At 37.6% G+C, this 281,050-nt stretch overlaps 56 protein-coding genes across 56 annotated transcripts; 31 read left to right on the forward strand and 25 right to left on the reverse strand.

The window, feature by feature from the left end:
• Positions 1-3,490: 3,490 nt before the first annotated feature.
• K444DRAFT_662872 (uncharacterized protein) lies at positions 3,491-5,371 on the forward strand (the record flags this gene model as incomplete). Its single annotated transcript, XM_024886760.1, has 6 exons — positions 3,491-3,767; positions 3,835-3,981; positions 4,035-4,313; positions 4,366-4,604; positions 4,662-4,933; positions 4,984-5,371. 6 exons carry the CDS (start codon positions 3,494-3,496, stop codon positions 5,051-5,053), a joined length of 1,281 nt encoding a protein of 426 aa, XP_024737790.1. The 3' UTR covers positions 5,054-5,371.
• K444DRAFT_382790 (uncharacterized protein) lies at positions 4,945-5,417 on the forward strand. The gene has a single exon (XM_024872357.1). It carries the CDS (start codon positions 5,101-5,103, stop codon positions 5,335-5,337), a length of 237 nt encoding a protein of 78 aa, XP_024737791.1. The 5' UTR covers positions 4,945-5,100; the 3' UTR covers positions 5,338-5,417.
• A 5,632-nt stretch (positions 5,418-11,049) lies between these two features.
• On the forward strand, positions 11,050-12,666 carry K444DRAFT_662873 (uncharacterized protein; the record flags this gene model as incomplete). Its single annotated transcript, XM_024886761.1, has 5 exons — positions 11,050-11,468; positions 11,527-11,667; positions 11,733-12,008; positions 12,064-12,296; positions 12,370-12,666. The coding sequence occupies exons 1-5, from the start codon at positions 11,198-11,200 to the stop codon at positions 12,664-12,666; spliced, it is 1,218 nt and encodes a 405-aa protein (XP_024737792.1). The 5' UTR covers positions 11,050-11,197.
• Positions 12,667-20,053: 7,387 nt separating this feature from the next.
• On the forward strand, positions 20,054-21,148 carry K444DRAFT_527654 (uncharacterized protein; the record flags this gene model as incomplete). Its single annotated transcript, XM_024874650.1, has 4 exons — positions 20,054-20,348; positions 20,403-20,659; positions 20,733-21,001; positions 21,052-21,148. Coding segments are annotated over 4 exons (918 nt in total), but the record flags the coding sequence as incomplete, so codon positions are not given.
• A 451-nt stretch (positions 21,149-21,599) lies between these two features.
• On the reverse strand, positions 21,600-22,779 carry K444DRAFT_612173 (uncharacterized protein). Its single transcript, XM_024880078.1, has one exon. It carries the CDS (start codon positions 22,389-22,391, stop codon positions 21,873-21,875), a length of 519 nt encoding a protein of 172 aa, XP_024737794.1. The 5' UTR covers positions 22,392-22,779; the 3' UTR covers positions 21,600-21,872.
• Positions 22,780-24,301: 1,522 nt separating this feature from the next.
• Positions 24,302-24,688, reverse strand: K444DRAFT_482537 (uncharacterized protein; the record flags this gene model as incomplete). The annotated part of the gene is made up of 1 exon (XM_024873030.1): positions 24,302-24,688. A coding segment is annotated over one exon (387 nt), but the record flags the coding sequence as incomplete, so codon positions are not given.
• Positions 24,689-25,949: 1,261 nt separating this feature from the next.
• On the reverse strand, positions 25,950-26,790 carry K444DRAFT_383033 (ribosomal protein S30). Its single transcript, XM_024872358.1, has 3 exons — positions 26,719-26,790; positions 26,455-26,559; positions 25,950-26,399 (listed from the first exon to the last, which is right to left on the reverse strand). The coding sequence occupies exons 1-3, from the start codon at positions 26,776-26,778 to the stop codon at positions 26,376-26,378; spliced, it is 189 nt and encodes a 62-aa protein (XP_024737796.1). The 5' UTR covers positions 26,779-26,790; the 3' UTR covers positions 25,950-26,375.
• A 419-nt stretch (positions 26,791-27,209) lies between these two features.
• Positions 27,210-27,705, forward strand: K444DRAFT_383121 (uncharacterized protein). The gene is made up of 2 exons (XM_024872359.1): positions 27,210-27,446; positions 27,522-27,705. The coding sequence occupies exons 1-2, from the start codon at positions 27,296-27,298 to the stop codon at positions 27,587-27,589; spliced, it is 219 nt and encodes a 72-aa protein (XP_024737797.1). The 5' UTR covers positions 27,210-27,295; the 3' UTR covers positions 27,590-27,705.
• Positions 27,706-27,821: 116 nt separating this feature from the next.
• Positions 27,822-29,003, forward strand: K444DRAFT_642784 (uncharacterized protein; the record flags this gene model as incomplete). Its single annotated transcript, XM_024884781.1, has 5 exons — positions 27,822-27,929; positions 28,080-28,160; positions 28,202-28,478; positions 28,511-28,814; positions 28,862-29,003. The coding sequence occupies 5 exons, from the start codon at positions 27,822-27,824 to the stop codon at positions 29,001-29,003; spliced, it is 912 nt and encodes a 303-aa protein (XP_024737798.1).
• A 475-nt stretch (positions 29,004-29,478) lies between these two features.
• On the forward strand, positions 29,479-31,267 carry K444DRAFT_642785 (cytochrome P450 family protein; the record flags this gene model as incomplete). Its single annotated transcript, XM_024884782.1, has 6 exons — positions 29,479-29,698; positions 29,751-29,854; positions 29,900-30,151; positions 30,231-30,842; positions 30,891-31,025; positions 31,076-31,267. The coding sequence occupies 6 exons, from the start codon at positions 29,479-29,481 to the stop codon at positions 31,265-31,267; spliced, it is 1,515 nt and encodes a 504-aa protein (XP_024737799.1).
• A 294-nt stretch (positions 31,268-31,561) lies between these two features.
• On the reverse strand, positions 31,562-32,740 carry K444DRAFT_628922 (uncharacterized protein; the record flags this gene model as incomplete). The annotated part of the gene is made up of 1 exon (XM_024882975.1): positions 31,562-32,740. One exon carries the CDS (start codon positions 32,738-32,740, stop codon positions 31,562-31,564), a length of 1,179 nt encoding a protein of 392 aa, XP_024737800.1.
• A 284-nt stretch (positions 32,741-33,024) lies between these two features.
• K444DRAFT_612177 (uncharacterized protein) lies at positions 33,025-34,065 on the forward strand. The gene has a single exon (XM_024880079.1). The coding sequence runs from the start codon at positions 33,149-33,151 to the stop codon at positions 33,929-33,931; it is 783 nt and encodes a 260-aa protein (XP_024737801.1). The 5' UTR covers positions 33,025-33,148; the 3' UTR covers positions 33,932-34,065.
• Positions 34,066-34,197: 132 nt separating this feature from the next.
• K444DRAFT_527712 (uncharacterized protein) lies at positions 34,198-36,255 on the reverse strand (the record flags this gene model as incomplete). Its single annotated transcript, XM_024874655.1, has 5 exons — positions 34,198-35,150; positions 35,209-35,471; positions 35,524-35,704; positions 35,753-35,851; positions 35,901-36,255. The coding sequence occupies 5 exons, from the start codon at positions 36,253-36,255 to the stop codon at positions 34,198-34,200; spliced, it is 1,851 nt and encodes a 616-aa protein (XP_024737802.1).
• Positions 36,256-37,140: 885 nt separating this feature from the next.
• On the reverse strand, positions 37,141-38,587 carry K444DRAFT_612179 (uncharacterized protein). Its single transcript, XM_024880080.1, has 3 exons — positions 38,496-38,587; positions 38,373-38,445; positions 37,141-38,225 (listed from the first exon to the last, which is right to left on the reverse strand). Exons 1-3 carry the CDS (start codon positions 38,541-38,543, stop codon positions 37,321-37,323), a joined length of 1,026 nt encoding a protein of 341 aa, XP_024737803.1. The 5' UTR covers positions 38,544-38,587; the 3' UTR covers positions 37,141-37,320.
• A 308-nt stretch (positions 38,588-38,895) lies between these two features.
• Positions 38,896-39,429, forward strand: K444DRAFT_628926 (uncharacterized protein; the record flags this gene model as incomplete). Its single annotated transcript, XM_024882976.1, has 3 exons — positions 38,896-38,931; positions 38,985-39,275; positions 39,328-39,429. 3 exons carry the CDS (start codon positions 38,896-38,898, stop codon positions 39,427-39,429), a joined length of 429 nt encoding a protein of 142 aa, XP_024737804.1.
• A 1,731-nt stretch (positions 39,430-41,160) lies between these two features.
• K444DRAFT_527586 (uncharacterized protein) lies at positions 41,161-43,978 on the forward strand (the record flags this gene model as incomplete). Its single annotated transcript, XM_024874647.1, has 3 exons — positions 41,161-42,928; positions 42,976-43,419; positions 43,506-43,978. The coding sequence occupies 3 exons, from the start codon at positions 41,161-41,163 to the stop codon at positions 43,976-43,978; spliced, it is 2,685 nt and encodes an 894-aa protein (XP_024737805.1).
• Positions 43,979-46,082: 2,104 nt separating this feature from the next.
• K444DRAFT_628928 (uncharacterized protein) lies at positions 46,083-47,921 on the reverse strand (the record flags this gene model as incomplete). Its single annotated transcript, XM_024882977.1, has 1 exon — positions 46,083-47,921. One exon carries the CDS (start codon positions 47,919-47,921, stop codon positions 46,083-46,085), a length of 1,839 nt encoding a protein of 612 aa, XP_024737806.1.
• A 3,318-nt stretch (positions 47,922-51,239) lies between these two features.
• K444DRAFT_383309 (uncharacterized protein) lies at positions 51,240-52,887 on the reverse strand. Its single transcript, XM_024872360.1, has 2 exons — positions 51,662-52,887; positions 51,240-51,579 (listed from the first exon to the last, which is right to left on the reverse strand). Exons 1-2 carry the CDS (start codon positions 52,624-52,626, stop codon positions 51,417-51,419), a joined length of 1,128 nt encoding a protein of 375 aa, XP_024737807.1. The 5' UTR covers positions 52,627-52,887; the 3' UTR covers positions 51,240-51,416.
• A 740-nt stretch (positions 52,888-53,627) lies between these two features.
• On the forward strand, positions 53,628-54,787 carry K444DRAFT_612187 (uncharacterized protein). The gene has a single exon (XM_024880081.1). The coding sequence runs from the start codon at positions 53,671-53,673 to the stop codon at positions 54,664-54,666; it is 996 nt and encodes a 331-aa protein (XP_024737808.1). The 5' UTR covers positions 53,628-53,670; the 3' UTR covers positions 54,667-54,787.
• Positions 54,788-58,945: 4,158 nt separating this feature from the next.
• On the forward strand, positions 58,946-62,203 carry K444DRAFT_527413 (uncharacterized protein; the record flags this gene model as incomplete). The annotated part of the gene is made up of 4 exons (XM_024874635.1): positions 58,946-59,550; positions 59,616-59,997; positions 60,077-61,991; positions 62,031-62,203. 4 exons carry the CDS (start codon positions 58,946-58,948, stop codon positions 62,201-62,203), a joined length of 3,075 nt encoding a protein of 1,024 aa, XP_024737809.1.
• Positions 62,204-64,489: 2,286 nt separating this feature from the next.
• On the reverse strand, positions 64,490-64,832 carry K444DRAFT_482185 (uncharacterized protein; the record flags this gene model as incomplete). The annotated part of the gene is made up of 2 exons (XM_024873015.1): positions 64,490-64,532; positions 64,711-64,832. Coding segments are annotated over 2 exons (165 nt in total), but the record flags the coding sequence as incomplete, so codon positions are not given.
• Positions 64,833-65,833: 1,001 nt separating this feature from the next.
• K444DRAFT_527256 (HET-domain-containing protein) lies at positions 65,834-66,397 on the forward strand (the record flags this gene model as incomplete). The annotated part of the gene is made up of 1 exon (XM_024874622.1): positions 65,834-66,397. A coding segment is annotated over one exon (564 nt), but the record flags the coding sequence as incomplete, so codon positions are not given.
• A 1,962-nt stretch (positions 66,398-68,359) lies between these two features.
• Positions 68,360-71,626, reverse strand: K444DRAFT_527584 (uncharacterized protein; the record flags this gene model as incomplete). Its single annotated transcript, XM_024874646.1, has 2 exons — positions 68,360-69,402; positions 69,451-71,626. The coding sequence occupies 2 exons, from the start codon at positions 71,624-71,626 to the stop codon at positions 68,360-68,362; spliced, it is 3,219 nt and encodes a 1,072-aa protein (XP_024737812.1).
• A 212-nt stretch (positions 71,627-71,838) lies between these two features.
• Positions 71,839-74,270, forward strand: K444DRAFT_612195 (uncharacterized protein). The gene is made up of 5 exons (XM_024880082.1): positions 71,839-72,249; positions 72,306-72,576; positions 72,632-72,848; positions 72,903-73,217; positions 73,269-74,270. The coding sequence occupies exons 1-5, from the start codon at positions 72,116-72,118 to the stop codon at positions 74,102-74,104; spliced, it is 1,773 nt and encodes a 590-aa protein (XP_024737813.1). The 5' UTR covers positions 71,839-72,115; the 3' UTR covers positions 74,105-74,270.
• Positions 74,271-86,849: 12,579 nt separating this feature from the next.
• On the reverse strand, positions 86,850-87,506 carry K444DRAFT_628937 (uncharacterized protein; the record flags this gene model as incomplete). Its single annotated transcript, XM_024882978.1, has 1 exon — positions 86,850-87,506. One exon carries the CDS (start codon positions 87,504-87,506, stop codon positions 86,850-86,852), a length of 657 nt encoding a protein of 218 aa, XP_024737814.1.
• Positions 87,507-87,845: 339 nt separating this feature from the next.
• K444DRAFT_588319 (multicopper oxidase) lies at positions 87,846-89,744 on the forward strand (the record flags this gene model as incomplete). The annotated part of the gene is made up of 3 exons (XM_024878050.1): positions 87,846-88,027; positions 88,146-88,389; positions 88,437-89,744. 3 exons carry the CDS (start codon positions 87,846-87,848, stop codon positions 89,742-89,744), a joined length of 1,734 nt encoding a protein of 577 aa, XP_024737815.1.
• Positions 89,745-91,399: 1,655 nt separating this feature from the next.
• On the forward strand, positions 91,400-92,680 carry K444DRAFT_628939 (uncharacterized protein; the record flags this gene model as incomplete). The annotated part of the gene is made up of 1 exon (XM_024882979.1): positions 91,400-92,680. The coding sequence occupies one exon, from the start codon at positions 91,400-91,402 to the stop codon at positions 92,678-92,680; it is 1,281 nt and encodes a 426-aa protein (XP_024737816.1).
• A 1,884-nt stretch (positions 92,681-94,564) lies between these two features.
• K444DRAFT_612197 (uncharacterized protein) lies at positions 94,565-95,718 on the forward strand. Its single transcript, XM_024880083.1, has 2 exons — positions 94,565-94,921; positions 95,030-95,718. The coding sequence occupies exons 1-2, from the start codon at positions 94,668-94,670 to the stop codon at positions 95,568-95,570; spliced, it is 795 nt and encodes a 264-aa protein (XP_024737817.1). The 5' UTR covers positions 94,565-94,667; the 3' UTR covers positions 95,571-95,718.
• Positions 95,719-104,472: 8,754 nt separating this feature from the next.
• K444DRAFT_497224 (RTA1 like protein) lies at positions 104,473-105,496 on the forward strand (the record flags this gene model as incomplete). Its single annotated transcript, XM_024873300.1, has 2 exons — positions 104,473-104,835; positions 104,975-105,496. Coding segments are annotated over 2 exons (885 nt in total), but the record flags the coding sequence as incomplete, so codon positions are not given.
• Positions 105,497-107,991: 2,495 nt separating this feature from the next.
• On the forward strand, positions 107,992-110,421 carry K444DRAFT_560287 (general substrate transporter). Its single transcript, XM_024876893.1, has 8 exons — positions 107,992-108,290; positions 108,342-108,519; positions 108,590-108,695; positions 108,752-108,901; positions 108,955-108,993; positions 109,043-109,107; positions 109,162-109,509; positions 109,585-110,421. Exons 1-8 carry the CDS (start codon positions 108,240-108,242, stop codon positions 110,232-110,234), a joined length of 1,587 nt encoding a protein of 528 aa, XP_024737819.1. The 5' UTR covers positions 107,992-108,239; the 3' UTR covers positions 110,235-110,421.
• A 1,640-nt stretch (positions 110,422-112,061) lies between these two features.
• On the forward strand, positions 112,062-117,242 carry K444DRAFT_628943 (uncharacterized protein; the record flags this gene model as incomplete). The annotated part of the gene is made up of 11 exons (XM_024882980.1): positions 112,062-113,828; positions 113,879-114,275; positions 114,474-114,496; positions 114,545-114,684; positions 114,743-115,346; positions 115,395-115,871; positions 115,922-116,037; positions 116,154-116,334; positions 116,394-116,726; positions 116,841-116,921; positions 117,240-117,242. The coding sequence occupies 11 exons, from the start codon at positions 112,062-112,064 to the stop codon at positions 117,240-117,242; spliced, it is 4,122 nt and encodes a 1,373-aa protein (XP_024737820.1).
• A 1,523-nt stretch (positions 117,243-118,765) lies between these two features.
• K444DRAFT_560290 (uncharacterized protein) lies at positions 118,766-121,525 on the reverse strand. The gene is made up of 6 exons (XM_024876894.1): positions 121,328-121,525; positions 121,179-121,233; positions 119,824-121,114; positions 119,666-119,772; positions 119,307-119,608; positions 118,766-119,238 (listed from the first exon to the last, which is right to left on the reverse strand). Exons 1-6 carry the CDS (start codon positions 121,413-121,415, stop codon positions 118,883-118,885), a joined length of 2,199 nt encoding a protein of 732 aa, XP_024737821.1. The 5' UTR covers positions 121,416-121,525; the 3' UTR covers positions 118,766-118,882.
• A 1,438-nt stretch (positions 121,526-122,963) lies between these two features.
• K444DRAFT_588331 (vanillyl alcohol oxidase) lies at positions 122,964-125,087 on the forward strand (the record flags this gene model as incomplete). Its single annotated transcript, XM_024878051.1, has 6 exons — positions 122,964-123,385; positions 123,436-123,695; positions 123,743-123,972; positions 124,021-124,119; positions 124,173-124,650; positions 124,704-125,087. The coding sequence occupies 6 exons, from the start codon at positions 122,964-122,966 to the stop codon at positions 125,021-125,023; spliced, it is 1,809 nt and encodes a 602-aa protein (XP_024737822.1). The 3' UTR covers positions 125,024-125,087.
• A 41,970-nt stretch (positions 125,088-167,057) lies between these two features.
• On the reverse strand, positions 167,058-167,540 carry K444DRAFT_488595 (heterokaryon incompatibility; the record flags this gene model as incomplete). Its single annotated transcript, XM_024873170.1, has 2 exons — positions 167,058-167,163; positions 167,224-167,540. Coding segments are annotated over 2 exons (423 nt in total), but the record flags the coding sequence as incomplete, so codon positions are not given.
• Positions 167,541-177,045: 9,505 nt separating this feature from the next.
• On the forward strand, positions 177,046-186,584 carry K444DRAFT_662899 (uncharacterized protein; the record flags this gene model as incomplete). The annotated part of the gene is made up of 5 exons (XM_024886762.1): positions 177,046-177,322; positions 177,374-180,459; positions 180,517-180,591; positions 180,653-185,183; positions 185,231-186,584. The coding sequence occupies 5 exons, from the start codon at positions 177,046-177,048 to the stop codon at positions 186,514-186,516; spliced, it is 9,255 nt and encodes a 3,084-aa protein (XP_024737824.1). The 3' UTR covers positions 186,517-186,584.
• Positions 186,585-188,987: 2,403 nt separating this feature from the next.
• K444DRAFT_527311 (uncharacterized protein) lies at positions 188,988-189,404 on the reverse strand (the record flags this gene model as incomplete). Its single annotated transcript, XM_024874626.1, has 1 exon — positions 188,988-189,404. A coding segment is annotated over one exon (417 nt), but the record flags the coding sequence as incomplete, so codon positions are not given.
• Positions 189,405-229,785: 40,381 nt separating this feature from the next.
• On the reverse strand, positions 229,786-230,001 carry K444DRAFT_612204 (uncharacterized protein). The gene has a single exon (XM_024880084.1). It carries the CDS (start codon positions 229,988-229,990, stop codon positions 229,832-229,834), a length of 159 nt encoding a protein of 52 aa, XP_024737826.1. The 5' UTR covers positions 229,991-230,001; the 3' UTR covers positions 229,786-229,831.
• A 2,266-nt stretch (positions 230,002-232,267) lies between these two features.
• On the reverse strand, positions 232,268-233,943 carry K444DRAFT_628950 (flavin-containing amine oxidase-like protein; the record flags this gene model as incomplete). The annotated part of the gene is made up of 2 exons (XM_024882981.1): positions 232,268-233,493; positions 233,610-233,943. The coding sequence occupies 2 exons, from the start codon at positions 233,941-233,943 to the stop codon at positions 232,268-232,270; spliced, it is 1,560 nt and encodes a 519-aa protein (XP_024737827.1).
• Positions 233,944-235,540: 1,597 nt separating this feature from the next.
• On the forward strand, positions 235,541-237,178 carry K444DRAFT_527580 (MFS general substrate transporter; the record flags this gene model as incomplete). Its single annotated transcript, XM_024874645.1, has 1 exon — positions 235,541-237,178. The coding sequence occupies one exon, from the start codon at positions 235,541-235,543 to the stop codon at positions 237,176-237,178; it is 1,638 nt and encodes a 545-aa protein (XP_024737828.1).
• Positions 237,179-238,322: 1,144 nt separating this feature from the next.
• On the forward strand, positions 238,323-239,532 carry K444DRAFT_612207 (uncharacterized protein). The gene has a single exon (XM_024880085.1). It carries the CDS (start codon positions 238,781-238,783, stop codon positions 239,144-239,146), a length of 366 nt encoding a protein of 121 aa, XP_024737829.1. The 5' UTR covers positions 238,323-238,780; the 3' UTR covers positions 239,147-239,532.
• A 66-nt stretch (positions 239,533-239,598) lies between these two features.
• Positions 239,599-240,435, forward strand: K444DRAFT_527271 (acyl-CoA N-acyltransferase; the record flags this gene model as incomplete). The annotated part of the gene is made up of 4 exons (XM_024874624.1): positions 239,599-239,711; positions 239,758-239,880; positions 239,950-240,116; positions 240,176-240,435. The coding sequence occupies 4 exons, from the start codon at positions 239,599-239,601 to the stop codon at positions 240,433-240,435; spliced, it is 663 nt and encodes a 220-aa protein (XP_024737830.1).
• A 615-nt stretch (positions 240,436-241,050) lies between these two features.
• On the forward strand, positions 241,051-242,491 carry K444DRAFT_628954 (uncharacterized protein; the record flags this gene model as incomplete). The annotated part of the gene is made up of 2 exons (XM_024882982.1): positions 241,051-241,590; positions 241,643-242,491. 2 exons carry the CDS (start codon positions 241,051-241,053, stop codon positions 242,489-242,491), a joined length of 1,389 nt encoding a protein of 462 aa, XP_024737831.1.
• A 589-nt stretch (positions 242,492-243,080) lies between these two features.
• On the reverse strand, positions 243,081-244,612 carry K444DRAFT_588355 (putative oxidoreductase CipA). Its single transcript, XM_024878052.1, has 2 exons — positions 244,180-244,612; positions 243,081-244,127 (listed from the first exon to the last, which is right to left on the reverse strand). Exons 1-2 carry the CDS (start codon positions 244,249-244,251, stop codon positions 243,168-243,170), a joined length of 1,032 nt encoding a protein of 343 aa, XP_024737832.1. The 5' UTR covers positions 244,252-244,612; the 3' UTR covers positions 243,081-243,167.
• Positions 244,613-245,549: 937 nt separating this feature from the next.
• K444DRAFT_642799 (uncharacterized protein) lies at positions 245,550-250,051 on the reverse strand (the record flags this gene model as incomplete). The annotated part of the gene is made up of 2 exons (XM_024884783.1): positions 245,550-249,861; positions 249,909-250,051. The coding sequence occupies 2 exons, from the start codon at positions 250,049-250,051 to the stop codon at positions 245,550-245,552; spliced, it is 4,455 nt and encodes a 1,484-aa protein (XP_024737833.1).
• A 531-nt stretch (positions 250,052-250,582) lies between these two features.
• On the forward strand, positions 250,583-251,435 carry K444DRAFT_383847 (ubiquitin-conjugating enzyme E2). The gene is made up of 4 exons (XM_024872361.1): positions 250,583-250,773; positions 250,830-250,918; positions 250,972-251,103; positions 251,169-251,435. The coding sequence occupies exons 1-4, from the start codon at positions 250,721-250,723 to the stop codon at positions 251,342-251,344; spliced, it is 450 nt and encodes a 149-aa protein (XP_024737834.1). The 5' UTR covers positions 250,583-250,720; the 3' UTR covers positions 251,345-251,435.
• Positions 251,436-253,332: 1,897 nt separating this feature from the next.
• K444DRAFT_383961 (uncharacterized protein) lies at positions 253,333-254,015 on the forward strand. The gene is made up of 2 exons (XM_024872363.1): positions 253,333-253,758; positions 253,813-254,015. The coding sequence occupies exons 1-2, from the start codon at positions 253,540-253,542 to the stop codon at positions 253,915-253,917; spliced, it is 324 nt and encodes a 107-aa protein (XP_024737835.1). The 5' UTR covers positions 253,333-253,539; the 3' UTR covers positions 253,918-254,015.
• Positions 253,855-255,537, forward strand: K444DRAFT_383903 (MFS general substrate transporter). The gene is made up of 3 exons (XM_024872362.1): positions 253,855-253,891; positions 253,940-253,998; positions 254,210-255,537. Exons 2-3 carry the CDS (start codon positions 253,986-253,988, stop codon positions 255,502-255,504), a joined length of 1,308 nt encoding a protein of 435 aa, XP_024737836.1. The 5' UTR covers positions 253,855-253,891; positions 253,940-253,985; the 3' UTR covers positions 255,505-255,537.
• A 551-nt stretch (positions 255,538-256,088) lies between these two features.
• On the forward strand, positions 256,089-257,256 carry K444DRAFT_612215 (uncharacterized protein). The gene has a single exon (XM_024880086.1). It carries the CDS (start codon positions 256,254-256,256, stop codon positions 256,908-256,910), a length of 657 nt encoding a protein of 218 aa, XP_024737837.1. The 5' UTR covers positions 256,089-256,253; the 3' UTR covers positions 256,911-257,256.
• A 345-nt stretch (positions 257,257-257,601) lies between these two features.
• On the reverse strand, positions 257,602-259,099 carry K444DRAFT_383974 (uncharacterized protein). The gene is made up of 4 exons (XM_024872364.1): positions 259,058-259,099; positions 258,120-258,928; positions 258,033-258,068; positions 257,602-257,984 (listed from the first exon to the last, which is right to left on the reverse strand). The coding sequence occupies exons 2-4, from the start codon at positions 258,827-258,829 to the stop codon at positions 257,831-257,833; spliced, it is 900 nt and encodes a 299-aa protein (XP_024737838.1). The 5' UTR covers positions 258,830-258,928; positions 259,058-259,099; the 3' UTR covers positions 257,602-257,830.
• A 1,046-nt stretch (positions 259,100-260,145) lies between these two features.
• K444DRAFT_384035 (uncharacterized protein) lies at positions 260,146-261,383 on the forward strand. Its single transcript, XM_024872366.1, has 2 exons — positions 260,146-260,862; positions 260,958-261,383. Exons 1-2 carry the CDS (start codon positions 260,264-260,266, stop codon positions 261,256-261,258), a joined length of 900 nt encoding a protein of 299 aa, XP_024737839.1. The 5' UTR covers positions 260,146-260,263; the 3' UTR covers positions 261,259-261,383.
• A 79-nt stretch (positions 261,384-261,462) lies between these two features.
• K444DRAFT_384010 (uncharacterized protein) lies at positions 261,463-262,574 on the reverse strand. The gene is made up of 4 exons (XM_024872365.1): positions 262,337-262,574; positions 262,025-262,286; positions 261,793-261,966; positions 261,463-261,747 (listed from the first exon to the last, which is right to left on the reverse strand). Exons 1-4 carry the CDS (start codon positions 262,426-262,428, stop codon positions 261,646-261,648), a joined length of 630 nt encoding a protein of 209 aa, XP_024737840.1. The 5' UTR covers positions 262,429-262,574; the 3' UTR covers positions 261,463-261,645.
• Positions 262,575-263,589: 1,015 nt separating this feature from the next.
• On the reverse strand, positions 263,590-264,138 carry K444DRAFT_628963 (uncharacterized protein; the record flags this gene model as incomplete). The annotated part of the gene is made up of 1 exon (XM_024882983.1): positions 263,590-264,138. One exon carries the CDS (start codon positions 264,136-264,138, stop codon positions 263,590-263,592), a length of 549 nt encoding a protein of 182 aa, XP_024737841.1.
• Positions 264,139-265,437: 1,299 nt separating this feature from the next.
• On the reverse strand, positions 265,438-265,968 carry K444DRAFT_628964 (uncharacterized protein; the record flags this gene model as incomplete). The annotated part of the gene is made up of 1 exon (XM_024882984.1): positions 265,438-265,968. The coding sequence occupies one exon, from the start codon at positions 265,966-265,968 to the stop codon at positions 265,438-265,440; it is 531 nt and encodes a 176-aa protein (XP_024737842.1).
• A 1,552-nt stretch (positions 265,969-267,520) lies between these two features.
• On the reverse strand, positions 267,521-268,518 carry K444DRAFT_612218 (putative isochorismatase family hydrolase). Its single transcript, XM_024880087.1, has one exon. The coding sequence runs from the start codon at positions 268,400-268,402 to the stop codon at positions 267,737-267,739; it is 666 nt and encodes a 221-aa protein (XP_024737843.1). The 5' UTR covers positions 268,403-268,518; the 3' UTR covers positions 267,521-267,736.
• Positions 268,519-272,050: 3,532 nt separating this feature from the next.
• Positions 272,051-273,007, reverse strand: K444DRAFT_473251 (HET-domain-containing protein; the record flags this gene model as incomplete). The annotated part of the gene is made up of 1 exon (XM_024872904.1): positions 272,051-273,007. A coding segment is annotated over one exon (957 nt), but the record flags the coding sequence as incomplete, so codon positions are not given.
• Positions 273,008-274,661: 1,654 nt separating this feature from the next.
• On the reverse strand, positions 274,662-275,570 carry K444DRAFT_628967 (uncharacterized protein; the record flags this gene model as incomplete). The annotated part of the gene is made up of 1 exon (XM_024882985.1): positions 274,662-275,570. The coding sequence occupies one exon, from the start codon at positions 275,568-275,570 to the stop codon at positions 274,662-274,664; it is 909 nt and encodes a 302-aa protein (XP_024737845.1).
• Positions 275,571-281,050: the final 5,480 nt, after the last annotated feature.

Here is a 281,050-nt window from a genome sequence, read left to right on the forward strand (position 1 = left end):
GCGATGCCTGGACCTTCGAGAGGACGCTTCGCACTCGGAGGGAAAGTTTGAGTCGGAAAATACTGATACTTCTTGTTGAATTCGTTGATGGGTGGAGGTGTTTCTAAGAGGCGGCAGACAAGGTTAAGTTCCAGCGCTCCTCGGAAGATGGTGAACGCGGCGTGACATGTACCTCATCCGACCTTGGTATCTTCCACTAAATAAAAAAATGGAGTTAGAGCTCGAGGTGCACACTAACGGGTGGCCTCAGTGATTGCCCTTCACAGCAGCCACTCCTGGTCGTACTTCAGTCCACTAATTTCAGGAATAGACGGGTAGCTGTCGTGCTTCGTTTGAGAGCCTAGGAACTTCAACTATGGCCAATTATTCTCCACCAACAACAAAGCGCACAGCGTCCTGCAAACAGCCGTCAGAGCTGAGTAATGGGGGAGAATAAGCCCCGAGGACCATGGAGTGTTATGAAGCAATACGTGATAGGGGGTGTGAATCGCACTAACTTACCCGAACAAGGTCTCCCCTCCCATCCCGTTCCAGCGGTTAGTTAGAAGAAATAATTATTGTCGTGCCCACGTGCCGGTAGGTAAATAGCCAGGCGACAGCAGCAGGAGCAGGCATAGATGCAGGACCGGGTAGATATTTCAGGCCGCTTCGCACCTCATAAGTACGACGCAAGCCCCTCCTCCTCCAACTTTGCCAACCCATCTTGATGACTCGCATCGTCCTCCTTCCTCCACTTCGTAGTGGTTGCCAGCTGCCCGGTGTACAGCAAAGCACCCATGCATATTCCTCAGGGCGTAGTCGCTGCAGCCGAAGAAGCTATTCCCATCGTAGTGTCGGAGCGGATTGATCTTAGCACGTTATGCGAAATTTCCTTCTCGTCCTTCAAATCCCTCTTCATCCGCCAGAGCCCTTTTTTGCAGAATTTTGATCGTTGGAACTTACCTCTTATCAGAAGTGAGGTGAGCAGTAGTGGCTGCAGATGTTGATGGCTGGCCAATACAGTGCTTAGCCCGCGCACACCTTCCTTTCCTGTTTGGTGCAGTTGCGCCAGAGCGGAATCAATTTTGATCGATTTGAACGGGGTGCATTCGAGCGAGGCATCCCTCGCCACTCAAATCTGCTCATTGAAGACTGCCAACTGTTGAAAATATCGTTGGCGCATTGTTCTTGAGATGTCCCCCCTAACAGAGATATCTCGCTTCCACGCCGTATATTTCCGTTGTTTCTGCCTAACTTGAGATGGTTCGCATTCCTCTCGGAACTGAGGCAAATCGATCATCGCACTTGGGACGATATGACGATTGGAATAAAACTTCTTTTCTTTAATATGTTTAACACAGTTCTGCATTTCTCTCCTCAAATTTCTCCGAGTTGTCTTTTGTTCTCCCATCACAAAGCATCCCTTTCGATGGCGGTGATGTTCGATGACTCGTCCTGATGTTTGAAAGCAGAATATTATGGCCAAAATAGCCTGTGGGCGCCAAGTTGCGCCTGCACGAAGCGAGAACTCTCGAATGGGGTCTGAATGACTGTGAAATGCGTCTGGACGGAAAAAGCAAAACAAGAGAGTATGAAAAATAGACAACAGCAGGAATATGTTCGTGCTACACGGCCTCTTAATATGTTTCCTGAGGACTACTAGCAGAAAATGAAGTCTTTTGCTTCTCGAGACGATGTCTGGGAGAGTTGTCGAAAGAATCTGGTCCGTGGGGTTAGTTGAGGTGATGTGAGCATGGTTGGCGGCCTTTGCGATAGTGACCCTTTTGCTTCCGATGGGTTCTGTTACCCTGAGTCGCAGAAAAACGAGGCAAACAGGCACAGAATCGTTGCAGTGCGGACAGCATGGCCATCTTATTGGGTTGAGAGCCTCCTGGTCCGGCTTGGAGGAGCCTGGTGCTCTGTTATGACAAGGGTTCGCGTCAAGCTGCACTTACCTCCCCCTGTCAGGATTTCTCGACTCTCCACTCAGCCTTATGATAACCTCTCGTCTATCATTGAAAGCCGAAAAGCCCAGCCAAACAGGCGGAGATCTGTGGTAGAGCAGTCGATTTGGCATGGCACGTCGGTATACAACGCTTACGGCGGCTCTCCTGCGTCTCCTGCACTGAAGTGTGCGTGGTACTGAAGCAGTAGCGGCTTCAGCAGCCTACTGGTGCTATGGCCTGCACATTGGCTTAGGACGTCCCCAAAAATCATTTTTCGAGCCACTACACAGATCTGGGGAAGCCAGTATACGAGGTACGTCTTGGGAACAGATCTGCCTTCCTCAGTTCCGTTGTGGTCGGAAGTCGACCAGAGTCTGAGCCAGCCGGGAGCAAAGTTTCCAAGCAGAATCCACACGGCGATCGTCCTGCAATCTACGTCCAGGCTCTCTAGAACACCTGTTAGTATGGATCTTCTACACGTCTGGATTTGACTAACCGGCCTGTCACAAAGTCTACGAAGTCATTCAGAGCCCATCGAGTCCCAGCTGGCAGTGAAGCCTTGAACAACATCCACGTTTCCTCGAAATCTCATTGAAACCATCAGGACCAAATGGATCATCTGTCAACAGTAGTTTCACCGGGATGCTACGGGGCCGGAGTCCGGGCGGACAGCCAGACAGGACAAACACATGGCGGGGTGAATCCCAAGCCAAAACCAAAACCCGTAAGAGCCCCAAGCCCTCGTTCCAGGGCTTCGCATAACAGTTGAGTAGGATCCTTCTCCCCCATCTAGTCCAAGGAGCTTAGAGGATCAGCTATGAGGCTTGTTTCAAGCTAAAAAGAGGAGGAAGCATGATTTCGATGGTCAAGTGAGATCTCGTGGTGACAAGTCGGAAATTTTGGAATTTGGAAATTCGAAATTGGCAAGGAGTGAGTTGGGACATAAAAGCATTGCTTATCTCGTCTTTATTAGCGTTCAAGTGTTCTGGAAACATCAATATAGGCGTCTTATATAGCTATAAAACTTCAAAAATAGACCCCTGTGGGATTTGACCTCAAATTCAACCCCCGTGCCTAATGTGCTCATTCATGTCTATCTAGCTGGCCACCGCGGGAGCCCCGTAAAAGGCTGAATCACTATTGGCCGGGCAGCTCCAGTACTGGGTGACTTTGGGCTCGAAAACCGTATAAGTACCTAATCTTCCGCCTGTGATTTTTTCGTCCTTCACCACCGATTTCAGCCTTTCGTGCGCAATCAAATTTCAACTTTTTTATCAAAAATCCATCAATATCAGCAACTATAGAAGCGAAAACCGCCGAAGAGCCTCAGCCTGATTAGAAGGTGCTGTCGCAACAAAAGGTAAGATCTTTCGCGTAGTCTGATTCGTCCCGGCACGAAGGATGACAGCCTCTGTGGTTGCCACCCCCTACCCCCTATATCGTTTATCGTTAGGCACTGTTGCCTTGGTCTCTACTGAGGCAGAAAGCTGCCCAAGCCTCCAGATGCGCTCAGAAGATGAGGAGAATGGCCTCCTTTTCGAGTGGTTTGAGACTCAAGGAGTCGTCGGATGGCAAGAATGGCTGTCGCAGACCTAGAGGCCGCTGTCGCGGTCGAACCGCGGCGTCCCCAGCGTCCCCCAGAGGCTTACGCCCGCAGCTCTAACAAGACCGAGCCAGTTGTGCTTGCAACGATACCAGAGAACCACGAAATGTCTGAGCTTCGACAACGACTCCAGACAGGATCCCCGCCAGCGGCTACTGCCGTGGAAGAGGATAGCTCACCGGAGACAAGCCCCACCTTGACTCCAACGTCCATTGCTGAAACTCGTAGAGAAGCAGCAGGTAAGGATGAACAAAGACAAGAGGATATCTTAGGAGATAGACAGACGCCTACTAAAATTCCTCGCAGAGAACTCTGGCTTGCTATCCATAGTCAAGGCAATGTCGTACAGTCTACTAACCTTCGTCAAATCCACATCATCACCTCGTCTCACTCCAGAAGAGGATCAGGAGCTAAACAAATCGCGTGGGTTTGACAAATTGAACTATGAAAAAGGTATGCCGTGTGGCTCTCCAGATCCTGGTTCTTGGCTAATACCTCAAATACAGTGGATGATTATCCGGAAGGCTACCCGCAGCTTGCTGCTTTTGCTAATAGCTGTGATACCTTTGCAAATGTTCGCCGATTCGGTCGACTGTCGTATCGACTTCTCGCACATCTCCAGAATGACTTGATAGACATGGAGAAAGTACTCGACAAGCTTGACAAGAAAGACGCTGCAGATAATACGATGGAGAAGAGACTCAGGGGATATGAAAACTATAATGGGTGGGATGACGAGCAACGGAAACTGGTATCGAAAATCTCGACGGCCTATTCTCAATATGGTATACTCTACCCATTAAGATTCGAGGAGGAGAAAACTAACGTTATTACTAGCTGACATTGTCTTGAAGGACGCAGGCCTTCGTGCTCTTGGCAAATGTCCACCAAGAAATGCAAAAGCTCTGTTCACATGGGTTTGGGACGAGAAGCCACTTGCTATAGGAGCGGGGAAAAGTGACTTTATCTTCTATCCCGACGACCTTGTGTCCCTGGCTGGGCAATCTCAACATGACCGTCCCTTTGAGAACTTCATAGAGTCCTTTCTCGACTCTTATCCGCTCCCTTGGATTAAGGTATGCGTACTCCTTGGTGTGAAAATCTGGAATAAATCAAGAACTAATATACCAAAGAGATTCCTCCAGCATGATACTGAGACGTGTCGAAAGACAGATGACGAGTATGTCCACCTTTATTCTGTGGACAAGCTCAAGATCGCCGCCAATATTCTGGAGGTGTCCGTTGCCGTAATCCTCCTCCTCATTCCTGTATTCCTTCTCTTCTTGGTCCCAATGGGCAAGCCTATGATGGCAACTATAGCTTCGCTATTTGTGCTCTTGTTCTCGGTGGTAGTCTCGAGTCTCACTGGTGCCAAGGTGCAAGAGGTCTTCTTCGGCAGTGCCGCGTGAGTATTCATTCTCATAGGAAGGAATCTCAATTGCTAACGAGGAAAAGATATGCTGCTGTGATCACTATGTTCCTCGGTAATCTGAATTCCAACTCCTCATCTACTGGCACGTCTTGAAGAGGCTTTTGCGTCGGAGGAAAGGGTAGTTGACACCATGTCTACTGATGAAAATATTGAGACGCGTGGCACATTGGCATGAGGGTTTGAGCAGGAGTTCGAAGGGCTCATGGGAGCACTGGGAGAGGGAAGAGTTCGATAGGGGCTTTCGTAGTTTCAAAAGTTCTGTCGTTGGTTTGGTAGTTCGAGTTTTCTTTGAAGCACAAGTTGATCCACCGCTGTTTGAAATCCTTCTCCAACCTCTGATTCCTCATGTTTTAGCCTCGTCTCTCCTGGTCTCGTAGGCTGTGCAGGCTTGGTATACACCGATGGTTTCTGTACCTTGAGCATGTAAGGTAGCGAAGATAGAGTTTGCAGAACCGAGAATGTGGGGAAGGACGGGAGGGAGTTGTGGAACAAAGGCGGATTCGAGGGGGAGTTGGGGTCCGAGCATCGGTAAGGCTGCATCACCCGAGTCAGGTACTGATCACGTGAACAGAAGCAAAAAGCCCAATCAATGTTTTTCTGATTGTTACATCAAAATCCGTTCCTAAAAGTATTGATTCCGGTTCCACCAAATTTTTGTTTATCTAGCTACCTTCTATTATATCTGCCATATAAGCGAGCTCGGCTCAGGAGGTGTCTCTCCAATCTTGACAACCTCTTTCAACCGCGATCAGGCCTGTGTAAACAATAACATAGTAGCACAACCTTGATTTGATTGCCTACCACGGTACTAGAGCCCCCAAGATTGGCCTTTGTATTAATAAATCTATTTCGACTAAACAAAAGTACTCCCCAAGTTCGACTTGTGAGTGGAAATATGAACTCAAGCATGTCGAACATCAAGCGAACACAAGATCCGAGTACAAAACAAAAGCTTATATCGTCACTTGGCGAATATTGGGAGATATCAAGGTACTTGAAATGAAAAACAGAATCTTTAAGAGATAAATGAAGAGAATTTTCCGACCAGTGTGCTTGGGCCAGTGTGAAGTGACAAGGAAAAGCTACACAGCCTGCCTTGATCTTATCCAATGACTCTATCCTCTGTGTATACAAGTGCAATTGTATATATGCGAGACGAAGCTCTAGATGCTTAGGTTGTGATACCACAACCAGGACGAAAACATAGCGGACATCCAGCTGGGTCTGGTATTCCTTGCAGAGAGGGATTTCAGGTAGAACAGTAAGAGGTAATTTTTGCTTGAATCTCAAAACGAACTTATGACCCCCAGAGCGATGCACTCGCATAGAACAGATCACCAAGGGCCTTTAGGATCGGGTGTAGATATGATCCAGCAGACATACAGTCCACCTGAATAACGGGGCTGGCCCACGTATGTGGCTTCCATCCATAACCTTGTTTTGCCATTGTTTGCTTCCTTGTATTTATTGAGACAAAAGACTGAAACTTGGCTCTCGTTCGTAACCATCATCGCGAGGCCGCGAGCCTCTGTGTAGAAGCTCTGCGCTTGGGAGTTTGAGATACCTCAAGAATACGAGGAATTTCGACTTGAAGCTCGAGGTGTCTGCAACAAAATGAATGAAGCAGTGTGGGGGAGGTTCGCATCGAATTTGAAATCTTGGACCGGGTCTGATCGAGGTCTGCGGGCTTTGAAGAAAGGGGATTTGACGTCCTTGTAAGTCAACACTATTGTTTCTTAGTGAATCGAATCGTGAATCATGTCCAGACTGTTATGTCAACGGAGTCTTTTGAACATCGCGAACCAAGGAAGTGTCAAGGATGTCCCACCTTACCACAGAGAAATGGCGCCCAGCCTGATAAGACTTAGCCACATAATTGAGCTACTTTCCAACTTCTCTCTACCCGTGGTCTGGGATTGGAAGACTTCTCAATGGCAAGGTCCTAAAGTGATCACCCAGGTCTGGTCTGATCGAAGTTGGTGATGACGTGAGCTGAAGTTCGGCTTCTTTTTGCTTCACGAAGACAGTATCCTTGTGTGAGAGGCGGAGTTGAGTTGACGAAGACAGATATGCTCCTGCTTCAGACATCCGTTAAGCTTCCTGGCCATAGGATGATATGTTATGGCTGCAGTCGAAGGGTAATAGGTGTGATGTGCAGTGATTTGAGGAATCGATTTCCAGGAAGCCCGGAGTCATTTGCTAAATCAACAGAGGTTGGAGGGCAAAAGTCGAATACGGCTGTATGTGGACTTTAAGTAGTACCGAATGTTGTTGAACAGCAGAGAAGTATTCTGCTACTTCTTTGTTGACTTGTGCTGGGTTCGGGCTCGATGAAGCGCGGAGCAAACGAGTGACAAGACACGTTCGATTCTTGGACAGAAGCATTCTTGAAGAGAAGAAAGATAGACAAGGCTGGTCCACGGCCGTTATTTCGTCGAGAATCCACCTGTCTAAAGTACATTCAGTGGCGTTTCGACGAAGTGGACCACGTTTTGCTTATGAGGCCTCTATGATCACGGTGGTGATGGAGGATCCACCTCCGTAGTGTATCGGCTAACATCAAATAGGGAGCCTCTTCGGCTCTATAGTGGCTAGAGAGATCGCAAATCTCGATCCGTGGAGCGCAAACGCAGAATATATATGCCGGCTCCGTGGACAAGTCCCGAAGATCGTCCGCGTGGTTGGCTATGAGCTGGGTAGATCCTTGGTTCCCGCTCCGTGTTAGGTGCAGATGCAAATAATACAATGTTCGTCGGATATCTCCCCAGCGTAGTGAGAGAAGGGTCTGTGAAACAAGAGTCTACCCCTATTCTGCAGGCGAGAAGCTCCACAGCGGGACAACGGGTCGGCTCCACATGTTTCCGGCAATCTAGGAGCTTCGTAGGTCTGCGGGCCTCCTCCAGAGACTATAAGAAAACCAATTACTCTAATATGCTGTTGCTGTCAATCCGGGTTTTTGCGAATACGGAGTCTTCAAGCACAGGGGCCTAACGAAGGGTGGCTTGATTCGCTTGATCCATCTGCAAATTGCCTTTTGTCACGCAGGGGCCCGCTGGGCTCGTACGACTTGCCTTGCAAAACGAATTTACGCCGCCAACAAAGCAAGGGAGACGCTGATGGTGCTGGGCTTGAATTGCTTATTGGAAAGCGAGGGGAACCGAGCCTGCGCTGGCGTTGCATTCAGGCTTTAGAGGGATCGGGCCGCCGCGGCCAAGGAGGAGCCTGCGCAGCCTGCCACACTATAAGTAAGTGTTATCCGTCACTCTTCTTTTATTGTGAGGCATTGTCGCTCAGCAGCGGCAGATGATTGAGAAGAGCTCTGACTAAGAGGACTGCGCCACATCACACTGAGCCCCTCCTGCTGATAGTTCAGCATCAGTGGCATAAAAATAGGCACCTTACAGTCATTTCAACCAAGTGTTTGGCTTTCTCATCTCTTCTGACTACTGGAATGAAGGGATATAAATATTGTATTCCATAAATAGAATTATCCCGTGACGATAGCGGCACAACTTTTATGCACGGACAACTGCTTTTTCATCACTCTTGCATGACAACGCTATGTAATTCGACAGATATAGATGGATATGCATTGGCGCCTATACACCACCCACAACCTTTGGTGTCTACCTATGATGTGGATTTCTCGGGAGGGGCCATCGTTATCGCACTATTCTTCGCTCCTTCCCCTTGCCCGATCTCCAGCAGACTTGTCCAGACAGCAGATCACTTCTTTTGCCTTTTTTTGTTTGCGACTGTCGCTTTCTTTACTCGAAACAATCATGGCTCTCAAAGTCCTTATCTTCTCTTATTGTTTCAAGTGCTTAAAACTTTTGTGTCCTGGCCCAAATCACATGACATCCCCTCTGGTCTTCGTCACTGGACAAGTGAACCCAGTGCATGCTCATATATTCGGCTGATCATTGTATTCTCCATCCCCAGTCTTATTTGAAAAATGGTTCTTCAGAGGGCTGAAAGAAATGGGGGAAATGAGTTGTCACTTGAATCCCTGTAATCGATTGTTTCCCCACCACTCTCCGCTGGCAGAGCAAATGAGAAACAAAGGTGGCTGGCATGGGAACGTCCAAGCAACTGGTCGATCTCCTCTTGTTGAGAAAAGTCCTCATGTCGCGAAGTCGCGGCGGAGGGAAAATATAATTGAAGATGGAAAGCAGGAGCTTGTTTATGAGCACGACAAGGTTGCGCCCGCTGCACACGCCCTCGCTCTGTGCCGTATCCTCATTGACTCCCACTTCTCTGCATACTCTCCGATTTCGGGAGAACTTGCTAGGGATGGGCGTCAATGCACCGAAGGCCCAAAGAACCTAGGCGTGCACTGCATAACTGTGGGGTTCATGTACCCCCTGTCCCAAATACAGCGTCGCGTGTTCTAAGAGCGAGCCTCAATCACGAGTCAACTCGTAGGAGTTTGAAGAATCTTATGGATTTGAAGCATTCATAGTGTTTGTGGTTGGGATGTTGATGAAGTCTTTGGTTTCGCGGTGTTTGCGGAACGAGATGGGTGCGGCTCGGGCTTCTATCAAGTCATATGGGCTGAGTATTCGGTGTCTCCGCTGAACACGACGGATCACGAAATACTGGACGGACCGTCAAGAATGCACATCTAATCGGAATCGTTGGCGACATGCCCCTGTTTGCAGAGAGAACGGTAACTCACCCGCCGCAGCCATGTTCCCAACAAGAAGGAACTTGGTAAAGGGCAGAGCGTGACATGCCGAATCGGAAAGCATCCTGCGGATGAGGGGCCGTTTCGCAGTTTGAGAAATCTTTTTTTTTTTGCCGCAATACTACTTTATCAACAGGTTTTGATGCACGCACGGGACTGTACCGCAGCCCCTGAGAGCGCTCACCGCTCTCATATCTCCAAGCTACATTTCCACGTCGTCCTAGAAAACACCCCGGGATTCGTCCAGAGGAACACCCTCATTGAATCTGGAGCTTCTTCTCAGGTAAACTTCGATGCAGTTCTCTTGTTCGATAAAGAACTGACATCCGCAGAGCGTGTGCGAAGTGAATTGACTACGGATTTGGCCCTTCTGTTTCGCTTAATTTTTTTTGGTGTGGTGCGCAATAACAACAACCTACGAAGAATAACCGCTGATCAAGAGCAGAGCATTGCAACGCTTTTCACACTATCGCTGAAGGAGGATTGGGTTCCAGTCGTTACAGATCCAAACATTCAAAAAAGGGAGAAAAGCGAAAGAAGGATAGGAGAACTTTGGAGAGCGAAGGAATATGGATATGCGTCGTTCATCCCAAGAAGACCATGAACACAAAAAGTTGCTGGGGAAGCCAACTCTATGCAAAGGCTACATTGTCCCTGGCAGCGCAGTCGTCGTTTGTCTCTTCGTTTGAGTGCTTAGGCTGGCTGCTAACGTCCCTTCTAGTATCCAATCACTACCCCACCACCTAAGGGGTCGAAGAGGACCAAACAGGAGTGACCACCAGTCGAATTTGTAGGAGAGGAGAAAACCTTCAACATACACACCTGGTGGACTCGGCAGGTTCATTGGATAAACTTGGCTGGCTTTGGTCTGCGTGCATTTCCATACTTTGACATCCTGTGGCAATTACGGATTGAGGAGGCGGGTCTGTCTGGGGAGTTGCTTTCTTTATAATGGTCTAGATGCGTAATAGAGAGGGGTGGCTAAGTTCAAAAAGCAATATTTGTAATAGAGAGAGCACAGGAGTACAGAAAAGGGGGTCGTTTGTCAATCTGCAAGCCTGAAGTTCAGGGAATCTGTGATCACCACCATGATTTGTCGATAATTTTCGTGCAACAAGCCCTTCCAATGAAATCCATAGCACCACCGTAGCACAGTACTTTGGTACCTTCAGGTATATAAGGTAGCCCTATGCCCCACTGATTCAGCGTTCTCTCTCTAACTGTCGCCTACCAAAATTTTCGCGTATTCGTGCTGCCCAGCCAGTAATCTCCCCCTTTGTATCTTCCAAGTTCTCATCCAAATTGATAGAGTCCGAGACTCCAGCCTCGCAGAAAGCCGGTGTTACCGTAATAGATTTTAAGGTGTTGTACATTTGAGTGGCTCGTTTGTGTGGAGTGATCAGGTGGGTGTCCTGCAAAGATGACGGCTCCATCATGTGCAACCTTTAGGCCGGGAGCCTCATTCGAATCAAGCCCAAGCCCTTATCAAGAAAGGTTCTGGCGATGATGGGTTTGATCACGAGTTCCTTGTTTTTATCAAGTCGCCCACGATGGCCGAGAGAAGTCTGAGAAGAGCGGCAACTGCCCCCGTGGCAGGCCGCTTGATTATGACCCCTCCAGCCGCAACTCACACCCCAAATCATAGCCGTGCTAATAGAGCCTTCGGAATTCATAGGCGGCATATGGACCATATGATATCCGAAGTGAGGAATCGACATCTCTCAGCGCCGAACCTCTCGACCACCACCGACCATCAAAGCTCCACGGGATCCGAGGAGACTTTGACGCCTACTTCAAGTGACAGTCGTGAAGAAGCTCAAGGTACAATTTCATTTGATCGAACTGCTGACTTATTGGATTGGAGATTAATTTGAAAAAGGCTCGCCAGCGGAAGTGCCCGCTTCGGGATGGCGGGGTCTCGTCGGCAGACTCCTTGCTCACCCCCCTTTTCAAGCGAACACCAAACAGAATGCGGAAGCTGAGGAAAATGGAGGATATAGCAGAGTGAAACATAAAAAGCGTACGCTGATGCCTACTCCTTATCCACATCTCAATTGTATACGCTGCTGACCCATTTGGTTCTAGTTGAAGACCATGTCGCTGGTACACCCCGCTTCGCAGCCCTACTCAATTCAAACGAAAGCTTTTGTATCTTCCGCAAATTTGGAGATGAAGCCGCGCGTATCCTCTTAAGAAGGGAAATCGAATTGTGCCAACTTGCCACGAAACTCGACGAGCTCAACAAGACGGACTTCGAAGGTAGTTTGAAATACAGACTTACCACCTTCGACCATGATGAGAGTTGGGATCCGGCACAACAAGAACTGCTGGACAAGATTGAAGTCAAGTTAGATGCGTACTGTGAGCTCAACAAGTTCTTGCAGGGTTGACATGGAAAGCAATTAATTATACGTAGATGGCTTTCTGTTGAAGTATACCGATGTGAGAGCTTTACCAAAAGTGCCAATACGCTACCACAAGAGTGTTCATAATTGGGTATCTGGCAATGGTCCGCTTAACAAAGGAGAGGAGACTTTCCTAAATAATCGCGACGACTTCGTCACAGCTAGACGGACACCCGAGACGAAGAACCTGATTGAAGATGTAGTAGAGGAATACGTCACCAAGAACCCTGGCTCTAGTCTAAATGTAGGCCCCGTCTGATGCAGCCATCACTGGTGTCGTGCCTCATTCCAGATCCGAACACTGACGCAGTTTCCAGGGTTTGCTAGGAGGCGAGGAAGAAAAAGAAACGCCAGACGGTCCCACAGTAGTCCATTTGTCAACGTTCCGGTTCGATATGCTTTCCAAACTCTCGGCAGCATTTCTTGCTGTTGGATTCGTCCTTGCACCAGTGTGTATTCTGTTTCTTGCCAACCTTGGCCGGGAAAAAATGGCGGCAGTGATGGGGGTATTCGTTCTCGTGTTCCTTTTTGGTGCATCCTTAGTCGTAGATCTGACAGCCCAGGAGATATTTGTCTTCGTAGTTGGGTATGCAAGGGAAATCGAGCAAATGTGATCGTCGCTAACGTGGTAACAGGTATTGTGCGATACTTGTGACTCTCTTGTCAAATTTTCTCCAAGCGAACGCGTCCTCAAGCAGCACGTAGTGAAGAGTGAAATCTGAGGGAAACTGCGTTGAGAGCAGTATAGAGGAGTCTCAGTGGATCGACTTGAGGAGGCTGAAAAGTTTATGCTTTGTTCTGGACGTAGTCGAAGGCTTGGAGGCAGGAAAAGTGGATTCACCGCTACTCTCGCTGGCTTCCATCTCATAGAAAAGAATATGAACATTTCTGGCAGATAAAGCCAGGCAATATTGGTGACACAAGAGAGCATATATCACCAGAATTAGAGCACATCTTGAAAAAAAAAATATGAAGTTGTGACGATGATGAAGGAGGACAGCTTTAGAGGGGGAGACCCCTAATGTAACAGGTGTGCCCGAACTCGGGAAGCGCCACCACGCTAAACATTGCAGGGGATTCTCACCGTCTCAAGATCCTATAACGGATGATAGGTTTTGAAAAAGGAGACCTAAAGACAGCTCTCAAATCCAATGGCGACGTCCAGAGCCTTGAGCGAGCTCTTGTTGTCCAAATCGACCATCTTTGGGTCACGTGTCAAGCCCAAGATGCGTGACATAGTATGATTACATGGAACCAGTTCACGGAACAAGCTGATAATCCAAAAGACAACAAGTTACAGAAAAGGAGAAGTTTAAGTTTACTGGAGACTGTCTGTAGCAAGTATAATACAGCAGCAGATGACAGGAAGTTGCAAGATCAGACATCCATCATCCGTTCTCACTCACGGGTAGCACTGCGGCATTACCAATCATCCCTAGGCAGCCCATCCGTGCGAAGCTGCGGCTCTGTCATCCACCGATTCAAGGTTACCTGATCCATCAACCCAATAATCGGTCTATCTCGCCTCCCATACCAAGAAACGTTTAGCGCACCCGCTCTATCACCTGATGCATATGGATCCCCTTGCCTGCCGTAACTATATCTTCTTATTTTTTCTTTGCATTATAAAAAGATGGAGTTAATCCATAAACTGAACTTCCTTTTATTTAGGAATCATAGCACTGTTCACTCATAACCCTGCTGCTATTGTGGGAGAATCTCAGATCTGGGGATGCGATTCACTGAATGAGGACATGAACGGAGAGAATATAAAAGGTAGTATTGAATAAAACACCCTCTATCTTTGTTACCAGGACATATTTATATCTCTTCTCCGCTTCAAAAAGCTATCAAGGAGACAAAGGGCGATTTCTTGTAGTGACTACCCCTTTTTGCTCTCGCGAGTTCCCTGGGATTGGTCCACTGGCGAACCGCTTGTAATCCGAGCCCCATCAGCCCCATGGACACTGCTGGCCCCTGAAATTTTAGCGACCTTCTCCCCTATTGCCCGGTGAGAGATAATAAGCCTTCAACCCCACAGCCCTGAAAATATCAAGTAATGTTCGAGTACTGCAACTGTTTTTTTCCTATATTTAATCGATTTCAGAATACTAAAACTGATCCGAAACTCGATATCTCTGTGTCTACTAGCTAGCATCTTGCCAGCGCTTTATCAAACCTCATGAATGTTCATCCGGGAAAAGAGACGCTCAAAGAATAGAGGTCGTCGCTCCCAACCACAGGGCGCACTAGTTACTTATTCAATGGATGAAGACTTCGTCTATTGTAGTTGGAATTCAAAAACTTAACCCCGTGATCTCCTTTTCAACCTTGTTCAGCGCCGAGCCAGGGAGCATTTCGAAACTCAGCTGTCTCCGCTCCACTTCGTGCTTTGAACTTGAGGGAAAGTAGAAATTATGAGCGTGGCCTGAAGTTCAAGGAAAGGAATTCCTGAACCGTCCGCAATACTTCCGCTCCGTCGATGTCTGACTTTGATCTTCTAACTGCCGAGGACCCCAAACCGACGCAGCAGCCATCCAGAATTGAAAGTCTTTACCATCTTCTATCGTCATTTCTGCGGTCCACCGTAGGAAAGACTACTTCTCCATACTCCAAAGTATACAACAAAACGGCGCAGAACTTACGTGCTGCAAGAGGACGTAACGCCTTTCGCGCCGAAGACTCACTACAGTAAGGAGGTACTTCTGCTTTCAATCCATCCCTGACTTCAGTATCAGTAACTCCCACCCAAAGAAAATCTTCCGAATGTTCTTATGGTTTGGCGGGTTGTCTGGGATCGAAGCTTTCGGTTCCGTGGGTGGACTACCTAGTGGTCGGGCGTAAATTCGCTCTGACAAAGTCGGTGAAACCAGCCTTGCGTAGAGAGCTTCAGGGACGCAGCCATCTCGAGTCCTACCACCTATCTCTCTTTCCAATGAGAAAGTCCCCGTTTATATACTCTTTCGTGCTGATGCGGTATGCGAGCGTGTACAGATCCCTTCGATATTGGGAAGTGTTTGAAGGCTGGCGACGTTCTGCGACATCCACAACTCTACAAATCTCTCAACAAGTCTGGCTCCGTTATACTGTACTACACATGTGTAGCCTCAGCTGGGTGCAGTGGGATCGACTTCGCAGAGGCCGTGAGGGCACTTCGGGACTGCTTCGAAGATGGTAGAGATTCGTGAATTTGGAGGCATTCCGAGCGACGACGACGTCTTCGGTCAAGAAGCTGAGCAACACAGCGGAGGCAACTCCCGGGGTTATTTGACTAACTGGAAAGAGAGCAGTCAGCTATGGCAGACACGCAGCCATTCCAACAAGTGGAAATACTCTTCGGTGCGGCCGTGGTTCATTCCTCCTGCAGTTTGCGACCGGCCTGGATTCTGACGGAGTTCGTGTCTGCAACGTCAAGTTCAACAGACCTAAGACTCCAAGGTTCGACGTTGGCCTCCCGCTAATAATAAGGATTAAAGCGTGGCCAAAGTCTTTCACTAACACGGAGAAGGGGCGGCTTGGAGACTCTGAATGTCTGCTAGCTCGAATTTCGGAATTTCAAGCATCGGGAAATGTGGTAACAACATAAAGACAGAAGTAAGGAGTCAAAGATCGATATAGTGCAAGTCTAAGGGGGTTGGAATATCGTCCTTGTCAGCTTCGCTGACACTGCCGTGTTGAGGTCTTGGATTCGATGAGCTGAACTTCGGAAGGGGACAGAGTCGAGGACGACGGCAGCTCTGTGTTGTCGGGACCACAGTGTTAAGTCAGAATTGTCAGAGCTCGAATAACTGGGTCCGAACCCTGAAGACTCGGTGTCGAGGACTTGAGCGCATGGTCTAGCCTATATTCTTTGGGGAACCGGACTCGTTGACAACCAAGATCAAGGCTCCCCCACAACAGCCCCTGAATCTAAAGCGACTACCGACTATGTTAGGGGCCTGTGTCAAATTCGACACGCCGATTATCCATGAGCCCACCACACCAACGAAAGCTTGTAGTAGCTCGCACCCATCATCATATCTCAACCGCACAGCTTTCCAGATTTCCAGCTTGGCAACTCGTTCAACAATTTGCAACACAGCAAAGAACAATTCCCCTACGTCTTGGGACTGTCCTCTACATCGCAGATCTAAACGGATGCTGCAGTCGATGCGTTGCGGAGGTTGGCTCTCCAAGTTGAGGGGTTCCCTTCGAGCCGCAGCAACTTCACCGATTGGAAAAGCCGCTAATGTGTTGGACGACTGCCATGCAGTCCTTATTGCTGCCCAACCTCAGAATAGTGTAAGTGAAAAATCACCTAATCTTCTGATATCATCCATGAGAAGTGGAGGTGCGCTCACGCTGTTCATAGGATACCTTCCGCCTTCCTTGGTGAGAAGTTATCCTGGTGGTCCCAAACCAAACCACGTGCATGTGCAAAAACAGCCCCTGCCTGCAGTGGGTGCAGCCATGTTGTGCATGTTTAGAGGCGGGCTGCAGCTTAAATATTGGGGAACCCCCCGATCTCGCCGGGGGCTATGCGGAAATGTTCTTTTCAGCGATGAGCATGGTGAGATTGGGAAAGCGGCGCATGTCAGTCCGTCCCATCCCGCCGACATGTTCCTTCACTGTTCATCCCTGAAAGTGCTCACACAGATATATATCCCCTCTCTCGCCACGGCAGCAACCTTTGCTTGCTCGTGCTATCGTTTCAATCGAAATTTGAGCTTCCTCTTATCTTCTTTGAATGTTCCACAAATTTGGACTCTTCTTCATCACTAGGAGCTGTCGCTAGTGTTCTCCGCTGGAGGATTTGGCGACATGCCGGCCAATCAGCCAGTGCCACAGTGGGGGAAGTCCCTTTTTTATCACATATCACCTTTTTACGCCTCGGGTAACCCTTTGAGAGAAATGCTGCATCTTGGGAACAGGAAAGCAAAGTTGTCTCCCCCACGCAATTCAAAGGATCTGAATGCGCTGACACCTCTTTTCTGACGATGTTATTTTGCGATTAAAATCCAATGGGAGGTACATAGGTACCAGTCGCGAGAAACGGAGAAAAGAAACGCATGATGGCATCTAGGATGTCTTTATTCTATTTACTCTTCTTGAAATTGTGAAACATTGGACAGGATTATTAAACGCAGAATCATATGTGTGCGAATGAGAGTTCGGAAATTGAAAGAAAAGAAACCGGCCCCGTGTTTAAATCGCAGTACCAAAGTCGCAGGGGTGATTGGATCATGAAAACGAGAGGTTCGGAGTCGTTATCTCTCGACCTGCTTGAGTACGTCGCTGGCTAGCTACTAAGCTCTCGCAGACACTACTTCGCGCTCTCTCAAACGAGTCTACTTCAAGGGAAATTTTGCGGTTGAAATGATCGATGGCGGGGTCCAAAGTTCACCTGTAGTCCTCAGCTCCAATCGCTTCGATCCTGGTGCTAATCCTCTCCAGCACATCTAGAGCCTGCCCGCTAAGTGCGGGTTTACCCTCTTTTGTGGTAATGATTAGGAGCAACGAAGGTTCAGAGGATAGAAACGAGTATATATGCAAGCTCGGCCCCCTGTCAGAGGCGTCCCGACCGGAGCTTCATGCCAATATCACGACCTGGATGGCAAGGTTGTCGGCCGGGAGACGGAGAGGGAGCCGAGTATCTGCGGCATGCTTTTCACACTCAAGCCGGGCGATACGCTTTCCCCCTTTCAGCACCATTATTTGGGCCGTGCGATATTACAGGCCTCTGGCATGTCATGCTGATCTTTACAGAGCCTCAAACTCGCCTGTGGCTGCTGGGAGTTGACTATTCTGGGATTGACTGGCTTTCGAGCCGATTCCCCAGATTTCTGTGGCTTCTGTGGCCTTCTGTGAAGCAGCACGTCACGAGAGAGGCCCATGGCAGTGAGGGGCTGTTGCATGGTCGTTTGCTGTCACGTTTGCGCAGCCTTGTTCTTCTAAATCAGCGGAGAACGATTCGCTGTGGGACCTATCATGATTGGCAGCGTGTCTGATACATGACATTGCAGGACTTCGATCTACTACTCGAAACATAGATTTCCGTCTCATTGATTGGTATTGGTGAGTGTCTGGGGTATGAGGGGCTCGTGTCTGACTCCACACAACGTGCTCGAGTTTGTGGTTTTCGCGTTGAAGCGTGTTGACCGCAATCAACGCCATCCTCTTCGACTATCTTCTGCTTGGTAAGAATCCAGACCGTCTTGATGTTGGAATAATGGCTGACAAGCTGCAGGAGGTGCGATCCTGGTGAAATTGGTAGGTACGGCAGTCGGCATGCTCTAGTGTTCGCACTCTGTTGGACGGGGAAGAGCCAGGAGAAACGATATGGGATATGAAGCTGATGCAGCATAGCAGAAGTTTCCTGGATCTGCAGCATACCAACTTTCTGGGTCTGCTTCCATTGATCCTGCGCAATTGCTCTTATTTACATCCAAACGGCAGAGAAAACGCAGGAGAGACAAAATTGTTCTACGGGCACGGCAGACTACCCGGCCGTGAATCTCGCACAACAATGTGCGCAGGGCAGATTGATGAAGGCCCTGCCCCTCCTCCGCCTGTATGTAAACCATCTATAGACCCGCTTTGTACGTCCAAATTGACAACGAAAAAGTATCCGAACCACGAGAAGCCCCGCAAGAAGAGGCCCCCCAAAAAGCCAAAGCCCCCGAAAGATCCGCCAGAACAAGAAGGTCAAGGGGGACCGTCGCGACCGTCACGATAGTTTCATAAGTGAAGAATTGGGCATGGGATCTACTTTTCCAGGGCTCTACCTCAAAGGGGCGGCGCGGAATCTCTTTTGTAGGAGTTGAGCTTGAGGATATATGATGGCACGGATCTTACAAAGGCGTTTTCTGGCAAATTTCTCTGGTTGATGTTTACGGACAGTTCATTTGGGATTATTAGCTTTGCAGTCGATATGGGATTTATTGTACTAAATGACTTCTATATATATAATAAGAATAAATGTGTGCGATTTACGCCCAAGAAAAAGGAGTTATTGACCTCTTGAGATTCGAGCCTTGTCGCCCAGTGATGTGAGCGCATCGGAAAATGAGTGCAGCCGAGTAGTCTGGCCGTACTACAGTGGCTTCTTCCAAGGTATATAAGACCTCGCACGCTCCCACTAATTTAACGTACTCCTAAGTCCCTTTCCACCCAAAAACCATCGAAAGTTACCCCCTACAGTCTCTTAAGTCCCCTTGGTAAACACATAATCGCCTTCCAAACACCACAAAATCCATAATTCAGCCTCGCAGAAAGTCGGTGATTCAATAATAGTTATCCAAAAGTGTCAAGCAGTTGATTTGTTCGTTTCTAAGACGGTCGAGAAAGGTGTGTGTGCTGATGCCAACTTGAATCCACCCATCCAACCTATCACCCTTTCGCCGTGAAACGTTGGGCCGAAGGCATCGACATAGTCAGGCCTCAGCCCCTTTATCTGTATACAAAGTAATCATCATTGCGATGGCCTCCTTTGCAAGTGCGAGGATATCTCTGTGTGCTCAGGATGTCAGGACCAGAACTTACCAGGGCGGCGACCGCTCCTGTGACCCGCAGCTTCGCCCTCGCACCACCGCCGAAAGTTTATGCAAAAGATGATAATAGTGCTGAACGAGGCTCACACGTTGCCTGGCAGGATATGCAGAATCACGAGATCAGACAACGCCAACGCCATGAACCGGTCGATAACGATGACAGCTCTGCCACAGTAGGGGAAGACCAGACGCCAACCTCAAGCGACGGCCGTGAGGAAATAGAAGGTATTAATTCATTATTCGTGTACTCAACTGATCACTTTTGACTGGAGGTTAGAGGGAGCAGGTTACGCGCAGCCTAATGTGTTCACTGAATTCCGACAGCGTCTCGGCAAACTCAGGCGACAACCCCTTTCTGAGACGGGAAAAGAAGACTCAGTAGCCGCCCAACGAAAGGTTGAGTACGACAAGATTCGACCTCATATGCGTGCGTCCAGAAGTTATAGTTACTCCTCGGATCAGACTGCTGACGATATATTTTGCAGTCGAGAAGGATCATGTCGCAGGTCTGCCACGACTTGCGGCCTTGCAAGATAGTAACGATAGCTTTTGCATCTTCCGCAAATTTGGGCCAGTTGCTGCTCGAATTCTTATAGGAAAACAAATTGAGCTTGACCAACTTGTAACAAGGTTGAATGAACTCGACAACGAAGACATCGAAAATTCAGAGACGAGGTACCGACTCCATAGTACCGAATTCTATGACGGGTGTGATCCCGAGCAAAGGAATCTAACGAAGGAAATTGAAGTCAAAATCAAAGACTACTGTTTGATCAATGATTTCTAATATTGCTTCTCCGGTTCTGTGCTGACGAGATTAGGGGATCTCCTCTTGAAGTACGCTGATGTTAGGAGTCTCAGCACCGTTAATCCCCGCCATCATCGAAGTGTGCACACATGGATGATAGACAATCGACCGCTGTTTGAAGGAGAAGATGCCTTTATCCTTTCAGTTGATGACTTTATCACGGCTCGAAGAGTGTCGGGCTACGGCCCACCGCATGGAAGTAGGCTTGCGGAAATGCTCGAGTCCTTCATCGCGCAGCAACCCCGATCAGGGCTCAGATTATGGCTCCATGTATGTTGATGCTCCTTCAGAACTCTCCTTGCTCCCGGGGGCCTTCGAGAAGCAAGCTAACAATCGTATCTAGCACTTACTCAATGGCAAAACTGGGCGTAGCCGGACGAACAATCCACAAGTCCATCACTATTCATCTTCGGGTCTTGATATATTTGCAAAAATCGTTGCGTCGTCCGTCGCAGTCGGGATTCTTCTCGTCCCTGTATTCATTCTGTTTCTGTTCGACCTGAGCCGTGCGAAGATGGCTGCCATCGTTGGTTCTTTTGTCTTAGTGTTTATGGTCACTATGTCGGTCTTGGTTGACGTTACCCCGCATGACTTGTTCATAGGAATCGCTGCGTAAGATCGTGGTCGTTTCGCAGATGCTATCGAGAGCTAATCGTCCATAGTTACTCTGCGGTTCTTGTGGCTCTTCTGTCTAACCTGGCACAGGGAATGGGGCCTGGCAGCTCGTCACGATGGACTAACGCCACCGCAGGGCACTGAAAGGGCTCTATGGTGGGACCGACATGATTTGAGAAGGAGGTATGAAGTCGAGGAGTCCTAAAAGTTTGCTTTCTTGTTTGATGTGGCTGTATTTTGTGATTTTCAAGCCGAAGGAAGGATTACCTACCGCCGTTTAGGGGTTCTCTTCGCGTATGGATCTGATTATTCGGAAAAGATGTAGCTCGGCGGCGGTGGTGTTGCTGTGCTGCGGAGTGTGAACAAAGTACGCATGCGTTTTTCGAGAATTGAGTTGTTTGGGGTCCTTGAATAAAGCCCAGAGTTTGAACGGTGAGGCTTTACTGCACAGAGCCCGACTCTCGCTCGGCACTGCAAGCCACATTCATCACGTGGATTCTAACCCTTTGGACCTTAGAGTTGATTGTCTTCTCCAATGACGGCCATTGATTGAAACAGAAGTTCTGCTTCTATGGCTATATCTCTATTTGATGTTATGTCTAGCGTTCTCAAAGACTTTCCCCTCCCCAGTTGATCGGGAAACATCACGTGTAATAGAGCCAGTCGAGCAACACTTCCCCTCATTCCCAAGGCAACCCATCTTACCGAAGCTGTGGCTCTGTCACCCATCGCTCCAAGGTTACCTGTTCCGTTTATCTAACAATCGGTAGATTTTCCATCTCAGTCAACGCCCTCAACTCCTCAATCAAAAACTTCACGTCCCTTAACTTAGCGATGAACTTTCCCAACCTTTCCCTACCTACCTATATCACCGCGCATGTTCAAAGCGAACTTCAGAATGCACGCAAAAATGGTTGGCTTGGAAAAGATAAGCTCCCTCGGTCGTTTCGAAATCGAGAGATCTTCCCCCGAATCTTGGAGGACCCTGACGAGCATGCATGGTGCCAGATTGAGTATATGGGATGGCGAGAGATTGGATGTTGCTGAGCTTCAGGTTTTGGCTTTTGATGGATTTGGGAGCCCAATTTATCCCACCTTCAGACATGTCCTCGAAGGATATGATGTCGAGTGCTGGTTGGAAGGGTACACCAGGGTGGCTTTGCTTGGGGACTCTGAGTGATATCTCGCCCGAGGCTTTGATTACACTGAATTGAGGCTGGTTTCCGGATCTTATACCCGATAGCGTAGAGTTAGAATTGAGAGGAGGATCTCGCTGGACAAAAACGGCAAGATATATGCGATGATTGATTCTTGAATCTCCCGGCAGGTTGTGACTTGGCAGTAGACTGTCGTTGAAAGCAGAAGTCGTAGTATTTCGCATCAACATTTCGAGACTCGTTGCAAGTGTCGAATATCAGAGGGACGATTGAATCTTCGGGTGCGTCCTTGTCGAAAAATTGATTGGCGGTGGGAGCAATATCAGGATTCTCTCGGGTCAGGGTCATCGACACTCGGATCAAGCGAGGTGGCGGAGATGGACCCACTGCTGTCGTCGATATCATTATTCGGATTTCGACAGGAAGCTTTGGGAATGAGTGGAATGCAGTCTATGGTGAAGAGGATGGCGGTTTGATGCCTTTTGTCGACCTCGTGTTGGATGCATGTGTTTGTTGATCCATGGCGATCGAATTCGGAGTAGAATATGTCGACACTTTGTCTTATTCAAGGTCCTGTGAGGCTTCTGATGTAATTTAATTTGCCGTGTAAAGAAATACGAAGGTAAGATCGAAAGGCTAACGTTTGATATAGCCTTTGAACGCTAGTTCATATCTAAGTACAGTGGGTGGGGCAAACGCAGAGAGCGAGACCTTGCAAGATTGCAAAGCCCTCGGAAAACAATAAGCAGAAGCAGAGACCTAACACTTCGAAGAAGAGTGTGTGAGGCTGAGAGTACAGCACGAACAAGAAAACCCAGATCAGACCCTCTTGAGTTTTTCTACATCAAGAAAAATCAGGTCGTAAAGAAAATCCTGCATGTCAAATTCCAAACGTTTTTCGACATTGGGCTTCATTTGATGTGTCTTAATACTTTAAATGAGTATCATTTAATACGTCTTACTCGGGATGATAAGGGTTTCGTCTGATGTGCTCTTAGGTGGGGTGAATACGACAGCACATATTCTACATAATATTCTCAGCATCCAAGAGCTTTCCGGGCAAGAACTGGAACAATGGGGCTGTCAACAAGCTCTTGAATTATGATCAAAATTAAAGATCTGCATATCAACTCCACCTCAAGTCTCCCGATCTTGAAGCCTCATCCAAGTCGTATTACTCGTCTTTCCCGGGATGAACCCTCGATACCCCAATCATTGCTACCCTTCAATGCACTGCCAGGAACTCGCTAGCCTTCCACACACTGAGGTAAGTATTTCCTACCCTCTCAAAGACACCCTCTTATTCTTCCATTACCAGAACAAACGAATAACCCCCCCCCAAAGGATATCAGGCGTGGGCCTAGGGGGATTCGAGTGTAAGTTCGGCCTTCAATATCTTCCTGTTCAGCAGCAGTTGGCTCCTTTGCGTTCATCGGTGACACGTAGCCAAAGAGACGGGCCTTGGGTCCATCTCCTATGATAACACAGAAACGGTGAGGAGGTAAAGTCATTTTTGGTCGATGTATCGGAGCTTAGACGGTAGCGTCCAAGCATCGACGAGTGGGCATAGCGATGCTGCCAAAGAATCGCTATCGTTACCGCGATAATGATTTTTCTTGAAATCATCCCAATCAACCCTTTTCTATTAACAAGCTCAACTTCGATTTTTTTCATCATTTTAGTCGCCCCAATAGCCTTCTGCCAAGGACACGTCGGGGGGCTGCGATTCGATCATTCCATCCCATCCACTCCACTCCCAGCTAGGAAAGTTGGGTAGCCGCTTTGAACTCAAGACCCCTAGGATGTATGTGACCAACAGAGTCCCGACATGAACCTAGCGCGGGAGCTTTCAGTTTGGGCCTCGAGACTGCGCTTTCCCTTTGGGAACAATACCGATACGCCCCAGGGATGCTGAACTGGACAGTGCCAACGCTCATACGGCTTGAGTACTCCCCCTGAATCCGTCGAGATGATCACTCGAATACATTGACGGCCTTCCTGAATATTCGCTGATTCGGCGTATGATGTCGAAGGCGTTCTGGCGAGTTCCGCAAAGGGGATATCCAAAGTTCGATGATTCCCACATATCCCTTCCATTCTGTATCGGAAAAGTGAGGGTCTCGTGGCACTTCATAACGGGACAATCAAATATAACGCCAGCTTCAGTGAAGAAGAGGCGCCTCCTGGATAAAATGGCTTCTTGGTAGGTCCAATCACGACTATTCAATTTAGACCCCTCGATCACCTTGGACCCTTTGATTGGATACACGATTGCCCCGAGTTTCAGATCACCAATATTGACTTGAACTGGACAGACCCTAGGCTGGAAAGCGGTCACGCCCGGAAGACCGAAGCTTGGGTCATCTCCTACTGTGGCAATGACAGTGATCTCCGCTTCTTGGTATATCAGGTCCATTTGGTTGATCTGCAGTGCCTTGTCGTGGCCGTCATTTTGATCAATACAGTATCTATCAACCCAAAGGTAGTGGTAACCAAGTTTGAGAGTACCCAAGATTGTATCTTCAACTGTACGGTGATGGTTTGGCAAGAAGTTTGATCCGCTATAGGGCGTATCTTCGGGTCGTTGAGCGCTTGGGGAGCCTCAATATAGCTGAGGGCAACATACTGACAGCCCTTCTTTACCATCTCGACTCGCCCCTTGGCGCAATTAATTACTTTCAGTAATTGTATTGGTGTTCGTTTGGTAAGGTGGCAGGTTCCTGCTTTTCCAATTCAATGGCCGTTCTGGCACTTTTCTATCCAGCGCCTAAGGATGTCGTAGTCGATTCGGCTTGCCTGTATGAGCTGTACAGCAGCCAATGGATCATTATTTCTCAAAAAGGGCGGGCACTGAGACCTAAGTACAAGCCTAGTGGGCGCGCCTTGTCGGATAAGATCCCAAGCACTGCAAAAAAATTTGATCCTTCTAGGGTAAGGAACTGCTCAGACGGTGCCTGGCCCGTGAACTTGAGCAAGCTGTGCTCTACACCGACCTAATCTATGTCTAGAGCGAAGACTAGATAGCAGACAAGCTGAGTTCCAAAACTCGTGTAGAGCACGTTGACTTTTGAATTCCAACTTCGAATAACGTCATTTTCGGTGCCGTTTGATCTAAAGTTTCTAGGGAGAGCTCAGAGCACTGCTGACACGCGTTCCGGTTTTCCTTAGATATCGTCGTACGGTTTCTGCAAATTTCGGCGACGGTGGAGCTGGAACCCGATGTTTCAGGTATTATGTCCAGTTCGACGTCGTAGAATATTGCAAACGGGGATAGGCACCTTACGAAAGTGAGCAAAGCAGTGCAGCAGTGGGAACCGTAACCAGCTGTTTCCGAAGGTCTGTCAGGCTATCGATAACTCAGCTAGTTTTGAACCCCACCAGCGGGTGGCTCTGGATTCGTGGGGGCTCGAAGAATTGTACTTTTCAGGTTCGAAGGAACAATAAAAGTGTGAAAAGGAAGAAGAGGCCCAAGTCGCGAGGAGGTCATCGTGCAGAGGTACGGTTGCCTGATTGTTTTGCTACAGTATGCTCGGCAAAGAGCCATCCAATAGGGGCTGCTAGTCAACACTCAGCTGAGAACTTCCGATCTCTGGTCTGTTAACTGACTTCAGGTGCCTCAAGCCAGAATCGTAACTTTGTCTTGACAACATAGCCTCGAATCTAGAATGTAGGACGTTGAGCAGCCACCATTGCGCTGGTCATTAGCGTCGGATATTGTTTGAGATTCCTCTGGCTGAAGAAACAACAGCTTCCCACTTGGGCGAGGTATGTATCCCTCTCGGTTTTTTAAGAATCGCAGAACAGAGCTTTCTGGTGCATCTAGCGTCTACCGATATAGCCTAGAGTTTCAACACTTGTCTCAATCAACAATCGCATCACGGTTCCTGATTCTCCTCGTGTGTATTCACAAGCATTCCAACCGCAAACACGGTCCATTCCAGTATCATAAATGTGCCCAAGACTGCAAATCCAGGAGAAGGCCAAACGTTCCATTGATCAAGCAGAAGCGTGAAGCATCGTTGTTGGGGTCAAATGTACAAAGTAACGCCTGAGATGCATCCCTTCCTCCAAGCGAATTGTTATCTCATCCTTCAGCATAACAGAGCTTTCGCACCCTCTCTGCTCTTGAGAACGTCAATCCCAAGTCTGATCCAGGTTGATCTTGTCCATGTAAAGCAACGCCATCTCCGTCTCTCCACCCAAGTGTTGATTGTCTATGAGGTTGGGTTGGGGTTCATCTGCGAAGCACAGGTCAGACAGGGTTTCTCGATAATGGGGTTGGAAAATACAAACCTTCCTCTTGCCACCGGTGAGCGTGACGTTCACAAATCGGCGGGTGTATGTGATTCTCTTCTTCGCGCGGCCCTTGGGGGTCTTCTTCTTCTCTTGAGGCTCAACCTGTTGATTTGAATCCATCAGCATTCTTTCTTTCTTCCGCCACGAGAGCGACTCCGTCCATCAATTCCATCTCAGCGAATGTAGTCAATGTCGTCTTGCAAATCATCCCGCGCCGCACCCGCATTGCCTGTCTATCTCTAATATTGTAAAATATCGCACCTTTGGTGTCTGAGACTTCACCTTTCCGGCACGAGCGAGGGATCCGTGGACCTTTCCCATGATTGCGGTTTATCGGGGTGTATTTGTCGATGATTGTCCGATCTGGAGTGGCAAAATGATCAGCTTTGCTTCCTACGTCGCAGCCTTCACTTTCAATATCGGGTATGGAAGGAGTGCGAGATTCGATGCGATGGTAGACAGGATGGCAGAGGCTCACAGGTTGATTCGAGGTGTCGATGTCGATGGGGAGGAGTCAGTCGGCGGTGACTTTGATCGAGGTTTGTGGAAAGATTTTCGCTTATTCGAGCTAGGATGGCGCTAGTCTCTAGGGCTTTGAGTGCGACACGTGACTCTTTAGATCTGAGATCCTGATAAAAACCGTCATTGAAGATCGCTAAAAAATAAAAATAAAAATAAAAAAGCTCACGGTAGAAAGATTCTATTTCTCTATCTGATTTAGGAGGCAAGAACTGGAAGAATCATCGTGGAGTCCGGACGGGAGGCGTATCTCCATCACCACGTGACCCTTCCATAACCCGTTCGCGTTCTCCCTAATCGATCTGAACTTCCTATTAAAATGTGCAGCTCAACGCTATCCTCTTTGAGCATTTGGTTATCCTTTTACCAGATACATTCAGTATTCGGGATACAACTCAGACCGCTTTGGCCACAGGTGTTTAAAACGCGGCTTTTGGCTGCAGTAAGTTCACAATCGAGGGGTCTTAAAGGTCACTAAACACCACCTATTCTTGAATTTCTGGAACTCTATGACTCGGTTGGCTAATCAAGGATAATATACCCAGAAGTCAGAATGAGTTTGGGCCGAGAATCAAGTCCCCGGGCTTGTTTGCAACCCCTCTTCAGACAGTAGGTTGAAACATACGCATTCTCGGCTTCTCCTGTCCGTCGATCAGTAAGAGTGACAAACCCTTTATGAACTGTCACCGAATTTTGACAAATATCCGGAACCACATCGGTTCTTCACTTCCAGCCTCTTTCACAACCTCAATTCCAATAACTAGTAAGTCAACAACCAGAACTTCTCTTGCCACAAATCTGAAGCAGGTTTTTCCAAATCCTTAACAGGACTAACGTGCCAAGTAATGGTGACTCAAAAGTCTCTCGTCCTCACCGAAAAAGGGAAACCTACGGCCTTCACCACCCTGCCAATCCCGACCCCAACCTCCACTCAACTCCTAATCAAAACAACAGTCTGCTGCGTAACTGTTGTGACGTCAGCGTCACATGACCTGACCCTAGCGTGGCACCCTGTACTTAGCTCGAGCTTCCCGCTCCTCTCTTCTCTCTTTAGACGTTACATACACACCCAAACAGAGCTGTTTACCAGACCAGGTCTTCAGCCCAGGGACGTGATAGTAACTATCATAGACCAAAGAATTCGGGACATAGACAGCTTTGACTTCTACCCCAAGCTCTCAGCTGTAGGGGCAGTGATCTCCTCGGGAGCGTTAATGCTAACGAGCACAATGAAAAGTTCCCCAATGGCTCTCACGTCTTCTCCCAATACACAAGTTTCCTCCCCATCGGTGGTGGATTACAAGAATACACTCTTGTGCATCCCGTCTATGCGGCCCTTGTTGTAGAGGGAGTTACGGATGAAGCTGCAGCTAGTTGGCCAATCAATGCTGTTACTGTTGGCATAGCGATATTCTCGAAGGGTGAATTTGGGTGGAGATTTCCTAGGACGAAGGAAGAAGAGGATGGTAGATTGGAGGGAGAGAAATTGGTCACCGTGGGTGGTGGGACGACGGTAGGGAAGATGGCGCTGCAGTTGCAAGACTGGCTGTTGTGCGGACTATCATTGCTACTGCTTCAACTTCCCACAGAAAAGAGTTGAAGGGGTATGGTGCAACGCATTTCGTTGCTCGCCAAGCAGAGATTGTTGAAAAGCAGGTTCGAGCCATTGGAGCTGAGGACCTAGTACATGTGTTTGATTGCACACCGGGAGGGAACCACAATCTTGTAGTATCTCTCCTTTCAACTTCTAAGAAAGGGATGTTCGTACATTTGACTCTGGGGAATGTTTATGGGGACGTTGTGGCGAGGAAGAAGGCGGGATATGAGGACAAGCAGATGTGGGGTGGTCGCACAACGATCCTGAGTTTTGTAAGCCGTTCCGGAGCAAGTTTCCTAAATTAGTGGACAGTGGGAATATCAAGCTGTTGAGGTATAAGTTGTTTGAGTGCTTGGATGTTGAAAAGATAAATGCTGCGTTTGATGAGACGGGAGCTTTGAAGGGAGTGCACTACCACGCACGGTTTTAGGGCAGTAAGGAGGAAGAGAAATGAAGACCATCGTTTTTGGGTGAATTTTGTATCAATTGAAAAATCGGTTCACTCCATTGGGGAAATGAATAGCCAACTTTGAGTGCTCATCTAGAGAGGTATACTATCTGATCCCTATCGGTGGACCTAGTGTACTACGAATGCTCCACCAACATCACCCACATGCCATAAGGCCACTCGAGTCATGAATGCAGATAGCACAGGTAATGCGAACTCCAAACGCAGCCCAGAAAAATATTTGGCCTGAGTGGCTGCAGAAACGATCGTTCCCCTATGTTGTGGAAACCAGACCAATGGAAGCAGCTGGGGAAAGGATGCGGGGTATCGACTTACCCCACACTTAGATTTAGGGGGGCTGGGGGGAGGGGGGGGACAAAAACTATATATATGAGAATTTGGACAACTCACCCTGCTAAAAGCCAAGACCAGAATCCAACGAGCAACACTGAAAATAATGGCACTCCTCGATTTCGAAAACTCGCTCTTCCTCATCTTGATCCCATTAGGTGCCTCTCCAGTCCTCTATCTCCTCTACTCGGCATTCCGCGCCATACTCTCACAATTAAGGGGGATTCCCGGACCTTTCCTCGCACGCTTCACACGATTCTGGAAACTGCGGGAAATTTACAAGGGGTCATTCGAGAAGACGAATACTAGATTGCATCAGAAATATGGCAAGTCTCGACAGAAAAACAGACAAACCATTTTTCTAATTTCGAGCAACAGGCCCAATCGTCCGGATTGCTCCAAATGAATATAGCATCGATGATCCCGAGGCGGTGAAGATCATATACGGCCTTGGTTCGCAGTTTATAAAGGCATGGAAACAAGTTTCTTCGCTGAAAGGAGAGGAGCTGACACGAAACGAATCATAGAGCCCGTGGTATATTGCAAGTGGGAGCGCTGATCCTCATGCACCGAAAGATCTCTTCACAGATCGCAACCCCACCCGGCATGCTGCAAACCGCAGGAAAGTAGCTTCTGTATATTCAATGACGACACTAGCTCAACTTGAGCCGTTTGTGGATGAATGCTCTTCGATTCTCCGAACGAGATTTACGGAATTTGCGGACCAGAAGAGAACTATCAACATGGCGCACTGGATGCAATGTTATGCATTCGATGTTGTTGGAGAGATCACCGCAAGCCATACACGTCCTTTATCTATTTGAGGAGAGGTTTGCTAATCAATATCACTTGATACAGGTAGCGAAGCGCTTCGGTTTTCTCGATGCAGGCGAAGATATCGACGGCATCATGTGGGATATCCACAAATACCTCATCCACGCCTCCCACGTTGGCGTGTACTCAGAACTGCACCGGCCCATCTCCAAACTCCTATCCCTCCTCCGTGGCCCGAAAGGGATTTCAGCAACAATGCAATTCACACAAAGCCAACTGCAAGAACGACTATCCAAAATGGATGTGGAAAAGATCGACTCGAAAGGCGACTTTCTCTCGAAATTGCTGAGGCTGCATGCTGAGAACCCAGAGAAGATCACTATGTCTGATGTCTTCACGACTTGTATGACTAATATTGGGGCTGGCAGTGATACGACGGGAATCAGTTTGAGCGCGGTGATCTACCATCTCTGCAAGAATCCGGAAGTAATGAGGAAATTGAGAGAAGAAATCGATGAATTGGCGGGGAAAGGAGAGATTTCGGATCCTGTGACGTTTGCGCAGGCGCAGAAGATGCCGTATTTGCAGGTTGTTTTGAAGGAGGCGTTGAGGATGCACCCCGCTACTGGGTTGCCACTTGGAAGAGTTGTTCCTGAGGGTGGAGCTGTCATTGCGGGAAGGATGTTCCCAGCCGGGGTTGGTGTTCCTTCTTCATGGGCAGTAGACGATGCTGATGCAAAATAGACCGTTGTCGGTGTTAACTCTTGGGTGGCCCACGCAAATACTGATGTATTCGGACTCGATGCTTCAGTATTTCGTCCCGAGAGATGGCTGGTCGATAAAGATCGATATAATGCTATGGACAGATACTTCTTTGCAGTGAGTCTGCTTTTTACTCATCCCAGAACATCTCGCTGATTCGCATATAGTTTGGAATGGGCTCCAGAACTTGCATCGGCAAGAATATCAGCCTCCTCGAGATGACGAAACTTATTCCGCAGCTTGTTCGTAATTTCGACTTTGATCTCGCCGAACCTGGTGCAGATTGGGAAACCGTGAATGTGTGGTTTGTCAAACAAACAAATTTCAATTGCAAGATAAAGTTGCGAGCGAGAGTGTAGCTAGGATCTGTAGCGTACATTCAATTCTCCTTCGACGGACCTGCTTCAAGCTTCGTGTGAAGCCCGAATGTGAGACGACATAACAGCGCCAGCACTCAGCAACGCCGATATCTGGAGCCATGTAAGCTCTGTTCTGCTATGCAACAGCCCCCAGACACCCCAGCTCGTAGTCAAATGAAGCAACTGACTCCAGATTGTTACCCTCATGAACCTGGTGCGCAGATGTGTTCATTGCAAATTGTAGCCTTGGCTAATTCTCTGTTGTTTCTCTGGCGTATCAATCATCACGAAGATTCAGTCGTAACCAACCCTTCTTGACCCTTTTGCGTAACGCTTCGAAACGGGCTGCTTTGCCTCACGCTTCTTGTTTGGAGTAGGCTCCGCAACCTCAGCAACCTCAACCTCCGCATCTTCCGGGGTATAGCGAAGCCAAATAATAGCATCATACTTCCTAGAAGGACCTTGATATCCCATCGCTTTCGCCTTGTTGACCAGATCGATGCCATCAGCCAGCCACCACTTCTTCTCTCTTGGGCTTTTGAGCACATCCCAAGCCGCAAGCCATTGGGATATCGCTCTGATGGACTTAGACGGGAGCTTGCCGTTGCTGTCCTTGAGAAGTTGGTAGGATCGCTGCATTGCAAGCTTCAGCAAATCGGCGGCCGACTTTTGTTGATAGAACTCCTGTCTCTCGTCGATTAAACGTTGCACAGCAGGATCGGGCGTGCGTAGGATGGCCTCGGGGTGAGATATTGCACCAGTGGAACGTACAAGGGGACGTGCAATGATTGGGGTTGCTTCGACGGACGTGATGATGGGCGCAACGTAAGGTGTGATGTGTTCTTTCTCGCAAAGCCACTTGATGATCTTGACTCGGCCAGATTTTCTCCCCTCCTTTCCGGTTTTCCCAAAATTCTTACTCCTTGCATATTTGTAAAGTTCTTCGAAGTTCATCGCCCACCACTTTTTCTCTTGAGCTGACATTGTTGAAGGGGATGTGGCATTTGGGGTGTTCTGGTTGTCCTCGTCCAGCACTGGATCACTGTTCTGGCCATCCCGACCCACTCGAGCCTCCTCCGAGCCGTCTTCCTCTAATAAATTTTGCTTGGAATCATGCCCTTCTGCTTCATTCTCTGCACCCTCCTCCGCACCCTCCTCCGTATTATCCTCTTCCAGAAACTGCTCCTCGAGTTTAGTCTGTTGTCTCTTCCGCCTTCCATCTTGTATGCTTTGCTCAATCATTGTTTTGAAGTCGAGACTCCCGGAAGCTTGCTCATTTTCCTGGGCGACTTCTGGGGTGTCGAAAGACTCCCGCTTCCTTTTTCTTCCTTGCTCCGTTGCGTCTCCCATTGCCATAGATTCATCGCGTATAGCAGGCTGACTGACACTTGATGAGTGATTCGGCTGGCGTCGTTGGCTTGGTAAGGCCGTTCGACCACCTTGTCGCTGGCGTGCTGAAACACCTTGCGGCATAGTTCTGGTAGAGCCTCGTGAGGCACAGATTCACGTTGAATTTCGAACGGTGATTCAAGAGGAAATCGGGGGCTTGTCGAGACTGACAGAGGGAAATAGAGAGGCGTGACTGGTCGAATAGCCCAATTTCAATTATAGGGTGAGGTCTGGTTATAATATAGGAATGTGATATGTTCAACTGACGAGCTTCAAATATAAATGGCCCGTGCGAGCTTAGTCATCCTTATCTTTATCTCTGCCTCGGCGAAACGAAACCTCAAGCTTCACATCAACTTCCCTGCATTAAATTGTGGCGCCAGACTGGACCCCACAATGTCTCAGACCCGGATTCCATCCGACTTCAATCCTCTATCTCCCTTCTTTAGCATCTCTCCATTGCAACTTTGTCACACCTAACACAACGTCAACATGCGCATCTCTCCCATCTGCCTTTCCTTGCTGCCTCTGGCAGCAGCAACAACTCCACTCTTACCACAGCACATCTTCTCCAACCCCTCTTACTCCTCTTCCGAATACAAAATCCCAACCAGCTCCGAATCAGCAATCCTGGCCCGCCGAATCCTACACCTCACGCCCCTCGGCACACTATCAACAATCTTCCCTACTTCACATCATACCTCCGAACATACCCAAGAACAAAGGCCAGCTGGCTTAGAAGGAATGCCAATCGGACTCATGGACTACATCTCTGACTGCGAGACCTCTGGAGACCCCACAATCCTCGCTATAAACATAGCAACAAGCTTCAAAAACGTTGCTTCCGGCTCTAACATCTCCTTGTCTTTGCAATGGACGCCTCCGTACCCTCCGAAATCAAGAATCGAGTCTATGAAGAATACGTTTGCATATTCCGCCGCGAATCTCCCTCGATTCTCTCTCCTCGGATATTTAGAAAAAATCCCCGCCTCAGAAGTCGAAGCACAGGATATTGGCACTTGTTTTGTGAAGCAGCATAGAGATTCAAAGTATTGGCTGCCAGGGAATAAGATCCATGAGTCTGAGTGGGTGAGGCTGGTTGTGCAGGAGGTGTATTGGATTGGTGGGTTTGGGGATCGAGCTTATATTGGGTGGATTCCTGTTGAGCAGTGGAGGAATGTGAGTAAGGCGGAGTGGGAGGGTGTTAGGTTGCCGGGAGAGAAGAAGGGGTGGAAAGAATGGAGTAGTAACTGGTTTGGGGGGTTGGAACTATGAGGGAAAGGTCGACGAGGAAGGAATAATATGGGGTATATACTGGACATATATTATGTGCATATGGAGTATGGAGTAGGATCGAATCGTATTTCACTGGAGAAATTGGGATTCTATGGCTGCCAAAGCTATGTACTGTTCGTTCATCTACCGTGCAATCATGCCAGCCAACTCCTGCTCACACTTCTTCATAGTCACGAAGAGCACACTCCTGTCAAATGCAGCCAAAGAATAACGCCAAATGCAACGCCGTTCCATGCGTCAACCTCTTACAACTGATCAAACGTAATATCTAAACTCCTTCTCGATCTCCTAGCCTTCTTCGCCGGTCTGGCTTTCTTGATCTTTTTTTCAAGTCGTCGACTGCGCTTTGCAGACTTCTTAGGCATTGGTCTCTCTTTCCGCTGTCTCTTAGCAGCTGCGGCTCGTCTCTTGACCAATGCCCGACGACTAGGTCGAGGTCTGATATCTTCATCTTCATCTTCAGTCGCATCTGGATCTTCTGATGAAGATGTATCTGCTTCGTCCATAGTCTCATCATCTGACGAGCTTGGAACAGAAGAGAGGGGCGAGTCCGAGAGCTCTCCGTTGGGACCAGGTCTGCGGGTTGGGCCATGTTCGATGGCTTGCCGCAGTTTCATCATCGGGTCTTCTGCAGGAGGGTCGCTCGTTGGCTTGAGTCCTCGCCGCCGGTCCATGATCTCGGTGATGTAGAACCATGATGTTCCCCAACACTGCGCATTGACCCGGAGATCTTTATGCTCGATACGGAGGTATTGACGCATGGCCTTGATGTCGTCAAGGAGCTGCGTATCAGATCGATAGTCCATATGAACCGCGATGAGAATCGCTGTCACAACAAGTTCCAGCGGAGAAAATGTGCGGACGTGGTTGACACCTGCGTCTGTCAAAAACTTGGGAGCGGGGTGGAAGACCGTGTTCAGCTTGACTTTGAATTTCGTCGCTGTGTATTGCACAGAACAAAGCTTCACTAGGCCTTCGTATCTGTCGAAGATAGCCTTCATTTTTAATTTGAGAGCTGGGCTGATTTCGCCTTGATCGTCCAGCACCCGCAGTAATGCCTGAGGACTGGCTTGTAACGTAGGAGCATCTCTGGCATTTCTGCTCTTTTTCTTAGTAAGCTGCTTGGCCATGACTTCTTGGACCATCGTGAAAATTGTTAGAATAAGTCGAAAGCCAGAGGCACGACTCTGTTTTGATACTATGCAGCTCTCGTGTCAGTAAGAAATAATGGGAGCAACAGAATTGACAAGACTTACGATTGACGATCAGTACATAATCATCCTCGTATTGTTTGGCAAAAGCGGCCCATTCAGTCGACATAGCACGCATCTTCTCCGCTGGCGTGAGAGCGATGCCTCGCTGCACAAGCTGGAACATTGTCTCCTCCGTATCCATGGACAATTCTTCATATTCATAACAACAGAAGAATTGATTCTGGAAAAACTCTTTCACAGCCCGTGGCAGAATGTTGCGACCACTAGCGACCTCTCGACCGTTCACAATGGGATGGCAGTAGTACCTGCACAGAGTAAGTTACATCGAGAGGTGCTGTAAACTTCAACTTTGCTTACCACTTTCTTTGGGGGGTGTTGGTATCGAAGAAACCAATTTGGCCGCTCATAAATTTCCAAATCGAAGATAACCGCTGCTTACCATCAACAGTAGTACGTGTATACTTCTCTTTCTCCTGACCCTCAACTTTGATGATCGTCTTCCTGACATTGAATATAATAGGAGGTATGAAATAGCCCACTGTCCGAAGTCAGAAGCTGCAGCAACAGGCTGTGGGTTATCACTTACTCAGAATTGAGGTGACGAGGAGGGCAGCGCGGCCTTCATCCCAGACAACATCTCTTTGATAGTCAGGATCTAAAACGATTGCCTTGCTTTCAATACATTCTGGGGAAAATCAGCTCTCGAGAAGTGTGCATTCTGCAATGGGCCATACGGAAAAGGTGAAGCAACGATCTCTTGACAATGAAAGGTTCCGGTATTTGGCGGATTTTGAAGCCCTCGCAAACAAAATGTCGAACTCCATTGACATGAGCGATTCCTTCATAAGTCAAGTCAACGTATTCGTCTTCGTCGACATCCTCAAACATATTATCTTCTTCTTGGGCCTCCGGTAGGCTTCTGTCGATCTTGCCATAGTCTCCATCTGGTGATTCCTCTTTTTTTATCCGGAGAAGAGGAGCAGAACCTGTGGCAGTGGCAGCTGATGTGAAACCAGTGTCGGGATCTCGCTTAACCTCCGTCTTCACCTTCGCCTTCAGGGTTGCCTCTGCATCTGATGTGAGATCCATGGCATCAGTAAAAGTCTTTGTTATTGATTTTGTCTATTGGTATAGTCAGCATTGCACCAGAACAAATTGCAGAACTAAAATCGTTGGCCAGACAGGGTCAACAAAGGGAAAGTTGTCTCCGAGAGATCGGGTATTTTGGGAACTGAACGATAATCAAGAGGAAACAGAAGACAGCGTTGACGGTGAGCCACAGTCGGTCAAGATCTCTGAGAACGGAAGTGAACAGGCTCGAGAACTTCAGCATCGAATCCAAGGAGTCATACTCGAGATTCGAAAGCTACGAACGCCCTCCCATAACAGGGCGAGGTGAATAGAGAATCCCTCGCTGTCATGGAAGAATACTTCGGCGGTAACAGATGGAAGGTGAACAGAGATTGCTGCTGCTGGGAGCCTTGGTCCGTTGCTGCTGGAAGGTGTGACCTCTCTTCCAAGGGAGGAAGTGGGTTTCAGTAACCAGCTCGATCAGCGTCTTCGAGACTAAGACAAACCAGAACCGTCCTTCAAGTTCTCTCGATCCGACGTCTCTCCCTCGACACACTATATCGAGCCCTGAGCATGTTCCATTTGTCTCCGAGTCATGCTCTCATCCCGGAAAAAGGTTCGCGACGTGGCAGAATCAAGCAAGGCACAACTCACCTAAGATAAACACACGTGACAACGCCGTAGGGGTATAACTTTGCAGGAACCAATCCAGGAACAATGTTGAGAAGAGGAATACATATGGTGTTGTGGTCTTGATGCTGATGTTGATATTGGAGGATTTTGAGGTTGATGCAAGTGCGGGTCTGAATTTGGAGGGGTCGCACTAGGCTGCATTGGGGGTGAGCCTTGGTGGGGCAAACTTTTACGCGCTGCAAAATGGTCATGAAGAACGAGCATGGTATACCGTTTATTCAAATTTGGGTATCTGCGTGTCATTTTGAGTGTGAACGGTACATTGGGGGATCTCTCGAATTTCTTCCTTTTGTGCCTCGTAAAACCCCATTGAGGCGGGAAACTCCAAAGCACCTAGACGAGCAAATGCGCCATAAGATGCCAGCCATAAACTCCGTCCTAAAATCCTCTCTATTGGGTATCATCAACATCACTGTAATCAGCCATCCCTTCATTCAACACCTTTGCCAGAACCGCAGCAGCCCGTCCTGCCTCGCCTCCCTCTTTCTTTGCATTCGCCATTCCTACTTCCACGGCTGGCTGGAACAGCATCTGAAAGACCCTTTGTCGATCCTCCCTATCAATGTACATTTCTCCTTCCTCATCTCTTGATGACCCAAACAAATTCAGATGTGCAAAGGCGTTTGACCTCGTTGGAATCATATGCCTTTCCATATTCACCAGAGGAAACAACGCACCCCCAATCTTCATCTCCCTAATGTCCTCGGACTCCATTAAACCAGCTTTCAAAAATTGGGCCAGAACGAGAAGTTGTCGAGGAAACGCCTTTCCAGCCTTCCCAAACGATGCCTTGCTTGCTGAAGTCCACTTGGTTGACCCACTACTGCTTGCCCAGCCCATCATGCTCGTGAAGCTCTTCAGCGTCTTGACCCACCCACCAGGACAAGAAACCACATCCTCCTTCGCCACTTCCAGTAACCATTCCAAGATCGCGAGAGCATCGGTTCTGATTTCGGCTGCGAGATGCGTCATCCCGGCTCTGGCGTAGAGCAGTGCTGATTCGGCGTGGTCTCCGATGTCTGATGCTGGAAGGAGACGGAGGAATTTCAGGAGTTGGGTGCGTACTGATGATGATCCATCGAGTATCAGAGGGAGCAGCTTCGGGAGCAGGATACTGGTGGGGAGGGGGAGTGGCCGGTTGACTGGTGCGGAGGAGAGTTGGGACGTGAGATAGGAGAGGGCATCTCGGCGTTGGGTGTCTGAGCGTGATGAGGATGCCAGAGACAGGTAGTGAGCGAACTGAGATGATGATGAAGGAGCAGAGGTAGCCAAAGACTGTTGGTTGACGACGATTGCTGGGTCATGTCAGCTCTCATTGTCTCATGATGTGATGGTAGAATGGTCGACGGTGAGAGGCCAAGCTGGTGATAGCTCAAGATCCAGTGATGAAAAGCTTTGATCTTTGACATTTGAAGGATGCATCAGGCACAATAAAGACTTACACTTCGCTTTAAAGCTGGTGTCCGTGAAATTGTCAGGCTTTGCCTTGGTCTTGCCGACTTTCAACTTCGTTTTCTGCAGGAAGTCAGCGATGAAAACGAGTGAATTTTCTGATTTTGGCCCGCCTGAAAGTCTTTTTTCTTTTCTTTCTTTTTTCTCGCACTTGATCCCATTGTCGTTGGAACTGCGACTGTCAACCAGCCAATATCAAGATGTTTTTGCACTTGCTCTTGCAGTTAACTTTCCAAATATTCCGGCTCATTAAGGTACGCTAAAAGGTTGCCTCACGCCGGATTAAAGTTGTGCCGCGAACCGACGGAAGCCGAAGTTTGTGCTGTGACGAAACCTTGCTAAAATTTGTACAGCTTTGTTTGGTGTGGCTAGCTTTGATCGCGTTTCTCTACATTTGTCCCAACATCCCTCTTCACATCAGGTCCGCCCCCCACCTCCACGCCGTCCAATTGCGACGAAACTCAGCTGTAAGCCGTCTGTACTTTTTCTACCAGAACCTTGACGTCCTATACCATGTCGAGCAACTCAATCATATCATCCAGTGCCGAAGTAAGTATCTACGCTTTGTCGAATTCGAGCCTCAAGTAACTCGGACGACACAGGATGCCTCCTCGCACTTCTCCCATACGCTGGAGCGCTTGTCCTCGAAGCCTGGCGTTGTTGCAAGCCTCGTAATCGATCGCGCGTCCAACGCATTGTTGAAATCAACGGGTACATTCTCCTTCTGGAGTGCGAGCACCTCGAACTCGACCCAAACAGCTGCTACGAATGCTTCCTCTACGCCGAGTACCGCTACCGAAACTCCTTCGACCGACTCTACCTCGCAATTCGCTTCTACGATCATCGGTTACGTCGACTCTACAGGAGCCCTTGTCCAGCATATGGACTCTGAGGTATGCAGCTCCAGCTCCGAAGCTGAATGTAAGCTGACCCAGTGGAAAATAGGATGACCTGAAGCTACTACGCGTCCGAACGAAAAAGCATGAGATTGTCATTGTTCCCGATTCAAAATTCATCTTCGTCGTTGTTCACGAGATCTCGAGCTGAGCATACATGATTGTTGGATTATAGCATGGCGCTGGTGGGTATTTGAGCGTTTGATGATACCCATGCATTGTACGGAGTACGGAGTCTACACACCCATTTGAGCTCAGTGAGAGATAGAGAGGCATGGAATGACCGATTGATGGTACGATGGAGCTCACTATGCGGCGGAATCTCTGCTCCGTTGTGAAATTGACTCCAGCGAGATGATGGACAATGGAACTTCTTCGGCAGAATCCTCCTTTGTATTGGTGATCTCAAAAGTGCTCAGTCTCACGGCTTCCTCCCCGGTGGCCCCCACGGTCCGATTTTGACGCATTGTCCCAGAACAAGATGAGCTGATGAAAAGTCATTTACGGACGGCAGAATCCCTATTCGGCACTACCATATCAAAATCGACATGTTTCAAGGTCCCTTGTCCCTCCCATCGTAAACGCCGACCCAATGGGAGCACAAAGTCAGCAAGGGCCACGGGAAGGCATTACATGCCTGGGATGTGAATATTGAAAGCGGCCAATGATCTTCGAAACTAGCCGTCCTCCACGGCTGACAAGGCTGAAAAGGACAGGCTTTAAAACGATACGACCCGTATTCTGCAGAAGCTAAAGTCTCACAATCGTCAGGAACGAGCAGATTCCAGACTGCAAGGGTGCTAGAGCCTAGGCCAGAGCGAGATTGTAATCACGAGCAGCCAACCAAATCAGTATCGGTCCGACGGTTGTTCTTGATGTCTAATTGACATTTCGAAATTTCCTCCTTTCATGGAACAATTGTCACTCCCCACTGAAACATCTTCCTAGGATGCACAGAGTTGCAGGTTGAGGCTTGTTCGGAACAAGGGAGATCGTTGGCTCAATCGCAGGGCAGGGGGGGCTGCTCCCGAGATCGTGGCGATAAGAAACTCGCCAAGGGCCGCCGAATAGCAAACGTCACGCCCCATCACTGCAATCGCGCTGCAAGGCAAAACATGGCAGGCCAGGGCCGCCGGGACTGGATCCATGTGAGCATCAGCTGCTTAACGGGCAAGCTGCAAGCTGCTGCTGCTGCTGCTGCTGCTGCTGCTGCACCACAGTCCACGTTTCTAATCCGCGCAAAGTCTGCCTGTCAAGTGCTACTTTCCCAGACCAAGGTCGGCTCGCTGTCCCGTCCAGCTATTTCCAAGCTGCAGCTGCCATGATGACACGCCCTGATTACTCCTTGCCTCGCCTTATATACCTCGGCGGTGCCACACGTTACACCTACTAAAAGAACTTGCCCTTCTGCAGGCCTTCTGGCGCGGTCATTGCTTCTTCCATTTCCCTTGTGTTCATGTCCAAATGCATCAGAGCTGATGACCTCAAGGAATTTCTTTGCACCCTGTCCGATCTGAGCCCCGCACCATGCCGCCCTTTACTTTCCTGAAAAGCCCGCCGAGGCAAAGCGAGCAGATCGAGCAGATCGAGAGGGAAGACAGTGGTGTCAGTCTGGAGAACGACAGCAAGGAAAATAAAGACGCTGTACAGAAACGGTCTTCCAAGCGAAAGTTCTTCCGCGGCCTCTTCAAAAGATCCAGCCTTTCCTCGGAGACACGAGCAGATCAATCCTCGGTACGGAACAGGTCATTTTGGTGACGTGGGATTAATTCTGGAGGAATTGCTGTTATTGGGCTTCATAGTTTAAATGAATACTAACTGCTTTTGGCAGCCATCACCAAGTCTGTCACTTCCCTCTCCAAAGTCACCACCGACCTCTCCCATGAACAAGCCACTGCCACCACCTCCTCCTCCCGGCTCCGAGCCAGAACCCACTGCTTCTGTTGGAAAAAATCCCGTCAAGCTCGATAGAATAATATCCCCTCTCTCCCAAGCCGATTTATACAAGATATTCTCTGGAGCTCCGCAGTTCTTTGCAAGGACCGAGGGTCACCATACCGGGGCACCACATCCTTCCGTAGCGTTTCCGTGGGACTCGGAGTTGCATATACGGGATCTGTGTGACCATGTACAAATACAGGACGAGGCATGGGGGTGCGTCACGGCATGGCCGCATATCACGGTGCAGGTCAGCAAGAACCCAGAGGCGAAGAAGGAACACTGTGAAAGGCAAAGGGCGCATTTCCTCCCACGGTGCAGAGAACGGCCAAATATGCTGAGCATGCAAGGGACGGAAAGAGGAACAGTGGGATACCAAGCAGCACTGGAAATTGGAGTTGCCGATGCGTTGGAAATAGCAGATGGTGGAAGCCCAGACGAGATTTCAGAACATCGAAAGAAGTTTCTCAATGGGAAAGATGGACTGCGGCCTATCACGGATGCGACACTTATTGATCAGCTCATATCTGTCAGCGAGGTGTACCAGGAAGATCCATTGAAGCACCGCCGGCCTACACTTCAGATGTATACTGAATTGTTTACCCAGATCTTATTTCCTCCTTCGAGAGTGACCGATTCGAATGATCCATACAGTCTCCAGGTCCAGGTCGAATCCTTGGTTCAGGTGCTTGCTACACCTCTGATATGGGTCGATTTCAGCTTGGTGGAATGGCGAATCAGGTTAGGTCATATTTTATGGGGATCTTCATCTGATGTGCTCCCAGAGGACGAGATCACTGTCAACAACGAAGTTGTCCACGAACCTGGAACGCAAAAATACTGGCTGTTGCTACAAATATTGTTATCCTGCGAGTTATTGGTGCGGCTAGATATGATTTCAAGGAACATTGATCATGGGCTGGCAGCTGTCAAACCAGCTGAGATAAGGCGGTTTGAACAGCATGCTACTGCGAATGTGAAATGGTCCATGCTATTGGCACGAACGTGGCTGGAGAGTATCAGAATTGAGAAGATAAATTCCGAGGACGAGACTGCCGAGAAGAAACCTGCTGGATGGCTGGCTACCTTGACCGGCACTGGAGGTGCTGCAACTACAATCAGCCAAGGACTCAATAAAGTCCAGTTTCACGGGAGACACCAAGCTCAGCAGCTCGCTGGATTGGTCCACTTTGCTCAGAAATTGGGATGGCCAGATCTTGACAACCTTAAAGCAAAAGTAACTGCAAACACAATCTCAATATCGGACAGCGTTGCAAGCACTCCCGCTGGAACACCAATGACAATGGCCACAGGAAGATCATCATCATATTTCGCATACCGGAGACCTAAGATCAAGCGTGGCCTTTCTTCACACAAAAATGTCCAAGCAATCATCCATCCAGCTGGATGGCTTTCGAATTCATACATCAGTGGTTTAATTTTACCCGGCGAAGGTTTGAGCCACTTTTTAATATCAACTTTATTGGAGAACGATGATGCGGCTGTGGCTAGACTTGGCGAAGAGGCGAATTTGTACGGTGGTTTTATTTACGGCGACAAAAGCTTTTGGAGTACGGCTTGTATTATCGGGAGGGTTCTGGCTGCTGGGAAGGGGGCGTCGGAGTGCATGGGATGGATTTCTTCGAATATACTGCCGAGAGGCCCTGGTGAGGAGTGGGTTAACATCGACGTTGAGCCTGCTCCGCGAGACGGTGAGCTCATTTCAATTCTTTATGTTTACGGTATCTGACCTTATCAGACTCAACCAAAAAGTCAAGTAAGCCCCGTCTCTGGCACAAAAGCGTAATCGAGCACGCCGGTAGCGTGCTCGGAGGGGCCGATATGTCCTCTATCCTTCCCGGCGATTTCCTCCTCCCCTCAGATACCTCCTTCCAGCCATCATTCTCCATAACCTTCGAGTCACTCGACCTCTTCTCGACCGCTGAATCCGTGCACTCTACTTCCGTCGATGAACCATCGCCCCTCACTGATGCTAGTGGCGAGGGGAAAATCCAAACCTATTCTGCGATGATGAGGTTCACGTCCGTCGCGGAAGGAGAAGAGAAGAAAGAGGTCAATGTCTCCTTAACACACGATGTGTATTTCGTTACCGCACACCCTTGCATACCCTCCCCGCATACAGAAATTCTGAAAACACCTACGAGTCCCAGTTCTGTCTCTAGCAATTCCCCCAAATTCTTAGGTATATACTCTTCATTCCCCCTCCCCAGATCATCCCCGCGCAACTGAAATGGGAAATGTGAACGGAGTGTAGCTAATGATGGACAGGGCATCCACTCCACAAAGCCTACACCTACACCAAACTCCCCCTCCTCTCCCTTCTCTCCTTCCCCGCCATCACTCCCTTCTCGACCCTCCTCTCCCCAGCCCCCGCATCCCCTTCTTCCCCCTCCCACTCACCAACCTACCTCACAGACTCAACAACCCACACCACATCCTCCACAATCCCTAAAGTCCTCGTAATCGACTGCACGGATTCTTCGATGCTGCACTTCCCTGTGGTGGCAGGGCTTGGCGGGAGTGAGACGAGTAGTATGCGGAGTGGAGGAAGTGGTGAGATTGCGAGAGGAGAAAAGCCTTCGAGGGGGAAACGAGGGTCGGATTTGGAAATGTTAGCAAGGGCTGTTTGTGCGGAGAGGGGGTGGAATGCGTTGATTTCGAGGAGGGGGAGGGGTTGTTTGGGATGTGCGGTGAGAGAGGCGGGCGCGTTGGGGTGGAGGGTTGTTGTTAGGATTGCGTAGGGGGGGGGGGGGGGGGGGGAAAAAAGGGGGGCGTGGGGGAAACGGGAAAAGGATTGGGAGGGAAGGGGAAATGTGTTACGAGTCATCATATGATACCCTTGAATTTGAACTGCTTATCTCCTGTTCGACGCTCCTTGACCCAGACCGCACCGAGTGTATCTCTCTACCGTTCGCTGAGTGCAATGTCGGGCCTGGATTTATTCCGCGTCGGGTTTGCAGTACGGTGAAGGCACCAACACATAACGATACATCAGGCACGGCAAAGGATATCTTTCTTAAGTCTGTTGAGTAAATTAGAATTAATAATCCGTGGGGAGTGAGAATTCTTTATCGGAGAAGATGAGAAGTTTGAGCTTTGGCAGGGGTCCAATGTTCGGAATCATGGTGGAAGAGTTTTCTAAAGATGCACTTTTTCAAAGTTTCACTTCGTGATTTAGTTTCAAAATCCTCTTCTCAGGCCATTATCAGTACTCTTGAGAAGTCCAGAGTGGATAAGGCAATAATCAATGATGTTTTCAAGAACCTGGACAGCGTGTTTGAGGCAGTCTGTCGTAGACGGGCAAGGTTCGTCTAGATGCCTTCAAAACAAATCTCATTCCCTCTCTGTAAAACGTAATTGGAACTTTTTGTAGCTATTACTTAAAAAACAATTCCTCAGCTAATAAATGAATACCTTCCACTACACTACCTATCAATTTTGCAACCCAACTGCGTCCCAAAACCCCCTCGCTTTATTTCCTTACATCATGCGCATCACTTGACAAGATCAGCCATTCTTTACGATCGAATGCTTGAATCCCAAATGCAATATATTCCTCGGGGTCTTTGGGCTAATTTTGTTTGATTTCTTATTTTGGTGTGGTGGTTTTTGGCAGTTTTTTAAGTGTTGTGAGTGGAGTTTGAAGCTCCCGAGATGAGGCAGTGACTGCTGTCAACGCCGATTCTAGAGATAGCGAAAATTCGCGCAGGTAAGAATACTAAATGCGGAAATGTAATTGTATTGGATATGTAGCCAAGGAGCAGCGACGAGAAGAACTTGACACTCTCGTCTATCGAGTGAAGGGCCACTTTGCTTAGAAAGGAGAACTAGCACGACGACGATTCTGCGGCTTCCCTCTTTGCGTTCCTTGGTGTAGCAGACAAAAGCCAGATAAGTATTCTGGGCGGCCATTTGTTGGGTGAGCACAGGGCGCGATATCTTTCTGACAAGAAAGAAGTGCATACCGCAATCCGCATCCACATCCCAAGAAGAACAGCGGTGTTTTAGTGCACATCCCGGGCAATTTGATCGTTGAATTTGGGTTCTACCAAACTGTGTTTGTTTCGCTTCGTTATTTGTTGCTGTACTGAGGCTCACTGAAGAGTTACAAGGTTGCTTTCTTTGGGGTGAAATGAAATGCGTTGAGAATCGGGGCGTGTCAGCCTAGTAAAATGAAGAAGGTGCAAGGATAGAATGGATTCTCTTGAGGTACTTGAAGTTATAGTTATAATTTGGCCTAAATATATTAGTCAGTAACAATTATTGGGTCGAGGACTATAAGAGCGTGGGTGGAAAGTATGCGGTTAGGAGGGCCTTGTCGATATCGAAGCTGGTTCAGTAATTAAAGAGAGATAGTGTCAGAGTTGTCATTATTGAGAATAAAGCGGATGTCTTCCCTTTGTTCTTATCGTGTGTATATACCCTCGCTCTTATCCTAAGCATCTTAAATCATTATACTAATTCTACCCTACCTCTTTCCTCAACTGGTTATACACTCGGCCTTAGCGCACTTCTTCCGCCATAAACGATTAAAATTAAATAAAGATTCACCTTCTCGTAATGAAAGAAACTAGCCATAATTAGAAAAACCACAGTTCTTTTATACTTGAGCCGTTTTCAGTCGAGTACATTCCTCGTCTTTGTTCAATTTTATAGCCGCACTTTTGCCTCATACGAAAAACTTACGGCACACACACTCATACTCGTACTTTCATTAATTTTATTTATGTGGTCTTGGAAAATCTTACTGCACTCCCGTTGAAACGACGCTTAGCTTACCTACATATCCCTGAACCTTCTCATGAATACAACAATGTCTGCTAATAAATTGTGCAAAAAACTTCATTAACAGATAACTATCTCTTCTAATCTCGAACAAGTCTCCTCCTTGTGAAGCCTGAAAGGAGATAAATTGTTATCCGAAGCGATGTCGCAAGGCGCATCAACTATCTCGTGAGCTATTTTCATTCCTTGACCATTCATCAACCCGTGGATATAGCACTCTCCTACGAATTCGTACTCAATTTCCTCTTTCGGATACCTTCTTAACAGGCTTGGAAACTCTGTACCTGGCAATAGATAAAGTTGGTCACCAACATTCGCTGACTGCGGAGCGACTCCAAAAAACCCGCGTGAAGTGAGTATCACCTTCCTCCGTCTTCGACTCATCTCGCTCATGATAACCAAATCGACATCCTCTTTTTCGCCTTTCAGATACATCTTATAATCTTTAACAGAAGGTACAGCACCTTTCGGCACATAATCTGGCATGTCCGGATCCCAAGGAAATGCATCAAGGCTCAGCATTTTGATACGTGCCAGTGGCATTGGCTCTCGAGTTGGCCAGTAAATCGTTTCAGTCAAAAATTGGCGGAACTCTCTCCAGTCAACCCATCCTCCCGAAGGTTGGATGCTTTCTATAATATCCACGTGTATTCCATGAAGTTTAAGCTTGCTGGAAAATTCATCTTCGTCCTCAATCAGAGACACTGCGGACTGGCCCGTAGAAAAGAAGACACGTGATATTGGACCTGCCTCGAGGTTCGAATCCATGCTGAATTTAACGGTCTCATCAAGTGGCACACGCCAGTCCGGAACCCAGCTTGGCAACATCTTCGGGGCACTGACAAAAGCCGTTGGAATTGCGGTCAATTCGCTAAGGATGTCCAGATTATGGGTCTCCTCAATGATCTTTTTGGCAATGAAAATATATAACCGCTGCCAGCTTCGATTGTAGTCTGGGGTGAAGGCTGAAAACTTCCCGCCAGCTGCGACTCCGAGAAGAGAATATACGACATCGCGAGGATCTGAAGTCTTGGCTCCTCTTCTTGCTCTCAGTGCCCAAAATAAGTCTTGCCAGAAATGGGACCCGAATTCAGATCTTTTCTTGAGGGGAAGAAACATCACATAGGCACGATCGAGAGCCAACGAATTCTCTGGCTTGCCAATATAAGACATGCCATATTCCATTCTACACTCGACCATTGAGACAATAGTACTTCCAGCAATTTCGAATGACCCGATTTTGACCACTGTTTCACTTGCCAGAACACTCTCCTGATAAACCCATGCGCGTTCGAACCAAGCTCTTTGGAGCAAGTAGCCCATGGCTTGCATCTCCTTCCGAGAAACAGGCCGCAATCCCGCCACCTCACACACTGGCTTCGTGAGCAAGGCGTGTTGGATTGTTGCTTGGTCTTGTTTCTCTAGAATCGAACCAGCTTTCGCCAAAAGCCTTATGGTTCCACACACGGACCTCGTATTCTCATCTTCCTCTCCAAGCCAGACAACAACCCGTGTCGCCGTCGCAAAAATCTGCCCCATGCGTGCAACCTGGCAGTTCTTCTCCTCGATATTCTGCTGGTCGATGCAAACGGAGTCCATCCATAGCCTCCGCTGCTTGTCTCGATATCTGAGCCTTCGGAGTGCCCGTCCAAGATTCCTCGGCACATTGATCGTAACCTCATCACACTTCACTTCAAAATCCCACTTGTCTTCGATGGCGTCGCCGATTCCTTGGGACCAGCAATATGAGATGGCTTCGTAGTCGAGCTTTGACTCGTCGAGGCTGCGGACCTCGAGGGTCATATGGAGGATGTCGTCCAGTGAGCCTGGAGACAGAATGGCGATCCGGAATGAGAGACCGTCGAGCGGCAGCGGATCTGCGTACTTCTTTTGAACCATGGTTGTCTCTTGAAGTTCCATTCTTAGTCGAGGTCGAGGTTGCGCTACTGTAGTACTTGGTCTAGCTGGATGTCGACAATACCGCTGTGTGAGGATAACTGGAGTATGTGGGTGTGTGTGTGAGAGGGAGGGTAAGAGAGAGGGAGAGATGAAAGAGAGTAAAGGGAAAGGTTGGAGGCGGTGACCGGGAGGAGGTTTCGGGTAGTTGCAGGAGGTCAAATTAGCAAGTCTCACTGCTCCAGGAGAACTTCTTTGCGAGCCCACTTTTCTTCTCTCCTCCTCCTATTCTCCTTTCTCACTACCTTGTATATACCTCTCTCTTCGTATGGACGAGCGTACATATAATACGCAGCATATTTGCGAGAGTAAGAGGAGTTGAGGCTTAAGCGAGAGGAGACGAGGGTTAAGCGAGGGTAGAAAAGGGGGCGTGGGGGGTCCGTGCTGCTAGCTGGTAGATTGACACCTAGACCCCGTCTGTGCTCTCACTTGAATAGTCTGACCGAGTGGAGGAGGAACTCAGAAGACAAGCAATCTATAATTTTAGTCACTAATCTTCACTGCAAACATTGCGGAACTAGCTTGAACAATGCGTCAAAATTTAGCAACACTTATTGCATGGGTTTATTTGGCTTATGATATAAGAATTGGGACAGAGAGTGGGGTATCACTAGCAATCCCAAAAGTGCAGAATGTCCCATCCACAAATGGGTACATTGTGGAACACTGGAAACAGCTTTCCCGAAATTTGATCAAATATCAGAATATTTGCAAAGACTTGACTGCCCCAAGGAATTTCCTGCAGTCCTGAAAACATGGTACCCAGAAAATGGACCAAGAATCAACACCCGAGAGCGAAGCGAAGCTATCGACTTCGCCATTCAAACTGAACATGCAGCTGACGGAAGATTGGGAAGAAAGAGATCATTGAGGAAGAGAATCGTGATATTGGTCTGGAACCCAAGGGCTCGGAATCTAAGGAGGGGGTTGTTGAGACGGTGGATTGAGGGGCGTTGATCTCTTTTCCTTTTCCGGTGAGGCGAGATGCATGAATTCTCGAAGTTCATCTTGCAGACTTGCAAACCTGGGTGATGGAGAGGTTGTATTGGTGATCTGTGTGTGATGAAGTAGGAAGAAATTAGGGGACGTCGAAGAGGTTCACAGATCCCATGGGGGTAGTCACACTTTCAGAGAACGTGGTTGATGTAGAAGTATGGGAAGAGTAGACGATTGGATGACAAAGCTCTCGCGGGTGGGTGGTGGCTCAAGTTCTGTGAGCAGCCTCGGCACGAAAACCTCAAGTCTTAGGGGAAGGCCATATCTCTGGAGCTCTCCGCTGCCCCCTCCATTTCCTCATATTGTTGTTGCAGAGTGAGATGCCAGGACGAGAAAGAGGCGGTTTAAATGTAAACTTCATGGCGATCGATTTCGTCTGGAGCGTTGTAAGCAACTGACTTTTCGGATGAGACAAATGAGGAGTGGGGATCAGATGAAAGTCAACGATCTTGCCTCCCATCTCCGGGGTCTTGGCTGTTTCTACCAGCTCCGCCCACAAATGGTCATCATCGGCAAGAGCGAGCTCGGTAAGATGAATTACCAAAACTACATTGACTCCCCAGGACGTGGATTGAGAAGTCGAACATTCCCCAAGGTTGCCCTCCCAAATTCTACAGACAGTTGAACGAGGATTGAAAGAGGTGTAAGAGTCTCAGTAGCAGTTGCAGCTTCCTAGGGCCGCTCGGCCAGGTCCATTTTCCCGCCATGGAGACCTTCATTCTTTCGACCCATCATGGTTAGGGCTCAAGACGAGGATGGCAAGGGATCGGACAAGAAGTTTCCGGGTTGAAAGGAGGCAGGACTGGGATACATGGGATGAAAAGGGAAGGATGGGGATCAACCTGTTGCCTATTGGCGGAGGGGATCTTGATTCGAAGTTGAGCTTGGGTATCCGAGACGCGTGGAATAAAGGGTGAGAGGTTTTGAGGATGATGAGGATGATGAGGATGTTGAGGATGATGAGGATGATGAGGATGGTGAGGATGATGAGGATGATGAGGATGTTGAGGATGATGAGGATGATGAGGATGGTGAGGATGATGAGGATGATGAGGATGATGAGGATGATGAGGATGATGAGGATGGTGAGGATGATGAGGATGATGAGGAAGGTTCTGCCAAGGCCTTCCGTTGGAGGTGTTGCCGTTTCGGGTGAGGCTTTCGAGAGGAGGAATGCCTCTCATCCCGTCGATAGTGGTATGGAAGTCAGACGAGACCCAGGCTTTGCTTCTTGCATTTCAGGATATTGCCTCTTGAGGAGAGAATTCGTCTGACAAAACGTCCAACGACTCAAGTTTCATCTGCGTGGCCCTTAATCTCCACCGGCCATCCATCTCCTCCATATATATGCCAAATCTCAAGCAGCTTGAGATCACCTCGGGTCCTCGTCGCCAACGGCAAATACCAACCCAATATTATCTGGAGTAAGCACCTTCCAACGCCGAAAACGTCGGCCCTGCCCATTTTGCCACCGAGCCCGAGAAGGAATGATGTGGCTGATACTATCGAATAACCAAAGACTAGGTGATGGGATAAGAAAGAAGGAGTTAAGAGGAAAGCAACGTTTGCGGGACTCCATCCCTCGATTTCGTCCGGGAGTGCTCGTTATCAGATCAGACGAAATCGGAAAGGTGTGGGACGGAATTCTGCGCTCCCAAGTCCATATCTCAAGGATCGGCGTTGTGGGTATAGGTGATCTGGGAATGGATCGATTTAGAGTTTCCATGGGGTGGAGCCGCCCGCCCCAGAGAACACTAGAAGCGCGTCCGGAGAAGCCTCAACATTGTTCCCAGGAAGTGCTGTAGAATCGTTTCCCGGGTCGGTGACTGGGTCGAGTGGAAGACGTTGCTTAGGTCAGATGTCGCAGGTAATGCGAATACACAGCGTGTCTGACGGGAATATAAACATGCAAATTGATATTTTTCGACCAAATGAATTCGTCTCGATTCCTCATCGCAATTTAATCGACGGGATAAAATTCTCTCACCCCTTAGATAAGAACTGCATGTTTCTTGAGAGAAAGAGATGGAATTGAGATTTTCGTGAGAGCAGAGAAAAGAGAGATGACAGGGGAAATTGGTAGATCTGGAAAAATGTGTTGTTTCGTGTGGAATTTTGCAGCGTAAGGAAGATGAGAAGGAAGCTATAAAGAGATAAATTTGACCCATATAATTATAATAATACATACTTGAGAAGGGAATATACAACTGATATCTCCGCGCAACTGCCCAGGAAGCGCGGCCAGGTGAAAGGAGTGTCTCCCTTGGGACTGCGGAATCGGGGATAACTCTTCGAGGTGAGGAGTTCTGGGACAGGTTTGCCCGAGGCAAAGAAGTTATCTTTGGGCATCATTTCTGATTTCTGACTGCCACCGCCTTTGGGATTACTTCGAGGCCCAAAACATGACGGCGGGATCCTGCCACGGAGTATCCCCCTTTCAATCTAGTCTCGATTCCTCGGAAATCCGCAGCCAACTGCCAGAATCGTGAATTCTGCAGATGGATTCTCAGATCGGGGGTCTTGTACCACTGGTGCGGGTATCGTCGCCAAGCACTTGTTTCTGCCTCCGTTAGGTCCCGGCCACCTCTTCCAGTGTTCGCGGTACCTCTCCCTCCCCAGGTTTCCGTATAAAGTTTAACCCCACACTCCCCACCTCTTCATCCCCTCTGCCCCTGACTTCCTCCTCTTCTGCCTTCAAAGGCTGAACAACACCCTTCTTCCACGCATCAAAAGTCTCTCTCCTCTCCCTTTTCCTTCCCCTCTCCTCCACAGTTTCATCTACCCTTATATCCTCGTCCCTCCAATCTGTACCAAATCCCCGAGCTTTCTTCCACACCTCAAATGTTTCCCTGTTCCTCTTCCCTTGTTCCTCGCTCTGCACGTCCGCTTTGCCGTCTCCATTATCAAAATCCAGTCCCACGACCCCAAACCTCCGTCCATCCTGGAATTCAAGTCTGCTCCTTCTATCCCCTTTCTTATGCTTTCTTCCAGTATTATGTACGAGTTCGGGGAGGTGGAGGGTGTGGAGTCCGTCGTGAGGATTTGGCGGGATGGGGGATAGAAGGTTTGCGCGCTGGCGACGCTGGTATAGGAAGGATTCGAGGCGGAGGAGAAGGAAGATTAGGAGAGTGAAGGCTAGGAGGGCGAATGCGACGCCGATATAGAGCGGCGTTGTTGGGATTGTGTATTTGGGAGGTGGGGTGTATGTTGGTGCTGGAGTTGGAGAAGAGGAGGTGGTTTGTATTAGAGAGGAGAGGGTCGCTGGTATGGGGGTAGTCGAGATTAAGGAAGAGATTGTGGACGCTATTGTGGTAAAGGTAGCCGTTGGTTTAGAGGAAATTGAGATTGAGGTTGTGTTCGTTTGCGCGGTGATGGGCAGAGCCATGTATGTGAGCTGTGATATAAACAGTTTGGATGAGGAGTGGAGAAGTGCCATGGTTGGTGAGCTGTATGTAAGTTTGGAGATATATCTGAGAGAATGACATGACGGATAGAGAGCAACGAAGTTCACCTCTGACTTGAGTGGAAAAAAGGATAGCATGGTTATGAACGACGCATCCGGTGTTTGTGGTGGAGGACAAAGAAAGGAGAGGGTTAAGCGAAGGAAAGGGGGGTGTTGACAAAGGGACGTGCTTTGGTGAGAGCTTGTCATCGACCACACCCACAAAGGAATAAGCCGTTACAATGACGTCCTTGAATGCCATCGCCTCGAGTAGCATCGTTCCCTAAGTGGGACGAAGACATTGAGGTCACGTGGAGAAGTACCGGTTCCTGCATTCGAGAAAAGGGCTTGGACTCCGCACCAACGACAGAATTGATAAAATAAGAAGAACGCGGAGACATCGGAGCGCAGAAATGGGAAATGCAAAGTATTTAAAGAGATTTTCATCACCCCCAAGCCACAGATAAGCAAGATCTCGGCCATGGCCTTCACCGTAAGGTGTCACCGCCGCCACGCGCATGATAAAGCTATGCCTGTATCGTTCGTATCGTGCCGCACCGAGTTCCATCCAGAAGGTGCGCTGGAACTTATCTGAGTTATCTTGACTCGTTTCAAGTACCGGCATCATCGGCGACAGCCGTCGGTACGCAATGGCGACCTACGGTATCTCACAATGCCAATCTGAGAGATAGCGATAAGTAGGAATGGCGGAGATCTGAGGTTCTGAGGGGGTCACACAGCCTGGCAGCCAGGCCGTTGAGATAGCGGGCGATCATGGACAGGGCAGACGACTGGCTGCTTATTTACCGGATAGCATCGACTTGCCTCTTCCTGGCGGATCTGTATCTGAGATCCAGGGTCCTCTGGAGAAGGCGTGGTGTCGCCTTCCTGCGTCATGTGGCACAGTGATCTTTATCACTGCTGTGACTGCTGTGAAGCGTGGCAGGGAGAAGTCGAATGAGCGTCGACATCGCAATCAATTCGGTGCGGAGGGAGGAATTGGCGAGAGTCGTCCTCGAATGGAACCGCCTTGTCGGGTCCCTGATTAGATTCCGTGAGGATGGTTGGGATGATACCATCGCTGCTCACCAGGTCAAACAAACTAACCCTGATAAGCCGCAATCTCAGGGTGTATATAAGAGTCGCGTTGCCCGCTTACTTTGCTTTGCTTTGCTTTGACTTTCACTTGCACTGCACTTGCAACTTGCGGACGAGGGATTCTCGAACTCGGCTCTGGAAGCGTACGGCCGTCACATGACCCTCCCCTCTGGACGACACACTTCGGCCGTGGTCGCAGCTTTCCTTTCTGCTTCCACGTTTTACATAACACCTTTCGACAACTGCTTCATGGACCCCCAACTCCCATACACAACTGCCGTTCTGGTCACCGCTTTTCTCACGAAACCTCCTTCAGAACAGGCTCCTTTGGTCCTAACAAGCGCCTGGAAACCCGCCCGGCCCGGCCAATCACGAAGGAAAGGAATCCACCTCCGAAGAAAGGCATTGCTGGACATTCATCCAAAACCAGGTTGCGCGGGATGTGCAACCTCACGAACTCAATTTACGCAAGGCTCGACACTGCAAATTGCTTTGCCAGTAAACCCCCACGCGGGTGGAAATGCCTCCCATTGGCTGTCTCACTGTGGTGTCACGTCTTTTCGTCATGCCCATGTCCCTCCGCCAGTAAATGATGAATCTCACCCGCAGCTGCAGGCCTCATCTGCACCCATCTGCATGCGCACATGGACCTCCCAGGATGCCCTTCGAAGATGCCCACGCCCCCCTGGACAGCATGAACTGGACCCCCGGAGCAGGGCCAACTCTTTTTACTCTTTCCACATTTGCAACCCTCACCCCCACGCCTCCTCGCCAGCATCGTGCGCACTGTGCAGAGGAGCATATTTGAAGCATGGGGGCAAACTGGTTTCGAGATTATTTTTCCAGACTGGCGCCTCAAAATGTCCACATCGCCGAGCGACAAAGCAGCGAGGCCTCCTGCCGTGCTCTAGTGCTCCGTCGATTTTAATGTATCGAACAAACACCCGTAGTAGTTGTTCCACGACGAGTCCATCGACTCCATCTGCTGTGGGCGCAAGAGAAGCTTCCGCTGTGGATCACCGCTACCAAGGAACGGTCCTAGCTTTCATCAAGCCATGCAGGACGACGCCGCATGCTCTTGATATCACATGCAACACACGCAACGCGGCTTCTGAGTGGCTGCTCCCAACGACAACCAAGAACGGCGATTAAAATATTGATCTGTGTGGCACAGCTAGGCTGAGGTTAGAAGAAGCAAGTCGAGCCAGCAAGGCCAGAATCTCGGTTTCAAAAACCAATAGCAAATTTCCATGGAGATGAACGGAGATTGTGATTCTCATCAACTCCAGATCCCCAGGTTCAAGGCTGCAACAATTTACGTGCGAAACCTTGCCCCATCCGTCGGTTACGTCCCCAAATCTTCGAGTATGGAGACAAGGCTGTGGAATTGCGTCCACATGCCATGTGCACACTCATGACTCGTAACACGGATTGTCGAAAGATCTCGCCGATCTAGCTGTCTCTGGCCTCAACTGCGGAACCTTCTGACGACTAAAACAATTTGCTAACCAATCATAATACGATTTGACACTCGGAGTGAGGATTTTGATCGCAAGCCGCTCCTCTCAAGGCGCAGTCCCAGACAGCCACGAATTGCCTCCATTTTCCCGTGAAATTGTGGGATCTAGGGGTCCTCCGGCGAAGGGAGCGCCCAGACAGCTCTGGAAACTGCCCCACCCCACCACGTTGCTGAATTCCAATTCCACTTCCACAACGTGTCTTTTGACGTCCAACAGTCAAGCTGTTTATGGGTCGGATTACGAGCCTCCTCGTGGATCGACGTTGTGCATGTAAAGCAAGCCGCGTCTGTCGCAAACGCATATGTTTGCTGGAGAAAAGTAATCAGTAAGTTGACTCGGCGAGTCGGTGAGTTGTCTCAACTCTCCGCAGAGACTTTGGGAATCCCGTGGTGGGGATGTTCCTTCGGAATTATTCGGGATTACTGCTTCTCTCTCTCTCTCTCTTTCTCTCTCTCTTCAACGCCGGACGACAACCTTCACACAGCTAGATTGATAGTCAAACAAAGCTCCCGCACTAGTTGCCAGATTACCATTATTGGGTCCCATAAAACCAACACCTCTTGACGCCGGCCGTCTCGCGCAGCCGTCTCGACGAGGGGCATCTAGAGTAACATCGGCAGAGTGGCGGGAGATCGGTGTAGGTGTACGTAGTACGACGCCTTAGGGCTCGGAGGAGGCTGTTGCGACAGTACTAAGGTACAGTTGTCCGCCAGCAGGGCCGCGGCAGGAACATTTGTGATCCTTTTGGACAGCAAGCAGCGTGGAGGTCGTGGCTTCACCATCTTCAGGCTGTGTTCCGAAATAGAAGTGAGGGGTCTGTCAAAGTACGCGAACAGGCCAGGGTCGCATACCCACAGTAGCCTGCTAAGTCACAGCTAGGACCCCACGCAGCACGGTTGACGTCCGATTTAGCGATCACAGATTGAGTTGATCCGGCGCATTCTGACGTCAATGTCCCTCGTCTCTCTTTTGTGCTTTCGGTCCAGTATGCGGAACCCGCGCTTCGAAGAGGTGCACTCGAAGACAACCGAACCAGATTGCTGGGAAAAAAGCAACTCTGAGGGCCGCGGGGGGTCGGCGTGCCAGAGCTACAGCATTACAATACTGTAACCGAGTCCGCGATGCAGCTAACAAACCCCGATTTCGTTCTTGTCTTTCGACTAAAGTCTGACTGAATCCCCTCCACTCCTGTGCGGCTTCTAAGGTCTTCTCCAGCCCATCTTCAAATTCTAGCCCTGGATTTCATCCACAAGAGGAACGGAAGTTCCCTTCCTAGATCCTGCTTGCTCGCATGTGTGCTCCTGGTGAGTCGCGACAGCTTCACCGTTGAGCTACTGCACATGTGCTTGCAGAGCCACGGCAACATTTTTGCGCCTCATGGCGCCCCTGCAAACGCCGAGGGATATCCACATCTAGTAACCCACAAGTGCGCTTCACCCAGCTTTACTGATCACTCCATCCCCGCCAGAGGAGACTGGACAACCTATTATTCGCGGTGGCAAAAAGGATATCAAACACTTTTTTTCCTCGTTACAGATGACATGGAGTCTCGCCCGATCGCGGCCTCGACTTTTTTTTTCCGCCTCTATTACACTTTTTCATCAAATTTTGACCAGAGCTGCTTCCAAAGCTGCAGACACTTGGAAGCAAGCCAAATACTGGTGGGAATTTTACTCCGTTCTGACGATCTAGTGATGTGAAGCGTTTTCACGAAAATGTCAAAAAATGGCATTGTCCAATTATCTTCATCTGCCGCTGGCCCCGACCCCCGGCCATCGAGCATCGAGCATCGAGCATCAGCCCCTGCACCGAGGAGCTTGCCCTCATCATCCCGTGTCCATAGGACTATGCTGGTCGGTATACTACGCTGAAATTAATTTTTTTTTGGAGCATCAATCGCAGAAACCTTCTGAAGCCTCCTTCCATACTCTGGGAGAAGGCTTGGAAATGAGGCAGACCAACGGGTGACGAGTCAGTCCGGGCTACTTGTAAGACGAAGGCGGGAATTTTAGGTTTTCACGATGAGGGGTAGTTTTCAGGAGGAAGCCCGACTTGACAAGCAACAAAGTTCTCAGCCGTGTCGTGTCAGTGAAGCCTTGTTGACAGCTTCGAAGACATCATAGCTCATGCTGCTTTCTGGCTGTGTTTGGGTCGAGGAAGGTCGAACTCTTTGAGCAGGGCATGCAAGCAAACAAGCAGCCCACCTTCTGTTGCACCCCCACTTGATCCCACGATGTAGGACAGGGGGGGCACTCACCCACCCTTAGCACCGACGGCGACTCTCCAGCATCCGGGTCCGGCACAAAGCAGCGATGCCCATGGCCCCTCCACGGCCGCTCACCACTGAAGGGGAGTCAAGGGTCCTGAGGGGCCCGCATCCCCTTGCCAGAACCAGCAACCTTAGTTTTCGCCATCAAATTGTGGACTTTAACGAAGAAAAGGGGGGAGAGGAAGAGGACCCAGTCCTCGTTTGGCCTGTCAGGCAAAAGTCAGAATTGAAGAGAATGCGAAGGAAGCGCCCTCATGTACAGTCGCTGCAGACCGTGGATGCAGAGCGGCCATGTAAGTGCAGGCGGCTGGTAGATGTACACGAATAGGGAGGGTGTTGGAAACTCGAGTCATTACAGTAGAGAAGGCCAGCGTCGCCTTCCATCGGATGGACGCGGTGCGGTCGGCGGTACCATGTCCCTTCCTGGCGGGTGATTCTTCCCACAGTCGACGGGTTTCTCACACCCGGAACAGAGTTGGGGGGAACGCTGCTATTACGGGAGTTGAAGATGGGGGTCACTTTTGAATATCAAATGTCTGACTCTGGAGCCTCCAAGTTCTCCGCTCTCACTGGGAGTTCTCCGTGCTCGCTCGCTCGCTCGCTCGCTTTCAAGGCCAAGACCAAAGCCAAACCAAAGTCACTCCATGTTCGCTCTGATCCATCTCGTGCTCTTGCTCTTCAACAGCTCACTACCATCGTAAACTCGCATTCTCCCCTCGACCATCCCAGCGCATCGATCGAGAGTCTGGCTCGCGGCTAGGGAGGCCTGCACGCCAAGGCTCTGGCACGCATCGCCGCCCCAGCGAGCACTCGCAGTTGCAGTCGCAGTCGCAGGCGCATCCACCTCACTCTCTGTCTTGCGCTCTCCTCGCCCAAAGCACCCGAACGCTAAAGCGACAGGCATACGGGACCAGCATGGTTGCTGCTCGGTACGACCGCCACTGGAGTGAGGGCTGTGAGTGGTGAATATGGTGAGTGCTCATCGGAGTCGGCGCAGCGCGGCCAGTCGAAGCCCAGCGTCTCCACCGCATTACCGAAAGCAACGCCTGGACGGAGGACGTGCAGCACTTGCAGCCCACAAGCCAGCCCACCAACGTACCCAGTCCCAGTCCCAGTCCCAGTCCCAGCCCCAGCCCCAGTACCGGCCCTCACTCGAACCTACTCACCCCTCGCGACCCAGAGGCGACATTCGCATGCCAGTTCTGGCAAAACCCGTGCTAGTCGAGTGAACACTGAACGCTGAACACTGAATAGTGAACGAGTCTCCGCCTTCACCGTCACCATCACCATCACCTCACTCGACCCTCGAGCACACTCGCGCAGCCGTCTCGCCGTCGGCCGCTACGGAGGACATCGAGAGCGTCATATTGCGACACATCCGCGGTACAACAGCCTCGACTCGCTACGGCGCCTCGCACCCCTCCGAAATCAATTATTTACTTTCCCCATATTCAAAGAAAGTCTGGAGTCGACCGCACCAGGGCACGGGAAGCAGGCAAAAAGCAAAAAAAACTTCACCGCACGGCAACGTACGAGCGAGTGACTGCGGAACCAACCTGGCTCCCATCGGCTTCCGCCCATCAGTGCATTGGAGGGAGGCCCGTTCGGAGCAGGTGTGAGTGAGTGAGTGTCGCTCCCAGCAATGTCTGGCGCGGCACCGCAATATGAGGAACGTGGGGGACTCTTGCATCGAGCCCACGCATCCTCCGACACCATGAATTCCACTGCCCTGAGTAATGGAGAGGCTCGGTCCAATCCTACAACCTCATCATCGACTTCAATAACAGAGCACGACTTCCGTTTTCCTCGCAGACCTGCCGAGCAAAAGCCGGGCGAGCTTTTCTCTGCGATCTCGCACGCCGGACCGCAGGACTGGGGTTCCACGAGCAAGAGCAAGAATAAGAGCAGCAGCAGCAGCAGCAGCACCGCAAACGCAAACGCACACGCAAAGGCGAGGACAGAGGCCGCGGGCGCGAGCGACTTGGACAAGCTGGATTTCTCGGCGGCGAACAGTGCGCGCAAGGAATTGCTGCGCGAGAGCTTCTTTCCGACATGGAAAGACGACGCTACCAGCGAGGAGCTCGACAGCCCAGATGAGATGCAAAAGAAGGACCCGCTGGCGACGCAGATATGGAGGTTATACAGCAAGACCAAGAAGCAATTGCCCAACCAGGAGCGCATGGAGAACTTGACCTGGCGCATGATGGCCATGAGTTTGCGCAAGCGCAAGCAGGAGGAGGCGGCCAGGTGCGTTTTGGAGCTGTCATTGTGGAAATGAACCCGTGTCTGACTTATTCTCCCAGGTTATCGAGGCAGAATTCTGCAAACAATCATGCTGCGAGCAGTGCACCGAGTGGGATTGCACAGCTGAGGAAATCGTCGGACCAGACGCCGACAAATGCGCAGCAGCCAGAACATCCAGATGCGATGAACATCGACGACCTCATCTTCGCGGACATTATCTCTACGCCTGCTGGGATTGGCGTGTCGCCTTCGCCGGAGCTCAATAAGAAGGAACTTGAGAAGTCCTCCAATGCCGTGGCCTCGGCCATTCCAATCAAGTTGCGGAAGGAATCCTCCTCCCAATTCGCGGTCCCGCAGTCCGTGCCAGTCCCGCATCACAACCCGCGAAACAATGAGGAGTTCAACTATGTGCAAAGACATGTTCGAAAAACGTCGATTGACGAGCGACGCGTGAGTTACGATTTCTTTGGGAGCTATCAAACTTGCTTTTTAAAAGCGCCACCTGCGATAGCTACTGACAATTAAAAAGCCCCGGAAGCGACCAGCGGACTTCTCCCCCCAAGTACCAGCCGTGAACAGCGTCATGATACCCAACGACCCCGACCATGATGCGGACCTCAATGAGTATTCGCTCGATCAGCCGCATCCTGCGGAGATGATGCACCACAGTCATCCGGGCATGCCTTTCCAGCTCGACACGTTCAACATGGAACACGACCCGATCATTACTTCCGCTGGCCCGTATCAGCAGAACTTCCCCTTCTCGCCCTCACACTCCCCCCTCGTGCAGCACGGGCCCTTTTCCGCCATGTACAATAATGCCTCGATGCCCTCTTCCTCGCTGAACTCTAATGATTATTACTCGCCCCCCGGAAGTGCTTATCCATCCGCTGTCTCGACACCGCAGCCAATTCCGGAAAACCAGGAAGTGTATTTCCAGCAGCGCGGCATCGATATGCGACATCAAAGGCCTCATACATTTAACCATGGGCCCTCGAGCTTATCGAATTCGATGGCTCCGCAGTACATGTATAATGCTAACGGGGGCTCGATGTTCACCGCTGTGACGGCGGGCGGACAGTCGAATTCATTCACAGCCCCTGGATCTTTCGGAATGACACAGCATATAGATCCCTCGCAAGTATTTCAATCAGACCATCCAGCGCGGTCGCCTGGCGTCAACATGGGCCATGAGAACATGTTTAGCTTTGGAGCTGATTCGGATGGGGATGAAGAGGAGGGGGGTGCGTTCGCGGACAGGACGCTCATGATGCAGCACGAGTTTGCGCAGTCGCCAATGGAAGATCCGAGCATGGAGATGGGACCAGGTGGTCTGCAGTGGGATGCCAGTTTACCGGGACAGTTCAACACGCAAGCTGCGCGTTATCCTGGTGGTCCGCCCAGGAAACAGGTTACGATTGGAGGCACTGCCGATATGGGGTCTGTCGAGTGGGATGGATCGGGAGGCTCGCTAGGTAGAACGCACGCCTCGACGCAATCGGTTTCCGATAACCGTTCAAGGAATGGAAATGATAGGAGGCAGAAGATCCCGAGGACGGCATCGACGCCAAACACGGCTTTGATGGGTCAACGAACCGGCATGTTCGAGCAGATGTCGAACCCAAACTCGCCGCCTGATCAAATGTCTGGATTTTCATCAGTGGCTCCGAGTCGGCCGTCTTCCCCTGGAGGCTCCAAACATGGCTCTTCGACGAATCTTGCTGGTGCGGCGGGTGCTCAGGGCGAGAATGGCGTTCCAACGACTTGCACGAACTGCTTTACGCAGACGACACCCCTCTGGCGACGAAACCCCGAAGGTCACCCGCTTTGCAACGCCTGTGGTCTTTTCCTCAAGCTCCACGGCGTCGTTCGACCTCTTTCCCTGAAAACAGACGTTATTAAGAAACGCAACCGGGGATCGGGTGCTTCACTCCCAGTTGGAGCCTCAGGCGGAGCTGCAACCCGGGCATCGAAGAAGATGGGCTCCCAACCACAAACTACCAGCGGTCCAAGCACGAGAAAGAACTCCATCGTTGCACCAGCCTCTAGCACAGCGCCCGCTACCCAAGTCACAACTCCAACCTCCAATCGCGCTCGCTCCGTCAATGAAAGCCAGTCCCCGCCCTCTGTTACAGGTAGCGGAGGAGCAGGAGGGAGCACAGCCAGCACGCCGACTTCTTACCACGGCTCCGCTGGCTCGTCCGTTGGAACGACGGGGATCTCAGGCGGCAAAGGCGTCGTACCAATCGCCGCCGCTCCCCCCAAAGCAACACCCGGTCCCGGCGCCGCAGCAACAGCCACGCGCTCCCAAGCCGTAGCACCCAAACGGCAACGACGGCACAGCAAGTCCGTCTCAGCCATCGATCAAGCCATGGACGTCGATTCACCCGAGAACTCTACCGGCAGCAACGAAGCGGCCAAGGCGTTGATGGGCAGTGCCGGCAGTCTGGGGAGTATGAATATGGGCGGGGGCATGAATATAGGGAACGGAGGCGTGGGCCTCGCAAACGGGTTCGGCATGGCGACGCGCCCGATGGGACCCGGCGGCATGGCGATGGGCGGCATGATGGGCATGCAGGGACAGCAGATGATGAATCCTGGTGTGGGCGCGGGCACCGGACCGCAGGAGTGGGAATGGCTGACCATGAGTCTGTGAGGACGACGACTCTCGAGCTCAGGCGAGAGGGGGCCTCCCTTTTAATCTGGGGTTTTCTATCTCCAAACTCGGGCTTTGCAGAAGAGCTTTCTTGCTTTCTTTCTGATGGGGGAATCCGAGCGGGGACACGAGGGATATGCATACAAACCGGCGTTTCTTTCCATCATCCTCTTTGTTTTAATCTTGGCGGACGGACGGATACACGGGCGCTGTTATCTTCCGGACCGCAATTACCTTTCTTCTTCTTCGAACTATTTTTTTTGTTGTTGTTTTTTTTGCAAATGTTCGGGGAGGAGATCTGGGCCTTTGGGATTGATACCATCGTTTGCTTTTTTGCTCTTACTCCCTGTTTTCTTCGCTTTTTTTTGTTTCCCGGCGAGCCGCTTCCGCATTGGAGATCGGGCTCGCTTTTTATCTGGGGATGGGGCGGGGGGTTACGAAATGTTTTTTGTTTTGATTGATTGATTGGGTTTTCACTGTTTTTTTTTTTGCAGGATAGACTGGGGTGGCTGGTATGGGTTGGGTTACTTATGATCGAATCGGATTGATCGAGAGATCGATCGATCAGGCTGCGAACGAATGGGTTATGATGCGAATGAGTGAGGGGTGGATGATACCTGATACCCTGATACCTGGATTTGAAGTGAAGTGAAGTGCTCTTGCGCGTGCTTGGACGGAGATGAGGTGGCGGGCATCTGAGAGTTGAGATATAGAGAGAGCAGAGCAGAGCAGAGCAGATATAATACGTCGTTTAATGATCCGAAACTCTAGCCCCCCTTTTAATGTGCTGTGATGTTTTCCTAGCTCGTTTTCGTTTCAGATTGTTGGGGTTCAAATATGCAGTTGTCACTTAGCTTCATATTGCTAGCTCTAGGGTAAAAGGGGGAGATGGATATCTCGCTTCGTTCCAGCAACCTTTCTTTCCTTTTCTTGAAAGGTAATGGTTGGGTTAACTACACCCTCTCCTTTCTTTCTTTCTTTCCCTTCCCTTCTTTCTCAAAAACCTAGATCAATTTCCCACGACATCGTTTTCGCATCTTAGTAACTGAAAGTGATGTCAGACTCTCAACTATGCGGAGTAGATTCGTTGAAAATAGATGTACCGCGAATCTTGCCTTCGAGCTTGCGAGTGGGTGGGTGTGTCGCTTGCGGAGAAAGAGAATGAGGGATTGTGAGCTAGGCTGTGGGAAGGGGGTGAGAGATGGGGTGGGGTGGGGTGAAGGGAATGCTAGGTTTGGTATTTATATTGATATTGAGAGGAGAGGGAGTTGAGTGGAAGGAGAAAAGAAGTGGAGGAGGAGAGAAGAGGAGTACTGGGAACGGCGAAAGGGGAAGGAAAGGCGGGATTCGGGATCGCGGTGAAGGTGGAGTCGGTTCTGTGTTTACAGCTTGGTTGCTTGGCGGGTTCGGGGGTTGGAGATGCGGGGGATTGGGAAGATGGGGAAGGGGTCTTTGGGTGGGGAGGTGGGGTTGGGGTGATGGTGAGAGGGGAGAAGGGGGTTGGGATGTGGTGGGGGATGAGTGGAGGGTGGATGGGAGGTGAGAAGAGTAGCTTCCTGAGGCTTAAGTGGGAGGAGTGGAGATGTGAGTTGTGTGAGAGAAGGGCAGATTTTGGGCTGGAGATGGAATTGAGAGATGGAATTGAGAGAGGGAATTGAGAGAGGGAATTGAGAGAGGGAATTGAGAGAGGGAATTGAGAGAGGGAATTGAGAGAGGGAATTGAGAGAGAGAGAGGGAATTGAGAGAGGGAATTGAGAGAGGGAATTGAGAGAGGGAATTGAGAGAGGGAATTGAGAGAGGGAATTGAGAGAGGGAATAGTGAGATTGATGAAGAGGTATTCAGACTAGCAACAGGGGAATGAAATATCAAATTTTGGGATTGGAACTACCTGAAAAGGGGGCACATAAGCCGAGAATCGAGAGGATGGGAATGAGCTGTCTTTCTTATTCCTCATCCGGCAGCACCTCTGCTTTTCCACGAGCTTCAACGTAGATGCTCGCCTTCTCTCCTCGCTGGATTTCTTTGACATCGCCCTTCCAGCCACGCCAGGGTCTCAACCTAACCCATGCTGTGCTCGACGTGACTCCTCTCTCGTCCCCTTCATCCTCCATGTATCCATATCACCCATGCTTCTGGATATCCACATGTCCGTTCAACATAACGTATCCTAATCATCAAATCATCATCTTCTCCCGCCTTCCAAGTCGAATTCATGATTCAGAACCTCCACCCCCACTCCGTTGCCCCTGGTGTGAAGCTTGCTGCCGTTCCCTCGCCGTCGTCGCAGCAATAGTCTCTTCACCCAGCACTTTCGACGCTGCCATGAACCTATTTGCTTTCGTTAGCCCTTATCCTTATCCCCATCAATATTCACCAATTCCATCTTCCGTTCTGTCAATAAATGTTCTTCTCCTTCTCATCCTCAACCTTTCCTAGCCAAGGATCCAAGAACCCGATATCATAAGCAAAGGGGATGGGAAGAAGCGGATATGAAACGCGCACATACAATCCCCCATGCCAAGCCCCCAATCCTCTCACGCTCTCGGCTTGTACGCTCGTCATCCGCAAGAGATTCTCGAGATCTGCGAGATTGGCGGAGAGGGATGCGAGTTGGGCGTGGAGGTGTGACTGTTCGCCTACCGTTAGCTGCTTTCTTTGCCTCTGTTCTGGTTTTGGGGACGAGGTGGAGAGGGGAGGTGTTGGGAATGAAAGGAGAGGCGGGGTAGCGGAAATGGAGAGGGAGGAAGAATGGAGGGAAAAGAGGAGATGGCGTACCAGTTGTCGCGGCTTGATACTGCTTGGTGCTGTGCTGAGGCGTGGCGCGGAGGGGTTGGGGATTCGGGATGTCATTTTCGTTTTCTGCTTCTTAACCCTTTGGTGGTGTGTGCGACGCGTTCGAGATTTCGGGTTTCGAAACGTGGGTTTGCGATTGTGAGGGTTTGAGGTGAGGTCGAGGAGCTAGGTGGGACCAGGGTGGTTGGGTTGAGAGGGTGATTAAGGAGGAATTGGTTGCAGCTATGTCGTGGAAAGGTTGTGGTTTGGATGGAGTTTGGGGAAACCGAGGAGGCGCGTTGGTGCTGGTGGTGTAAACATTCGATAGCCTCGTGCACGGACCATGTCTTGGCGAGTATTTTCCCCTTTCCCATCTCGCTTTCTTCATCATCAACCGTGGAAACTTTTCGCTTTCGATGTCAAGGACGCGAGTTGCTGAAGGTTCGGAGTGCCAAACATTCTTGAATACTTGTACAATTGAGTGTCGGCCTATCTACGGGCGGGCTGAGTGTAATGCTTGCGTTGAATTGCTGCGTTTCTCTTGGTGATTGCAAGGTTCTGCAAGGCAGATTGATCTTCAAGAATTGTGGAATGACATTCATTCATGCTGCTTATTGCTATTGTATCGCGCGATATTTTTGTTGCTTGCGGTTCTTTGATTGAAGGGAACCCCCGATGCTCGAACTTTGAAGCGTCGGCTTGGCCAACCACGTAGATGTCAGGCGTCAATGACTCTGCTTGCGGCCTGACGTTCAACAATGCGTGCAGCCTCTTCGCCGCGGAAACATCATTTTTCACCACAGAAACTGAAGTCTCTTTGACGCTTCAACACTATCTGAAGGATACTTACGCGGACAATGGAGGACCAAAGATTCGAATACAACATCTTGAATGGGGATATTAAAGAAATCAGACTCGTCGCACTCCAGCCTTGTCCAGACCCAACAGCCGCAATCGAGTGCAAGATCCTGAATGCAATTCTGTATGATCGACCACATTACGAAGCTCTCTCCTACATGTGGGGAGACGAAGCCGATCCTCAAACCATCAAGATTGAGGGGAAAGCATACCAGATTCGTCGGAATCTCTGGCTCGCACTCAATCAACTTCGTCTCGCAGAAGAAGAAAGAATATTATGGGTTGATGCTGTCTGCATTAACCAAGATAATATCGCGGAGCGCAATCATCAAGTTGGTTTCATGAGCTCGATTTATCGCCAAGCCCATTGTGTGATTGCCTGGCTCGGGCCTGAGACAGAGACTAGCCATCATGCCATGTCGTTTCTCAACCAGATATACGAGGGATCGGTGCCAGTAGCAGAATGTGATAGTCTTCGGTTCAAGGAAAAGTGGGCTGCAATTAAGAATTTATGTGAGATGCCCTATTGGGGACGGCTTTGGATCATTCAAGAAGTCGTGCTGGCCTCTGACGTCGTCCTTTGTTGTGGAAAAGATACATTACCTGGAGAAGTATTTACTAAGATTCGAGATTTACTGGCTGCCTATGGGAAATACCGCACTTGGAATCCAGACACTGCCCAGGAGTTTCTACATTTGCAACCGGTACGATTATCGCAGCATCGAAACCGAATAGAGTCTTCTGACCACACTCTTGTTGACATACTTTTTGAATTCGGTGAAGCCGTGTGTCAAGACCCCAGAGACAAGATATTTGGTCTCTTCTTCCTCTCGAAGCAGTGTTGCAAAGCTCAAGTGTTTGTTGATTACTCCAAGACAGCATTTGAGATCTGCAACAACGCCATTTCGCATTACCTCGACGAGCATCTCGAAGAGCATCTCGAGGCGCTCTTCCCGCTTGCAGCAGATTTTACTCAACCAGTAATGTTGGCGGATATTGTTCACCGCATTTGCGAGAAGAGGTATTCTCTCCCGGATGTCATCGAAGTCGGGGTGTTGCCAACTAGGTTCCAACGGCTCCTTGGTGCCATTATTTATACAACTCCACTTGAAGCACTAGATAAAGAGACTGAAACCGTGCGTCGGCCACGGTGGTCTCCGTATCTACATGTCAATGAGTTACAATATCTCCAGAGTGTATAGAATTACTGAGGCCACCCTCCTCTAGGGCAAGATCCAGACGTCAGGTCAATTATAGCCGGAAAAATGAAAGTGGACTGGGGTGGAGGATCAAGATTGGAACTAGGTTCGGCAAAACGGTTGGGGGCTGCAACTTACCCTACAAACCCATATTATGGGAACACATTCGCAAACAAGTTAAAGTCATCAGTTATATTTAACCGCTGGGCTTGGGTGTTGCGTGAAACGATAAATTCGCGGATGTCTTTATCGCGAGAGAGAAACACGGCGGTGACTGCAGGGACAGATGTTATCGTTGAGGATAATGGACAGTTTCAAAGATCAGACATCTCAAGTTCAGCAAACCTTGCTGCCTCCTGGGCGGGGTTGGTCAAAGGAGATAAATGGGGAACCCTTGCTGGTTATGCTCGGAAGCTGATCCATACCGTACGCAACCATCCTTATCGATATCTTCCCGAGTCGCAAATCAAAATCTTTGTCGATAACAATGGTGTGATTGGCCTTGCACCCAAAGAAGTTTTGCCTGGAGATACAATCTGGGAGGTTGACGGTCCAGACCCTCTCGCTATTGCCCGAAAGACTGCAGAGGGTTACGACACGATAACGTGGAGCACAACTAAGCCTTTAGCACTCTCAGAGCTGGAAGATACAAACTGGTTTGAGTCACTGTCACATTGCCATCTGACATTCGTGACACTTCCGGACGAGCAGTAGATGGGACTGGGTATATATTACGAATACTGAAACGGGGCAACGAGGACGGCAGGCCTTTAGGCTGCAAACATGCTGGCTTTGTTCTGGGGTTTGAATCCGGAGAGTCCTTCCCCAGGACCTGGTCTGCAGTCTTCCCAAAGCTTGGCACGATGCAGAACTTCGCCTAATTGGGCATGTCTTTTCCTTACGGTGGATTCTCCAAGGTGACCAAACTGAATGGCCAGCCCAACACCTGGCTGCTAAAGTTTTTCGACGCCATCCCCTCTTTTTGGAGTTCAATCAATGGACGCAATTCCCGTTTTCAAGTTCTGCAAAACCTTCGGCTATCGACTTTCACTTCGAGTTTGATATAAGCACAGCCTTATGTTTTATTTCTCACCACGATTGACGAAAAATTTATTTACAACCTTCTCGACAAGGAAATCAGGGAAAACCAACTCATCGTACTCCAGTCTTGCACAGATTCAACAGCCGCAATCGAGTGCAACCCAGCAACTAGTGTACGTACTTAGCTCTTAGTCTCTATAATAAAACTCTCCTCCAGCGGTTGGCGTGTTTGAAAATCTAGCAGCTCCAACGACTTAGTAATCCATTTGATATGAGATTCCATCATTATTCTCTTTCCCTCTTCCCATACTCATTTCTTTCCTTCCTATAATCTGGCTCTGCTTCAAAATTGCTCTGGCGACGACTATCTCTCCCAAAAGAGTAGCCTCCATTGCCCCGTGTAAGTGATTTGAAATTGGGGCCAGATGCAACCCTCGGGCTGTCATTCGCATTGCGTCCAGCCGTGTACTCTCCTTCGAAAGATTCAAATGGATTGGATTGGTGGCGCTGGCGTGAGTTGGGTGACGTTAATGGAAACATGTCACCCCCTAGATCATCCACGACCGCCTCATCGTATCCAGCAGCGAGAGGTGGCTGAAGGGTGTTTGATGAATAAAGCTGCGTTGAGACTGGAATTGAGAAAGAGGGACGGCTTTCCTTATGGCTGCTGCTCCTCGGCCGACCAGTGAAACCTCGAGAAGGAGGCCCTTCGAAGGGTGATCTCCTGCCATCGTAGCTGTTATAACGATCTCTATACTCCTCAAGCCCCCCGATTTTCTTCGCCCACCGGCTGTTTGTCCAGTGGTCTGCGCGATGCTCCATTTCCAATGCGAGATCCCCATCGTTCATTCCAGAAAACACTTCTTTCATATAGTTGTCGAAGGATTCGGTAATTTGATGCATTAGGAGGAAGTGTTTCACATCCATTACAGCAGCTGGGGCAGGCTCATTAGAACTCAATCCCGTCCTTCGTGCTGCCTCATTCGCTGCCTCGAATAAGGCCAAGCTCCTGGCCACTTGGAATGCATTGCGGATCTGACGACCGTTCCACTGTCCATCACGTTTCTCGTTGTTGTCAAACTGGTGCTCAGCAAAGTCCAGGATGGCAGTTTCGGAAATTTTCAGAGCCCGTCTCTCCTTGCACTGTTCCTCGACGTGCCGTAGCCGTTGAATGTTGAGTTTCCAGATGTCAAGAGTCTGCTGTTTGTCCAACGGAGGGAAGTACAGCTTGTAGTGTATTCGAGATTTGAATGCCTCGTCCAAAGCTCCCGCACGGTTGGTGGTCAGGAACAGAATACCAGTATAGTAATCCAGAACCCGTAAAAAGACTGAAGTGGTCAGCTTGTGGCATCAATCTGCAATCCTTCGGTACTCACCTGATACAAGTGCGTTCTTGGTCATCGCCGCATCTCCTTTCGAACGTTGGGAAAAGAATGTATCCACTTCATCCATCAAAAGAATGCAGTCCCAGTTGCTCGCGAGTCGAAAGATGTGCCTCAAAGAAGACTCTACCTGATCTGGAGTGAGGCCAAGGTCACCGACAGTGATCTTAAATAACGGCTTGCCATTAGCTTGCGCTACCGCTTCTGCAGTCGCGGTTTTACCCACACCAGGTACGCCATGGAGGAGTATAAACAGGCCGGTTCCTTTTCCTTGGATCACATCTAGCGATAGGCCTTCCTCGCCGTTTCTTTTTTCAAATTCTTTCTGGATGAAGTGGCCTCGAACAGAACCCTGAATAAGATCCTTGGTTTCTTCTGGGATCCTTAGAGAGTCAAGGGCATCCCTTGATTGTGCGGAAGGCTTCAGCCGTTGCACGTCCAGGTGAGCAAATTTTCTTTCCCTGAAGACGTATGCAAAGACACGGCATGTAATCAGCACCTTGTCCTCATGACGGAGATGCTTCTTGGTGGTATGTTGCCCCAGTTGTTGATTCTCGCTATCTGCAGCAAGAAAAGGGTCTTCTGACACGAACTTGTTCCGCTGCAAGACATGTATTCCTGTCCGACGCGGCCTGATCTCGCTCGATTCTCTTAACAGTCTAGCCCTATCCGGTCCTGACCACCAATGAATGTTGAAGTCGTCGGAGACCGTAGTCTGGTTCACGGTTTCTGGTTTCAGGAATGCGCGTTCAGGCCGCCAAGAAGGACAGGCCTGGAACGCTTCTCCGTAGTCCACCATCACCTCACTATTGACGTGTTCAGGATGCTTCAGAATTACACCATTTGCATCAGTAACGAAACTTCCCTTTGGGTTACGTATGATTGTCCAGCTATTGTAAGTTGCGTGCTTTGTCTCGATGGAACGCAAAACCTGGTCTCCAGCGTCCATGGCTAACTGAAGAAAATGCTTGTGGTCCGCCACAAATCGAAGAGGGAAGATAGGCAAAGAGTTGACAGGCTTCAGTCCTTCATATGGCGGTATGGTGAAGGAGTTTGTTATCACACATAGCTCGTCGCCAGTGTGGTCGATACAATATGATTGCATTGTAAAACGACCGTCATTGACTTCCGGCCCTTGGTGGACGGAGTTGTGATGGTCCGAAGAAGGAGCTTGAATTCTGCCGCTGGAGTAATCAACATGGTATACTCTCCAGGCTCTCTGTCCCATTCGCGAATCCCGGCATCCGGGCAATTCGCCCTCGACTGGCCGGTAGATAGTATCACCTGTCCTGAAGAGGTAGCACAGATCGGAGAATCGGATCCTCGCATCGCTCGAATAGTCCAGACTGGCAAAGCGGACAGAGTCCGGTACTACATCTTTGTCCAGGAATTCCACAAAGCAGCGCATAACAGCCAAGGCAGCCGGGCTATCATCGAGGGCTTCCTCCACTTCCTCCCCTTCCTCGCCTTCCTCGCCTACCTCTACATCATCCCCGATACTCTTGCCGGGAGCCTCTCCTGATGTGCCATCCAGATGAGAGGCCCACCGCTTTTCCAACTCCCCTAAGACTTTTTTCATTTTTGGCAAGTAGTAAATTAGCGGACAGAAAGGACGATAATACACCCTTGGCCTTGCGGACCAAGTCTCTCCTTGGATCTTTGAGAAGATTCTGAGGAGCGCTGGAGACTGAATTCGTATACGCCGAATCCAAATATCATCGGATTGAGCGTTGCGCAAGGCGTCATTGGTGCGATTGGCTTCCTTCACAAGAGCATCCGCCTTGCGCTTTGCAGCACGCGAAAGGGCTCTCCCGCTGCTCTCGCCAAGGCGTTCACGCAACAATTGCTCCTGATGAATCTCTTGGTCTAGAAGAACGCCAGATTCTAAGACATCGATCGCGTAACAGCCGTCTTCCTCTGTGAAGCGATTTTTAAACTCCATGAAGTTGCATTTGCGCACCTTTGGGATGGTTTTCATCGAGCTTGTTTGCTGATCGTGGCCTCTTCTATACTCTCCAACGCTGCTCTCCTCCTGCTCGGCGTCGCCAGTCGTGTCTTGGATAAAGTCGGATCGACCATGGTTCTCGATGCCCGTAAGCCGCGCCTCAAGTCTTTTGATTTGCTCTCTGAGATCGTCGACTACTACCGGTAGGAGATTGGGAGGCTCCATTTGGAAAACTAAGTCAAGTAACTTAGAACAAATCTACCTTTATCAGTCTTCTCTGATCAACAAGCGGGAGAGTCGGGTGGACTATATGACTCTCCATGAAAGCCCAACTTGGCGAGGCTCCGAGGCTCTCTCACGAAAGTCTTGACCCCGCACGGGTCAGGCAAATCATGTCAGCGACACCTTTTGCAGCGAGCTGCATTATCGGGCAGATTGGCGTTTCTGCCCAATTTCTTTCAACCCAAGCAGTGAAATCAAGGTCTCGCACAAGGCACACTCGATGGGCGGAACCGAGGCTGCCTTGAGCGGGCCAAGAGCAGATGATGACCAGGATGTGCGCTCTTATCGTACATCGTACGTGGATCTGACCCAATACGTGTTTTTCTATCTCCTCACAACCGTTCGTGCCCATCCCTTAGTTCGAGTTGCAACGAGATTCTTCATACTCCTTACCAAGCACCACCTCGACATCTACACCAGCCCTCGGCGGATATGGCTCGTCAAAACGAGTCAGCGGTGTTTGCAAGGCAATTCATCGACGAATGTGGACCAGGTATCCATGGTGTGTTTGGTGTAGAGTCGCACTTTGACCTAAGCACCTCCAGGTATCAATCAAAGGAGGTCTAGTAAGAGCCAACGGATGCGTGTTTTGTTTGGTGTCACCCAGGGCTAATCATACCAGTGAGTTTCAAGAAACTCTCAAGCGATACCAGAATCAAGCAACCGGTCTGGCCGACTTCGGCTTCGACCTATTGTCCTGTACCTGGCAAGACGTCCTCGATGAAATGGATAAGGCAGAAGCAGCAGCTTCGGAGAGCCACAGACGAGGGAATGAATTTCCTGCGAGAGCTTGGAGGGTGTTTGAAACAATGGGGGATGTTATAAGCCCAGCCTTAGAGGCAATACCAGATGAGCTCTGCGTTCTCCATGGAGGAATTGCGGTTATATTTAGTGTAAGTTCACAAGAATCACTGCAACTCACCGCTGGCTAAGGCTATGTATTATTAGCTAGCTCGACGCAGGGCCCAGAACAGAAAGAAGATCCTCAGCGCTTTCTGCAATCTGACAAATGTTATCGAGATGGCGCGGAATAAAGCAAAGAGCCTCCTACAAAATAGCAGCCAACCCGAGAGCATTCGACTTCATGAGGTGATTCGAGAGCTACAGCAGACCCTTCTCCGTGTTCTGCCCGATCTCATCAAACGACTCAACCCGGGAACATTTCGTGAGTCTGCTATGTGCCAGGTCTGCTTTCAAGTCGGTGCTAAACGCATACTAGTCGATAAGAGTTTGAGTCCTTTCAAAGGGGGCAGCATAGATGACCTCCTTGAAAAGGTCTCTAGCAGCTCCGACAAAGTGCGCATCTGCGCTGAGGGCATGATGGACGATATCATCGTCGAGACGCACAAGGCGATGAACGATGACCTCGAGATGACAAAAAATATTCGGACTATGACACAGCATACTGGTGGGGAAGTCGAGGAACTTCAGGGGAAGGTTGACGAGATTCTGGTGCGGCAAAATAAGCTTCAATTGACTCTGGATGCAATATCTGGGAAGAATAGCCTTCTTGAATTTCTTATTGAGCATCTGAGTATGTGTCCGAAACTACTAAATCAAGGAGAGCTAAAGCTGACCTGAGCAGAACCACGGCGGGAACGAAGTCCGGAGACGCTGGCGACCGAGTCTCTACCGGACTGCGACTTGGGTACATCATTCAAACCTGGCCAACTATTGGCCCTCATGAATGTGCATCACCTCCAAGCAGTCGACGACGAGGCTCATATCATACGACGCGGCCGCTCGATAGATCCCGCTGTCATTGCACAAGCAGCTACAATGGTCCAGAGCCCTCAAGTACAGCAGTTATTTCACGCATCACAGTCCGGCATTGTACTCGTGGATGGTTGCGCCGATCGCTCGCAGATGTCGAAGGTCTCGCCTCTCTCTTACATCTGTGCGACTACCGCTGCTGTGTTACGATCCGGGCCTCCTAACGTGACATTGACATTCTTCTGTGGCCAGCACCTCGCATCGAATGACGACCTCCAAGGCCCGCAAGGAGTGATGAGGGCTCTGGTTACCTCACTGATTACAAGTTTGTTCCAGAATCGGTTGATATCAAACTTCTTGCCACCTCAGCTCCTGAGCCTTCCTGGGGAAGTCGAACACCTTTTGCTAAAAGACATCTGCGAACTCTTCCATCGCCTGCTTCGGCTTGTTCCAAGAGGAATTTCAGTATATTGTCTTGTGGACGGAGTATCCTATTATGAAAGAGATATATGGAGGGAAGACTTTAATCTTATCCTAATTTGTTTCGGCAACATCATAGATGATGAGACACTCGACTCGTTTTTTAAACTCCTCCTAACGAGTCCGACAAGAAGCCGCTCGCTTTCTGACCTGATGCCGCACCAACGGGTCTCGCTAAGGGGTCCTAGGGTCAGACGCACAGCGGAATCTGAGAGTATAAGAATTTAGGTCTTAGAGCTTTGACGAGGCGAGAGTTTACTTGGTATTGCTGATCAGATATCGAATTCCATTCTTTCTGCCATCACTTTTGTTCAACTGATAACATGTTCTCAATCTTCACTCTTCAGGATTGCTCTGTCTCCCAAACCACTGCACCACACAAGGAACTGCAGCAAAGATAGAAGAGAATGAAAATCGATTCAACAATATCCTTGAAATTACTAATAGCATCTAAATCGTAACCGCAATCTAAAGCCTCATCCGAGACTAAGAGTCACTTCACTTCTTCCAAGCCTTTCCAAAGCTCTGAACTCGCCACTGGAAAGTTACTAAACGGCCGTAAGCTTCATCACTTCTCTGAGACTAACTAATTCAATCATTTTTCATCTCTGAAATATCCTCCTACTTGTCATCTTTACATCTATCTTCTATGCAACCAGTGATTTACCACCTCTTTGCAAATGGCCATTTATTCGGACTAATATTAAACCACTAACATGACAATTAGATAGAGGATTAAGCGCGGGATTACCTATGTTTACTGGTGCTTGATTTCCCCTTGGGCAACAAATGAAGCAGAATCCATTTATGCTTCGTAGGAGGAACCTTATAATTTTTCTTCTCTTTCACAATATTTGCGGAGTGGGAGAGCTCGAGCAGTGTGAGCAAGAAATACTCAAGGTATTCATACTACTCATGAATATTCATGAGTAGTCTTGAATAGAATATAAGTAGCGTAAAACTCCAAAAGTTTGAGTAGAGTAGAATATATATTTATGAATATTCATGAATAGCAGTGTGTCAAAAAATAATCAAGGCTAATTAATTAGAATTAATTAGAATTAATTATAATTAAGTATGATTTGATTAGCTTGATTTTTATTATAATTAATTATAATTAACTATAATTATTACGTAATAATACAAAGTATACTATCTTAGGCATTTTTAAAGATTATTAAATAACTAGTAGCTATAGTAACAAGATATAAATAAAATCTATAAAGCATATATAAAAGTATAAAATTAGTCTAAATCTAAAATAATAAACTAGTTTTTATTACGTGGTACCAGTCACGTGGTGTTATTGCACGTGACTTAGCATGTGGCCAGTGCTTCCTTAGCCTGGCAAATAGCTCAATTCAAGCTCTTTACTACTACTATAACATTACTTTATCTTGATAGTTTTCTTCTTTAGAAATCTCTTTCTCTTTTCCTTTCTTATTTTCTTATTTCTTCTTCTTTAATTACTATAAGGGTTTATTTATAGCTCTTTTATTAGTGGTAAGGAATCACTAGAAAACAAGAAGGTTCTAGCGCCTTTGGCTTCGCTTACTAATTAGCGCTAGGCCTGGTTTAGTAAAGAGCGCCTTTAGTAATACCGAATACGGCTAGCCCAGACCTTATTTTAGCCTTATCTCGGCTTCCGAAGCTCCAGAGTCATGTGTGTAATCACGTGATACATCTAATTAATTATCTTTGATTATCTTTGATTTGTGATAGGCATACGTAATGGCGCATGGGCAGGTGTCAGATGTCGTAGATCTAGTTTCCTATTTTGGGTATAGCTTGCGATCGGAATCATATAGATCGCATGGGATTTCCTAATTAAGTAAAGGGCTTCGCATACTTGGCTAAGTACTAGGAAATATATAGGGAGACGCTCCTAGCTTAGGAAAGGGGCATCGATTAGTCTTTATTGGAATCAATTCTTGGAATTAGTTACACTTGCAAGCATTACTCTGCAGCTTACTTACCTTGACTACTTGTACTTTACCCTGCTATTACGTGCCTTACTTTCTAATTAATCTAACCTTCAGGGAGCAGTTCATTGCAAGGTAGTCAAGCCGTTAACAGACAAACTAATTAATGGCTAGAGCATTAACCAGAAGAAGTACCTCTACTGCCGCTGGGGCGACCTAGCCGGGTATCCAGGGGAGCGCCTAGTCAGGTACTCTTCGTACTGCCTAATCAGGAGAAGGAAGCGGAACTCAGACGCCCCTAGAACTAGCTAGTAGGACAATAATAACGGAGAAATTAGTGGCGGCTCGCCATTATATTACTGAGTTAGAAGCAGAAATGTAATAGAGAGAGGATCTAGAGAAGCTAGAAGCTCAGATCCGTTATCTTAAAGATATTCGGATATCCGGTATAGAATCCGTTATACTCCCGGTAGTATCCTTGGTTTAGAGGGCTCTAAAAACCCGAGAACTGCCTACTTACTAGGGAAAGAGTATTAAAGAAGCCTAGGACTTCTTCTACTAGGCAAAGTTAAAGTAATATAAAGATAGCAGGATTACCTGAGCTACTAATATAATAAAGATTATATATTATATTTCCTATTTTAAGAATATAGCTAGGAATATCTAGAAATATAGAAAGTAATTAGTAGGTATTAATATTACGGATTAGAAGACTTTTATTAAGTTTATAAAAAATTCTATCTTAGATCTAGAGAACTATAGTAATAATATTCTTATTAAGTTTAAGAATACTAAATAATAGCTAGGCTAGAATATCTAAAGCTTTATATCTTATTTAGATAGCCTATTAGATAATTTAGAATATATAGGTTTATTATAAAAGCAGAATAATTTATTTAATAGCTTAAAATAGGAGATTTAGAATAAAATTAATTATTAAGGAAATATTTTATAAGAAAGAAAAAAGCTTATTTTTATAACTATAAGAATTAAAAATAATTTAAACTTATTAGCTTAACGGAAATATAATAATAATTTAATAGAATAATAAAAGAAAAGAAATAAAAAAAATAAAAAAGAAATATATTTCTATTATGAGATTTATATAACTAGAATAATAAAGATATAGTAATAAAGTCTAATATAGTACCCGTATTAGAATTTATAAAACCGGATATAATTTGCTTTATTTACTAGAAAAAGAATTATTATATTATTATTTATCTAAATTAGGGAAAACTAACTTATTATAACTATAATAAGTCTAGCTATAAAGTATATAAGTATCTAGATATAACATATAAGAATTAGGCTCGTACTATAGTTTACTAGACCAAAAGATTATAGTATTTATCATATAGTAAATATGCCTAATTACGGTTAAATGGCTAGATCGTAGTCACGTGACAGCCACACGTGATACTAGAACTAAAGAAACCGAGAAATAAATATATCTTATAATAGTTATATTTATTTATATTATAAAAAACAAAGCTTCTAAAACGAGAATAATAATTAAGGTTATTATTAAGATAAGAAAAAATAAGTATAGAATTAAAATATTAGTTAATTCGGGTATAGAGGCTAATTATATAAAAAAGAAGCTAGCTTTAGATATAGATATCTTATTAATATTAAAAGTAATTTCCTTAATTTTATTAAAGAAAAAAAGAATCTATTTATATAAAGATTATATTTTTAGAATTATTACTAAAAATATAATAAAGAACTAAAGAAAAACTAATATATATTTTATATTATATAATTTTAATTTTAATTATATTAATATAATACTTGAATTCCTATAATTTTATTAAATTAATTCCCTAATTTCTTTTAGGGAAGTAATATAAAAATATTAGATTTAATTATAAAAGATTAAAGTTCTAAATATTAGGAAGTTTACTAAAATAATAAAATATAAGATTAATATTTTTCTATTAATTACTTATTCTATAATAAATAGTTAAAGAATTATTACTATTATTATAAATAGAATAATTATATTTCCTAAGAAATATTAGAATCTTTTCTAAGTATTTTTTATAGAAGTTATAGATATATTATCTAATTATTATATAATAGAATATTATATAAATCTGGAACCAGAATCCTAATTACTATATAATCCTATATATATTTTATTAGAAAAAAAGCTTAAAGTTTTTCGGGAATATCTTAATACTAGTTTAAAGAAGAAATAAATCTATTATTTTACTAGCCTAGCTAGTACTTTAATTATATTTATTCTAAAAAAAGAAAGTAATTTATATTTATATATTAATTATTAGAGTCTAAATAGAATTACTATTAAAAACCAAATACTATTATTATTTATTAGTAAGATAATAAATAGGCTTTATAAAGCAAGAATATATATAAAACTAGATTTAAAAAATACTTACTATTAGTTATAAATATAAAAGAATAATAAATAGAAAATAATATTTTAAATATTATATTATATTCTTTAGATTTTCTAATACTCTAGTAATATTTCAGGTATATATTAACTATATACTAATAGGCCTTATAAATATTATTTATATAATCTATTTAGATAATATTTTGATTTATTTAGAAAACCTAAAATAATATATAATAATAATCTAATATATATTTAAATAATTATAATAATACTAGCTTTTTATAAACTTAGTAAAATATGAGTTTAATATAAAGAAAATAAAGTTCCTGGAATTTATAATTAGCTTAGATAATATAGAAATAGAAGCTAGCTAGGTTATAGCTATTAGGAAATAGCCGGCCCTAAAGAATAATATCTGAAAAGTTTAAGTATTTCTGGATTTTACTAATTTTTACTAGAGATTTATTTATAAATATTCTAGGGTAATAAAAGAATTAACTAATTTATTAAAAACTAGTAAAAACCCATAATACTATTTTACCTAAATAAATAAGGTAAATAAGGCTTTTAAGAAGCTATAAATTATATTTATAATAGTATTAATTTTTTATTATTTTAACTTAGCCTTAAAGATTTATATAGAAATAAATACTTTAGGATTTATAATTATAAATATAATTTCTTAGCTTTTTAGTAAGGAAATAGAAGCCAGGTAATATTCTATTACTTTTTATTTAAAGAAAATAATTATAATTAAGAATAGATATAAGATATATAATTTAGAACTCTTAGTTATTATTCTAGTATTTTATATTTAATAGTATTATCTAATATATATTTAATATATTATTATTATTAAAATAGATTATAATAACTTGAAATATTTTATAACTAAGAGAAAACTAAATAGTTAATAGATAAGATAAGTAAAGAAACTAGCTATTTTTAACTTTATCTTAAAGTACTAGCCGGGATATAGTAATTCTATTAATAGGTTATTAAGAAAGCCAGACTTTATAATAAGTATAAATAAAGATATTTTACTATTTATATTTTATAATAAGCTATAGAATATAGAATAAAGAATCCTATAAATAATAGTAATAAAATACTATACTATTTCTATAATACTATAATATAAGATATAGGTATTCCTTAATTAGTAAGATATTAAGGAATTCTAAAAAGAAAGTTTATTTTAGTAATAAAATAATACCGGAGATATTATTACTTGAGCCTATTACTAGTATAGCTAGTTATAAATAGTATATATTACGAATTCTAGCTATATAAATAGCTAGGTCCAAAATAGTATATAAGAAAAATAAAGAAATATTACTTAAACTACTATTATAGTACTAAAGGCTTAATTTATTAGTATAATATTAGTAATATAAATAGTTCTTAAAAGAGATCTCTAATAGAGCTATTAAGATTTAGAAACTTAATATATCTGGATTATTAAAATATTAGGGTATTATCTATATACTAAATAAGCTAGCTCTTAAAGAAAAATTATTATAAGCTAATTATAATAATCCTACGGGTAGGTATTTTAGTACTAGTAAGATATTAGAGATTTTCTAGAGAAAGTATTTCTAGTAAAATATAAAAAAATATATAAAAGGCTATAGTAGAACTTGCCTTATATATTAATAAACTAAGATAAAGAAATATCTGCTATATAATATATTTAGTTTATTTCCCTTCTTCTCTAAGCTATAGTAAGAAATTACTATAGACTTTATTATAGGGCTGCTTTCTTCTAGGTTTTATAGTAAGATATATATCGCAAAATAGCAAGGAACAGTGATTTGCATAAGTGGTTGTCTGATTAAAAGAAGCTCTAAAGGGAGCCTCTGGATCTTGCTAAATAAAAGGGGGCCGCTGAGTAAGCGGAGCTAAGCTCCCTAGTACCCGTACATACGACACACCCACCCAGAGGCTTTCTAATTCTATATAACAAAGGAAATAGCTAGTAAAGATACTCCACGAGGAGCACCCCTAGCCAAAAAGGAGTGTGTGTGTGGTCTATCTCCCCCTAATTGAGAGCTAAGAAACCGTCATTCCCTAACGCCCTCACATTAAGCTAATAGAACCAAAAGGGGTAGGAAGGCAGAGCGTCCCCAGACGTCTCCGGCAGTGCACTCAGTTCCCAAAAAAGCCTAGCTCCAGCCCCGGACGGCTCCGCAAGCCCAAAGCCAGGAAACCACATCGTACGCCACCATTAACACTCAAAAGTCCCCTTGGGGTAACTTCCCTCCATTCTTCATCCAACCCTTCTTCTCAAGCTGCCCACGTAGCTTTCTCGTATCCCTTTGCCAAGCGTTCTCGTACGGCCTTCAATTTGCTCGTCCGTAGGCCTGTGGCATCAAGTTTCCCTGGTACAGGAACCACCCAATCCCAGATATTCTAATACCGAGAGCTTTGCATTGACCAATTCGATTGCTTGACAGCGTACTCCTTGAGCCTGAACGAGTATTCTTCCTTGATATCGTCAAAACGAGCTGGACGTGGAGCTCTTGGTCGTGCTTCCCTTCTCTGCTTCTGGCCTCCCATCCGCATCCCATATCGCCAATGGAGTGTTTCGCTCAAATATTCGATTGCTCAATCATTTGATCGATCGTGAGAGCGGGGGGGGGGGGCTCTGCGGAGAGCAGGTGAGGAGCTTCTGGAGCATCGGGATTAACGAGGTGCCATAACGTTTCGAAAGGTGGAATTGATTTTAAGCTCTGCGTACCACGCAGGGGAAGCTCCTGCGAATTAGTAAGGCGTATATCGGAGACTGGTGGAGCTGCCATTCTAAAGAGAGGGAATAAAGGATGAGAAAACCAGGTGAAACGTGTTCTTTTGGGTGGTCAACGACCGTGGTGAGAACAAACCGCAATTACTAGAACGCTTACTAATTGCTAATAGAGGTGTGCAGCTAGAGTGCGCCGGGCTCATAACTATCGCAAAATAGCAAAGGAACAGTGATTTGCATAAGTGGTTGTCTGATTAAAAGAAGCTCTAAAGGGAGCCTCTGGATCTTGCTAAATAAAAGGGGCCGCTGAGTAAGCGAAGCTAAGCTCCCTAGTACCCGTACATACGACAATATATAATTCTATACTTATTATTATTAATAGATATATAAAAATAGTATAATATATTTTAATTATTAAAGAGATCTCGGCTCCTAAATTAGTAAAGCTATTTATATATTATATTATTAAAAACTTTAGTATACCTGCAGGTATAATTTCTAATAAAGAATCTATTTTTATAAATAAGTTCTAGTTAAGTCTATATTTTTATTTAAAGATTTAATAATAGCTAAATATAATATTCTATTTATAAACTAATAAATAAATAAAGAATCTAAACCAAACTCTAGAATAGTACTTGAGATACTATACTAGCTACTAGTAAGATAATTAGGTAATAAAGCTTACTTTTATAGAATTTATATATAATAATTTTATATATTTAATAAATAGAAATTTCTTTATTCTATATATTATATAAATTCTATTCTAGTATTAAACTATATATTAAGGATAATATTTCAGAAAAAGAAGTACTAGTAATATAAGAAAGAATATAGAGAATTTAAATAAAATAAAAAATACTAGAAAAGTAATAGTAAGAAATAGTAAATATATAAAAAAAGTACTATAATAAAAAATATATTAATAAGGAATTTAAGATATATAATAGAATTATACTTTATATAAAGAATATTTAATAGCTATAACCTAGTATAAAGCTAGTAAATAAATATCTCGGCTTCTTTAAAGTTCTAGAAATTATAGAAATATATAAATAGGTATATTACTTGAAATTACTATTATTATATTAGATCTATAATATTTTTTATATTTCTTTTTTAGAACTATAGTACTTGTAAGCTAGTATTATAATAGAACCAGAACCGGTCGAGATTAAGAATAAAGAGGAATTCGAAGTAGAATTTATTATAGCTTATAAGGAAAACAGAAAGAAAAGGAAATATCTTATTTATTAGAAGAGCTACTTACTAGTAGATAATATATAGGAACTACTAAGTAATCTAGAGAATATAGCTCAAGAATTATAAGAATATTTGGAAAAGAGTAATATTATAATACTATTAGCTAAACGGAGATATAAAAGATAAATGCTTTTATTAGGAAACTATTAGAAAAACCATATATTTATTCTTGGAAAAACTATATGAAAATTATTAAAAACTTTAAAAATTCTAATTTCTATATCCTATAAATATATTACTCTTATAATTACTTTCTATTATTCTTATTATTATTCTTATTAGGATTCTCTCGAGAGATAAATAATAAATTAGCCTATAAAGTTATTAGCTATTAGTAAGAAATAAGGAAGAAGTAAGCTTACTTAATACCGAAAAATATTAACTATATTATTAAGAGTACTTTATACTTATACTAAGCTAGTAAAAATTACTTGACTTATTTCTTAGATTATTAGGGGAATCCGTTAGCCTCAAATAATAGCTTTAATATAAGAAGTATATATAGTTTAGTATAAAAGAAGAGTAGTAATAGCCTTTTTTCTTTTAGGTAAAGGTTAGGAAAAATACTTATATATATTAATAGCTTAAAGAAGGCGATTTAATTATATTATATATATTTAAAGAATCTTAAATAATATTAGAATAGGGAATAAAAGAAGAAATTTATAACTTATAGAATTATATTTCTTATTTTTAAAATAGTAGTAATTATATATTAAGTAATTATTACTTTTAATATAAGTAAAATCAGGAAACTTAATAATATTCTTGGAATATTAAAGATAATAAAGGTAAATTAAGAATATAGGAGCATTGGTCAAACGGGTAGTAATAGGCTAATAAGTACTAAGAGAAGTATTTATCTTAATAAATAAAGAAATAAAAGAGGAAATTAGAAAGGAATTTAAATAAGGCTTAAAGAAGCTTAAAGAAGGCTTAAAGAAGGAAAGCAAGAGACGAGAAAAAGCTAGATATAATATTATAGTTAAGAAAAAGAAAGATTAGTTAGTAGGAAAAAGGAAGCCTTTTTATAATACTTTTTCCCTAAATAGTAATTATAAATTCGGAACTAGTTTTATACCAGAAATATCCAGAAAATTCTAAAGAAGAAATTAATAAATAAATTAGAAGATTAGATTAACTTTTCTAAGCTTTTAGGCCTATAGAATAATAATTTATTTATAAATAAAAGCTAAATTAGAATTTATAAATTAATTAGGAAACCGGAAAAGCTTTATATCTAATAGTATATACTATACCTATATTACTTTTAGGAGAGGGAATTACTAGAAGTAATTTGCAAATTAACTAAATAGGATTAGTAAATTATATCCTTAATTCTATTACCTAATATAATAATAGAGTAATTATAGGGAATCTTTAAGGAGAACTAGTAGCCAGGAAAGTTTTAGGAGGTTATTTATAAAGCTATTTATAGTTTTCTTAGGCCTCTTAGGAATAAGAGCCTAGAGAGAGAATTAATATAATAAGTATATATAATAGTATATAGGTAGATATTAAATATTATAGATCTAGTTTCCTATTTTGGATATAGCTTATAATCGGAATTATATAGATTATATGGGATTTCCTAATTAAGTAAAGGGCTTTATATATTTAGCTAAGTACTAGGAAATATATAAGGAGATACTCCTAGCTTAGAAAAGGGGTATTAATTAGTCTTTATTAGAATTAATTCTTGGAATTAGTTATACTTACAAGTATTACTTTATAGCTTACTTACCTTAACTACTTATATTTTACTCTACTATTATATACCTTATATAATTATAATTAAGTATAATTTAATTAGCTTAATTTTGACTTAATTTGATTTGAGTAGGGGGATCTAATTAAATTAAACCTAATTATTTAATATACTAATAAATAGGTATTTGAAAGTCACGTGATCTTAATAAATTAATATATATTTATTTAAAAAGAAAGAACTAATATTCCTATTAAGTATCCTTATATAAGCTAAGCTAGTACCTATATAAGGCTACTTAAATAAAGATTTTCTATAATAATAAACTAATTATCCTCCTCAGAATCTTGATTTTTCTTCTTTTTCCCCTTACTATTAATATTAAGTTCTCAAGTCGAGATAATTTTAGAAGTATTATTGAGGTTTAGTTCGCTTACCAAGCGCCGCCACTACCTGATTGGGTAGCGAGGTAGCGCTAGAGCGAGAGTGCCGGAAGCTTTACCAAATAAGGCTAGCTGGGCACGTCTGCGCGTCACGTGCACACTACTTAAAGTATTCATGAATATTCATGAATACCTTAATTAGAATATAAGTAGAATATAAGTAGTGGAAATATTTGATGAATAGAATATAAGTAGGGGCCACTACTCTACTCTACTCTATTCATTGTTCACACTGAGCTCGAGCACTCTAAAGAAATGAGATTTTGTGGCTGTGGGCGAGGGGTTGTGGAGATAGTTGAATAGAATGGATCTGACTTCTGCGTGTGAGATTGATTGAAGGGTTGGGAGTGCCGATGGGAATTGGAAATGTGAGGAGGGGATTGACTGGATTGGAAGATGGAGCTTTCTTTGCTACATCAAGGTTTTGCAATGCTTCCGGTCAAAATCCAATTCAGAGTGCATGAAATTGAGTGGTAATACGCAGGAAGTAACACACCTTTAAGGCCTCTTTCCTATCATTTGTATCTATATGACGACCACTCTCTCGGCTGAATAGCATTGTGAATTGTGCGACGTATTGTGGCATTGCACGGGCTCTCATTCACGCTGTCCTCGTCGTAGATATACCGGAGAAATGCTAGGCTAGTCCCCCTTGAGCAGTTCCGGATTACAGAACGCCAATTCTTCCTGAGCTGAGTATCGCAGAACCTAGGGGGAAGTTAGGACAAATAATAGCAAGCTTGGTAGCGTGTGTCATATTTCTGCTTAAATAACTTCCCCCTGATCCCCGCAAGATTGCCCTTGGTAGCGTCGGCATACTGAAGCTTGATCGGAGCCTTCGAGGCATCGTGCTGCTTGACGAGGTTCGGGTAGTATTCGGGCGGGTGCTTGTTTTTCGGTTTCGGTAGAGACGTTAGACACGACTTTGAAGCCGTTGAAGGTCTTACGCCGAGGTATTTGGCAGTGGGATCAACGGGAGCGTGCCGTCTCGGGGCCATAAGGACGACAGGGTTGTCCTTCTCTGGGAGAAGGAATCCTGCCCCACTGTTATCGAAAAGAGTGACGTGTATAGAGGGGTTGGAGTGGAATGTAGTGGTGGCAGAGCTGTGATGGTTGCAATGAAAGAGGGAATATTGATGATATATAAGTATGCTTGGTGGGCAGAGGACTCGAAAGGCCAGGAGAGTGACGTAAAACGAGGTAGGCCACGGGAACGGGCCGGGCAGAGGGGGGGGGGGGGAGGGAGAAGAGTGATCATCGAGTAAACATCGTCTAACGGTACCTGAAGAAGAGGGCTCAGAAAGGAAGAAACGCAGAGTGTTGAAGCCGCTATGCTGATGCGGTCTTTGAAGCCACTACTCGGAGCATTTAAAGAGAACTTAACTCCCTTTTGTTCGACTCGTGTGAAGCTACTACCCAGAACCGAGCATAAACCAGAATATGTCTATATACATCCGTCAAGAGTCATATTTCTATCTTGCTGGCTTGCTCCGCGTTAAACATCTTGAACTGATTTATTTGACTGAACGGCAACAGTATGGAAGTAAGAAGTCAGCATCAAGGGATTCTCGTCTAATTGATGATCTCCAGATACTACTGCATTGAATCAAATGGTACCGGAGCGCTTGTAGATGTTGCAATAAAGATTGATGGATAGATATGATGACGATTTGGGATAGGAAGTGTTGTGTTATCGTCGATAAAAGGAAGTCGGGTTTACCGTATAGTTTCTGGAAATTGGACCTCTTAATTCCACCTCGGCAACATAGTTCCAAAATATATTTTAGAATATTATACGCTAGCAGAGGAACTACCCAATAGAGCTCCTAGATTTCTTTAAGATACTACCTCTTGAGGTAAAGCAGATCTTTGTTGTTATGGACCTATTACCCCCAACACGGTAGCATTCACCGCAACTTAGCGAGTGCTTTCTGAGTGGTGGAATCCAGCAGCCACACTCCACTGATTGTCCTACGCGAGAAAATCTGGCCACTCATCCATCGCCCACAAGAATAAGCGTGCACGCCAACAGGTCCAATTTTCAAAAATGATATGTAAAGGGAAGGGACACGCGTTACTGACAACCGACTATGAAAATCATATTCCACCTCAGTATTTTGTAAGGGGGAGGGACGGGAAAGACCCCATTTTGGATTCATTGGTTCCGAAAGAAGTACAGTTATCAGTCCTCAATCACCGGTTCCACTAGAGATCTCCCCAAGGGCCTCGAAAAAAAAAAGCTTAGCTCCGAGTACCGAAGTTGCCGGAAATCAGGACCCGGAGCCAAGAGATTACATGCATCGTCGGGTAGAACTAAGATGGAATCGCACGTGCGCCGGTGAAGTTCTGCTTCTGTCGCATTATTGGGCGATTCTCTTCCCCTTCGCCTGGCAACCAATGCCCACACAAGCAAGTCCCCCACTTCTCTACTCCTATTCACTCTTGTGTGTACAGTGTTTACAGGATAAGTTAGTTATTATATAAGGCACATTTAATTGGCCCCTTTCCCTTGGTGTCTGGCCCCTACCAGTGTGGGCACGGATATTCCTGTGTCCCGAGGGCTGCCGCACTGAGCGGCAAGGGCGAACGATGTTGGACACCGCATGCGAGTTTGCTCTGACCGTTCTGCGGCAGCCTCATCCAGCTTAAATCCCCGAGGAAAGCGCCTTCTCCGTGGGTACTAGAAATTGAATTCACATACCAGCCACGCGGCCACGTCTGATCTCGAATGAGGCACGGATTTCGAAGCCAGCCCTTCCTCCCAAATCCAGTTGAAATATCGGGGTGACTACGAAGAGCGATATCGGGAGCACGATATTCAACGGTGCCGATGCCCGGAAGTAGAAGCTTAATTTCGTTTAAGTTTCTGGCTCTGTTTTTATGTCCGAGATATTTGTTCCTGGATTTTTGGCGAGCACGCTTGCCACACAGAGAGTGAGCTTTTGAAAATTGCGATGATAAAAATACTGGATTGGGAACATCCAAGAATTTACGCATCCCAAATGCGAGGCTCCATCTCCGCTGACCTCTCGAAGGCGCATTTCCTTTCTCCTGCGGATCCGGAGAAGGACTGGGCGCGCTCCGTAGCGCGATGTCTATTGCCTGGTAGTCTTCTCGGTTCCTGCAGGCTGTCAAGGGAAGAGAGGTTCGTGTGCCATCAGATACATCTTGTAGCTCCATCTAAGTCCAATAGGAATCTTACTACAGCAATAATATGCATACTCGAGGCCGGCGGGTGACTAGGACTACGCGTCCATCGCGGCCGTGTCTGTCATTTTGGTTCTAGATGCTTGAAGCTCATGATACTCCACATCAAAGTCAGGATGGCCTCAGGCGAGGAAATGGAGGTATGCATGGAGTACAAGAAGACAGCATCGCACTCCCGTTGTATCTCTCTTGTTCCGTTCATCTTATCGACAAACATCTTGGCATCTTCGTTTCCTTACATTCTTTTCGACAGTTTCTGTCACTTTCACTCGTTTTGCAATTTGCTGCTATCACGCTCTCTGATCTTTAATAATGAAGGTTGCCACGGCTTTCCTGGCATCCGCCATTGCTCTCTTCGCGAATTCTGTTACCGCTAGTGTCATTCCTATCGGAGACGTCTCGGTGGTGGAGAATGGTAATATCAAGCGCCAATCTTGTGTCAACACTGCTACATCGAGAGAGTGCTGGGGCGATTACAGTATTGACACTAACTGGTACGTCACACCCCTGCTACCTCAATACCCCCCCTCAAGTGCATTGAGGCCAGTGCAGAGAGTCGGCTGTTTCCGTACTGCATTCACAGGAGCTGGGCGAAGCTAATCAAATCATTAGGTACGATGTCACTCCTGATACCGGAGTTATCAGAGAGTACTGGTTATCGGTGGTGAACACAACATTGGCACCAGATGGGTACGAGCGTTACACCATGACTTTCAACGGCACCATTCCGGGTCCAGCGCTCATTGGTGATTGGGGAGATACCTTTGTCATTCACGTCACCAACAACTTAGAAAACAACGGTACCGCCATTCACTGGCATGGTATGAGACAACTGAATAATACCGAGTTTGATGGAGTAAGAGTCATCTCCCTTGTTCGAGAATGTAAGCTTACATCTAAAAGGTTCCTGGAGTAACACAATGCCCACTCGCTCCTGGAGAGTCTTTGACTTACACCTTCCCTGCTACCCAGTATGGGACCACCTGGTACCACTCTCACTATGCCCTCCAATATGCTGAGGGTCTTTACGGTCCGTTGATTATCAACGGTCCAACTACCGCCAACTATGGTGAAGATCTTGGTGCTCTCATGGTTGCTGATTGGGACCACACTTCTGTCTTCAAGCTGTGGGACAAAGTCAAAACTGGGGGGCCACCTTCCCTCGATAACACGCTCCTAAATGGCACAAATGTTTATGACTGCACTACCAGCAGCGATGCGGCCTGCCTTGGTACTGGTAAATACTTTGAAGTTGTCTTTGTCGAAGGCACCAGCTACAAGCTCCGAATTATCAACGTCGGCACAGATATGCATTTCCGATTCCAGATCGATGCTCACAATTTCCAAGTTGTTGCTATGGATCTTGTTCCTATTGTACCTTACACTACTGACAACCTCCTTGTCGCAATTGGCCAACGTTATGATATTATCGTCAATGCCAATGCGACCAATGGTGGAGACTTCTGGCTTCGTGCAGTTTGGCAGACTAGCTGCGGCAGCAATCTCAACGCGGCAAAGTCACTCGGAATAGTTCGTTATAATGCCTCATCTACAGCTGACCCTACTACCACACCGGCAACAACGTATGCCAGTGCCTGTACCGATGAGCCGCTCGCAAGCCTTGTTCCTTACTACGCAATGAACGCCACGGCTAGCACACCAACTTCCATCGCCATCTCCAGTGTCGCTGGCTCCTGGGAGATCAACGGCGGCACTCTACAGCTGAACTGGTCCGATCCTACGATCCTCATGGATTACCAGAATGAGTCGATCTTTCCTACTGACTACAACGTGTTTCCTTTGCCAACGGCCAACGTATGGGTTTCCTTCATCATCACTGCTACCGGCCCCGGCGCAGCTCACCCAATCCACCTCCACGGCCACGACTTCTGGATTCTTGGTCAGGCGTCAACGGCTTACAGCGCTACAACTACCGTCCTCAACTACAACAACCCTCCCCGTCGTGATGTTGCTACTCTCATCCCGGGTGGATATCTTGCCATCGCTTTTATCACTGACAACCCGGGCTCGTGGCTCGCGCATTGCCATATCGCTTGGCACGCGTCTGAATCGCTTGCTTGGCAGTTTGTGGAAAGAGAGAGTGAAATCACTGGGACTCTCACCAGCGCAGATACATTCCTAGATACTTGTGCGTCTTGGGAGACTTATTACACCCCAACTGTTCCTCAAGAGGATGATTCTGGAATCTAAGAAAGATTTGTAGTCTTTTGCTGCTCTTCTTGGTTTTAATTTAGCATGGCTGTTAGTTCTTGTATTTAAATTTCAGGGTTTAAGGCGCTGAGCAAGTGGGTGAAGCGATTCGGATCAAAATTATGCTCTAGATCCTCCTGTATCTTTAACACAGTCATCGCTCCTTAGGTGCTAATAATGGGAGGAGAGAGAAGATAACTAAAGTGAGTAAAAAGAATCATATGAAACCGAGAAGTCAAGTCTGCCGAGAGCCAAGGAGGGGTAATAGGGGGGACACGTGACGAGACAGTCGTATTATCTCACAGGTATTTCCTTAACTTACGAATTTCAACTTCCCATTTCATCACTGTCTCCCGGCGAGAGAAAAATCGGTTTTTAGCTTGGGCGAAAAGTGGGTTTGGGCGGTTGGTGGGTGAACCCTTCTATCTTTGGGGGTTTCAGGAGGGGTTGATGGCTGCAAGGTTTGGCTTGTCGATCGCGAAAAAAGGGGTACTTTAGCTAAACCACTGAGATTTGACGACACGGAGACATTTTCTTTGTGCGGTAGCTCGGGCCGTAAAACCTGTTGGTGCGGCTGGCTGCTGGCAGGATCCAAGTGTTGAGAGATGAAGAAACTAAGAACTCAGTGTGAAAGTCGAAATTTGAAAAATTAATAAATATACTGTTTTAAATATATCAAGTCATTGGTCAAAAATTCCCGCCCTGCTCTAATGAGCTTGTTGGGGAAAGAAATGAAGCTGACGTCTCCCATTTATTGAACCGTCGGCCAAAAAGTGCCAGATGAGCTGGACGGTCGTTTTTGGCCGCACGCAAGCTCGCACATCTCGAAACTAGAAAAGGTGATTGATAATCTTACAAGCGATTTTGACAAACAATCAATGCTCTGCCGATTTTATTTTCCACGTCAATCGACTTCCGAGGAATAACTCAAAGGTTGCCTTTGGAGCTGGTTGAAAGATGTCTTCTGTTCAAGTCAAGGTGAACCAGACCAAGCTCAGTCTTCATTCCATACAACTTCAATCTATACATCTCCAATCCAATCAGGCTCAGCACAAGTCGCTCTAAGCCATAGAATCAGCTCTAGGAGAGATATTTTCAAGCCACTTGGATCTAGTTCTCATCTGGCGGCGGAGAGGTCCGAAGACAGGAATCAGGTATGCATAAGGTGGCAGATTATACAGGCAGCAAGTCTACCACTTTTGCGATTGCTTTCGGGTGGCATCTTGCCGAAAACTGGATGCAGAAGTCTCCGCCGGGTCTTTGAATCGTGGATATCCAGTTGATATGCTCAGCCCTACGCCACAACAAGCCAACCTGAATGGAGTCGGAATATGCCAACCAGTCAAAATCAAAATTTACAAAAGCCACCTTTCCCAGGCCTACTGCATTTGAACTTCTCAACGGGAGATGCCGTCTGAGAAATCGCAGCTTATTTGTTCGTCATTCAAATTGTAGAACCCGGGTCCAGCACTCTCCGCGCCATGAGCCACCTTGCTCAGCTGGATCACACGAGAAAAGAACTCACACTCATGGCTTCGTGATTTAAGGAAAGAAGCAGGTATGAAACTTCAGGGTCCTGGAGATTTCAATTTTCAATTTTCTAGCTAACAAAAGCTTACTTTACACATTAGAAGTTGTGTCACAGCGTGAGAACCATGCATCTTCTCGCAACCTCCACCTTACTGGCAGTCATCATAGCAACAACCTCCGCAGCACAATACAAAAACTACACCGAATTCGACCTCTTCAAAAACACAGGCTTCGTACCTTGTCCTGTCAACGCCAAAGCCACAAACGATGCATCTACCACTGATTTCGCTGCCTCTCGTTGGGTCACCACCCAAGAACAAGTCTGCAGATACATGGCCGGAACCCCGATCATAATTCCTACAACGCCATCTCAGACAGCTTTCTTTCCATGGTATCCGACATACCTTCTCCAAGCTGTATCGCTTTCCCTATCCTATCTTGGTCTCTGGCTCACCTTACGGAGTATGACCAAGCAGCAAGGAACCCCCTCGGTGCGAATCCCTCGTCTATTTTGGATTCAGTTGCCGTTCGATGCCGTCCGTATTATTGCCTTCCTCTTCAAAGCCATCCACGGATTTGCGGATGAGAAACGCCTCGCATGGATCAACGTCCTTCTATGGCTTCTCCCATTCACATACGTCTTCATCACCCTTCTAGCAGCTCAAGAACAGAGCACGTCACGACAATACGTTTACACACCCACTCCCCAAGGCCTAGAGTTCCAAACTTCAGACCACCCGGAACACAAGATCCAGTCCGCCACCGAAGTACAAGCGCTCTCACTCACACAACCAAAGGCATGGAATGGCATCCCAACCCGCTGGAAAGTCATCCTCATTTCCTCTATTCTCGCCACCATCCTCCTCCTCACCTTCTCTTTGGCAACAGTGATAGAACACTGGCAGTTCCGCTGGATTTCTCCCTCCACTGCGCTTGATAAACAAACATATATACCCATACCCAACGCCGTCAGCAATCCCAGTACCCTGGGACAGCTTCCGAACACCTGCCTCGAATATCTCTCCTCTGACACACTCCAGCATACAGAATTCTTCCATCAGGATAGCGAAAGAAAGGCATTTGCAGTTATTACAACTCTGCAACTTGTCTTTTCTCTCTTCTCCCTCTCTGCCATCTTTCGTGGAAACAAAACCCTGCTTTCTCGTTCCTCCCAGGTGCTCATCATCAACGCGGCGATAACGTGCCTTGGGTTATTTATACCTGCATTCGCGGTCGGCATGCTGATTGTGAAAGAGAAAGGCGCGGTTCTCAGGTTTACGAATGATCTGGAGGTAACTGGGGGTTGCACGTTTGCGTTTTTGGGAATGAAGAGGGAGGTGGGGTATTGGGATGTACCGTACGAGTTCGGGTTCAGGGTTGCAATGAGCTTTTTTGGTGCTGCGTAATTAGGGCAGCGTTGTCCTTGGAGAAGGTTTTTTTTGTTTGTTTTTGGTTTGTGTTTTTATGTTTTGTTCCCGTTTCACCATCGACAAGCGTACCCTTCACTCTCAGGACCTAGTATGTCGTTTTCAGTTTCAGAGTTTAATAGCTTCCAATATTCTACGTAAAGAATTGTTTACATCAAAATGCACTTTTTTCTGGCCTTTTTTTCTGCGGAAGAATACAATCGAATTATTTTAAGAACAGTCGGATGGATCTTGAAGATCCGTTGTCAAGATCTATGTGATACCATGAACCTAACTTCCCGGGAATTACCCTGAGGAATCAGCACTGCTATTTGTTAAGCAGCTCTGAGCGAACCATTTTGCCGTTCTTACGCACACAAGTTATGGGGCATTGCAGTTAGGTGATACAGAACATGGTGCAACTAAAAGCTCTGCCGAGAAGTTTCCCGGATTGAGCACCCCTCTAATTGCATGAGACTGGGTGATGCAGTACTTATTCACCGGGGGATGAGGATATGTTTCTTTGCATAAATACTTGTGTTACAAAATTTTATACCCCTGTCCTTCCTTTCGTCAACTCACGCTGTGCTGATCTGTCCTCACCTCCCTGCTTCGATCACTCTCGTTCTCTCTCGCCTGCCCTGAAAGGGCTTCATAAGCCGGGGCATGAAACCCCCACTATATAGTTCCTCACGTGCAGAAGCCCGGGGACCGCCATTTTCGCCACCCTCCGTGCTCTCCTCAGGAGTTGAAGCATGAGGATACTTTGGGAAGGATCCAATTTCGTCATGTGATAGCTAGGCAGTCTGGTTGCCTCCTCACCGCGTTTTTCTTGTTCATCCAGTTGATAAAGCGTATCAACAATACGAGTCCCGGTAAGCCTACTCTACACCAACACCGATTTTCCTACCCGTTGAAAGATCGCGTTTCGGTCTTGGGTGACCCGAACAGTGAAATTCCGCAGCCCAGAGCTGGCCTGCATCAGTGGTAGTAGAATTTTAGATCATCGCATAATCTACACCCACTCGGCCGCAGTCGGTGGGTTGCCTGCATAAACAGACAGGGCCGTTATGCTCTGGATCGAGGGGATGTTGACGTTTCGTAAGGGCTATACAACACTATAGTCGCAAGGCTTAATAAACTAGTACAATACGTAAGAGAGAAAAGAAAGCAATTTAATAGTTCACAAATTTATCAAAGCCTCATTTACATTCTCAGGATTTTTCTGTGTACTCATTTCTGCTAAGCAGTTCCTGTCGGATTCATTTCTCCCCTGTCTGCCTTGCTTCTTTATGCTCTGAATTTTTGTAATGATACCGAACCCGCTAATCGTACCGAAAAGGGTTGCAAAGTCTAGCATAAAAGGATTTTCCTCCCAGAGATGGAGGTCTCCTGAGCCGGGGTGGTACCAAGACTTTAGCTTCGCTACTGTAGGCTCAAAACCACCATTTGAAATTCTTTCTTGAAATGAGTGAACACGATCGCCTGGCTGACTAAATCACGACTCCTGCACAACTGTCCAAAGACAGTGGTGAGTAATTTCGGCTACTTCCAACAAGCTTGGTTCATACACCACGGAAAGCACGCAAACCAGTCCCATTTGCATCCCCTGCCCTTAGTGGTTCGATTCATGACAAAACTGTGAAGATACCTTCCGTTACCATCTGCACAGATTACACATGTTAACATGGTGCCACCAAATACCTTTGGAATTGCGGCCGATATCAGCACCAGTTTCTTCCCTAATTGTGCGTTTTGAGAACCACCGCAAGCGGCCATCCATTCGTCCGTCGGTAGAAAATTCCCCCATAGCCGAAAGTCTTACTTCTCCACACCGATTTAACCATGCATCGGTCAACTAGAAACAACACGCTTCCGACTCACCAATCTCTCGAGCTTTCAGAGCGAAATTAATCCAGCGTCCAGAATAGCAGAATCCGCTGAAGACCTCCTTAGACCTGAGACAAGCTTCTTCGCTTTCAGAGACATGTTCCCTATCAAAGAACTACCATTTGAACTTCGAGCCCTAATCTACCCACACACCTTGATTTTGCAGCACGATAACAGTGCCCCTACCTTCTTGCTTGCTCTCGCGGCTGATGATGTTCTTTACGCCGAAGCCCAGCGCATATATCGGGCAATCAATGCAATCGTTACGACCAAGAATCAAGGTGCTTTCGGGAAGCTGAAGATGAGTGAGTTGATGAACATCAGACATTTGAGATTAGTGTTCCCAGGCCCGTATGTTCCATTACTATCCCCTCCTGTTCTCGTTCATAGCTAGCCAAATAGAAACATTTCCCCTGTCTGGTCTGGCGTCTCTTTTGGTTACATCTGACGAGGGAATAGCCAAGATACGGGACCTCGCAGTTTGCAAATATATAAACCGCTCCTCCATAATAACTTCCTCAGCGCAACTCTCGATTTCTCCGCTCTGGACTCGCATTCGCGCAAACATTCCCAGAACCAGGACCAAACCTCGTACTCCGGGCCCATCGACCTCATCAAGCAGTTGCTGAGAGCTTCTGTTTGTGGCTTGTCACAAATAAGCATCAAATTTGAGCCCTGGACTGCTGCGTATGCGCCGTACACTGATTACGGCCTTGAAACCGACGTGTCTTATTACACCCAAGAGAATAGCGCTCGCAGGAAGGACATAGAAACGCTTAATAAGCATCTGGGCGTAGCAGCAAAACTAGAGAGAGTGGTGTCAGCGGATGTGGAGGAGTGTTGGGTTTGGCGTGCGGGGAAAGGTGAAGTAGGAGCGTTACGTTGGAGGGAACACCCAGAAGTTGACCCGGGAGCTGGACTAGAGGAGGCATTAGGGGGTATGTATGAGAGATCTGCAAGAGCTTGGATAAGGGACTTGTCAATTCGGAGGGAATTGTAAAAGTGTTGATATTTTCATGCGTTGATTTGTTTAAACTTGCTTATTTGTGTGTATGAATCTTGTTTAAGTGTGTTATGTAGCGAACTGGGGATCTAATGCGTTAGGGAGCTATCTCTGAAATGATCTAGGCTCAATTTTGCAACTGCGATTCATTATAATTAATATAGAAATAATTATTTCGAGGTTATTAATTGTAATACTTAATGTTTAAGCAAGGGCACAAAATTAAGCTTTAATAAGTTTAATTTTGAAGTAATAGAATTTGAATCTATAGCTATGAAAAGTCGTTTTCGTATAGTTAAAAGGCCCAAAAAATACTAGTAAATATTAATAAAAGTATATACTTATTATATAGGACATATAATTATTATTTTAACGAGTTGAAACTCGATTTATATATTTAATTAAAAGTCTTTACTAGGTTATATAACTATAAATAAGTTTATATAATATATATATATTAATAGCAAATATTAAACTAGATTTAATAGCCTAATATAGTACGGCAGGCCGTACTCTCCAAAAATCATGTTGTTTTGGCGGTTTTGAGGTTTTGGTTATATGGCAAAGGCCGCGGCCTTTTATATATGACTTGCGGAAATCACATAAGAAAGCTGGTTTTTCTGTAGTCCTAGAGAATAATCCTTTCTGGATATATAATTAATTGAGCTTTTGTATACTATATACTATTTATACTTTACTATTTACGTTTTTAATTTGTTATTTTACTATTAAGTCACGTTTTATACTCTAGTATACTTTATATAGGTTTTTGTCTTATTATAGTTTCCCTCCCATACTAATTAAGCTAGTACTTATATGAGATCGCATTCCCTAATTAGGACTAGTACTTCCGTATACCTAGTAAAACGTTAGGTAATATATATAGAGAAAACCGGAGCTTTAGAAATAGATATTAATTAGTTTATTTATTAGAACTAGTTCTTGGAATTAATTATACTCTTATATTTTACTTTATATCTTAGATTTTACTATTCCTTATTACCTTAACTACTTGTATAGTACCCTGTTATTATATGCCTTATATAAAGTAAATAAAAATTAAAAGTAAACCTTATTTAAAATTACTTATAAGTATAATACTATTGGTTTACTAGTAATATATAGTACTATTATATAGGTATGGAAATACTAATTATATTAGTTAGTAAAGTTGTTATTATTTCGAAATAGGGATTATAGTATTATAATATTAATATGCGATCTCTAAATCTGCTAAGCCTAAAGGGGTCTAGTCTACTAGTCAAGTTACTAATAGAATGCGAGGTTATATAATTATATCCTATATCTTATATCCCATTACTTATATCCCGTAACTATATATATAACTCCCAAAGAAATAGCTATACTAATACTAGAAATTCTCTAAAAATACAAAAAATAGTATTTTCCTCTAATTATATATAAATTCCCTAATCCGGCCTAGTACCAGATTTCCCAAACGCTCTATATATCTATATTACTTCCGAGGTTTTGGTTATATATTAAAGGCCGTAGCCTTTTATATATAACTTTCCCTCCTATAATATTCTCCTATCCTATATATTTATTTCCTGCCCTATTTATACTTAATCTATTTCTCTATATCTAATTATATAGTATTTGTATTAATTAGATACTTGAGGGCATTTATTAGCTTTGATTTTATTATAGAATCGGCAGGATTCAATTCTCTCTTAATCTATTTAATTTCTGTAATCTCTTATTATTTATATATCTAGTAAAGATATATTATATTAATTATTAGATACTTTTCTTGAATAGTTCCTAATTTAATAAGGCATTTATATAATAACTTCGAATCCGTATAGACTACTAGTAGTAGTTCTATTTCTAGTATTCTATTAATTATAGATTTGACTAAAGTGCCTATATTAAAGCCATAAGCCATATTATAGAGTTCCGAAGCTAGAATACTTCTAGTAATTCTCTTGTATTTAATAGAGAACTAGTAAATAATATTAGTATATCTAGTTTTATTTACTAGAACTAGAATATATCCGATTTAAGAAGAGAGATCTCTATTATTTATAAATAAAATATTTATAAAAATAATTAAATATAAGAACTTCTTTACTAGCTTTATAAATCTTAGTTCTTTAATAGTATTTTTAATTTGCTATTAAATATACTTATTAAGTACCTTTATATTAGTTTCTGAGGATTTAATAGCTTAAGTAGTAATTAATAGGTTATATAAAGCTTCTGGTTAATAGACTAATATAATATATACTTCTCTAGTATATTAGGTAATATATTAGTCCTTAATAGAGAGATCTTAATAAATAGTACCCCTATTACTTATAGTAGTAGTATTCTTTATAGAAATGGTTCGGAGGTTTTTATACTAGTATTCCTATATAAGGGTAATTCTAGTAGTATTTATATAAATAATATCTCTATTAAACTTGAGATTATAATTAATAGTAAGGTATTTATATTTCTTGGCCAAGAACTTAGCTTTTTAGAGCTTTAGTTACTTTGTTTTTATAAAATCGTTATTTCCGATAAATAGGGTATTATTAGTTTAAAGGCTAATAATTCCGAAGAGTTACTTGCTATAAAGGAGGCAAGAATTATAAGTTAACTATTTTATAGAAAGCTTATTAATATAATAGAAATAGTAAGTCTTAAACTAGTAGTTCCTAGCTTCTAGTATATTATATAATAGTTTTATAACTTTTAGAACTAAATTATTATTTAGATTTAGCTTTCTAGTAAGCTTATAAAGTGAGTTAATATAAAAATTATAGTTAAGTAAGATTATTAATTAGATATAAGCTTGCGAGATATTATATAAATATAGTTCTATAATATCTATTATTATAGTAGTAATATTAAGGATAATTCTCTGGCTAATATATTAAATAGTAAGTAATTATATTAATATTATATGTTTTTTACTATTATTATAAGCCTAGATAACTAGTCTCGACTTCTTAAATTCTTTTTCTATATTCTTATTCTTAATCTTATTAATAAACCGGAAGTTAAAGATATATATTTTCTTTAGTATCTGAGATCTAGAAGTAACCTTAAATATACTCTTTTCTAGAAGGCTAGTAACTTTAACTTAATAGGAGTTCTTATACAGGTTATTATCTTATAGGAATATTATAATATCCGGGTTCTTATAAGAGTATTCTCTATTATATTTTAGTAAAATAGCAGGAATAATAGGAGAAATCATACCTGTATTATTTTTAGTCTTATTATAAAGTTTAGAAACAGGTTCAGGTTCGGGGCTATTAGTAATAACCTTAATATTTCCTATATAAAAGGGCTTTATAGAGGTTAAGTAAAAAGTAATATTGCTATATAATAGAACTAGTATATAGTTTTCCCTATTAATGGCTACTAGCTTATATAGCCTATTCTAATTACTAGGTTAACTAGTATTTCCTTTATACTATATAAGAATATTTGAATTTAAGGAAAGTTTATAGATATTAGTAATACTAGAACTATTTCGGGTATTTAGGGTATTTATAATCTGGTATCTAGCTTAAAGCTTTTGAATTTCTACTATTACTTTCTTGAGTACTACTAATTACTATAATATAGTTAGTAATAGAATATTATATTCGGTTATTTGGGGTAAAGTACTATAAACCAAAAGGGTTAGAATAATATTATTAGGTCTAGTAGAATTATTAATAGCCTTAAAAGCCATTTAAAATATAGTATTCTTATTAATTCTATTAATTTTAACTATAATAATAAGATAAATATATTAAATCGGGCTATAGTAATATTCTATAATTCTAACGGAACTATAAGCTTCTATAAAAACGATTTTAATCTTAGTTCCTATAGTATTTATAAGCTAAATAAACTTCTTACTAGTAAACTACTTTCTAGTATCTATTATAATCTAATTAGAAGAGCCTAAATAGATATTAATCTAATACTACTTTAGGGTATCCCAAGTATATAATATACTAATATTTTAAAGCTATTAGCCGGCTTAATATCTAGTACCTTTATTAATAATATAAAGTATAGGCTTACCGGAAATATAGAAAATATTAATAATAATAGAATAGTTAAAGCTAATATTATTTCTTAGATTAAACTTAAATTATTCCGGTAATTATTCGAATTTCTGGTATTACTTATAGTACTTTATAAGATACTTAAGGGCTTCTATATTAATATTATAGCATGCTTATTCTAGTATATTTCGAAGCTTACTAATAAATAAATAACTAAAATAGTAGTATAGATATTATAATTCGACTTTTATAAGAAAGTAGAGGTTATAAATAAAGAATTCGGAAATAAAGCTTTATAAAATAATATTCTAAAGCAGGAAAAAGTATTTAAAATATTATATTTTAGGTATAAAGTATCTATTAGAAATAATAAGATAATTAGTAAGATTATTAAAATAAACTTCTAGCTTATTTATATTAGCTAAGCTAAATAGGAATAGAGTTTTTATAGATATAATATAGAATTATACTTGCCTAATTAGTATTTTTACTATTATAGATCTAATAAAAGATATAGATCTAATACTAAACTAGATATTAACTTAATTTTTAGTAGTTTCGTTAAGTTTAATACTACTATTAGTCTGCTATAAAGCTTGGAATTAGTTAGAACTAGTAGTTAAGAATCTAAAGGCTCTGGTATTAATTATAACTTTATAAAAGCAGTAAATATTATATCTTAATATATTATTAATTATAAATATCTGGGTATTTTCTATTTATTTAATAGATTCTAAAGTATAGTTTTCGCCTATTATCTAATATATAAGGAAAAGAGAAGTAAAGTTATTTATAAGAGTATTAGTTATAGGAATAGCAGGAATAGGGGCTATAGAAATAGCTAGAAAGCTCTTAACGGAAATAAAGTAGGAATTAGAGTAATATTTCTTTCCTTTATTTATTTCTACTAGTAAGGCTTTAAAAGTATTACTTACTAGTTTATCTTTACTACTTTTATTATTCTTTTCTCCTTTAAATTCAGTAATATATTATATATAAGTACTATTAAAGTATTTATTAAAGTTGCAGGTATTTCGGGATCTAAATTAGTAAATATTTCTATTCTTGAATTAAGTCTTTTTAGCCTCTTATTTCTCTAGTATATACTTTTATAAACGGTATTCGAGTCTCTTATATATAAAATATAACTTCGGAGTATAATTATTATAATTATAGGGCTTGAAATAGTTATTACGAGTTCCGAAATTATAGCTAGGTCTATATTAATAATTTCCAGACAAATAGTAATTTAAAGAATTTTAAGAATAATATTATTAATTAGTAAAATAGGTTTTAGTAGTAATTTATTACTTTTTCTTATAGGTAATAATAGACGATTAGAGCTTATTAATAAGCTAGTCGAGATTATTAGAAGAGTCCGAGATTATATATTAGTATACTAGTAAGCCTTAATAGGAGATAATAATCTTATTATATAGGAATTCGGTACTTTATAAGGCAGGAGTAAAGCTATACTATAATTTATATAGGTTATTAATTAGTATTTGAATAAGCTTAAATATTGTTTTTTTAGGGTTCTTTACTATTATAGTTACTAAGGTAATAGTATTTTATTTATCTAAATTTTAATAATAAAAACCGGGGCCTTTAAAGAAGCTATAAATATTTATATAGGCTTCTTTATATATATGGCTCGAGAGCTAGTTATTATAGAAATGGTCTTATACTAGTTCTTTTAATATAATAGGAAAAGCTCTTACTAGTACCTCTTCTAGAAGCTCTATATATTAGTAGATATTAAGAAAAATAATAAGTTTATAATTAAAACTACTATTAGTTCTATTATATTTCTATATTTCGGAATATATCTTTACTACTTCTCTAATAAGCTTCTTAGCAGAAATAGTAGATACTAATTAATAGTAGTTCGGGTTTGGTAGTAATACTAGTAATAATAAAGGTAAAAGTAATAGATAGCCTTAATTTAGAAAAAGTAGATAAATAGCTTAATTTCTTAACTGAGATTATCTAGTTCCTTTATATCTAGTTTTATCTAGAATAAAATAAACTAATATAATAGGTCCCTAAAGAAGATTTATTCTAATTGGATTATTATTAATAATATTAGCTTTGTTTTATATATTCTTTATTTCTTTTTTGGTAAGGTTAATAAAGAATTATATAATAGTAAGATTTCTATAATTCTATTTAATATAAATATTACTATACCGAAATTAGACTTAAAGATTTTATATAAATATATAGTTAATTAGACTATATACTATAATATTAAAGTTTTTGAAGTTATTCTAAAATAGATCTTATAGATTATTATTACTCTTCCTATATAAGATATACTAATATATCTTGGTAGTTATATATTCCTGAAGTTTAGTCTTTATTATAGTTACCGGATTAATACTATTCTCCTATTTTTTAATTAGTTCCTTTCCCTTATTAGTATCTATACTAAACCGAGTTCAGGTTCTTCCTAGTATATATATATGGTTTATAGTAGGAGGGGTTCAAAGGTAAGATAGTTTATAGTAGGTTTATAGAAAGGGTTCGGTAGTAAAGGTATTCAGATGCCTGGTTTAGATACCTGGTTTAGATGCCAGATACCTAGTTCAGATGCCTGGTTAAGATACCAGATATCTGGTTATTAAGATACTAGATATCTGGTTTAGATACCAGATGCCTAGTTCAGATATCTGGTTAAGATACCAGATATCTGGTTATTAAGATACTAGATATCTGGTTTAGATACCAGATGCCCAGATACCTAGTAAGGTATTAAAATAGATATTTTGCTCTTAAATATTTTCGTCTATAATAAGAAATTTAGGAAGTAAAATATTATAATTCCGGAAGAGTCTAAAGCTCGAAGAACTCGATTTAATAATAAAATCGAAATAGTAGTTAAGGAGCTTTAAGGGTATATATAGGATATATATTCCGGAGAGATATTCCCGTAAATACGGGTATTATATAAGTTAAAGAGATAGTTTCTAAGAAGGTAGTTTTGGGGCCAAAAGAAGTTGGTTTTAAAGAATAATAGAAGTTAAATAGATAAATAGTTAAATAACTAATTACTTATTAATTAGTAAGAGCTAAATATCTTTTCTATAGGCTATCGAATACTTTTATAAAGTTAATAAGTAGTTTCCCCCTTTAATATAGAATAAACTAGATTTGTCTTAGGCTATTAAATACTTTTAGGACTAATCTAAAATCTTCTCTGATTTATATATATAAACTAATTAGTATTAGTTTACTAGTAATATATAGTACTATTATATAAATATAGAAATACTAGTTAGTAAAGTTAGTAAAGTTATTATTATTCCGAAGTAGGAATTATAATATTATAGTATTAATATATAATTCCTAAATCTGCTAAGCCTAAAAGAGTCTAATCTACTAGTCGAATTACTAATAAGATATAAGGTTATATAACTATATCCCGTATCTCATATCCTATTACTTATATCTCGTAACTATATATATAACTCCCAAAGAAATAGCTATACTAATAAATATATTAATAAAACTTTATAATATATAAAAGCTAGTAATAAGAAATACCCGAAATTATATATAAAAGCTAAAGTATTAATATAACTAGTTAATACTAGAAATTACTTTAGTTTTTTTTATTAAATTTAACTTAAAAAGGCCTTATTAAATTTCTTTATTCTATAAAGATTTAGGAATTAAGCTCTTAATAATTAATTATATAATATTAAAATATTAAATAGAGTCTTTTAATAATTATAAAATATTTTTATAATATAATATATTAATTTAAAGACTTTTTTTTAAATTTTTTTTTTAAAAACTCCTTTAAATTAAAAAGCTATTTTAATAAGGATTTTAATATTTAATTTACTATAAACTAATTCTTTATATATAAAAAAACTAGTAATTTAATTAATTAATTAAAATTCTTTAAAATAAAAAGATTTTTTTAAGGTATTCGAGTTCTTTAAATAATATATAATTACTTTATTAATTAAAGAAAATATATTACGTAATTATAGACTTATTTATAGTTATATAATTTAATAAAAGCTTTTAGTTAAATATATAAATTAGGTTTTAATTTATTATTTAATTATATAAAAGTCATATTTATATATATATAAGTAATAATATTTTTGTAAAAGTTATTAATATTTTAATAAAACAGTTTAAATTTATATATATCTTATAAGTGATTATATAATATATATTACGGTTTCGGTTTCGACTTAGTTACTTGACTAGCTCGCACGTGTGTTGCCTCCGTTGCCTCCAGTCACCTGACAGATCCACGTGACGCGGCCGCAGGGAACACGCGTGGAATGCGCATGGAAAAATTAGGACGCTAAGCCCCATACGAGCTAGCGCACTGTGGGGTGCATACTTACACCCTCGAAGCCTCCTGTATTCTAGTTTTCCCTTCTTTAGCTTTGAATCGCCTTTGTAAGGAACCTTCTGCCTTGCTTTTCAAGTCCCGAATGCCGTACCCGTGACAATATACTACTTGATTAACCTATCATAGCTTTTCTTTATTAATTTAATATGTGGTTATTTAATAATTAAACTTTTAATATTATTGCATTGCACTGCATTTAATAGGGCGTTGAATTTAAGCGGAGCCCGAGTAAAATCGTGACCGTTTTGTCGTTCTTGGGTCGGACCGACTGTAGCTCGGGTAGCAACGCGAGACCGCGGTGCAACCAGCTGGGAAAAGTCTCAACGGCAATGCCGCAGACGCCCATCTCAGCATTCAGCTCTATCTCCACCTTCTCTAGCTCCTCCAGTTTCTCAAGCTCCTCCTCGATCCCTCTGATCTCCTGCTCGGCGGAGCTCAATAGCGCAAGATGTCGACCATTAGCCTCCTCGGCGCAACGAACGGCTTTATCAACCCCTCCGAACTAGTCAACTGCACTGTCTCAACCTGCCCCATCATAACCTCCTACTACAACTACCGCATTGCCCTCGCTCCTAACGCCTTATTTCTAGCTTTCCTGATATTTCTCTTTACCTGGCGTCACACTCGCCTCACTGGTCTGTATTTCTTCCTCGCCATGGAAGTTGGGATTATTTTTGAAGTATTAGGATATGCTGGGCGAGTAATGAGCTGGAAGGATCAATGGGGACAAAATGGGTTTATTATGCAGTTTGTTTGTTTGACTATCGCGCCGGCTTTCTTTTCGGCGGGGATTTATTTGTGTTTGGGACGGATTGTCGTTGTGTACAGCGAGAAACATTCGAGGTTGCCTGCGGGGTGGTATACACGAATTGTGAGTTCCGTTTGAAGTTAACTTCACCCCACGTCCTCTCCAGTATCGACACAGGTTCAAAGGGTAAGAGGAGAAAGCAAAGGAGACTAAGGAGGCTAAGGAGACTGAGAGAGACAAGAACTTACCATGTTGTGAATAGTTCATACCCTGCGACATAGTCTCTATGGTCCTCCAAGGCATCGGCGGCGGCATCGCCTCCGTAGCCATCCAAAATAACGGACCCCTAGAATTCCTAACAACAGGCGATAATGTCATGATTGCCGGTCTCGCAACTCAAGTATTCACCATGTTCGTATTCATGAGTCTCTGTGTTGACTTCGGATTGCGAGTCCGATGGTCCAGGTCAAAAAACCTCCCTACTACTACATCTATCCCAGGAACCAAAACATCTTCCTCAAAGGCCATCTGGAGTACGAAAGTTGAGAAGAGTTGGTTGTTCAAAAGCTTTCTAATAGCATTAGCTATTGCCACCGTCTGCGTATTCTGGCGATCGGTATTCAGAGTCATAGAACTAAATGCCGGCTGGATGGGATCATTGACGTTTAAGCAAAATTTGTTTGTGGGCTTTGAGGGGGTGCTGATGGTTATTACTGTCCTCGTCTTAACAATTTTCCATCCAGGATTCTGTATGGGGGAAGCTATGAGTGGGAGGCTGGGCGGTGAGGAGGGGCATATGACTGGCAGTAAAACGAGGGAGAATGGGTCGGCCGAAAAAATCAAGGAACGCGCTGAAGAGGATGCGAGGACCGACAGTACGGAGATTGAGAAGGACGGAAAAGAGGCCGCTGGATTAGTAGAGTGAGAACATAACCACACCCTGAAAGGAGAGGTGGAGAATAAATAGAAGAACTTTGGGGAACTCAATACGTCCGATCCTCGTCCGATCGGATTGGCTCGAAGGTGTAGAGAAGACAGGTGTGTGGATAGGTAAATAAAGACCACTATGCGTCTTGGTTTTCAAAAATGGCAGAAAGATTCTGGTAAAATTGTGACGTGCAACAAACTTTAACGCCGAAAACTTATGCCGCCTGATTCGCAGGCTCAGTAATAATTAGCGTTTTTAGTAATTAATTACAATTAATACTATAATTGTAAGGTATTAATTATAATTAATTAATAATCGATTAGAAGCAAGCTAATTCCTGCCTATATATAACATTGCTTCTTTTCTAATTCCAGAAAATTAAAGAATTTAGTAATGTATTATATTGTGAGGCTCCCAATATAGGAGGGTGCTACGCAAGTAGTCAAGGTAAGGGGGTGGAATATAGGGTAAAGTATTGTGGTACGGCAGGCCGTACTCGTCGAAAATCGTATTGTTTTGGCGGTTTTGAGGTTTAGGTCACATGGCAAAGGCCGCGGCCTTTTGCACGTGACTTGCGGAAATCACATAAGAAAGCTGGTTTTTCTGTAGACTTAGAGAACAATCCTTCATGAGTATTCAATCAATTGAGCTTTTGCACACTCCACACTGTTTATGCTTTACTGTTTACGCTTTTGATTTGTTGTTTTGCTATCAAGTCACGTTTTGCGCTCTGGTGTACTTTATGTGGGTTTTTGTCTTGTCGCAGTTTCCCTCCCACAGTATGGAGTGAAGCGTGGAAGTATAATTGATTCCAAGAACTGGTTCTCAGTAATAAACTAATCGATGCCCATTTCCAAAGCTCGCATGCCTCCATATATAGAATCTAGTATTCCGCTGGATGTACGGAAGCACTAGTCCCAATTAGGGAGTGCGATCCCACATAAGCACTAGCCTAATTAGGCTACCAAATCCAGCTGAACGCTCGCTGTCAATGTGTGCATTACATGTATAATAATAATAAAGCTTTATTTTATTTTATTTCTTTAAAGAAATAATTTTTAATCTCTCTTTTAATACTTAAAGTACTTTTATATCGTAATAATTTCTAGTTCTAATTATTTCTTATTTTAGTTTATTATATAATAAACTCTTAAAAAGACTTTTTTAATTATAATTTAGCTTTTAATCTAGTTATTTAACTAGTATTATTTATATTTATTACCTTTAAATTATATAATTATATATATAATATAGCTATATTACTAAGGAAATATACTTGAAATATATATAAAAATATTTAAAATACTAAGCCTTTTATAAGCTAGTATATTATAAGATATATATTTACATTTTTATAGCCTTTTCTATTCTAGTTTTTCTCTTTTTAGATTTAAATTATCTTTATAAGAAATCTTTTACCTTGCTTTTTATATCCTAAATATTATATTTATAATAGTATTTAAAGTTTAATTTCTTTAATCTTATAAAGAATTTTAAATAAACTAATTTAGAACTTGAAATAAAAGTATTATAAAAATAATAGAACCTTAGAAATATAAATAAAAAGTTATAGAATAATAAAAGTAAAAGCTTTGAGATCTTTAAAGAAATCAGATATTTAAATCTTTATAAATATATATTAGTAAAATATTGGAAATCTTCTTAGAAACCGAAAATCGAAGAATTTTTCATAAAAGCTATTCTTTAATTAAGTTCTAGAATAATAGGCACTTATAAGCTAGTAATCTAACTATTACTTATAAGCTTTATCCTATAAATTTATAAGCCTTATATATATATTAGTAATAAGATTACTAGAAAAAATATAATAAAGAAAAGTATAATAAGTTAATTTTTTAAAATCTTATATAATTTGGAAGAATATTAATTTTCAAGACTTCTAAGAAATCTTTTACTAAATTAGATTATCTTATTAGTAGCTATACCTAATTTGAATGCCTCATTAATATTTCTGGAGATTTTATAAATAAATCTATAAATAAAGAGGTCTTTTCTTTATTAGAAAGCTTTTAAATATCAAGAATTTAATTATTGCCCATCTCGATTTCCCGGGACAACTCGCTTTCCCCGACTAAAGGGTTGGGCCCCTTTAGTCGCGACGTTAAGTCCGACTATTAAGTCGTACGCTCGCTTAGTCTTTTGATCCTTACGGCTTTCCGTACTAGTTCAACCTGCGGCTCGGCTCGGCTCAGCTGGCGACGCGAGGTGACCAAGGCGATTCGCTGTGCGCCTCCGATCGGATACGCTTGGCTCAGCAGGTGGTAGCGTGGCCCACACTCACCGACAGTTACCGACGGAAAAACGATATCACCCCGGCCTTCAAATGTCTCTGGAGAAAACCCCTTCACCCCTCCACCCCCGCACTCGAATATGGAATACTAAAAGCCATCTGAGATCACGCTCAGTCTATGCGGGGCTACCCCCGGATTTGATGCTCGCCTCCACTGTTCGGTGCCGACGAAGCTAAACGTCGAAATCTCTTAAAGGAGCTCAATGACCACTTCGTTGCCTTGAACGACTGCATGCCGTGTCTCTCTTGTTTTTCAATCAACGCTGATTCCTATACTCAACCTCCAACATGACGGCTTTCGGTCGTGCAACGGAGGACAGGCCCACGCCTCCAGAGGTGGTATGTCAAGCCCCAAGTCCCCAGAGCCAACCCGTGTTCTAATCTGTTCAGTACAACTGGAGAGTCTATGCGGCCTCGTTGGCCATTTCCATGGGACTGTTGACCTACGGCTACGACTCGGCCTTTATTGGCACAACCATCACGCAGAAGAGCTTTAAGAGTGATTTTGGTCTGGTCAACATGACCAAAGTGCAGCAGAATGCAGTGTCGAGCAATTTGACCAGTATCTGTACGAGCAAAGCCTCCCCTCCCTCCCTCCATTATACCGGCCACGCGGGTGCTAACGTGGCGGCGAATAGACTCTGCGGGAGGATTCTTCGGCGCCTTCTTTATGTTCTTTTCCATGGAGCTACTTGGGCGAAAGAAAACGGCCGTTATATCAGACGCGATATTTATCCTTGGAGCGTGAGTGCTGTGATTTTATTGTTTCCGAAGGGCCACATGCTTACTATTCCCTGCAGCATTCTTTGCACGGTTCCTACGCATCAACTCGGTTTGATCTACGCTGGACGACTTTTGACTGGTCTCGGTGTCGGTGGACTTGCGGCAGTCTCACCGATTTATACTTCGGAGATAGCTCCACCAGCCATCCGAGGCCGTCTGACTGGATTGTATGTCAAAAATCCGCATTGGCCAGAATTTCGTCGAACTAATGTGCCTCCAGCTTTGAGTCGTCCTATCAGATTGGCGCGGTGATCGGCTTGTATGTGGACTCTTCCCACTATCACGCTCGCAATCACTGACATTTACAGTTGGATCAACTATGGCGTTGTCCATAACATCAATGGGAACGATTCCAAGGCGTGGAGGATTCCAAGTAAGCCTCGCAACACTGAATTAGGAGAGCGCACGCTGACCTACATGACTGTAGTGGCCGTCCAACTCATCCCCGCTGGTCTTCTCGCCCTGATGCTTCCGCTCGTCACGGAATCCCCTGTATGGCTCCTGAAGAAGGGTCGGGATGAGGATGCATACCGAGTATACAGTTATATCCGCAACCTCCCCGCTGACCATCAATACATTGCCGAGGATGTCTCCTTTGTCAAAGGGCAGATCGAAAGCGAACGCGCGATCAGTACCGGCGGCGACCTAAGCTTTACTGCGTTCTTGAAGGGTGCACTTAAATTATCGCTCATGAAGGGGGTGAGGAATCGCTTTGCCCTCGTCTTCTTAATGTTCATGTGGCAGGCGTGGTCCGGTGCCGCGGCCATTAATTATTGTAAGAATTTACTGGGGGGCTCTCCTTCCTCTTCTGGTCGGGTGTAATTCTCTGGCTTACCATTTCCCCTCCTAGATTCGCCCACGATTTTTGCCTCGATCGGTCTTACCGACGTCACCTTTTGGACTGGGATCTATGGTCTGATCAAGGCAGCAGGCTCCATCATCTTCTTTACCTTTTTCATCGACAAGTTCGGTCGCAAATGGCCCTGGATTGTCTCCTCCGTTTCGTGCGCCGTCTGCCAGTACTACCTGGCTGGCTACATCGCCGTCAGCAAGCCGAGTCTGACTGCTCCAAAGTCCGCTTCCACTGTTTCTGGTGGTAAAGCTGCAACCGCCTTCATTATGATTTTTGGGGGGATGTGGAGTTTTGGCGCCAATGGTCTTCCGTGGATTATTTCTTCGGAAATCTTCCCTACCTCACTTCGATCCATCTCAGGACCTTTCGCCGCGATGTCGGTCTGGTTGTGGACCTTCGTCGTGACGAAGGCCCTGCCTAGCATGTTCACGAGCATGGGATATGGGGTTTATATTTTCTTTGCGAGCGCCCTAATTTGTGCTAGTGTGTATGCTTTCTTTTTCATCCCCGAGACCAAGGGATTGCGTATCGACCAGATGGATCACCTGTTTGGAGCCACCAGGCTAGAAAACGATGCCTTAGTTGCAAAGGGGGAAGAAGTATATCCCCAGACCAAGGAAGATGAAGTCCGAGCAGAGGTTGTTTAGCGCGCTGCTACTTGTATTCTCGATCTTATCATATGATATGTCTATATATTGTAAGGAAGAGGCGAGGTCCATGCGACCAAAAAAACTGTGACGAGCGATTTCTTGGAAGAAATACTATAGACTCCTATATATCTTAGTGAGGAGTGTCGGGCACGTGACCCTGAGACATATTCCTAATCCGTGGTCCAGAATCTCTTCGTGACTTTCTCGACTTCAATATCTCCTACCTCATCTCGTGCTCATAATACCACCTGCGCCGGAAGCTCAAAGTTAGGGCGTGTCCTTGCCAACCACACGTGCGCCCCATTTATCATAATCCCATTTTAAATTAAATTACCGTTCTCTAACACCACCACATAAAATCGCCATATGACTGTTTCATATGAAATTATATGGCACTACCATAAGGTCATGTTCTTTGTACGATATTAAAAGTTGATCGCGGCTAGCTTTTAACCCGGGTTAGGCTTCATTCAACCAATTATGCCTCATTAATAAGGTTTAATATTAATTCCACAGACTAGAATTTATCAGGGCTCGTCCTGCCAATCTCTCATATGCCAACGGGTGCAATATATATTCGACCATAATTCCATCTCTTCTAGCTTCGTCTCCTAATCGTGCGCATTAGCGGTTGATTTTGTCAAAGGCATTATTCCTTTCGCGCTCGATTGCCTATAGTTAAAGACGAAATCTCTGCAATTAAAGGCTCCTTCGAGCGAAAATCAGATGATCCGATAATAAGATGTAACTTCAAAGCCCAAAGGAAGATCTTTCTAAGCAGTTAGCAAAGCGGGGTAATAGCACGGCCTTTAAAAGTGGAGATATTATGCCAGACGGTGAGCTTACCACTATTAAATAGAAGGTACGGAGGACGCGGCCATAAGTCTTGCAACCGGCAAAGGTGAGCGCCAAGCCTTAGGACGCCACAAGCCGCTGACCTAGCAACGACACTGGGGGCTTGATAGCCTGGAGAAATAGCAAGTTTAGCGATATTTATAGGGCCTGTGCGCTATCTTTTGGTTCTCGAAAGCCTATGATAGAGCCCTGTAATTACAGCGCCCTCTGGTTGCCGTGCAACGCCCCTACCACTTAAGCGAAAAGTGGCGCTGACCCTAGTAGTTGCAAGACTTACTCCGTATGGCCGCGTCCTCCGTAAAAGAACACGATTGCAATATTATCGTATGGGATTATACAACATCTTATTTAAAATTAAATGGGATATGGAATTATATGGTATGGTGACATATGAGAGGTTGGCAGGACGGGCCCTTAGATGAATTCACTCAAACTTTTACTGAAAAGTCCCAAATTTTCATTATGAGAAGGTCTATCCTATCTGGTAAGGGAGAACTCTTGCTGCTAGAGTTCATGCGCAGCGACTCCCAGCCTCCGGCGCCGAACAGTCTGTCAGATTTAAATGCTAGATATCTACTCGTAGTAGGGATAAATAAACCCATGCCTTGTCTGGATCCACAGACGCCGCAGTAAGGGGTATGGGCGAATAAGACAGCTGGAATTCAATGTTTTGTGGAGGCGAACCCGCTAGAAACACGCTTCAGGGTAGGGGTTTATTTATCCCAACCACTAAGTAGTAGTGAAAGCCGCTTCTGAGTAATCTAAAACAGCTTAGCGTCTATGCCTTGCAAATTCTTCCGCGGGTAACTGTCCGGGTACTTTACTAGGATCCCCTGCTAGTTTCGAGAGCTGAAATATCACAACCCGCTTACTCTCTTCTGTCTTTTCAAACAAAACGAATGCACTATCAATGGTCGATTGGCACTAATCGTTGCCGCTGTGACATCAAGGGCTCTCTTACCCGGCAACATGTCACAAAACCCGGATAATAAGGGGGAGGCTCGGCCCGGGCCCGCTGAAGAAGCCGAACAACCACAAGTTCCCGCGCCTCGAAAGGCACCAGTGCGATTTCAAGATCCCGTTGAGCAACCGTCTGAAAGAGCAGTTGATGCATGGCCAGTGTCCTATCGGAATTCTCCTCAGGAGCGTGAACAACCACAGTCTTCGGACAGGACTAGGAGGTACCAACCATTTTATGAGGACGAGGATGAGCGCGCTGAGGGAAGGGCTTCTTCTTCCTCTGTACTTGGAGAGATCGAGAGGGAAAGAGAATCACCGACGCCGATTTCAGGAGATAGAAGGGTTGAGGGTGATCAGCACTTTTCGGAAAATAATGATGGGGTGCGACTGCACCCTCGTGATGAGAGTCCTCCGCCGTTTCTTCCACAGAAAGTGAGAACTGGGTCTGGCGACAGTGATGAGCTAGACCTCCATATAAGACGCGATCGACAGTCTTCATACGGAGCAGGGCGATCTAGGGATCGACCCTCGGCGCCAACCGCTTATACACAGTGGGAAACCCAGCCACGGCGGAGGGTGGTCGAAACTCGAGAACGCAGTGGAAGTTATCATGATGAGGATGAAGAGCTCGATATCCGAGTTCCATCTCACCAAAGATCTTCACAACGACGAGAAGGGTCTGGCTATTACGATGAGGATGATGAGCTCGATATTCGGGTTCGCCGTGGCCGTGCCACTCCAGCACCTGTGTTTTATCCCGAACATCGCTACCGGCCCATACCTCATCCAGAACACCGTGGAACAAGTACGTATTACGACGAGGATGACGAGCTGGATATTCGAACTCGAAGAGATTATATTTACCCAGCGCCGGTGGCCTATCCAGAACATCGCTATCGGCCTGCACCTCGTCCGTACTATGGGGGGAGCACCGGTTACCTCGTCCCTACCTCTAGCCGAGAGCGGAGGGAGGCGTACGAACTTGAAGTGACTCGAAGAGAACTAGACGCATACAAACTTGCTCAAGCCCGGGAGGGTTATGAGGTGGAAAAAACTAGAAGAGAGCTTGACGCGTATAAACGTGCTCAAAATCGTGAAGAGTACGAGTTGGAGAGATCGCGTACGGTAACTAATCCGTTCAGCCCCACTAGCCGCACACGCAGCCGTTCAAGAATACCACCATCGCCAGCCCCAGTAATTATCAACGATCGAATTTACAACGATTTCGAAGACGATGACTACGAAGACACTGCCATCAGAAGATCTCGTAGCCGGTCGCGTTCTGGACCCGTACTTTTGCCGGAACCCGTCATAATCAACAATACCCGTGCGTACAGTGACGATGGGGATAGCCAGTATCGTGCCCTAATTCTCAATCGGCGCTTACCGGAGGTCGACCTTGATGCCGTTACACAGGCATATTCGTTCTCTCTTTCACGTCATACCAGGAATTCAGAAAGCACTCGGAGCATATCAGGATCCATGTCTGATGTTTCAGAACAGAGCGAACCTTCACAAGAAGAACCTCTCAAGATGCCTTCCAGTTCGGGCAGAACCCATAACGTACTTCGCTCTCAGTATATGGGAGATGGTCTAGTTAGTGGACAGCATGCTGTAGAACTGACAGTCGCATCTGAATCAGATCTCAGTAGACGGAAAAATATCTCGCCAATTTTCAGATGGGTGTCAGGCCACCTTTGTCTCTTCAATGATATGCAGATGCTGACTATTTCCAGGCACTTCGAAGATCTGAACATGGATCTTGAACAGTTCCAGGTACCCAACTTAAAATCCTTCCCAAAAATCGTACCTAACGTTATTTCTAGACCAATGCTCTTAGTATCAGCCATCTCACGGATGCAGAGAGAAGTGCCATTTCAAAGCTACTCGCCCAGGCAAAGAAGAAATATGACAGACCACGCCAGACGGCGAGAAACATGGCTCCTTCATTTCTTCAAGACAACATATCTGGAGAAATGAGGCCCAAATCGTCAAGAGCTAGGACTGTATCATGGCTGTGTGTGCCTTACTTCTGTCTTGCTAGATACGCCACATCATCAAGCTTAAGGCCTTCTTCTCATCCCATGAGAACCCTTCTTCAGGCTCGATATTCACAGGTGCAGAAGAAAAGGGACATGGAGCAAGCCGTGTGTCAGGTATCAGGTGCACCCCCAGAGCATTGCTTCTATATCGGTCAAATCTGGATCCTCATATTGGATGACTGTACGTACCGGCTCTCGTACAGATATGTGCACGATAAGCTAACGTTAGAAGCTCTCATCGTGTCATGTGCCCAATCACCAATTTCCTCACTGCAAGGAGAGTCCATAACAATCGTCCCAAATCCTACAGAAAGCTCTACGACCCTTTCACAAAACATACTTATTTACACTAAGAACTCTCTGCTCTGGTCTCTCCCAGTGAATGAATGTCAAGATTGGTTTGTACGTATCCACTATCCCCGTGCCATTCGATGTGCTCACATCGACTAGGCCTTCGTATCACATTTTTGGGAGTATTGGCCGCGGCCCTTTCAGATCACTCATCACGAGAAAGCCATCACGGCAGAGGATTGGCCCGAAGTATTTGTGATTGCGAAGAAATCCAGTATACGGTTGTCCATTGATTTCCGGTACGTTCATAAACAAGATCCTTTGCTCCGGGTTTTGAGTCATCACTAAAGTATGCAGACCAAATACAAAAGAACCTGCGAAAGGTATTCTTCTCGAAGATCCCATTTTGGAAGAGGGAGCGACCAAGGATACCACTGATACAGCATCCGATACTTCTGAATCGAAACGTTCTTCAAGACCATTTCTGCGAGTCAGAGACCAAAGAAGATCAAAGTCAGACGTCTCGCCGCACGGGAACAAAGACGGATTTCATATTTTCACGTGGAGTATCCCAACCGATGAATCTCGCAATACAAGTCCCGCACCGCCCGCAGTCAATATAAGCCAGGACTTTCCAAATGTCGAGGGCCCAAAGCTCGAAGAGGATCAGAAAGAAATCGACGACTTTCTCCGTCTTAAAACTAATCTCAACGATCGCCTTGCGTACCGAGCGTGCCCCCTTTCGAAGAGGATAGACCTCTATAAAGCTCTTGCTAAAGAGCGGACCGAGCTGAGCTCTGGAACAGATACCGATCAGCCCGATCAAAATCGTCGCAAACGCTACGAAACAAAAGTCGACGTCTTGAATGCTGCAGACTCGATACTTCAATTCTTCTTACCATCAGACTTGCAAAGTATGACGGCCCAAAAGTACTGGGGAGCTTTGTATCGACTTTGGGAGGTAAGTTTCTTGAACGTACGATTCAATCTGGTACTGACTCAAATCTAGACGGCAGTTCCCCAGTCTGACTTTGTTGGCAATGTTTCGGGACCACCGCTACCGGATATCTATCCCCACAGAGGTGACAGAGACTGCCAAGATCTTGTAGAATGGCTTCAAATAATCAACCGAGGCATCACACCATTCCGAGATTTGATGTCTCAAGTACCTGCCTCTGATCGAACCGGCATTCAAATTCCCGAAGAACTCGAAAGGGCTTGGCTTCATCTGCTCTTGTCTTTTGCATTTCTTGTGTGGGAGGACATGCAGGTTTTCGATGAGCAAATGGTCATATGCAACAATCTCCTAGAGTTGGGTATGAAGAAAATCATTCAGAATATGTCTACTGTGCGGCTGTCCAATTACGCTGTTTTCCCGCCGTCCGAGTTTGCATCATTACTCACTTTTCAGCTCTTGCAAGATGTGAATGATTCCGCTTTGGATTTGGACATCTCAGAGATTTATCTGGAGTACCTCAAATCATTAGTAAGTCGCCGCAGTCCAAATCCGCTTGTAATATTTACTAACCTTCACAGGAGTCTGAAATCGAGTCCAACCCACTGGATCGTGGCCACCAAAATCGAATCGTCTCCTTGAAGCAGGAGATCTCCGTAATTAGCGAGACTCTATTCCATCAGCAACGAATTCTAAGGTTAGCACAAGTCGGTTTCAGCCATTCACGAGTGGTCACTCAGGCAGATTTCGAGCCTCACGCTCACGAAGCCGTCAATTAGCATGCTATGGATCCCGAGAACCAAAACATAAAAGTGCAGCATATGTCGACAACGATCCATTACCACGTCCTGTGCAGACCAATGGTGCGGCAGGGCCAAACATAGACCCAAGCGGAGTCCATGGCCTGCTGCTTCAGGACGGTTTAGCCGTAGTAGAGAAGCGCATCAGAGAGTTCAGAGAGATGTATGATCGAGCTTCTGATCTGGGAGATTGGGTACGTTGACTACTATACTGCTTGACAAAGCCCCTCACGCTAACAACGGCCTATCACAGAATATCCAGAAAATTGATTCAAACAAAGACCGCCAAGAAGCAGCCATCTACGCCTTCACCATCGTAACCATCATCTTCCTGCCTCTGAGCACCGTCGCGTCCATCCTTGGCATGAACACCTTCGACGTGCGGAACATGACAGTCAACCAATGGGTCTTCTGGGCTACCGCGCTCCCTCTCATGATTTTGATTATTACCTTGTGCTTGATTTGGGCGGGAGAGTTGAAGAATTTTTGGGAGGGATTTACGAAGCTTTGGGGTGGAAATGGGAGGAAGGAATATGTTATGATGGATGAGGGTTTCGAGAGGAGGGACGGGTATTTTGATACCCCGGTGAGGGCAATGAGTCGAAAGGGGGATGGGCCGAGGAGACGCCATGTTTTGCATGGTGGGGTGAAGGAGAGTTATGTTTGAGTTTTGGGATACTCTACTGTTTGAACAATTCAGCGCCGGCTGCCACCTATTCTTACCAGTCACATGTCAGCTACCAGGCAACATAACCTGACTATCGAGCTTCGTCGATGCAAGGTTTGTCATTATATTTTTCTCTTAGCTGGCCTTTTCCCATAGACGCGAGCACGCTTATTCTCTACTCGATCTCGGCTTTCTAGTTCTTAATACTATAAGCTAAATAAAACTAGGCCCTCTTATTTCTTCCCTATTTTATATGTTTTCGAAATAAGTTTTTATAGCTCTTTTATTTTTTTACTAAGCCTTAAAAGCTTATATATTATATACAAAAAGAATTTCTTATTTATAATCCCAAAACTAAATTAGAATCAAGTTTATTCATTTCTTTATATAAGTTATTAGTATAAATATAAACTTAATTAAATATATAACTAGTAAATTGAGTTTTAATAAAAGAAAAGAAGTATTATATAAAATAAATATAAAGATTAGAATATAAAGTAATAAAATTAAGTATTTATATTTCGAGTTTACTTTTAAGCTATTTTTTTAAAGTACTTTATAATAATAATTATTATAATATTCGAATATTATAATTATTTTACTAGTAATACTTTAGCCCTAAAGGATTTTTTATAATCTTATAAATCTTTTATAGCCTTAATTTAAGGCTTTAAAGCTAGAGTTATAAAACTTATAATAATATAATATTTAAAATTATATTTTAAAGTTTATTAAAGTATTTATATAAATATAAATACTTTATATTATTATTATTTTATATTATAATCTTTATATAAATAAAAGAAATAAGAAATAATCTAGATATTAAATACTTTTAATAAGAGAAAAAGAAGTAAAATAATTATATAATATTATAATATACTAGACCAAAAGACTATAATATTTACTATAGATAAATATGTCTAATTATAGTTAAATAGCTAAACTATAATTACGTGATTTTATATATATAATAAATATTATAAATAATTTTTTTAAAAAAAGTTATAACTATTATAAAACCGGGTCTCTGGGTTTAGAAAGCAGGTAGAGCGGCTCTTAATCCGAGAATTCTAAACTAAGAAGGAAAGCTCTGAATATAGGAGCTTTAGTATTCTAAATACTAGCCAGCCGTATACGTTATCGCGATCACGTGACGCTAAATTTACTAGTAAAGCAGTAGAGCGCAATAATAACTTTTAGAATATAGCAAGCTATATTTTATAAAAAATCACGTTATTTTAGTAATTTTGGGGTTTTAATTATATAATAAAAGTTAAAGCCTTTATTATATAACTTAAAGAAATTATATAATAAAAGTTAAAGACTTTATTATATAACTTAAAGAAATTATATAAGAAAGCTAGCTCTTTTTATAATTTTAAATAAATAATCGTTTTTTATATTATTTAATTAAGCTTTTTATAATTATATATTATTTATATTTTATTATATATATTTTTATTTATATAATTTTATTTTATATTCTAGTATATTTTATATAATAGTACTAGCTAGAGGCTAAAAAGAAATAGCTATTATATAACTAGTTTTACCTAGCTAGCTAATATTTTAGTAGTTTTAGCTAGTATTTCCTTTCTTTTATTTCTCTCTTTAGCTTAATATTTTTAATATATAAAATTCTTGAATCTTTAAACTCTAGCTATTGCCTTGATTCTACTATTATACTTTATATAAGTTTTTATCTTATTATAATTTTTTTCTATTATAGCTTTCTTTTTTAAAGCCTTTTATAAGACTTTATTAATTAAGTTAAATTAATTTCTTATAAGAGCCTTAATTAATAAGATTTTTAATATAATAAATAATTATAAAAATTCGAAAATATATATTTTACTTATAACTTTTAAAAAAAACTATAATTTAAGAAAGCTTTATATATAATTAAAAATATATTTTTCAAATACTCTTAAAAGAGAATTACTTGTATAACCTGTGCCGAAACTAGAACTTACTAAAGCCCATAAGTAAATTCGAGCGCGATATTAACTAATATTGATTTGATGCCGGACAACCAACATACAATGATATAGGATGCAGCATAGCTTCTCCACCTATTTACTAGTGACGGTCAAACTGAGCATGAGGTCCGTCACCACGGTCATGCTAGTATCATCTAAGCGACCTGAGGCAGACTCCGCTAGCGGAGTCTGCTCATTCGCATTGGCATGTATTGCTTCGCTCGGTGTCTCCAACTTGTCAAGACGGGCAATGATAAGCCAAGCAAACTCCTGTGCTTGACCAATGAAGCCCGTATCCTGCCACGACTCGCGCTCCACTGTGTTATCGACGCTGTCACTTCTCATGGGCCAGAGAGCTTGCCACCTCGCCAATGCGCTACGGACAGGCAACAAGCTCGTCGGCAAACAGGTGAATAGGCTTCGTTGTTGGAATACTATAGTGTGTAGCCCTGTAATCTATTAGCGGGGATTTTGGTACCGTTGTGACTTTGAGAAGATTGGGAAAATGGGTGCCTACCTGCGACTAGAGTGAAGAGACTTAATATGCTCAGATGTGCAAATCTAGAAGAGTGCTCGTCGTAAGTGTCGCGCATCAAAATACTGATTGCTTCTCCTTGAAGCAATGGCATTGAGCCCGGAATTGCGAAATGTTGGGAGATGTTGGTGTGCCAGCGTACATAGCAGTCTTTAGCATTGTCTGCCTGAAAGCAAGGTTCTGGAGTCGGCATCTCGAGATTCATCTCGTGAAGGACCATCCTGGGCGGGGTATTGTTGAATATCACAAAAGCTGTGTCTAGTAGGAATACATATGTGAAAGTCCTAAGTGGCTGGTAGTCAGCATCGTAATGCAGGTATCATGGAGTCCCTATAGTTTACCGAATCACTTCTTCACGCTCAATAAAATTCTGCCATGAAAAACTGCATTCGTCGACAAAGTCAAGAGGATAGTGATTCGAGGTTGCCAGACCGATCTCTCGTACAGCCTGTACCAAATGACGTTAAAATTGCAGATGGTTGAGGGTAAGGTTGCTCACCGATACGACAGCAGCAAAATGATGATGCCTCACCCGCCGCTTCATAGTGTCATTCCCTTCCCAGTTTAGTAAAATACAGGTAATATATGCTGCTTGTATAATTCTCAAAGGCGGAATATCGGTATCGGAGGCTGCCCTTTCAACTGGCTCTGCCGATAGGAGAGCAGATGAGAAGACAATCTCTTCTCCAAATTCCAGCCACTCCTTTGCCAAGCCTACCTCTTCATCTTTCGGGGACATACAGGCGCCTATAATAGCCATGGGAACCAGAAGCATTACCGGGGCGCAGACGACATCGAAGGCTGGTTTGTGTAAAATGGGACAGTGGGGATACCATTCATCCCAGAAGAGGTGAGTGAACTTTCTCAGATTCTCAGGGCAGAAGAATTGTAAACAACGCTCGTCGGTGCGCTCGGTATCATCCACGGATTGGAGGGCAATTTTCGATGACCTTATCCGTGAGGTACGGAAGCTGTCCCAAATAGCTTTCGTCTGAACGAACAGAGGGTCATCGAAGCTTTCGATCAGTCTTACCACACTCACTCTGTGCTGATCGTGATGCGACGACATTCCGCTTGAACCAGACGTCCTGAGATTGCCGCAGGATTCCTGTATTCCAGCTAACACAGCTTCAGAGGAAATACCATGGTGGTGAGATGGTTGATGGAAAGCGTGATCCGTGGTAATTGGTGGTAAACGGCAGCGTTTGTAATTGAACACCGACTTTAGACCCGACTGGTGTGTAAAGTTCAGCAGAAAGTCAAACGATGGCTTGAACTTTTTATTGTTGCCTTCTGAAGTAGATGGTGGGCTGTAAGAGGGCTCGAATTGACCATAGCCCGAGCCTTGTCCTACATTTTGGCTGTGAACCTCGTTATGAATAGAAGAATCCTCTGATACCTGCAATGGAAATTCGGCGTTCCAGTCCAAGTCTAGCCAATCCGGGTCCGTCGAATGTTGCAAAGAAAACGGTATGGAGAGGTTGAGATTGTCTGCAAAGTCATAGTTGGCCTCCAAGTCAGGAACAGACTCATCCTCCTCGCCAAAGCCCCGCGTAGTTTCCAGTGTTGTAAGTGGTGTCCGGTTCGAAGCAGACGATTGCCGCTTGTAGGTACATGAACAACTTTTGGTCGCGCAGTTTGAGCAGGGGAATTTTCGATCACATCGTTTCTTCGTGTGGGCGCATTGATCGCAGGACGTGGCTTTCTTCCCCACTGGAAGTGGTTCAGGCATCGCCACATCCCGATTAATGCGCAAGCTGCACCCTCGCAGATGCTTTCGTAGCACATCACTAACAGGACAAGAGTCAGAACAATTCCAAAGCAATCTGTTATGACGACGTGTCTCCTACTTACCGACGCTTGAAGCCAGAATGGCAAGCTTGGCATTTGAATGGCCGTGACGACGAATCTGTCGGAATTCACGATGTCAGCACTGGCGCACTCCCCTACTTAGGCAAACGAGTTTTCATCAATGATAACAATCGACAAGGCAAAAGACGTACGACATGCAAGATGTCGCCGGAGATGCTCGGAGCGTCGAAACGATGCATAACAGGTGGGGCAGATGAAGGATTCGATATCGTCGGACATATCGTACTCTATTCTGGTCTGCTCTACTCGATGGATGGAGGGATGGATGGATGGAGGAAGGAATTGGACAGGGCGGAAATTGAGCGGGGAAGCTCCCCAAGGCCCCACCCAGCCTACCTGCCCAGCTCAAGAGACTCAGGTTCAGGTTCAGATGCAAATGCAGCAGTCTAGATTTAGCGCGCTAAAATGATTGATCATCGATGGCTGCCGGATGTTGAAGTGTGTAATGGCTGGAAGAGAGTGAGTTGAGTGGTCATCAGGGCTTTCTGATCGGTTCAGACGTGGTTGCTCGCGGAGCCTCGAGCTGGCCATGTCCCCACGTCCAGGTAGAAGGACAGCACAAGAATAACCCAGGGACACAGCAACCAGCGGGGCCCCAGATCGGCCCAAGCGTGCGGGGTATGCGGCAGGACCAGGGACCCGGACAATTTTCCCGAGGCTCCTGCTTGCGGCTGTTGCCCACCCACAGCGCATGAGGTTGCAGCTTAGCGGCGGCACACCCCCACCCGTGGGATCCAAGGCCTACCTACTGGCCACAATCAGTGCCGGCCTTGAATACCGACACTCGAAGCGTGCAAGGCGGTACGGGAAGACATGCGATCGACCAGGTGTCAGTATCCCATCTTGGAGAAACGTGTAATTGTTGCTTACTTCTCGTCGCTGGTAACACCTCTACCCCTTCTTGACTATCAAAGCTACTGAACATAGTTCCAGATGGACATAAAATGCCACTTATCTATTTCTTTTACTCTTACCTTAAGCGCACCTTCGAAAGTTTTGCAAAATGGAGCTTGTTACAAGTTTGCATTAACTCGAGTGGAGTTTTACGAATTCGTTTATGAGACTCGGCAAATGATGTGCCCCCATTTCGCTCGCGTGTTATTGCAAATTGAAAATAAACAAAATATATGCTACTCCTGAAACGAAGCCTAACAGATATGCCCTCGTAACATACGGAAAAATAAATGCTTCCCCAGCCACTCGGGGCCAGGCTATGGGGTAAATTGCGGAAATCGATTCCCCTCACAAACAGGCCCAGAAAGAAAAAGTAAACACCCGGGGGCTGAGGTTTTGTTTACCAGCCAGTAACAATAAGTCATGCAACCCTTTACTAAGTAGCCAAGTTATTATCGGTTCGCAGTTTACTCTTAACCATCCAATTCAGACATGGCGTCGCTCTTTTGCATAGCTTCTCTTCGTGGTGGGTGAATGCCGACATGGCCATGACAATGGCGGGGTATTCTGTTTTGGGTTTCAATAGAATCTGCCAAGATGCATAGAGATACCCCGCACTGAGCTAGGTCTGCCCGCATCAGAAGCCTAGAAATAGTGTTCAGCTCTCCCAGAGCTCCAAGTTCAAATTTGGTCAAAGCCACCGGCGGTCACCGAACTCATTATTCAAAATATACGTCTCGTCCAACCTCTTCATCGTCTTCCTAGAGCACCATTTAATACTCTCCACCACTCATCCGTTTTAGCACTCGTCAATTCAGACGGCGCATCATTTCCCATAATCTCGAAAGTGGTTGAATACCCCCAATTCTCATCATGCCTGCGACATTGAAGAGCGGGTATGCCGCCAGCGACCCCAATGCAGATGGTCCTACTGCTAAGCCATCCTCCAGCAAGAAAATTCCAAACCTACCAACTCAGCCTAAGGGATCGCAACATTCCGGCGGCCCCCTCACCCTGCCCCCAGGATTTACTTCGGAGGTATACGATGAGTTCATAGCCGCTGCGCGGCAGATACTTGGGGAGCAAAATGTGACTGTGATTACGGATGTTGCACAGCTGAGTCTTGAACACTATACAGATCCCTCGAAGGTACATGATATGCACAACGTGGTTGAAAAGACATATTTTGTAGCATCGGCTGTTTTGTGTCCCCGAGATGTAAAGGACGTTCAAGACATCATGAAGCTGTGTAACCAGTTCGAAATGCCTGTTTGGCCATTCTCTATTGGGCGGAAGTAAGTATCGCTTTGCGAGTGTTTTTATTCTTGGCTCTGATATCTTGCAGTACTGGATACGGTGGCGCTGCACCTCGGGTGCCTGGAAGTGTCGCCCTTGACCTTGGAAAAAATATGAACAAGATTCTGGAAGTCAACGTCGAAGGCGCTTTCGCACTCGTTGAACCTGGCGTTACATTCTTTGACTTGCACGAATACTTGGTTAAGAACAACCTGCGTGATCAACTTTGGATTGATGTCCCAGATATTGGCGGTGGATCGATCATTGGAAATGCTGTTGAGCGTGGGGTTGGGTATACACCATACGGAGGTAAGATACTCAACATCTGTGAGAAGATCGAAATCTGATAAAACAAGATCACTGGATGATGCACTGCGGTATGGAAGTCGTTTTGCCCAGCGGAGAACTTATCCGTACAGGCATGGGTGCACTTCCGGATCCATCACGTCCACACCCTGACGGGCTCAGGCCTGATCAAGTTCCCGGAAATCGAGCGTGGCAACTATTTAACTATGGCTTTGGACCCTATAATGATGGGATATTCTCCCAAAGCAATTTGGGTATAGTCACGAAAATGGGAATTTGGGTCAGTTGAACTCCGATCTTTTGTTGGTCCTATTTTTAATTTGAGTAGCTCATGCCAAATCCCGGAGGTTACCAAGCATATCTCATCACACTTCCCAGAGACGAAGATCTCCACACAGCACTCGATATTATTCGACCTCTACGTCTAGTGAGTTCCATAACCCTTCAACCACAGTGAATATCTCCTAATGCCTCTACTAGCAAATGGTCCTTCAAAACGTGCCAACGCTTCGTCACATTTTGCTTGATGCAGCTGTGAGCGGAAATAAAAAGTCATACACTCAGAAGGACGAACCGCTAGACGACGAAGAACTGGATGCCATAGCCAAAAAGTTGAAACTTGGTCGATGGAATTTCTATGGTGCTGTCTATGGACCGGAGCCCGTACGAAAGGTATTGTGGAGCGTCATCAAAGAAGCCTTCTCGAAAATTGAGGGAGCACAATTCATTCTTCCCGAAGAGACCAAAGACCACCCAGTACTTCAAACTCGAAGCGGTACCTTGCAAGGAATTCCTTCTCTCGATGAGCTGGCTTGGGTCAACTGGCTCCCCAATGGTGCGCACTTATTCTTCTCTCCAATTGCCAAGATTACAGGCGATGACGGTATGCTCCAATACTCGATGACAAAAAAGCGGTGCAAAGAAGCTGGGGTTGATTTCATCGGGACTTTCACAATTGGTAAACAGCTCTTCATCCACAGGTGCATCCCAATGTACTGACTGAAGGAATAGGTATGCGCGAGATGCACCACATTGTCTGTATAGTCTTCGACCGCTACAACAAGGAGAAACGCGACCGAGCTCATTGGCTGATTCGAACATTGATTCAAGACGCCGCAGAGCACGGCTGGGGTGAGTACCGGACACATCTTGCCCTCATGGATCAGATTGCAGATACATACTCTTTCAATGACAATGCTCAGAGAAAGTTGAATGAGACTATGAAGAATGCTCTTGATCCCAAAGGAATCTTGGCCCCGGGTAAGAACGGTGTGTGGCCCTCGAATTATGACCGGGAGGCTTGGAGGATTCCAGGTCCGGACTCTCTGTGATGCATCTTTTTGAACTTCTGTTAATAAGTGTTTCAATGGATACTCTAAAATATTGTCAATAGCCAATGCATATCTTATTGTAACACACATTACTTCGGCGATTCTTCTGCTGATCTGTGCTGCCGGTACTCTCCCAAATCTTGAAAAGTAGGGGGGTCGGGGTTCGGCTATTGTCATAAACTCACTGTGTACCAAAAGATATTCTCACAGCAAGTGAGATTTAGTCCTTCGTGAGTCGTGTTCTGTAATTCTAACAAACGAGAAGTTAATATCTTACCTACGATCTGAATGCTGCAGCTATTGAGTAATAAATTTTGTAAGATAAGAGGGTCCCAATAGCTGTTACATATCGGGAACTCACCCCACCCTACTTTAGAATCACGGCACCGTCGCCTACTCGTCGATGGAGAAGACCGGACGTTTCTTCGCTCATGGGTCACGTACTCATCTGAGTTTTATCCTCTCGAGTCCCCATTGAGGGTATATCCGCCAACTTGCAGTTATCCGACAATATGCAGTTTATGGGTAGTGTACATTCTCAACGAAGTCAAGCGTTGCAACCTAAAAGCACAGCATTTCCCGTAAGAGAATTCCAACCTTCATACTTCCTCCTAAGCCAGCCTCAGCAAAATGAATTGTGTTGTATTCAGTCTCTGATTTATTCGGATGCTTTTAATCTGCTGAAAAATGCTCGCCACCGACCCCTTGTCACTTATTGGCGTGATCGTCAACCGCTGCAGAGCTCTCCCGGGGCCACAAACAATGTTTTGACAGTTATTGATGAAGTCAAGAATCTGCATCCATCGATTCAGAGTTTTGAGGAGGAAGTCAAATCACTTCGCCGCCCACTCGATGCCATTAGCGGCGGCCTTGCCAGTCTTTCCCCTGCCGATGCGACAGCAAAGATTGAAGAAATTTGGAGGCTTATAGCCAGCAGCGCACAAATCGATCCATGATTGCGGCTTAGCTATCCACCAACTCTATGATTGCCTGAAAGAATTCAAAAAAGAGAGCTCTGATTTTCACAGCAGAATTTGAAGACAATAAAGTTCAGTCTACGGGAACGATAGCTCCAAGTGCTAAGGACCCGAATTCAGATTCACAATACATCGTTGCAATTGGTTCTGCAGACGATATCAGTGTACTTGGGCCTATTCATTTTATTTGATCAGCTGCTAACGACGTTTCAGTCATCTCTGCTCTCTGTCTCCTTTGATGACCAAACATGACTTGGGTGAGAAGATTGATACTGGTGCGCAATATTTCGCAACACAAAGTCTCACAAACTCCAAACCTAGTGTAGATAATCCAGGAGATGCCAGGTTTGGTAAGCCGCCCAAAACGTACCACGATTTTAGAATAATTTGAAAAAGATGCTCAGACGAGATAGCACTTCATTAAGTAATTAGCAAAGAATATATTATAAACGAATTTAATTATTCTTTCTTATTTATAAATAGAATATTATTAAGAACTATATAAAGCATAAATATATATCTTATATATATTAATTAAATACTCGATAGTTAGAATAAGGCGCATTACCTTTTAATATCTCTCTTCTAGTATTTATTTTCTAGTATTCCTCTTCTAATATCTTTATTTAATATTCTTACTCGATCTCTTTTCTTTTAATATCTCTTCCTTAAAACATAATATATTACCTCCTAGAATTTTTATTATAATACAATAACCGTTTATATTTTAAATAATTTTTATTAACTTATTAATAACTTATTAATAACTCTTATTATAATATAATATTAGAAGTAAAAGAATTAAATATAAATTAAAAACTATTTAGAGACAATAATGTATTAAACTAAAGGAAATATTATATATTTGCTTGTAATATAATAAGGAAAGAAATTTTAGTATATTAGAATAAGAGGCATTTAAATATATTTAAAATACTAATATAATAAAAGCTTTATTAAATATTAATATAAAATTTATTTATTAAATAAAGTAAATATTTCTTTTAAATATTATAAACTAATAAAAGTCTTATAATTATAGCTAGTATTAAAATTAATAAATAAGTAATAATACTTTTATAAAGAAAATATATTATATATATATATATATATATATATATATATATATTATATAAGGCTATTAAGGTTTATAGCTATTTAAAAATAATAAGAAGCAAGAAAGATATTAGATTAAGCTATAATATATATATAATATATATAATTAAGTTATAAGTTATTAAATATATAATTAATTATAATTTGTAATAAATTATATACTTTAAAATTTATAAAATAAGAAGTTATAATACGCGAAATCTTATTTTAAATCTTATTTATTATAATTAAGAAAGAATTAATAAGAATTAAAGATATATAAATAAAGAGCTTATTATTAACTTTATTTTAATAATTTACTTATTAATATTAGTATATTATACTTATATTTTAATTTACTAAATCTTGCTTTTTAATTACTTTATTTATTTGTTTTAATTCGTTTTTATAATATATATAAGGTTATATATAACTAAATTACATATAATAAATCGCGAGTATTATAAGTATTAAATAAGGAAATTAGTAACTCTTATATATTATTATTATATTACTATTTATATTATAAGCTTTAGGCTTATAAATTTCTAATTATATATATATATATATATATATTATCGGGACTTCTTATTTAAAGAAAGCTTTTCTGAATCTTATAAAAGAAATAAAAATTAATTTTATATTAAATTAAATTTTATAGTTTTATAACTTATTACTTACTAATAAATACCTTATAAACTAATTTTTTTACTCTTAAAATAAGTAATTTAATAAGTAATTATATCTCGAAATTTGTGAAATATATAATTTCTAATTAAATTTATTCTTATAAAAGAAGTTAACTAAATTAATAATAATAATAATAATAATAATAATAATAATAATAATAATAATAATAATAATAATAATAATAATAATAATAATAATAATAATAATAATATAATAATAATAATAATAATAATAATAATAATAATAATAATAATAATAATAATAATAATAATAATAATAATAATAATAATAATAATAATAATAATTCTAGTAATAATAAAGATATTATAATTAATACCTAAATTATTATTATTTAAGTTATAAAATAAAGCTTATATACTAAAATTAAAACTCTTTAATAAAAGCAAGAATTAGTAAATGTAATTAATTAATATATTTTATAATTAAAGTAATATAAAAATATTTTTAAAAAATATTTTTAAAAAATTATATTTTATAAAGGTTTTATTTATAAGTTTATTTCGTTTTCCTTAATAATTCCTATAAAAAAAACTTCCTAAAATAAGATTAAAACTCATTCTTTTCTCTAATATAATAAACTTTAAAGGTAGTTTTAATATTATTTATTAAAAGCTATTATATAATATCTTAAAAATATATTTAAATTAAAAGAAATCTTTTAAGATTTAAATACTTAACTTATATTATAAAAAGTTTTTTTTTAAAGAATAATAAGCTTTTATATTTTCCTAATAAGTAGTTTTTAAATCCTAACTTTAAACTTATAATATATACTTTTTTAAAATTAATTTTTAGAAATAAAGCTTATTAATATATAAGATTTATTAAAAGTAATTTAAGAATTATTTAGCTAATATATTTTAAGGATCTTAAACTTATTAATAAGATACTTTTAAAAAACTTCAAGATCTTTAATAAAAGAATAATAAGATAATTATTGAATTATATATTTAAATAATTAGTTTCGAAATTAATTAAAATTTATGCCTTAAAGAAATTAAGCTTAAACTTTTAATATTACTTCATTTAATTTTAAAACTTATTAAATACTTTTATTTTCTTAGGAAATAAAATAATATTTGTTTTTAAATAACTTAAAAAAGCTTAAAAAGCAAAATATATTACTTATTTTAAATTAAGAAAAATAAAAACAAAGAAGTTTAGTAAAAGTAACTTTATTTTTAAGAACTTTAATTTAGCAAATTCTAATTTATAAGGCTATTAAAAAAAAAGAACAAGTTTTAAAAAATATATAAGAATTTCTTAAATAATATTTTAGCTCTTTCTAAAACTTATTATAATATTAGTTCTAATTTAAATATAATTTATTAGACTTATAATTAGAAAAGAATTACTTTTTAAAAAATATAAAGTATTTTAAGTATAATAAATAAGCTTAGCAAAACTCTAATAAGGCTAAAACTATAAAGAATTAAAGTATTTATAAAAGCAAGTTTATGCCATTATTATAAAGATATATTTTAAAGAAGTTTCTTTAAAGAAATAAGGAAAATAAAAAACCAAATATTAAATATTAATAATTTTAATTATAATAAAAAAGATATATTACTTTAAATATTTATTTAGGTAAGATTATATAATTAAAAATAAGTACTGTGGTACGGCAAGCCGTACTCTATGAAAATCGCTTTGTTTTTGGCAGTTTTGAGGTTCAGGTCACATGGCAAAGGCTGGGGCCTTTCGCACGTGACTTGCGGGAATCACATAAGAAAGCTGGCTTTTCTGTAGTTCTAGAGAATAATCCCTCCTTTATATTCAATTAATTGGGCTTTTGTACATTATATACTATTTATGCTTTACTATTTATGCCTTTATTCCTGTTGTTTTATAGTCAAGTTATATTTTATATTCTAATATACTTTATATGAGTTTTTGTCTTATTATAGTTTCCCTCCTATAATACCTTAGAAATATATATTAAATTTAATAATACTAAGTTAAATTATAACTTTTTTAATAATAATTAAGTTTAAAGCTAAAGCTTTATTACTTTAACTAAATATAATTAAGAATTTATAACTTTTTATAAAAATAAATTTAAGATTTATTATAAATAATTATAGTAAAATATAGTTTTTAAAGCTTTAGTTTTATAAATATAAGAATATTAGCTCTTATAATTTTATTTTTAATATAGAATTTTATAAAGTAATTATTATATAATATATAAATTATATTAAAAAATAATAAATATATATATTTATATAATTTAATAATATTAAGATTCTTATATTAAGAGAATTTAGTAAAGAGATTAATTTATACTTTAAGCTAATATCTTAAGTTTTATTTTTAATTAAAAGCAAATATAATTATTTCAAATAATAAACTTTATATATTTATAATTATTAAATAATTTTAATAATAATAGATAAAGGTTTTTAATATAATAAATTAATAAATATAAAGACTTCTTAAAGGTTTTTAATTTTAATAATTCTTTAAAACCTTCTAATTTTAATAATATTTAATACTTTATTAATATAAACTTTTATATAATTTATTAAAAACCTAATTAAAAGTATTATATTTATATTTATTATAATAAAATATTATTATTATATTATAATAATAATATATAAATAAATAAAAAAAGAAAGAAAATATAATACAAATAATTAGAGCTTAAATATAAGAATTATAATTATATTATAATAAGGTTTTTATTTTATTTTATAATTATTATTATATATTTTTTTTCTTAGTATTAGTTTACTAGTAATATATGGCACTATTATATAAGTCGTGGAATACTATTTGTATATAATTAGTAAAATTATTATTATTCAGAAGTAAGGATTATAGTATTATAGTATTAATATGCGATCCCTAAATCTGCTAAGCCTAAAAGAGTCTAGTCTACTAGTCGAGTTACTAATGGGATACGAGGTCACATAACTATATCCCGTATCCCATATCCCATTACTCATGTCCCATTACCCATATCCTATTACCCATGTCCTATTACCCATATCCCGTATCTCATATCCCGTAACTACGCACGTAACTCCCAAAGAAATAGCTATACTAATACTGGAAACTCTCTAAAAACGCGAAAAACAATATCTCTCTCTAATTACATACAAATTCCCTAATCCGGCCTAGTACCAGATTTCCCAAATACTTTATATATCCATATTACTTCCGAGGTTTTAATTATATACCAAAGGCTATGGCCTTTTATATATAACTTCTCCTCCTATAATATCCTTCTATTCCATATATCTATTTCCCGCCCTATTCGCACTTGACCTATTTCTCTATATCTAATTATATAGTATTCATATTAATTAGGTACTTGAGGGCATTTATTAGCTTTAATTTCGTTATGAAATTGGCAGGATTCAATTCTCTCTTAATTTATTTAATTTCTATAATCTCTTATTATTTATATACCTAGTAAAGGCATATTATATTAATTATTAGATGCTTTTCTTAAGTAATTCCCAATTTAACGAGGCATTTATATAACGACTTCAAATCTATATAGACTACTAGTAATAGTTCTATTTCTAGTACTTTATTAATTATAGATTTGACTAAAGTACTTATATTAAAGCCATAAGCCATACTATAGAGTTCTAAAGCTAGAATACTTCTAGTAACTCTCTTGTATTTAGTAGAGAACTAGTAAATAATATTAGTATATCTAGTTCTATTTACTAGAACTATAATATATCTAATTTAGGAGAAGAGATCTCTATTATTTATAAATAAAGCATTCGTAAAAACAATTAAATATAAGGACTTCTTTACTAGCTTTACGAATCTTAGTTCTCTAGTAGTATTCTTAATTTGCTATTAAATACGCTTATTAAGTATTTTTATATTAGTTTCCGAGAGTTTAATAGCTTAAGTAATAATTAATAGGTTATATAAAGCTTCTGGTTAATAGACTAATACAATATATACTCCTCTAGTATATTAGGTAATATATTAGTCCTTAATAGAGAGATCTTAACAAATAGTACTCTTACTACTTATAGTAGTAATATTTTTTATAGAAATAGTTCGGAGGTTTTTATATTAGTATTCCTATATAAGAGTAATTCCAGTAGTATTTGTATAGATAATATCTCTATTAAACTTGAGATTATAGTTAATAGTAAGGCATTTATACTTCTTGGCCAAGAACTTAGTCTCTTAGAGCTTTAGTTACTTTATCTTTGCAAAATTATTATTTCTAATAAACAGGGTATTATTAGTTTAAAGGCTAATAATTCTAAAGAATTACTTACTATAGAGAAGGCAAGGATTATAAGTTAACTATTTTATAGAAAGCTTATTAATATAGTAGGAATAATAAGTCTTAAACTAGTAGTTCCCAGCTTCCGGTATACTATATAGTGGTTTTATAACCTTTAGAACCGAATTATTATTTAGATTTAGCTTTCTAGCAAGCTTGCAAGGTGAGTTAATATAAAAATTACGGTTAAGTAAGGTTATTAATTAGATATAAGCTTGTAAGATATTATATAAATATAGCTCTATAATATCTATTATTATAGTAGTAATACTAAGAATAATTCTCTGGCTAATATATTAAATAGTAGGTAATTATATTAATATTATATGTTTTTTACTATTATTATAAACCTGGATAACTAGTCTCGACTTCTTAAATTCTTTTTCTATATTCTTATTCTTAATCTTATTAATAAACCGGAAGTTAAAGATATATATTTTCTTTAGTATCTGAGATCTAGAAGTAACCTTAAATATACTCTTTTCTAGAAGGCTAGTAACTTTAACTTAATAGGAGTTCTTATACAGGTTATTATCTTATAGGAATATTATAATATCCGGGTTCTTATAAGAGTATTCTCTATTATATTTTAGTAAAATAGCAGGAATAATAGGAGAAATCATACCTGTATTATTTTTAGTCTTATTATAAAGTTTAGAAACAGGTTCAGGTTCGGGGCTATTAGTAATAACCTTAATATTTCCTATATAAAAGGGCTTTATAGAGGTTAAGTAAAAAGTAATATTGCTATATAATAGAACTAGTATATAGTTTTCCCTATTAATGGCTACTAGCTTATATAGCCTATTCTAATTACTAGGTTAACTAGTATTTCCTTTATACTATATAAGAATATTTGAATTTAAGGAAAGTTTATAGATATTAGTAATACTAGAACTATTTCGGGTATTTAGGGTATTTATAATCTGGTATCTAGCTTAAAGCTTTTGAATTTCTACTATTACTTTCTTGAGTACTACTAATTACTATAATATAGTTAGTAATAGAATATTATATTCGGTTATTTGGGGTAAAGTACTATAAACCAAAAGGGTTAGAATAATATTATTAGGTCTAGTAGAATTATTAATAGCCTTAAAAGCCATTTAAAATATAGTATTCTTATTAATTCTATTAATTTTAACTATAATAATAAGATAAATATATTAAATCGGGCTATAGTAATATTCTATAATTCTAACGGAACTATAAGCTTCTATAAAAACGATTTTAATCTTAGTTCCTATAGTATTTATAAGCTAAATAAACTTCTTACTAGTAAACTACTTTCTAGTATCTATTATAATCTAATTAGAAGAGCCTAAATAGATATTAATCTAATACTACTTTAGGGTATTCCAAGTATATAATATACTAATATTTTAAAGCTATTAGCCGGCTTAATATCTAGTATCTTTATTAATAATATAAAGTATAGGCTTACCGGAAATATAGAAAATATTAATAATAATAGAATAGTTAAAGCTAATATTATTTCTTAGATTAAACTTAAATTATTCCGGTAATTATTCGAATTTCTGGTATTACTTATAGTACTTTATAAAATACTTAAGGGCTTCTATATTAATATTATAGCCTACTTATTCTAGTATGTTTTAAAGCTTACTAATAAATAAATAACTAAAACGGTAGTATAGATATTATAATTTAATTTCTATAAGAAAGCAGAAGTTATAAGTAAAGAATTCGGAAATAAAGCTTTATAGAATAGTATTCCAAAGCAGGAAAGAGTATCCAAAATATTATACTATAGGTATAAAGCATTTGTTAAAAATAACGAGATAATTAGTAAGATTATTAAAATAGATTCCTAGCTTATTTATATTAGCCAAGCTAAGTAAAAATAGAGTCTTTATAGGTATAATATGGAATTATACTTGCCTAATTAGTATTTTTATTATTATAGATCTAATAGAGAATATAGATCTAATACTAAACTAGATATTAACTTGACCTTTAATAGTTTCATTAAGTTAGATACTACTATTAGTTTACTATAAAGCTTGGAATTAGTTAGAACTAGTAATTAAGAATCTAGAGGCTCTAGTATTAATTATAATTCTATAAAAGTAATAAGTATTATATCTTAATATATTATTAATTATAAATATCTGGGTATTTTCTATTTATTTAATAGACTTCAAGATATAGTTTTCGCCTATTATCTAATATATAAGAAAAAGAGAAATAAGATTATTTATAAGGGTATTAGTTATAGAAATAGCAGGAATAGGGGCTATAAAAGCAGCTAGGAAGCTCTTAACGGAAATAAAATAGGAATTAGAGTAATATTTCTTTTCTTTATTTATTTCCGCTAGTAAGGTTTCAAAAGCATTACTTACTAGTTTATCCTTACTACTCTTATTATCCTCTTCTTTTTCGAATTCGGTAATATACTATATATAAGTACTACTAAAGCATTTATTAAAGTTATAAGTATTTCGGAATCTAAATTAGTAAATATTTCTATCTTTAAATCGAGCCTTTTTAGTCTCTTATTTCTCTAGTATATGCTTTTATAAATAGTATTCGGGTCTCTTATATATAAAACATGACTTCGGAGTATAATTATTATAGTTATAGAGCTTGAAATAATTATTACGGATTCCGAAGTTATGGCTAGGTCTATATTAATAATTTCCGGATAAGTAGTAGTTTAGAGAGTTTTGAGAATAGTATTATTAATTAGTAAAGAGGATCTTGGTATTAATTTATTATTTCTTCTTATAGGTAATAATAAATAATTAGAGCTTATTAATAAGTTAGCCGAAATTAGGAAGAGAATCCGAGACTATATATTAGTATACTAGTATGCCTTAATAAGAGGTAATAATCTTATTATATAAGAATTCGGTATTTTATAGGGCAGGTACTAGTCTATATTACAATTTATATAGGTTATTAATTAGTAACTAGACAAGTTCAAATATTGTCTTTTTGGGGTATTAAGCTATTATAGTTATTATTATAATAGCATTTTACTTATCTAAGTTTTAATATTAGAAACTAGGGCCTTTAAAGAAGCTGCGAATATTTATATAGGCCTCTTTATATATATATTAAGAGAGCTAGTTATTATAAAAGTAATCTTATACTAGTACTTTTAATATAGTAGGAAAAGCTCTTACTAATACCTCTTATAGAAGCTCTATATATTAGTAAATATTAAGGAAAATAGTAAGTTTTTAGTTAAAACTACTATTAGTTTTATTATACTTCTATATCTTAATATATATCTTTATTACTTCTCTAATTAGCTTTATAGTAAGAGGGCTAGCTAAAGAGCTATTTAAAAATAGTAAAAATAATAGAAGTAGTAGAAATCCGTTACTACTAGCTCTCTATAGTCCGGTACTAGCAGGAGCAATTATAGGTAATAAAGGAGTATAAGTAATAATCGGTTTAGTTTATTAATTTCTTATAATACTATTATTAAGGGATATATATAATAAGGTAATAGGGCCCGTATTAAGGTCTAGTCTAGTAGTAATAATATTAGCTATAGTTTAGGTATATTACTCTTCTTCCTAAATAGTATTAACTAAGAACTATATAATAGCAAGTCTCTTATTATTTTATTTAATATAAATGCTACTATATTATAAAATAGCTCATAATTTATATAATATATATTAATCTAGATAATTAAATACTTTGAGGTCAAAATTACTAAAATTCTTCTTAAATAATTCCCAGAGATTATTATTAGTTAACTTCTCTACCTTATACTAGAATAATCTAGTATTAAGGTAGTCTAGGACTTCCTTATTACTATAGGTAATTAGGTTAATACTGCCTTTCTACTTCTTTACCTATATGTATTTATCCTATAGTTCTACTATACCAAATCCCTAGGGTCAAGCTCTTCTTAATATATATGTGATTCATGGCAAGAGAGGTTTAAAGATAAAATAGTTTATAGTAAGTTTATAGAAAGGGTTTAATAGTAAAGGTATCTAAATACCTGGTTTAGATACTAGATATCTAGTTCAGATACCAGATACCTGATTCAGATACCAGATATCCTAGATACCTAGGGATATTATAGGTATTAAAGTAAATATTTTGCCCTTAAATATTTCGTCTGTAATAAGAAATTTAGGAAGTGAAATATCACGATTTCAGAAGGGTCTAAAGCTCAAAGAACTCGATTTAATAGTAAAATTAAAGTAGTAGTTAAAGAGCTTTAAGGGTATATATAGAATATATATTCCGGAGAGAGTATCCTGTAAATATGGGTATTATATAAGTAGAAAAAATAGATTTCAAGAAGGTAGTCTTAGGGCCAAAAGAAGTTAGTTTTAAAGAATAGTAGATAGTTAAATAGCTAACCGCTTATTAATTAGTAAGAACTAGAGTCTTTTCCCTTAGGCTACCGGATGCTTTATAAAGTTAACGAGTAATTCCCCCCTTTAATAGAGTAGTTATTAGTCCTTAATAAGAGCTAGCTATTTTCTTCCTTAGGCTACCAGATACTTTATAGAGTTAATAGGTAATTTCTTCCTTTAATATAGACTAGTTCAATTTTGCTATAGGCTACCGGATATTTCTTTAGCTCAAAAGATTCTATTTTCTAATCTATATATATAAACTAATTAGTATTAGTTTACTAGTAATATATAGTACCGTTATATAAGTTATAGAATACTATTTATATATAGTTAGTAAAGTTATTATTATTTAGAAGTAAGAATTATAGTATTATAGTATTAATATGCGATCCCTAAATCTGCTAAGCCTAAAGGGATCTAGTCTACTAGTCGAGTTACTAATAGGACGCAAGGTTATATAACCATATCCCGTATCCCATATCCTATTACTTATATCCTATTACCCATATCCTATTACCTATATCCTATTACCCATGTCCCGTATCCCGTGTCCCGTGACTACGCACGTGACTCCCAAAGGAACAGCTATACTAATACTTAGATATACTAGTACTAGTTTACGGAATTATATAAGACTACCGTTTATATATATAATTAGTTTTTCTAATATATTAATTTTTAAAGTTCCTTATTTTTAACTATTTATATTATTTTATTACTAGTATTAAAAGTCTTAAGATTATTACTTTTATTTATTTAATTTTCTATTCTTTTTATCTTCTTTTATATATTTAATACTTATATATAATCTAAAATTCATATAATAATTAAATTTCTATTATATTAGTAATTCAGAAAAGATTTAAATTATAATAGCTAATATCTTTAAATTATATAAATATTTTTTAGATTTTAAGAATATATTTGCTTTTAGTTATATTTATATATTTTAGCTTTAATTATATAAGTTTTCTAAATTTAAAATACTAGCCTACTAGCTATTAATCTTATTTATTTATAATTATAAAAACACGTTTCTTTATATTTATTTTATAAATAAAGTTATTTATAAAACCATTTCTTTTCTTATATTTTTTAATTACTAATCTTTTATTATACTTATTTATAATATATATATATAATTATTAGAAAATATAGAGATTTCTTTATATTAGTCTTTTTTACTAGAAAGTTAATATAGAGTTAGCTTATATTAAAATTATAGCTTTGGAAATTATTATAAAATTAGAACTTATTATTCTTTTTTGTAATATTATTAATTTTAATTATTTAAGCTACCGAGATTACCTCATTTTTAATTAGAGAATTATATTTATTATTATTATTATTATTTACTTTCTTTATTATATAAGTTCTTGCCTATAATCTAAATTTTATTATAATTAATTTCTTTAGTTCTATTTCTAATACCGAAATAAATACTATTACTTATTTTTAGAATAATTATAATTCGGCCTTATTTATAATACTAGTAAATCTCTTTATTAATAAAACTTAAACTATATATCTTATATAAGTAATACTATTTATTATTACTTCTAAAATGCCCTATTTTTAAGAATTTAATATTACTAAATTCTTAAACTAATATAAAAGCTCGTATTAAAACTATTATATTATTAGTTTTATTATAATTTTTTGCCTATTTTAATATTATTATATAATATATTTATATAATATTAGAATGGATTTTAAATAATTGAATTATTTTTAAAATTATTTTATATTAGAAATATAAAAAAAAGAATATTTATTAAATATAATATAGAATTTAATATCTTTTATATAATAAATTTCAAGGCTTTTATCTTAATAGCTATAAAGTATTATAAGTTAAATTAAGGTAATAAGAAAATAATTTATTATTAAAACTATTTTTACTTTTATAATATTTTTATTAATAGCCTTTAAGCTTAAATAATTATAAAAACAAATCTTATTTACCTTATTTCATTTATATAAAGCCAGACTATTACTAGCTATTTATTAGTATATAGCCTATAAATACAAAAGTTCTTATATTAGATATAGCTAGATTTATTTAAATTATATAAATATTAGTATTATCTTTTAGTAATATTTAAGACTTCTCTTTAAATAATAATATATTTAATTCGAATATATAAATAATATCTACTAAATTTGCTTTTCTAAATATAGCTTAATTTCTTTAGTTTTATTTACTTCTTTTCTAGTAAAAACTATTAAGATTTATTAGAACTAATACCGGATATTATTTCTTATATTTCTTTTCTCTTTATAAATTAATCTAATATATGAAAATACTAGTTCTTTATATAGCAAGAATTATATATTTTAATTAAGCAAGTTAGATTTATATTAGTTTTATAAATTCGAGAGATATAATATTTTAATTTGCTTCTGAAATTAATAAAATATAATAACTTAAGTTATATTCTTAATATATAAATTAAAATACCTATTCTAATTCAGAAATCAAGATTTTTTTTCTTTTTAGTTATAAAAAAATATAATTTATATATGAATTTTAATAATAAAATAATAAAATAAGAGATTTTATTTGAATTAATAATAAAAACAAATAAATAATAATTAATACTTCTAGGGTAAAAAAATAAAAAAAATAAGCTATATAAAAAACCAAAAAATAATTATAATTAATACCGGATATTAAAGAATTATTAAAAGAAAGAAACTAATATTACTATTATATAATATTTTAGAAATAGAAAATAAATACTTATTATAGCTATAAATAAAAATAAGAAATAACTTAATAAAATAATCTTATATTAAATTAATTATAGTTTATTTTTATATATTTAATTTCTTTATAAGCCTAATTATAATAATATATATATATAGGACATATTTTAGTATATTATATTTATTAAATCTTCTAAAAATACTTTAAATTATAGCTTCTATTTCTTTATTCGATTTTAATTATTAAAAGGGCTTTAAAACTCCTATAAAAGATAAAATATAATAATTAATTAGATTCTAGTATATAAGATATTTAAGCAAAAATACCTAAATTAAATAAATAAATTTAAAAAGCTTAGTAATATATAAATTAATATAATTATTAAGTATTATTCCGAGAATTATAACAGGTATTATTTAGATTATAATTATTTAGTTCTAGAATTTAATCTTAAGATTACTACCTTTATTTTTTAATAAAGACTTTACTAATACGAGTATTATTAATATATAGCTTACTAAAAGCCTTATCTTATTACTATATAAGTTATTAGCCGACTTCTTTAAGTAATTATATATATATTCTAATATAAGAAATAGCTTAAAGTTTTATAATTAGATAAGGATATATTTTTAGTTAGAAAGAAAATAGTAAAATATGAAATAATAAGAAATAAGAATAAAAGAATCCACTTTTTATATATATAATACTGGTTTTACTAGGGCTATATAATACCTATAAATATATAAAAAGTAATTAAATATAGCTATAAAAGTTTCTTACTATTTATTTATAGTTCTAATAAAAAAGAAACCTTTATATAAAAGAATTACCTTATTTAGATCCTTAAGATATATCTTATTTCTATTTTAGAAGCTTTTATAACTATAACTTATTTTCTTTATTCTATTACCGAGCTCTTATTTATAGAAGATAATAACTTAGCTTATAGCTATAAGTTAATAACTAACTACTATTAAAGGTTTTATATAAAATAAGATATTATTTTAATATTATACTTTTTTACGAGCCCTAATATAAACCCAATTAAGAAGTATTAGAAGAGAATTAAGTAAGCTTTTTACTACTACTAAAAGTAGTTATAAACTAAGGCAGAAATAGAAGAAATAATATAAGAGAAATGAAATAGAATATTTCAAATATAAATTAATAAGTTAATTTTAAAGTAAAAGTATTAGATTCAAGTATTTATAAAGTATTATAAGTAATTAACTTCTAATTAAATACTGCTTTAATATTTAATTTTAATAGAATTAATAATTTTGAATTCTATATATATATATAGACTATTATAATTAGGCTTATTAAGAAATTTTACTATTAAGCTTATAGCTTTATTTATAGCCCTTATAAGCCTATAAACTAAAGTTTATATTTTTAATAATATTTTCAGGTATTATAAAACTAAAGTCACCTAATTTACTTTATAGTTTCTTAATAACTATAGATTGAAACTTTATATAATTCAAGTATATATAATAAAATAAGCTAGAATAAATTTAAGAAGCCTTAATAACTAATTTTAAATATAAAGAAAAAGCATTTAAAATAATTATAGGGCTTATTTATTAGTAAAAGGCTCTAAAAATATAAACTTTAGTTTATAGACTCGTTATTTGCCTTTTATTTAATTCTTGCCTAAGGATCTAATATCTAGTAAACGAATTTTGGAATAAGGCTAAGCTAGGGCTATTATTAAATAAAATTCTTAATTAGAAAATAAAAGAAATTATAACTCGAAAGCTTTTATTAAATTTTTTAGCTTTTCTAAAATTGGTTTTCTAGAGCCTTTAATATAATTTATTAGAATTCGGTTCTAATATTACTATTATTTCTTATAATTTAGAAAAAAGTAAAAAGAACTTATATTATATAATATTTATATTTAAGCTTAATGTATATTTTAATAAAGTTATTTAAATTAAGGCTATAATTAATACTAATACTAAAATTAATATTATAACTTAAAGCCTTATAAATAATTATAGTTTTATAATTATAAGAAATTCTTATTTAATTTTAGTTTCTTATAATAAGAAATATTACTTTTTAAAGAATTTTATAAGAATATTTAAATTAAAATTAAAGATATATTATTATATATTTAGATCTTTTTTATTAAAAAAGCTAATTATTAACTTATTTTTAAATAATTTTTTATTTTATAAACTAATTTTATTATTAAATATATCTAGTTAGAAGTTATTTATATAATTATTTTTAATACTAGAAAAAATAAATCTTTTATAAGCCGAGTTATAAAAGTATTTGATTTGCGAAACCGGATTTAAGAAAATATCTTTTCTTTAAATAATTAAAGAATTCTAAAGAAAATATTAGAATTAGAAAAAAAGAGCTTTCGGGAAATATTTTTATTTCTTTTTTAAAAATTTGAAAAAAAATTATAAATTTATTTAATTTAGAGCCTTTAATAAATACTTCTTATAATATTTCTTTATAATTTAATATTTATTATTTTATATAATAATAAAGTCTTCCCTTAATAATATTAGTTAATAAGTTATATAAATCTATTATAAATCTTTTGGCTAGTAAATTTAAATAAAAGTACTAGCTTGGCTTCTAGAAAGCTAGATAATTAAAAAAAAATACTAGAAAAAAGAAAAAAGATTAATATATTAAAAATTAGGTACTTTTTTTTAATAATTAATTCCGAAATTTTCTTATATTATTCCGGGTTTGTATTTAATAAAAAAAGAGGAAAAGGGCTTTAAAAATTAGTTTAAAGCTATTATATAAGAAAAAAAACTTATTATTTATAATATTAGATAATAAAAAAGAAACTCTAGCTTGAAATTTTAGTTATCTAAAATAATTAAAACCAGAAATATTTTTATTATTAGAAATTTATAATATTTTATATAAAGCTTAATAAGAATCCAGCTTTTTAATACTAAAAGTATTAATTCTAATAATTAATAAGCTTATATAAAAATAACTAGATATAAGAATCTTTAAATATTATAATAGGCCCTATTAAAATTCTTATTTTCTAATAAAAAAAAAGCCTTTATATAATATATAATATAAGTAGCTTTATATATAAATAAAATTACTATTAAAATTACTAATTTATTTTTAAATATAAATAAGTTCTTAAAATACTTTATTAGCTATTATAGAAAGGAAACTATAATAAAATAAAAACCTATATAAAATATACTAGAATATAAAACATAACTTAATAGTAAAATAATAAAATTAAAAGTATAAATAATAAAGTATAAATAGTATATAGTATATAAAAAGCTTAATTAATTAAATATTAAAAAGGAATTATTCTCTAGAACTATAAAAAAACTAGCTTTTTTATATAATTTTTATAAGTTATATATAAAAAACCACGGCCTTTATTATATAACTAAAACCTTAAAACTACTAAAATAATATAATATTTGGAAAGTATAACTTATTATATTATATTTAATCTCTTATTTATTTATACTTATTCCCTAAATACTAAAACTAATAGAAAAATCCTATTTAGAATCCGAAATAATAAAATAATTAGAATCCTCCTTTATTAGCTAATTTAATTTCTTCTTAATATATCTAAAATAAGATTTATTATCTTTAAATAGTTTTATTTCATATTTCCGAACTTATTTAAAAGTAATTTAAACCCGCTTAGTTATATTCTTATACTAAATCCAATATAGTTCTCTATATTAATTAGTATCTGCCTTTAATTATTATTTAATTTCTGCTTTTATTACTAGGTATTAAAAAGGCTTATTATAATAAATTATATTATAAATTATATTAATATACTTTAAATAAATAGCTTTTTTGAATTTTGTATTATCTATAATATTCTTAAATTAACCTTTAATAAAAGAGGAAAGCTCTAGATAAAATGTCACGAAACTAGGCTCTGGGCTTAGAAAGCAAAGTAGAGTGGCTCTTAATCCGAGGATTCTAAACTAAGAAAGGAAGCTCATATATACAGAAGCTTTAGTATTCTAAATACTAGCCCCAGCCGCATGCGTCATCGCGATCACGTGACGCTAAATTTACCAGTGAAGCGGTAGAGCGTAATATAAAAGGCTTTAATAACCTTATAGAAAACTCTATTTTTATATATTCTATTCTTAATAATAACTAGATTTATTAGAATTATAATAAAAGGCCTATTATATAATAAATTATTATTAAGCTATTCTTTAGCTTCTATATTATCCGAGAATTATTACTTGCCTATAATTTCAGACTTATAGATTATCTAGCTAAAAATATTTATTTATCTAGTTAAATAGACTATATTTAGAGTTTTTTCTTCTATTATCTTTAGTAAATACTATAGTATAGCAGGCCGTACTCTCTAAAAATCATATTATTTTAGTAGTTTTAAGATTTTGGTTATATAATAAAGGCCATAGCCTTTTATATATAACTTGCAGAAATCATATAAGAAAGCTGGTTTTTCTATAGTCCTAGAGAATAATTCCTTTTTAGTATTTAATTAACTAAGCTTTTATATACTATATACTATTTATATTTTACTATTTATACTTTTAATCTTATTATTTTATTATTAAGTCACGTTTTATACTCTGGTATATTTTATATAGGTTTTTGTTTTATTATAGTTTCTCTTTTATAATACTCGCCTATTTCCCTTACTATTTCCCGCTTAAAATTATTAGAAATAGAGGAATAATTAATATTTTTAAAAAACTTTTTACTAAAGATAATAATTTTTTTATAATTTATAAGAAAAATATAGCTAATATTCCAATACTTTTTATTAAAATAGAATTTACTATTTAAAGCTTTAGTAATAGCTAGATCTTTAATATTACCTTTCTACTAATTATAATTAATATTTCTAGAAATATAATATCTAACTAGCTAAGCTTTTTAATCTATTTCAGGTAATTTTTCTTATAAATATAATTATTTATACCCAGATTAGTAATACTAGACTTAGAAATAGGAATTATAATATTAAATAAGTATTAATTTCTATTTAGCTAGTATTTTATAAATATATTTATTATTTTTAATTTTCCCGGATTTAATATTCTTGGTTTTAAATATAAATATAAGAGTTTTTCTAAATAATATCTTGTTTTTTAAAAATAAAGGATTTCTCTTTATTTGCCTTTTTTATATTTTTCTTTATTTTATTAGTCTTATACTTAGATTAGTACTCGGATTTTCGCTATTTATTAGAAGTTTTAAGCTTAGTTTATTTTCTATTTTTATTAGGTTTTTCTTAATTAATTATACTAGTTCTATTAGTTTTATTAGTAGAATTATTATAAGGCTATATTAAATTAGCTCTATTCTTATTAACTGGATCCGATTAAATTAAAGCTAAAATTATAATAGAAGCCCATTTTTTAGACTTATTATAAAAGCCAGGAAAAGATTTATTATTATAAATTCCCTTAATTAGAATTCCGGAAATATTAAAGGTATATTATTTAACCTTAAGATTATTAGCTAATAATAGCTTAAAAACTAATTCTTTAGGTTCCAAAATAGTTTTAATATATTTAAATACCTTAATAATATTTAATTTAATAAATATATTAATATTCTAATACTTCTTATCTTTAATATATTCCAAAATAGCTTTATTAATTAATTAAATAGCTTTATATATTAAAGCTTTTATTTTAAAAAAGAAATATAATTTTTTTTATAAATGTTTTTACTAAGGTTATTATAAATATTATTAATATATTAACTAAAGGCTTTATTATACTATATAATTCCATTCTAATTCTTGGTTTTAAAACTATTTATTATAGTTTTAATCTTATTAAACTTTTCTTATTTATTTTTAATAATATCTTTAATAATATTCTCGAATTTTCTATTATTAGCTTAATAGTTCTTTAGTTTCTTTTTAGTTAATTCTAGTCTAGTTCCGTTTCTAATAAAGGTTTTCTATTTCAAGAGCTTATTATATATATTACTTAGCTTATCTAGAATAATTATAATTATTTTTTCTAGTATTAATAGGCCTTCTATAACTATCTAAGTTCCCTTAATATTCTAAATATTAATACTATTAATCTATAGGCTTTTAATAATACTATAGCTTACGAAAACTAGCTACTATACTTTATTAGCTTAAAGAATCTGTTTTTTTTAGATATTTTATTATTCTTAAAGAAATTATAAAAATATTATTAATATAATAGTTATAGGTTATAAAATTAAAGGTTTTTAAAATTATAAGAATTTCTTTTAAATACTTTCTGAAATAAAAAATGAATTAGAATAGACTTGAATTATATAAAGATATTATATATATTCGAGTTTTTTCTTTTCTTCTAGTAAGAAAATAAAGCTAAAATAATAATATATATAATAGGAAAAGTAAGTATAATAATTAAATATATTTAAAGTAATATAATTATAAATTAGAAATAATTATAAAAGATAAATATAGAATTAGGCTTCTATTATAGAAAAGAATACAAATATATATACCTAAGAAAATATAATCTAGGAAATAATTAAGGTAAGTTAAACTAAATACTAATAATAAGAAAATAAAAAAGTAATATAATAGAAATATAGATATAGTAATAATATCTAAAATATTGAAATATAAAAAGAAATAATAAAAATTTTATAATATAGATATATCCCAATTCTTTATTTATTTAAAAATGTTTCTATTAATTTAAAAAATAATATAAAAGAAGAGAAATAATATAGGAAATATATAAAAAATAAAATATATAAATATATTAAAGATATTAGGAAATATAAAATAAGTATTAATAAAAAAGAAGTTAGAATAATAGAATTAAGAAATAATTTAGAATAAAATATTATTTCTTTTAAAACTAACCTATATTTCTTCCAAAAGTTAATTATATTTATTTAGTATTTATTAAAATCGACTTTATATAATATAAAACTATTTAGCTAGTTAGGACTTTAAAATAATATCTATATTTATAAAAATAATATTAAAGGTATTAGAATATATAGAAAAAAGAATTATAAGATAATATAAATAGAGTTTATAATATTATTATTAAATTTGAAATAGTTAATATTAAAGTTAATATAAAATATAGAAAGATTAGGTATTCTGAATTAGTATTAAGAATTTAGGATTAAAGATATCTTCTTAATTACTCAAATAATATTTAATAGTAAGAAATAGATTAATAATAAGAATTAGTAAATTATACTAGCTTTTTAAAAAAGTAATTAGTTTCTAATAATAAAATAATATCTTAATTAGAAAATGAATTCTATATAAAAGAAGTTCTCTTTATATAAAAACAGAAATATATAATATATTAATTAAGCCTTAGTATAAGTTTTTAAAGTAATTATAATTATATTAAAAAGAAAATAGGTTTTCTAATATAAGATAAGCTTTAAATAAATAGATCTAATTTATCTAATATCTAAAAAATTCTCAGAAGTATATATTATTAAATATTTTCGGAAATAACTATTAGATTTAATAAGATTTCTTTTTTTTATAGGGCTTCTAGTTTAGCTATTCTATTTATATATAATTTCTAATTAGGAAATTTATTTGAATATTATAAATAAACTTATAATAGTAGTTTAAGTTAAAATCGAGATCTATAAATATTATAATTAAGCTTTAGACTAGTATAAGCTATAAGAATAGCTAGTATGAGAAGAAAACTATAATAAGACAAAAACCTATATAAAGTATATTAGAGTATAAAACGTGACTTAATAATAAAATAATAAATAGTAAAGTATAAATAGTATATAATATATAAAAGCTTAATTAATTAAATATTTATAAGGAATTATTTTCTAGAATTATAGAAAAACCAGCTTTCTTATATAATTTCCGCAAGTTATATATAAAAGGCTATAGCCTTTACTATATAACCTAAATCTTAAAACCACTAAAATAATATAATTTTTAACGAGTATAGCCTATTATACTATATCTGATTCTCTATTTATTTATACTTATTTCCTAAATACTAAAAATAATAGAAAAATCCTATTTAGAATCCGAAATAATAAAATATTCAAGATTTTCCTTTATTAGTTAATCTAATTTCTCCTCTATATACCTAAAATAAGACTTATTACCTTTAAATAGTCTTATTTTATATTACCGAACTTACTTAAAGGTAATTCAAACCTGCTTAACTATATTCTTATACTAAATCTAATATAGTTCTCTATATTAATTAGTATTTGCCTTTAATTATTACTTAATTTCCGCCTTTACTACTAGATATTAAGAAGGCTTATTATAGCGAATTATATTATAAACTATACTAATATACTCTAAATAAATAGCTTCTTTAAATTTCGTATTATCTATAGTATTCTTGAATTAGCCTTTAATAAAAGGGAAAAGCTCTAGATAAAAGGCTTTAATAACTTTATAAAAGACTTTATTTTCGTATATTTTGTCCTTAATAGTAACTAGACTTATTAGAATTATAGTAAAAGGCCTATTAAATAGCAAATTATTATTAAGCTATTCTTTAATTTCTATATTATTCGAGAATTATTACCTACCTATAATTTTAGACTTATAAATTACCTAGCTAAAGGCATTTATTTATCTAGTTAAATAGATTATACTCGAAGTCTTTCTTTCTATTATCTTTAGTAAATACTTGCCTATTTCCTTAGCTACTTCTGGCTCAAATTTATTAGAAATAAAGAAGTAATTAATATTTTTAAAGAACTTCTTATTAAAGGTAATAGCCTTCTTATAATTTATAAGAAAAATGTAGCTAATATTCTAATACTTTTTATTAAGGTAGAATTCGCTACTTAAAGCTTTAGTAATAGCTAGATCTTTAGTATTTCCTTTATATTAATTATAATTAATATTTCTAGAAATATAATATTAGGCTAGCTAAAGGTAAATAACTAGGTAAATAGAGTACTTATTTAATATCTCGTGAAATCCGAGCCATATTAATAGATCTATTATTAAAAGTTAAGAGGCTAAGGTAAAGTAACTATTACCTAGATCTTTATATTTTAATATATTATTTTTTTAGAAATAGAATTATAGTATCTCTATTTCTTTTATTAAGAGCTCTCAAATATTAAGTTTTTTAATTTACTTTAGGTAATTCTTTTATAAATATAGCTATTTATACTTAGATTAATAATACTAGACTTAGGAATAGAAATTATAATATTAAATTAAAGCTATAAATTTAGGTAAAATTAATTACAAATATAGTACTTATATTTATATTTCTTAATTTTCTAGGTTTTAAAAAAGAAATCCTATATTTCCTTATTTATTTAAGTAATAGAAATATACTTCTTATCTTTAGTAATTTCGTAAATCTTAGTAACTAGCTTTAGAATATTCTTAATATCTCGTATATTAATAGAGAAAGTATTAGTAAGCTACTAAATATATATTATATAGAGAGTTTTAAGAAATCTATTAGTAATCCTATAGTATTCTTGCTTATAAATAGGTCCTAAAATACTATTATATATTTCCTTAAAGATATACTTATCTTACTAAACAAGTATTAACTTCTATTTAGCTAGTATTTTACAGATATATTAGATATTTTCTTTAAGTTCTTTAAACTTAATATCCTTGGTTTTCTGCTTTTTAGTTCTAGGTATAAATACGGGAGTCTTTCTAAATAATATCTTTTCTTTTAGAATAGAAGATTCCTCTTTACTTAATTCTTTATTTTCTTCTATTTTACTAGTCTTATATTTGAACTAGTACTCAGATTTTCGCTATTCTTTAGAAGTCTTAGGCTTAGCTTACTCTTTATTCTTACCAGGTTCTTCTTATTTAGTTATACTAGTTTTACTAGTCTTACTAGTAGATTTATTACCCGGTTATATTAAATTAGCTCTATTCTTATTAGCTAGATCTAATTAAGTTAAAGCAGAAATTATAATAGAGGCCTATTCTTTAGACTTATTTCGGAAAGCAGGAAAAGACTTATTATTATAAATTCTCTTAATTAGAATTCCGGAAGTATTAAAAGTATATTATCTAGCCTTAAGATTATTAGCTAATAGTAACTTAAAAACTAATTCTCTAGATTCCGAAATAGCTTTAGTATACTTGAATACTGTGGTATGGCAGGCTGTACTCGTCGAAAATCATGTTGTTTTGGCGGTTTTGAGATTTAGGTCATATGGCAAAGGCCGCGGCCTTTTATATATGACTTGCGGAAATCACATAAGAAAGCTGGTTTTTCTATAGACTTAGAGAAGAATCCTTTATAAGTATTTAATTAATTGAGCTTTTATATACTATATACTATTTATACTTTACTATTTACGCTTTTAATTTATTATTTTGCTATCAAGTTACGTTTTGCGCTCTGGTATACTTTATATGGGTTTTTGTCTTATTATAGTTTCCCTCCCATAATACCTTAGTAATATCTAATTTAGTAAATATACTAGTATTCTAATACTTTTTATTCTTAATATATTCTAAAATAGCTTTATTAATTAACTAAATAGCTTTATATACTAAAGCTTTTATTTTAAAAAGAAAGTATAACTTCTTATAAATATTTTTACTAAGGTTATTATAGATATTATTAATATATTAGTTAAAGGCTTTATTATATAATATAATTTTATTCTAATCCTTAATATTAAGACTATTTATTATAGTCTTAATCTTATTAAACTTCTCTTATCTGCCTTTAGAAATGCCTTTAATAATATTCTCGAATTCCCTATTATTAGTTTAGTAATTTTTTAGCTTTTCTTTAGTTAATCCTAATCTAGTTCTATCTCTAATAAAGGTTTTTTATTTTAAGAGCTTATTATATATATTACTTAGCTTATCTAGGACATTTGTATTAAATTCGGTAATTATAGCTATTTTTTCTAATATTAGTAAGCCTTTTATAACTACCCAAGCTTCCTTAATACTATAAACTTTAATATTATTAATCTATAGGCTTTTAATAATATTATAGCTTATAAGAACTAGCTATTATACTTTACTAGCTTAAGAAATCTATATTTTAGCTATTTTATTATTCTTAATAAGTTATAAAGATATTATTAGTATAATAATTATAAGTTATAGAATTAAAAGTTCTCGAGATTATAAGGATTTCTTTTAAATATATTCCAAAATAAAAAGTGAATTAAAACAGATTTAAATTATATAAAGATATTATATATATTCAAGTTTTTCTTTCTTTCTAGTAAGAAAATAAAGCTAAAATAGTAATATATATAATAGAGAAAATAAATATAATAATTAGGTATATTTAAGGTAATATAGTTATAAATTAGAAATAATTATAAAAAGTAAAATATAGGATTAGGCTTTTATTATAGAAAAGAATATAAATATATATACTTAAGAAAATATAATTAAGGAAATAATTAAGGTAAATTAAACTAAATAGTAATAATAGAGAAATAAGAAAATAGTATAATAGAAATATAGATATAATAGTAATATTTAAAGTATTAAAATATAAAAAGAAATAATAAAAATTTTATAATATAGATATATCTCGATTTCTTATTTATTTAGAAATATTTCTATTAATTTAAAGAATAATATAAAAAAAGGGAAATAATATAGGAAATATATAAAAAATAAGATATATAAATATACTAAAAATATTAGGAAAATATAAAATAAGTATTAATAGAAAAGAAGTTAGAATAATAGAATTAAGAAATAATTTAAAATAAGATATTATTTTTTCCGAAACTAATTTATATTTCTTTTAAAAGCTAATTATATTTATTTAGTATTTATTAAAGTTAACTTTATATAATATAAAACTATTTAGTTAGTTAGGACTTTAAAGTAATATTTATATTTATAAAAGTAATATTAAAGATATTAGAAGTTATAGAAAAAAGAATTATAAAATAATATAAATAAGGTTTATAGTACTATTATTAAGTTTAGAATAGTTAATATTAAAGTTAATATAGAATATAAAAAGATTAGATATTCTAAATTAGTATTAAGAATATAGTATTAAAGGTATCTTCTTAATTATTTAGATAATATTTAATAATAAGATATAGATTAATAATAAGAATTAGTAAATTATACTAGCTTTTTAAAAGAGTAATTGGTTTCTAGTAATAAAACGGTATTATAATTAGAAAAAGAAGTTCTTTATAGAAATAGAAATATATAATATACTAATTAAGCTTTAGTATATATTTTAAGTATAGCTATAATTATATAGGAAAAAAGATAGGCTCTTTAGTTTAAGGTTAGCTAGATACGAGATAGACTTTAAATAAGCAGATCTAGTTTATTTAATATCTAAAAGATTTCTAGAATTATATATTATTAAGTATTTTCGGAAATAACTATTAGTTTAATAAAGTTTCTTTTTTCTTTTATAGGGCTTCTAGTTTAGCTATTCTATTTATATATAACTTCTAATTAGGAAGTTTATTTGAATATTATAAGGAAACTTATAATAGTAGTTTAAGTTAAAGTCGAGATATATAAATATTATAATTAAGCTTTAAACTAGTATAAGCTATAAGAATAGCTAGTTAAAAGGGTAAGTAAAGCTTCCAAAAGATTTCTAGTTTAGTAAAATATATATAAAAGGCCTTTTTTTCTTCTTTTCTTTCTCTATTTCTAAATATAATTACTATTTATTATTATAGTTTAAAATCAAGAATTTATAAAATAATTTCTTAATTCCCTATTTATTTTTATATTAAAAGAAATACTTTATATTTAATTCCCGAGATCTAGTAATAGAATTTCATATATTAAGAATACTATCTAGTAATAATAATTAGATAATAATAAGAAATAAATAATAGTAAAGTTCGTCCGACTTCTAGAATAGTAGTCTAATAATAATATTTTCTAAAAGTTATAAATAATAGTTAGAAGGAAAATTTAAAAGATATATAAAGAGTTAAAAATAATAAGCTTTATTCTAGGTTAAGAAAAGCTCTTATTATTAAATACTTTTTTCTAATTTTTTATAAAAAAACATATTTTACTTTTTCTAATTCTAGTAATTCTAGAATATATATAATAATACTAGTAGTTTTCTTAATTTCCTAAATACTATTTTATTTATAGTATTCTATAATAGCTTCTTTTTCTAGTTCTATATCTATCCTAAAATATTTATTTATAGATATATACTTATTATTAACTTTATTTTTAGGGAAGTACTAGAATATTATAATAAGGTAATATTATAGTAGTAGTAAAGAGCTTGAATTGAGCTGAAGGCTGCCTGCCAGGCTAAAAGCATTGGCTACACGCTAAGTCACGTGCAGTGACACCACGTGACTAGTGCCACGTAACATAGAATTTATCTCTTTTAATAAATTACTTAAGTTAATTCCCAGTATATATTCTTTAAAGTATAGTATTATTAAGTTCTTCTAGTATATAGTATTCTTTTAATTAATCTATATACTTTATTTTATATAGGTCAAGGTAGTAATATAATAGCTTTATATTTCTTAACTTGTTTTAATTTATTAATTTAATATTATATATAAGAACCAGATCCTTTTTAGAAATAGGCTTTAAATAAATCTAATAAATAATATTAAATTACTTCTTTTTCTTTTAGTATCTTCTGTCTTTCTTTATTCTAGCTTCTTTAATATTTTTATTTCTTATTTATATTTACTTTATATATATTTCCAGAAGTATTTCTTTATAGTAAACTTTATCTTATTTAAGTATTCTCTAAATTAAAAAGCATATTTCTATAAATAATATAGTTTCTTTATTATAAACTATATAAAAAAAGTAAATCCAGTTAGTTTATATATAGTAATTTAGTTAATAAATAGAATATATAATAATAAATCTACTTAAGGCTTCTTTTTACTTATTATAAGTATAATAAATACTTGAATAATTAGTTAATATCTTCTTTTAATTATACTATTTTTTTTAAAAATTATAGGCCAAAATAATAATTCTATTAATTTCTAGCTTATTAAGTTCCTAAATTACTATTTCTTTAAATTCCGATCTACTATTTATCTTAAGCTATCTAAATAAACTATACTTATAAATAATTTCTTCCTAAATAAACTTAGTAATCTTCTTACTAATTAGGTTCTTTAAAGGTCTAGCTTTAACTTATTCTAAGAAGTTATTTCTAGTAATAACTAATGAGTTATATCCTTTATAATCTAGTAATTTAATTATATTAATCCCAAGATAATAGAAAAGAAATATAGCTTTTATTAAATATAAAACTTCTTTTTATTTTCTTTTATTCTTATACTAATAGATCTTATAGGTATTTATATATTTCTATATATAATTATAGTAATCCTTCTAGTAATAATAATTAGCTATTAAATAAAAAGTATTTTCTTTTCTAGTATATCTAATCTTATTATATAGCTTTTTAATAATAATTTCCCTTTACTCTTAATTATTAATAATAAGCCAAGGCAAGTATATTTTAAATATAACTTTCTATAATAATTAATCTCTTATATTATAATTTAAAGCTTTTTTATTTAATTTTCGAAACTTGGCTCTAGATATTTCTTCTAGTTTAGAGAATATTATAAAGTATTATATAATATTCTAGTATTATTCGGAATAGCTATTATCTAAAGAATCTAATAAAATAGTTAGGTTATTAAGTAAAGTATAGGAATTAGTATTATTATTTACTATTTTACTAGAGGTTATATATAAAAGACTATAGCCTTTATTATATAATTTCCGGATATTATTATTTTTTAATATTACTAATTCGCTTCCAGATATAGTAAGGCTTTAATTATTAATCTCTAGTAACTAGATACTATTATCTAAATATCTAGTAAAAGTCTTAGGAATCTAATTCCTTAAAATAATATTATATAACTAAACCGGAACTGCTTTCTTTAACTAAACTTTCTGTCTAATAAATACTATTCTAATAGTATTAAGCTCTATTACTAATTATTTATTAATATCTTTATTATCTTTAGTATTATCTTCTTACTATAGGTATCTTAATAATTCATTAGTAGTAATATACTTAATTTCTTTAATATATTTAACTTTAAAATCAAATAGTTAAATTTATACTAGCTAGTAAGTAACTAGAGCTTTAGGAAAATTTATAGCTATTTTACTTAACTATATAATAAGTATATTAGTATCTAGTTCAAGGATAAAATAAACTCTATATAGCCAGAATTATACTTTTTATAAATACTTTACTAGTTCTTAATATTCTTTCTTAATAGTATTATATCTTTATTTAGTATTATTTTAGATTCTAGACTTATATTATATAACTTTCTTTTTTACTTTATTATTATATTAACTAAGAGTTCTACCCTATTTATCCAGGCTAGTATTTATTACTAATATAATTATTCCCTAATCTTCTAATAAATTATAGTATAGCTTATAAAATATTAGAATAATAATAAGCTTTTCTTAAAGAATTCATATAGCTAGTACTTATTTATTACTCTAGTTCTATATTATATCTTTCCTTATTAAATAGTAAATGGGTTTAATAATAATTATAAAGCCTTTAATTCAAATATAATAATAAATAATAATTCTAATAAATGCCTTACTTTTAGTTATATTATTATAATATTCTTATCTTAAGATTTTAGTAATTCCTAAGCTTAAAGGGCTTCTTTTAAATACTTTATAAATAAAGCTAATAATAATTATATTATTATAATAGAACTATAATTTTTCTCTAATACTAGTTCTGGCTTATTTAACTTTATCTAAAGTTATATTTAGATTTTAAAGGTATTCGAATATAAAATACCAAATTCCGGGTAAAATAAGCTATTTATTATAATCTATATAAGGTCTCCTAACTCTAATATTATTAATAAATAATATAGTAATTTTAGGAAATAGATTCTCTAGAATAGTTATAATAATTCATATAAATTATATAACGGAATTAATAGCTTCCTAAGATAATATAGTTATTCTTAATAGCCCTAAAAATATTATAAATATAATTAAATCTCTATTATAAGTATCTAGTATAGGTTAATTATATTCGGAAAAGAAATTAATTAGAAAGATATAAATATATCTAGTAAATTCCTTTAAGATCTTATTAATAAACAAGAATAAGTTAGTATTTTATAGAATTACTAAATTTATTTTTATAGTAGTATTAATTAGTTTATAAATCCTAGTAATCTTTTTTATAATCAAGAATTATGAATTTTAATAAGATCTATTATATTTCTTAAGAACTTTATAATCTAGGCATTTTAATAATATTTTTACTATTATTAGTACTAGAGCTTTAGAATATAGGAAATTCTTCTCTTACTAGGCTTTATACTTAATAGTCTTAATTAGAATAAATAAGCTAATATTTTTATAAACTTTTTCTATTTTTTTCTAATTAAATATAATTATACTTTCTTAATTAATTATTAATTCTTAAAATATAGCTAGTTTCTTTTCCCAGAGCTAGTTACTAATATCTAATTATTTAAGACATTCCGGAATAAGTTATAAAGCTCTTAAAATAGCTAATATCTTTAGTAAAAAATAGTTCTTATATTTTCTAATATGCTTTTATAGGTATTCTCTAGTTTTAGATCTCTTAAACTAGTTTAGATATTTATTAGAGCCTTTTCTAGTTCTATTATTAGTATTTACTAGTTAACCTTTCTTGTTTTTTATTTTATATATTCCTATAACTAGAAATAAATTATAGTTATTATTTTTTTTTTTTTTAAGAATTATAGCTATTTTCTCTAATATTCTTTTTATCTAATTTCCGGAGTTTATAACTTTTTTACTTAGCTTTTTCCTAGTTAGATATAAAGAGTATCTTTTTATCTAGTATTTTAATATATCTTCCTTAAGCTCTTATATATTTCAGAATTCTTTCTAGTCTTGAGTTTTATATTTCTTAGCTTCGGAAATATATTTCTTTATTATTAGGAGATATTATTTTATTTTTTCTTTAGAAATATCTTTACTTAATATTCTTTTTATTTCTTTTTCTATTAAATCCGGAACTATACTTAATAATACTCTAATTAAAGCCTTTTCTGCTTTAGTTTCCCTAAAAATATTATTAATTTCCTAAATTCCTAAATCCAAAATAAAAGAACTTATAAGAAATCCTAATATCTTTCTATTTTCCCTAATATTATTACTAGTTATAATACTAGACTCTATTTTTCCTTTTTATTTTCTATTTCTTATTTTATATTACTTAATTCTTTAACTTTAGAAGCTTAGTATTCTTAAACTATTACTTTTTTCTGCTTTCTAGTATTCTTTAAAAATAAAATAATTATAATAGTATAGGTATTCTAGTTATTTTTAGAATTAGTAAATCTTTTATCTTATAAATTATTACTTTTATATATAATATTTATTTTTATTTTTACTAAGAATAATTAACTAAACAGGATCTTTAAAGCTTTTTTAACTAGGAAAAACATATTTTTATATCTTATTCTATTTATAACCTTAGCTTTAAGCTTTATTATTTCTATAAATTCAAATTCTATCCTAGTAATAATAAATATTTAATAATCTATAGTATTATATATTACTTTATTAATATTTCTAGAAATCTTTTCGAGAAAATATTAATTTTAGCTCTAGTATTAATTATTTTTTTATATTTAATATTTCCTTAAAATCCTCGAAATATAAATTAGAGATATAGAGATTATATAATATATTTATAAGCTATTAATATCCGAATATTAATACTATTATTTTTAAATTAAATAATTCTATTAATATTAGATATCTGAACTAGTATTTCTAATTTCTTAAATATTCTATTTATTATATAAACTATAGCTACTAGTTCTATATATTTCCTAGTATATCTAACTATATTTAATATAATAGTATTTCCTATTTATAAAATAATAAAATAGGAAGTATTATTCTTAATTTATTAGTTTTAAAATATAATAACTAAATCTAGTATTTTTAAAATATTAATAAGTATTCTTATTTCTTTCTAAGTTTTTAGAAATAAAATAGTTATTTTCCTTAGTAATCTTATTAGAATATTATTAATTTTGGAAGTCTTATATTTATTATAATTAAGAATATACTAGGTTCCTAATTTGTTTTATTTATTTCTAGAAGTATTAATATTTATATCCTTAGCTAGGCTATTTTCTTATTTATTATTTCTTAAAGTAGTATTTTTCTGGCCTCTTATATAAGGTAGCTTTTCTTTTATTCTAGCTTACTTTTAGAAAACCTCTTTAGCTATTTCTATCTTTTTTTCTTTTCTTCTTAATAAGAAATCTATTATAATATTAATAGAAATATTATTTATAACCAAATCTTAATATTATTTATTAATTCCAGAACCTAAAGTATTAGTAATTCTAATATAATTTCTTCTAAGGCAAAGTAGCTATTTAGATTTCCTAGATATAACTTACTTGCTTCTATATATAGATCCCGGTTAGCTAGTTCTCTTTTCTTTTTCTTACCTAGTAAACTAGGTATTTCCTATTAATTTTTAGATATTTTTGAATTAAGTATTTAAATTATAGTCAAATTTTCTTTTTCGGACTTAGGAAATAATTTAATTAAACTACTAGTACTTACTAGTAAGAAAAAAGGAAATACTTTCTTATCTAGGCTTAAATAGCCTTTTATATTATCTTCTATTAAATTAGTAAGTATATCTATAATTTATAAGTTTTTCTATTAATAAGTAATAAAACCAAGAAATATAAATATATTCTAAATTAATATTATTATTCTTATTCCTGCTATAATACTTATAATAAATTCGTTTTCTCGGTTCTAAGTTTATATTATAGGCTATATTAACTTAAGTAATATTCTCTAATTATACTTAAAACTAACTTTCTCTAAAATATAGTTATTTAGACTTTTTATCTATTTTAGCTTAACTATTATAGCTATTATAGTATTTTTTATAACCTTTACTATAAATTCTAGTATATTTTTCTCGAAAACCCGAATTATATTTACTAGGCTATTAATATTATTATACTAGCTATATCTATTATAATTAACTAGGTTATATAAGTAGGCTATAGATATTTTACTAAATTATAATAATAGTTATATTAAGTTATTTCTATAGGTTTTCTTGAATTATAGTAATAATAAATAGTTTTTCTAGACTTCTTACTAGTTAATTAATATTATTTCTTTTAAGTTTACTACTTTTAGTAAGTTTTATATAATTAGTTATAGGCTGGGTTCTTTTCTTACTTATATTTATAATAGTTTTAGGAAATATAACAAGAGAAACTAATAAGGAATAATTATTTTCAAGTTTAGGAACTATATTATAAACTATTATATTTAAGTATTTTTATTTAAATTTAGATATATCTAGGTTATTAGTAATATTAAAATAGTACTTTTTCTTTTTATACTAATAGAATATTATTATTTTCTTATATATCTTATTATATTTATAGATAGAAATATTTATAAGTTTAAAGTTCGTATTCTTAAGAATATAATTTCTTACTAGAATAAATAATTCTCTTATAAATTCTCGATACTAAGTAATTTTATCTATTTCTTTTCTTTTTAGTAATTTCTTTAATACTTTATTAAATATATTAATATAAGACTTAGAAACGATTTCTCTATCCTAAGCTTATATAATAATCTAATTAAGAAAGTTATAACTAATTTTAAATATTTCCTAGTTATATTCTCGGAATTTCTTTAGTAAGGCTTTAAAAAACTTGGTTTCTTAGTAATTTCCTGGATTATTAGTATAGTATTCTAATATAGCCTTAATCTAATTCTTATAAATAAGTAAAATATAATAGATAATTCTCTTTTTTTTAGTATTATTAGAAATATAATAGTTCTTATATATATTTATATATTATTCCAAGAATATAAAAATATTATTTTCCTAAAACTATAGTATTCTAGAAGCTCTTATAAATAGTAGATTTAAACCTAGTATTAGTATATACTTATTCTTAGCTATATTAATCTTAATAACTTTTTTATAGTTAATTATAGAGTTTCTATATCTGAGACTTCTATTAATAAGGTTCCTAAAAAGCTAATTTCTTATTTAAATATATTTTTTAATTTAGGAACCGGAATTAGAAAGAAACTAGTTAATAATAATAAATATAGTTAAGATTTAAGTTTTAGTATTAGTAATAATAAAGTAATAGCTTTTCTAATCTTATTTCTATTACTTATATTTTTTTTCTATTTCTTTAGCTTAATATTTATAGTATTTTCTCTTAATTTTACTAATTTTACTAATTTTTCTTTCTTTTCTTTATTTAGTATTTTTTTTCTTTTTTTAGAAGCTTTTCTAGTTTATTTATATAATTTCTTATTTCTAATTTCTTTTTAATTCTTATTTCCGATTTCTGTTTATTATTTTATTTAAATTTAAAGATATTTCCTTTTTTAAATATTTTTTCCGGACTTAGAAATAAGCTTTTCTACTAAAACTAATATTATTTCTATTCCGGTCTTTATTATAACTAAAAATAATATATAAATTAATAATATAACTTTATTTCTAAATATTAAAGTCTATTTCTAACTAAAGTCTAACTTATATTATTTTAGTATATTATTTCTTATTTTGTTTTCTTTACTTCTTTTTCTTCTATAATTAGCCTCTATTTCTATTATTCCTATATATTATACTAGTAATTATATCTTATAGCTAACCTATATTCAAATTACTAGATATATTAGAAATTAATATAAGATACTAAAATTAATACTTATATATCTTTAATATTTTAGCTTTAGGCTTAAGGTATTATAATAGTTCTTTTCTTTCCTAACTTACTAAGCTAATAATTCGCCTTATAAATATTTCTTAGAACTTTATAAGAGTATTACCTTAATTATAAAGTTTTTATTTTTCCTATATTACTTATTATAAAATATATAAGAGGAAAACTATAATAAGATAAAAATCTATATAAAGTATATTAGAATATAAAACGTAACTTAATAATAAAATAATAAATTAAAAGTATAAATAGTAAAGTATAAATAATATATAATATATAAAAGCTTAATTAATTAAATATTTATAAGGGATTATTTTCTAGAACTATAGAAAAACTAGCTTTCTTATATAATTTCTATAAGTTATATATAAAAGGCTATAGCCTTTATTATATAACTAAAACCTTAAAACTGCTAAAATAATATAATTTTTGAAAAGTATAGCCTGCTATATTATATTATATATAACCTATATATAATTATTATATAATAATATTTATAAAATATACTTTACAAATATTAAATAAGGCTTAATAAAAGCTTTATAAAAGCGCTTTATTCTTTTTATTTCTAAGAAAAATAAAGGCTAATACTTTTATATTAATTAAATTATAACTAAGAATTAATATATGCTTTTTTTTATTAATAAAACTCTTAATTAGCTTTAAAAAAACCAAGATTTTTATAAAGTTAAATATTAAAAATATATATTATTAAATAAGAATTCATAAAAAATAAAAATAAAAATAACTTTTAAGATTTATTATAGCTATTTTAAATATCTTATAATATTTTTTAGGCTAACTAATATATTAGTTATATTTCAAGTATATATTAATTCTATTTTTATAAAACCTTTAAATTATTTTATATTTATATATTTAAATAATATTTTTATTTATTTCCGAAATAAGAATAAATATTATAATTATATTTATTAAAAACTTAATAAATATAAGTTTAATATTAAATAAATTAAATTCTTAAGCTTTTTTATTAAAATAAAAAATATTTAAACAAATTTTAAATAAATTTATAATATTATAAAATAACTAAAATTATATTTATTTTATAATATTTAAATATTTCTTAAATATTTCTAATTTTTATTATGAGTTTATTTATTATTACTTTTAAATAATTATAAGCTTAATAAATTTCTGAAAAAAAAATAACTAAAAGCTTTAATTATAATACTCGTTTTAATTTAATTTAATTTATTTTATAAAAGATTTATATTAAAACTAATATATTAAAGTTTATAATTACTAGTATTATTTTATAATAAGTTAATTCTAGTAATAGCTTAAAAAGTACTAGTATTTAATAATATTCTAGTTTCGAAAACTTTCTAGAACTAAATATATTTATAATATTTATAATAAAAAGCTATTTATAATTATTAAAGCTTCTAAATATTAGTATTATTAATTTAAAAGAACTAGATTTATAATTAAGATTATTATAAATTATAATAATCTTAAATACTATATAAAAATAAGGTATTTAAAGAATTATTAAATATATTAAATAATTTATTTTATAATATATAATTTTAATATTATTTATTATAAAGATATTTTAAATCTTATAAATAAATTTAATAAAAGGCTTAATTATAAAAAAGGCCTTATTAATGTATTTTAGCTTTTATAATTATAATTTAAAAGTTCTTATAAATATCTAAAGAGTTTTTTCCTTAAAATAAGTATTATTTAATATTTATTATATTTATAATAGCTAAAAATAAATATTTGCTATAAAATAAATAAATAATTTTATAAATTTCTTAATTATAAAACTAGTTAAGAAATAAAATATAAGGAAATATTTTAAAACTAAAATAATAAAAGTATTTATAATTATATTATTTAATAAAACTAAAAACTCCCGATTTCTCGAGTTTTTAAATTAAATAATTATAAATATTTAATACCTTATATATAAATATATATAATTATTAAAAGAGCTATAATATTAGTTTATTTATTTGAATTTCTTTTAAATATTATTCAGGTAATTTAAAGAAATAATTTTTAATATTAGAATATCTTAAAATAAAGGCTTAATAAAAGAAATACTATAATAGAAATATAAAACAAGTAGTAATATATAAAGAAGTAAATGGGCTTTTATAGTATGGAATTATAGTATACGAGTGAGACGTGGAATGAGACAGTAAAGATTAGTTAATTTCTAAGAACTGAAAAGAAAAGCGGAAAATATATATATAAAACTAAATATATAAATATTTAAAGGTTATTTAATTATATTACGTAACTAATAAGAGTAAAATTCTTATTATAATATTAAAGAAAATAAAATCTCAAGTAATAATTCGGGTTTATTTAAATATTATTTAATAGTTATTATATTTAATAATTTTATTTTATATTAAAAAAATATAAAAAAAGATTTTTATAATTATTATTAAAAATATAATATTTATTATAAGTTTATTATTATATAAAAATCTGGTTAAAAGTCTCAATTTTAATATAATTCTTATAATTATTAATTAGTACTTTAAAATAATAAAATATATTATATATTACAAAATAATTAATTCTCTAAAGTTTATTAAAATTATATAAGAATATGTTTTCTCGATTTTTGACTTTCTTAATAAACTTATTTTTAATTAAAAAATAATATTTAAATATAGCTTTTTATTTTTAGATATATAAGTAAATATAAAAGTAAAACTAGAACTTAAAATATTACTTGAAATATTATTATAATATTTAAAAGAATAACTAGTTTGAAAAGCTATTTTTGCGAAATTTATATATAATAACTTAAAATATTAGAGTTTATAAAATATATCTTTTTATATATATTATAAATATTACTTTTAATTTCTATAAAATTTTAAGAATAAGATTATAAAAAAAGTATTAATTATATATAAAAAGCTAGAAATCCTTAAAGTAAAATAAAGAAAGCTTAAGAATTTATAATATTATATATAAAATAACTAGAAAACTTATTATAATAAGTATTAATTAATTAAATATTATTTTAAAAAAGCCTAAATAATATTATTAATAAGAAATATTAAATTTAAAATAAGAAAACTCAATTTAAAATTTATAAGTTTATTTAAAATTCTTAAATATATTAATAATTTAATATATAATTATCTATATTTAACTTTTTATATTTCTTTTCTTAAGAAAGATATAATAAAAAAGAATTAAAAGCTATATTTATATTTCTTTAAAAAAACTTCCGGAATTAGTAAATAAAAATAAAATAAAAATAAGAAATAAAAGTTATTATTAATTATTAATAAGATAATAAAAGCAAGAAGTACTAGTATTTAATTAAATAAAAAGCTTAGCTAGAAAATAATAATATTTAACTATTTGCTTTTTTCAATTTTAAGAATTTTAAAAATCTCTTAAAATTATATAATAAAAACTATAATTTAAAATCTGAAATTATTTTTCAATAATTTCTTAAAATTAAAAAAAAATCTAAATTATTAAGAAAAAGGCTATTTAAAAAAAGAGAAAACCTAAATAATTAAGAAAAGGCTAGAAATAATAATTAAAATATTCTTTTTCGGGGTTTTTTATTTATAAAAGTTTTTAAGGTTTTATTAAAGCTTATAAAAATTATATTTAAATATTAAAAAATATTTAAAATTAAGAAAAGTTTATTATAAGTAAACTAGTTATAAGCATTTTAATTAAATAAAACTTTAAGTCTTATAAATTTTAATTTCTAAAGTAAAAATACTAAATACTAGCTTTATTTAAGACTTAATAAAGAAATTAAGAAAAGTATAAAAAGAACTTATAATAGCTATATATATCGAGTAAAAGGCTTAAACTTTTAAAATTAAATTTTAAATAATTATAATTATTAAATTTTTATTACCTGAAATACTAAAGTTAAATTATTTAATAATTTTAATAATTTTAATAAAAATAAGATTAATATCTTAATATCTTAATATAAATATTAAGATATTCTTTTAAGGAATTAATAAATATTTAAATGTATTAAGAAAACTTATTTTTAAAATATTAGCTCAAGTTATATTCTTATTAGTATTTTTTAAAATGTAAGAAAGAATTTTAAATCTTATTAAACTTTTTCTAGTTTTCAAAGATCTAATTAATAATATTATTTAGAATATATTTCGAGAAATTTCTTAAAGATTATAATAATATTTTCCTAAAACTAATAAGCTTTTAAAAAATTATAAGAAATCTGAAATTGTATTTTCTTAAATAAATATTAAAGCTAAATGTGAGGTGTTTGTTGGTAGGTAATAAGACAATAGAATGAATTAGTGAGTTGTGAAACCACAGTATTAAATTCAGTACAGAACTAATCTCTGTCCCTCTTGTGAGGTCCAGGGAAGCCCCCTCTAAATAGGAGGACCCGATAACGTACATATAATTAGTGATTTATAAGCCTAATGCTTATGATGTAAATAGTGGTTGGTTGTGAAGTCGAAGGGCCTCCGATCTCCCTAATCGACACCCGCGATATCCGAGGTTCGTCACATGCTCTTAAGTCACGTGCGACCCTGCACACATCACACTAAAGAACTTATTAAAGTATAAGATTTAAAACCCTTATTATAATAATTATAATTCTTTTTATTAAAAGCTATTATATATAAAATAAAAGAATTAATAAATAAATACTTAAAGCATTTCAAGTATTTATTAGTAATTAAAAAGAAAGCTATAAAGTTACTTTTATACTTGAAATATTAGTAAATAATAAAGCTAAATATTATAAAATTAATTAGAATTAATTAAAAAAGACTTAAAGAAACAAAAAAAAAGCTAGAAAATAATAATAAAAATAGTTATTATATATATAATTACTAGAAAAGAAAAAAGTATATAGTAATATAAAAAGGTTCTTAAATATTAGTAAAGAATTACCTGAATTAATTATTTAGATTTTATATTAGTTTTAATTAGAAACTAGTATAATTAATTAATATATGCTTTTAAGAGCTTATAAATAATTTTTAAAACCTTAAAAATATTTATATAAGTTTCTTATATAAATATTTTATTAAATTCTTTTTATAAAGCTATTTAGATTATTCTAATATAATATTAATTTCGTAAAGTAATGCCTTAATACTTTAAGCCTAGCTAATTAAAATACTTAGTTTTCAAATAAAATCGCGATTATAAATTAGCTCTTATATTTAGAATGTAATTATTAATTCTTTTTACTTATTTAGCTTTAATCTAATTAAATAGTTCTTATATTTATTACTTAAATTATAATAGCGAAATTACTTTCTAAAATACTAGAAGTTTGCTTTAATTAAATAATTAATTAATTAATTATTTTAGTAGAATAAATTAATGAGTTTTAAAAACAAGATTTTAGAAAAGAAATATAATTATAATATATATAGAGTTATATATAACCAAATTATATATTATAAACCTCAGGTATTATAAGTATTAATTAAAGAAATTAATAACTTTTATATATTATTATTATCCGTTCCGCTGCCGCCAGCTTTACATGGTCCGTGCATAGCTAAGCGAAAACCAATGAAATGCCGTGTTTTAAAACTTTAGGGGACGTCTCCCTGAAATTTAGTGATCTGTGCCCTGAACTTTAGCGATATGGTCGCTAAAATATAGTGAGCTTCAGTTGTAAATTTTGGTGTTCCTTGCTTAGTAATATGCACGGACCATGTAAAGCTGGCGGCAGCGGAACGGATATTATAGGCTTTAGGCTTATAAATTTCTAATTATATATATATATATTATTAGGGCTATTTATTTAGAGGAGGCTTCTCTGAACCTTATAAGAAAAACAAATTTTAGTTCTATACTAAATTTAATACTATAATTTTACAACTCACTAATTCATTCTATTATCTTATTACTTATTAATAAACACCTTACAGTTTCTTAAAGCTCTCTCAAGCTTTAAAAATCCTTTATAATCTAAGAAAAAAAAATTAATTATTATTTTTTAGATTATTTAGTAAAGAGTAAACGTTTGTAATTCCGGTATATTCTTCCCAAAGAACTCTCCATTCATAATCCCATAAATATAAGTAACCCCGATAAGCCGGTAGGGGCCACTCGTTTGTGTTGTAGTTGATATTTCCTCCGTATCCAGGCGCCTTAGAACACATGGCATACATACTCCAGGAATTACGACAACAACGTCGCCCGACATATCTTTGTCTTTCCAAGTGAGACCCACAACTCCAGAATCCACCTGATATGGTCTCGATCCACTTTCCAAGTTATACTGAATGCGTTTTACACCATTCACCAGGTCTGGATCTTGTTTCCGAGAGCTATCACTGCTCAAATCCAGCATGAGTGATTTCAAAGACTTTGCCGATTTGAGCGCTGTGTAAATGTGAAGATATGGGTTTGAAAATAACGAGAATACCGGTTGTGGTCCGCCTGCAGCAGAAAGCAGCTCTGCAATAGCAGATTCAGCAGTATTATATCCACTCTTGGGTTTTCTGTCACTACTTTCCTTCCCATTCATAGGGAAGATAGCGGCTTCAACCTGGTTCAGCCAGTCGCTAAATGTAGGATTATCTGATTCAACATCCAGGGATTCAAGTGCAGTGACCGGACATGCATCACAAATTCTTGTTATCTTTCCAACAACGTATCCATCTAAGGTGACGTGATCGGAATCCTGTGGAATAGCTTTCAGAGTCGACGATCGCTGAGAGTGGCGGTTATCAGCGCGATATATGCGACCTAGATCCGCATCGAAACCAGTAGACCAGTCTGGAACCCATGAAGGCAGCTGTGAACATTTGTCCTGCAAACTGGCCGAAAGAAGAACTCCGAGACACCCTTCGCGCAATAAAGCGCAAGCAATCTCTTTAAATATCAGATGCAGATCCTTCGAATAATTAGGCACAATACCCAATTGGTCCCTATCTGTCGCAATCCCAAGAGGCGCATATATCCTGTCTCGTGGCTGAGTTGCATTCAACGTAGTCAGTTTCACCAACATCTCGTGTAGTGTCCCTGGACGAATATAGTAGGGAGCATCAGAGGGAAAGTTGCCATGGAATCTGAACGTTTGGACGGAATTGACCATCGACAAACAGTGTGAGCCGAGCGGCTCACTGTGAATTTCCCCACCCATAGCCTGCCATGCGAGTAAAAGTGATATAGGGCGATCAATATCCCTTGCTGTGGAGTCACCGCACAGGAAATATTTATCTCGCGCACATGCCATCTCCTGAAATATCCATATCCTGGACCAGTATAGGCGGGCGCATATATTCGCAATAGCATTCCAACGGCTTGAGTCTCTGGCAAGTTGCAGAACGCTTTTCTTAATGACACTTGGTGGAGGTCCTCCCTCGATAGCCATTTGTATACTCCAAAACAAATGAGACGTCTTTCTACCAAGCTCAACTAGGGTTTCCAGTGCCAACTTGGAGTCTTCAGAGGGTGGTCCAAGCCAGGAGATCGTCGCCCGGGCCCGAGAGTATATCGCAGCCATCTGCTGTACTTGCCACCACTTCTCCTCATTATCGCTCTGGTTGATGCACAGGGCATCGGCCCATATGACCCGGAACTTGGTGTTCTTTCGAATGGAATGCAACGCAGCGTGGAGATTTTCTCCGATCTTGGCTGCCGTTCCATTGATTTCAAGATCACAAACAGCCGCCGGATCGCCCCATACGTATGATAATGCATAGAACTCCCTTGAATATGGCCGGTCCTTGAGAAACGAACGTACCAAAGCGTTGCGAAGTTTATTTACTTCATATGCGGTATAGTTGCTAAGTGCAACTTTGTAGAGATCGAGTGAGGTAGTGATTAGTTCGCATTTCAGAGGTAAATCTGCTGTATTTGACAGGTTGGCGGTATTGCCCACGTCGTTTAATATAACGAGACGGATTTCTCGTCTACTTCGGTCGAGTGGCTGATACGGAACATTTAACATTTTGCTGATCCAATGATGTATGAGTGGATTCTATCGAGAAGTTATGGGTCGGCAACGTTAAGATGGTGTATTCCCAGCTAGCAGAATCATCAAAAAGTTTTCAAGCAGCATTGCCGCGGGAAGGAGAAGGGATACCGCAGTGACTCATAGTAGAGGGTCATGTGCTTCTCGATACGTGGTACCAGTGAAGAGAAATCTTCTTGTTGCCGCCTGAGGCCAAAAATAGTAAAATTGGCTGTACTTCTGGTTGACCACAACGACCAAAAGGACCAAAAGGGTCAGTAGCGCATTTCGCCTTATTTCTAAGGCATTTACTACATATTTCGTCAACTTTACCAAATAACTACATAAATCACAGTTTTATATAACTCACTATAGCTTAATCTAAGTTATTTATACTTCCATTTTAGTTACTAATAGTCTCAAATATCTTTAAAATAAGCTCTTAATTACCTAACCCTCTTCTTTAACTTATAAATACCCTTTTTATTATATATTTTCTCTTTATATATTTTATATATTTTATATCTTTTATATATTATTCAAGCTCTAAAAATAAATGAAATAATAACTTAATAATAGTAAGTTTAATAAGATCTAGTAATTTAAACTTGTTTTAATAACTATAATAATATATATTATTTCCTTTATATAAAAAGTAATAAATTATAATTATTTATTATTACTAGTAATTTTTAATAATAAAATATCTTTAATTTTACTAATTTTATTTCCTTAAATATTGAAATTAAGGGTTCTTATATTTCTAGTATCTTTAATATTTTACTTTTTCTTGAGATTATTAATATAATTTTAATTTAATAAATATGAGTTAGTTTTTTATACTTTATATAATTTATATTAAATAATATAATAATTAAGTTAATATTTATATTTCTTATATTATCTATTAAAATAATTAAGGCATTTTTAAGAAATATTTAAGGATTTCTAGAAAAAAGTAATATAAAATATAAAATAGTTATATTTATTATAATTATATAATTTCGTATAATACAAGAAATATTAATAATAATAAAAAGAGAGAAATAATAAGAAATAACTTAAATTCTTTTAAATTATATAAATAATTAAATTTTAAAGCCTAAATATTACTTTAGCCAAAATATTCTTTTTATTATATTATATAATTACTTAGCTTTTATATAATATTTAATAACTTATATTAAGCTTTTAATATTTGCCTTCTTTTAATTTTATTTATAATTATAATTTATTTTATATAAAGTATTTAAAAACTAAAAAAAGGAAGTTTAATTAGTTTTAAAGTATTATATAATAAGTATAAAATCTTTTAGTATTAAATTAAATTAAGAAGCCTTATTTCTTTTTCAAATTCTTTTTTCCCTTTTCTAAATTCTTAAACTTAACTTATTTTTCTAATTCTTTTATTATATAATATATTTTAAGTAAGTAAAATAACTTTCTTTATTTCTTTTATAATTAGAGCTTAATTTTTACTTTCTTGGCCTTTATAATTCTTTTTAATATAAGTATAATTTTCTTTAATTTACTTCTTAGCTTATTTTCTTAATTAAATATTTCTAGATTCAAAAAAAATTATATTTGCTTTTATATATAATTATTTAAGCTTTTCTTTTCTTTAAAAATATAACTTATTAAGTTCTAAATTATGTCTTTTTCTTTTATAAAGTTCTTAAACTCTTAAAGCTTAATAAGAAATATATTTTTATATTTAAAAATTAAAAATTATTAATTTATATATTAATATATAATTTTTAGGAAATTAGAAAATATAAATTAAAGAAAAAGAAAAAGAAAAAGAAAAAGAACTTTTTTTAATAAAACTAAGACTTAGTTAAAAGAAGTATTAATATAATAGCTAGTATTATATAAGTATTATAAGTTAGTTTTAGCTAAGGTATTAAGCTAAGATTTAAACCAAGCTTAGTATTTTAATAGTTTTAATTATATTTATTTATTTACTACTATATTTTACTTCTTTTCTTTTTAGCTTTAGATTTTATAAGATACTAAAATCTTAGAGCTTTAAGCCTTATTTTATTACTTTATTCTTATTATTATAATTAATATATAAATTGAGTAAATATTATATAATATATTACTAGTTTTAAGAAAGACTAAAAGATCTTTACTTTTATAATAAGCTTAACTTTTATATACTTAGCTTTAATTACTTTAGTAAACTAGAAATAAACTTTAATTAAAAATAAAGAAATAGCTTAATAAAAGAACTTATTTCTTGGGTTACTTAATTATATAATAAAATATAGCTTTGTAAATTCAGGTATTTCTCTTTTTAATAGCTTTTAATTAAGGAAAAGTAAACTTTATTAAAGAAAGAATTAGAAAAAAAAGCAAGAAAAATAGATTTTTTCTTTATTATATAATACTTTAAATAACTTAAATAATATTAAAATAGTTTTATATTTCTTTTAATATTATTAAAAGCTTTTTTTAAATAAAGTTATTATTTTTTATAAATATTATTTTAAATTAATATAATTAAATAAAATAAAAAATCTCTTATTATATAAACTTTTCTAAAAGAAAGCTTTTTTAAATCTTATAAAAAAAGTTATTTCTATTTCTAAGCTATAATTATTCAAGTCTTATATTTTCCAGTTTAAAGAACTAGCTTCTTTATATATTTAGTTATATTTCTTTCTTAAAATACTAGTTATAAACTTATTAATAATAAAGGCTTATATTAAGTTATTATTCTAATATTTAAGTTTTAAAAAGTTTGTTTTAAAGACCTTATATTTAATATTATTTCCTAAAATAATATAAGTATTATATAATTAATAAAAAAAGAATATATATATATATATATATTGAAAATATAAAATTAAGAAGATATAAAAAGAATTAAACTCTTTATTAAATAACTAGATATAATTCTTTTAAACTTTAAAAAAAGCTAATTATATAATTTCTTTTTAAAACTTAAACTTGAATTTATTTATTTAAAATAATAAATAATAAGAGAAAGTAAAGAAATTAATTTTTCCTAATACTAGTTATAATTATTATATAAGAAACAATTCTTAGCTTATATAATTAAATAATAAATATAAGAAAAAATAAGCCTAAATTACTTGCTTTTGAAAGTTTTAACTTTAATTTAATTTAATAGCTTATATATTATATAATAAAAGAATAAGAAATTTAGCTTTCTTTTTTCTTTTTACTGAATTAGAAAAGCTTTTTATTTAAGCTTAGTTCGGGCTTAATAAAACTAAGTAAAAAGCTTTATAAATAATAAAAAAAGAAAAGAAGAAGTTATATAATAAAAGTTATTATTAAAGAATACTAGATTATTATTTAAAATATTAATAATAATTTCTTTTATATCTTAAAATATAAAGAAAAATATTATAAGATTAATTAAAAAAATACTTTAATATAAAAGTTTTAAATTAAGTAAATTAAGTAAATTAAATAAATAATAAAGAAAAATATATAAGAAAACTAAAATATATATATAAGAACCCGAGAATTCAGAATATTATAAATATAAGAAAAGAAAGAGAAAAAGAGAAAGCTATATATAAAAGGAAATATATAATTGAAAATATATAACTAGCTATATAACTATTTTTTAATTTCCTATTATAATAAGAGATTTTTATATTATATTACTTATATTTAAATTAGCTAAACTTATTAAAAATATTCTTATATATAAAGTATTAAAAAAGAAAATTAAGGAAAATATTTTTGGGAAATATTTTAAAATAAAGAAAGAAAAAAGATATAATTATAAATATATTATATAATAAAGTCTTTAAATAATAAATAAAAACTTATTTCTTTTTTTAAGCTTTATATTTTAATAATTTTCTTTTATTTAATTACTTCTTATTTTATTTCTCTTTATTTAATTTACTTAAAAAAATTTTTACTAATATTTACTTCTTTAATTTCTCTTTATTAAAATTATATAATTTTTATAAACTTTTAATTATTTGAAATTAATTACTTAAAACAAGATTTATTATATTATATTTACTTAATATTAATATTAATTTTTGAAATAAGTTCTAGCTATAAGCTTAAGTTTTTACTAATAATATAATATTATATTATAAGTTAAAAGTAATAATATATTTTAATATAAAATATAAAATAATTTAATTTATTAGTTTCTTTTATAAAGCTTAAAGAATTAATTCTAATATTTATAAATTATAAATTATATTATATTAAAGTATTATATAATAAATATTTATTAAAATTTATAATTAATAATTTTAATATATAAAAATATATTTAATATTTAGCTAATTAAAAAGCTTTAAAGCTAAAAAAAGAAAAAAAGAAACTAATAATAAAAGATATTAAGACTTAATTTATTTATTTAAATAAGAATTATACAAGTTCTTAAATTATAAAAATAACTTATTTTAATTAATATAATTTTATTTTAATTTAGCTAAAAGCTTCTTATTTATTAGAAGCTTATATTATTTAATAATTATATACTTATTATATAATATTTCTTTTTATAATCTTTTTAAATCTAATTATAATTTTATATATAATTTTATATATAATTTTATATATTTATATATAATATTATAATATATTATATAATAAATATATAAATAATAAGTATAGTAATTTGATTTATAAAAATATTATTAAAGTTTCTAGCTATTATAAGGGCTTGAAAAAGTCTTATATTAAATTAATTAAAGTAAAAGAATTATATAATAAAATATAAATCTAAATATATTAATAATATAACTAAGATTTCTTAAATTATTTTTACTAATAACTTAATTCTTTAATTCTTTATATTAGTTTTAAAGTAATAAACTTTCTTAAAGAAAAGAATTAGTATTCTTTTATAAAAGAAATTATATTAGATTTTATTAGTATAGCTATTTCTTTGAAAATTATATATATAATTATAAGACTCGAGAAACGGAATATAGGTAATAAAATATAATTATATAACCTTATATTATATAAATAACTTAATTAATAGATTAGACTTTATTAAGCTTAGCAGATTTAGGAATTATATATTAATTCTATAATATTATAATTCTTACTTCTAAATATAAACTATTTTACTAATTTAATATACTAGTATTTTATATATATTATATAATAGTATTATATATTTCTAGTAAACTAATAGACTCTAATAATAAAAAATAATAAACTTCTTTTCTTTTATTAAAAGAAACTACTTAAAAGTAATAAATAAGCTTTCTAAATACTTAAAGAAACTAGCTAAATATATTATATATTATATAATATTAATAATAATACAAATTTAAAAGTCTTATAATATTAGCTTATTATATTAATTAAGAAATTATCTTTAATTTAAACTTTTAATTATTATTTTATATTTTTTATATTATATATTATTTATATAATACTTATAATTCTTATTATTTAAGCTATTAATAATATTATAAATTATTTTATAAGAAGTAATAATTTTAATTTCCTTATAATCTAGCTTCTTTTATATAATATTTATAAGCTATTAATACTTTTAATTCTTTTCCTTTAATATTATTCTCTAAATAAAACTGAAGTCTAGTTTATATTATATTAGTTATTAATTATAGAAAAATATTTCCTTAATTAAAAATATTTAGAGAATTATATTATTATTATAATTACTTATAAATAACTTAAAAATATATAATTTAATTCTCTTAATTTCAAGAATTTTTTTTAATTATATAATATATTCTAATTAGAAAAAGCTTATTTGAATGTTTTTAGATTATATTCAATTCGTAAAATTCTTATTATTTTATTTAAAATCTTAGAAATTATATATTTCTTAAAAATATAACTAAGAATCTTATTTTTATAAGGCTTAAAATTAATCTTTAAAGTTATTTTAAATATTATATTATATATATAATATATTAGAAGTAAGATAATAGAACTAAATTATAATAAAAAATAAAAAACTAATATTATAAAAATTAGTACTAATTCTTTTAATTATTAAAGTTATTTATAATATTAGTAATTAAGTATATTTTAGTAAAATCTTAGTAAAAGGCAAGTTTTTTAAAACTAGTAAAGTTTATTTAGCTAGTTTTTCTTATTATTCTTAATTTTGAGCTTAAAAAACCTTACACTTTGCTTTAAATCTTAATTTTTTAATTTTTTATTAAGTAATAATATAATTAGAGATTTAAGATTAAAATAGTAACTTAAAAATCTTTAATATTAATTTATTTTGAATCTTTTCCTTATATCTATAATAACTTAATTACTATTTTTTAAATCTAATAAATTATTAATAGCTAGCCTTATACTTTTAATTTTCGAATATATTATTAAATAATTACTTTTTATTTTACTAATAAATATTATCTTAACTTTATATTTAATGCTTTAGTTTTACTTTATTAATTCGATCTCAAAGGGTTTCATATATAATTTCAAACTTTCTCGCACATTTTCAAATGAATTTAGCCTTTTTATAATCGAGATAATTATTATATATTATTTGTAATTATATATTCTTTAAAAACTTATTAGAATTATTCGCGAATTCGATATAGTGATTTTTCTTTACAAATATATTAAGAGGCCAAAAGAGCTTTAGAAAATAGTTAATTTAATAGTAGAATATTATGTAGTTATTAAATTATGATTTTTGGAAAGTAGCGATTTTGGGCGGTTGGGTGGTCTGGGCGGTTGGCCACTAAACCCTTCTAACCTCGTAAGGCCCTGTTTCGCAACTTTTGAATGCTAGCATTTGGTCAGCAATCGAACACTAGCTTTTGATTATTACGAATTCGAGTGTTTCGTAAATTTTTGTATGCTAGCAACCAAACACTGGTATTTGATTACCAGTATTTGCTCCAATACAAATCGCAGTTTTTTCAGAACCACCTACTATAGGTGGTTCTGAAAAAACTGAGCGTTCGAAGCTCGGCCTTAGGCAACTATATATACCTTAAACCCTACTTTTAGGAGGTTTCCATTATACACTTCCATTTAATTATTAATTATGCCATCCCTTAATGCAACGAGATTGTTCTGGGACAAGTTTAATACTGAATTCGAGCTAATTAAGGCATAATATTTTAATTATTATATAAATATTGCGCTTTTCGTACAATTTTTATTATGAATTCTTTCTTAGTAGGAAAGCTATAATAAAGCAATCAATTAATTAATTACTTTCGCCTTAGGAAAGAAATAATTATTAGGCTCTAATACCCTATAATTATAGGAAGCAATCACTAAAGAAAAGTAAGCCTTGAGATTTAAGATCACCGGAGATTATTCTGAAACTTCCGTAATTGCGATAGTTATCGAGTTATTGCATTTTGCGAAACACTTCTAATTATACAAATACTGACTTTGAATACTGAGTATTAAACGCTAGCAATCAAAAGACGTGCGTCCGTGCGAAACAGGGCCTAAGCCTCGACAGCACATTTCACTTCACTGACTCACTTCACTTCATGGCATTCTAACGATAATATAGATTAACCAAGAAAGACTCACCTTCAACAACCGAGCCGAAATACTTACACACCTACTACCAACAGAGGTCAAGATCTGTTTAGTGGAGCTGGAGTCGCGTGACCGCGCAGAACGTTTTGGAGATTGCAACAGCGGCTTTGTGCGTTGCTTGCAGACGACCACAGAGCTTGCACAACAAAGCAGGAGAAGGGATTGATATTTGCGACAAGGATAGGGTCAGTACTGGTACTTGTCCGTTCTTATTTATGCCAGTCTCTGCTCAAGGCTGTTGCTAATCGCCATCAAGGAGCGCCGATCTTTTTGGAAATCTTTCGTTTATATCAGAGTCTTTCTCACGGCAGCCCTTACGGGGAGAGGCGATTGGATCATTCTGCGTGCCTTTGCCCGAGTCTAGAGCCGGCTGCGGAAAGACTGCAGGATAGCTTGCAGCAGAGATAATATAGCCATAAATGAGTATCAAAATGTACAAGGCAGCATGCCATGACACGTATCTATGCAGCCATTCCAGTCGGTTTGTCGAGGACCATAGCTGATTCTTATCCAGACGAATGGCTGAGGCGAGCCTCATTGACGATTTGATTCATAATTCTCTCACCGCTGTTACCGCATGAGCGTTTCTCTGAAGTTCGTTGGTCCGCGGTGCAACTAAATGTGTAGGGTGAGAGCATTTCTGAGCCGCAAGCCTCACCGAACGGCTGAGAAAAATGTAAAACGACCCCCCCGCCGGGGTATCGATTGGGGGCCGGACTAACCTAAAGTAGAAAGGAACACCAAAAAATCTGGTTTTCCTTTAAGTTTAATTTACTGTATAAAGAATTATTATAATTTAATTGTTTTTTTATATTATAGAAAGCCAGATTATAAGCTAATAGGATATGAAGTTTTTATTATATAATAATTAGTAGATTTAAGAGTATTTGAAGAAGGTAAGGAAAGTCAGAATTTTTAAGGCACTATGAGAGCTTGAAAATTTAGTAATCAAGCGCTTGGAACTAATTTACCTCGTACGCAATAATTGCCTCGCCTGTTCCACGACCTAAATTAGAGCTCTTATATACAAACTTCCTTATACCTATATTAGGAAATCTGATTCGAGACAAGGACTTAAGTAAGTACAAGCAACTAATTAGGTATTATTAAAACTCCAAAATCGATTAATACGTCTAATCGACCTCCGGGGGGGGGCTGTCGTTTTACATTTTCCCGGCGGCTGGGGGATGATCCATCGGCAGCTGAACGACCGCATGGGGCCAATGACTGAACATTAAACGTCGCGAACCGCCTTTCCTCTTCCAATAGGACTTATCGATCACATATCATTTTTGAGTTCACTATACTGATTTCTCTCATTCTTTTGGAACGCCGTACAGCATTACTCTGAGTCGCCTCGTCACTTTCCTCCAATAATTCACGGTTCCAGAGACCTCGCTGCTCCTGATGTCTTCGAGCGAGCCATCAACCATCCGCCATCATGCAATCTCGCCCTTTTATCTTTGCAGATGATGAATCTCCTGCACTCCTCAGCCTCAGATTTCTCGATTCGCCACCTTGCAAGCCATTACACCGCATACCAATTAGGAGTTGTAATATCAGGTCTCTACCGTTGGTAACACGTGATCCGCTCGTCACCACAAAGGTTGCGCTGTTTGAACTGAGAACTGCTTCAACTATATATCAACACATCTTGTTGTCAATCTAATCCTTGGCCCGAAGACATTCTTCTCGGTTGCATATCTAAACACCAACACCAGACAATACATCGAAAAGAAATATGGCGGAAGCTCAAGCCTTGCCTTATATCATCAACCACGTCTTCCTCCCCCCAAAGTTACCTCAGGAAGACGATAGCGGAGTCGACAAGGATTCTGCACTGATACTGGAATGTGAGGCAGCTTTGAAATCGTTTCAAGCTCACCTCCCATCCCACGAGTGTCGAAGATGGGCTGCTTGCACCAGGATGCTGAGGAAGATGCTCGAGCTGAGGGACCCATCTGGAGACATGATACCTGGAAAAGTAGAAGCAACACTGGAATCGATGGCTGATCAAGGTATTTGCAGTAGAGCTCGAGAGAATTTCCACTCACCTAATAATTTACCAGATGTTCTCGCTGTTCATATTCGTGGTCAGAATGCAGGCCTCGTGGTCCGAAAATTGGGGGAGCAATTTTCCTTCGAGTCCTTCGAACTGTCTCCAACGACCCAGGCTGTCATGGCGACGAAAGGGCGGCTCAAGCGTTGTTTCCCCGGCCCAGCCATCGCAATAAGCCAGGAAAGGATGGTGGATTACTTCTTTCGCGAAGCGCTCGCCCAGTTGCTAACGCGTTTGGATGTCGACACACCACAGGAAGCATGGCCAGTGGTATCAAAAGCACAGTCGCAGTCCATCGAGGTTCGAGACACGGTTCATCCAAAATTCGTTATAGAGATGCTTACCGGTATCCTCCGCGGTATTGGACAGTCGTTTGACGTGCTTCGTATTTACAAGCACACACGCGATGATGTCTTGTGGAATAGGGCACTCAAACCTTGGCGTAGGTCCCCCCTCTGGCTGCTGCTTCGCGTTGCACTGCAGACCAGCCTTGCAACGCGCGAAGACGGTGATCATATGTGGTACAAATCATTCATGGTCTTTTTCATGGCTCGCATCCTGCAGCGGTCTTTGCAGGCTTCTCTGCCGAGCGATCTGCTCTTTATAATGGCGGCAAAGATTAGTCGCCGGACACTAAAACTCGCTCTGGGAGATGAACCGTCATGGATGCAGGATATCCACAGCTCGATTGAAGCTTCCCATCGAGAACTGGCTACTAGATGGAGCAGTATAGAGCAGAATCCGGATCCTTTCAGGACACAAGAAGGCTGGAACTCCTCAGCAATGTCTTTCTGTCAAGATACTGGGTTGAGTCTTTTAAAGCTGCGTCCGTATCTGCAGACTATCGCAACCCGTAAGACAGCGCCAGGAGGCCATGACAATTTTACGTCTGGCTGCCGCCAACGCATCAAGCAGTGCAGCTCAAGCTTTCCGGAACTCGACCACTTAGAGGTAGAGGTTGACACACGTCTAGGCCTCGCAGATCTGGAACTGTGGGTGCAAGACTGCCTTGCCGGCTGGCTGGATGTGAATCTGGACTCCCAACATGCCTGCACGCTTCTGGCTGAGTTGATCGAAAAGTACACGAAAGTTGCGGGTTCTACTTATGCAGGCAATCCGGAAGCCCTCTCATTAATGTTACTTACTTCGATGGATCTTTGGGTCGCCCTAGATAAGTGTGCTATTCGTCATTACCCCCTATTGCGCAAATATAACCCAGAGTTTCCGCCATCACTATTCGATCCATTGTTGCTACCCAAGAGGCCTCAAATGGAGCGGCTGAGCAGCGTGGAGCAGTATCTGCGTCAGAGAAGGAATCAGGCGACACCAGGATTTCCCTCCATCTTCCACGGTGTCAACACGACAACAAGTTTTGCTGTTCAATACTTTGAACAGTCCCATCGCCATCAAGTGTTGCGCCAGAGAATTGAGCTTGCAGCCCAGGCAGAACGGGATCGCAAAAGGAGCGAATTAGGGAAAATGCGTCAGAAATATCAAGAGCTCATGCGGGATTCTAATGCCAGGACTTGCGATTATGAGAGACATTGGGAGCGACACCGTCAAGTGTCTCGACACAGCCCCAATTGCCAAAAATGCCAGTTGAAGTCGACTGCCAACAGTCTCCAGATCACCGTTCACGAGTGGCCACTTCCACTGGGAGAATTGGCGGTGAAGACAGCTGTGTTCGAGCTCGAAGTGCCAACGCCGATAGCCAAATGGCGAGATGCAACGTACGGTCTCCTTGTCGATATTTTCTCACCAGCTCAACCCCGCTCCCAGCGAAGCAGCAAGGAGAAAGTATACTGCATGAATGACTTTAATGGCTTAAAGAAATACTTCAAATCTCAACCTGCAAGACTCCAGCTGGCATCCACAGCGAAGCCGTTCATTGTGGCGCATTACGGCAGCAAGTCTGTGCCCCAGGCCACAGAAGAGAGTATTTGTGTGAATAATGGTCTGGTTTATTCGATGTATGATTCGAAGTCGAGACAGTGGACGAAAGATCTGCTTGGTCGATGCGATGTCCAGAGAATTTGTACGTTCCAGCTCCCGCCTGGACCGTATCGGAAGCTGCAGTTCGCACTAGATGGGACAACACACACATCTAATGAAGTTCTTGCTAAGCAGTCTGAGTGTCCGAGGTCGCTAAATCTTCATGAGTTCTACGCTTTTGCAACTTTGCGATCTGGGAATCGGCTTCAATGGCGCAATATGGCGCGTGAGCTTGTCCCTCGTGTCCTTACCTTTAGCTCTGAAGAGACGTACATGTTGGTAGTTCAGGCGGCCTGGCAGGTTGGCCCGTCTGGAGGAGGGCAGCCTTGTCGAGAGTCGCACATAGATTTGGAAGAAGAAGAATTCGGAATGTCACTCCTATTGGTGCTGGAGGAAGCCCTTGGGGCCGTCGAAGGGAATTGGCAAGGCGCGGGAGCAGTTCGCACTTTCATCGCTCTCGCAGCTCGACTGCTCTCCCTGTCCCCATTTGGAAAGGTCCACAATCGGTGCTTCCTCCTCCTGAGGCGAGCACGTGAAGTGACATTGCGGTGGACTCGAGAAGTGGGTCGGCTCCTTCATGGGAGTGAAGACGCAGAGGAATCAAAGACCCTAAATATCCGAGTTCTCGAAATGGCCTTGACTTGCCATGGCACTTTCAATGTCGATCGATGTCACGTCTCGGAAATGTTGAGTTCAGTCGAGGACATCGCAGCCATTACCGAATGCTCTATCACTGTGCACGATCGTTGCCCCGCCGTGACAGAAAACCTGCCACAAGCTGTAAAAACTCTGCTGCAAGGGTTCATGAGGCTCTCTCAGCTCTTAGAACCAGCTCTCCGGGAAAGAATTCTGACAGATCGGCGAAGCATCGATCCCACGGTGCATCAACTCTGGGCGGGATATCGTCCAGGGAGTCTTTGGACAGCCTTGAAAAGCCCAAGCCAAAGGTGGCTAGTGACTCGAACAACTAGTGAAGGAGGCTACTCTCCGGTAAGTGTACACTACAACACCTTGGATGGAAGCCTGCTGGTCAAAGGCATACCTCTCGCGAGGCTCCCTCGGCCTTATGAGTTCCATACAACCTACTGTCGACTTTTCGGCGAGGTATGATATTTGCACTTGCAATTGCATGCCGTAGAGCTTACCTTTATAACCCAATAGAAAGTTCTAGATGTCGTCCCATCCACGATGAGTGGAATGGATTTCGAGACGCGGAATGAGCTTTGCGGTCAGCAGGTACTTCGGAATCCCTTCCATCCCTGGCGTCCTAGAAGCAGAGGTACTGATTTCATTTTAGGTTCACTTTGCAATGTACGGTTCAGAGCTCATTATCCGGACTCGAAGACAAGAGCAAGTCTGTGAGGTGCTTCCCTTGCACTCGTTGCAGGGTGATTTCCCGCGGGCTCTCGTGCAAGACTACGCACATTGGTTTGAAGTAAGCACCGGATCGGTTGAGTGGCGCCCGTTGACGCGTATGTGGATACATTCGCCAGACAATTGGCAGATGCGGGCTGATAATCACGGGATGTTCGTTCTGAGCCACGGCACAAAAGCACTTGTAGACCTTCGCAGTCCCACGGCCAAAAGCATCTCACGCGTCCTAAGCCCGCTGGAACATGCAACCCATATCCATATAATCCTGAACCACGAAACGGGAGCGCTAGAGGTACAGTTACCGCGATTAAAGCTTGACTTTCATCTAAAGGGTTGCGGAAGCTTGCTTGAGTCGAAGCAATTCCGGGGAACGGTGGTGGACGAACGGCAGTCTTTTGGTACATTGACGGGGCTGGTGAACAAGCTTGTTTTGCGTGAGATTGAAAGGCCTTCTCGGTCCGTTATTATCCCACACGGCAAGGTCTCCTTCCTGCCAGATGGCTATCACGTCCGGGTTATGATTGATACAGCTGCTGCCATTCACGTCAAGTATCACTCCTACTCCATTGATAGTCAACTCGGACGACTCGTCGACAACGGTAGCCTTCAGAGCAGACTCTTCCGGTTATATCTCCACGCAACAACGGCACACTGTCTGATCGATCAGCTCACTGGGAGGACAGGCACCGAGGAAGCGCTCGATGGTCTCGCAGGCGCAGCCACTCGATCTTTTGTCAAGCTCGAACCTGCGGATGTTGAGCTTCTGGAAATGCTTACGCGGTTAACTCCGCGGCGTCAGTACTACCCAGATTATCTGCGGGTGATGCAGCAAGTGGAGTGGGAGAAGCTGTCTCCCCTCTCTCAGCATTGCGCTTTCTATCAACAAGTGAGATCAGTCTTGAATCAAGCCAAGTTGTTTCATGTCTTCCAGGAACAACCCGCACAGCTGCTTATTTCGGATACAAGCGGCGAGCAAGACCTGCTTGAAAGGGCTGCTATTCGCGATTCTTCGTTCCAAGTGCATGGCTTCGGTGCAGAGTCTTATACGACGGACTACGACATCGTCTACGCCTCCCGAGATCAGGTCCTTGATAGCACCCGAGAACTTCAAACTTGTCGCACTGCGAAGCTTGTCGATGACTGGTCTACGAACCTCGTGGTCCACTCGCAATTACTCTCCGAGGTAGAATCGTGGGGTGAACCGATCCGTGGCCCTGGATATGAAGATGACTTAACAGTGGGCTTCGACCTCAAATGGCTCGATGCTCCAGCCGAATTTCTTCCCGACCACTTGTGCACCCTCCAGCACATATTCTCCCGGAGCGTGGTTAAATGGGACAAGTACAAGATTATGATCTTGCTGTCAACTTTATCGTACTCAAGACACGCAAAGCAGGAACTTGTTCAGACCCTCCTGGCCTTTGCGACCACCCCTAGACTTCGCGCTCTACAGCCACCTAGCTATGCAGTGTTTCAGCTTTCGGAGGGCTACAGGCCAGTGCGAGAAACATTAGTTAGCGTGGCAGAAGGACACGTCCGGCAATTTTACGAATGCCCTGAGTGCAACTTGCCAAGACTTCCTGATGAGGATTACTACCTGGCCGATGAGCGCCGAAGGGATCAACATTGCATAGCGAAGGAGGAGCAGATCAGAATGTTTGTGAATGATCTTATATTGCAGTGGCCTGAAGCCGATATCTCTACTCCTTCAGACGTCAATCACAGCACATACATCTCGGTGGACGCGGCAACTAGAAGTGCGCGTACCTGCTTCCAGAGCTGGCACCGGAATGCCCACTTCAAAGAATACATCGAGCAGGCACAAATTACCCTGAGCGCGTTACCTACTTGGCATAAAAACCTGGAGGGGTATTCCTTTTCCTTGCCTTTTAATGGGTACATTTCTAGGCGAGCACATGTTACTTTCGACGACCTCACAAGAAATCCTGCTCCGGGTCTCCCTCCTGCCGATAAAGGGGCCTTTGATACATGGATTTTCTGTGACGACAAAGGAAATGCCGATCATAGCAAACTCAAACAGCTACTGGCTCGTGTTTCTTCTCGATGCTCCTCTGGCCATGAAGAGCGATACGCCGGAGATCTGCTCAAGAGTTTTGAAGCGTTGGGTGAAGAGACATCCGTGGAGCTGAAACCACCAGCGGGGTTATCTAGGCGGTTGAGATCATATTTGAAGCAAGCTCAGCGCCATGTAGATGACGTCTATGGGACGATTTGTAGCCATTTGCAGACTGGCAGTTGGAATACCGTCAGGGAGGCACGCATGCTGCCACGCGTATCCAAAACCTCGATCCTCTCACACTTGGCAAGCGACAAGGTAGACGCTCTCCCACCACTCTGGAAAATGTCAATTGTACAGTACGGACTCGCAATTACAACCCTTCAACGTGCAGAGCGTCTTCTTGCGTCTGCTGGTAACATGGCTGAGCTCTTAGGCGAACTCAAGAATCCTGGCCATCGAGACTGGGATCCGCTGGACTTCCCTCAATGGCTCCTTCTGGAAATCGAAAACAACATCTTGATACGTCAGGACCAAGCTCAGATTTCGCGAGAAATGATGTCGCCATCTTCGGGATCGAATTCTGTCATGCAGCTAAATATGGGGTTGGGGAAGTCGTCTGTTATCGTTCCCATAGCTGCCGCAGCTCTCGCAGACAAGACACAGCTTGTTAGGATTGTCGTTCTCAAACCCCTGGCAATGCAGATGTTCCAGTTATTGAGGAAGAAGCTTGGTGGCCTGCTGAACCGGCGCGTCTTCTACATGCCAATCTCGCGGTCTCTGAACTTGGATATACCCCAAGCGCTTCAGATCCGTGATTTGCTCGAAGAGTGCATGCGTGCCGGTGGCATAATTCTCGTACAGCCAGAACATATCCTCTCCTTCGAGCTGATGGGTTTCGAACGACTCCTGTCTGGCAACTCAGAACTGGGCAACATCTTGATTCGGACACAAGAGTGGCTCCGAGAACATTCGCGTGACATCCTCGACGAGAGCGACGAGATCCTAAGTGTGCGATTCGAGCTGATCTACACAATGGGAATGCAACGCGCTATTGAGTTCAGTCCAGATCGTTGGGCCATCATCCAGTACGTCCTAAGGCTCTTAGGCCGCTGTGCGCACCAGGTACTTGACTTGTTCCCCCATGGCTTGGAAGTGATCCTCGCACAGCCTGGGAGCTTCCCCAGAGTCCGAATCCTCGAGGCCCGAGCCGGTGATGTACTACTAAGAATGGTGGCGCGTCAGGTATGTGATAATGGCGTCCCTGGTCTGCCTGTATGGAGCCTTCCCCGGAGCATTCGAAGTGCTTTATTCGAATTTCTCATCGACCCGACGTGGAGCGCAACTGCCACACAATCGCTACAGAAATTCGCAGCAGGTTCGGAGCCAGTGGAGAAAGGCCTCCTTCTTTTGAAGGGCCTATTCGCTATAGGGGTCCTCAAGTTTTGCCTGGCGCAAAAACGGTGGCGCGTCCACTATGGTCTTGATCCTTCGCGGACAATGCTTGCAGTTCCATATCATGCAAAGGATAGTCCAGCACCACGAGCCGAGTTCAGTCACCCTGATGCTACTATTGTTCTGACTTGCCTATCGTACTATTACGGTGGTCTCTCAGACCAACAGATACATGCTAGTTTTGAAGCGCTACTACAGTCCGACCACGCCGCAGAAGAATACGCATATTGGGTGCAAGATGCTCCACAGCTTCCGATGGCATTTAGGCAATTACCTGGGATTAACCTCAGCAATACGGGGCAGTGCTGCCGAGAAGTGTTTCCGCCATTACGATTCGCCATAAGGGTCGTCAATTTCTACATGTCAAACATTGTTTTCCCGACAGAGATGAAGGAGTTTCCTCACAAGCTGTCGTCATCCGGCTGGGACATCGCGCGAGAAAAGGGACATCCCACTACGGGCTTTAGCGGAACGAATGACAGTAGATATATCTTGCCATTATCCATTAGCCAGTGTGATCTACCGCCGCAGCTCTCGACAAACGCCGCAGTACTGGATTGCCTACTAAGGCGTGAGAATTCTGTCGTAGATATCTGTCAGGCTTCTGGCACAGGAGCTCTCGACGCCGAAGTGCTGGTAAGGATGGCTTCGACATTAGATCCTCCGGTCCGCGTCATCCTCGATGTTGGGGCGCAGGTGCTAGAGCTCCAGAACGAGGAGATGGCTCGTATATGGCTCTCAAGCGTGCCCGATTCCGGAGCGCAGGCAGCAATATTCTTTAATGTCCGTAACGATATTTGCGTCTTGAGCCGTGATGGAACGTCGGAGCCGTTACAGGTATCGCCCTTCTCAAAGCAACTGGACCAATGCCTGGTTTACCTTGACGAAGCCCACACGAGAGGGACAGACCTCAGAATGCCGGAGAACTATCGAGCCATCGTGACGCTGGGCCCTGGTCTTACCAAGGACCGACTCGTGCAAGGTAACTCCAGATAGCAGAATTCCTCGTTTCACGCTGATTGTTGATAGCTTGTATGCGGATGCGAAAACTCGGGAAGGGGCAGTCTGTCGTATTTTGCAGCTCGATGGAGGTTCACCGGCAGATCCTTGAATCCAGTGGCAGAAGCCACGGCATAATTGAGGTAGCCGATGTATTGCAATGGTGCATCGCAGGCACCTGCTCCCACGCGAGGAAAAGCATCGCGTTATGGGCAACACAGGGGTTGCGACACCAGCGCCGCCATGCAGCATGCTCACTGCCATTGGTAAACGCAGAGGGGCGGGTTTCGGGATACCTAGCTAAATACCTGCTTGAGAGAGAGGCGCAAAGTCTTCAAGAGAGATACGGGAATGGGGGGCCACAGCATGAGGAGCAGATCCTATTGCATAACGTGATGGAGGAACCACTCATGGGACGTAAGCAACAACTGGCGGACATCCGAGTCAAGTGCCGAGAATTTGATATTGCATCGTTCAATACGGCAGCTCTGCATGAGGAACAGGAGCGAGAGCTCTCTCCAGAGAACGAACGGGAGCAGCAGGTTGAGCTCCCAGCAGCGTTAACACCTCGGATACACTACGTCCATCCTGATGTCCGGCTCTTTATTAGACATGGTGTCTTTGAGCGGTCTTCGGACGCTTTTCGACCGGCTTTTGATACTCTTCGCAACACCACTGCACTCAACTACTACGAATCAACATGGCCAGAAGATTTAGTTGTCACAACAGACTTCGCCCAAACAGTTCAAGCTTCGGATGAACAACTCCTAGATTCTTATTTAAGGCCGGTTCATTGGATGGTAAGCTGCAAAAGCGGAGATACGATCAATTATGTGGTGCTGAGCCCGCTCGAGGCTCACGAACTCCTGCCCTGTATTCGCAAGCACCAGCACGTGATCTTGCACGTGTATTCCCCACGCCTCAATGTTTCTGCGCGGACGTTGGAGGACCTCTCCTTTTGCGCTATTCCGGCCATCCCCGAATCCTGGTCAGCCCCCCATATCGTTAGACAGCTCAATCTATTCGCCGGTCAGCTGTACATTAGAAATTATGATGAGTATGTATTACTGTGTGGCTTCTTGGGACTCTGCTCTGAACCCCCGGATGATCATATTAAGGTCGCACGAGATGGGTTCATCAGCCCACAGGACAGAGCCCTGTCGAACTCTGTCATGCTCCGAGAGTGTCCATTCACAACCAGCCCGGTAGCCTTTTTGAGGATGATCATGGCCTTAAGGAGAAAAGGGCAGAGTTTTGTGATGTCTCACTTTGGTATGATTCTCAATGGCGAATTGATCGCGAGGGAGCAATTTTAGGGTGACTCTCATCGGATGACCTTCCGTTGTGGCTTGTTTTTATCCATCCGGAACTCTTTGCTCATCACAATCAATATCAAATATGATTATGTTCTCAATTAACCTTTCGACAATGCTCCTATACACCTGCTATTATGGTGAGTCACTTTCTCGACTGCATTACCATCTGCGGGTTGTATCTCGTCACCACAAATCTATATTTGCGTTCTTCTGCAAGAATTCCTGGCACTCTTTTGAGCCGGAGTTCCAACTCGCGATTATCCATGACTGGTGCAATTTTGAGACCAGTACACAAGTCTGCAGTAATTGTATATTCGAGCTGGACAATTGAGCTGTATCTCTTTCTCCAGCAATTCTGGATGACTTCGCCAAGAATCATGTTATGTGTGGATGGAAATTCAAATGTCACGACACCACAAGTAGAAGAAATCTCTGAATATTTTCGGGCTCAACTTGCAATAGCACCCCTAGCTGTATTGCGTTGAAGATCTGGGTCTTCCAGAGATCGACGGGCGATCGTCACGTCAGCAAACACCTTTCACTCGAGGGAAGCAAGATTTTGAAGGAAAGAAAGTAACGAATATGTATATTCGCGCCATAGGCAATTAGATACAAGTTCAAGTTTTGCTGCCCAGTGTGGGAAATGAGTAGAGTAGAGTAGAGTAGTGGGGCCTACTCATATTCTACTCAAATAAATTTCTCACTACTCATACTCTACTCAATACTCTACTCAACTACTCTAGAATATTCTAGAGTAGTTGAGTAGTATGCACGTGATACTCCACGTGATGTTACACGTGACACACTAGCCTAATTAGGTAAGGCTCCGGGGTAGCCCGAGTCTAGCGCTACTGCACTGCCCAATTAAGTAGTGGCAAGGCTTAGTAAGCAAGCTAGAACCTTAATATATTCATAGGCTTCCTTAGCTATTAAGGGCAAACTCTTCTCTCAAGGTACTCTTATTATTTAAATTATATAATAGACTTAATAAGAGTACTATTAAGATAATATCTTACTTAAAAAGCTGGGGGTTATTTAAAGACGAATTAGAAGAAGTAAAAGGAGAAGAAAAAAAGCAGGAAAAGAAAGATTTCGAGGAGGGAAATCTGGTTTTTATAAAAGAAAAGTGGTATTTAAGTAGCCTTATATAAGCTCTAGCTAAAATTATATAGTGCTACTTAATATGTACCTTATTTATTTATTAATAATTAAATAAATATCGATTTATTATATTTACGTGACTTGCACGTGACTACTCTTGAGTTACTCTAGAGTAGTACTCTACTCTACTCTACTCAAGTACCATATTACGCTACTCAAACTCTACTCTACTCTACTCAAGACTACTCTAGAGTAGCTTGAGTAGCTTGAGTAGTTTTTGCCCACACTGTTGCTGCCTCATACCTTATATTGAGCACCATTTTCAAATCCCGGCTGCCCACCGAATCCGAGTCTCAGTTATTTTGGTACTGCCCCTATTAAGATTTTCCCGGGCCTCCTTAAGAGTATCTTGTCGCGTAATCGGTACATATCTTTGCGTAATATTAGTTTCCGCCGGCAAATGATCTTAACAAGTATTATCTGTCTTTCCTACTTGTTTTTTTATGCTTGTTATCTTACCCGTACTTTAGCAAAATTTTATAGCGGGATTTGGTGGGGTAACTTTTGGTTTTCCGCCCGGAGTGATCACGTAAAAGTAAATCCTTTACTATCCCCCCCCTTGAATACTTATAGTGGGTCCAATATTCGCCACCATCTCCACACCCACATCACTCCACTAAAGACACGCAATTGAGTCTTCACCGCTTTCCAGTTCAATTGAAGCTATTCCCACTTTCTTCTCTACTTTATAGTCTATACCTTAGTACTTTGTAGGCCCACCATGAGCTTCCTTTACAGCCTTATAGCGTCTCCACCAGCTATTATATAACCCCTGGATATACTTGTCTGGTACTGTGTCCCACGCATCTTGTATAATCTTGCAAAGTTAATCCAAGTGGATCTTATCCGGCTAGTAGCGTACTTCCCAATAGTGCTCCTCTATTCAATTATTTATCCAATTCCATATATGCTCAATAAGATTCAAGTCCGGTAAGTATCAAGGAGCTTGAATTATAGAAATATGGCAAAGGAGCAAGTTTAGTTTTATCTCGCAAGCAATAAGAAGAAGCATTATCTTGCCAAAACCTATACCGGCTAAGTGAGTGGTCACAAAAGAACTGCTCTATTATTAAGAGGATTTTGTAATTATATTATATGGAATTAATCGAGCCCCACTTCTTCTCCTAAAAGAGAAAGGGCCCCTTCTTCCCATTAACTATACTTCCCCAGAATATCCATGCAGAAAGCTTGGAGTACTTGTGCCTTATATACTCAGGAAATAAGCGATCGTTTCTATCCTTTAAGCAGGTAATATATGAGCTCGTATAAGCTTCACCAAATGCCTATACCTTATCCGTAAAGCAGACCTGCTATACGCATGAGTATGGCCATATACTTCCGTTCTCTACTAAGTCTAGCCTCTCCTGGCAGACTTTAGGATCATCTGAGAACCCCTTCTTTCGTAATATACGGCAACAGTAATTAATACTGTTTATAGCTATGCGAATAGCCTGCTTATCCCCTAATTGGGGAAGGAAGTGTGGGATCTTTGAGTATGCCACATAATAATAATAATAAGAAGAAAGTAACCATTTCTTAAGCTCTATTTTCTCAGGAGTATAAAGCTTTGCGTGTTTCTCTGCTCTCGTTTTTTGTGAAGTAAGGCAATAGTGCTTTATATAGTAGATTTGGTTATCAGTAATATCCGGAGTCTCCTTTATTTGAGGCAGTAATATCTTGAAAAGGAGAGCTATTTGGATTTGGAGACGCTTATTATATATATAATCGGTTCTTCGCTAATCGGACAAGGTATTACTCCCTTGAGAGAACTCTTGAGAGGAATCTGCTTGAGAGTCGGAAATAAAGAGAGGAGATAGTATAGACTCAAGAGAGTCTGGAAGAAGGTCACATAAGTCCCAAGACTAAGTACTAGGCTATAATTCGTGAATTTGAGGCCTAGGGCCATTGCGAAAGTCCCATAACTATATAGTCTTTTGCAAATCAGGGGGAGAGAGAGGAAGAGAGCGAAGCTATATAGATAGTGGAGTATCTACGTTATAGAGGTTACTATAATAAGGTAGTATTATAGTAAAGCGTGAATCTTGTAAATCCATTAAAAAATTGAGGATATACCTTAAAGCAAGTAAAGTATAGCCAGTAAAAGCTATATATTCTGCCATATTTATAATATAGCTATGCAGGCAAGCTAGAAGCTTCTCCGCACTCTGATTGGCTAGAAATAGGGTGAGAGGTAGTATGAGTAAAGCATGAGAGTGTGGCGAATATTGGACCCACTATAAGTATTCAAGGGGGGGAATAGTATTATTTCGCTGCTTGGTGCCTGAGGAATGAGGTAATAAAAATTTTGCAAAGTTGGCGCATTACTAAGCTCGGTTAGCCCTTTTAAGCCCGATCTTCTTATTATAAATTAGTACTTTACTTTAAATAACTAAATACAATACCTTATTACTTTTTATTTTATAATAATTAATAGCTCTTAAAAAGGCAATAAAAGAAATTTAAAAGCTTTAAGCTAAATATTAAGTTACAAATGCCCTAAATACTTGAAATAAGTCTAATATAACTAATATTTATAAATTTTTACTAAATTCAAAGATTCTTATATAATATAAAAGAAATACTAATTAATTTAGTAATAAAAAGAAATTATATAAACTTATAGCTATAAATAAAGAGTTTTATATACTAGTTTTATTTTATAATAATATAACTTTTTATTTAATATTTATAAAACTTTTTTATATATTAAATACATAAGTTAATACTAATAATTCTAAATATAACCTCGAATTATATTATAATAAAAGTAATAATAAAAGTAAAAGAAAAAGTAATATAAATACTTTTTTATTCTTTAATTTCTTAAAATATAATAAAGAATAATTTTATAAGAATTCTAATATTATAATATTTTTATAAAATAATATTTAATATAAAAACTCTTATTAAATTAAAGTTATTAGCTTCTTAAAAAATAATATATTTAAATTTATTTTTAAATCTTAAATACTAAAAGAAATATATATCTTTAATTCTAGATTTATTAATAAAATTAAGAATAAAGATATTAAAAAAAGCTAAAAGAAAATCAAACTCGTTATTTAAGCTTATAATAATAAAGAAAAGTATATTATATTAATATAATTACTAATTATTTAATATATTAACTAAAGAATTATTCTTAATATTATTATTATAATAATAGAAATAATAGAATTATATTTATAAGAAATCTTATAAGCTTATATTTAATTAATAATTTTATTTAATTATAATTTTTATATTAACTTATACTTTTTATCTTTTTTATAATAAGTAATTCTTTAATATTATTAGCCTTTAAACTAATAATACTTTATTTATTAAAAATAATAATTTTACTAAAATAAAGTAATTAAAGCTTTAAAAAGCTAAGTTTTTAACTAAGAAATATAAATACTCTACTTTTAATTATAATCTTAATTTAAATAAAAGTATTATTTATATAAAAGCTATTAGAATTACTTTTATATAAAAATACTAATATAAAAACTTTAGAATTATATTAGTTAAAAATATTATATATTAGAGCCTTTTTATTAAAAACTAATATATATTATATTCGTTTATTAACTAGAGGCTTTATATAATTTATTAATTATTATTTAAGTTATTATATTATTAGAAACTAATATAAAAGTATTTAATAAATATATTTAAAAATAAATTAAAAATATTATTAAAGAATTACATTTTATAAAACTAAAGAAAAAGTCTTTATAAATACTTTATTTATAAATAAAAAGATTTCTTTTTTTAAATTAAATATATTTTAGTTTTAATAAATAATATTAAATATATTAATATTATTTACTAGTTCTTTACTAAATATAAGGAAGTTACTAGAAGTATTTTAGTTTTAAAATTATTAAATATAGCTTATAACTTTAATATAAGTACATTAATTAAATCTATAATTAATAAAATACTAGAAATAAATTTATTATTAATTATTTATATAAATTCGAAATCGCTATATAAATGCCTTATTAAATTAAGTATTATTTAAAAGAAATACCTAATAATTAATATAATATACTTTTACTAAATATATAAATAATAAAAGATTATAATAGTTAAGTAAATTAAGGGAAACTTGAATTCTATTAATTTTATAATAAAATTAAAGCTATTAAATATTTTTAAGTATTTAATTAATATAAATATAATATAATTAAATATAAAGAAATAAATTAAATATATTTAATAAAAAGAAATAAAAATATATAAAGTATTTAGGAAGTTTGAAACTAGGCCGAATTAGGAAATTAGTATATAATTAGATAAAAACATTATTTTTAATAATTTTAAAAAGGTTCTAATATTAATATAATTATAATTATAGTTATAACTAATATTTTAAGAATTATATAATTTTATATTATATATATAACTCAATTAATAAACTAGTTCTAATTAGATATAATAAATTTAGAAAAAGTATATTAATATTATAATATTAATTATTTTACTAAATAAATATAACTAGTATTTTATAATTATATAATAAACTAATAATAAAAGAAATACTTAATAATTGATATAATATATTTTTATTAAATATATAAATAATAAGAAATTATAAAAGTTAAATAAATTAAAAAAAACTCGAATTTTATTAATTATTAGTTTACTAGTAATATATAATATATAATATATAATATAATATAATATATAATATTTAGTATATAAAGTTAATAAAGTAGTTAATATTTTAAAGTAAAAATTATAGAATTATAGTATTAATATATAATTTCTAAATCTATTAAATCTAATAAAAACTAATTTACTAGTTGAGTTATATATATAATATAAGGTTATATAATATATAATAAAATAGCTATAGCTATTTAGATATTAATTCTATAATAAAATTAATATTCTTAAATACTTTTAAATATTTAATTAATATAAAAGAAATATAAAGAAATATATTAAATATTTAAGAGATTTAAAACTTGGCCAAATTAGAAAATTAATATATAATTAAAAAAAGATATTATTTTTAGTATTTTTAAAGAAATTCTAATATTAATATAATTATAATTATAACTATTATTTTAAAAGTTATATAATTTTATATTATATATATAATTAAATTAGTAAACTAGTTCTAATTAAGCTTAGTAAATTTAGAAAAAATATACTAATAGAAATAAAATAATAAATAAAAATATAAAGATTTAAATTTTTAATATTTTAAGAATTTAAGAATTTAAAACTAAAGAAAAAAGAAATAAGATATAATAAATAAATAAATATAACTAAAATTATTAAAATATTAAGCTTAATTTAAATTTTAGCTTAAAATTTTAGCTAAAATCAAATTTATATTAATTAAATAATACTAGTTATTATATTATTTTCTTTTTTTAAAAGCTTAATTTGAGTATTAATAAATAAATAAAAAAAGCTAAAGTAAATATAAAAAAAATAAAAAAATAAAAAAAAAGATTTTTAGTTTTGTTTTATTTTCTAATAATTTACTTTATTTAATCTAGCTTTAATAAGGGTATTAGTATAGCTATAATTATTTATAGTTATATAATATAATTATATAATATAGAAGTAATTAGAAGTAATAGGATATAAATAATAAGTAATAATTATATAATCTTATTATTAGTATAGCTATTCTTTTGGGAGTTACGTATATAGTTATGGGATACGGGATATAGGATATAAGTAATAGGATATAAGTAATAAGATATAAAATATAAGATATAATTATATAACCTTATATCTTATTAATAACTCGACTAGTAGACTAGATCCCTTTAGGCTTAGCAGATTTAGGAATTATATATTAATACTATAATACTATAATTCCTATTTCTAAATAATAATAATTTTACTAATTATATATAAATAGCATTTCACGACTTATATAATAGTATTATATATTATTAGTAAATTAATATTAATTAGTTTATATATATAGATTAGAGAATAGAATCTTTTGAGCTAAAGAAGTATCCGGTAGCCTATAGCAAAATTGAACTAGTTTATATTAAAGGAAGGAATTACCTATTAACTTTATAAAGTATTTAATAGCCTAAGAAAGAAAATAGCTAGCTCTTACTAAGGACTAATAATTACTCTATTAAAGAGGGGAATTACTTATTAACTTTATAAAGTATCCGGTGGCCTAAAGAAGAAAACTCTAATTCTTATTAATTAATAAGCGGTTAGTTATTTGGCTATTTATTTATTTAATTATTTATTATTCTTTAAAACTAACTTTTTTTAGCCTTAAAATTACTTTCTTAGAACTTATCTTTTCTATTTATATAATACTTATATTTATAAGATACTTTTTCCGGAATATATATTCTATATATATTCTTAAAGCTCTTTAATTACTACTTTAATTTTATTATTAAATTAAGTTCTTTAAACTTTAGACCCTTCCGGAATTATAATATTTTACTTCCTAAATTTCTTATTATAAACGAAATATTTAAAGGCAAAATATTTATTTTAATACCTATAATATTTCTAGATATCTGGGATATCTAGTATCTAAACCAGGTATCTAGATATCTTTATTACTAAACCCTTTCTATAAACTTACTATAAACTACCTTACTTTTAAACCTCTCTTATTATAAATTATATATATATTAAAAAGGGCTTAATTCTAGGGATTTAGTATAATAGAACTATAAGATAAATATATATAAATAAAGAAATAGAAAGGCAGTATTAACCTAATTACCTATAGTAATAAGAAAGTCCTAGATTACCTTAATACTAGATTATTTTAATATAAAGTAAAGAAGTTAACTAATAATAATCTCTGGGAATTATTTAAAAAGAATTTTGGTAATTTTAATCTTAAAGTATTTAATTATCTAGATTAATATATACTATATAAATTATAAGCTATTTTATAATATAGTAATATTTATATTAAATAAAATAATAAGGAACTTACTATTATATAGTCCTTAGTTAATATTATTTAGGAAAAAAAGTAATATATTTAAACTATAGCTAATATTATTACTATTAGACTAGACCTTAATACGGGCCTTATTACTTTATTATATATATTTCTTAATAATAATATTATAAGAAATTAATAAACTAAACCAATTATTACTTATATTTCTTTATTACTTATAATTACTTTTACTAGTACTAGACTATAGAGAGCTAGTAGTAACGGATTTTTACTACTTTTATTATTTCTATTATCTTTAAATAGCTTTTTAGCTAGCTTTCTTACTATAAAGCTAATTAGAGAAATAGTAAAGATATATACTAAAATATAGAAATATAATAGAACTAATAGTAATTTCAATTAAAAACTCGCTATCTTTCTTAATATTTACTAATATATAGAGCTTTTATAAAAGATATTAGTAAGAGCTTTTCTTATTATATTAAAAGAACTAATATAAGATTATTTTTATAATAACTAGCTCTTTTAATATATATATAAAAGGCCTATATAAATATTTATAGCTTCTTTAAAAGCCCTGGTTTCTAATATTAAAACTTAGATAAGTAAAATACTATTATAATAGTAACTATAATAGCTTAATATCCTAAAAAGATAATATTTAAGCTTATCTAATTACTAATTAATAACCTATATAAATTATAATATAAACTAGTACTTATCCTATAAAATACCGAATTCCTATATAATAAGATTATTATTTTCTATTAAGGTATACTATTATACTAATATATAGTCTTAAATTCTTTTTTAATCTCGGCTAACTTATTAATAAGCTTTAATTATTTATTATTACTTATAAGAAGAAATAATAGATTAATACCGAGATTCTTTTTACTAATTAATAATACTATTCTTAAAACCCTCTAAACTACTATTTATCCGGAAATTATTAATATAAATCTAGCTATAATTTCGGAACCCGTAATAACTACTTTAAGCCCTATAATTATAATAATTATATTCTAAAGTCGTATTTTATATATAAGAAACCCGAATACTACTTATAAAAGTATATATTAGAGAAATAAGAAACTAAGAAGGCTTGATTTAAAAATAAAAATATTTACTAATTTAGATCCTAAAATACTTGTAACTTTAATAAATATTTTAGTAATACTTATATATAATATATTACCGAATTTAAAGAAGAAAAGAATAATAAAAGTAATAAGAATAAACTAATAAATAATGCTTTTAAAGCCTTATTAGTAAAAACAAATAAAAGAAAGAAATATTATTTTAATTCCTATTTTATTTCTATTAAAAGCTTCCTACTTTTACTATTCCTATAACTAATACTCTTATAAATAATCTTATTTCCCTTTCCCTTATATACTAGATAATAAGTAAAAACCATATCTTAAAGCCTATTAAATAAATAAAAGATACCTAGATATTTATAATTAATAATATATTAAAATATAATACTTATTACTTTTATAGAATTATAATTAATATTAGAGCCTCTAGATTCTTAATTACTAGTTCTAACTAATTCCAAGCTTTATAGTAAACTAATAATAGTATCTAACTTAATAAAACTACTAAAAGTCAAGTTAATATCTAATTTAGTATTAGATCTATATTTTTTATTAGATCTATAATAGTAAGAATACTAATTAGATAAGTATAATTTTATATTATATTTATAAAAACTCTATTTCTATTTAGCTTAGCTAATATAAATAAGCTAGGAGTTTACTTTAATAATCTTACTAATTATCTTATTATTTCTAATAAATACTTTATATCTATAATATAATATTTTAGATATTTTTTCTTATTTTTTCTTATTATTCTATAAAGCTTTATTTCCGAATTCTTTACTTATAATTCCTGCTTTTTTATAGAGGTCGAATTATAATATTTATATTACTATTTTAGTTATTTATTTATTAGTAAGCTTTAAAATATACTAGAATAAATAGGCTATAATATTAATATAAAAGCCTTTAAGTATCTTATAAAGTACTATAAATAATACCAGAAATTCGAATAATTATTAGAATAATTTAAGTTTAATTTAAAAAATAATATTAGCTTTAACTACTTTATTATTATTAATATTTTCTATATTTCTAGTAAGTCTATATTTTATATTATTAATAAAGGTATTAGATATTAAGCTAGCTAATAGCTTTAAAATATTAGTATATTATATACTTGAAATACCCTAAAATAGTATTAGATTAATATCTATTTAGGTTCTCCTAATTAAATTATAATAGATACCGGAAAGTAGTTTACTAGTAAGAAGTTTACTTAGCTTATAAATACTATAGAAACCAAGGTTAAAATCGTTCCTATAAAAGCTTATAGTTCTATTAGAATTATAAAATACTACTATAGCCTAATTTAATATACTTACCTTATTATTATAGCCGAAATTAATAGAATTAATAAGAATACTATATTTTAAATAGCTTTTAAGGCTATTAATAATTTTGTTAAACCTAATAATATTATTTTAATCTTCTTAGTTTATAGTACTTTATCCCAAATAACTAAATATAATATCTTATTATTAATTATATTATAGTAATTAGTAATACTTAAGAAAATAATAATAGAAATTTAGAAGCTTTAAGCTAGATACTAGAATATAAATACCCTAAATACCCGAAATAGTTCTAGTATTACTAATATTTATAAACTTCTCTTAAATTCGAATATTCTTATATAATATAAAGGAAATACTAGTTAACTTAGTAATTGAGATAAGTTATATAAGCTAGTAGCTATTAACGGAAAGAACTATATACTAGCTTTACTATATAGTAATATTACCTTTTGCTTAATCTCCGTAAAGCTCTTTTATATAGGGGATATTAAGATTATTACTAATAGCCCCGAATCTAAACCTGTTCCCGAATTTTATAATAAGACTAAAGGTAATATAGGTATAATTTCTCTTACTATTCTCGCTATTTTACTAAAATATAATAAAGAATACTTTTATAAAAACCCGGATTTTATAATATTCCTATAAGATAATAACCTATATAAGGATTTCCGTTAAATTAAAGTTACTAGTCTCCTAGAAAAGAATATATTTGAGGTTATTTCCAGATTTTAGGTACTAAAAAAAGTATATATCTTTAACTCCCGGTTTATTAATAAGATTAAGAATAAGAATATAAAGAAAGAGTTTAAAAAGTCGAAACTAGTTATCTAGGCTTATAATAATAATAAAAAATATATAGTATTAATATAATTACTTATTATTTAATATATTAGCTAGAGAATTATTCTTAATATTACTATTATAATAATAAATACTATAAAGCTATATTTATATAATATCTCGCAAGCTTATATCTAATTAATAATCTTACTTAACTATAATTTTTATATTAACTTATCTTATAAGCTTACTAAAAAGCTAAATCTAAATAATAATTCGGTTCTAAAAGTTATAAAACTACTATATAATATACTAAAAGCTAGAAACTACTAGTTTAAGACTTATTATTCCTATTATATTAATGAGCTTTCTATAAAATAATTAACTTATAATTCTTGCCTTTTCTATAATAAGTAATTCTTCGGAATTATTAGCCTTTAAACTAATAATACCCTATTTATTAGAAATAATAATTTTATAAAAACAAAATAACTAAAGCTTTAAAAGGCTAAGTTTTTGGTTAAAAAATATAAATGCCTTACTATTAACTATAATCTTAAGTTTAATAAAGGTATTATTTATATAAATACTACTAAAATTACTTTTATATAGGAATACTAGTATAAAAACCTCCAAATTGTTTTTATAAAGAATATTACTATTATAAGTAATAGGAGTACTATTTGTTAAGATTTCTTTATTAAGGACTAATATATTACCTAATATATTAAAGAAGTATATATTATATTAGTCTATTAACTAGAAGCTTTATATAACCTATTAATTATTATTTAAGCTATTAAACCCTCGGAAACTAATATAAAAATACTTAATAAGTACATTTAATAGCAAATTAAGAATATTACTAGAGAACTAAGATTTGTAAAACTAGTAAAGAAATTCTTATATTTAATTATTTTTATAAATACTTTATTTACAAATAATAGAGATCTTTCTTTCTAAATCGGATATATTTTAGTTCTAGTAAATAAAACTAGATATATTAATATTATTTATTAGTTCTTTACTAAATATAAGAGAATTACTAGAAGTATTTTAGCTTTAGAACTTTATAGTATAACTTACGGCTTTAATATAGGTGCTTTAGTTAAATTTATAATTAATAGAATACTAGAAATAGAACTATTACTAGTAGTTTATATAGATTTAAAGTCATTATACAAATACCTTATTAAATTAGGAACTACTTGAAAAAAGTATCTAATAATTAATATAATATGCTTTTATTAGGTATATAAATAATAAGAAATTACAGAAATTAAATAGATTAAGAAAAAAATTAAATTCTACTAATTTTATAACGAAATTAAAGCTAATAAATACCCTTAAGTACCTAATTAATATAAATATTATATAATTAGATATAGAGAAATAGGTCGAGTATAAATAAGGCAAGAAATAGATATATAAGATAAGAGAATATTATAAAAAAAACGTTATATATAAAAGGTTATAGCTTTTAGTATATAACTAAACCCTCGGAAATAATATAAATATATAAAGTATTTGGGAAATCTAATACTAGGCCGGATTAGGGAATTTATATATAATTAGAGAAAGATATTATTTTTTATATTTTTAAAAAGTTTCTAGTATTAGTATAGCTATTTCTTTAAAAGTTATATATATAGTTATAAGATACGGGATACGGGATATAAGTAATAGGATATAAGTAATAGGATATAAGTAATAGGATATAAGATACAGAATATAGTTATATAACCTTATATCTTATTAATAACTCGACTAGTAAACTAGACTCTTTTAGGCTTAGTAGATTTAGGAATTATATATTAATATTATAATATTATAATTCTTATTTCTAAATAATAATAACTTTACTAATTATATATAAATAGTATTTTATAATTTATATAATAATATTATATATTACTAGTAAACTAATACTAATTAGTTTATATATATAAATTAAAAAATAGAATCTTTTAAGCTAAAGAAATATCTAGTAGCCTATAGTAAAATTAAACTAGTTTATATTAAAGAAAGGAATTACTTATTAACTTTATAAAGTATTTAGTAGCCTAAAAAAGAAAATAGCTAGCTTTTACTAAGAACTAATAATTACTTTATTAAAAGAAAAAATTACTTATTAATTCTATAAAGTATTTAATAGCCTAAAAGAAAAAACTCTAGTTCTTACTAATTAATAAATAGTTAGTTATTTAGCTATTTATTTATTTAATTATTTATTATTTTTTAAAACTAACTTTTTTTGGCCCTAAGACTACTTTTTTAAAACCTATCTTTTCTATTTATATAATATTTGTATTTATAGAATACTTTCTCCGGAATATATATTCTATATATATTCTTAAAGTTTTTTAATTACTATTTTAATTTTATTATTAAATCAAGTTCTTTAAGCTTTAGATTTTCTTGGAATTATAATATTTTACTTTCTAAATTTCTTATTATAAATAAAATATTTAAGAGTAAAATATTTACTTTAATACCTATAATACTTTTAGGTATCTAAAATATCTAGTATCTAAACTAGGTATCTAAATATCTTTATTACTAAATTCTTTTTATAAACTTATTATAAATTACCTTATCTTTAAATTTCTCTTATTATAAATTATATATATATTAAGAAGAATTTAATTCTAGGAATTTAATATAATAGAATTATAAAATAAATATATATAAATAAAAAAGTAAAAAGGTAGTATTAATCTAATTACCTATAGTAATAAGAAAGTCCTAGATTACCTTAATACTAGACTATTCTAGTATAAGATAAAAAAGTTAACTAATAATAATTTCTAGAAATTATTTAAGAAAGATTTTAGTAATTTTAACCTTAAAATATTTAATTATCTAAATTAATATATATTATATAAATTACGAGCTATTTTATAATATAATAGTATTTATATTAAATAAAATAATAAAAAACTTACTATTATATAATCTTTAGTTAATATTATTTAGGAAAAAAAATAATATATCTAGACTATAGCTAATATTATTATTACTAGATTAGACCTTAATACGGGCTCTATTACCTTATTATATATATTTCTTAATAATAGTATTATAAGAAATTAATAAACTAAACTAATTATTACTTATATTTCTTTATTACCTATAATTACTTTTATTAGTACCGGATTATAAAGAGCTAGTAGTAACGGATTTTTACTACTTTTATTACTTCTATTATTTTTAAATAGCTCTTTAGCTAGCCTTCTTACTATAAAGCTAATTAGAGAAGTAATAAAGATATATACTAAGATATAGAAATATAATAGAACTAATAGTAATTTCGACTAAAAAATCGCTATCTTTCTTAATATTTACTAATATATAGAGCTTTTATAAGAGATATTAATAAGAGCTTTTCTTACTATATTAAAAGAACTAATATAAGATTATTTTTATAATAACTAGCTTTTTTAATATATATATAAAAAGGCCTATATAAATATTTATAGCTTCTTTAAAAGCCCTGGTTTCTAATATTAAAACTTAGATAAGTAAAATACTATTATAATAGTAATTATAATAGCTTAATATCTTAAAAAGATAATATTTGAGCTTATCTAGTTACTAATTAATAACTTATATAAATTATAATATAGACTAGTATCTGTTTTATAAAATACCAAATTCCTATATAATAAGATTATTACTTCTTATTAAGGTATACTAGTATACTAATATATAGTTTCGGATTCTTCTCTTAATCTCGGCTAATTTATTAATAAGCTCTAATTATTTATTACTATTTATAAGAAGAAATAATAGATTAATACTAAGATTCTTTTTACTAATTAATAATATTATTTTTAAAATTCTCTAAATTATTATCTATCCAGAAATTATTAATATAAACCCAGCTATAATTTCGGAACCCGTAATAACTATTCTAAGTCCTATAACTATAATAATTATATTCTAAAGTTATATTTTATATATAAAAGATTCGAATATTACTTATAGAAGTATATACTAGAGAAATAAGAGACTAAAAAGGCTCGATTTAAAAGTAGAAATATTTACTAATTTAGATCCCGAAATACCTATAACTTTAATAAATATTTTAGTAATATTTATATATAATATATTACTAAATTCGAAAAAAAAGAAAATAATAAGAATAGTAAGAATAAACTAGTAAGTAATACTTTTAAAGCCTTATTAGCAGAAATAAATAAAGGAAAGAAATATTATTCTAATTCCTATTTTACTTTTATTAAGAGCTTTCTAGTTACTTCTATAGCCCCTATTTCTATTATTCCTATAACTAATACTTTTATAAATAATCTTACTTTTCTCTTTCTTATATACTAAATAATAGGCAAAAACTATATCTTAGAGCTTATTAAATAAATAAAAGATATCTAGATATTTATAATTAATAATATATTAAAATATAATACTTATTGCTTTTATAAAGTTATAATTAATACTAGAGCTTCTAGATTCTTAACTACTAGTTCTAACTAATTTCAAGCTTTATAGTAAACTAATAGTAATATTTAACTTAATAAAATTACTAAAGATTAAGTTAATATCTAGTTTAGTATTAGATCTATATCTTTTATTAGATTTATAATAATAAGAATACTAATTAGGTAAGTATAATTCTATATTATACCTATAAAAACTCTATTTCTATTTAGCTTAGCTAATATAAATAAGCTAGAAGTTTACTTTAATAATCTTACTAATTATCTTATTATTTCTAATAAATACTTTATACTTATAATATAATATTTTAAATACTTTTTTCTATTTTAAAATATTATTCTATAAAGCTTTATTTCTGAATTCTTTATTTATAACTCTTGCTTTTTTATAAAAATCAAATTATAATATCTATATTACTATTTTAGTTATTTATTTATTAGTAAGCTTTAAATATATTAGAATAAGTAGGCTATAATATTAATATAAAAGCCCTTAAATATCTTATAAAGTACTATAAATAATACCAGAAATTCGGATAATTACCGGAATAATTTAAGTTTAATCTGAGAAATAATATTAGCTTTAATTACTTTATTATTATTAATATTTTCTATATTTCTAGTAAGCCTATACTTTATATTATTAATAAAGGTACTAGATATTAAGCTAACTAATAGCTTTAAAATATTAGTATATTATATATTTAGGATATCTTAAAATAATATTAGATTAATATTTATTTAGGCCCTCCTAATTAGATTATAGTAAATACCGGAAAATAGTTTATTAGTAAGAAGTTTATTTAGCTTATAAATACTATAGGAACTAAGATTAAAATTATTCTTATAGAAGCTTATAGTTCCGTTAGAATTATAGAATATTACTATAGCCTGATTTAATATATTTATTTTATTATTATAACTGAAATTAATAGAATTAATAAGAATACTATATTCTAAATAGCTTTTAAGGCTATTAATAATTCTACTAGACCCGATGGTATTATTCTAATTCTCTTAGTTTATAATACTTTATCCCGAATAACTAAATATAATACCTTATTATTAATTATATTATAGTAATTAATAGTACTTAAAAAAGTAATAGTAGAAATTCAGAAGCTTTAAGCTAGATACCAGATTACAAATACCCTAAATACCCGAAATAGTTCTAGTATTACTAATATTTACGAACTTCTCTTAAATTCGAATATTCTTATATAATATAAAGGAAATACTAGTTAATCTAGTAATTGGAATAGGCTATATAAGCTAGTAGCTATTAATAGAGAGAACTATATACTAGCTTTATTATATAGTAATACTACTTTTTACTTAATTTTTATAAAGCCCTTTTATATAAAGGATATTAAGGTTATTACTAATAGCCCTAAACCTAAACCTATTCCCGAATTTTATAGCGAGACTAAAAGTAATACAGGTATAATTCCTCTTATTATTCTTACTATTTCACTAAAGTATAATAGAGAATGCTCTTATAAGAACCCGAATTTTATAATATTCCTATAAGATAATAACTTATATAAGAACTCCCGTTAAGTTAAAGTTACTAGCCTTTTAGAAAAGGATATATTTAAGATTACTTTTAGATCTCAAGTACTAAAAAAAATATATATCTTTAATTCCCGGTTTATTAATAAGATTAAGAATAAGAGTATAAAGAAAAAGTTTAAGAAGTCGAGACTAGTTATCCAGGCTTATAATAATAGTAAAAAACATATAGTATTAATATAATTACTTACTATTTAATATATTAGCCAGAAAATTATCCTTAATATTATTATTATAATAATAGATATTATAGAGCTATATTTATATAATATCTTATAAGCTTATATCTAATTAATAACTTTACTTAACCGTAATTTTTATATTAACTTACCTTGTAAGCTTACTAGAAAGCTAAATCTGAATAATAATTCGGTTCTAAAAGTTATAAAACTATTATATAGTATATCGGAAGCTAGGAACTACTAGTTTAAGACTTACTATTCCTATTATATTAATGAGCTTTCTATAGAATAATTAACTTATAACCCTTATCTTTTCTATAATAAGTAATTCTTCGGAATTATTAGCCTTTAAACTAATAATATTCTATTTATTAGAAATAATAATTTTACGAAAATAGAATAACTAAAGCTCTAAGAGGCTCAGTTTTTAGCTAAGAAGTATAAATACCTTATTATTAATTATAATCTCAAGTTTAATAAAGGTATTATCTATATAAATATTACTAGAATTATCCTTATATAGGAATACTAGTATAAAAACCTCCGAACTATTTCTATAAAGAATACTATTATTACAAGTAATAAGGGTACTATTTATTAAGATCTTTCTATTAAGGACTAATATATTACCTAATATACTAGAGGAGTATATATTATATTAGTCTATTAACTAGAAGCTTTATATAACCTATTAATTGCCGCTTAAGCTATTAAATCCTCAGAAACTAATATAAAGGCACTTAATAAGCGTATTTAATAGCAAATTAAGAATACTACTAGAAAACTGAGATTTATAAAGCTAGTAAAGAAATTCTTATATTTAATTATTTTTATAGATATTTTATTTATAAATAATAGAGATCTCTCTTTCCAAATTAGATATATTCTAGTTCTAGTAAACGGAACTAGATATACTAATATTATCTACTAGTCCTTTACTAAATACAAGAGAATTACTAGAAGTATTCTAGCTTCGGAACTCTATAGTATAGCTTATGGCTTTAATATGGGCGCTTTAGTTAAATCTATAATTAATAAAGTACTAGAAATAGAACTACTATTAGTAGTTTATATGAATTTGAAGTTATTATATAAATGCCTTATTAAATTGGGAACTACTCGAGAAAAGCATCTAATAATTAATATAATATACTTCCGCCAGATATATAAATAATAAGAGATCGCAAAAATTAAATAAATTAAGGGAGAATTAAATCCTGCCAATTTCATAATAAAATCAAAGCTAATAAATGCCCTTAAGTACCTAATTAATACGAATACTATATAATTAGATATAGAGAAATAGGTCAAGTACGAATAGGGCAAGAAATAGATATATGGGATAGGAGGATATTATAGAAAAGAAAGTCACGTATAAAAGGCTGTGGCCTTTAGTATATAACTAAAACCTCGGAAGTAATATGGATATATAGAGCATTTGGGAAATCTGGCACTAGGCCGGATTAGGGAATTTGTATGCAATTAGAGGGAAATACTATTTTTCGCGTTTTTAGAGAGTTTCTAGTATTAGTATAGCTATTCCTTTGGAAGTCACGTGCGTAGTTACGGGATACGGGATACGGGATATGGGCAATGGGACATGGGCAATGGGACATGGGATACGGGACATGGTTATGTGACCTCGCGTCCCATTAGTGACTCGACTAGTAAACTAGACCCCTTTAGGCTTAGCAGATTTAGGGATCGCATATTAATACCACGATACTGTAATCCCTACTTCTAAATAAGAATAACTTTACTAACTATACGCAAATAGTATTTCACGACTTATATAATAATACTATATATTACTAGTAAACTAATACTTATATTAGATAAGTAACTTAACCGGTAGCTAGTTCCTATTAGGCTTAGTAGATTTAGGAATTATATATTAATACTATAATACTATAATTCTTACTTCTAAATAATAATAACTTTACTAACTTATATAAATAATATTTTATAATTATATAATAATATTATATATTTCTAATAAACTAATACTAATTAGTTTATATATATAAATTAAGAAGAATTAAGCTATACTTGCCTAAGATTCAGTTACTTAGAAGTAAAGCTATTATTTAAATTAAAGAGGAGATAATTATTAATCCTATTACTTATAAATTAATTATATAGATAAGAAAGATACTTAATCTTACTAAAGTCTAATTATATTATATTAAAGAAAGAAATATCTATTAGTTCTATTATTTATAATTCGGTTATATAGGTAAGAAAAGTATTTAATCTTACTAAATACTAAAACGGTTAGCTATTTAACTATTCTATTCTATTTCTATTTAACTCCTATAAAACTCTTTTAAAAACTATCTTTTTTTAAATCCCTGAGGCTCTTAAGCTTTAGAACTATTAAGTTCTTCCAGAATCTTAATATTTTACTCTTTAAATTTCACTTCTTAAATTTCTTATTATAAATGAAATTTTTGTCTTAAATATAATATCTTCTATAAACTATATATCTTATAAACTACTTTCCTTTTTATAAATCTATTCTTTTTATAAACTACTATACCTCGAACTAGATACAAGCTTATAAAATATATAAAATACTAGAATATATTATAATAGATAATTCTTTTATTAAATCTATCTAATTTAATTATTTTATAAATAATAATAATTATAAGAAATTAGTAAAAAAGTAAAGATATGAAATTAATCTAAACTTTACTAAAATAAATAAGATAACTAAGTTTTTAGATACTAAGCTATTTTAATATATTTTTTATAAAATAATTAATAATAACTTATAGAAACTATTTAAATATAACTTTAAGGACTTTATTTATTAAGGGAACTTTAATAAATTTGAACTCTCGGAAATATTATATTTATATAATAGAATAATAATACTAATATTATTATAAAAAAAGATAAATAATATATATAGTTAAACGAGAATATATTAGTAGCCAGACTAGACTTTATTAAGGAACTAATCCTATTAGACTTTATTATTCTTATAAAGAATAAGTATCTAGAACCTATTATTTTTAATATTCTTATTCTATTATTTTTTCTATTACTTTTTCTATTACTATATCCTATATTTCTATTAGATTTATATACTAGTATAAAAGCTCTAGAAGTAAATAATATATTCCTATTACTATTACTATTATAACCTTATTTAAATAACCTCTAATTTCCTTTAATTATAAGACTTATTAAGGAAATTATTAAGATCTATACTAAAAAGTAAAAATATAATAGATCTAATAATAATTTTAATTATAAACTTACTATTTTCCTTAATATTTACTAATATATAGAGCTTCTATAAAAGGTACTAATATGAGCTTTTCCTATTATACTAAAGAAACTAGCTTAAGACTATTTCTATAATAACTAGCTCTTTTAATATATATATAAAAAGGCTTATATTAATATCTATAGCTTTTTTAAAAGCCCTAAATTCAAATATTAAAACTTAAACAAATAGAATACTACTATACTAGCTTCTATAATAGCTAAATTTCTAGAAAAAACAATATTTAAAACTATTTAATTACTAATTAATAAACTATATTAATTATAATATAGTTTTATATCTAACTTATAAAATATTGAATTTCTTTATAATAAGATTATTATTTCTTCTTAAGATTCCTGAATATATAAATATATAATCTTAGACTTTTTTATAAATCTCGACTAACTTATTAATAAGCTCTAGTTATCTATTACTATATATAAGAATAAATAATAGGCTAATTCCGAAATATTCTTTACTAATTAATAATACTACTTTTAAAATCTTCTAAGCTATTATCTTTCCGGAAATTATTAATATAGATCTAGTTATAACTTCGGAACCTATAATAACTATTTCAAGTCCTGTAATTATAATAATTATACTCCGAAATTATATTTTATATATAAGAAATCCGAATACTATTTATAAAAATATATATTAGAGAAATATATATTAGAGAAATAAAAGACTAAAAAGGCTCGATTTAGGAAAAGAAATACCTATTAGTTTAGATCTCGAAATATCTATAACTTTAATAAATACTTTAGTAATACTTATATATAATTTATTACTAAAGCTAAAAGCAAAAAAGATAATAAGAATAATAAGAATAAACTAGTAAATAATACTTTTAAGGCTTTATTAATAGAAATAGATAAAGAAAAGAAATACTATTTAGATTTCTATTTTATTTTAATTAAAAGCTTTTTAGCTATTTCTATTATTCCTATTTCACTAATAACTATAACTAATATTTTTATAAATAACTTTATTTCTCTTTTCTTTATATATTAGATAATAAGTAAAAACTATATCTTAAAGTCCATTAAACCCTTAATAGAAAATATTTAGACTTTTATAATTAATAATATATTAAAATATAATACTTATTACTTTTATAAAGTTATAATTAATACTAGAGCCTCTAGATATTTAATTACTAGTTCTAACTAATTTCAAACTTTCTAGTAAACTAATAATAGTATTAAACTTAATAAAACTACTAAAGGCTAAATTAATATCTAGTTTAGTATTAGATCTATATTTTCTATTAGATCTATAATAATAAATATACTAATTAGGCAAATATAATTCTATATTATACTTTTAAAGATTCTATTTTTATTTAGCTTAATTAATATAAATAAGCTAGAGATCTATTTTAATAATCTTACTAATTATCTTATTACTTTTACTAGAAACTATATATCTATAATATAATATTTCGGATACTTTTTCCTATTTTAGAATATTATATTATAAAGCTTTATTTTCGAATTCTTTATTTATAATTCCTACTTTTTTATAAAAATTAAATTATAAAATCTATATTATTATTTTAGTTATTTATTTATTAGTAAGCTTTAAAATATATTAGAATAAGCAAATTATAATATTAATATAAAAGCCCTTAAATATCTTATAAAATACTATAAGTAATACCAGAAATATAGCTAATTATTTAAATAATTCAAGTTTAATCTAAAAGATAATATTAGCTTTAATTATTTTATTATTATTAATATTTTCTATATTTCCGGTAAGCTTATATTTTATATTATTAATAAAAGTACTCGATATTAAGCCGGCTAATAGCTCTAGAATATTAGTATAATATATATTTGAAATATATTTAAATAGTACTAAATTAATAACTATTTAGGCCTTTCTAATTAGATTATAATAAATACTAGAAAGTAGTTTACTAGTAAGGAATTTATTTAGCTTATAAATACTATAAGAACTAAGATTAAAATCGTTTTTATAGAAGCTTATAACTTTATTAAAATTATAGAATATTATTATAATTTAATTCAATATACTTATCTTATTATTATAGCTAAAGTTAATAGAATTAATAAGAATATTATATTTTAAATAGCTTTTAAGGCTATTAATAACTTTATAAGACCTAATAGTTATTTTAATTATTTTAGTTTATAGTACTTTATTTTAAATAACTAAATATAATATTTTATTACTTATTATATTATAATAATTAGTAGTATTTAAAAAGGTAATAGTAGAAATTCAGAAGCTTTAAGCTAAATATTAAATTACTAATACTCTAAATACCCGAAATAGTTCTAGTATTACTAATATCTATAAACTATTCTTGAATTTAAATATTCTTATTTAGTATAAAGGAAATATTAGTTAACCTAATAATTAAGATTTAAACTATATAGGCTAGTAGCTATTAATAGAAAGAACTATATACTAGCTCTATTATATAATAATACTACCTTTTATTTAACCTTTATAAAGCTCTTTTATATAAGAGATATTAAGGTTATTATTAATAGTTCCGAACCTGAACTTATTTATAAACCTAATAGTAAAGCTAAAAGTAATATAGATATAATTCCTCTTATTATTCCTGCTATTTCACTAAAGTATAATAGAGAATACTTTTATAAAATTCCAGATATTATAGTATTTCTATAAAATAATAAATTATATAAGAATTCTCATTAAGTTAAAGTTATTAGCCTTTTAGAAAAAAATATATTTGAGATTATTTTTAGATCTTAGATACTAAAAGAAATATATATTTTTAATTCCCGGTTTATTAATAAGATTAAGAATAAGGATATAGAAAAAGAGCTTAAGAAATTAAAACTAGTTATCTAAACCCATAATAATAATAAGAAATATATAATATTAATATAATTATTTATTATTTAATATATTAGCTAGAGAATTATTTTTAATATTACTATTATAATAATAAATACTATAGAATTATATTTATATAATATCTTATAAGCTTATATATAATTAATAACTTTACTTAATTATAATTTCTATATTAATTTATTTTATAAACTTATTAAAGAGCTAAATCTAAAAGATAATTCTATTCTAAAAGTTATAAAACTATTATATAGTATTATAATTCCTAAATACCCGATATCTAAGATACCTTACTAAATATTAGATACTTTCTAGATATATATAATACGGCTGCCTTACTAAAGAAATATATTTGAAATATACTAGAGATATTTAGAAAACTAAGCCTCTTTGGGACTAGTATACTATAGGATATATATATTTCCTTATAGCCTTCTATATTCTAGTTTTTTTTCCCTTAGCTTTAAATTATCTTTATAAGGAACCTTCTATCTTGCTTTCTAAGCCCTAAATACTATATTTATAATAGTATTTAAAGCTTATTTCCTTTAATTCTATAGAGGATTTCAAATAAACTAATTTAAAACTATTAGTAATATAAATACTACTAAGATAATAAAACCTCAGAAATATAAGTAATAGACTCTAAAATAATAAAAGCGAAAAGCTTTAGAATCCTTAGAGAAATTAGGTATTTATATTTTTATAAATATATACTAGTAATATATTAGAAATCCCTCTTTCAAAAACCCGAAAATTAAAGAACCTTAAATAAAGGCTATTCTTTAATTAAGTTCTAGAATAATAGGTACCTATAAGCTAGTAATCTAATTACTACCCTTAAGTCCTATCCTATAACTATATAGGCCCTATATATATATTAGTAATAAGATTACTAGAGAGAATATAATAGAGAAAAAGTATAATAAGTTAATTTCTCAGAATATTATATAACTAGAAACTATATTAACTTCTATTAAGGCTTCTAGTAAAGCTCCTACTAATTTAGGTTATTTTATTAGCGGCCCTTCCCGAACTAAATATCCTATTAGTATTCCTAAAGAATTTATAAATAAGTTTATAGAAATAGAACTCTTTATTTTTATTATAAAGCTTCTAAAAACCAAAAACTATATTACTATTAGAGAGTTATATAAATGGGCTAAGGAACTCGATACCTTATTCTCAGATATTAATATTATTATAAAGAGCTATTTTATATAAGAATACTTATAGTTATAATAAAGCTATTTTCGAAAATACTAAGCTCTATAATACTAAGTTCAAGAATAATATTAAATACTATATAGCTATAGTAAATCGGCTTATAGTAGCTCTAACTACTTCTGTTTTATTTATTCCGGCTACTTTAAACCCTTCTTAAAAGAATTCCGAATTATCTCTTACTTATTTCTATCTAGAATTCCCTATATCTTATATTTTCTTTAAAAATACTAGAGTTATTAAGCTTCTAAATCTAACTCTCTTTACTAGAGATTATATTATCTTTAATAACTAGCTAGTTTAGATTAAGGACAAATTATAAGGAAATACTAATTTATATTTCTTAGAGAATTTTAAGATTATTTATATTTCTAGTAGACTTACTAGTAATACTCTTGCCCTAACTAACTTTTATATAAATAAAGATAGTTCGAATTAGTACTATTAGTTCTTAGAGTTCTATTCTTATCTAAAAAAACTATATTCTAATTCTAATAAAATATAGAATACTTACTATAACTTTAGTAAACTTTAAATATATTCTAGTTAAATATTTCAGGAATTCTATACTTTCTTCTTATAACTATTTATAAAAGTCAATATTAGTCTTTAAGATATTAAATATAAACTAAATAAGAAGCTTTTACTAAAGCTTTAGGAATTAGTATATATATATTATAATAATTCTTTTATTAATACTACTTGCTTTACTTAGTATTATATTACTAATAATTAGTAAATTAAGGCTATATATAAAAAGACTAAAAAGTATAAAAAGGCAAGAGCTATCCTAGCCAAGTTTATTTCTAGTTTTATATTCCTATATATTTCTAAGAAATATATTCCTAAAAAGAAGCCTAAAGAGCTCATATTAACTATTCTTATTAAATATATATCTTCTTATAAATATAAATAATATTTTATAAAAACTAAGGATTTCTTAATTATTAAATACTTTAATTATAATAAGTTCGGCTATTATATTAGATATTATCCGGTTCTATATAATAAAGAAATTAAGGTAACTTTTTCTAGAATTAAGCTAGGCTTAGTTTCTATTTTACTGGAATATACTATTCTAGTAAAGTATTTAGAGAATTCGAGCTCTAATTCTGATATAAAACCGGGAAACAAGTATTTCTAAAGAAAGTCTCTATTTTAGGAACTTATAATATAGATTTAGTAAAGATTAACTTAACTTATCTAATAGAAGGAAATACTCTTATAATACCCTATATTATTAGTATAAATAAATTAGAAATTAAGTCTTTTTCTCTTATTAATACTAGAGCTAATAATTATACTTTTATTAATATAAAGTTTATTTAGCTTATAAAGTAATTCTTAGAAATAAAACCATAATTCCTTTTCTTATTCTATATTATATATAGTTTTAATAAAAAGCTAGCTAAGTTTACTAAGAAATATATAAAAAGTCTTATTTCTAATTAATAGATAAAGTATTAATATATTTATAATTATTCTAAATTTTAGAGATTATAATATTATTTTTAGTAAAAAATAAGTAGTATATATTAATATTCTAGTTAATTATAGAAAATATAGGCTTATATAGCCAAAAAAAAATAAGCCTAAATCTATATAATTCGGTTATATTATTAGTACTTTATAATAATAGCTAGAGAAATAACCTAATAAGAAGTATTAAAAGAATACTAATTAATAAGATTCTATTATAAGCTATTTCTAGAAACCTTTTATTCTAAAGCGGTTTTTCTTCTTTTAAACTAATTAAAGAGAATTATATAAGACTATAGAAAAGAAGTTTCTATAGCCTAATTAAGATATAATACCTAAGTAAAAGCCGAAAAAGCAAAAAGAAGTTCTTAATAAAAAGTAAATATTAGACCTAGCTATTTTTATTTCTATAATATTTAATTATATAGCTAAGAAGAAAAAAATTTATTAGTTAAATCTCTATTTATAAGATTAATAAAGAGCTTAAAGCTCGGAAAAAAGAAGCTATTTCTAGTCTAGAGAATTAATAACCGGAAGAAATAGAGCTTTAGTAATTATAAAGGATATTATTTCTAGAATTTAAGAAATATATTTCTATTTTCTCTAAAAAGAAATCTAATATTCTTCTTTTCTATAAATTATATAATTATAAGATTTAGATTAAAGGCCTAAAGAAAACCGAAAGTATTAGATATTAATTCCTCTAGTAATAGTCTATTTAAGAGCTTCTAGAAATCAAGTATTTCTTGGAAAATAATCTAGCTAAAGGCTTTATTAAAGCTAGTTAGGCTCTTTTTACTTTACTAGTTCTTTTTATAAAGAAAGCAAACGGAAGTTTATACTTTTATATTAATTTCTATTATTTAAATAATATTATTTAAAAGAATTAATATTTTCTTTTATTTATTAATAAAACTTCAAATTAATTATCTAAGGCTAAGATCTATATTAAATTAGATATTTACTAAGCTTTTTATTATATAGCTATAAATCCGGACTTTTAGAAGCTAATAATATTTCATATCTATTATAAAGTATATAAATATAATATTTTCTAGAAAGGCCTTATAAATAGCCTAGTTATATATTAATACTATATAAATAATATATTCTTTAAATATCTAGATTACTTTTATATAATATATCTTAATAATATTCTTATTTATTTAAAGAACCTAGTAAAATATAAATAATATATATAAAAAGTATTAGATTATTTATATCTTACTAGTCTTTAAATAAATATTAAGAAATCGGAATTTAAAGTTATATATATAAAGTATTTAGGCTTTATTATTTCTATATCTAGTATTAAAATAAATTCCAATAAAGTTAAAATAATATATAACTAGTAATTTCTAAAGATAATTAAGGATATATAGTTTTTTTTAGTTTTTATAACTTTTATAAATACTTTATTAGAGAATATAAACGAATTACTAGATTTCTTATCTTATTTATAAAAAAGGGAATTTCTTTTAAGTAATTCGAGTAATATTAAAAGGCTTTTATTTATCTAAAAAAAAGCTATAATTTCTATTCTAGTTCTATAATACTATAATCCAGATCTGCTTATAATAATAGAAATAAATATATCTAAAGAAGTAATTACTAGCTTATTCTTTTAATAAGATCCAGAAATAGGCCTTTAGTATCCTATAGTTTATTTTTTTAAAACTATACTTCCGGTAAAGCTTAATTATAATATATATAATAAGGAAATACTTGCTATAATACGAGTATTAAAGAAATAGAAAACTAAGCTAGAAGGCTTTTAGAATACTTTCTTTAAGATCTATTCTAATTACTATACCTTAGAATACTTTATAACTACTAAAAAGCTCTCTTTTTAATAAGCTAGATAGGCTAAGCTCTTATTCTACTATTACTTTAAGCTTATATATTATTCTAGAAAATTAAATAAATAAGTAAATGCTTTATTATAAAAATAGAATAAAGTAAATACTTAGGGCCAGATTAAGAAAAAGCTATAAACCCAAGTACTTCTTTCTAAAAATAAGATTAATTTAGAGATTATTTATAACTTATAGCTTATAATAATATTTTATAAAGTCGGCTTACTTAATCCGGAATTTGGCTCTAAAAACCAAATATATATTAAAGACTTTTCAGAAGAAAATATTTCTATTAAAAATATAATTCTCCTAGAAAAAAGTACTTTCTTAGAAGCTTTACTAATAAACTCTACTATAATAGCTTTTATAGAAGTATTATTAGAAGCTTCTGCCAAAAATAATAGTTTATAATTTATAAACAAGATCCTATAAGATAATTATATATTACCGAATCTAAAAAAGCTATATATAATAGCCTAAGTTAAAAGTAATATCTAGATATTATAAAACGGCCTCTTTTTATATTATAGAAAACTCTATATTATAAAGAATAAAATAACTCCCGGATTATCTTTATAGATTACCCTAATCTATAAAATATATAATAAATTTCTTTCTAAATATCCTAGATATATAAAGCTTTATTAGCTATTAAAAAAGTAATATTACTAGCTATTTATAAATAAGGATATTAATTAATACTATAATAATTATTATATTTATAAGAAATTATATATATTTAGAAATAAAAAGTCTAGTTTATTTTATTTTTTTCTAGTTTCTAATTACCTCTAATAATATATTACTATAGACTTTAAGAGCTATCTAGAAAGCAAATTAGGCTATAATATAGTTATTATATTCGTAAATTATTTATCTAAGTATTATAGAAGAGAAACTATAATAAGACAAAAACCTATATAAAATATACTAGAGTATAAAACGTGATTTAATAGTAAAATAATAAATCAAAAGTATAAATAGTAAAGTATAAATAGTATATAGTATATAAAAGCTCAATTAATTAAATATTTATAAGGGATTATTCTCTAGAACTATAGAAAAACCAGCTTTTTTATATAATTTCTATAAGTTATATATAAAAGACCGCGGCCTTTACTATATAACCTAAACTTTAAAATTGCCAAAATAATATAATTTTTAATAAGTATAGCCTGCCGTACTATAGTATCTAATTTCGATTTTAGTATAAGATATAATTATAGTCAAATAGCTAATATCTTTATTTTTATTCTATATAATATACTAAGTAAGTATTTTAGAAATAATTATATTAGATTAGAAACTCTAATTTATATCCGATTTTTAGAGCGAATTCTATATAAGAATTAGTATAAAGCTTAAGTTTTTTATAGCTAATTATCCCTAAATAAATAGACAAATAGAGATTATTAATTAGTATTTTAATTAGAGATTATACTTATATATTAACTATTACTAGAAAAACTAAAACAAATAAATCACTATAATTAATTATTAATAAGCTTTCCTTTAGTATAAAACTATTAGCTAGTTCCTATTTATAACTAAAAAGGGCTATAAGCCTTATATTTCTCTGAACTAGAACTCTTTTATTAAAGCTAATTTACCTAAAGAGAAGCTAAATAAGAATAAAGCTAAAGTATTAGTAAATTAATTATATAAATTATAGTAATTTGCCTAAGGCTATATAGAATAAGTATAGAAATAATATATAATATAAGCTAATAAGTATTATTATCTAATTAATTTCAAAGTTAGAAATAAAGTATAAGTTACTATAAAGTACTAGAAATCCGATTATTTAAATCGGAAGCTAGAGAACTAAATAAAGGGCCTATTTAAGATTCTAGAATAATATAACTATTTATTTTTCCTAAAACTATTAGAAATTATAAAGATATATCCAGTTTTCTATATAAAGAAGCTATAAAAAGACTTCTAGAATTCTTTATTAGATTAAGTAAATCCGGAACTATTTCTATTAATACTAGAAAATAACAAATAAAAGTATAATATTAAACGGGTTATTATAGTTAAGCTAGTAAGAAATAGGCTAAAGTATAGAATTTAGTAAGTTAGTTAGGATAAAGATCTAGTATAATATCTAGCTTTAGTACTAAGTAATAGCTCCCTGATTTTATAAAGTTTCTATAATAATAATATTAATATACTAGAACTTTTATAAAACCTATAATACTAGCTAGACTATATAAAAAATAATACTTATCTAGAACTATATAGAAATAATAATAAATTCTTCTAAATTATATAATAAAAATACTAGCCTTTTATATATAATATCTATATTCGAGATACTAGTTTTATTTTAAGAAAAAGTATAATACGAAATTAGATAAATTAATGGCTTTTATAAAGCTCGGAAACAAGTTTATTATAAAGAAAAGAGTAATATTATAATTTTTAGATACCCGATATCTAAGATATCTTACTAGATATTAAATATCTTCTAGGTATATATAATACGGCTGCTTTACTAGAGAAGTATACTTGAAATATACTAGAAATATTTAGAAAGCTAAGCTCTTTTAGAACTAATATATTATAGGATATATATATTTCCTTATAGCCTTTTATATTCTAGTTTTCTTTTCCTTAGCTTTAAATTATCTTTATAAAAGACTTTCTATCTTACTTTCTAAGCCCTAAATACTATACCCGTAATATATAGTATACTAGAAGCTAGAAATTACTAGTTTAAGACTTATTATTCCTATTATATTAATAAACTTTCTATAAAATAATTAACTTATAATTCTTGCCTTTTCTATAGTAAATAACTCTTCGGAATTATTAGGTTTTAGACTAATAATACCTTATTTATTAGAACTAATAATTTTATAAAGGCAAAGTAACTAAAGTTCTAAAAGACTAAGTTCTTAGCTAAGAAATATAAATTCCTTACTTTTAATTATAATCTCAAGTTTAATAAAAGTATTATTTATATAAATACTACTAGAATTACTCTTATATAGGAATACTAGTATAAAAACCTCTAAATTATTTCTATAAAAAATACTATTATTATAAGTAATAGAAGTATTATTTATTAAAATCTTTTTATTAAAAACTAATATATTACCTAATATATTAGAGAAATATATATTATATTAGTCTATTAACCAGAAGCTTTATATAATCTATTAATTATTACTTAAGTTATTAAATTCTCGGAAACTAATATAAAAGTATTTAATAAATATATTTAATAGTAAATTAAGAATATTACTAAAGAACTAAGATTTATAAAGCTAGTAAAAAAGTTCTTATATTTAATTGTTTTTATAAATGCTTTATTTATAAATAATAGAAAGCTTTTTTCCTAAATCAGATATATTCTAGTTCTAGTAAATAAAACTAAATATACTAATATTATTTACTAGTTCTCTATTAAATATAAGAGAGTTACTAGAAGTATTCTAGCTTTGGAATTCTATAATATGGCTTATAGTTTTAATATAGGTACTTTAGTTAAATCTATAATTAATAAAATACTAGAAATAGAACTATTATTAGTTATTTATATAAATTCGAAGTTATTATATAAATACCTTATTAAATTAGGTATTACTCGAGAGAAATATCTAATAATTAATATAATATATTTTTATTAGATATATAAATAATAAGAGATTATAGAAATTAAGTAAATTAAGGAAAAATTAAATTCTACTAATTCTATAACGAAATTAAAGCTATTAAATACTTTTAAGTATTTTATTAATATAAATACTATATAGTTAAATATAAAGAAATAAGTTAAATATAAATAAAACGAGAAATAAATATATAAAATAAGAGAATATATATAGAGATTTCTTTAGTATCTAGTATCTGAGTATCTAGTACTAGACCGAATTAGGAAATTAAGTATCTAGGTATCTAGATATCTAATATTTAAATATCTAGTACTAGATCGGATTAAGAAATATAAATATATAAGTTAAGAGGATATTATAAAAGAAGAAGTTATATATAAAAGGCTATAGCCTTTAGTATATAACTAAAACCTTAAAAGTAATATAGATATATAAAATATTTAGGAAATCTAATATTAGACCAAATTAGGGAATTTATATATAATTAGAAAAAAGTACTATTTTTTATATTTTTAGAGAAGTTCTAATATTAGTATAGCTATAGTTATCTATAATTATATAATATAGTTATATAATATAAAAATAACTAGAAATAACGGAATATAAATAATAAGTAATAATTATATAATCTTATATTATATAAATAACTTAACTAGTAATTAGTTTCTATTAGATTTAGTAGATTTAGGAATTATATATTAATATTATAATATTATAATTCTTATTTTTAAATAATAATAACTTTACTAACTTATATAAATAGTATTCTATAATTATATAATATTATTATATATTTCTAGTAAACTAATAAAAAACTTATAATTTTCTTTAAAATTATTATTATTATTTATATTAAAATAATAATTATTTATTATAATAATTATATTTAAAATACTAGCCAGATTTTTAATAGTTTTAATAAATTAATATAAATATAAAGAAACTAGATTTCGATATAAGAATATTAATTATTAATTTACTAGTAAATTTAAAAGCTATTTGTTTTATTATAGCCAGATATATATTTATTTAAAGAAATACTAAAATCGTATTTTATTATTTATATATAAATAAACTATCTAATTAATTAATTATATTATAATTATAATATTAAATAATATTATATTTAATTTCACTAATAAAAGAACTCTTTAATCTAATAAAAATCTATTATAGAAATAGGAAAATACCTTTAAGCCTATATAATTACTTTAATTTAGCTAGAAAATTATTTTACTAGATAATATTTCTTTTAATAATTCGATTATTTTATTTATTATATATTATATACCAGAAATTATTAATTTAATAATTGAGAAAATAAATAACTATTTATAAAAGCCTTAGAATAATTCGTATTTATATATAAAAATAAAGAAGTAATATTTAATATTTTATAAAGAAATTTATATTTATTTAGTAATTTGTATTTATATAATATTATATATAAATAATAAGATTATAAACTATTAAAATACAAGAAACTTTATTTCCTTATATCTAATTATAAGCTATATAAGTAAAAACAGGTTCCTAAAGCTTTATATATAATTTTATAGAAATTAGAAATAAAGCTTATATAAGAAAATAATTCCTATTTTTCTATTTATTTTACTTGAAACTAGCTAATAAATTACTAAATAAATTAAAGCCTTAAATATATATATTTAAGAAATTAATTTAAGTATTTAGAAGTCTAAATAGAACTTAATAATAAATAAAATAATTATATAATTTAAAAGTTAATTAAAAGAAATAACTACTATTTTAAATAAATCTATATTTATTAAATATAAGATTTAAGAAATAGCCTAAAAGGGTTTTTTACTTATATAGAACTAGTATATTTCAGAATAAAAAAATAGACTTATAGAAATATATATTTCTAGAAAGCTTAATAAAATAATTAGAACTAGAAATATATTACGAATATAAGATCTAGAGCCTAGAAAACATAATTAGACTATCTCTATTTTAATAATTTAAAGCTAAAGAAAGAAGAGGATCTCGAAGAAGCCTCGGATCTAAATAATTACAAGCTATATATGGGCCTATATACTAGCTTAAGCTCGGGATTACATATAATAATTAGGTAATTATAGATGCCTTACTCAGATACTAGATATCTTTCTTAGATACCAGATACCTTTCTAGCTCTAGTCTAATTCCTACTAGTACTATATATTATAATAACTATAATATTACTTCCCTCTTTTAAAATAAGCTTGTCTCCGAGCTTCGAAAGTTCCTATTAAATTTCCAAGTTATAGGTTATATATTAAAGGCCAGAGCCTTTTATATATAACTTTAAAGAATTTCCGTTCGTATTATATAGTTCCGGTAATATATTATTCTTGGTATAATCTAACTAATAAGAGAGATTCTGGGGCGGTTCTAGTTATTCGGGGTTTTTATTATAGAAGCTCTAAAGAGCTAGGATACTATTACTTAATAAGGAAGCAAGATACTACTCCGGATCTGGGTCCTATTCTTTTTACTAAACTCGGTATTTTAGCTTCCTATAAAGTAGTTTTACTATTTATATTTCTTAAACTTCGTATTCTATTTTCCCGTCTTATAATTCTAATAATAGAGGCTCCGGATTTACTTATCCGGGAAAGAAATTATCTAGATCTTTATATAGCTTCTCTATATAAAATACCAGATATATTCTTATTAATTCCGGAAGCTTAAGCCTAAAGAAATATCCTACTTATTCCAGGATTTCATATAGTTCTTCTATTTAGTAAGCTAGCTTATAGCTCGGATAATTATTCTTCTAGTATTTAGTAATAATTCATACCTTATTTTCTATTTTAAAATCTACTAGTTAGTAGTATTTATTAGCTTAAGTAATATAATATTCTTATACTTATATTATATTCTCTTATATCTTTTATTATAATTTATAAAGCCATATTACTAGGGCTTTTACTTCTTATTTATTTAGTTCTTTCTTTAGGATATCTAATTATACTTGGGTTTCCTAGTTAAATAATATCTGCGGTTTATAATTCTTCTCTATAAAGAACGAGAATTAGCCTATAGTTTTATAGACTAGAGCTATTTACTAGTAGTTAATTATTATTATCTATTTGTTTCAATTATCCTAGTAGTAATTTATATAGGAATATAGCTATTAGTTAAAGTACTAGTTAATAATCTCTATCTGGCTATTAGTTTAGGAATAATTAGTAATTAATAATTTAAGCTTTATATTAATATATTTATAGAACTCGCTCTAGAAATCTAATATAAACTAGAGGCCTTAATTAGATACTATAGTCTCCGGAATACTAACTTAGTAAACTATATAAGTAAGAAATAGAAATACTAACTCTTTAGCTATTACTATATCTCTAATAAGAATTATAATAAGGCACTTGCCCAGGTAATTAATAAAGATTACTATTATATTATACTTATTTCTATTCTCTAGGCATTTTTTGAAATTTACTAATATATATTACTAGGAGTAATTAGGGACTAGTAATAGATACAAGAGCCCTGGTTTCTTATTTCTAGGAATATAGGATTATTAGTAGGTATAATAGTTATTCCTATACTAATTAATATCTATATCTTGGCCTAGCTAGTAATAGCGGGCCTAAAGAAGCTATTAAAGCTTGGCTCGTTCTAGGTATCCTATTAGGGGCTATATATATGCCTCTTAAATAAGGGTAATATATAAGAGTATCTCAGATATTATTATATTATTAGATATAAATAATTTGCTATATTATAAGAAAAGGCTATCTTATAATATTTAAGTATCTTTCTTCTTATTTCTTGCCTTATTCTATAGCTTTTCTAGCTCTAGTAATTCTCGGTTCTCGCTTAATAGCTTATTTACTAGCTAGATATTATTATACTAGGTTTCTTTCTAAGCCGGGCTTACTAAGGCCTTAATTAGGGCTAACTAGAAATCCTATATAATATTATTATTAATCTTTTATTATAAGAAGAGAATTTAGATCCGGTAGGCTATTATTACCTTATCCTAAATAGTTATATTCTTATATTTCTTATTTAGGGTATTTGCTTATTTATTTAACTTATTTGCCTAATATATAAGCTTGAAATAATAGCAGGAAAAATACTTTACCTAATAAGCTTATCTTACTAAAAGCTTTTTTATAGTTATAAAATACTCGAGAGCTTAGTAATCTAAATAAATTATAAAGAATACCTTCTATAGGCCTTCTAGTTCCGCTTATTATTCGGTTAAGAAAAAAATAATAGCAAGTATTTCTTTATTATAAATATTATAATTTAGCTCTACTAATTATATAGTCTTAAAAAAGAATACTACCGGGTATTAGAGTTCTATCTAGGGGTCTTACTATAAGAGAATACTAGCTATAACTCTATTTAATATATCTGTTTTAACTATAATAGGGAAGTTCGGATTATAGTAATATAGAATTAGTACTAAGAATATAGCTTGCTTTAGCTTAGTAAAATCTTTTTAATACTAATCTATTTACTTAAACGGAACTCCCTTATATATTAGAGCTATTAGGGGCTTTACTATATAGCTATATTCCGTAATAAAGTACTAATAAAAGTTATAAAAACCTAGAAAGCCTTATATTTCTTTAATTATTTTTAGTAATTACTAGTTCTTAATAACTATTATCTTATTTAGGTTTACTTTAATATCTCTAGTAAAGATAATAAAGCCTAGATATTTTATATAAGTAATCTTAAACTCTAATTTCTTAATATTTGCTTAGAGGCTAGTATCTTATAATTACTAAAAAACCTTTTATATATAGTTTTTATATTTTAGGGAATTATTTAAATAAATTAGGATATTATTTAAATAAGCTATATAAAAGATATTAAGGTAATTAAAAAGAATATTATTTATATATCTCTAATATATAATAGGGCTATTAGTTAGGCCTTTCTAAAAAACTTTATACTTATAGGCCCTATATCTTATATGAAATATTATAAGTTCTTCTAATTCTAGATCTATTTAAATCTAATAAAATACTTACTAAATATCTAGCTTTATATAGACCTTAGCTTAAGCTAGCTATATAAGGGTCTCATAAATAAGGAAAAAAAATTCTTTTATATTAAGTTATTTAGCTTATAATAATTAATATAGAATTAGAGAGCTCTATTAGCCTTTTTTATAAAAAGGATTAGGGATATGAAAAGGGACTAGCTTAGCTTAATAAAGCCCTATTAGAGGTTCTCTTTAAGGAAATACTTGATTTCCTATAGCTTATAAATTAATTATTAATAAAGCAGGAAATATTCTAGGCTTTCTGGGCTTTTGGGATTATTAATCTAAATCTTATAATTATATAATTAATATAAAAGTAAGATATTTAATACTTTTTTTAAGAAAATATCTATAAAATCCTTGAACTTCTCTAATAAAACTCTTACTAGCTATTATAGCTCTATTTCTCCTAGCTATTATTTGCCCGGAATAAACTTATTCTTTTATTATAATTCTAGCTTTTTATTAATCTCGAAAAATAATATTATAAAGAAAAGGTTCTTTTTTTTTTATAAGTTTATCTAGAAAGCGGCTAGTAAGATACTTATAATATTAATTATAGGCCTTAACTAGCTCTTATAGCTTTTCTTTAGATAATATAGTTTTAATATTTCTATTTCTAGCTTAGGAGAAACCTTTATATTTCCTAAGGCTACCTGTATTTCTCTATAGTATTAAGCTTAATTCTTTTACTATATATAGCTTTCTGAGCCCGAATTAGGAAAAAAATAAGAGAGTTTCCTCTTTATAAACTAAGGTCTCTAGGACTTATTTATAGCTATAGCTTTATTTCTTTTATTTATATTTTCTTAGTACTAGTTACTTTTCCCAGATTTCAAGTTCTTATATATAATAATTAGAACCTTATCCTAATTCTTCTTTCTAGGCTAATTATCTAGCCAGATTAATCTTCTATTCTTGTAATTAATTAGGATACTAGTACTTATAAACTACTATTATCCCAAAATTATATTATATTTTCCTAGTCTTATAACTAGTATAGATACTAGGACCTTTTATCTATTAATTAAGAGTATAAGCTTAATATAGTAAGTAATAGATATAGCCTACTTATTATTAAATTCTTTTATATTATAAGGTAATACTAATTAAATAGGCTTAATATTTAGAAATTATTTAATTATTTTTATAAACTTGAAATTAATAAAAATATATCTATTTACTCTAGTATTAATAAAAAAAGAAGTTTTAATACCTAATTTATTATTACTAATTATATAAGAAAATATAAATACTTTATTTTCTAGTAACTAGCTTAAATTAACTTCTATTATATTTATATAATATAACCCTAAAAAGGAAACTTCCTTTAGGGGTCCTTATTTCCCTATTTTATATCCTTAGATAGCTTACTTATAATAAGTACTACTAGCTTAACTACTAAGACTTGCTTTATATATTTAGTCTTAGACTCTAGATAACTTCTAGATATATAACTAAATCTATTATAATTATAGTACTTAAGATCTAAAGATCCGGGCTTTAGAGTAATAGGCTTATTTATTACTAGGGTCTTAAGAGCGGGCTTTATATAAGGAGTACTTCCTAAACTTGGCTTATTTATATCTTTATTAGCTTTCTTAAATACTTGATTTTTCTTTTTATAATAAGCTCGGATTTACTAGTTATTTATAATATAGTATTATATAAACTTTATAATATAAATAGCCGGGTTATTATAATATATAGCTATAGCCTCTTAAAGCTTTCAGGTAAGCTTATTATTTAGATTATTTTTAAGGTCCTATAAATTAATATTTCTATTTATTATATATTTTAGAAATAGGATATAGAATTCCTGAAAGATCTGGCTTTTCTTTATAAATAGCTTCTTAAAGGCTTACTAAGTATTATACTTCTTATTTAGGTTACTATATAGCTTTTCTAGATAAATATATAGTTTTCTAATAATCTTATATATATATTAACTATTCTGGTTTAGGTAAGGAAAGATTAGTATAAGAATATAGCTACCTATATAGCCGGAAATATAGATAATCTTGAGGTCCTTTATCTAGTAAGTATTAGAGTTACTATAAAGCTTATTCTTAATCTAAACTAACTAATTATTAAAGGTAATACTGTCCTTAGTTATGCCTTTAAAAATAGGAAAGTCAGGGAATTTAACTAAATATTTACTTTCTAGAGCAGGGGAACTAGTTATTCCTATAGGCTATATAATAAGCTTCTTAATAATAGCTTTATTCTTTTATAAGGCTTGCTTAGTTTCTCTTAGCTAATTATAATAATTCTCGCTATAGATAAGAATATTATATATCTTTAGAATTAGCTTAATAATCTCTTTATATAAAGCCTCTAGGCTTTAAAGTAATTCTTAGAAGTCTGCCTTTAATAGAACAGGTTTCTCTTCTTTCTTGGCTTTCTAAAAAAAAATCTCTTTTATTATAAGTATTAATAGGATATTTAGATTCTTTAGGAAACTTAATAAGAGGCTCTAGTTTATCTTCTAGTAGTATACTAGTAGTATCTTATACTATAGCTCTTTCTAACTTGCCTAGTTATTCTGGGACTTGCTTTTTTATAGGTTTTTATTTAGTAATAAGGTTACTGGCCTATCTGCTTATCTGGCCGGTTTAGGGCTTTCTTACCTAGTTATTATAGGGCTTTCTTTTATTCTAATATTAGTTAATTAATATAGAAATAGCTATGGCATATTATATCTGTACTTATTGAAAACTAATTAGATAGGTATTATTTAAATCCTCTATAGGATTAAGAAGTAAGTAAGCTTTAAATTATATTATAAGTATAAGATCTAGAGCCTGGAAGGCATAGTTAGATTATTTCTATTTCAATAATTTAAAGCTAAAGAGAAAAGAGAATCTTAAAGAAGCCTCGGATCTAAATAATTACGAGCTATATACGGGCCTATATACTAGCTTAAGCTCGGGATTACATATAATAATCAGGTAATTATAGATGCCTTACTCAGATACCAGATATCTCTTTTAGATACTAGATATCTCTCTAGCTCTAGTCTAACCCCTACTAGTACTATATATTATAATAACCGTAATAAAATAAAAGAAATAAGATATAAATAATAGTTTTATATTTAATTAAATATTTAATTAAGCTTTTTAAGAAATCCGGCTATTATATTTATTTTAATAATTTCTTTATTTCTATTTGTTTTATCTAATATACTTATTTTTAGAAAGTTATAATTACTAGAATATATAAAATAACTAATAGAGTTATTTAAAAGCTTTTTAATTTCTAGAAATCAGATAAAAAGAATATAATTCTTTAGAAAGAAATCTATTCTAGATATATATTTAATAGAAAAATTAAGCTTTTATTTTAATAATATTTTCTTTTATATTAGATAATAAGTATACTTTATAGCTAAGAAAAAGGCCTAAAAAGACTTTTTCTAAAATAAAGACTATATAAATATCTTTTAATAATTAGATTATAAAAATATTTTTAATTCCTGTAATTATAAATAAATATAATTATTATATAAGAGTAATTAATAAATTTAATTATTTAATTACCCAGAATACTAGTTTATAATATATAAAATAAAAAAAGTATTAAGTATTAGAATATTAGCTATTTTATATGGTTTTAATTAATTATTATTTATTAGTTTATTATTTAGATATATTAGAGCCTTAATAAATAAGCTTTAGAAACTAGTAGAACTTTAGGAAGTAATTAATTATTACTTTTCTAGTAAAAGAAAGAAATAATAAAATTTACTAGAAGAAAAGAATATTATAAATTAGCTAAAAAGCTAATAAAGTATTTATATAATTATATAAATAAATAAAGCTTAATAAAAATAAGAGATATATATATTATAAGAAATTGAAATATATAGATTAATCTAAAAAACGAGTTATACTAGCTTAAATTATAGCTAATTAAGGCAGAAAAAGCTTAAAATATAATTTTATATAAGAATATAAATAATATAATATTTATTTATATAAATATAGAAGTTGTTTTAAGGTTTTTTATTAGAATTTATATTTTTTATCTCCTAAAACAGCTTTCTAATTAGCTATAATTAAGCGAGAATTAATATATATAGTCTAATAAATATCTGGCTATAATAAAACAAATAATATATAATAAAATAATAGTTTTTTTAATAAAAAAAGTTACTAGATAATTTATAGAAAATTATTATAAATTTGAAATAAAGTTAATTATTAGACTAAATAAAAGTAAATTACTAAATTAAAGCTATTATAAAAACTAGAGATTTTATTAATATCGGGCTAGCTTTATTTATTTACTTTATATAAGATATATTTAAATTTAATAATATAAATAAATAAAAATTATTATTTTATTAAAATATATAAAGCTTATTTTTAGTCTTTAATTATTTATTTGAATTATTATATACTTATAAAAATTAATTCTATAATTATATATATTTTATATAAAAAAGCTATAATAGAATTATTAATTAGATAAAGAACTTTAGATTAAAATAAATATAATAAAACTAAATAATAAAGTTTTTAATAACCGGGCTATTAATTTATAACTTAGCCTTAATTAAAAGCAATTAAATATTAAATTTATATATTAAATTAGTAAATTTCTTAAAGTTAAAAAGCTTTAATTTCTGGCTATTTTTTACTTATAAAGTAATAATTTTTATTTATAAGCTATTGAATTTATATTAAACTTAAGTTTAAAAAACATTTATTTTTAAAGAAATATTAATAAAGTTAATAAAAAGACGGAAAAATTATAAAAATAAAAGTATTTATTAATAAATTAAATTAAATAAATATTTAGAAGCTATATTTTATTAAGTTAGATTAAGGTTTTATTAAGAGTTATATTTATATTAATTAAATAAAATAAAATAATAAAGTATAAATAATATTATATAAATAAATAAAGAATTATAAGCTTTATAATACTAATACTTGCTATTAAGGATATAAGAAGCTTTAGATAATATAATAGCAGAAATAAATTAATAAATAAAGATTTAAAGATTTAAGATTTTAAGATTTTAAGAATCTAAAGCTAAGAGAAAAAGAAGTAAAATACAGTAATAAATAAATAAATATGGCTAAAACTATTAAAATACCGAGCTTAATTTGAATCTTATTATAAGACCGGGTCTCTGGGCTTAAAAAGCAAGGTAGAGTAGCTCTATTCCGAGGATTCTAAACTAAGGAAAGAAGCTCTTAAGTACGGGAGCTTTAGTATTCTAAATACTAGAATAGCCGCATGTATTATTACGGTTATATAACGCTAAATTTACTAGTAAAGCGGCTGAGTATTACAAATCTTAGCTTAAAACCTTAACTAAAACCAAGTTCGTATTAATTATATAATACTAGCCGTTATAGAAAGTATATTAATATTATAATATTATATTTTCTATTTCTAAATATTAATTACATTATTAAATAAATACAAATATTATTTTATAACTATATAATAATATTATATATTATTAATAAACTAATATTTATTAACTTTATATAATTAAATTTATATAGATTTTTTCTTTTAATAATATTTATTTATAAAATATATTTATTAAGCTTAATTTTTAATTATATATATATTTAAAGAGTTATATTTTTAAAGAAATTAAATTAAACTAAACTAAATAAAAAGCTTTATTTATTATATATTTTAAGATTATTATTTTATTATTATTATATATTTAATATTTTTTTTGAATTTAGCTTAAAACTTTTATTAATTAATTAATAATTTTGTTTACTTTAATATATTTATAATAATTTAAATATTAGTAATTTTATATATAAAAATATTAATTTTTAAATTTTTAAATAAAATTATAAAAAGAAAATAGCTTAATAAAAAAGTATATTATTTAAAGTAATAATATATTATTTAAAGTAATAATATAATTTTTAAAATAAATATTGATATTATTACATAAATTTCTGTGGGACGCTTAGAGAGTCTGAGATGAATCTGCAATGGGGATGGAGATGAATATCTGTCTCTCGAACTTGGGCACAGAGACGGAATATGTGGTTATCCATTAAGTAGGATGATGTCTTAGCCGTTAGATAATCGGATGCACGGGGTAAAATTGAGGCCAATGATTCAAGCCCATTGCGAATGCTACCCGGAATCTATCCAAGAGAGATATCCGTTCTCGGTGTGCCACCCAATTCCCGCCCGAGATTCTGACTTTGCATCCAACTTCCGGACGCGGGACAGAGAAAATGGCTGAAATGTTCGCAAGACTGCTTGATTATCCTCCGTGATAATGCAGATAAGGACCAAAGGAGTATGGTTTCACCACGTCAGTAATCCATCGGTTGGTGGAGGGGGATATGAAGCCAAGAGGCTTGCTTGGCAGTCTTTAGTGCTTCTCTCACACTACAAAAATGCCGGCATCCGAGTACAAAACACGGCAGACAAGAATCCCATCGAGGATTCTTTCAATGCAGAACACTTCCTCAATTATTCATGTTCAATTTAAAAACAAACGAAAACCCAAAGTTCAAGCCAACACCGCCTCCTGGACTCCTCCAGAGGGCGGAGGTCCACCGCCACCACACTCACCGACGTCGTCGTCGTCCTCATCACAACCCCCCAGCACCCCGTGCTCATCCCACTCATCTTCATCTTCACTCTCCTCTCCTCTCCCATCCTCATCCATTTCCTCTCCCCCTCCCTCTCCCCCCACATTGCCAGCAGCAAATGCCGCATTCGCAGCAGCCAACTCTCGTCTCATATGCAATTTATATTTTTGGGATTTTTGGGCCTCGGCCCGTTGCTTCCGAAGCCGCTTCTTCTCCTGCCGACTCATCTTCTTCCTCGGAGCGGCCTTGGCGGCAGCACGCCGGGCTTCAACTGCTGCAATTTGGGCCCGCAGCGTGGGGGGGAAGATGGAGGGGTCGTCGAGGGTGGTGGGGGTGGGGGTAGGAGGGGTGGGAGGGGCGGGAGGGGCGGCTGAGAGGGTTGTGCATCCATGTTAGCCATCTATCCAAGTGCCAGGTCTACCAACCCCCCTCCCCCCCAAAGGAACATAGCAGAAAAATGAAAAGAAACGGAATGACTAGAGAATGCAAATTCTTTTGGGGGGGAGGATTCTGGGTGGTTCTTGAGAAGATGTTTTTGTGAAGGATCCAAGCTTTCATAGAGCGAGAGTTATCCAGCTTTTTCTTCGGCAACAGGAAAGCTGAATGTTCAAGGAGAGTTGCTTTAACTTGCTTACCTCGGCTTCTGACCGGAAGGGTCATCTGCAGGCACTTGCCATTGCCTTCTTTCTTGTCCTTCTCTTCTTCCCTTCGCCGTTCGGCCTTTTTGGCCTTCTTCTCGTCCGAAATCGGGTTGTAATCAGCGCGTTTCTATTTATCGCCGTTAGTTACCGCTGCTCAACAGACTATTTGAGACCTAATTTGAGGCAGCTGGAAGGCTCGAGTCAATGCAAAGCTGATAGGGGACACAGCTTCCTGTTCAAGTATAGACATGCATGGTGTACTCAACTGCCTTTACTAAAAAGAGATACACACTTACGCCTGTCATGGTTGATGTTGTACAGCGGTGGTTGATCAAGAGAAAGTTGCTTCCATCCGAAGAGTGAAAGTTACACACAGATCGGAGCCTGAAATTTCTTTTCACAAGTGAATCTCGTGTCAATTCTTTGAATCCTCTTCGCAATCTCCCTCAAAGTTGATCAATAAATATCACGTGCATAAAAGTATAATTATTCCGGGAAGCATACTGCGAAAGCGCACATGCCAAATCTCAGATATTTTATTATATACTATTCTAATCCAGACGTAAAAGAATATCATCGTCTTTCCTAATGAGAAGGGCAAAATGAAATCTTCTAAACGATTTTATCGGAAGTAAACATACTCAGCGAGCTAAGCGAACGACAAGCGAGAGGAGTTGCGATGCCAAAAAATTTGTGTACTACGAGGCTACAAAATGCCAAAAAAGAAAAAGGTTTTTGGTATGTACAAGTACATGGCAGTGTATTTCAACCGCGAATAAGGGGTGCAATGCTCAAGGACCACTTCGCACCGTCACTGCTCGAGGCTAGACGGGGGGGGATTCTTTGCTTGAGAAACATTGATCAGTAAAACGTCAAGTGTGGAAACCCTCAAACGTTTAGGGAATGGGGGTGATGATACGTATCCTGCGCACAGCCGTCTGACCACTAAGCTAGACGGTGCGCTGATTCTATTTGGAAAACAAATCTCTTATTTTGTTATAAGTGAGTCGGGTTTGGAGTGGGTCGCGATCACGGGATTTAGCGAGAACCCCCTTTTCTCATTCACTTCCGCGATCGCAATCGCGATCACTCCATCCATTTGTGCGATCGAAATCTGAAATCCTCAATTATTGGGTATGTATTTGAAAAGAAGGCGACACTGATTTTCATTGTCCTCAGTCAGTCAAGGTTGGGACATTTTATCTTGACTTTGAGAAGATATTGATTTAAATTTAGAACTTCCAAGGTATTCGACGGGCTGGAGATGTACGAGAACTCGAGGGAACATTGGGAGAGGGGAGAGGGAGTAGTTGAGATACCCCACTGGATTTGGCACATTTACAGCCGCCTCTTTTGTCCACGGCGAAGCTGAAAGGAGCTGTTTGATTGAGCGAGACGGAGGGCGGGGATCTTTGAGCCTCGGGAACACGTCATGGAAATTGGAAGTTCAAGGTAATATTTACAGGCACATGCATGCAGTGGTCAAAATCGTTGAATGTGGTAGCATTAAGGCAGGGCTCTAACCCACAAAGGAAAGCAAAAGCAAAAGCAATCTGTATTCATAAAATCGAGCGTAAAAGTCCGCACGCAATATCAAACAAAACTCCAGCATAATCTGACGGCCAATTTAGTTAATCCCAAGTCATGTCACTCACCGTGAGCTTCTTGATCAAGAAGTGGTGGTTTACACCCACCAAAGCAACTGCTCTCCAATTAAGGAGAAACAGATCTAGCGGTTGTATCCTGACCGTCCCACTCCTTTCCAAAAATACCCAACAGATTCCTGGCGGCGATCTCTCCCGTCTCAAAGGCACCATGGACACAGCCGTTGCCGACCTCGATGCAATGTTCGCCGGCGAATTGTAACCTCTTGTTTCGGTGTTCGTCGAGTGCATTGACCAGGATCTCGGAGTTGTCGCCGACTTTCTCGACGCTGTAGGAACCGAAGCCGGCGAGGGGGTCGAGAGTCCAGTGCGTGGTTTCGATGTTCAAGAGATCAGGGAGGTCTTTGTACGGCTCCGTGCGGAGGATTTTGAACAATGGCTCGAAGAAGGCGTACAGATCGGTGTGGTCCATGGACTCGATGCGTTGGGTCAGCGGCTCCGCGACCTGAATGCAGAGTTCCTTGCTTCCGGACATGATCCAGAGATTCGAGGTGACTGTTGCGTAGGACAGGATAGACGACTCGTCGATGGGTGCCCCGGCCGGGATTGGGGACGGATAGTACATGAACTGATCGTTGTCCTTTGGCCAGAAAACTTCCGAGAATTCAACGAATACTTTTCCTAGAGCACCGTAGGAGAATGAGTTTAGTCCACGCTGGATTGAGGCCGGAATCGGCGGGGAGAACGAGATCGTATTTCGACGGAGGCATCCGAGGGGAACCGTCACGATGACGGCGTCTGCGGCGTAGGTTCCATTCTGGGTCTGGACAACAGTGGATAAATCAGAATCTCCCCAAGTGATGTTCTTGACTACTTCACCCAGATGAATCATGTTCGGGTCCTTGAGAAGCGGCTTTGCGGTCCAATTGACGATCTTGTCGTATCCACCTTTCATGTAGAGATTTCGCTCCGTCATGAAATAGCTCAGATGCTTGGCAGATGCATTGTCAATGGAAGTTCCGATCCACAGCTCGACTTCTCGGGTTGCTTGTGGGGCCCATTTTCGCTCGGAGGCAGTGATCAGAGGATGTTTGGCCACAAAATCGTCGACGGAATCTTTGACGGAGCGATCGGGTGCATTGGGGTTCTCGTCGTAGTACCACTCAATCCAGTCAGCAAACTCATCAGCGACTTTCTTTGCCTTGAACTGAGATCCGGCTCTTCCGTCTCGGGTATAGTACAGCGGCGTTCCGTCGTCATAGTAATACTCGATACCAAGCTTTGGGATCAATTGAACAAGCTTGTTCTGCGAAGTTTCGTGCATCCACGCAGCGCCTAAACCTTCAGTGTGAGCATGATCTTGCCAGGGAGAAGGATAAACAACCCACAGATTGTGTGGCGTCAAGCACCACCCACAATTGAAGATATTGTCTAGTCTAGGTAAAATTTACCAATGTCTCTGGCACCCTTTCCATCTCGTCTGCTCGTGCAAATGCGACCTCCAATGCGGTCCGGACGTCCTTCGAGGATGGTGACGGCGATTCCATGGCGTTGCAAGACGGATGCGGCTCGCAATCCAGATATGCCAGCACCCACGACGATGACGTGCTGTCTCTTAGAAGACTCGAGGGCGAGTTTTTCAAGTGTGGCATCCACCGCAGAGGGCATTACAGCGACCTTGGGTGCTGGCGCTTGGACTCCTGCAATTACTTCGTTTTGAATTTGACGATGGTTTATTTCGTTTAGATTTAAAGCGCCAGGAGCTGATATGAATAGCGTCGACATACTGACTCAACATCTGCGTTGTATGGGCGAGGTCTTGCCTTGAGAAGGGGTATGAAGGGGGTGGGTTGTTGAAGGGTTGCGAGGCTGCGAGCTCAATTCGAGAGTGTCGCTGGTGGACGGTTCAAGAGGTTGCGAGTTGATTGAAGGAGATGTTGTCAAACGGTGTATCTATCCAAGACTCGATTGTGTTGGTGAAGAAGGAAGGAGGGCGAGAGTGGGAGGCGAAGGTTAGGTTCACGATCAAATAGGTTGGGGTGTCTCGGCAGCGGCGTCCTCGCGTAGCGCGGGCCCCACGCCCATCCACCCCAAACACTGGCACTTCCATTCACGTTCCTGACACGCACCCATCCCTTCCATCTCGCCAATCTCACGCCGTGTTCTCGAAGGCATTTCTGCAGGGTCTATCAGCAGCGAATCCCGGCCCCTGTACTTCGTAGTGTACAATGACGACCGCATCGCCAGCCTCCACGGCATCTTATCTGGCACTACTCGCATTCGGGCAAGTACAGCCGTGGCGTGGGATTGGGGAGGGACAGACAACCAGGAGCCTCGACGACGGCATCGAGCCGATTTGGAGGAAGGCCGTCTTCGCTGCATCTTCGAGACCGCACCGTGCAGCTTCACGAGCTGATGCTACTGCTGCTGCTGCTGCTTGCCGAATGGGGGCAGTGTCGGGCGCTCATGTGATGCTGTCGGGGACGAGGAGGTGCGTCCAGATGCACAGCAGCGAGAGGGAGAGGCTCGAAATGGTGGTTTGCAGATGGGCTGACTAATACGGTCCGCCCGACGCTACTTATGGGCCAGCTCCACCACCACCAGCACCAGCACCTCCACGGACCACCAACTGACTGGGCCAGCCAATTTCACCGACGTTGAACCTTCCCTGGCACTCGAAATTCGAGATAAGAGGTCGCTGTTTGCCGCGCCTGGGAATACCTGACCTGGATGAGGCGTCCGCTCTGGCTCTCTGGCTCGGACTGGACGGCGAGGGCGAGTTGCTGAAGGACCCCTCCTGCAGTCCCCCGGACCTCGGTCTGATCTTCCAACCGCAGCACGCGAACACGTCTGCGTTTCAATCTCAAATTATACTCCGATTCACGTCTGACAAACCACAACGTCGGGTGCCACCATCCGCTCCTCGCTCTACAGTACTCAAGTAATGGCATGGTCCGGTTTATTGGCCATCTCGGGCAGCACCGCCCTGCTCGATCGGCGGTGGTGCGGCATCAGAATCTGCAACAGGGAGGTGCAGCTTATCAGCGCGTGGCCAATTGTCAACCCCACAGAGTGGCAGCGACTCAGCGACTGGCATTGGATGGGAGTTCCTGATCCAGCAGATCGCCGCGTGCGCAGGGGAGCTGTTATCATGTCGCAGCCGAACGTGACAATTTCTTACCTTCCTTTTTTATCGAGAGCTGAACTTTTAAAACACAACATGTCCTCTTGACGCGCTTTTGCGAAGGTGTTCCTGCAGAATTCCCCTCCTTCACGTATTTTCTTCGGTGTCTGACAGCTTCGCGGGCAATTGTTGCAATTTTAACACGCTTTGTCACCCCACTTTTCCCAGAATACCCCAAGGCTCCATCAATTGAGATAGATGGAAGAAATAGACTTCATCCCCGGCACTACGCGCCTCGTCGAGGACCACGATCATGCTGCCACCTCCCACTTGAAGAAGCATGGGGACATCATTCTCTCCCCCCAACCAACAAACTCCCCGAACGACCCTCTGAATTGGTCTCTCCCACGCAGATGCTGGCATGCCGCCCTTCTCTGCTTCGTCACAGCGCTCACAGCTGCAACCTCCAATGACGCCGGATCAGCTCAGGATGGAATGAACACCGACTTGGGAATATCATACAATGCGATGAATACAGGCGCCGGAGTCCTATTCATTGGAATCGGGTATTTCACACTTCTGATCTCACCCGCAGCCTGGCTCTATGGAAGACGAATCACATTCCTCATATGTATTTTCCTGGGAGCGATGGGAGCTATTTGGTTCGCAAGAGTGCAAAGCACGGAAGATTCCATCTGGAACCAGCTCTTCGTCGGCGCGTCCGAAGCTTGCGCAGAAGCCAATGTCCAGCTCTCGCTCTCAGAGGTCTTCTATTCACATCAGCGAGGAGCAGTTCTCGGCGTTTACGTTTTGTCTACAAGTATCGGAACATACCTTGGTCCCTTAATCGGCGGATTTGTGGCAGACCGAATTGGCTGGCGCTGGATCGGCTGGCTCTCGGTAATCATTTCCTTGGGCACAGTCGTCGTCCTCTTCTTCACGCTCGAAGAAACCCTCTTCGACCGCTCCGCCTACGACGTTGGCACAATCGACGGTGTGCACCAAACCGGCGATACCCCTCATCCGCACCACTCAGAAAACGAAAAGACTGCCGATCTCAATAAATCCCACTCCCCCTCTGACGTCCCCGCTGAATCCTCGATGGAGAAGAAGAAGACATACTGGCAGCGAATTCAACTGATTACATTAGCACCCAACGTTGTAGGCACAGGCTTCAAGCAATACATCTCCCGCCTCCTACACACCCTCCGCGTCTTCACCTTCCCAGCGGTCCTCTACAGCGGCCTGCAATGGGGCGCCCAAGACGCCTGGCTAACCTTCTACCTCACCCTCGAAGAAAGCAACTGGTTCGGCCCGCCGTGGAACTACTCTGACGTCGGCACTGGCCTCATGAACATCCCAACCCTCATCGGTGCCGTGATCGGCTGTTTCTGGGGCGGCTGGTTCTCCGATCTATTCGTCGCTTGGTACGCTAAGCGCTTCCGCAAGGGTATTCGCGAGGCGGAGGATAGACTGTGGATGATGTACCCCTGCGCCATCATCTCTCCCGTCGGCATGCTTTTGTTCGGCATCGGGACTGCCTATGGCTGGAACTGGCTGGCCCCCTACGTCGGACTCGGCTTCATCGGTTTCGGCTGGGGTTGCGCGGGCGATCTGTCTATGGCGTACCTCATGGACGCCTACCCGGAAATGGTGCTGGAAGGCATGGTCGGTGTTGCGGTGGTGAATAACACACTGGCTTGTCTGTTTACGTTCACGGCGTCCGATTGGCTGGGTGGTGGCGTGGACAGTGTTAGGAACTGCATGATCGAGATCGCGGTGCTGGATTTCGTGTTTGTCATGCTGACGGTGCCGATGATGCTCTACGGCAAGAAATGTCGACGGTGGACGTTGAAGCGGTACGAGGATTTTGTGCGGATTCGGGATACCCTGTAACGCAACTAAACTATCTTTTGGCATAACTGGTGCCGGGTTCTAGAAGGGAGAATACGTGGGTGGGTAGGAATTCAATGCATATTCTTGAGAAGCGACTGAGTGTGTGGAAGTTGTCTGCATTGCTTCGATGATGACTTTTCAGACTTGTCGGTGTGAGAAACACGTACCAGGTATTCATCGTTTCTACCTATCTGCGCTATAAATAGGCAGTATTAAGCGATACTTCTTCATTCGTCCACCTATGCATCTTAAACTCCTCCATAGACGTTAAAATTGCAGTGCTGTCCACGCAGGAGATATTGGTCATGTGATGGCGGGCCTATACATACAGATAGGGCAATGTTAAGCGAAACTTCGCATCTCAGTGCTCTACAGACGCTAAAATTGCAGTGCTCATCAAGGACTGCTTCTCTGCAGCACTCTGAGAGTGCCCAAAAGCCTGTTCTGTTCAGCCTCGCTAACACATTACCACATATTACAGCATTGCTCTTTTAGCGTCTTCGTTCCGTGAGCCCCACTGATGGCTCAAGCAAGCATATCGACGATCATCACAAGTAATTGTCCTGGAGGTGACAAATTTAAGATTCTCTAGCCTTTCGAGGTTGATAAGTCTGGTTGGGAGAAAGGTCATGGAAGCGAGGGAGGCCGCAGGATAGCATCCTGTGTGCAAAGAGAGACAAACTGCAAGGTTTTTTTGCCCGATTTCGATCAGGATCGCGTTGGAGAAGAGAATTTTTTCCAGATCCCATTTGCGATCCTTTTCAACCAATTTCAGAGCATGCTCAGCCTGATCAACGCGAGAGTGTCTTCAGAGCCTTGCGCTTACAGGCAGTCGGTTCGGTTTTCTCTTCGCTTTCTTCGCCTTCATCATGGCAAGCAGCAGTGCGTCAGGACGGTTCACCCATAACGATAAGTTGAGTTGATAGAAGTTGGTTATATCTCAGGTGAGCCTGAAGGAAAGATTTGGGAGGTTGTCGCCCACGGTGGGTTGAAAGTCTGACAAGGGGTCATGAAGCGAACCCCATGAAGCAAGCGAATTTACCCAGTACCCCCTGAAAATATCCTTCGGGTGGAATGTCGTCTATCAACTACTGACTATGAACACTCCTTATCAGAATTAGAGCGCTATTTAATTGAGAAGCGGCAGTATAGAAGGGGCCTTGGCCCAGTGTTCGCCTCCTAATTAAATCCTGGTTGGCACGTGATCATCAGGCCAAGCTGCTGACTCACAAGTGCATTTTCCCTCCTAACTCACTAAACTTTACTCCCTTCCCCTCTTGTCTCATGCACTGCAGTTTTTTTTATTAAAAAAAACATTATATTAACAACAGGAGTTGAAGAGAATGACGACCCACGTCGCGGTGTCAGAGCGCTTGTGCCTTCAGCCTTTGTCCGTCGAGGAACATCTCGAAGGCTACCTCGCACTAAATTCAGACGAGAGAGTTTCTCGCTGGTCGTGAGTGTCCTTTCTCCTCCACTCTTCCTCTCCTCCAACTCAATTCTCAATCCCTGTCCATTCCCCTTTAATCTATTTTATCAAGGAACCTCTGCTCACATTACTCAAGGCACCGTCCCGCAACAAAAGATCTAGACGACGCTGAAATGCTCATGTTGACCCGTCTCCCCTCGGCTGAGAACCCATTCATGGAGAACTACGCCATTATTTTGAAAAGCGTCGCTGAGGGCATGGAGGCGGGAGAGTGTGGCGGGATGATTGGTGTTATTGGGATCCCGAGACTTTCGCATGATGGGCTAGCTGCAGAGGTAGGATATGCGATTTTGCCGGATTTCTGGGGGATGGGATATGCTTCTGAAGCTTTGATCCTCTTCGTACGGCATTATTTTAATAGTGAGAGTAAGTCCTTGCTCATATTTCCAATTTCTCGTCTGTCTGCCTTCCTGTCTTTCATTCGTCGTTCGTTTGCAGTTGCTGCGAGAGAGGAGTTAAAGATAGGGGTTCGCAGCTAATGATCGCAAAGGAGAATTCCAGAAAGAATCTCTCGTAGCGGAAACAGAGCCCGAAAACACACCTAGCGAAAGGGTACTAGAAAAAGCTGGGTTTATCAGGGGAGAGCTTGTGCGTGGCGCTTTTGAAGTTGTGGATCCGGAAACGGGGGGGAAATCAATATGCGACGCGGTTCCTCGGAGGTTCGACGGGCAGATGGTGAAAGAACACTGAATATTTTGGAATATCGAATAAAGACGTGGTATTGGGATAGTGACAAAGACCTTCCCGTCCAGGGAGGGAGTGAGTTTGCTCAGGGAGGTGGTCACGTGGTCTGACTCACCGGCCATGGATAGGCCAGATTGAAATGCATGCTACATCTTGCATGTAATACGCCTTTCAATCTCCAATCCTCCAATCCTCCAACCATCTAATTCTCCTTCGCTCGCCTCTTGCCGGCCCCTATTAATCCAGAATGGCAGCGTACGCGGCCACCTCCCCACGTCTACACCTCAAAACTCTCTCCGAAGACGTCCATCTCTATGACCTACACACAATCCAATCAAATCTGCAATCTATGTTCTGGTCGTAGGTCTCCCATCTCTCTCATAACGCAATCATTAAGGGAAAATAGAACCAAGAAAGTTACAACTGATATCGAGCAAACTCGCGCGGTACTTCGCAACTCTCTACCAACTGAAGAGCAGCCTTGGAATGAAAGGTGGGCTATCTTACTGCGCTGCACGCCTGAGACTTTGTATGATCAAACTGGAGGAAATGACACAGCGGCCTGGAATCCATGGAAAGGGGAGACAAGCTATGTGAGCCAAGAAGAGATGGAACAGAGGAAGGCGGGAAAGTTACGCTTGATAGGCGTCATAGGTATTGTCCGAGAGCAGGAGATTGGATACAAAATCCACCCTGAGTTTTGGGGGAAGGGTTATATGGGTGAGGCGTTGCGGATGTTTATTGAGATGTGGTGGGGGATGGAAAGTATGTTCTCTCCCTCGGGTAAATATTAAAAAGGGGCGGATTGCTGATCCCGGTGACAGTAAATATGAAGTACGACAGACTGTTGGCAGCGGCAGATCCAGAGAATAAGGCGAGTTTGAGGGTTCTGGAAAAGGCTGGATTTCAGAAAGGAGAGTATAGGAAGGATTTCTATGAGAGAGGGGTTCTTGGGGGAAAGAAAAGTGATTTGCAATGCGTTTATCTTCTCAGACCTGCGACTTCAGGAGCGCAAGTCCCACTTCGGAAAAGGAGTTCAAAAGAGATTAGATTTGGAGTGGAAGAGATAGAAACAGAAGAGTAAGCATTGGCCTAGATACAATTGACGGCTAGTTGAGTCTCGGCAAATAGATTGCCAGCTTGAGAAGTAAATCGTTGTTTGTTGTTGCATCAGCGACAATAATACGGCCAAACCCTCTCTGAGTGAGTAATCAAAACACCGAGATAGTCTTTTCTTTAATCCTTGATGGCATCATCGTGGGCTTCAGGATATGAGTATGCGAAGAGGTCCCAAGGCTGGAAGGAGACCTCGCTTAAATTCAAGCAAGAAGCCTGCCACTCAAATTTCCTGCAATGTGAGCCGCGCTAAACCCCCTTTGTTTAAATCATGGCATCTTACATCTCCACAGACTCTGGAACGGCAAGAAGCAGATTCCAAGGGATCCAAAGGTTGAACATTAGACAGACAACTCCAGGAACCAATGGGCACCTTCCAGACAACGGGAAGGTGCAGAAATGTGGTCCCATCTGGAAGGCTGTTGCACATTTCGTTTGTACTCTTTGAGGGAGTAGTGAAGTGATAACCCAGGGCCTGCCCTCCCTCTTTCTAGATCAATCATCCCCTTCTCCCACCAATTCACTCGGGAGAAATCCGAAAGTTCAGCAACAACTCATCCCACCAACTTGGTCTTGAGCCAAGATGGCTTCAACCTGTGCAACCAACGCAACTAACCAGCAAGAGAGAATCGCCTTTCTCAAAAAGCAAATTGATGAGGAAGAGCACAAAATCCTCCTGGCACTCCAAGCCGAGACTCGCCGAGCGCACGAAGACTACAAGAACACCTTCGACAAACTCATGAAGTCTACGAACGGCCAGATCCTTAATCGCCTTCAAATCTTCCCGACCATAGTCACTCATCTCTCGCAGAGTATCGCCAATCGCAATGTCAACGATTACGTTTTCGCCTCAAACTCTGCAATCAAAGGCCTACTGATGACTTCGCTGCAGACAGTTATGATGGGAATAGAGGACCTTTACGACCAGGGCGAGATGTTCCTCTCGGGAGACGAATTGGAGAAATTCGGATTTTCAAAGAAAGAAAAGGATGCTGAACTCGAGCGCCATCGCTTGGAGATCCAAGCCATGGTTGACAAGATTGTATTCCTGGAGGCACAACTTGCCGATGTTGAGGAGAAATCCCGAAAGAAGAATGTCAGCGAAAAGAATTCTTCCGTCAAGGTAAGAATCCTTCCTGGACTGGGAGAGAGAAATGCAGCTGATATACAGCAAGAAACCAATTGCGGCCAACCTTGCAGAATTACGCGAAGACTGCGAGGCGGCCGTGATCAAACTCGAGGGCCACATTATCTATCTCCTCCGAAACCAGTTCAACTTCATGTTCTTTCAATTCGAGAGGCTGGTCGATTTCGACAGCCCATTGATGAAGCCATTTCGCGATGCCCATGGCGATTCCAACTCCACTGTTACAAAGATGCACCTCATATTCAACAAACTCCCCGAGAATATCGATGCTTCTAGGCGTACCCAACTCGTCAAGGAATTGACCGCTGGTGTCAGTCAGCTTCGCCAAACATACGACAACGGCCACAAAATCTTTCTCGAATGCACAGGATGTGCTATCACTGCACTTGATCCGAACCTCCCATCATATTCCAAGAAGGAGAATTTGGAGAGAAGAGCGCAAGGAATGAAGGCCTTGATTTTCGACTTCGAAGAATTTGACTGCCGAGTTGCTTGGGCTCATGCCGAGATGCAACGATATCGTGACGAGATCAGCAAGCTGGACAACCAACCGTGGGATGAAGAGATACTTGCCGACGCTGCAAAGGATGCTGACGAGCATAAGGAGAAGTTGGTTCAAGAACTGATTACGTTGAGGCGGGGAAGGTGCTCGGTGATCGATTGTGATTGCATCGAGAGGGAGAAGAGATTGAATGCTGTTATGTCTGGAGTTGGCACACAGATGAGAAACAAATACGACAGGGAGATGGTGGAGGAGCTTTTGGCTGGCTCAGAGCCGTGGAAGGAGGAGATGGAAGAGTTCGAAGAGAGAAGGGTGGCATCTTGCCCACGGTGTCAAGAAGAAAGAGCTCAAGCTTCAGGCGCAAGCACAGTCTAGTATGTCTGCATTATTCGACTTCGGCACGTTTTTGGGACAGCTGCTGGGTTGATTAGCTACACGTTCGCTAATGTTGCCTTTTCTGGAAGATGAAGAAAAGGGGCGGTTTTCACTCTCGAGAAAGTTTGTATCTGGGTTCACTCGTCAACTTTGAATGTTTACTGAATTACACGTGACACCAAGCGCTCCCTTGAAACAATATTATAATGATCTACTTGTGTGAGGCTCCTTTTCTGCATTTGTTTGCGAACGGGGTGTCGTCACGTGAACCAAGCGTATGCCGACAAATTTCCAATTCTCCTGTGTCCAAAATCTGACACCGAAATCAAAAAGACAAAGATGATTGGACTGACAGGAACCAAGTCTAAGCCCGAATTGACTTACATTATTCACTCGAAATATGTAAGTAGGGTATATATAATGGAAGCATCGAATGCCTTCATTAGTATAAGAGAATTATTTAGGGTTTGCCAATATAGATAAGGTATATTTTAATATAAATTCATAATAGTAGGTACCCCAAGCTGCAACTCTGGTCCAAGGGATAAATTAATTCACTCACTCGAAACGAAAAAATCGAAACGTAGGGGTAAATTTATGTATAACTTGCTCGGCATGCCCGGAATTTCAAAGATGGCTTTTTCATAACTTAGCAAAAGTCATGCGCAACGCGACACTATCTACGCGTCGTCTGAGGGAATCCTTGTGCGAAGGGATTCCACCCACTCTCAACCATATCCAATGTCCCTCTCGTGATTTTGTCAATTTCCTCCTTCTGCAAGCCGACCAATTCATTATCCAAGCCCCTACTCGATTCAAAGTCACCATCACCATTCGGGTAGAATACGCGCGCATACATGGCTTTCGCAAAGCCAGTTCTCAGTCCTTTCTGCATTTCTGCCTTCCCATGCTCGTATCTATCCAAGCTTGGCTCATATTCAATCTCCCAGTCCTTATCGGACGAGCCCGTGAGGCGGTGAATGCTATCCAGCATATCACGTTGGCTAGCCTTGAAGCTCGTGATGTACAACGGCTTGTTCCTCCATCCTGACACGGTTGGTGACTTGTCGTTCTCGTCCTCGGGAAGCTCTTTCAAACTCAATAATCCAGCAACGGCACGGCCACACTGTGGCCAAGTGCTGACATTGATGGGTGTCTTGCCATCATCGAAGAAAGTCACCTTCTTATTGGCGAAATCAAATCCGAACCAAAACGGACCCAACGCCAGACTCCACTCGTACCAGAAGCCACAAACAAGGACCACCCAGCTAAGACCCAAGCTTTCAATCTCAGCGATTTTGGGGCGAGAATCATACATTGCTTCAGCCTGAAGGGAGTTGTTGAGGATGTCACCACCGTAGACGTTGGGCATGACATAAGGAACACCAGCCTGAGCAGCAGCTTTCAAGAGCTTGCTCTGTGTGTCGGGAGGCGCGGTGACTGCGAGAGTGATAATCAGGAATTGCTGGCCCCGGAGAGCGGAGACGATCGAAGTTTCATCCTCGTAATTGATCGCAGCTGCATGAATGCTTTTCGGGACTGTTGCATTGGACTCTCCTCTGACCAGAGCTGTGACTTTATGCTTGCCGGTCTTGACGAGCTCCTCAGCGATGTGACTCCCTATTCGGCCACCAATCTGATGTAAATTAGTCGCCTAGAATGGTTCGGAGAGTGTGGCTTGGACTTACTCCGACAATAGCAATTCTCTCGATGAAATTAGTGAAGCCAGCAGGCTGGTCTTTGGCATATTTCTGAGCCATGTCTGGTGGGTGTTGGGATTATCTTGCTGTGTGCAGAACTTGCTGAATGGGAATGTCTCCTGCAAGGGAGGATGAAGTTGAACTTTAACGATCTCTCCCTCACGGGCCGGGGTTAAGGGAGGGAATCGCGAACAACGAAAAAGAAGGTGATTGCGGCAGCCGCATGGGGCCGGACTTAATGGACTTAGCTTTGGTGGGTGAATGCCAAACGCTAACCTCCCTTCGCGTTTTCTGCCATGGAATTGGGTCTCAGCCTAAGCATGCGGTACATCTAATGCCCGTTCTCATTTCATTTGAAGCTTGTACGGACAAAGAATTCTTCCGCAACGCTCATGATGAGAAATATTTCGGCCACTCGGACAAGAATCTTTTCCGAGCACATGGGACAATAAGGCTTGGCAACCGATACCCAGAACAGCCTAGCACTGGGCCACTATAGATCAACTTCTCCACTGGTTGAAGGATTTCGAGATGTATGAATGAGGATGATGAATTTCGGTGGCCGGGAGAGGCTTAAATCGGGGTACGATTATTATGGCAAGAGTTTGGCGAGGCATACCTCGCATTGGGCGCTGCGGACTAATTTTACCCCATCAAAAATTTCTCTCCAAGTACGTTCGCTATCCTTACCAAACTCTTGCCATAATAATCGCACCCCTCTAATTCCTATGAAGGCGATAGGCGCCCCGCTGCTGAGAGGTAACGGGAAACGCTGTAGCTGTTGCTGCAGCATAGCATACGACCACACCTAGAAAAGTGCCTCGTCACGTTAGGGGATGCGTGGCCAGACCCAGATCCAGGCGCCATCACGTCGGGGATGTATGGCGTGAGGTAGCGTAGGCTGTCATCTCTCTCGACGAGGTTACCACGTTCCAATTCTGCCCACAAACTTTTGCGCAGCACTTAAACAGCACCGCTGCTCAATCTTCTTGACATGCCTGAAAATTTGCATTACGAGGGAGAGTAACAGTTGCAAAGAGCGAAAAGAACATTCTAAAGCCTTCCTTATTCAACAGTACGTCCAATAAATCAACCTTTCAGTAGATAGGTACCGTCATCGAACTTTCAATGGCCACACATATGCCCTATAGGGAAGAACGGTCAGGACACTCGACCCTAGTTTAAAGAACCCTTCATTCATATTGAGACATTATCTATACCATTACACATCCCAGATGCGAACTTTTCCCTTATCGTCGTAATGCCACACTCTGTATTCCTACAAATCCCAATTCCATTGCTCCTCCCCATCCTCACCAAACGCCTCCAGCCATACAATCCCAATTCCACCGCATACATCAATAAAATTTCTCATTCCTCAAACTACTAGCCTTCTTCTTCCCGCCACTCCCCACTCCCCATTCCCCCCCTCTAACCTGTCCAATCCTCCTCAACGTCGAGGAAGCTCTCCCCAAACCCTCTGCACTAGAAGGCGGGAAGCCCGCCATTTCCCAGTCCGTCTTCTCTTCTTCATGCCACTCCTCCGAATCATGCGGCTGCTTCTCCTTGCCTGCCCTCGAGCTCGGACTACTCTTCGATTCCAAGATCCGCATCCGCTCAATCGCACCCATCATGACCTCCCAACTCTCCACCACCCCCTGACTTGCCTTATCGCCGCAGTCGCAATCACAACCACCTGGGCAGTCCGTGTTGCCATCCGCGTGGTATTCAGCGAGACAGTGCTCGTGTGTTGCGCAGCCGCAGGAAAGGCAGGGCGAGAAGATGGCGGAGATGGGCTCGCAGCAGACGGTGCAGCGGAGCTGGCGCTGGATGGTTTTGCAGCGCTCGCAGCGGCCGATAGCGCCGCCACCGAGGTTGGAGAGGAGGGGCTCGAGGCGGGATTCGTGTTTGAGGCAGTACCCGGTTACGTCGAGCCCTTCTCCTGAACCGGGGTCGGGTGTATCAGACAGCTTCTTGCCGAGGATGATGGGTGATGGGGGTGCTTGGTCGTGGTTTGCATTGTGGGTATCAGTTGAGAGGATGGAGGCTGCAAAGGATTTATTGTCTGGAATGTCGATTTCAAGGAAGTAGTCTTTTAGGCCGTTGAACTTTAGAATTTCAAGGCGCGCGAGGGGATGGCCCCAGACAAACAGGAGCTCGGCATAGGACTTTCGGTAGCTAGCGTAGAGTTGTGCGTGGCTGATGTCGAGTAGGGGTGTACTCATGCAACCTTCATCATCGAAACGATCTTGGTTTGCCATGGCAACGCTGATACCAGTGCAGAAAGTCGGCTTAAAGTCATCGCCCAGGCTTTCATCATCCGAGTATGGAGACCTCTCAGGAGCGACTTGCTCTTTGATACCCCCAAGCACAGTCGTCCCACCCCACGTGATGGCACTCGGGTTCAATGAACTGAGCATGTTTTCGACAGGACTTGGACGCTTTCGGTTTGGCGGCGGATTAGGTGGCGAGGAGGAAGAGGTCATGGTAAAAGGGCGACCGAAGCTTGCAGCAAAGCTGGAAGCCAACCCTGAATTGGCACGACGGACGGTGCGCGGATTCTCTGGAGACGTGGATAAGCTCTGCGTATGTTGATCTAGCTTTTCTGAACTTGCTCGATTTGACCTCAGCGGTGGGGTTTCTCCACAAGAATAAGAAGCCGAAGCAGGATCACTGCCCCAAGGACCATTTGATGACCCTAGGGAGCCATACAAGCCTGAAGGCGTTTGTGCCAATTTCGGTGTAGAAACGACTGAGTTGATCGGCGTCTTGGAGGACACGCTCCACTGAGTAGCATCTGTAGGAAAGTAATCAAGTGAAAAAGCTGGGGTCTTCATCGATAGCGGAGTTTGAGGTTGAGACATGTGCAATTCTGCTTGGGAAATGGCGTCTTTTGCGAAAGGTTCGTTGAAAACACATGAGAGCATCGCCAGCATTTGAACATCTGCGAGGTCTTCAAAGTAAGTGAACAAATCGGCAATGAGTTGTCTGGCAAGCGGACTGGTTCCCCATTTGACTCGACCAGACAGAGGGTTCGTGTGCTGCCGGATGTCGTATGAAACATCAACCCCACTATCAGAACCACTATTGCTGCGATTCCGTTTGACAGCATCTTTCGCAATGACCAATATTGGTTCGCGGCGATGAGTCTGATCGAGAATCTCTAGAGGGATTTCATTGTGCAGCAGCATCGCAGCGTACCTCCACACGTCGGCGAGGTCTGAATAACCGTGCTTCTCAGCAGCATTAGCATTGTGCTCACAAACATCAGGTCCATCGCCAAAGATGGCATAATCAGTGGCAAGTTCGATCTTTGAAGGAAGGAGATCACCGATTGGATGCAGGGAGATGATGTTCTTGGGCTTGGAAAGCCGTGCTTTGCCGATTCCAGTCCCAGTTCCAGTCCCAGTCCCAGTGCCAGTGCCCCCAGTGCTTGATCTCTGCGATAGAATGGTAGGAGGTCCTCTTTTGTAGGGACGATGGCCGGTTCGGCGTAAATATTCAGACATAGGAAACCTTGCCATGGGAAAAGGAGACGAATCCGAGTCACTCGAAGATGACACATCGGAGTCATCAGAAGCGTCCGAGTCATCCTTGATATCTGAGGCAAGGGACATAGCTGTCTTCCGGGGGACTGGAGAGCTGCCATTGTCCAAACGCCCGAAGGTTGGAAAGACGGGTTCTCCTCTGGATCGCGCATTGTTCTTTGCAACCAAGGTCTCCAAAAGAGATTTAACCTTGTCTTCCTTGGGTGGGAAGAAACAGGTCAGCTTGCCGTTAGCTGAGAATCGAGCTCCACAGTATCTTGGTAGGGGAACGTTTGCGTTTCGATTCATGGGTGTGAGCATATCCCCCGTCGCGCTCGAATCGAGTTCTTGAGACATCATGGCTGAAGCACCAGCAGGAATGTCTTCATTCTCGTCGTCGCTAGAACTCTCGTCGGCCAAAGCATCCATATCGTCAAGATCATCAACATCCTTGAAAAGTGTGGTACTCGATTCAAGGTCGACTTCTCCTAGGAGATAGCATAAGATTGCCTCCAAACAACCTTGTTTGCGGGCGACGAATCCTGCTGCTATTTGATGGACCTCCCGTTTCAATTTGCTGTATATCTCATCTGACATGAGGGAAGTTTTGCCGATGGTGAAGCTTGGTGCTTTGGACTCGGGGTACTGCTCCGGGAATACTAGGGTCACGTTGATGTTTATCGCATCCCCATCGTCTCCCCACGGCCCATTCATAGAAGCAAATACCGTCCGCTTGTCCATATTGACATCTTCGAAATCGATCTTGGGTAACTGGTTGTGAATGCGGATAATCTCTTCGCGCAAGTTTTCTGGAGAATCCCAATCTTCCTCGTCATCAAACTCCGGATTAAGGAGAGATAATCTCCTCGATACAGGCCTCTTTTGTGTCGTAGAGGAATTCTCCTGCTTGTTAAATTTGATCCCACTCATCCAGCCGATTTGTTTTTGATTCTGGTCTTCTGGTTTTCCGGGCTTGTCTTTTCCTTTCATCGGAGGAGCTCGCATTGCCATGTGGTTTCGATTCGGGCTTGCGAGATTCATCTTCTTCATACCAGCGCTCAATGCGCTGACTTTGAGGCCAGCACTTCCAGGGCGAGGACCAGTGATTGTAGCGGCCTTCTTTTCAGGAGACGAATTCTCGACCATTCGAAAGGTCTTATAGACAGCTCCTTTGCGAGTGACATTCAACTTCTTGCGGACCTGGGTCCCTTTGACATAACCCACTCCTCCGAGGGTAGCTTCATCGACCTGTTGGAGCCGAAGCTCATTGTCCTCTCCCCAAGACACTAGTTGAAATTCTCTGTTATCGACACCATCGTCTGTGATGCCACCTCTGCTCCTCCATAAGAATTCTTTGACTTTGTGGCTGCCATGTCCCGCCCAGGTAGTGACAGCTGGGGAATGAGCGTCTTGCTCATCCCCCTCTTTCAAACGGCGATCGTAGAGATGCAGATTTCCTGGAGTATCTTGAGGCATAGCCAATACTCCCCATCCAAACGGTGTGTGACGAGCTCTCCACACTGGGAAGTCGGTTCGAATGATCCGCTCGGGCTCGTCTAACTCATTGCCATAGTCCCAGAACTTGATGCTTTTGTCCAATGAACAAGTGATCACACCTGTCGCTCTTGTTCTGTTCCAATCGAGGCCATATATTTTCGACTCGTGTGCATTAATAGACCTCAAGGGTGCAGCCCCTTTTCGATCGTCCCAAATTCGAAGCCACCGATCATGTGAAGAGCCTAGGATATGAGAATCCTGGCGATTGTATTTGACCTGTGTCGCCCCACCAAACCAATCGCAGAACGTGAGAACTGGCTGTCTTGGGCGGCGTAAGTCCCAGCAGTGTACGTACCCATCCACGGCACAGGTTGCAAGCATGTCCGGATGGTGGGCCGAGAAATTGATATCGGTTATAGCTCTTGTATGTCCCTGGAGTGTGTGTTCGATGGCTCCGTGGGAAGCATCTTCTTGCATGTTCAGATTCCATACCAAAGCCTTCTGGTTCGCTGTGCTGACTACCCAGTAGTCTCTGAGCGCAAATGGAGACCATTGGACGTCTGCAACAAGCCATGGAAGCCCATGTCGGAGATGTCGAGGGGGGTTCCAGGGAGAATCGAGGTCAATAATATCGAGACCGTCGGTACTAGATATATGTTAGCTATGTGTTTCGGGATGGTGAGGAGTGCATACGAGGCCAGGGCAACATCCCGACCTGAAGGGGAGATAGTTGCTGATCCAACCTTGCGGTCGACGTGAATTGAGACATTTTCGTTGAATGTGCTGCTGTCATAGGCAGACTTGATCGTCTTCCCTTTCCTCGACTCGTCCATCATCTTGTCCTCCGAATCCTCGCATCATCTGAGAGCTGTAAAGTCGAGGCTGTTGCACTCTTTAAGGCGAACTGCGAGTTTCCGGCCTGCATGGTGCAACCAGCCTAATGTAAACAAGCCGCAGTTACCCAGATGCCATAATCTGCGATATGCGACCCAGAATAAATTACTGCGGGAGGTTGAGATATTTATTGTCGGGAAAAGCAGACTATAGACTTCATCCTCGAAGTGATGTCCGCAAAGCTCCCATTTCGGGCGTAGCACCGCAGCCTCATCAGACGCGGAACTTGCCGCTCAGGAAGTCAACGACGGACTGTGCGAGCCTTGCCTGGGATCACCATACTGTAACACCAACGGCTAACGGTGCTTTTGGACGATCGTCTTGGAAACGTTGAAATACTTTTCACAAAAGTGAACTCGGGCGTTCTGCGTTCTTTCTAGAATCACCGCGACCCGATACCACCAGACGACTCGAGAAGAGGACACTCGATCACAAGCATCTGCCCCGCCATCGCCATCGCCATCGCCATCACCATCGCCATCTCCATTCCTTATCGCCCTCAACTTTTCCAGGACCGAGTCTGAGCTCTCTTCACAGCACCTGCCGGTATCCAGCTGGCACGATCTGTACACGTTCCTGCCTCAAGACGACTGAGCTGCTGAATACCAAATATGGCCTTGCCAAAGCGAATTATCAAGGAGACGGAGAGATTAATGGCGGAGCCGTAAGCCAGCAGGTACTGCCATGCAGGGATTCGAGGCTGACATCCCTTTGTCGCAGTGTTCCGGGCATCAGCGCCGTTCCTCACGAAGACAACTTACGGTATTTCGATGTGATGATACATGGGCCGACCCAGTCTCCTTATGAAGGTGAGATCCGCCCGCGCAAGCCGCAGATTCCCCATAGTTTAACATCTACCCAGGCGGTATCTTCAAGTTGGAGCTATTCCTCCCAGATGATTACCCTATGACACCTCCGAAGATCCGATTCCTGACCAAGATTTACCACCCCAATATTGACAAGCTCGGCCGCATCTGTCTCGATGTTCTCAAGAGTACGCTGGATTATCTCCTCCGGAGCCTTGCATACTGTTTGTGTTGCTAATTCCATTTCTTGCAGGCAATTGGTCTCCCGCCCTTCAAATCCGAACCATCCTCCTCTCCATCCAAGCCCTCCTCGGTGCTCCGAACCCAGACGACCCTCTAGCACCCGACGTAGCGAAAAGATGGAAAGAAGATGAACCTGCTGCTATTGCAACAGCCAAAGAGTGGACAAGGACGCACGCGATGACTTGATTCCGCTACCCGACAACAACGATCCATGAGTGGTGGAGAGACAATGATATGAGTGATTATGAGGGAGAACATGGAGAAATGAAGCAGGGCGATGGTAGATGGGGCAGTGGTGGTTCTGCATACTGGAGTGGGATTGTGTTTTGACGGCGCTGGAGTACGCATGGTTTCTTTTAAATAGAGATCAAGGGGGATTCCCACCAGAAGTCGAGCATTTTCTTCTTTTGTGCAACTGTCCTTCTCGAGTGCAAGATCTTAGTGCTGTTGCAACTCGTGTGTGCATGTGACAGAGAGAGGCAGCATCCCACACAAGTGAGGCCTCCTCTTGAGCAATTTGGTGCAGCGGCACATGCCACATAAACCCCTTCAAGAAACCTAGGATTTGTGCCTCATCTTTCCGGCGCTCCAACTTTAACAAATACCAAACGGTCCCTTGTCTCACGCTGTCATCCCAGAAGTTCCTCCCTGGCGACCATGGCTTTCCACACCTATTTGCAGGGTGTGACATCGGGCACATTCAACATAGGTCTTTCGCAAGGCACACCAGCTTCAAACATCACCACCTCAACCTACATCCCCCACCGTCCATCCTCTCCCTGGAAGAAGGATTCCGGCATCCATGCACATCATCAAAACCCCGTCCTCCTCACATGCGGAGCACATGAAAAGCCTCTTGACACCGCCTTGAACAAGTGATGTAATCATCAACTCTCGATTCCTGGCGAAAGGGCCGCATGTTCGCCATCCACATCTCGAGATCTCAAGCCACATTTCGTCCCAAAAGTCTACAAGTAGCATAACTACTTGTAGACATTGACCGAGCATTTCGATGATACGATTGGTTCCCTCCTGCACCTGCATATACGCAGTGGGGATCTGCCCGAAATCTAGCCGCCAAGCTGGACTTTAAACACCTCGGCCTTCAACCGCCGCTTCCGAGGTTTTTTGGACCACCTCCATCCCACGCGTACCAGTCACAACTGCGTTCGTGCCAATTTAATGAAGTGCTGGCATTAGGGGAAACTCTATTTGTCAACACTCGAACTGAAATCCTGCCATGTGGGCGGCCGGAGCCATCTGGACTTGGCGAGTCAATTGAGATGCCGCTGGCTTCGATTTTAGGTTTGCCAACGGCGTTTAGTGTCTGTTCAGTACTCACAACTTTGCGACCGTTCTTCTTCGGGAGATTAGAGAGCGTCATTGTTTAGAGGATATCAAAGCCGACTTTAACGGCCAAACTCACGTTCGGAAAGACGCTTCGGAAGTGGCCTCGATTAGTCTGCATTCTAGTTCTTGTTCGTGCCCCCTTTGCCTCCTGCTAGGCTCCGGATCGTTGCTATCCATGTATCTAGTCGACTTCCCCGCAGTCTAGCACTTGCACTACCGACAACCTCAACTGCCAACCGAGGTTTTGATCGAGGAAATTGGAAACGACCGCTTGGCAGTTCAACCTTGTTCCTGTTTCCCTTTACTAGCTTGGAGCAGCCCTCAGACCGAGATCTCCCGGCACGGCCAGCACGTTTTCCGTTACACGCTGTCGGATTCCTGCAGGCCGCTGACCTGCGGCACGCCGTTTCTCACCTGAAAGTCAAAAATGCGGTTACACATGTCTTCGAATCTGCCTACCATGCATGCAATATCTGGCAGAGACTTGATCGAAATTTTGCAAGTGCAAATTAAAGCAAATTTTCGTGTCATCTGGCTCAAGACAAGCCACACTGGTGTTTGTGCAGCGTCAAATTTGCGTGTCCTTCGAGCAGAGGTAGTCCGAATCGAGTCTTAGGATGTACCCGAGTCGTGATCTGGCCCCTGCCCCGCGCCATATTTTACTGTAACGATTTATCCACGCCCCAGTCCCAAAATTGGATATGCACCTCGGAGATCTCAAAATTACAATGAGTAGGGGCAAGTTGAAACTCAGCAAGGTATGACAAACATGCGGGGGCCCATGTCCATTGGATGAGTATGGGCTCTCCCACCACTAGCTCCGGTATCCACCCATGTCTGGGGAATGTGTGCCAAGCATCTGAAGTGCCCGTCATGGACAGGGGGCAGCACGAAGGTGGGTCGTTTCATGGAATGGATATCAATACTTAAGTTTCCTACCTCCCTCGCACAGTTTCGTTATTTTCGTATCCCCTCCATCCGCTTACACCCACCTTTCCCCTCTAACAGAACAGTATTGTCACTTCCTATCGATGGATACTCAAGACAAGATGGAGCAACAAACCTCTCCTCCGCATCCGCAAAGCTCGGACAACTCGTCCAGCTCCTTGGACAAGCAGGTTCAGCCTACCAATACCCAGCATCTTGAAGCCATCCGCACCGTGTCGAGAATTCCAGGAAACGATCACTATTACGAGAAAGATGGATTGAGGACGTATGGAGATAATGAGGACCATGAGCACGAGCCAGCAGCAAGTTAAAATATGATCACTTATTCGATGGCAAAGGCTAATAGTCAACCACAGATGACCTTCAATCGCTTTATGTCCTTGACGGCAATGGCTTTCTTGTGGACTGGCTCCCAGATTCCTGTTTACCTCTTCGGTGAGATCACCAGCCCTGTCAGATGATCCCTCCGGCTGACAAGAGCAGGCGGTATTCCCCCATATATCTACGCAGACATTGGAGGAACTGATCGATGGGTATGGTTTGTACTTGCAAATTTACTTGCTCTGGCTGCAGTCTGCCCATTCGTGGGAGCACTGTCCGACTTGTTGGGGCGACGATATGTTGCCATTGGCGGTGCTGGCCTCATCGTTCTCGGCATGATCGTCTGCTCCACAGCGCATACTATGAATACGTTCATCGGTATTGGATCTTTCACCACCCGCTTTGCTCGTCCATATTGCTAACCCATCCCAGCCGGTATGGCATTAGCAGGAGCTGGTGCGGGAATCAACGAATTGACCGCCCTTGCCGCAACCTCTGAGCTGGCCCCTACAGCGAAGCGTGGAAAATACGTCGCAGTCCTCATCTTCACCATCCTCCCCTTCTGCCCTTCCGTTCTCTGGGGCCAACTCATTGCCTACCACTCCAGCTGGCGATACGTCGGTCTCCTCTGCGGAGCATGGGCCTTCATTGGTCTCGCCATGACAACAGTCTTCTACTTCCCACCACCCCGTGTGAACTCTACCGGCCTTACCAACCGTGAGATCATCTCTCGCATCGACTTCGTCGGCGGCTTCCTCTCCATCGTCGGCATGATCCTGTTCATTGCCGGTCTCCTTTGGGGAGGGTACCAATATTCCTGGAAATCTGCACACACTCTCGTTCCCCTCCTCCTCGGCGCGTTCTTCCTCATCGCCTTCGCATTCTGGGAGATGTATGGAGCCAAATACCCAATGTTCCCCTCTCGTCTGAAGAAGGAGCCAAGAATTCTAGCTCTTACACTTATCATTACCTTCATCTCAGGCGCTAATTTCTTCTCCGTTTTGCTCTTTTGGCCGACGCAAGCATTCAACGTCTACGGCCACGATCCAGTCGGTGTCGGAATCCGCGGCATGCCCATCGGCTTCTCAATCCTAGCAGGCGCTTGCATAGTCCTGTGGCTGCTCTCTGTCTTCCGCGGCGGCAACAGAGCACTCATGATCATCTCCTCCTGCATGATGACCGCCGGCTGCGGAGCCCTCGCCGCCGCTCGCATCGACAACATCAACGCCGTATACGGAATCCTCGTCGTCGCTGGCCTCGGAATAGGAGGCATCGTCGTCCCCGCTTCCATTATAACAACCATCATATGCCCCGACGACCTAATTGCCACCGTCGCAGCCCTTACCCTTGCAATCCGCGTCATCGGCGGCGCAATCGGTTACACCACATACTACAATGTCTTCTACAACAAGTTCGTCCCCAAACTCGGCCTCGGGATCGCCGTCGCTTTAGCGAAAAACAACCTCCTCGATCTACCCACTGTTATCGAAGCCGCAGAGCTGACGGGCGCAAGTTTGTTGGATAGGATATTGGATCTGCCGAAGATTAATGGCAATGTGACGGTTTGGATGGATATTGTCAAGGCCGGACAGCTGGCGTATAGTGAGGCGTATCCGTGGGTTTATTATGCAAGTATTGCGTTTGGGGCAGTGGCTATTATTGCTAGTTGCTTACTGGGGGATGTAGGGAAATATATGGATGATCATGTTGCGGTCGTTATTCATTAAGTTTAGAGGAAGAGTTAGAGCAGAGGTGTGGGAAAGGACTTCGGCGGGTTGGATAAAGGGGCTCGGTTACCGGGCAAGGATACAGCCACCTGGATTGGAAATAAATGGATACGAAAGAATACGAATAATGATTTGATTGAAGGGCAAGAATTTTAACAGGCCTTCTTGCATTTTCTCTACGCAAGTGCATTTCAATGCGCGGAATGTCCTTTGTTGACTCGCTTGCCATTTTCCAACAACCTCATGCTCTTTCTTTGCCTCGTCAAGGGGGCCCCCTCCCGTCCCGTCCCGGGATGCAGATACAGCCGCAGAAAGAGCAGGCAGGGGATATTAAAGACTGCCAGGAAGGAACGAGACCGATCTTTGGGGCTCGATAGACGCATGCAGCGTTCCGTGCTTCCTTTATGATGGGAACTCCTTCCACCAGAAATGGAAAGAACTGGGCCAGAAAAGGCCATTTATGTTTATTTAAGATAGCTCCCACAGGTAAGATACAAAACCTTTCTCCTCTCCAGAGATTCTTGTCACGTGTCCCGCTGATCGAGACCCACCTCACCGCTCCTGCCCTCTACTCAATTAGTAAACTGCCGAGACGCCTCTTCCACAACGAATGCATTGAGAAACAACTCTTCATCAAATTTGATGCTTTGAAATATCTGAATCAACATCAAAACATTTCCTTCATTCAGCTCGTCTCTGAGACAGATCGGTACCATCAGAATTCCGGGCCACCACCCCTCGAATCCACCATGGCGTCCCCAGCAAAGGCCGACATTCTTCTCCTCAGCCTGGCCATGCAACCCTTCCTCGACGACAGCTATTCCGCTCTAATCAACCAAATCTCCTCAAAAGCTAACATCAAACGCGCAAAATCGGCCTCCGGCGCCCTCAACTTCCTCTCAGCCCAGACTCCCCGCGCCATCCTCGCCACCGACGAAGGCCTCACCAAGCCCAGCAACGGCCCCGTCCTCGAAAAAGTCCTCTCCTACGTCCGCAACGGCGGCCTGCTCCTCATCGGCCTCCACTTCCCGAACTTCACAAACATGGACGTCTTCGACAAGTTCTTCGGGGATCTCGGCCTGCCCTGGAAGCATGGCGACTATCATCGTACGACGTTCCAGTTCAATGGTGGATGCACGCTTCCGGATGGGATGAGCAGAATGAAGTTCCCGGGCTCTTATAGTATGAAGGTCCTGCATGTCAAGGGTGCGAGGGCTCACGAGAAGATCTTCGTTCCGGTGCCGCAGGCGACGACGCAGTCTATGGTCTTTCCGCCCGAGTACGTTGATCAGGCGCAGGCGGCGATTGTTGGGGCGAAGATTGGAGAGGGGTATTTGGTTTATGATGGGAATGTCAATCCAGAAGAGGGTCAGAACAGGGTTGTTTTGACGCTGTGTGGCTTGTAGGGCAGTTGGGTTGGTTGCAGAGAATGGGTGGATGGCCATGGGGTGGGAAATTGATTGACGGGGTTGCTCTTATATTGCTAATCATTTGGGATACGGCCCTGCAGCGTAATTGAGACAGGTGTGGTTCGGAATTGTTTCTGCGGAAAATGATCGCTTCTGTGGCAATGGGGCCTGAAATTCCATTCGTTTGATCTCTGGGAACTTTCCCATGCGTGGGCCTCAAACAATTATTTTGGTCGTGGTGTCATGGGTGGTTTTGACAACGTGGGTTATGAAACCACTCTCGGGTGGACACATAGGTGCAAAGAAATTTGCTCAATTAATGCAGTATGTCCATTGCCTTCCGTTTTCATTACCACTCGGATCTAGCACTGTCTGCTGCAGACATAAACTGCCTCTGGATGCTGATCGAGGGTGTTCGGGAAACGGCTTGTGTATGCGTATGCGTTTGCATATGTTGTAAGGCAAGGCCAAGAAAACGAAGATCCATGAAAGGACTCACGAATGTGCTCCAAAGGCGTGATTGATACCCAAGGCGTGCAGAGAACATTGCCCGGGGATTCAAAAATGGTCAGAGCTGAGTTGCTGACGAAATTCTGCTGCTGAAAAGGAATTCTTAAGACGGTATGAAAGTTCGAGAGGTCGGCAAGAGTCAAGAACGATTGTAAAAGAAATTTTCGTGCTTGCGCTGCGGTAGGGAATATCAGAGTAGGAGCCGACTTGAGGAGTCTTTGCGGTTTTAATATCTCCTGCAGCATCCGCCAAAAGTTCTTCGAGTCCCCCTTCCTCCAGATCTCCGTCTTCCTCGTCATCTTTCTCCTTGGTTCCGATAGCCTCCTTGCAATGTTCAGTTGTGTTGTCGATTGTATCTATTCGACCAGAGGTCAGAACAATTGAACCATTGTTGTCATCCTTCATTCTTACATCCCCAGAGGGAGCAACTTCGTTCTCCGAATCCTTACTATCCTCGCTATCAGACGTCTCATCAACGACGGGGAAAAGAAGTTCCGCCTCGCGGTCCTCTTCCTTCCCTGCGTTGAGGCAAAGCCACACAGGAACTCTTGGGGGCGAACGCTCGTATCTTTCGTCATAATATTCTCTCCAAATCGAACGGAAGCGAACCTGGAATCGACTGGGCTCTTGGTCCTCGTCCTCGCTCTCGTCCTTAGATTCAGCCAGAAGCTCATCAACAGCAGCAGGAAGTCTTGCCTTGACATGTACCCAGCAGTCCTCGCAGCGATATTCCCTCTTGTAACGTCGAAGAAGCACATAAATGGATTTCGCTCTTCAGCAACAAAGATAACATATTCGGTGGAAGGGAAATTCCTGAGAAGAACTCGCAGGCCTGGTATGAATACATTGTAGTTGAACCGCCCATAGATGTCGACTGAAATGGCAATGCGGTGGATGCTGTTGCGTTCGACATAACCGATTGGACCGACGATCTGCTGCATTTCTAGCTCAATTTGGCGCTCAACGGGTGGGCGAGATCTGAAGTATTGTGTTGCAAGTATGGCCAACCAATGACTAAACAGAAGAGAGTCGACTTGAAAGTCAAACGGAATCGCCGCAGGGTGAGATTCAGTGCCAAAGCAGATGGTGTAGAATTTCAAGCCAACTGCTCTCGACTCCTTGGATGTATGAAGAATCGAGGGAATGACGGCATGGAAGGAGAAATAGCGATCATGGCCCTTGTCGAAGACAATAGCGACGACTCGACCGCCGGGAATAGAGTCCTTCCAGATCCTGTCTCGGACGCTGGCGGGAAGCTTTGGAAAACGGACGAAGTCACCCTCGGGAGCTGCGTCGGAAGGTTCTGTGGGCGATGGGGGTGTCTGGACGTCTGCCATGGCTGCATTGATTGCTTCTTGCGTGAGCTCTTCACCAGCTGTGCTTTTCGGAGTATCGTTGCCACCCATGTTGATATTGTGTTGTATCGCGGCTTTGCTGAGTTGAAGTTATGGTGTTGTCGTTTGAAAAGAGGACGAGGCGCAAAGCGGACGAGACAATTTTAAATACTTCAGAGGAGGGCCGTGAGTGAATAGATTTAAACAATCCTGAATTTTGAAGGTGATATGGAAATGTCAAGAGACACAATCACCGAATTATGTGAAGACTGAATAAAGATGGAGATTTTACAAACATACAGGGACTCGAGTTGAACTACACCATCATATTAACTCTCGCCATTTCATGATGAGACAAGTTTCCTTTATGTGGAACTTCCACGTGTGTAACAGAGTAATGGGATCGTGTTCGTATACGAATCACACCAAAAAGATGAGAAACTCGAAGGAGGGACCGTCGAGGACAGTGCACCTGACTCGCTCCTAAAAAGAAGACTCAAAGAATTTGACCACACACATCTCCATTACAACTGCATCTTTCAGCACAGGGCATATGCGTCGCGTGATCAATTTACCTGGGAAGAGAAGTGTATGCCAGAATTCAAGTGGAGGTGAACTATCGTCACGCATGAAAGCCTTCCAACACTTCATCGCACTCTTTCGGAGTTCGTGGCGTTGGAAGTCTCGAGGGCGTCGCGATTGAACATTATGGTTGCGCCCCAGTGCTCCTTCCTCGCCTTTGGACATTGCTCGGTGACTTCAATGGGCACGGCTTGATCCCTGAGGAGCTGCACGTCTCCGTTGGATCGGATGTCGAATCAAGTGAAGAGAAAAAGTGAGGCGGACGATCCGCTCGCCCTTTTTCTGTTGCTTTCATCGCTTCGCTGGGATAAAGCAGCGAGAGATCCTAAACGACTCAGCATATGAGCTGCTGGGCTTCCCACATACGGCCAGTGCTTAGCTGTACCAGAATCCGCTGGGTACTCACTGTCGGCTCTCCAGATCTTCTCGCTGCTTTTCGAATCAAAGACCTGACCGCCCTTTTCCAGTAAGTTTATTGCGTGGTTTTCTGAAACAACTGCTGATGCCTCGCAGCCACGGCGCCATGAGCGACCAATACCAGTTCACGACCGACCCGGTGGCTTGGAGTGATTGGCTGCAACAAGAGGAGCTCCAGCAGCCCCCTTGGTGAGTAAAAAAAAAGACATGCTCACAGAAAAAGGGCATGTGTCGGTCGTGGTGAGACTCTTCTTATAAAGCAGTGGCCATCACCCCTCAACCAGGTGCTGCCAGCCACGTACTCTCCGCCTTCTGGCGCAGAACAAGTCGACCCACTGTTTGCCGCTCCGCAGACCGAGGGGCAGATAGTTCTCCATGGGCCAAGCCTGAGCGGCAGCGGGGACTTTCCCCTCGATTGTCAACAATCCGAACAGGATCTGACCAATCAACCTCTTGACCTGGTTGCGGACCGCTCCACCGTTGCAGTCGACGACCCCGGTGTTGTAGATGTCGGCGAAACATCTGAGCTCTACGAAACATTACCGTAAGTTGGGTGATACTCCACGATGGAACGACCTTCTAATCTGGGTTCTCAGTTTCGCACAGCGCCTGTTGTACCCCGAGTCGACCTGCGCTTCTTGCAATGCTCCCCTGGATACTTCTGAGGAGCTGTTTAATCTGAACTCTCCGAATCTGTACTGCACAAGGAACCGATCACCAGATCATCTTAGTCTCCGATGCGTCGACAAAACCTGTCACCGGAAATTTCAATCTCTGGCAGACCTCAAGAAACATTTCAAACAAACCTTTTGGCACGCGTCATTTAATTGTGCAATTCCAGGATGTGGGGTGCCTCTCCCGAAGTGGCAGACGAAGTATCACTTCTTGCATGATCACAAAGGCGTTAAATATCACTGTGCCCAGTGTGGAACTGGATTTAATACCATTCGTCAACTGGATGGCCATGGCAAAGACACAATGCATTCCGCTTATGTCTGTAGATACCCCGAGTGCGGCTCTGAATCCACCAGATCTGGTGAGATGAATCGACACCATCTAAGCCACAAACAATCTGTCCCTCGGCATCCATGCCCTCACTGTCGCAAGTAAGCTCTTCCTATCATTTATACCTATACTGACATACTGCTCCCCTTTCCTGTTAATGATAATCGAGGCTTACTGTTATCTGTTCTCATTCTAGATATCGGGGAGACAATGGATTCAAGCGCAAGGATCACCTTCGTCAACATATAAGGAACTACCATCACATCGACGTCGATGCCCAGGACCCGGACACCGACAAATCGGCTGGGCATCCTTGCACCTTCGAAGGTTGCGATAAGACCGACTTTGAGACCGAGAAGCTCATGAAAATCCATCTCAAAAAGGAGCATCCGTCTCCTTATCAGTGTTCGTACCCTGGATGCCATCGCATCGGCACCAATGGGTGGATGCGTGAGAGGGACATGGTCAAGCACATGAAGAAGAACCACGAGGTTTGATTCGCTACAAACTTCGATCATGCATGAAGAACCCCATGCCTATGACGGCGTAGTGGACATCCCTTTTCTGTTTGGATTTTGCAATGGTGTTTTCTCTTTGCGTTTTAATCTGTGGTTTCTCACTGTTGCTGTAACGTTTCGTAGTTGGAGAAAGGGGGGGGGATGACTTTCCTATTGATTCTGATCTACTTGGTTGCTTCAGGTATTGCGGTGCGTTTTGACTTGGCCTTTGAACATTGGCTTCGACTTGATGTCTGTTCAACACAGATGTCTGTTCAACACAGATGTCTGTTCAACACAGATGTCTCCAAAATTGATTGTTGTTTTCTTCCTAAGGCTGAATCCCATTGTTGATATCTCAAGTGCACGCTGCGACATAATTCTCCATCAAGCTAACCTGCCTCTATCTGGAAAAGCTGAGTTCACTGCCCTATACACTTTACACTCGCCTTTATGACCCTTCTCACTCCAGCCCAGCATTTGACAATTCTATCCGCCGTCAGCTCGCCCTAGCTATTTTACCCATCAACTCACCTTATCACAATACCAAACCGACTCGCACCCCTTACACCTCGACAACTTCCCCGCCTCCATCTCCTTTCCACAAGCTTGGCAGCACTCCCTCCCTTCCCTCTCACTCCTCTTCCTCCCAACCACCTTCTCCTTATCCCCCATCTCAATCAACTTCTTCACACTAGCAGGGATAATCTACCCCACCCACCCAGTCAGCCCAGTCTCCATAAATCACCCCCCGCATGTAACTCACCTTCACCTCACCAACCGGAACCTCAACAAACCCCTGCTTCCCCTCACTAACCCCACTCCTCCTCGCGCCAGGCACCACAACAGCAAACCCCTTCTTAAACCCACTCACATCGTACCCACCACCTTGCACTCCCGCCTTGACCAAGGCAGCTGGGATGCGGAGCGTGAGTGCGAAAGGGCTACCGGAGGGGTCTTTGCAGATGAATGTTGGGGAGGTGGAGAGGGTCATGTTCTCGGAGACGGTGCCTATTAGGTGGTAGGGACTGAAAAAGGTTAGTGGATAAACGATGGGATGGGACAGAGAGGGTATTACGGTGTGTCAGGAGGGACATCGTCTGTGGCGAGGGGCAGGGAGGCGAAGGTGGGGAAGAGGGTGGAGTTTGCGAAGTCTGGGAAAGGAGGCATTATTGGCTGAGATGAGAGCCGCGAATTAAGCTTAAATTCCGACTCAAAACAAAAAATTGCCTAGTGAAAGATTTCCAATAGGGTATTTTGGGTGGGAGGAAAATTTGTGAATTCAAGATGACATGAAGATCTTTGACACGTATCTGAAACACTAGTCCGCCTCCTACTGAATGGTTCGGTATTTGAGAGTTAGAGGACATCTGAAGAGTGTGAAAGGTGAGGAACATGGGAACTATAATATTTTTCGATATCCTGGTTCAAGGGAGCGTCGAAAGTCCAAAGACGTCTAAACAACCTTAATTTTGGCAACCCGTCACGTGACACATACGTTCCAACTCACCTCATTCCTATGCGAGAGGCTAATAACTAGTGCTGTATAATACACGATTCTAAATCCACATAATTTACTCTTAGTAACAAGCTAGGTGTTCAATTCGGATTAAAACCAGTCAATTAATGAGCCCCTATTTTCTCGCTAAAAATGTGTGCCTGAAGCGAATAAAAGGGGCTGCCTCGCTTAGGCAAAGGCATCATTTATCTTGAATTTAATTGCTATGGGACAGATGGATATTACGCTGAAGCGCCCAGGATGGCAAGAGATTGCGTATATCGCATCAGGCTGTTCCAACGTCTGTGGAAAAGCTTGCGGATTCCCGGACGGACCTGCTGTGCTCCCATCTCTCCCAATAGCAGACAGGCGCCGTGGCAGTGGTCAATATCATGATGTCCGTCCGAGATCGTGCACAAAACGGAGGCCCGTACTATAGATATCCCTCCTTGACAACCACAGATTGTGAACAAGTCAACGAAGGTTTCGGGTCATACTCGTCCGAAGTCCAGAAGATCCAGGATACCCACACCTTTGGCCGGTGACACCTGACCTTCGCGTCAAAGATCTGCTTTACGTTGTTGTCTCGGTTTGGGTGAAGACAGCGGATATCCTAAAGGGGAACAAGATTGTTACTGCGTTGGGCAAACCCGCCCTCGGACACAGCGTGAGGATGCGGGCTCCGCTTGGGAGGCATGATAATTCTGAACTGTCTCCCAAATGGTGCTCTTCCTCTAAGCCATACAGCTATGTCGAAGAAATTGTATTTGCTAAAGATCTTCAGGGCGGGGGTTAAAATTGACCGAAGCGGTAAATTGACGGGGGATTGGGGCTCATCCACAGTCTTTTGTCCTGCCTCCCCAAGTATCCCTAATGAGAACCCGATATTTGTCAGGGTACGAGCGGGCATGCGCAACATGCTGGCTATCAGGAATGCTCACCCTGCTCACAACCACATAGCCGTTGGCCTCGACGTGGTCGGCGTGCTTCTCAACACACTGATGGTAAAACAAGCTCATCGGCTTCGCTATACGTATATATGAGCGACAGGCTTCGCGGGCTCGGGCCAGGTCATTGTGCGCAAGCCCCCACACATACGTCTCCTCTGGTACCTTGAGTAGCGTATACTTAATCGCCCACCACATCCCTAGCAAGTGGACGAGCGGTAACAGCAGAGTGCGGGTCATTCCTGCAGGCGGCCCAGCGAGCACGACTTGGGAGCTCGAGTAGCTCCAGCAACCAGGGGCAGAGTCAAAAATGGTGATGTGCGGTGGGAAAACGCCTTGGCGATCATGATTCGAGTTGTCGTCGCCCTCGTAAGCAGCGGGATTCGAAGATGTTACCGATAGCTCAGCAGAGAGGCCATACAAGTGATAGAACATACCTGAACCGCCATTGGAGATCTTCCACACCTTGAAAATGTCTCACAGCCCTTGTTTTAGGGCTTCAGGCCAGAATTACAAGGGTTGCAGCAGGCGTAGTACCTTAAACCACACCCTGGAGTCCGCTAAGACCCCTAGGCGAGCGTAAATGCCCTGTACCCCCGTTACTTTGTGCCGCAATCTTCGTAATACAACCACAATCAGATAACAAGGTTTCCCATATCCCAATCCAGTTAGACGTACACACTCAAACAATCGAGGGCCTGAGGACCTGACAGTTTTCATAGGTTTATAGACTTACGAAGGCGGGTATTTCCACTGCCTCTTAATTCTACCCGGCGCCGTGGCGGAACAGGCAGCTGTTGCTTAGAACACACCGTTACTCTGAACACTTCAAGAACTTTAATATTGTAGAGATTTACAATGAACAAACATAAATACGAACCTGTATCGCCATTGGAGCTTTTGCTAATATCAACTACAATAAACTTTAGTGTTGTGGAACGGGTTGAACTTTGAGGTGTTGTTAGTGAAATTTGACAGTGAGCGAAAATTATTACAAGCGATACGAGAAGAAACCTTCAAGTACAGGATCCTCACAGCAACACCAATTGAAGTTTTGTTTATAGTAATAATGGCACCTCCCGATACCAAATCTCAACAGCCTTTTTTTCTTCCATTCAGGTACAGTACGAAGGTCGCAGGGGTTGCACAAGGAAGCAATATCCTTGGTTTCATGTCGTAGGATCCGATAACAACCTTTGGACCCTCATTAGGGTCAAAAGACCGAGTGGTTGATGAGAACCTCGATTACCTAATTTAGTTTGTGCATCAGCTCTTGAGTAGATCTTTTGAAGTAGATACAATGACTTTGGGTCATGCATGTCGGATTTAGCTGCCATAACCGTACAGGGTATCTCCAACGTGGATAATATCGATGTCCCCCTCACTAACATCGATAGATTTGGAGGCTAGACAAGTGTCAAATTCATACACCCTCTTCACCTATTGCTTCTCGAAACCCCCAAAGCTCATAGTCATTACTTTAGCACAACTTCGGTTTCTCCCATTGCAACCCATCTTGAAATATCATCTGCTCAGCGGCTTCCGTCGTCAACGTCTCCGTCGTCCCCATGAACAATAATGTCAAAGGACTTCCCTTCCACGCTTTAATTGCCCTTGATCTCGTATGAAAATTTATCGCCCCAAAGAAAATAACAGAGCTCATAATTAGGTTAACAGGAAATATCAACCAAAACCACCGTACCTTGACAAAGATGGCGTCTGTGTAAATAGCTCCTAGCTATTCCTCTTTTTCGTAGCTGAACTACCCGACTGTCGTATGTGATTCGTTAGACTGGTCGCAAGATTGCCGAGAACATGCTCGACGGAATCAGATTGGTAGAACGCCGGCAGAAATGTTGACCCGCTATAGCGGTATCCTCCTGGAAGTTCCTCTACAACGCCGAATATAAGGTGCCTAATACCGGCAGCAAGGCCGTCCAAGGCCGACACAGAGACACCATATGTTCTACCAACATGTATTGGGCTCTCAGAGGTCAGTGCTGTGCCTCCGGGAGTTTCTGGAAGCCCGTCAATGACAACAACATCGCTTGTCCAGCGAGCTTTGCTGTATATCTGTGAAATATCTTGTGAGAGGATATTGTTCGTTACTGAGACAGTGTAGCCTTGTACACAAAACCATATGGCACAGTCGATCGCGGTAAATGGGCCTCCAAGGGATTCACTGTCTCTTAGCCAACCAAGAGCATCGAGATTTTGCGATATAAGCCCTCGAAGAGACGTTTGGAAACGAGGGTCCTGGTTCATCGCGTGGTAGCACGGCAAATACACTTGATGTAATAGTGTGTTGGCCAGGCATCACAGTCAGCCAATTCAGGAAATTTCCATTGGATAGAGTGTAGTTACAAGTGGGGACTTGTTTAGATTCTGGAAGATCTTGCCTCGTGGATGTTGTGCAATTCTTCATGTAAGGTTGAGGGTTGCAAGAGGAACAAACACCCGGTGATAGGACAGGCTTTGTCCACGTACAGTTTCCTGAACGGCAGGATACTCCGATATCTGCTAGGCTGATGTTGTTGGATAAACCGTTGTATATTGAATCTTGAGCTGGCCACGAAGGGGAAATTGCTTATGTGTCTTTCGTGAAACGCCAGCAGTTCAAGAAGACCAGTGCCAACTTACTTTCTCCATTACCGCTAAATATCAATTATCGCTCACTTCTGGCGACTGAAGCGGTAGCATTTGGCACAAGTACAGCGTCCGACTGAATAGTTAATACCTGTTGCGTAAAAGGATCAAACGCGATGATAAAATCTTGATCAATGTTCCTAAACAAGCAACCGATCTGCTCTTTCATCAGCTAGCATCTAACCTCGTCTCTCAACGAACCAAAGCGCCTTCACTTAAGTGCCCAAAGCAATCTCAAACTTCCAATCGCCTCCCTAGACGCATCATCAAACATCTCAATATCTTTCAGCTTCCTCCTCCGATAGGATCGACGCCACACTTTCCCTTTCGAAGAAAACCAGATCCATTTACACTGACTTAAACCAGAGCTAATGATGACCAATAGAGCGATCCGGACGATCGTCGATAAAGTGGCGATCAAGCCGTTCAACGTGATGCCGTGTCCGATATCTGAGACGGCGATGGTGTGTGGGTGGGCTTTCAGGTCGCCGATTACGCTAGCGAGAGAGGCAAATGCAATAATTACTGCGCTGATTTCTGCTAGCCACCAGCTGTTAGAAGTGGGAAAGCGGCGTTTTGGTTTTTCGATGGAGGAGAGACTGGTTGTGCTGGTTTTTGGGCTTTGCTTGAGTGTTTGTTCGGCACGTTCTCTGAGAGCGTATTGCAGATCACTGTTACTCGATTCTCTCCCAGAGCTCAAAGACTTTACAGGAATTCAGTACAGTTAGGAGTATAGTCAGGTAGAGCCGCTCAGGGGACGGAATATGTCCACGAACCCAACGGATAGGCTGTCAGTTAACGAAATATCAATGCAGGATTACAGCATATCATGAAGGAAAACTGCCTACGGAATGCAGTAGGGCCAGGACCCTGGAAGATAGGTAGCTAGATAGAGGAATATCAATACAGAACACTATCAACAAACCCCCCCCCCCCCGTATGTAAAACAACGCAATGCGTGAGATAATTTAGATTGTAATGTGATATAAAGGAGTGTGACAAATACTAGAGAATTTCAAGTAGCTTGTTTTAAGGAGCTTGAAGAATAGCTTCAAGTAATGATATCAGTTCTAGCGCGGTGTAAATTTAATTGCCAAATAGATGAATCAAGTTACTTATTATGTTTCTAAAATGGCCAAACTCCGACTTTTGAGTTTCGAATGAAGGAGCTTGCAGTCTTCTCCGAAGACAAAAAAAACCACCGGGGTTGAAAAGGTACAGAAGACAACCAGATTGGTTCCCAAAAATATTCGGGCTAATTCCAAAATAAGAAGATAACAATATCTAGGAGCTGACTACGATAGGCTCATGTAAAAACGACATGGCTTAAGAAAGGCCTAACTTTGATAACTCTAATACCTCTTGAAACGTTCAACCCCTGACAACACTACATCTCCAAAACCTCCCCCTCATGAATCCCTAATTCCTTTAACACCTCCTCCGTCGTAACAACCCTGCAAAATTCCCCTTTCAAACTCTCCACAGAAACACCGTGCACGGTGTCAGCATCGTACTTTCCCCCATGCTTTGCCCAAGCCGCAGTCGCATCCTCAATCAACATCAGCTGGCCCGGAACAGTCTCCCCCTTCTCATCAACATGCTTGCCGACATCCAAATCACTCGCATGTCTCACCGTCGTCCCCAAGCAAAGATCGACGCTCAACCCAGCAAAATAGATCTTCCAACACTTCTTAGCCCTCAAATACTCACCCAGATCGCTCCCCTGGAATGCGGAGTTCGTCGTCTTTGGGAAGACTGTTTCATGGGCTGCTGGATGAGAGATATCGTGGAACGACATCCCTGGGGAAGTGGAGTGCAGCGGTGAGGCTGGGTTCAAGGAGCGATGGTACACGTGCACGATGTGAGGGCCGGCAGGGCCGTGGAGGATGCGAGGTCCGTCCTCGCCTTGAAGGGAGCGAAAGGCTTTGAGGAGCTTGATGATATTAGCTTCGTAGGAAGGGTTGCTGCGCGCGGTACCCCAGAAGGGATTGTCGAGCGCTCCGGCTTGGGAGTCAACCATGATAAAGGCGGTGTGAGAATGATCGATCGACATTCTGTCGTGTTTCTGTGCTTGAATGTAGAAGGCGGGCCTAAAGTCTAGCAATGAGGGCTCTGAAGTGAAAGCGCGAGATGAGATGGAATTTGTAAGAGGGGGGTGAAAAAGACAAGAAATATCGGGCGATTAATGCGTCTTTTCGGAGCGTATGTGATTACATGATTTGCCTGTGTGCGAGCGCCCGGCTGGCGCCGGCGTCGTCAGCCCGAACTCCAGCCTACAGGATGTGATTTCGAAAGAGTGGAATTCATGAGCTGAAGCTTCTTTGTTGTCGCGATAAGGTCCCAGTGGTAGTCTGGAACTATCTCGCTTAATCCTAAAAGGTGCAGTGCGGAAAAGGGGGAGAGTTTCTTTTAAATCACGTGATAAATATCAGGTGTTCTTCTTCCTCCTTAGCCTTGTATAAAAGTAATTCCTTGTAGCCTATTATACTACGATTAGCGCTCCTCTGCGCTACCCAAATCATTCGAGGCCTTTCCTTTTTGGTGGACAATCAACACGGAAGTATCTTTTCCTACCGACCCCGTTTTAGATTGCCCAGCACAGTGCCCCACTAGGATCCCTGCAACTCAGCCTCGATGTATCACTCCAGGGTAACTAATGAAGTTGGTTCCTTATCGGTCCAATCATAGAGTTGCGCCTTCAAATATAGAACGACCAAACAACGTCTCATCAGCATCAGTGTCCAAAACGCGACGCTCACCTAGTTACTGTATCTGTTGCTCCAAGCTGACTGCAAGGAGCAAAACAATCCGGCACAGGAACCATGGAAGGGGTCTCGTCCGAACCGTATAAGCCCGCTCTAAATGCTATACACTCATCTCCCCTCCCATCCCGATAGCCTTGCAATCAAACTTTACTATCGGAGCAACGGCATCCCATCACAAGAATGCCTATAAAGTCTCAGACGACAATTGAGCCCACCAAAGACCATTTCCGTCTTTGGACCTGAGCAGTCGCTGCTCTAACCTGAGCCGAGGCCTGAGCCCCTGAGCACGACGACAAGTCAGCCTGAGCATCAGAGGGGATCCTCTTCCGGCCACCTTAAGAATCGGTTATAGTATCCACGTTGTCTACATAAATTTTGCTAATGCCTGTTGTCTGGAACACAGCCACCTCTTTCAACCTATCAAGATATCGTGATGGTATCCGTTCTCGCTCCCTTATGGAACTTAAAGGGGCCTTGCCGGAGCCGATCTTGGACCCCCTCCTGTCTAGTCGCACGTGATTAGTATATTCAGCCTCACAATTTACCGAATATTACTAACTCGATGTCATCGCATACAAGTTTATGATTTCAATTTGCTGAGCTCTTATACAACTTCTCTGCTGCAAGAATTCGCGTTCAAATATATAATTATCCCTCTATGGCAGGCGACGAATGATTTTGTATGATTATCAAAGGTACAAACGATAGCAATATAAATCTTGGGGCCGTCAACATCTGGGGCTCCTCCGAGCCTGTTAGAATAAGTCTTATAGTCACTTCTCAGCATTGATTCTATTCAATAGTTAGTTTGGGATTTCTGGGTGATTGTTAGATATCGATTGGAGGTGTTTTGGGAAAGGGGAGCAGATTTAAGACAGGGGATGAAGTAATCGCGCTTATTGGCTTATTGGCTTACAGTCTTGGCATTGGCTGCTTCGTCGGCATGGGGTAAGAGACTTAAGCTGAAGTCGATGTTCTTGTAGAGTTCTGCGTTGGCGAATTAGAGAGCTAGGCGTAGGTTAGGTGCTGGTGTGGAGATGGTGATGATGATGATGTCGTAAGAGAGGCTAACCTGAGAGGTCCGAGATGGAACGTGTCCCTTCCGTGATGAGTATCAGTGTAGCAGACTTCGAGAAGTGGGTGTTCCCAATTAAGGCATGCAATTCTTTTCTAATTATACGTAGATTGTTGAGCGGGGACAAAGTTCCTATTATTGTGGAACTTGGGTCCAACTAGAGGCACTTGATAGTTCCCAAGAACCTCGTCACTTCTTAGAGTGACTCTATGGAATCTGTTATTGCCGGTAGGCTATTTAATGGCATCGAGCAAAAGAAGATCGAATTATCCTCTTAATAGCCTACAACGATCGAAAATATGATAAAAATCCTATGCCGTCAAACCCTAGATCTAGATGATGACCTACTTTAGTAATGCGCAAAAACTACGCCGAGTTCGCAGATCCAGATTATCAGCTAGTGGGAGAAGTTTCGGAGAGACAATCGGTCAGAGGGAGATAGACTTTCCAACTGGACCGACCTTTGCTCGTTGTCGCTCCTTGGTCAGAATATCCAACACTGTCTCATCCTTATCCTTTCTTTTGCATCCACATCTACAAGAAACCCCCATTCCAGATCCAGATCCAGGTCCCAGCACCTCAATTCTCACTCAAACAGCCCTTAATAAATTTTTATTATTTTTATACTTTAATTCCTTAAATTTATAATAAAATAAAGCTCGATAAATATATAATTATTAACGAAAATTACATTATTGCAAATTGTATTAATTAAAATATAAAAGATTTAATAAAAAATAAAAATAAAAATCTCTCGAATAAAAAAGTTATATTATAAAAATTAAATTAGCTAAAGTCCGAAACATCTCGCGAGGCCAATGTACGATTTAAGCTTGTTGTCTACTCTTTTGTAGTTCTGCAAGTAGACTTTTATGGCTAGCAAGTCTCTCCCCCACCCCCCGTTTGAGTTCTGCACGATCTAGAGAATGATCTAGAGACAGATGTGCTCGTAACAAAGTGCCTTGTACTTCCGCTTCGCCTCCTCGAACTGGCCAGGCTCGGTAGCATCCGAGTTCTGGTGGAGAGGCTGTCCACACTCGTCGAGCTCGGTCGTGTAGCAAGGATCATTGCCTGTGAATTAAAAGTTATTGCGAATCGAGCGATCGATTTCTTTTTAGTAAATGGCCTAGTCGCCGGGGTATGGTTATGCCCATTTGGCTGCCAGAAAGATCCATAGTTCATAAAGAGAGAATACTACTCCTCCAATCTTGCGTTTCGAGCTTCTGCACTTGCCGTACACGAATACGAGCATTTCGTTCTGTAGCTTTTCTTATAGGCAAATGAAATGCCGACGTTAAATTATAGTGATCGTTGTGAGTGTGAACTGGTTACCGAAGATCTCCACCTCCTTGCCTATCCAACGCATCTCAAATAATCCAAGGCGCTGGAAAACATTGGTACTAAACCCTGGCATAGTGGTAGGAGCAAGAAGAAGCCCATGATTCTCCGTAATGCGAAGGATTGAAATTGGGCCAGTGGCTTTGGTGTTGAGGTCCATCTCTTCCCATGAGTCGGGATAGATGCTACCAATGACTTCCGGGGCGGCGTCCGTGCCTATTTGATTCAAAGGGGTTACAAAACGAGGTAGAGAATGGGTTCCACTGTCCGCAGGCGGAGATTGTGGAGATGTGTATAACGTAACGTATCGGCCGCCATCTTCAGAGTGGAATATGTAACATGTATTCCCTCTTGCCCTTGACATTAAAGGCCCTCTGATTTGAAGATAACCCCGTTGAGATGGGTCGACTTGGCCAAAGGGATCAGATGGAAATGTTGGGACTGAGGCGTCGATAAGTTTGATGTCTGGTTGCAACGGGGAGCTTTGTTGGCTGAAATTCATGAAGTAGCACTTGAAGTCAGTCGATGCCCATGACCAGGACGGGGCACGGTATGTTGATGGTCGAGGGTTGATGGCGGTGGATCGAATATTGATCCACCACAGTAGCTGGGACATGATATCGTTCTTCCACAAACCTGCTAGATATATATCCCCCGTTAAGGAGTGGATATGTCTAGCGTATCCGGAGAGTGCCGGTAATTTGTCAGAGGTGTAGGTCAAGTTCCTTCCAGTGAAATCTCGGATAATGTATTTCCAGTCAAACCTTGCTTTTTTCGACAGGTCTGACGGGCTTTGCATCGGACCATTCGCGTTGAGTTTTGTAGAGAAACATTCCCATACAAGCTGCGAAGTTTCAAATTTAAGGATGCGGGGCGACAGGAGGCGTTCTTGCAAACACCAGGCTCGTGTCTCGAGAGGCTCCGGTGCCTCTTTGGAGATGAAGGGAGAAAGCCTCATCTTGTATGGGACGACGTATACGGTTCCAATCTTACTATTGCCGAGGTTATAAGGTAAGGCGCAGCTAAACTTGGTCGGAACAAAGCTTGCAGAAAGTACGCCGTCGCTAGTCTGTTTGGCGGCCGATGCAGAAATGGTGAGTGTTGCACCACCATAGATATTGGGCATATTAGCAGCTTCTTTTAACCAGTCCTCGTCATTAATTGAATCCTGTACGATGCAAAGTGCATCAATCCAAACATATTGAAAACTAAGCCGCTGGCAGATCAAGATCACGTCTCTCAGTGTGGGTGGAAGTTCTGACAATGGTAACGTGTGATCCTTAGATGCCAACCTCACCCTCGTTAGCATTACAGGTTGTTTCGGAATTCCCCAGCAGTAACTGAGCGCCACGTAGATTCCTTGTTCTCCCAGCGATGAGATGTAAAGTGATGGTTCCCTGTCAGTGGAGCCAACATCTATCAAACGCGTTGGGAAAGGAGCAGTCATCTTCTGGGAACACTGGGGGTGATCATCAACACAAGTTTCGATCCACCTTCGGGCAATCTCATATGCAGCATCGCAGTCGTATGTGGTTAGCGGGGGTCTTCTCCAAATGACACTTGACGCCGGATCACCTTGTGAACTATCAGTCAGACGCAAAACACATGACCGCCCAAGACTTGCAAATACCTTCTTCAGCAACGAACACTAATTCCCGTTTTTTGCTTGTTCCACGAAAGCCTTCAATCACTTTGATCTCCTCGCCATCTCGGAATCCGTTGCTTGTTATCGCATCCAAGATAATGCCATCGCCCGCTCTATTGACGCCAGTCTCCCATCGTGGTGAAACCAGCCTACAGAAAGGGCAACCCTCTTTCGCTCCAGAAATTGTCGATGAGTTTGCTATGATGTCACTATGGTTCTCTAAAGGAAAGGATTGTATGTCGATGCTACGACAGTTCGCGCAGAGCTTTTCAATCAACTCCGCCGCACTGGGAGCGTCATAATCATGGCTGGAACTTGAACCTCCGAGCATGATCTAGTGCGAGCGCTCGATGAGTCCAATTCCAGTCTGAAGGGAAAGGGCTTAAATTCTATCCCCAGCGCCGGTGAGACATTGCTAGCGTGGCAGGTGGCGCGTGCATAGACAGCACAGCATAAAATTATGTACTCCCGCCTACAAATTTATTAGTAAGATACATTATTTGTATGGTATCGCGTCCAGCAGTCCCCAGTTCTGCACAGCGGCACATCACAAAAAGAGCAGCCTGCAACTGAGCGTTTTGCTACACCCTTTACCCCTTTAAGAGCTTTTCGCACTTCAGTCGATACGAACACCACGCGCAAGTGCCTTGTTTAGGGCGCTTCTTCCAGTAGTGTATGTGTACGAGATCAGGATTAAATACCCTCTTGCCTCCAAGCCCTACTCGCAAGCCCTCGAAAACGATGTATCTTACTAATAAATTTGTATGCGAAGGTACATAATTTTGTGCTGTGCTATCTGTGCACGCGCCACCTGCCACGCTAGCAATGTCTCACCGGCGCAGGGATAAGCAGACGAAGTCGGAGCTTTATGAGCTCCGATCGAATGACTACTTACCTAATTAGAAGGATTCGCCGGCCAAACGCCCACACGACTCAACCGCTCAACTTCATTTTTGGAGGCCTTAACGCCACAACTTTGAAGAAAAGACACGATATTTGTGATAATTAGAATATTCTTCATATTCTGTGAAGTTTTTAGAATTTTCTAGCAACTTTGAAAAATCGATAAAATTTTGGTGGGGTAAGGGTGGGCGGTTGAGTGGTTTGGGCGTTTGGCCGGCGAATCCTTCTACATGTGACCTGCCTATCACATGACCTGAACAACAGCAGAAATCCAAAGAACGGTGTGGGCTTCTTGGCTGGCCGGACCTAATATCACGTGCTCAAAGACAAGGCTGATTCTCTATCTCTAACCGGTTACCAGTACTCGGGGCCGGTTTTTTACCCTACAATTCACGCTAAAATTAAGGGACAAGAACGTGACTAAGCAGCCTCAGTAAAGCCTGTTGAAGCTGTTGAAAGGGTAAGGCGAGGGTGAGTAGCGCCTGAGCAGAGCGGCGACGCTGACTAACCGCGTTGGAAGCGAAAAGGCAAAATTGTCGTCTGAGACTTCCTGAGTAGTCTTCCCGCTGTGCTATCTAGTCGTAGTCTACTTAGCTCGGAGCATCGTGACCCGCCACGGGGTCGGCACTACAGGTGGATTAAGGATCCGATCGAGGAGATTATTCGCCATACTATCGAAGTCCGCAATATTATCCCCCTTAAGGTTGAAATACGACCTGCATTTGGGACAGTTTCGGTTCTCACCTGTAAGCCAAGTATAGATACAAAGCTTCGAGAACATATGTCCACAAGGAAGTCTGACTGGAGTATGCCATGCAGTAGCATCAGGTCTTGTTGCTTGAAGCAGGCTACAATAGCAGATTGGGCATTCGTCGTCCTCGGCCAACTCCTCTTCTTTGACGATGGTACAAAGTGCTTGAACTCTGTTTGCGCATCGTCCGAGCCACTGAGCATGGGCGTCTTTCGCTATCTCATAGCTTAACTCGATATCCTCAAGTGCGTGAACTTGCGCAGTGAGGTGAGCATATCGTAGCTGCAAAACGATTTTTCGCTGGTCAACGAAACGCTGCTTCAGATCTGGATTGCGATGCTTTTCCATCGCATCTTTCATTGCCCAGAGCAAATCATCGCATTCCTCCTCAAACTGCATAACATACAATCTGTCCGTCTCCGTCATACTTCGTTGACGGTCAATTAGTGCTCGTGGGTTATTTTTGTCGAAGTGTATCGGTCCATTAGGGTGTTTAATATGGTGTCGGAATATCTTGCTGAATCTGTCGCTGCAGAGGGCAAGGTTTGGACGTCTAACATAGAGGTTTCGTCGCTCAGCGGGCATGGTTTCCTGTCCGAGACATTGGAAGCAATGCTGTGGGCGGTCGATGACCACGGTTTTGAGCTCACAGTCTTCTGGATGGTGAGTCCAACTGAAGAGCCAGTCAGGGTGACTGGTAATGTGACCGCATTCAGCAAAGCGAAACTTGTATTGCCGACACATAGTTCACTTTTTCTCGTCTGCGCACGGAGATCTTCTACCATGTAATTTTGATTACGTCGGTGAGGTTCTTCCTTGTGATGGGCTCAGGATAGTGGATAATGAGGAAGTAGGGAGGATGTCGACCTCACGCTCTAGCTTGAAGACGACTTTCGCGTGTTGCTTGTCCTTATGTCTTGTTTTTCTTTTCCATCTAATTCTCAAAAGCGTTTTAATTTTGAACGCGTCTTCATCCTTAAATATGGCGAACAAACGCATTGTTCGCTTGTTCCAGATTCTGTTCTGCCTAGACTCCACAAGTTACTGTTCTCCCTAAGACGAGAGCGCTGCTTGAGCATATCCCTCAAGCTGCATTGACGTCCTCTACTTTAGGCCTCCATTCCACCTGCCCAGTCAACTCTTTCATGTCATCACCCCCAATCACCGCTCTAGGGACAAAGGTTCCCAAATTCATCTCTAACTACGCCCCTTCCTCTCCAGCCCACTCGCCGTTAGTTTCTTTCACTCAATATTTCTATCTGATTTCTTCTCGGTCCCCTGTCGGCCTCTTTTCAACACCTTCTCTTCACTCACCTCCTGGATGGCAACCCCCGCCTCGCAACCAATCCAGGCACGATAAAAACAACATGCAATTCCTTCTTGGCGAAAACTTCTTGCCAACTTTCCCCTCTTCAAGGCTTGCTAACTACCATCTATCTGGCTATCGAGTTAATATCGGCGTTCGTCATTGTAATAAGGAGCTGAGGAGCAAAGCTCTACGGACTAACGAGTATGGCGGTCCCAAGAAGTGTTAGGAGGTCTCGAATCGCAGCCAAAAACCCTTTTTTTGAAAATGAACTTACGTCTAGAACATCGTACTAAATATTTTCAACATCAGCAGCAAGCTTTGCAAAGGCCACAGCACCTCGACTAGTACCACCCCTCGCATGAACGAAGATCCGATTAATGTTTGCTCGTTTTTGGCAACCGATGTAATTGGTTTTCATTCTTTGTATATGTAAATTTGGAGTTCGCAAAAATAGAGGGAGCGTTGAAAGTCGTGCAATGTAGGTGGGTGATTAAGTTGGCGAGCTGCTGCCGCGGGCCAGAGGAGAGGGGTATGAGTGTTGGATTTCGTAGAAGGGCATCTTGGGATTGCCAAGAATATACCTATGAAAAAGTATAGTTCCAAGGTGCACTTTACATAAGCACCGAGAATATGGTTGAGGTTGATATAAGTGGCTGGACAACATGTCGTAGTTGTCCTTCAAATGGACGAAGTGTGTTGTTCGAATAAGCGACTCGCCCTGCCCCGGTCCGGCTTAACAGCGTGCGATCTTTTTGCACTGCTTTCTCCACAACAATAAAAAATGTATTGTTCTCGAATCTCTTTGTAACTGACCTTTTTCAATACTTTGTTCTTTAGTTAAAGATGAGAGACCCAGATTCTTAGAAAGAATAAACCTTTGTCTTATCCCAAAAACCCCGAGTGTCAAAACAAAATAATTGCGCACAACATTGTATCTCTCCCTCGGGGAGTATCGCTACCCAAACTATACCTAAGGCATAGCGCTTTGACAAGAATCTCAGAATCCGAACTCAGAAGCTTCTATTTCTTAACGAACACTTACAAAAAGAAGAAAGAGCACCAGGAAAAGAAGCACGAAATTCAAAATGTGTCAACTTTATACCATCACCAATGCCTGCAACCACTCTCATCAAGAGCTCCAGAGATGCCATCGGGGCTGCTGGTAGGACGATACTCCGCTAAGAGATGTCCCTGTCAGCCTTCAATATCTGTGCGACAGCTGCACCACAGACATAACAAAATCCAATATAGGCAGCCTCCCGGACTTTCCGGATAGCACCGGCCTCCAAGAGTTTCAGGGAAGAATGGCTCGCGCTCACTATCTCGCGGAAAGAATTAATCCATCCAGCACGCATAGTCAACCACTTCCAAAAGACCTCGAGGGAAAGCCGTTCAAGGGGCGAATTAGGAGGCAAGATCTCGAATGCTTCAAGGACATTGAGAAGATGATTCAGGTGATGTTTCATTTTCCTCTCTGCCCTGGACACTTTACCTCTTTTCAGCCCCTACAGCGGCATCTTCACCGTTGAATTGATCAAGCAGAGATCGGCCTCCTCGACGACGATCCTGTTTCGAGAGCCGAAGATGAGGATTTGGAAAGGCCTTGGTGGATGAAACATATTCGGGTGACTTTCGAGATAAATAGCCCGCTGTATGTAAGATACAACCAACAAAAGTGTTTACTCTATTGTTTTGCTCCCTTGTCTATTACACTAATATAGAAGTAAATGTTCTACTATCTCCTTCGATTTTATTCCCTTAATAACTTATTACTTCATTTACAAATAAAAACCCGAAAGTAATAAAGAATATATCTTTGTCTTATAATAAAGGCACGAAGACTAAAAGTATTAGTATACTATATATTAATATAATATGTAATTTATATTAAATGGAAGTTTTATTATTCAAGTAATACTACAAGTATAGAATTTAAGCGCACGATGATATAAACATTAAATTAAAGAATCTTGACTCCTAATAAAGTATTTATGTAATGGAACCCTAAAGAAGAGAGCACATACTCTAAATTTTGTCGGTGTAACGGCAAGATTCGCTGGCGGCTTCCTTCCCAAAGTTCCCTGCACGGTGGTGCTAAATTGGCTGGATACTAGTCTTCTCAATATTGTGAAAATAGTTCGTTTCATCCTCAACCGCCTTAAAAATTCTGAGTCTACTTCGCCGGAATTCATTAGCTGTGCGTCTTGATGGCTCTACTAGGGGCACATGATAAGTTGACTAGCGATCATGATAAGACGACAAACCTTCCTGCTTGTTGTCCGAAACTTGCAAGCAATGGACGATACTACCTGGCTTAGGAGGCTCTAAGTCAAAGCAGCATATTCCTTCGCAAGTTGTACTCTGGTTTTCGAATGTATCAACCGATATATGGTTGCAAATGTGTAGAATTTTGTACAGTGAACTGATCCCGCGTCGTACCCTCCTGACACCTGAGTCTGCTGCAATCACTGCCATTTTGACTCGGGCTTTCATGTTGATCGTACCTCGCTTGATGCTTGAGGTCAAGGGTTCTCCTGACCAATCCAACTCGGTAGATTTAATCTCGGCTTCTTTAGTCACGCTATAGCAATGTCCCGCCCATTTCGCAGACCCCCGTTTGCTTGCGGGTCGTACACAGCCGGTTATAGACACCCAGGACCATGTCGGAATACCGTCGAGTGGTGAACGAGTGGCTGGGTCTCCCTAAAGAAGGCCGAAATACAAGTCAACATCCCACAAACCAGCAATTAGCTTGTATCCAAGGGAATCGCTTAGCACGCGGTAAGACACTTTCCCCTCCTAACTTCCTCGCTAATAGAAAGTATATTCTTACTATTACTAACTGTCATATATACGGGTACTAGGGAGCTTAGCTTCGCTTACTCAGCGGCCCCCTTTTATTTAGCTAGATCCAGAGGCTCCCTTCAGAGCTTCTTTTAATCAGACAACTATTTATGCAAAATCACTATTCCTTACTATTTGCGATAGTTATGAGCCCGGAGCACTAGCTGTATACTTCTATTAGTAATTAGTAAGTATTCTAGTAATTACGGTTATTCTCACTACGGCCGTAACCGCTAAAAGAACACGTTTTACCTGTTTTTCTCATCCTTTATTTCTCTCTTTAGAATAGCAGCTCTACTAGTCTCCGATATACGCCTTACTAATTACAGGAGCTTTCCTGAGTAGTATATAGGGCTTAAAATTAATTCCACCTTTTGTAATATATAGTACCTCATTAATCCCGATACTCTAGAAGCTCCTTACCTGCTTTTCGCAGAGCCCCTTATATCTCTTACTATTAATTAAATAATTAAGTAATTAAATATCGAGCGAAATACTCTATTAGCGATATAGAATACGGATGGGAGGCCGGAAGCAGAGAAGGAAGTATAACCAAAAGCTTTATATCTAGCTCGTTTTAATAATATTAAAAAGGAATACTCGTTTAGACTTAAGAAGTATACTATTAAGTAATCGAATTAGTTAGTATAAAGCTCTCGGTATTAGAATATCTGGAATTAGGTATACTATATAGTAGAACCTGCTCTGCTTATATTACATCTTAAGTTACTTGTTTTCTAGTAGAAGCTCTCTCTTTAGAATATTATACGAGCTCTTTATAATAAATTCCAGCTATTAGAGGATAATATACAGGAATAAGTAAGGGAGAATTATAAGAGAATTCTGGACTATAGCAAAATAGATTTAGAAGCTCCCAAAGCCTGGATCAATAATTAGTACCAAGCTCTTATATAAGCTTAAACCTACCGAGTTACGGAAGTTAAAGGGTTTCTGGTAATTAAGGATTTCCTTTAAGTAATAGCTACCAAGTTTCTACCCACTTAGGAAGTAGAGTAACTTGCTTTAGTAATTGAAGTTAATATTATAGTAGGGGTTTTTCTTTCTTGTCCCGTAACTACTATTATATATCCTGCTTCCCAGGCATACTGGCGCTAGTTTAAGGGGTTATATAAGACCTCCGTCTATATATATAATTAGCCTTCCTAATATATTAACCTTTAGAGCCCCTTATTTTTAACTATTTGTATTATTTCATTACTAGTACTAAAAGTCTTAAGATTATTACTTCTACTTATTTAGCTTCCTATCCTCTTTACTTCCACCTATATATCTAATACCTATATATGGTCCGAAATCCATATAATAATTAAATCCCCATTATAATATACTTAGAAAGCCCGTTTATATACTCGAGTAATATAGAAGGATCTTTAAGGCCCTAATTTAGTAAAACGAATACTTTTTATTTGGGATCTTTGCTTTTCTTACTAGATAATCTAATTTATAAGGTTACTTATATTCTTATAAGAAAATAAAAGTAGAAAAGCACCTATAGAAACCCGTTAATTACTTTATTCTAGAGCTTATAACTACTAGTTCCTATATCAAGAAACTTAATCTATAGCCTATAAATAAATAGTTAAAGAATATACGAGAATGCTTAGTAAAGAAATACAAGAAGTTATATAGATAGCTTAAGAAGAAGAATTAGATAAAGAATAAAGGGAAGTTACTAGAAGATTTTAAGTATTAATAGTATATATAATATAGTTTCCTGGCTTTGGGCTTATAGAGCCGTCCGGAGCTAGAGCTAGGCTTTTTTAGAACTAAGTATATTACCGGAGATATCTAGAAATACTTTATTTCCTATTTCTTTTAGTTCTATTAGCTTAATATAAGATATTAGGGAATAATGGTTTCTTAGCTCTTAATTAGAATAAATAGACTATATATATATTTCTTTTTACTAGAAATACTTTATAGAAGTAATTTACTAGTATGAGAGGGAAACTATAATAAGACAAAAACCTATATAAAGTATATGAGAGTATAAAATATAACTTAATAGTAAAATAATAAATTAAAAATATAAATAGTAAAGTATAAATAG

Source organism: Hyaloscypha bicolor (assembly GCF_002865645.1).
Source record: "Hyaloscypha bicolor E unplaced genomic scaffold K444scaffold_57, whole genome shotgun sequence".
NCBI classification, from domain to species: Eukaryota; Fungi; Ascomycota; class Leotiomycetes; order Helotiales; family Hyaloscyphaceae; genus Hyaloscypha; species Hyaloscypha bicolor.

What these genes read in the sequence shown, in the direction of transcription:
- K444DRAFT_382790 (XM_024872357.1), top strand. Translation starts at nt 5,101, where the DNA reads ATGAAAATATTGAGACGCGTGGCACATTGGCATGAGGGTTTGAGCAGG.
- K444DRAFT_612173 (XM_024880078.1), bottom strand. Translation starts at nt 22,391, where the DNA reads ATGTTGATGCGAAATACTACGACTTCTGCTTTCAACGACAGTCTACTG.
- K444DRAFT_383033 (XM_024872358.1), bottom strand. Translation starts at nt 26,778, where the DNA reads ATGGGAAAGGTCCACGGATCCCTCGCTCGTGCCGGAAAGGTGAAGTCT. An exon ending in TGAAGTCTCAGACACCAAAG is followed by an intron (nt 26,560 to 26,718) that starts GTGCGATATTTT and finishes TCAAATCAACAG; the next exon opens with GTTGAGCCTCAAGAGAAGAA. An exon ending in TCACCGGTGGCAAGAGGAAG is followed by an intron (nt 26,400 to 26,454) that starts GTTTGTATTTTC and finishes TGTGCTTCGCAG; the next exon opens with ATGAACCCCAACCCAACCTC.
- K444DRAFT_383121 (XM_024872359.1), top strand. Translation starts at nt 27,296, where the DNA reads ATGTGCAGCTCAACGCTATCCTCTTTGAGCATTTGGTTATCCTTTTAC. An exon ending in ACAATCGAGGGGTCTTAAAG is followed by an intron (nt 27,447 to 27,521) that starts GTCACTAAACAC and finishes TAATATACCCAG; the next exon opens with AAGTCAGAATGAGTTTGGGC.
- K444DRAFT_612177 (XM_024880079.1), top strand. Translation starts at nt 33,149, where the DNA reads ATGCGCATCTCTCCCATCTGCCTTTCCTTGCTGCCTCTGGCAGCAGCA.
- K444DRAFT_612179 (XM_024880080.1), bottom strand. Translation starts at nt 38,543, where the DNA reads ATGGGATCAAGTGCGAGAAAAAAGAAAGAAAAGAAAAAAGACTTTCAG. An exon ending in AAAAGAAAAAAGACTTTCAG is followed by an intron (nt 38,446 to 38,495) that starts GCGGGCCAAAAT and finishes GACTTCCTGCAG; the next exon opens with AAAACGAAGTTGAAAGTCGG. An exon ending in CACCAGCTTTAAAGCGAAGT is followed by an intron (nt 38,226 to 38,372) that starts GTAAGTCTTTAT and finishes GACATGACCCAG; the next exon opens with CAATCGTCGTCAACCAACAG.
- K444DRAFT_383309 (XM_024872360.1), bottom strand. Translation starts at nt 52,626, where the DNA reads ATGACAAGCTCTCACCAAAGCACGTCCCTTTGTCAACACCCCCCTTTC. An exon ending in GTTCAGCCTTTGAAGGCAGA is followed by an intron (nt 51,580 to 51,661) that starts AGAGGAGGAAGT and finishes GGGGAGGGAGAG; the next exon opens with GTACCGCGAACACTGGAAGA.
- K444DRAFT_612187 (XM_024880081.1), top strand. Translation starts at nt 53,671, where the DNA reads ATGACCCTCCCCTCTGGACGACACACTTCGGCCGTGGTCGCAGCTTTC.
- K444DRAFT_612195 (XM_024880082.1), top strand. Translation starts at nt 72,116, where the DNA reads ATGGCTCGTCAAAACGAGTCAGCGGTGTTTGCAAGGCAATTCATCGAC. An exon ending in ACTCAACCCGGGAACATTTC is followed by an intron (nt 72,849 to 72,902) that starts GTGAGTCTGCTA and finishes AACGCATACTAG; the next exon opens with TCGATAAGAGTTTGAGTCCT. An exon ending in ATTTCTTATTGAGCATCTGA is followed by an intron (nt 73,218 to 73,268) that starts GTATGTGTCCGA and finishes TGACCTGAGCAG; the next exon opens with AACCACGGCGGGAACGAAGT.
- K444DRAFT_612197 (XM_024880083.1), top strand. Translation starts at nt 94,668, where the DNA reads ATGTTCCCTATCAAAGAACTACCATTTGAACTTCGAGCCCTAATCTAC. An exon ending in AGATTAGTGTTCCCAGGCCC is followed by an intron (nt 94,922 to 95,029) that starts GTATGTTCCATT and finishes ACGAGGGAATAG; the next exon opens with CCAAGATACGGGACCTCGCA.
- K444DRAFT_560287 (XM_024876893.1), top strand. Translation starts at nt 108,240, where the DNA reads ATGACGGCTTTCGGTCGTGCAACGGAGGACAGGCCCACGCCTCCAGAG. An exon ending in CGAGGCCGTCTGACTGGATT is followed by an intron (nt 108,902 to 108,954) that starts GTATGTCAAAAA and finishes ATGTGCCTCCAG; the next exon opens with CTTTGAGTCGTCCTATCAGA. An exon ending in TGCCGCGGCCATTAATTATT is followed by an intron (nt 109,510 to 109,584) that starts GTAAGAATTTAC and finishes TTCCCCTCCTAG; the next exon opens with ATTCGCCCACGATTTTTGCC.
- K444DRAFT_560290 (XM_024876894.1), bottom strand. Translation starts at nt 121,415, where the DNA reads ATGTCCGACGATATCGAATCCTTCATCTGCCCCACCTGTTATGCATCG. An exon ending in CATTCTGGCTTCAAGCGTCG is followed by an intron (nt 121,115 to 121,178) that starts GTAAGTAGGAGA and finishes TTGTCCTGTTAG; the next exon opens with TGATGTGCTACGAAAGCATC. An exon ending in ATTTTGCTGCTGTCGTATCG is followed by an intron (nt 119,773 to 119,823) that starts GTGAGCAACCTT and finishes CATTTGGTACAG; the next exon opens with GCTGTACGAGAGATCGGTCT.
- K444DRAFT_612204 (XM_024880084.1), bottom strand. Translation starts at nt 229,990, where the DNA reads ATGGATGAGGATGGGAGAGGAGAGGAGAGTGAAGATGAAGATGAGTGG.
- K444DRAFT_612207 (XM_024880085.1), top strand. Translation starts at nt 238,781, where the DNA reads ATGCTCATGTTGACCCGTCTCCCCTCGGCTGAGAACCCATTCATGGAG.
- K444DRAFT_588355 (XM_024878052.1), bottom strand. Translation starts at nt 244,251, where the DNA reads ATGGCTCAGAAATATGCCAAAGACCAGCCTGCTGGCTTCACTAATTTC. An exon ending in AGAGAATTGCTATTGTCGGA is followed by an intron (nt 244,128 to 244,179) that starts GTAAGTCCAAGC and finishes AATTTACATCAG; the next exon opens with ATTGGTGGCCGAATAGGGAG.
- K444DRAFT_383847 (XM_024872361.1), top strand. Translation starts at nt 250,721, where the DNA reads ATGGCCTTGCCAAAGCGAATTATCAAGGAGACGGAGAGATTAATGGCG. An exon ending in GAGAGATTAATGGCGGAGCC is followed by an intron (nt 250,774 to 250,829) that starts GTAAGCCAGCAG and finishes CCTTTGTCGCAG; the next exon opens with TGTTCCGGGCATCAGCGCCG. An exon ending in GACCCAGTCTCCTTATGAAG is followed by an intron (nt 250,919 to 250,971) that starts GTGAGATCCGCC and finishes ACATCTACCCAG; the next exon opens with GCGGTATCTTCAAGTTGGAG.
- K444DRAFT_383961 (XM_024872363.1), top strand. Translation starts at nt 253,540, where the DNA reads ATGGATACTCAAGACAAGATGGAGCAACAAACCTCTCCTCCGCATCCG. An exon ending in ACCATGAGCACGAGCCAGCA is followed by an intron (nt 253,759 to 253,812) that starts GCAAGTTAAAAT and finishes AGTCAACCACAG; the next exon opens with ATGACCTTCAATCGCTTTAT.
- K444DRAFT_612215 (XM_024880086.1), top strand. Translation starts at nt 256,254, where the DNA reads ATGGCGTCCCCAGCAAAGGCCGACATTCTTCTCCTCAGCCTGGCCATG.
- K444DRAFT_383974 (XM_024872364.1), bottom strand. Translation starts at nt 258,829, where the DNA reads ATGGGTGGCAACGATACTCCGAAAAGCACAGCTGGTGAAGAGCTCACG. An exon ending in ACTGCTGGGTACATGTCAAG is followed by an intron (nt 258,069 to 258,119) that starts GCAAGACTTCCT and finishes TCTAAGGACGAG; the next exon opens with AGCGAGGACGAGGACCAAGA. An exon ending in AAGAGCCCAGTCGATTCCAG is followed by an intron (nt 257,985 to 258,032) that starts GTTCGCTTCCGT and finishes GAAAGATACGAG; the next exon opens with CGTTCGCCCCCAAGAGTTCC.
- K444DRAFT_384035 (XM_024872366.1), top strand. Translation starts at nt 260,264, where the DNA reads ATGTCGGCGAAACATCTGAGCTCTACGAAACATTACCGTAAGTTGGGT. An exon ending in CCATGCCCTCACTGTCGCAA is followed by an intron (nt 260,863 to 260,957) that starts GTAAGCTCTTCC and finishes TTCTCATTCTAG; the next exon opens with ATATCGGGGAGACAATGGAT.
- K444DRAFT_384010 (XM_024872365.1), bottom strand. Translation starts at nt 262,428, where the DNA reads ATGCCTCCTTTCCCAGACTTCGCAAACTCCACCCTCTTCCCCACCTTC. An exon ending in TTCCGGTTGGTGAGGTGAAG is followed by an intron (nt 261,967 to 262,024) that starts GTGAGTTACATG and finishes TGGGTGGGGTAG; the next exon opens with ATTATCCCTGCTAGTGTGAA. An exon ending in CGGTTTGGTATTGTGATAAG is followed by an intron (nt 261,748 to 261,792) that starts GTGAGTTGATGG and finishes GACGGCGGATAG; the next exon opens with AATTGTCAAATGCTGGGCTG.
- K444DRAFT_612218 (XM_024880087.1), bottom strand. Translation starts at nt 268,402, where the DNA reads ATGTCGATCGATCATTCTCACACCGCCTTTATCATGGTTGACTCCCAA.